This window comes from Zootoca vivipara, chromosome 3 (assembly GCF_965207765.1).
Source record: "Zootoca vivipara chromosome 3, rZooViv2.hap1.1, whole genome shotgun sequence".
Taxonomy (NCBI): Eukaryota; Metazoa; Chordata; class Lepidosauria; order Squamata; family Lacertidae; genus Zootoca; species Zootoca vivipara.
In genome coordinates this window covers 54,244,465-54,532,822 of record NC_142586.1, presented here as the reverse complement: position 1 = coordinate 54,532,822, position 288,358 = coordinate 54,244,465, and the positions used below count along the sequence as shown (strand labels likewise).

The 288,358-nt window shown below is 42.1% G+C and overlaps 5 protein-coding genes, 3 long non-coding RNA genes and 2 other non-coding genes across 22 annotated transcripts; 4 read left to right on the top strand and 6 right to left on the bottom strand.

Annotated features, from left to right (window-relative positions):
* Positions 1 to 62,365: 62,365 nt before the first annotated feature.
* CENPW (centromere protein W) lies at positions 62,366 to 67,458 on the bottom strand. Its single transcript, XM_035110692.3, has 3 exons — positions 67,322 to 67,458; positions 66,425 to 66,538; positions 62,366 to 62,955 (listed from the first exon to the last, which is right to left on the bottom strand). Exons 1-3 carry the CDS (start codon positions 67,430 to 67,432, stop codon positions 62,929 to 62,931), a joined length of 252 nt encoding a protein of 83 aa, XP_034966583.2. The 5' UTR covers positions 67,433 to 67,458; the 3' UTR covers positions 62,366 to 62,928.
* Positions 67,459 to 78,368: 10,910 nt separating this feature from the next.
* Positions 78,369 to 93,587, bottom strand: LOC148686257 (uncharacterized). Of its 3 annotated transcripts, none has more exons than XR_015948967.1 (3): positions 93,452 to 93,587; positions 79,848 to 79,944; positions 78,369 to 78,578 (listed from the first exon to the last, which is right to left on the bottom strand). It is a non-coding gene; the product is annotated as an uncharacterized LOC148686257 (long non-coding RNA). The 3 variants fall into 3 exon arrangements; XR_015948968.1 differs by lacking the exon at positions 93,452 to 93,587 and adding an exon at positions 82,134 to 82,268; XR_015948969.1 differs by lacking the exon at positions 93,452 to 93,587 and adding an exon at positions 80,988 to 81,118.
* A 39,232-nt stretch (positions 93,588 to 132,819) lies between these two features.
* On the bottom strand, positions 132,820 to 168,182 carry TRMT11 (tRNA methyltransferase 11). Of its 3 annotated transcripts, none has more exons than XM_088666119.1 (13): positions 168,029 to 168,182; positions 165,697 to 165,762; positions 164,092 to 164,165; positions 163,577 to 163,658; positions 163,366 to 163,458; positions 161,730 to 161,864; positions 160,540 to 160,696; positions 158,470 to 158,550; positions 157,614 to 157,778; positions 155,481 to 155,553; positions 153,846 to 153,977; positions 151,659 to 151,779; positions 132,820 to 132,964 (listed from the first exon to the last, which is right to left on the bottom strand). In XM_088666119.1, exons 1-13 carry the CDS (start codon positions 168,155 to 168,157, stop codon positions 132,950 to 132,952), a joined length of 1,323 nt encoding a protein of 440 aa, XP_088522245.1. In that variant the 5' UTR covers positions 168,158 to 168,182; the 3' UTR covers positions 132,820 to 132,949. The 3 variants fall into 3 exon arrangements, with proteins under 3 accessions (XP_088522245.1, XP_034965143.2, XP_034965145.2); XM_035109252.3 differs by lacking the exon at positions 132,820 to 132,964 and adding an exon at positions 145,610 to 146,204; XM_035109254.3 differs by lacking the exons at positions 132,820 to 132,964; positions 164,092 to 164,165 and adding an exon at positions 145,610 to 146,204 and having other exon boundaries at positions 168,029 to 168,164.
* On the top strand, positions 168,179 to 171,787 carry LOC148686256 (uncharacterized). The gene is made up of 2 exons (XR_015948966.1): positions 168,179 to 168,401; positions 170,350 to 171,787. It is a non-coding gene; the product is annotated as an uncharacterized LOC148686256 (long non-coding RNA).
* A 363-nt stretch (positions 171,788 to 172,150) lies between these two features.
* Positions 172,151 to 179,096, bottom strand: HINT3 (histidine triad nucleotide binding protein 3). Its single transcript, XM_035109251.3, has 5 exons — positions 177,748 to 179,096; positions 176,319 to 176,436; positions 174,861 to 174,930; positions 174,492 to 174,618; positions 172,151 to 173,860 (listed from the first exon to the last, which is right to left on the bottom strand). Exons 1-5 carry the CDS (start codon positions 177,940 to 177,942, stop codon positions 173,813 to 173,815), a joined length of 558 nt encoding a protein of 185 aa, XP_034965142.3. The 5' UTR covers positions 177,943 to 179,096; the 3' UTR covers positions 172,151 to 173,812.
* A 5,743-nt stretch (positions 179,097 to 184,839) lies between these two features.
* On the bottom strand, positions 184,840 to 250,489 carry NCOA7 (nuclear receptor coactivator 7). 9 transcript variants are annotated; one of them, XM_035109245.3, is made up of 16 exons: positions 249,586 to 250,489; positions 234,483 to 234,626; positions 226,568 to 226,812; positions 218,238 to 218,317; positions 213,108 to 213,215; positions 212,022 to 212,135; positions 211,357 to 211,482; positions 210,145 to 210,329; positions 207,373 to 208,385; positions 206,491 to 206,659; positions 199,430 to 199,577; positions 190,873 to 191,016; positions 190,112 to 190,264; positions 189,076 to 189,171; positions 187,846 to 187,919; positions 184,840 to 187,054 (listed from the first exon to the last, which is right to left on the bottom strand). In XM_035109245.3, the coding sequence occupies exons 2-16, from the start codon at positions 234,530 to 234,532 to the stop codon at positions 186,919 to 186,921; spliced, it is 2,841 nt and encodes a 946-aa protein (XP_034965136.3). In that variant the 5' UTR covers positions 234,533 to 234,626; positions 249,586 to 250,489; the 3' UTR covers positions 184,840 to 186,918. The 9 variants fall into 9 exon arrangements, with proteins under 9 accessions (XP_034965136.3, XP_034965138.3, XP_034965137.3 ...); XM_035109247.3 differs by having other exon boundaries at positions 207,373 to 208,352; XM_035109246.3 differs by having other exon boundaries at positions 249,142 to 250,190.
* A 3,325-nt stretch (positions 250,490 to 253,814) lies between these two features.
* TRNAE-CUC (transfer RNA glutamic acid (anticodon CUC)) lies at positions 253,815 to 253,886 on the top strand. Its single transcript has one exon. It is a non-coding gene; the product is annotated as a tRNA-Glu (tRNA).
* Positions 253,887 to 256,231: 2,345 nt separating this feature from the next.
* On the top strand, positions 256,232 to 261,899 carry LOC148686255 (uncharacterized). Its single transcript, XR_015948965.1, has 3 exons — positions 256,232 to 256,345; positions 258,065 to 258,154; positions 261,189 to 261,899. It is a non-coding gene; the product is annotated as an uncharacterized LOC148686255 (long non-coding RNA).
* TRNAE-CUC (transfer RNA glutamic acid (anticodon CUC)) lies at positions 256,399 to 256,470 on the top strand. Its single transcript has one exon. It is a non-coding gene; the product is annotated as a tRNA-Glu (tRNA).
* Positions 261,889 to 279,883, bottom strand: HEY2 (hes related family bHLH transcription factor with YRPW motif 2). Its single transcript, XM_035109242.3, has 5 exons — positions 279,574 to 279,883; positions 274,796 to 274,874; positions 274,602 to 274,685; positions 267,014 to 267,095; positions 261,889 to 263,961 (listed from the first exon to the last, which is right to left on the bottom strand). Exons 1-5 carry the CDS (start codon positions 279,654 to 279,656, stop codon positions 263,288 to 263,290), a joined length of 1,002 nt encoding a protein of 333 aa, XP_034965133.1. The 5' UTR covers positions 279,657 to 279,883; the 3' UTR covers positions 261,889 to 263,287.
* Positions 279,884 to 288,358: the final 8,475 nt, after the last annotated feature.

The window sequence follows — 288,358 nt, the reverse complement described above, 5'->3', positions numbered from 1 at the left end:
TGGAAACCAAAGCGCATGGAAACACCGTTTACCTTCCCGCTGCAGCGGTACCTATTTATCCACTTGTACTGGCATGCTTTCGAACTGCTAGGTTGGCAGTAGCTGGGACCGAGCAACAAGAGCTCACCCCATCGCAGGGATTCGAACCGCCAACCTTCTGATGGTTTAGACCACAGCACCACCTGCATCCTTCCCACAGTAATCTGTATAGAGAGGAGTGGGGATTGAGAAATCACGCCTGGACAGAGTAACAACAATATACAGCTACGTACAGAAAGCCAGCATATAGATTAAATAAATCCCTAGCATTTATGCAATGCTTTAGAGTGGCCACGGTGTTTTACTTTGTTCCCTCATATATCCTTGCAACAACTTGCAAGGTAGGTCACCATCATTATTAGTGATGCTTCCAAAAGTTGGTCTATCTCAAGTTTATCCCCTGGATTTTGGTTTTTAAAAAAACAAAAACTCTTTCCTGTCTTTCTTTCTTTCTTTCTTTCTTTCTGGATTTGGCATTATGTGTTCAAAATCTGCATTTCTTCTGGATTTGATTTCCAAATTTTGCATAGAACACATAGAGCAAAGTGTTGTGAGCAGCACTTGTGCCAAATCTGAAATTATATGAGGAATTCTGGAGAGTGTAAAAAAATGCAAAGGGCAACGCAGACTGGAACCACAGAGCAACAGCAGATCAGAGGAGATCTCATCTTCAGTTATGAGCTTAACCACTGTAACTTATGAACTACTACTCTCGGGAGGAAGAGACCCCCTGAGTCAGGCCAATGGCTCCTCTAGTCCAGCAACTCACAGCAGACAAACAGATGTCTGTGGGAACCCTGCAAGCTGGACATGAGCATAGCAGCATTCTGCCTGCCTGCAATTCCCAGCAACTGTCTCTGCCGACGGATGTAGAACACAACCACCGTGTCTAGTAGCCATTGATAGCCTTCTCCTCCAGGAATCTGTCTAATCATCTTCTAAAGCCGTCCAAATCTGTCTAATCATATTCTAAAGCAATCCTAATCGGTGACCATCACAGTCTCCTGTGGGAATGAGTTCCATAGCTTACCTATGTGCTGCATCAAGTATTTTCTTTTATCTGTCCTGAATCTTCCAGCATTCAATTTTATTGGATATCCTCAAGGCCTATCCAATATCTCTCTGCCATTAATAATTTTATAAATTTCTATCATGTCATTTCTTCCTTGCCATTTCTCCAAACTAAAAAAGTCCCAAATGCTGGAACTTTGCCTCATGTGTGAATTGCTCCATCCCCTTGATCATTCTGGTAGCATTTTTCTCTGCAGAATCAACTCTCAGCATGAATGTACCACAATAAGCCGTAAGTAGGCTGAGCTATGAAGTAAGAACTCCCCAGTTCTAAGACACAGGCCACTAAAACTTAAATACTTAGGCGAAATAGCTATGCAAGCACTACTTTACAAAACATGATGTTGCACTGCCTTTGTAACATAGGCACAATTGTTTATAATAAGGCTGACGGCAAGCCAGACAAAGATTTTGTTTAAAATAAATTGGCCAGGTTCCATACATCAGCTAAACTGAAGTACTTGGATGGAAGCCAGGCTAGCCCCATTGAAGAGCCATTAACAGGAATGTTACATTAAACATGTTCAATTGAGATTGAAAGAAAAAGCTGACAAAACAGACTACATCTTGGGAAAGGTAATTTCCTGAAATTGTACCAACCCCAGACATGATACAAATAACTATATTCTCATCTTTCGGATCAAGATCTACCAGTGCTTCTTTTTAAAAGCTGTACTTAGTCTCGGTTTCAGAGATATAGCACATATAAGGCACTTATTTCCAACCGGAAAAGAGAAATGCATAAGAACAAAGCCAGTAGCTTGTTTTTTCATATTTCTTTCTGCCTCCAAATTGCTTTAGAAACATCAAGCCATAACTATAATGGTGTGGTTGAAAATAATGTTTAATTTTTAAACTTATTCCAAGAATTTTGCATGAAAAAATAAATTTTAAACCACAAGTGTTGCAGAAATCACATTGTTTAGGAAGGGAGATTTATTTATTTAACTTTTTTTAAAAAATAAGGCTTTAAAATAAACAAAAGGTTTAAATAAGTAAAAAAAATGATGAGAAAACCGATAATTCAGTGATATTGCAACTGAAATGTCTCCCAGATGCTCTGCAGGAGCTGCCCTTGAAGAAAAACCAAAGACTGCAGCTAATGTAGAATGCGGCTTCTAGCTTGGCTAAGTGGGGAGTCATATGGGAACATGCACCACCAGTTCTGAAAATACTGCATTGGTTGGCAGAGAGCTACTGTGCCCAGTTCAAGGTCCTAGTATGAGTATACAAAGCCCAAAGTGGCTTGGGATCCAAATATTTCAAACCATTTTGGACCCTACAGTCAGAAGGAGAGGTGGCACTTCTGGCTGCTGCCCAATTGGTGCTGAACTTTGATTGGATCTTATCTTTACTTTTCTCAGGCAAATAGAAAGCACTAGGACAGACCGTGAAGCTGAGGCTCCAATACCTTGGCCACCTCATTAGAAGAGAAGACTCCCTGGAAAAGACCCTGATGTTGGGAAAGATGGAGGGCACAAGGAGAAGGGGACGACAGAGGATGAGATGGTTGGACAGTGTTCTCGAAGCTACGAACATGAGTTTGACCAAACTGCGGGAGGCAGTGGAAGACAGGAGTGCCTGGCGTGCTCTAGTCCATGGGGTCACGAAGAGTCGGACACGACTAAACGCCTAAACAACAACATCAGTCCGTCTTTAGGTGGCTGTTAGGTGTCCATTCCCCCCTGGTTAGAGTTTTCAACAATTTTTAAACTGGTTTAAGCATATTAAGGCAAGGCAAGGAACCTTGCTAAGCAGTCAGGTAGCCCCACCATCATTGCATCATTGATTTTGTTGACACTATAACACTGGTAGAGTTTTGTTACGTCTTTGTTATATGGCTGTGTATAAAAGACATTAACATTCTCGTATGAAATAAGAACAAAAGTCATAATATTGTGTTTATAGGCTGGATTGTATGGGAGAGTCCGACGCTGGCATGAATTATGGAATTTGCTGAAACTTCTGGGTAATCTGGGTCCAGGGGAAGGGGGGGGAGAATAATTTTTTTTTTCTTTTTTTAAGGGGAATTTCATTCCTGACAAAAATTTAAGTTGGGGAATTATTAATTAGAAATGTATGTATATTAAAATTGAGTTATTAGTTATTAAAATCTAAAGAGGATAATTAGAAAGGAAATTCTAATAGATTATAAATGAATTGATATGTTGCGAAAACTGTTTTGTAAAGAATTGAAACAAGAAACCAATGAGGGGAGAATCGGGGGAGTCCAAATGAATTGATGAGGATCTAAGACATAGATTATGAATATTATTTTTTTTTGTTTTGTTTTTTGTTGTTGCTTGTTTGCTTTCTGTTTTTTTTTGTGCCTGGCATTTTTCTTTTTGCTTTTTGTATTCTGTATTTTATCTATAAAATGAATAAAGATGATTTTTTTAAAAAATGAAATAAGAACAAATGGTTTGACACTCCAGAGTAAGAAAATGCTTAGATCACCCCGATGAATTAAATAGTAGATAAAGTCAAGAACATCTGTCTTCTTGGCTCCTGCTACAGCAAGACCGAGACTGCTGCTGCCTACAGAGTTCACCAATTTAACAGAAGTAATAGCTAAGGAAAGCCTAGAGAATCACCTAAAGGCAAATGATTCCATTCTACTGCTGCAGTTAAGTAAGCTTTGCCTATAAACTGCCAATATACAGGCCACCTGGGAACTATGTGTATTGTAGGATGCTCTGGTATTCTTAGAGGATGATCCAAAGTATACATGGAATGATGGCTCAAATGTTAAACGCCATCTCCCTACACCTTAACCAAAGGCTATAAATGATGAAATTATTAGTTGAAAAGCACTTTTCCCACAACAGGCAAGACATAACCACTTAGCTTTCCGGTTGAAATGCATGCTAAATTACATTTATAATCTTTCTTCCCAACATACAATCCAAGTATCCAAGTGCGCTAGGGAAACATAGCCATGCCCCACAAGTATCCCAGAAAAAAATGGGATTTTTTTTCCTGCGTGAGCACGGGAGCCATTTGGGGCACTGTGGTTTCAGCATGAAATCTCACCCCCCAAAAAATGCTTTTTGGGAGCTGCAATCTTGTGTGACTGCCCAAAATGCACATTTTTGGGTGCCGTGAGAGCACAGACCCCAAAAAGCATGTCTTTGGGGCTCCATGATTTTGTGCGAGTCACGCAACTCGCGCGGGAGCATGGATGGAAAGACGCAAGTCCTAGTTTGGTCACTGTTGGAGGGTATGAGAGCATAGGGCGTCTTTGGGAGGAAGGGTGGGATATAAATTATAATAATAATAATAATAATAATAATAATAATAATAATAATAATAATAAATTTCTATAAAATGAACTGATCACGTATATTTAGCAGTCCTTTAGAAACAATGAAACTGCACAGCAGCAACCACAAGGAGAAATATTTGAAATAATGATATCCTACCTTTTCAACCTGCTTCCACTGATAGTTAAGTGTGTTTTAATGTCTACTCCTATGACAATGCAGCACAATCAGTAGCTATGTAAGGGTGCTGTCAGATAGGTCCAATCACTGCTACAACCATCCATCATCTCTCTTCATGAAATGTTGCAGGGCTCAAATAGAAATCAGTGCACAGCTTAAGGAAAATCCCTTTTCCTTAAGTTACACTGCTGGGGTCATCCAGATGTGTTCCCCATACATCACAACTGCTGTATTATAGGCAGATAGATAGCCTCTTATGACTCATCAGACATTTTCTAAATTCTACTAAGAGCTGGATATGCTGAAGGGGAAAATGTTCTGGCTGTAAATTATCATCACCATTGTCCTTATTTATTAATTTATGAATCATCTTTTATATGCAGCTCAGGGTGATTTTAAAACATACCATAAAAACAGTTAAAAGCAGCTTTAAAAACAAAACCAAGAACTGAAGAAAGGCTAAAAACAAAAGAAAATTAATCCAAGGCTGGAATCCAGCAGGAAAAGCTTCTTGAAATAAAGAAGTCTTCAGCTGATTCTGTTGTGAACCACCCTGGGATCTTCGGATGAAGGGTGATATACAAATGTAAGAAATAATAATAATAATAATAATAATAATAATAATAATAACAACAACAACAACTGTTTCTGGAAAGTACAGGCGGTGGACACACGGAAAGCCCCGTGCCAAATGACTGTGGATTGCAGCTCTAACATGTTATCAAGACTTTTGTTTGTTTCGAAAACTAATGGCATTTTTATTGAAAGTGCAGCTATAGTTATTTCTGACCATAGCACTGGTGCGACCTTAGCAACAATTGCTTTAATTGGCCTGGCCTACATATGCATCAGAAATGATGGTGGAATCCTGAGGTGCTATAGTAAACTGCCATTTTGAACATATTGTATAATATAATGGCTGGCATTCTAAATCTTAGACACAATCCAGTCACGGTTCAGCCCAATTGATTTCAACATGAATTTTAAGCATAGGTTTAAACCTGGCTGCCTCATGTTCCTGCCATGAGAAAGCTAGGTCATTTCAAAAAGGAAGGTATGGATGGAGATTCAGGAAGAACTTGGTGGGTGTTAAGCAGGGACAAGTGGATCCATCAGTTTTGGGTTCCCTTAGTTCCTCATTTCCCCAGTCTTCAGCTCTTCCGCAATTCCACAACAGTTCGTGAATTTTCTGGGGGGGAAGTGCTTATGAACATTCATCTGATTTTTAGTGTGAATTTCTCCAACTATGCATATATTTGTAGGCAATTTTGCTCAATATGGACATTTTTGCAGAGCAATTTCCCCTGATATAATGCATTTAGTGTTATTTTCACTAGGATATGCATTTTAATGCACACTTTACCCTAGTTTTTTGCATTTTTCTACACATTTCTTTGTTAGAGAAGTGCACTGCAAAATTTAGAGAAGTGTGAATTTTGAAGGATGGCTCTTTCTTGGTCTGCATATTGTTTAAGAAAGTGCAATTTAGATAAGTTCACCTTTAAAACCTTACCACATGTAATTTCTAGTGTTAAGAGGTCAAATATGCATGGAATACTTTATTCGGTACCAAGAATAATTTTAGTAACCAAAAGTCTACAGTGAGCATTATATGCAAGTATCTTTTTGGATCTGGTTTCACAAAGTAGCTACAAAGCCACAGGTTAGGGAATTAAAGAGGAATTGGATGTAGTTTGTTTAGTACAGCAATTCAAGTTGCATTCTAAATTCTTTTTTTAAAAAAACACCCTTGAAAGTAATGCATGGGCAGCCAACAAATCAAAGTATTCCACTCTTGAATCTATAAGTTATGAGACTTTCTTAATTGGCCTACTTAAACATGAATATTTATACATTATACATGTATACATTATTTATACATTAAAAATAGAATATAACAACACCCTAATTATGCCTTGTGACAATTCATTAGTTAACAATGGCATGTCAACAATATGAAGCTGGGTTTAAGAAAGTGTGTAAAAAGTTAAATGGATGAACTTTATATATGCCATCAACATTAACTTCTCTCCTCCCTTTGCTTAATATTCAATCTAACTACATAAATTTGATCATCAGAGATCTACAACCTCTCCTACACAATGACAGTTTTCTTTCTCAACTCTGGGAGGAAGACCTTCCATTGCCTACAGACAGCCACCCAAGCTTAAACAACTCCTCACCCACAATAATACCACCACCAGACTTAACATGGACACTGGTACCAGAGCCTACAATAAACCCAGATGCCAACTTTGCTGCCACATACACTCGGACAACACCATTATTGGTCCCAACAACATCCAACATACCATCTCAGGACTATTTAATTGCTCATCTTCTAACATTGTGTATGCTATCAAATGCCAACAGTGCCCTTCAGCTCTCTATATTCGACAAACAGGCCAAACCCTACGCCAAAGGATAAATGGACATAAATCTGACATCAGGAACCAGAAGACAGAAAAACCAGTAGGAGAACACTTCAATCTCCCAGGACATTCTATACAAGATCTCAAAGTAGCTGTCTTACTACAAAAGAATTTCAGAAACAGACTGGAAAGAGAAGTTGCTGAATTGCAACTCATTACCAAGCTTAAAACCATGGCGAGACCTGGTCTGAATAAGGACGTGGGATTCTTATCTCATTATACATGATAAAGCTTTCTTAGCCATCTCACCCCTTGCTTTTTCCTGCAAGACCAATTGCAGTCATTATCGTTAACAGTTGTCAACAGGTTTACCACTCCTATCAGCCAATCACCCATTCCCACCACCCTTCTGAGTAATACCCCTCCCACCCTCTGACTATACATATAGATACACTGTTTCAGTGTATCTGAAGAAGTGTGCATGCACACAAAAGCTCATACCTATGACAAACTTAGTTGGTCTCTAAGGTGCTACTGGAAGGAATTTTTTTTATTTTTTGTTTCGACTACATCAGACCAACATGGCTACCTACCTGCATAAATTTGAGATCGTTTTGGCTTATCTTTCACATTAGCAATACCTTATTTGCAGTGCTATTTTTCTAGAAAAAGAGGTGTCGGAACTCACCTCCCTCGTTCTCTTAGAATGGTGCCCACTGGAGATGTGCTGGAACTGAGTTCCAGTGTGTTCTGGCTGAAAAAATGCCCTGTTTATTTGGAGTAATTTGGAGTATTATTTGGGGTAATAAAAGGTAAAGGTAAAGGGACCCCTGACCATTAGGTCCAGTCGTGACCGACTCTGGGGTTGCGCGCTCATCTCGCATTATTGGCCGAGGGAGCCGGAGTACAGCTTCCAGGTCATGTGGCCAGCATGACAAAGCCACTTCTGGTGAACCAGAGCAGCACACGGAAACACCGTTTACCTTCCCGTTGTAAAAGGTAAAGGTAAAGGTAAAGGGGCCCCTGACCATCAGGTCCAGTCGTGTCCGACTCTGGGGTTGCGGCGCTCATCTCGCTCTATAGGCCGAGGGAGCCGGCGTTTGTCCGCAGACAGCTTCCGGGTCATGTGGCCAGCATGACAAAGCTGCTTCTGGCGAACCAGAGCAGCGCACGGAAACACCGTTTACCTTCCCGCCGGAGCGGTCCCTATTTATCTACTTGCACTTTGATGTGCTTTCGAACTGCTAGGTTGGCAGGAGCTGGGACCGAGCAACGGGAGCTCACCTAGCGGTTCCTATTTATCTACTTGCATTTTGATGTGCTTTCGAACTGCTAGGTTGGCAGGAGCAGGGACCGAGCAACGGGAGCTCACCCCGTCACAGGGATTCGAACCGCTGACCTTCTGATCAGCAAGCTCTAGGCTCAGTGGTTTAACCCACAGCGCCACCTGGGTCCCATTTGGAGTAATAGTAAGGCACAAATGATTTAGAAGAGAACTCTAGGGATAATAGAGGTTCTTAAAAAATCAACAAAATGAAGAATGACTGAGAAATTCCATACACTCTGCCTAGAGTAAAAAAATGTTTTCATATATGTAAAATGATGTCAGAAGGAAAATGAAAAGTAATTATTCATTCCGTTCACTGAGGGCAAGCTGGGGTGGTTTAAAATCATAGGACTATAGACAGAAAAAAAATCTTCCAATTACAATTATACAAATGGGTGCCTATAAAAACCACGATCAGGTTTATTTATCTTAATTCTGACCCCTTCACCTCTCTGCATCCCTTCCAGCTAATAGCACACAGCTGCTTCTCATCTTAAGTCTTTTATGGACAGATTACTTATGAACAATTAAAATGTTCATGAACATTCCATGTATCAAAGAGGCTCATCCATGGGTATGAGTTTATTTCATAAAGCCAAGCCAGAACACTCATTTACACCTCCAGCCTTCTGTAGAAGCATAGCAGTTCAGCTATTATCTGGAGGAGAAAGTGTAATTTCTATGTATTGAGTTTTGACGTCCGTTTCATACGAAGGTCAATGGCATCAGAGGAATTTAGACAATGCTCCGAGTGCCAATTACAATAAACGTTCAACAAGCAAATTGTATGTGCTTAGTGTCTATGCAGATGAGATGGCAAATGCATGGAAGTTTGAGGTGGAGGATGTTGTGATTCTGCTGCTTCCCCTCTCCATTGGTTACATGAAACTGTACAACAGTATCTGAAGATGGGCATGCACACGAAAGCTCATACCAATGACAAACTTAGTTGGTTTCTAAGGTGCTACTGGAAGGATTTTTTTTTGTCCAACAGTTGTATGCTATTTTCCAAAGGCAGAACTAGATTGGTTAAATATATTGTACAGTGATTGTTTAACCCTAGATGGAGGGAAGCCCTAGAAAGAATTATGCTTGTTTTAAAAAGACTAGGACGAACAAACACTGCAAGGGATGGGAAGTCACAGGATAAGGATTCCAACAAACATGTAAAAATTATTCTGAGAAATACCCACTTCTAGTAGCCTGAGGCTGCCTCAAGATAAGGCAACTCAGTGTTGATCTCTTGGCAACATAGGATAATTTCAGCTATGTACATACCACAGAAATTGTCATCGTTGGGTAGCATGGATAAGATTCTTCTTTGTGACTGACTGAGTGAGTGACTAAGATAGATTGTTCTGAGGGATGTTTAAATTTGGTTTCCTAAGGTGTATCTGGCAAATACTGTGATCTGCTCACCTCTGAGGAAGATAGATATATGAGCTGTTATTTGATTTCATAAATCACTCAAAAACACACTCCTACTGTTCACCTATGACAGAGTAGTTTCATAGGATATCGTGGATAATATCACAATACGAAGGCAGGTTGCATCCAGTACAATTCAATACTTCTCAACTTCTATTTAACATCTGGCCTGTCATTTATCTTTCTGGTTATGTGGTTAAGCTCTCCAACTTTCATGAGCAACAAAAAGGCTTGAGGGTTTAGTTCTTTCAGATGAGAAAGCACTGGAGAGTTATGTTGTCTTTGAAACATTTGCTTTATTTTCAAACCTATGAAAGAGTACACAATAGAAATAAATACATTCCAAGAAGCAGATAGCATGTTCTCTAATCCTAAATCAAGGACCCCAGTGCCCTCACCCACACTCCAATTTCCTTCAACTCAACAAATTCTCATTTCTTTCTGTTAGGGCAAAATCTGGGTGCAAAGCAGCCGGACACCCAGCACGTCAGGCGAGGGCCTGCGGTGATTGCGGACAGCAAAGGAAGGAGGCCAGCCAGAGGTAGAAGCAAAAACACCAAGGTTTATTGCTGCGCAGCAGGTTCAATGCAGAGAATGAACCCCGAACAAAAGGTTACAACAACTTTTAAAAGTTCTCAACATTTCCCATAGAACACTGCAGAAAGTGTCATACATACATCATTGATACATCATGGACACGTCACGAAAGGGGAAGGTACAGAACACATTTCCATATGGGTAAACAAGTTTTATGGCCAAGGGGTTGACAGACGACCCCTTGATGGGTTACTCGATGGCCCAGGCATTGAAATCTCCAGGAAGATGAGTATTGGTGGATGTTCCAGATATGCACAGACAGGAGGTAACAAAGGAACCCTGGAGGGGAGGATATTCAGGGATTATACCTGATGGGTTTGTGTACAAGGTGGAGGGGACATTTTCCTGTGTACGTGACTCCGCGCTTTGGGGATTATGTCGGAGCCTGGGGTCTTGGAAAGGCCTTGGTGTCTGTATCAAAATATCGTTGGTTCCGAAGGAATCCATGTTTGCAGTGATTTTATATGATTTAATAAAGATTCTTGAGTTCCCCTATCTGGACTTGCTGTCTCGTTCATTGCCTGGGTAGCTTGGATACATTGTAGCAAGTTCTAATTGGATTACCAGCTTCCGAAGGTTCGAAGAACTGTCAGTGATTGTTCTCCTGTCATCGCCTTGTCAGAGGCTTACTCAAGCGTGCAGAGCTAGCTGAGCTAGGCTCTGCAGAGAGATTGCAATCATCTGATTGGCCAAGACGCAGCGGACAGGAGAAGGGGGTTTCATTCATAATTTTCGCTACACTCATAACTTGGTTTCATTCATGGGTTTGTGACAGTGTTACTATCATATAGAAAGGGTTATACAGGGGAGAGGGAGAAGCGGGAATGGAGAGAAGCCTTTATTTTGACAGGGCTCATTCCCATGGGTTGTGGGTTTACTTGTGGTGTGCCTGTGGGGATGTGGCCTAGCCTGGCGGGGTCATCTTGGGGTCCACTTTTGGGGACCAAACTAATCCTCGTTTGGTTGCCCCCCCCCCCGTAAAATTCCCTAACAGTCGCCCACTCGGAGATAGATTCGTGACGAGTTCTAAAAGAACCACGAATCTTTTCTCCGCACCCCCCTTGCATCCCCTCTTGCTATATTTCAGTGATTTGGTATTCACCTTCCCCAAGATGTCGCATTTGGACATATTCAGGGAAAAGACTGGTATTTGGTGAATAGGCTCTCAGTGGGAACAGTTGAGGGGGATTTTTCTCGGGAAGGCAGTGGAGTAGGGCACAACAAGGATTAGCACAATGTAAGGCACAGCAACACATAGACACACACAAAACACTAATAACTAATATTGAAATAATCACCTTAAGTATAGACCTTACCCATCCTAAGTTGGGGAGCCAGCCCCATAGGTCAAAGTCTGAGAGTCCCTCATGTTGAATCGCTTCAAGTTGTCCTGCCAGTTTGTGGATGTTGTTTAGGTGTCCGGTTATGTTTAGGGTTTGGTCTGTCACGAACGTGCAGCATTCAGAGCCAATCAGAGCACAGGTCCCACCCTCACTGGACAACAAGAAGTCCGTTGCAATTCTGTTCTGAATCGAGAGTTGGCGTACCTGTGACAGTTCTGTGGTGAGGGAGTCCGTGATTTGTTCTGCTTCCTGCATGAATTTCAGAAGTACATCAGTAAGTTTAAGGATGTCCACATGGTTGGAGCCCGCTCCATATGCAGGGAATAATGCCCTGCCCCATGTTTCACCGTTGGCTGCCACATCGGAGAGATCTGAGAGGGATTTCTGCCCTCTCCTGTTCCTTTGCCTTCCAGCTGGTAAGTTGTAAGTGACTCGGATTCCAGGCACGATGTATCCGATGAAACAGGAACCAGACATGTGGGGGCTCACCCAGCTGTATGCGCGATGCCCACATACCCAGAATAACCCTGAGAGGTAGGATTCCATCCTTCCGGAAGCGAAGGGCCGCAGGAGCAAGGGGTTCGGGTTGTATGTAGAGTTTTTTGAAGGGCGGCCAATCACCGCGACCCATGCCATTGAAAGATTGGGGTAAATGTGGGAACCTAGATGTGAGGAGATTGTCACCTGTCCAGAAGCATGGAGCTCGAGGTTGGTGGTGCAGGTGCTGGTACCTATGTGGGCCCCGCCACCGGCGAAAAGTCGGCAGAGGGGGCCCTTAGTTGGACCCGTGAGGTACAGGTACTGATGAGTCAGGTTCATAGCGGTAAGATTCCAGGATGTCATGTCCCCGGAGCGGAATTGTTCTAGGGTGACAGGCACTGGTACCAGGGGTAGCCCTTGCCGCATGTGGCTTGGAGCATGGGCGCAAATCCAACAGTCTTGTGGAGGGGCCTCCTTAGCTACCTGGCTAAGGAGTTGGAGGTAAGAGTTCTTGCCCCAGGAGGAGAGCAGATCAGGCTCCTCAAGAGTGGAGTATTCACCGAGCTGTCTAGGAGCCGTTCCGATAGGATGGAGGGGGTCAGAGGTGCTTAGGAGGGTCGTATTCTTGGCGATTCCCCCACATCGCTGCGGTCCATCGTGGTCCCACACTGGGGAATTGTTTGAAGATCCTACAGGGTGGTACCAGCCTTCAAGGTATTCCCCTCCTTTCCAACCCTTTGTGTAGCCCAAGTTCCATAGACAACAGAAACGCCTTAAACAAACTCCCTGTAGCTGTGGTTTCTCCGGCTTCGGGGTCAAGAGGAGGCATTGGAACCCAAATATCAACCTTTCTGATGGATGGTGGTTGTCTGTGTAAACGGGTTGGGCACCTCCCTTTTCCATCTCGGTCCAATTAGGGTAGCGGAGGATGTCCCTTTGCCCGTAGAGGAAGTATGATCCATTGGTACAGTGAAGTCGGTAGTACTGCTGTTCCATGGTGAGATTTGCAGATCCAATGCGCTGGTAGTTCCGGTCCCGTATGAAAAGTTCCCAGTATTGGGTCCCACTGAGCCTTGGGACCAAGGAGTGACGAAGGAGGGTTCGGGATTCCGGGAGGCAAAAGTTGAAGTCGCCCACTCGGTCCGGGTTCTGGTTGCCTCCAAGGTCTGCAGTATGGTAGTCAAGAAAGCGATAGTCCGTCTGCAGACCGGAGCACTGGTCTGATAAAGGCATGGTAGGTGGGGCAAAGAGGAGGAGGATGAATAAGTGAAGGGTAGGTTCCATGTCCAGTTCACGAGTGTTTGGCCTGCGTAGGGGTTGTTTAACAGAAGGAAAAATAAGTGGTTGTTGGGTGCCAGAGACGGGAGTTGTCAGACTAGTCAGAGGAGAACAAGCTGTCAAACCGTGGCGGAGAAGAACGAGCGGCTGAGAGCTGTCAAACAGGAGCTGTCAAAACGTGGCGGAGAAGAACGAGCGGTTGACAGCTGTCAAACAGGAGCTGTCAAAACGTGGCGGAGAAGAACGAGCGGTTGACAGCTGTCAAACAGGAGCTGTCAAAACGTGGCGGAGAAGAACGAGCGGTTGACAGCTGTCAAACAGGAGCTGTCAAAACGTGGCGGAGAAGAACGAGCGGTTGACAGCTGTCAAACAGGAGCTGTCAAAACGTGGCGGAGAAGAACGAGCGGTTGACAGCTGTCAAACAGGAGCTGTCAAAACGTGGCGGAGAAGAACGAGCGGTTGACAGCTGTCAAACAGGAGCTGTCAAAACGTGGCGGAGAAGAACGAGCGGTTGACAGCTGTCAAACAGGAGCTGTCAAAACGTGGCGGAGAAGAACGAGCGGTTGACAGCTGTCAAACAGGAGCTGTCAAAACGTGGCGGAGAAGAACGAGCGGTTGACAGCTGTCAAACCGGAGCTGTGCGTCGGCAGGAAGCAGGAACGAAGAGAAGCGAAGCGATGGCTGGAAGCAGGAACGAAGAGAAGCGAAGCGATGGCAGGAAGCAGGAACGAAGCGAAGCGAAGCGATGGCAGGAAGCAGGAACGAAGCGAAGCGAAGCGATGGCAGGAAGCAGGAGCGAAGCGAAGCGAAGCGATGGCAGGAAGCAGGAACGAAGCGAAGCGAAGCGATGGCAGGAAGCAGGAACGAAGCGAAGCGAAGCGATGGCAGGAAGCAGGAACGAAGCGAAGCGAAGCGATGGCAGGAAGCAGGAACGAAGCGAAGCGAAGCGATGGCAGGAAGCAGGAACGAAGCGAAGCGAAGCGATGGCAGGAAGCAGGAACGAAGCGAAGCGAAGCGATGGCAGGAAGCAGGAACGAAGCGAAGCGAAGCGATGGCAGGAAACAGGAACGATGGCGTCGTCGAGGGGGTATCACTGGCGTTTCAGGCGCAGCTTGATTGCGGTGGGGTCTGGGACAATTTCCGAAGTCCAATTGTCCCACAAAGGCGTAGCGGCAAGGTCTTCCTCAGGTCCGGTCTGTAGAGCCCGATCTTGGCCCCGATCGTCAGGTCCGGTCTGTAGAGCCCGATCTTGGCCCCGATCGTCAGGTCCGGTCTGTAGAGCCCGATCTTGGCCCCGATCCGGGTCCGGAGTTGGGAGCAAGGGAGGCGGGTCAGGCTCGTTGTCCTCTAGGTCAGCAGCTGGGAGGGTTGGAGGTTTGTCAAAGGTACAGTCCTCCCCCTCCCCGTCCCCAGAGTCTGACGGTGGCTCGGCTTTCTTGCACCTGGTGTGGTGCACCCAGGAGCTCTTCTCCCCTATTTTTAAAGCGGTAGGTGAGGTGAGGAGAATTTGAAAGGGTCCCTCCCAGGAGGGTTGAAGTGTCTGCTTGTGGTAAACTTTCACTAAGATCCAATCCCCTGGATGGAAGGAATGGGCCGGAACATCTATAGGCAGATTCTGACCCTCTACAGCAGCGTAGGCATGGAGTCGCCGTAATTGCTTCTGGAGTTGGACGACATATGCCGTGAGTTCCGCTTCCCCGGTATCCAACTCAGCAAGCGGGAATTGTGTGGTATAGACTGGTGGCGGTCTCCCGAATAGGAGCTCGTATGGGGATAGTTTTAGAGCTCTTGTGGGAGCACATCTAATGTTATGTAGAACTAGAGGTAGTGCGTTCACCCATTTCAGCCCCGTTTCACTGCAGAGTTTTCCAAGTTGCAACTTGACTTCTTGGTTTATACGCTCTACTTGGCCAGAAGACTGAGGGTGGTAAGGGGTGTGTAGTTCCCACTTAATTCCGAGTGCCTGGGCAACATGTTGGGCCACCTCTGCAGTGAAATGGGTTCCTTGATCGCTGTCCAATTTACGGGGGATCCCATATCTAGGTATAATTTCGTGGATGAGAGTTCTAGCGACTACAGAGGCCGTCGCCCGTCGGGTAGGAAATCCCTCTACCCAATGGGAGAACTTGTCTACAATGATTAATGCGTGCTTGAATCCCTGGCATGGTGGTAGATCGATGAAGTCTAATTGCAGGGTCTCAAAGGGGACGAAAGCCCACGGTCTAGCTCCTGGGGGCCGTTTAGGTTCCCGTTTCGGGTTAAAGTTTTGGCAAGTGATACAATTCTTGGTAGCTGCTGCGGCCGCGGCTGCAGTCCCCGGCGCATAGCAGTACCTTTGTATGAAGTCCGTTATCTTTCCCTTTCCCCAGTGGGTCTGTTGGTGAAGTGTCCTTGCGAACTTAGGCGTCCAAGCCTTGGGTAGAACTATTCTACCATCCAGCAAAGTCCAAATCCCTTCGATTTCGGACGCACCGATAGAGATCCACTTTGCCAGTTCTTCATCAGTTATGGCCTGATAGATATCTTTCAGGTTTAAATCAGCTGGGAGTTGGATGCACTGAAAGTCCATTCCCTCTGAGGGAGGTTGGAGTGCAGCCATTTGGGCCGCTCTATCCGCCCGGCTATTCCCTTTGGAGATGGGATCCCTCCCTCTCGTGTGCGCTTTGCAGTGAACAACAGCTATTGCCTCGGGTAGGTGGATAGCATTCAGGAGCCTCTCTACCAGGGCAGCGTGCGATATTTGGGAACCCGCCGCTGTCAAGAAGCCCCTTTGGAGCCAGATTTGCCCCGTGGTGTGCACCAATCCGAAGCAATACTTGCTGTCTGTGTAGATGGTGGCCCGTTTGCCTTCACTAATTTCACAGGCCCTGATGAGGGCTACAAGTTCAGCCGCTTGGGCACTATACTGCGGACTTATTGGGTTGGCTTCTATTATTTCAAAATCCGTGACCACTGCATACCCCGACTTCCTTTCCCCGTCTACAATTTTGGAGCTGCCATCGGTATACAGAATTAAGTCCGGATTTGGCAGGGGAAGATGATCTAAATCTTCTCGGGGTTTCTCTGCCTGACGGACTATCTGGGCGCAATCATGGTGTGGGGTGCCATCATCTGGTAGTGGTAAGAGGGTGGCAGGATTGAGGGAGGTAACTCGTTTGATAGTTACATTCGAAGGGGTCAGAAGTAAGGCCTCATAGCGGTTTAGTCGCGAGTTTGAGAAGTGGTGCGAACCCTTCATTGTTAGGAGAATGGACACCGCGTGCGGAACATGTATGGTGATTTCATGTCCTAATACAGTTTCCTGAGCTTTCTCAAGGAGTGCGGCTGTTGCAGCTATAGCACGGAGACAGTTGACAGTTCCCTTAGCTGTGTTATCCAGCTGAAGACTGTAGTAGGCTACTGGTCTTTCCCTATCACGAAAGGGTTGTGTGAGGACCCCTGATGCAACTCCCATTTGTTCGTGGACATAGAGATTGAAAGGGATACGGTAGTCTGGGAGTCCCAAAGCGGGAGCTGAGCGGAGTTCCCGTTTTATTCGTTCAAAGGAGGCATAGGCTTCCTCATTCCATTGGAGTTTATCGGGGTGGTCCTGTCGGGTCATGGCTGTCAGGGGCTTGGTGAGTTCAGCGTAACCCGCTATCCATGATCGGCAAAATCCAGCCATCCCTAGGAACCCCCTGAGCTGTCTTTTCGTTTGAGGTAATGGGATCTTTGTGACTGCCTCAATCCTGTCAGTAGCTAGGCTTCTAGTGCCAACCCCCAGGATGTGGCCTAGGTATTTCACCTCTTGTTTGCAGAATTGCAATTTCTTAGGTGACACCTTGTGTCCCTTATGTGCCAATTCCATGAGCAGGTACTTGGTGTCCAATCTGCATGCTTCCTCACTAGTAGAACACAATAAAATATCATCTACGTATAAGAGATAGGTGGATCCCCCAGGAAGGTTCACATCCTGCAGATCTTGGTGGAGGACCGCAGAGAAGATTGCGGGTGATTCAACATATCCCTGGGGTAGCCGAGTCCAGGTTAGTTGACCCGGTCCCCATGTAAACGCAAATAAGAACTGACTTTCTGGGGCCACCGGGATGCTAAAAAAAGCTGAGCACAAATCCGCTGCACTATACCAGGTCGTGTCGGGCGGGATGGCGTTTAGGAGCGAGTTCGGGTTGCCTACGACGGGGTGGCGAGGGATCACGAACTGGTTCACCAAGCGGAGGTCCTGAACAAAGCGATAACGGACAGGTGCGCCTTCCCCTCCCGGTTTTTTGATTGGGAGTACCGGGGTGTTACAAGGGGAGGCGGTGTGCACCAGTATTCCTTGGTCTAGAAAGTCCTGTATCATTGGCGTGAGGCCGTCTATAGCCTCTTTAGGGAGCGGGTATTGCTTTGTGCAGGGGAAGGGTACGTCAGTGCGGTAGGTAATTCTGACAGGTGTAGCTGACTTTAGGAGTCCGACCGAGGTAGATTCGGTGCCCCAGAGCCAAGGGGGCATTTCTAGCTCGAGTTCAAGGGGTAAGTCCGGGAATTGGTGGCCCATTTTCGCCTCCTCCACGATGCCTTGGAAGGCTAGGAGGGACTCTTCAGGGAGGTGTAGATAAATCCCTTCCTTATTACACTGAATGGTAGCTCTCAACTTGCAGAGAAGGTCCCTGCCTAACATGTTCACCGGGCTGTTAGTCAAAAGGAAGGTATGTTCTGCCAGCAGGGGTCCCAACCTTACTTTAGCTGGCTCAGAAAGGGGACAGGTTCGGGGTATCCCATCTAATCCAAACACTTTGCGAGTTTCCCTTCCCGGTTTGAGGTGACTGTCCGACAAGGTAGAAAAGGTGGCTCCCGTGTCCAGCAGGCAATCATAGGATTGTCCGTCTATGTTAAGGGTACAGACTGGGTCCTCAGGTGATAAGCCGAGGACCGGGCAAAGTGCGGAGGCTTGAGTGGGATACCCGGCTGATTGTCAATAATTCTGCCCTCCGGGTAGCAAGGATTGGGTTGAAGGAGCTGGATTAGGCTGGTACGAGCTTCCATACTGTGGAGCCTGTGTCTGATACCCTGAGAGGGGCCGGGGGTTGGTGGCCTGAACGTTTTGTCGGTTCCCAGAATTAGGGGGGTACCGCTGTCCTGAGGCCATAGGTCCGGGTGCCGGTTGGTGTGGGAAGGTGCTGGTAGGGGGGTTTCCGTAGGGAACTTGTGACGGGTAGTAACCCGAGCCAGAGAGGTACGGACAGAACTTTTTGATGTGGCTTTCTTCCCCGCAATTGTAGCACCCCCCTGTGTTGGGTCCCCACGGCCTGGGAATTACTGGTGGTGCGCCTCCTCTACCTCTTCCCCGGGCCATGCCTCTTCCCCGGAACCCCCTAGGTTCCATGTTGAGGGCCAATACCTTCTCCTCCTCAGCTGACCCTTCTCGCTTGGTTTTCTCATCTCGTGAGTTGAAAATGGTCTTTGCAATGGACAGAATTTCGCCAATGGGCTTTCCATCATATCCTATCTGGAGGTTCAGGGCCTTCCTTATGTCTGGGGTGGCCTGGTCCTTGAAGAATCCTTTAACTATAATTTCATGCTCGGGACTTTCTGGGTTTATTCCACCCCATGTTTTTATCGCAGTTGTTAGTCTACTGAAATAGTCGGAGGGGTGTTCGTTTTGTCCTTGCTGGACCGCTTGGACCTTGGTCCAATTGACTACCCGTTTCCCGGCCGCCCGGATCCCTTCTAGGATTGCCCTGGTGAAAACCTCTAGACACCAGGTATGATCTGGATTGTTATAATTCCATGAGGGGTCATTTCGCAGCACGGTGGCTGTGAGAGGTGCGACGCCTCCGGGTCGGTTAGGTTGAAAGTCAGGGAGATTCAAGGCTTCACCTGCCTTGGCTAAGATGTCTGCCTTCTCAGCCTCGTTAAAGAGGGAGTTCAGGAGTACCTGAACATCTGCCCAGGTAGGGTTATATGAAGAGAAGATGGCGCTGACTTGCCGGTGGCATTTATCGGGGTCATCTCTCAGGGAAGGCATCAAATTAGACCAGGTAACAAGATCAGTGGTGGCGAATGGTCGGTGAGCGTACACCATCCTAGGTGGACCGTCAGGGGCGGAAGGAGGGATGGGTAACCCTCGTAGGGGCATCTGTGCGTCCCCTTGGCTGCTAGGACCGGCCCCATCATTTACTGACGTTAGCTTGGACTTTGCCTTTAACTCTTTCTTAGTCTTTTCCCTTTGCGCCAAGGTCGAAGCCCTGGCTGTTCTTCCTTGCCCTTCGCTGCCACTCATTCCATCATCAATTTCACTCTCACTGCTAGTATCTTCTGAGGTGGCCGTTGGGTAGTAAAAGGGCAAAAGGGACTGATCGAAGGAGTCGCTGTCATCTGCTGGGTCCTCATAAGGAGGGGGTGGCGGCAGATTCCTTTGGGACCTAGGTCGGCGGGCTTTGGATTTCAAGACCGCTAGGTGTCTCGGATTTCCTCGTCCTGAGCAATCCGGGACCGTTCTCTCGGCGGCTTCAAAGAGACTTAAATATTGCAGCTGCCGAGGCTTTTCTTCCCTTAAGTGCTTCTTTAAAATCTTAATTCGATCCACGTTAAAGGATCCCTCCGGTGGCCAACGGAGTTCAGGTCTTGTAGTCGTAGTTAACTTTGGCCAGGAAGCCTGACAGAGGTCTTCCAATTTTCGCTTTGAAAGGGTTGCATGTCCTGGAAGTTGACTCCAGCGGGCTAGCACGAATTCAAGGGGAGAGTCGGGGTCCCGCTGGGATAGAGAAGGCGTCCTCGAAGCCTTCTTCCCAGAGGGAGTCCGCTCTGGCTTCGAAGCACAAGTGCCCATTTTAAAGGGTTTTCTGGTGAAAGAAAGGAGGACGGATAAAGGGTAAGGGCTGGGTCACTCTAACGTCTAGATTTTTAACAGGAAACAATCTATCCTATCAAGTTATACTTTTCCCAAAACTCCTGCGGGTTTTCCTTTCCACTCTGCCGTGTCCCCCTAGGCTTCCGCTAGGCTCTTCCCTCCTGGCAACCTCCTACCTATCTCTACAATCTGAAGAAAGAAGAGAGTCCTACTGAACGCCCGCGAGATGCGGTGCCAGATCGGGTGCTCTCCGGATAGAGTTTGCGATCCGGAATACCCCCCTTGCTTTCAGAAGCGAGTTCACGCACGACACGCGTGTTACGTGACTCGACTGGTGCGGCTGGGGTAGAGACAGTGCAGGAAGGCTCCAACCAGGTGGTTGGAGGGTGGAAAAAGAGCTCTGGCCCCTTGCTTTCGCTGGAGATCGTGCCCCAACGGTGCGGCTGGTCAGAGTCCCCCACTCTCACCTGGTCCCTTGCTTTCACTGGAGATCGCGCTCCAGCGGGGCGGCTGACCAGCTGAGGGGGGTTCGAGGAAACAGGGATAGAGCTCAGGACTCCCGTTCGAGTCGAGCGCGGCACTCGGTCCGAAGAGAAAGGCAGAAGGTAAGATAGGTAAGAGGGCAGAGAATTCAGTTGCCAGGAGATACCACCCGCTTCCCACCAGTGCACTGGATTTAACCTTATACTCACACACCTCCTCCTGAGAAGATCCCGGGATCGATGAGGTTGTCCGGCCGGTCCCTGGTTTTGCTCCCTGGCTGGGTCCTTCGGGGACCTGTAGATTACCGCCCGGTTGGTGGCTGGAGGTCCGGAAGATCCCCACAGGCAAAAGGTGCCTGATGCCGGCTTGAAGACCTCAGGGCCCCCGGTCAGCAACTCGGGAGAACCGCAGGTCCCTGTTCGGGCGCCAAATGTTAGGGCAAAATCTGGGTGCAAAGCAGCCGGACACCCAGCACGTCAGGCGAGGGCCTGCGGTGATTGCGGACAGCAAAGGAAGGAGGCCAGCCAGAGGTAGAAGCAAAAACACCAAGGTTTATTGCTGCGCAGCAGGTTCAATGCAGAGAATGAACCCCGAACAAAAGGTTACAACAACTTTTAAAAGTTCTCAACATTTCCCATAGAACACTGCAGAAAGTGTCATACATACATCATTGATACATCATGGACACGTCACGAAAGGGGAAGGTACAGAACACATTTCCATATGGGTAAACAAGTTTTATGGCCAAGGGGTTGACAGACGACCCCTTGATGGGTTACTCGATGGCCCAGGCATTGAAATCTCCAGGAAGATGAGTATTGGTGGATGTTCCAGATATGCACAGACAGGAGGTAACAAAGGAACCCTGGAGGGGAGGATATTCAGGGATTATACCTGATGGGTTTGTGTACAAGGTGGAGGGGACATTTTCCTGTGTACGTGACTCCGCGCTTTGGGGATTATGTCGGAGCCTGGGGTCTTGGAAAGGCCTTGGTGTCTGTATCAAAATATCGTTGGTTCCGAAGGAATCCATGTTTGCAGTGATTTTATATGATTTAATAAAGATTCTTGAGTTCCCCTATCTGGACTTGCTGTCTCGTTCATTGCCTGGGTAGCTTGGATACATTGTAGCAAGTTCTAATTGGATTACCAGCTTCCGAAGGTTCGAAGAACTGTCAGTGATTGTTCTCCTGTCATCGCCTTGTCAGAGGCTTACTCAAGCGTGCAGAGCTAGCTGAGCTAGGCTCTGCAGAGAGATTGCAATCATCTGATTGGCCAAGACGCAGCGGACAGGAGAAGGGGGTTTCATTCATAATTTTCGCTACACTCATAACTTGGTTTCATTCATGGGTTTGTGACAGTGTTACTATCATATAGAAAGGGTTATACAGGGGAGAGGGAGAAGCGGGAATGGAGAGAAGCCTTTATTTTGACAGGGCTCATTCCCATGGGTTGTGGGTTTACTTGTGGTGTGCCTGTGGGGATGTGGCCTAGCCTGGCGGGGTCATCTTGGGGTCCACTTTTGGGGACCAAACTAATCCTCGTTTGGTTGCCCCCCCCCCGTAAAATTCCCTAACACTTTCCAAACCAAAACAGCTAATACTACCATTCCAATGAATTTTTCAAAGTGCTCACAAAATACAAAAGAGTTCAAATTAGTAACAATAGTTGTTAAAAGACAGATAAATTAGCTTGAAACAAAACATCTTGCTCCACTGGCACATAGCTCCACTATGCTCTCTAAAAAGAGTTTCTTCACAAAGTGGTGGAACAGCATCAAAGAGAAAGTAAGGGAGATCAGCCTAGATAGGGAGCTCCAGAACCAAGGTGTCACCACAGAAAAGACCCTGTCTGATATTCCAACCCACTATACACCAAATATTGGTGGAATGCAAAGGAGGGGCTCTGTATTAGAAGATCTTAATAAGCATCCTAATCTCCGGTCATGTAGAGCTTTAAAAGTCACACTCGACACTTTGAGTTGGGTCTGGAAACAAATTGAAAGCCATTGTAGCTATAGTAACAACAGGCTCACATGTTCTTGATAGCCAGCTTCAGTCAACAATCTGAGTACTGCCTTGTGGACCAATTGAAATTTCCAGATCGTCCCTGTTTCTCCAAAAATAAGACGTAGCCATAAAATAAGCCGTAGCAGGATTTTTAAGCATTCAAGGAATATAAGCCATACCCTGAAAATAAGACATGGTGATAGGCACAGCAGCAATGCCGGCCGCGGCAGGAGGAGGAGGAGGGGGGAAAAATAAGACATCCCATAGACGGAGTCGTTGTTCAAAATTGTTTTTTGGGTTGGGAGGTTCTCACTGTCTACAAGTTCTGTTGGATATTACGTTTCAACATTAGATTCCAGTGTGAAACTTCAACCAATTATGTAAGGTGGACACTTACACACTTACACATCGCCAAAAAGGAAGACAAAGGTTTGTGTGCATTTGCATATAATTTGTATGGATGCAAATTTAGAAATAATGACTATACTTTAAATTGGTGAAATGTTGGTGTCAATGATTATCACTTAGCTCTTTATATATGTTTCATTCTTTCTCCTAAGGAAAGAATATGTCAGTCAGTCAGTCAGTTAAGAATACTGTATGTCAGTCAGACAATAGCTGGTCTACATCTGATACCTCCCCCACATTGTTCCTGATTCAATAATGTCCATTTATACAGTAACAGATTATTGCTGTAATCACAGGTATTCCTGTAAAGGTGGACTTGCTGTTTATTGTACATTTGCTTTAACCACTGACTTACTGGCTAGTAACTAACATTCATGTGAGTGTTCATTAGAGGAAAAACCTAATGTGTGTCAAGTTTAAATTAAATACCTACTAAAGTTCACATAGAGGATGGACTTTATGTAGAGTAATAAACTCCAGTTTTTGTCCTGTCCCAATAATGAACTATTTATTTATGCAAATGGAACCATAAGTTAGAAGGGCGGGAAGGAATCCAGTATCTGTTTATTCCATGAACATTTCCATATAAAATTTTAGAAGGGTTTCAGAAACCTGAAAAATGCTCACTGTCTTTTTGCCCATTAACCCAATAGCAGTCCTTTGCTTTTAAATCTATCATCAAGTACAATATATGAAATTTGAAGCAATTGCAACATATGAGCAATAGTGTAAGTAGTACAGAAGAACAGATTGAAGCAGTTAGGCTCTAATGGAAGACCTGATACAATCTTTATAAAAAACAGATCCAAGTTCTATAGTTACTTAGTTGCCACTCATGCTAACCTAAATTGCTGAGATTACCTGTAATCTAGATCAAACAGGGAGTCCTCAGCCAGGATTGTACACTTCCTTAAATTCTGAATTCTGAATTGGTAACACATATCATATTTCAGGCTGAAATATGCCTGAGACCTGTGTGAGCACTTAGATACATACTAGGATATCTTGGTCATGGCTGCTGCCCACATTCATTGCAATGGGAGTAATTCTGCATGTTATGAATGGGAAAGCTGTTGATGCCAGAAGTAGTTCTAGGAGCCTAGAAGAGATTGTTAGAATGAACCAAAACCAATTTTGTCACACAAACACACACACACCACCACCACCACCACCACCACCTGTACACCTTTTGTTATCAACCAGTGCTGTGCCAAAACTTGTCCTCTAATTTATTAAAAGTTTTCTTCCCCTGCAAAAGGGGTTTATGCTTTTTCTGCCTCGCAGGGTGCTTTAGAATTTCTTTAGAATTTCGGTGAATGCAATGTTGAGCTTATTTTATGGTTGTGAAGTAGCCGAGGGTTGTATGGGTGTTCTTTTAAAAAAGTGTTTAAACAAAGTCTCTAGCACTCTGTGGCTTCTCTGGCTGTTTGCACATTCTGATCTGAAAAAGGCCCTCAGGCAGAGTTACTTCATGATATCTTTCCCTGCCCTGAGATTTTATTTGATTAGGGAATTTGGATACCAAACCCCTGATATCAATGTGCTCATTGATTCTGTTAAGGGAAGTCCTTCCTTTTGCCTTAACACACACACACACACACACACACACACACACACACACACACCTTTTCCACACTGATTTCTTTGAAATAAATATTTCACCTACAAAAAGTAACAGTGACTACTTAACAGGAGCATGGTAGGCAGCCTCCCTGGTTTCCCATGCTTGCTGGAAAGCCCAGCCCAGTGTTTTGGGGTTTTCAGGAAGTGCAAGCACCCAGGAAGGCTGCAGAATGAAGAAGGTTACAATAGTAGTGGTGTGTTTCAGGGAAGTTTGTCTGCCAGTATTGATGTTCTCACCAAGGAGCCCCTTAGTAAAATTCTCTCAAACCTCTGGATTTCTCAAAAATTCAGAATATAATTATTTAAAGCTGCAAAAGCATAAATACATTCATCCCCAAAATTACAGAGGAAAAGCAAGGGTTCTCAACAGGCACACTACTAATAAAATAATCAGGTCATTCACAAGCTTGCAAAGCATGGTCCCAAGTCTGCAGATTGGCATTTAGGCAGGCCTGCCTAAGAAGGGGGAACCATAATGTGGAAGCCATGATGCATTAGGCTCCCATATTGATTTTAAATTTTGAATCCAGTGCTCTTGGGAGTTCCATCCCCAACTTCCGCTTTTAAAACATACAAGAGCTTACACAGCCAGAGACATTCCCGGAGGTATTCTCTACCTAGATAGGATGTGAAAGCTTGCCAGTAATAGGGACATGTCCATATCTACACGTAGTTCACAGGTCTTCCCCAAGGCATATTTGCATAAGGAATTTCCAGTCACAGCTGGCTACATAGACAGACTGGCGGACCTTGGTTTTTCCAGACAACAAAGGTTCATTAACTTAGATAGGAGTTTAAAACCTAGGATATCACTGAACTTCACAGTTGCTGGACCATATGCCTGGATTACTGTGAAATGCTGATTATGCAGCTGCTTGATTAGCCTGGATTTCTCCAATGCCAGGAGAAAAGCTGGCTAGAGGCAGCCTCCCAATTGCCGCACACACATTGTGTACTCAGCTTTATCTGTGCCTCTGAGCAACTGTAAACTGGAGCCTTGCAAGATAAGCATTGACTGATCACCTCCACAAATGTGTAGCATCTTTTGTTACCGCTTCAGCTCCTTCAGAAGGGCTTAACCAGCGCCTACCAGCGCCACCAAATTTACCGTTATGTGTTGATCACATCATAATCCCTTCCACAACATCTGCCGCTGTGTACAAAGACTTCCACATGATCTGTCATCTCTCAAGTAGCGATTTCAGTGAACAATTAAGAGGAAAGACAGGGAACTCTTATTTATTTATTTATTTATTTATTTATTTATTTAGCACTTACATGCCTAGGCAGTGAGAGATTTTACTTTCTTGGGCTCCTTGATCACTGCAGATGGTGACAGCAGTCATGAAATTAAAAGACGCCTGCTTCTTGGGAGAAAAGCAATGACAAACCTAGACAGCATCTTAAAAAGCAGAGACATCACCTTGCCTACAAAGGTCCGTATAGTTAAAGCTATTATTTTCCCAGTAGTGATGTATGGAAGTGAGAGCTGGACCATGAAGAAGGCTGATCGCCGAAGAATTGATGCTTTTAAATTATGGTGCTGGAGGAGACTCTTGAGAGTCCCATGAGACTGCAAGAAGATCAAACCTATCCATTCTTCAGGAAATCAGCCCTGGGTGCTCACTGGAAGGACAGATCGTGAAGCTGAGGCTCCAATACTTTAGCCACCTCATGAGAAGACTCCCTGGAAAAGACCCTGATGTTGGGAAAGATTGAGGGCACTAGGAGAAGGGAACGACAGAGGACGAGATGGTTGGACAGTGTTCTCGAAGCTACGAACATGAGTTTGACCAAACTGCGGGAGGCAGTGCAAGACAGGAGTGCCTGGCGTGCTATGGTCCATGGGGTCATGAAGAGTCGGACACGACTAAACAACTAAACAACAAAATGCCTAAAGATATAAATTCACCCAATATGATGATGATGATGATAATGTAGCCCCACATAGAGTGCAGAAGGATTTGATCCTACTTCTCTTGGTGTGCCAATGTGCTCCTAAAGTTATCTAAGGTACAGATTCATGTAAAAATTGTCACTGTTTGTTTGTTTGTTTATTTATTTATTTCCCACATTCCCCACAAATACATCTGTGCTCAATGTGGTTCACAAGCAAGACAAGCAGCCTAAATGCCGTAGGACAATAACAATATATAATAAAAAGTATTATATCACACACACACACACACACACACACACACACACACACACACAGAAAACACAAGTAGAAGGAACATTTTATCATATGTGGTGGTCATGCAGAATAGTTAAGGATTGTTGGGAGATGATTTATAAGGAAATGAAAAAAGTGTTTAAAAGAACATTCCCCCCAAATACCAGAGGCATTTCTTTTGGGAACGGTACAGACAGAGGTGGAAACAACCATTCCTTGATGGCAAACACAGAGTCTCCCCCCCACCCAATTACTAAACAATCCACTAATATGATCAACACCAACATTTCTGCTTTAGAGATGGAATGATGTTCCCTCTCTTCCCTCTGTGTGTTGTTCTTGTGAGGATTCTACCAACCCTCCAGAGTGGATTTGAGGAAACTGCATGGGAAGGAGAAGGGGGAAAGCCGATTTGCATTAGTGAGAGTCCTTACACTGGCTTCCAGTTTAGTTAAATACAGCCCACAGCCCCTGCCACCCCATGCTTTGCAACTGCTTCTACATTCCCAACATGTAAGAACAACAAACAAATGAAATAGAAAATGGGAAATACTAAGCCAATTTCCACCCTATAAAGTGGACAGTTAGGTCCTCTCTTGGACAAAACCACTGCACCTTCCACATCCTACCTCTAGGCTGGCAATTGGGGGACAACTGGTAATTCTCAAATGACAGGATTTTACTCTAGTTGATATTCTACTTTATGGCAATTAAAACATTTCCCAAGGTTTTCTTTCAAATATGAGTCACACATTTGGCAATCTGTTTCCACTTCACCAAAAAATCTATCCAAATTCATGAAGCAGGTAAAATGATCTATTCTATGGGGCCAGTTTACGCTGGTGTAGCTTTTGAGTCCATCTCAATCCTGATGTAAATCCATTGACCCCAGCAATCCTGCAGTTGCAGCAGATTTTCACATATATATATATATTAGAGCACAAAGCAATTCTAGGAACCACACAGGGAGTAAGCATTGTAAATATTGTGAGCTGAATCTCCAGTGGAGATCATATTTCATTAATTCTCAAAATGGTCATGCAAATCTGCATGCCAATTTTATTTGTTAGTCTGTAATATAAAAACAAAACATTCAGCAATATTTAATCACATACAAACTAAGAATGAACTTTTTAATGACTTGGGCTGTACTCCTAACCCCGTTTACCTGGCAGAAAGCCCCCACTGAATTCAATCAGGCTAACATAATAATAATAATAACAACAACAATAAACAGTCCAGCATCTCTGAGATCCACTTCTCCCTTTTCCATCTACATCATTGGATTCTTCCTGTTTTTTATGTGCTTCCTTTTAGAAATAGGATTGCACTGTTATTATCTCCAAATGAAAACTTGGACATGGCCATTCTGATTTAAATAAACATCCCTATGGTTCAAAATAAAATAAGGGGAAATTCTGTAAACTGAAAGCAAAATAAAGCATCTAATTCAAAACAGCTTTTTAATATATTGTAGTAGTGTCTCTAACCTTATCCCCTGAGCAAATTTTATTCCGTTTGGAAATATTTTAGTGCCCCTTTTGACCAGGCACTGGCTGCAATCCAGAGTCATTTATGGAAACAGCTGCATGTATAGTGAGGACTGGAAACTTACAAAATTACTTTCACTGAGAGCTGCTCCAGGGTTGCCACAGAACTTTGTCGAAAGAAAGAAAGAAAGAAAATTGGTCCGGATTGTCACTTTTTGAAATACTCTCGTTATTCCATTTCTTTTTGATGCCACATAAGCACCTGCTTTGGAAGTTACACATAGCTGGCCTTGTAAGATCAGGGTCATCGTGTATTTTTAAGTATATCTATACATAAGCATCTGTCCAGGGCCAGTACAACCAAATTCATGGGATTCTAAACCAAATGGAAATTCAGGTCAAACCTCTTTCCAGTTACAGGGTCTCATGCCATAGATTCGGTAGATCTCTGGCTGTACCTTGTTCCTGGCTACCTTGATTCTGGAGCAGCGCTACCTTCTACTAATTAGATTCTAATTAGAAGAAGGTAGTGCTGCTCTGGTTCACCAGAAGCGGCTTAGTCATGCTGGCCACATGACCTGGAAGCTCAATAGAGCGAGATGAGCGCCACAACCCCAGAGTCGCCCGTGACTGGACTGGTCAGGGGTCCCTTTACCTTTTAGGCATAGGTAACAAGTTTGAACTCCTGGCCAAATGTATAAGTTGATTACATGAATGGTACAATCTTATGCAGGACTACTAAAAAATAAGCTCCACCAACGTTTTCCTTTCTCCCACTGAAAATATTTCATGACGTTAAGGACTGAAAATCTGATACCACCCCTAGCTGGTAAAGTCTCTAAATAATGGTAGTTTTCCAAGAAGAGTTATCCTAAGAACATAGATTCTTGTTAATGCCTGCATGCCAATGATGAGGGCTTTTCCCATTGTAATCTGAGTATACAGCAAAAGCCAATTAGTATTTTATATATCTGTTTTGGTTTACTCAATTTACTTTCTACTGGAAAGATGTGAGAGCATAGGGGGTTTTTTTCTGCAGCTTAAGCGACAGAATAGTTGCCTGCTACACTTTCAGCACAGCCTTCTATATATACGTTTACTCAGAAGCAACTCCCATTATACTCGGTATGACTTACTCCAAGATAAGTGTGCATGAGATTAAGGCCAAGATTAAGGAGCTTACTTAATATTACATAATAAGCATACAAAAGAGTTTTGCCTCTGCAGTGGGTGTCTCAACTATTTGTCATGTTTCTCACGAAATTTGACTTAGCAGTGGTGGAACTTGCCACAGAAAACATTGAATATGTTTGAATGGCATCCTTAAAATACATGTTCCAAATGTATGTTGAAATATATAGCTGCACTTCCTCTAAGCAGAGGTAAAAGGAATGCAATAGACTGGGTATCAGTCTTTACTAGAATACCCAGACCAACCTGCATAAATGAATCAATGAATTTGGCAGTGGGGGGGGGGGAGATAACTAAGGCAAAAGATTGCTATAATGCCAGTAGGAATGATATAATGACACAGATGCAGAGCTATAGGTTTAATATAACACAGCTTTTGAGTTTTGTTTCCTTTTCACAGTTTCATCTCCTTAAAACAGCTTCTAAACATCTCCAAGCATGTTGTGCATATTTGTGTGTACGCTACTCATGCAAATCCAATAGGCATCCCCTGAGTTATGTTTCTGCAAATTAGCTTCCACCTTTGCAAGATACAGTTTGAAATACAAAAGTGGTTTGGCATTTGTTTTCCTTTTCGGGTGGGGGCAGCTGAGAGCAGTGTCAGGCTGATTCCTCCCCACAACCCTGGTCTGTGGCTGCACGCCTAAAGGGAAGGCTGGCTCTAGCAAACAGAAAACGGAATCTCACAGGAATGAAAGTTTCAGCCTCTCAATGGGCTTTTAAGTAAAATTTAAAAATATGGCCTGAATGAATGGGATGAATGGGAGTGGGCGGAAGAAAGCATAGCTCAGGAATCTGTGGCTTTCCAAATGCTGCTGAACAACTCCTATCACCCCTGCCCATTGAGCATATTGGTTGCGGCTGATGGCATCCAACAACATCCAGAAGGCATAAGGTTACCCATCCTTGCCATAGTTCAGTAGTAGAATGTATACTTACATACAGAAGGCCCCAGTTCTGACTCTTGGCATCAGGTAGCAAATGATGAGAAAGGTCTTTCTGCCTGAGACCCTGCTGCCCATTAGAATCGATGATACAGGTCTAGATGGACATGTTATAGAGCAGCTTCCAGTGTGGCCTGAGCATGAAAGTACTCAATCATCATTCACATCCATGATCTCAAATGGCCATAGGATGAGCCTCTCTACAGTGCTCCTATTAGACCATCCCATGTGCAACTTTTTGTGATAGATTTGCCCGCTGCTTCTCTGCAAACACCATCCTCCATTTGCTTATTTTATACTAACCCTTGCTTGATACTTGTTGTGTTTACATACTTTGGAGGGCTTTTATGCTGCAGGCCACAAAGCTGCTTATCCCCAAGAGTGGTTTTTCCTCAGTTTGTTTAAAAATTGTTGAGTGCCTTCTTGCATTTATGGGGAAACCTATCCACAGTTCAACCAGAACACTAAAGTTTATTGCATGTTCTGTTTATTGCTCGTACTCTGGAGAATTTTATGGAGCAGGTTGAGGACTCTTCCTATTCCCCTTTCTCTGCTCACCACCCCCTCACCCGGCACCCCACCACCAAGAGTTACAAGGCAGAAATGTCCTGCACAAAAGTTGAGCCTTCAAAGACAGAGGCGTATCTGTTTCTCTGGGGCTACCTCACAGACTGGAAGACACTCAGCTGCAAAACTTATCAGCCATGAGGTCATGACTAAAGCTGGTCAGTCTCAGTAGTCACTTTACATGATAGTGCTTTCTGATAAAGCCAACTAATAGGAGATAGTTTTGTTTCTTATGAGTGAAAGGCTTATGCTGTTTGAGCTGAAATGATTTGCCAGCGCTTTCCTTTGAAATCTCTACCCTCTTTACAACTCAAGGACCAGGTCATATATTCTGTTTTTCCATAAAGGAATGGAAAGGAATATGGTTCAAAAGCACTCTTAAAATAATTCACAAGTCTAGGCTGCCACTGCTGCCCAATTAATCCACATTTATGGCAGCTGATGGCTGGTCAGTGGTCAGCAAGGAAGGGTAGGCAAGGATTCAATAGGCTTGGCCAAAATGGCCAAGGATCGCATATGGCCTACGGGCCACAGGTTGCCTGCTTGTGATTTTGATAATTTTGAGCGGGGAAGACAATCAAGAGTTTGGAAAATGGTACATACCTTTACTTCACATCCAACTAAGTGTAGGGGGCTGATGTATGTGGATGTGGGTATAAAAACAGAATGTGCGGTTTGGGAAACGCAGGGTAAAATAAGGAGAGAAAGATGCAGAGACTTATCTGAAGGCTTGAAAGGAACTTGGAGGGTCTTCTCCCCAACTAGATCTCCAGTCTGAAATGGGGTGGTGGATCCGCTGGCTGATCAGAGTGCTCAGCTGTTTGTCTCCACCTGTGCTCTACTTGTACATTTGTAGATACACCAAATAATACGAAAACCTCATAGGCCTCCAGTATCCTCTGTCTGAAACAAAATGAAACCAAATCCAGAAAGCTCCGCCATCTACTATAAGATTTCAGCACTGTGTAATTGAGAAAGGTGAAACCGTGGTCTGAGACAGCTTGGGAATAAACGATAACTAATTATTCCACACACCCCACTTTTCCTTGTCCATTTCACATGAGTGAGCAGCCAAAGCGATTATAGGACCATGGCATCAGATTACAGCCCGAAGATCCTGCACATGTTCAGGCAGTTTCAGGCCTATTGATCTGAACGGCATATAAGCAGCCTAATTGTTTGCTGGACTGCAGCCAAAATAATTTGAATCCCATGTCCTCTTTTGCACCTCCAGTGTTTCAGTGTGTGCTACAACCCTTTAAACAGGTAATAAATTGTAAGCACTCCCCAAGCCACTGCACTCGTATTTGCTCTGCCTTCAAAAGTAAACCATGTGTGGAAGGGAAAGGTTGATTAAAAAAACCTTTCATGTCTTCGGAAAATCCATGGACAACTTGAAGGGTTTGTGTGACTTTTTGAATCTTTTTACATGCCTGTGATTCACGTGTTGGTTTTTTATTGATAAAGTTTCATAAAATTAAAAGATCACACTTATGGTCTCCATTTCGACCAAGGTCTTAAATTAAGACAGATAATCCGTTCAGGGAGGGAGAGAACAAGCACTGGACACTTGGTGATTCCTGAGAAAGAATGTCGATAAATCTGTGAAAAAGAGGGAAGGAGGGAGGCGGAGAAAGAGAGGAGGAGGAGGAGGAGGAGGAGAGGAGGGGGGGAAGTACGTATATCCTAAAAACTCAGAGGTCCACCAGGTGTCTAGCCAGCTTCCATACCCTTTGTATCCACATTGTCCCTCTATTAAAGGAGCTAAAAGACAGAAGAATGACAGTCTGGAGGAGAAAGAAAGAAAGACAGTAATTAGACATATGTGATTAGCACGGTAGCCAGAGAAATTAAGCCACTAGTCCCAGGAATCCTCCCCATTTGAAGGTACCTGCAGAGGAAGAGAAAAGCCATTCTCCACGGCGTTCTCTTGGAATCCACTCCCTGCTAGTTTAGCTTGATTGCTTTTTTGGAGACCTACTGTGGGAGGATCAGCTCCTTGACCTTCCTTTCTATAGAATTATATTGTCTTACCACGAAGAAAGGGAGATTAAGAATTTACAGGGGCTCCTTCCATCACTGGACTTTGACAGAATTACTCGGGGAGTTAATTTTTCATGGCTTAAATTGCCTCTGGCCAAGATTTCCAAATGGTTTGGTTTAATGTAAGTAACAAGCTTAAAAAAAAAGTTCCTATAAAGTCTCTGCAAATGTTCTCCTTGAGCAATAAATTCTTGAGCCCCTTCCCCTTTGGAGCAGTGTATACATCCAGGTTCTGGTTCATGCATCTGAGCAGATCACTTCAGTTAATAAGTATATAATTATTTAGTGGAGGAGGTAACATGTTGTATTACAGCTAAAGCAGTCTAAACAAACTCCCATTGGTAATTCATTGATTTGTACATTCACTGTTTAACGAGTATTCAGGTTTGACAATTCTAAGCTCCTCATGGTCCTGTAAGATCTTGACAAAAGAGTAAATAATAAAGGAAAATCATCTTTTGCAGGCTTCAACCTATGGTTGCGTTTTCATCATAATGTCACTTCCCCTTAGTTAAACTATCTGTTCATACTTAAATAACCTAGATACTATTCACTGGCTAAATCAGTAATTTATAAGCCCCATATTGTTGCCTAAGGTGGTGCAGCAAATGACACCTTCACCCTACAAGTCAAGAGGCATAGTGTCCAAGATCGGTACATGTGGAACAAAATCCCTCAAGTGCCTCTCTCCCTTCCAAAACACAACAATATTAATCGACAGGTTACATTTTCAACCATTTTGTTTGGTTGCTAAATACTTTTTTCCCCTTTGAACCTTGAAAGCTTCAAAATCTGACAGTGAAATCACATGAAAGGGCAGGACTTGGTAGGAAGCATTTTGTGTTGAGAACTGAAAATGCTATAGTTTCCAGTGTAGTGTAGTTCTGGCTGACCCATAGCCTGTCCCTTTAACATTAGACATTTTCTTTCATCCTCCCTCATCCATATGTAGAGAGGTTATGTCTTCCCATCAATACACAAGTTTGTCATCCGGCATGGAAGTTGGGCAACTCTAGCAGTAATTAACACTTTGACTGGGAATATTTCACAAATGTAATGTGCCCTACAATGTCCAGAGGGAAGACCCATTGGACTGTACCCAGTGGTACCCTTCCATGAAAGTTATGCCATTGCATGATCCCATGGTTGTCTCTGTTAACTGTAGTGGGGAAGCTATTTTTATTTTCCCCTGAGCAACCTGGGGCCTTCTTAAAATGTGTTTGGATGGTTTGGGGAACCCTCACACTAATCCAGAATAAGGCAGCTACACTTCGGTCCAGTTTACCTGAAGGATCGTCTCCACCCCCATTGTTCAACCTGAACACTGAGGTCCAGCTCTGAGGAGCTTCTGGCAGTTCTCTAACTGCGAGAAGCAAAGTTACAGGGAACCAGGCAGAGGGCCTATCTGGCAGTGGAACGCCCTCCCATCAGATGTCAAGAAGATAAAGAACTATCTGACTTTTAGAAGATATCTGAAGGCAACCCTGTATTGGGAGTTTTTAAATCTGTAATGTTTTACCATTTTTTTACGTGTTGTAAGCTGCCCAGAGTGGCTGGGGAAGCCTAGCCAGATGGGCAGGGTATAAATAATAAAATTAGTCGTATTAGTGGTAGTAGTAGTAGTAGTAGTAGTAAAAACAACATTGGAAGCTGGGTTGGGACCTCAGTCGGTAGTAAAAATTACTCACCCCCTTCCATTGGCAGAGGCCTCCAATGGATTAAGAGGTCTTTCATGAGAAGTCCATTGGATGCCACCCATTATTTACAGTTGTCGTCCCTGTGACATTTCTTCTTTTATAATTCAACTCATGCTTTGTTTTCTAGCAAACAAATTACATTTTTTGTGTTTGTGTTTCCTTTGCCAATAAGTTCCATAGATATAGGTAGTGTTGGAAACAATTAGGTCATTCACATTGCTACCACTTTCATGGCTGAAAACCTCCAGAAATCAGGATGTGTGATTTGCCAGCTCAGTGTTGTATATTAATAGTTAACATGCTAGTGCTCTCTCATTTGGGAATGAAAATCACTTGAGGCTTCAGGCTTGATGGATTTGCGTAGGGCTTTTGCTTGCATATGGAAATCATTTTGTTTCCACACTAAAAACAAGCTTGATAATTTGACATCAACCATGACTAGCAAAAGTAGCTAAAATGCTCCTTGTTTTGTAGCATAGAGACTAAACCAAACACAGTCCAAAAGCAGCTGTGCCATGTGCCAGATCAATTCGCAGCACACAAATGGCTAACAGGCTGATAGGGAAAAGAGCGCCAGAGAAAGTTACAGCTGTCCAATTAGGCTTGTATGCCAACAGCCATAGTGCTGGCTTAAGACATTTTAAAAGTCTTGCTGCACAGTTCTTCGTCCTACAAATTCCAGTCCCCTGGTGCTGTCTGAAGCTGAGCAGCCAGGAAACAAGATCAGGGTATATTGGAGGTACTTCTAGGTTCTTGGTAGACTTGGGGTGCAGGCCCATGAGACAAATTTGCATAAAATATACAAATACAGTGGTACCTCTGGTTACTAGCAATTCCTTCCGGAGGTCCTTTCTTAACCTGAAACCGTTCTTAACCTGAGGTACCGCTTTAGCTAATGGGGTCTTCTGCTGCCACCGTGCCGCCAGTGCGCTATTTCTGTTCTCATCCTGAGGTAAAGTTCTTAACTTGAGGTACTATTTCTGGGTTAGCGGAGTTTGTAACCTGAAGTGTTTGTAACCCGAGGTAGCACTGTACTAATTTAGATGTAAAGTTGCTAATTAAGGAGAACTTAGCTTTTTAGAAGGAAAAATAAATTCCAACTCTTTCTGCCAGGGCATAATTTGCCTCTGTCTGGGTGGCTGGGGTTTCACTGGTACTGTGCTTTGGTGCATGCCCAGTTGCTCTGTAAGCAAAAAAAATTTTAAGAAATTAATTAAAACAGCACTATAATTTTTAAAAGGGGTGGATCCAAGCCCTAGCACAAATAACCGTCAGCCAACCCCTAACAACTCCCTCTGTAGTATGCCCAGGCCCGGCTCTAGGTAAGGTCCCGGTTGTGCGGGGCACCAGGGCGCTGGGGCGGCGGGGGGGCACTCGCGGCAAAGCCGCGTGGCACGCTGCGAGGGCGCCAGAGCGATCTCCGTGCCTCAGCGCCAGGGCGCTGACCTGCTTGAGATGGCCCTGAGTATGCCATTAGCTCCTAGGCACTTCCACTAAAAAACAACAACCCTGGAAATAAGAATTCTGATAGGCAGTCTTCTCAGTATCCATGGCAACACCAATCATGGACCATCATGCCAAAGATGCCCAACTCCATCAGTCAGGCATAGTGGTAGAAAACATACCTATGATATCATCCTACCACACCCAACATACAAGGAAACCACAGTACCCTCAGGAGTGTCAGTGATGAGCAAGTGTTCCCAGGCATATCAGATCAGATCAGAAATAAGCTACTGGAGTGGGGATGAAATAGAATACTATATCCTGAAGCATGGCATGGCTGGCTGGCCGATGGACTGGCTGGAATGCTAAACAGCAGCACTCCACACTACAATATTTTCTTGCAGGGCTCGGTTGTGTGCTTATAATGCTGATCTTCTAAATGACTATATTATTTAAATGTATTGGCTTATCTTGACATAAGATAGGCCTAAATTGTCTTTAGCTAGGTGCTGCATTTAATTATGTTTAAGTCCTTATTTTAAAATCCCCTTAAAATCATCTTCCATAAAGATGTGAAATGCTGCGAAATGATTTCCGAGGTTTGTGAATAAATAATTAAATTAGACACATCTATAATTGGATTTTCTTTGATACATTGGAGGTGCATCTTTGGCTCTGATGTTTTTCCATCTAAGAGTCTGCTGTAATCAAAGCTGGCTTATCGTCAGAAACATTTCAAACTACCTTTTCAGAGAACATACCAACAACAAAAAATAAAACCTCAATGTTTCCCCTCATCCTTGTTAATGAAAAAGGGGATAAGGGTGGATTGGAAAGCAAATGATGGGGTCTGGGATGCCATCCAAATTCTGGGCCTCAGGTGTTACATGTTGGAGATTATATGTCATACGAGGAAATGTTTTGAAAGATTAACTGGATAAATAAAACTCCTTCCCTGTAAACATATGCCAGGAAATTAAGTTTAGAGGTAGTTTGAAAAATAATATTTTTTCAAACGTTTTCAGAAAGGGGGTGGGTGGGCAAGTGGAATTCATGTGATGTGCTTTTCCTTTGTGAGAAAGCAAATTCCACCTCTCTGCCTACTCCACAAGGACTCTGTGAACCTAAAGTGACAGCAATTCTACAGGTAGACGTTTTTCATATACAGTGGTACCTTGGTTTGCGACCGCAACCCGTTCTGCGGAGGCGGTCGGTCGCTCGCCGAATCTGCCGCTCGCCGAAGGCACACTTCTGCGCGTACGCCAATAGAGTCCTTCTGTGCATGCGCACGCTGCGCAGATCGCATCTGCACATCCAATGCCACAGAACCCGGATGTAAACACTTCCGGGTCCGCGGCAGTCTCTCGCCGAAGCGGTCGCACGCCGAGGTGGGCGTAAACCAAGGTTTCACTGTACCTTATAATGCAGGCAATAAATTTGACCCACCTATGCAGCTTACCTTGGAATTATCCCAAAACAGAATGGTTAGATAAGTTGCTCTATCCACCTGATCATTTTGGCTTGTCTTTTCTGAACCTTTTCCAGCTGTTTGATATCCTTTTAGAGGTGTGGTGATCAGAATTGTGCACCATGTTCCAAGTGTGGCTGCGCTATTTGAATTTTATTTTCCATAATGATGCTATGATATGAATTTTATTTTCCATTTGCTTTCTTAATGATCCCTAGAATGGCCTTCACCTTTTCCCAGTTACCACAGTCTCTCTGTTTTAGTGACTCTGAACAATCTGGAATCATCAGCGAAATTGGCTACCTCACTGCTCACCCCTAACTCTAAATCATTTATGAGCAAGTTAAAAAGCAGAAGTCACAATACTGATCCTGGGGTGAACTCCACTTGTACACCAGTGCTGTTTCTTAACCAGTTACTGATCCACAAAACGAACTCTTTTCTTATTCCATGACTTCTAACTTTACCCAGGAGTCATTTTTCATTTGTCAAAAGCTTTTTGAAAGTCCAAGTACAGTGGAACCTCGGGTTATGTACCATCCTCCTTACGAATGCTTTGGGTAACGAGCTCCGCTAACCCGGAAGTAGATGCTCCTGGTAGCGAACTTTGCCCCAGGATGCGAGCGGAAGTTGTGCAGCTTCGGCGTGGCGGCAGCGGGAGGCCCCATTAGCTAAAGTGGTACCTCAGGTTAAGAATGGTTTCAGGGTAAGAAAGGACCTCCGGAACGAATTAAGTTCGTAACTGGAGGTACCACTGTACACTATCTCCACCAGATCACCCATATCTACATGCTTGCAGACACTTGAGGAACTCTGATAGGATAGTGAGACAGGACTTATCCTTGCAGAAGCCATGCTGGTTCTGCTTCAGCAAGACTTCTTCTTCTATAGGATTGGTAGTTTTATCTTTGGATATGCTTTCCACCAGTTTTCCTGGAAGAGACAATAAGTTAACCAGCCTGTATTTTCCAGGATCTCCCCTGGATCCTCTTTTTTAAAAAAATAATGTTACATTGGCCACTTTCCAGTTGTCAGGTGTAGGGGCTGATTTTGCAGACAAGTGACTTATATTTGTTAGCAGGTCAGCAATTTCATATGTGAGTTCATTAAGAACTTTTGGGTGGGTGCCATTCAGACCAGTGATTTGTCATTTTTTTGTCTATAAGACCTAGAACAGGCATAGGCAACCTTGGCTCTCCAGATGTTTTGGAACTACAACTCCCATGATACCTAGCTAACAGGGCCAGTGGTCATGGATCATGGGAGTTGTAGTTCCAAAACATCTGGAGAGCCAAGGTTGCCTATGCCTGACCTAGAACCTCATCTTTTGTCACCACTATTTTTCTCAGTTCCTTAGACACCCTTCCTCTGAAAGTTCAAACACAGGGATATGCCCTATATCTTCCATTGTGAAGAGAGATGCAGAAATTTGTTCAGCTTCTCTGCAATTCCCTTATCCTCCTTAAATGTTGGGAGGGCAAGCAGCAGGTAGGATTCAATCCCCCCATTCGCTCCCACCCAAAGAACTGATAATTGTTATTCTAATTTTCTTTACTTAGAAGATTAAAAGATTAAAACGAATCATGCAGCACCAACTCTTGAGCACACACATTACTGTATTGGGAGCAAAGATCATTGCTCTTAAATAAGCACAATTTCAAGCAGCCTGGTAAAAAGGGGTTGGGTGGTTCAGAACTGCACTCCTTAGTAAAGGGACATTGTGTCGGGGATCTGCAGCCTTGCACCTACGCCTTCACAGTTAGGAACACCGACCCACTTGCTAGAAGCTCCACCCCACTTCTGCATATCAATAGAATGTAAGGCAGCACCATCCAAGTAATTCAAAGGAAATATGGTAATGTACATAGAAGACAATCTTAACACTGGACCTCATCTGTTTCAGGTCCAAGGGCTTCCTCATCCTTGTCTTTCAAATTGTTTCATTATTTATATTAATATAAAGTAAGCATTAAAGGCAATTAATCTTTATAGCATGCAAACAAACAAATATGAAAGAAGCCCATGGGCAACCGAAGTACCAAATAATAGTAGGTCAATTTATTACAATAATAAAAATGAAAATAAATAAAATGAATCACCTTGTAAATATTTATAGCGGAAATTTGTTGCATGTTTGCAAAAGGGGCGCCTTAAATCTTACCGGGTTCAGCTACTTGAATTGCACCTTTTTACATTACAGTTTGATTTGCATTATAAATATTTAATTTTAGTGTTTTGGATGCAAATGGCTTTTTTATATAACCAGTACAAATCCCCTGCAAATGTTTAAAAGGTCATTCTCTCACTTTCGCTTTCTCTCTCTCTCCAGTACACATTGTACTTAGTACAATAATCCACTTCTAATATCCTTTATAAAGACAATACCCCCAACTGATTTATAAGGAGGTTTGCATGTTAAAAACTGTTCAGGCCTGGGCCTGAAAGTGTATGGCAACTGGGTAATCTGTATCTTCACAATTATAGGTGCTGCTTAAGCATACCATAAAGTTAAAACAGCTACATGTGTTTCACTAAGAGTCACTGAGTGTATTAAAACAAAACAGCTGCCATTGTTTTCATTGTAGATCCAAAGTTCTATATTTTAGATTGCAGAAGGGCACATTTCTGTATCGAATTGAGCAGTAAATTTGACAATGAAATTATTTGGATTTTTTATTAGAAGGATATAGCTGGCATATTTTGGTTTTATTCATGAAGCTAAATCATTTCTTCTTCTTTTTCTTTAGAAAAATCACTGTGTGGAATCCATTGAGCATCAATCTGCTGACAGAAGACTTAAACGAAACAAGGAAAGAGGCAATCTTCAGCTATTCCTCCTATCCTCTACAGCCCCCTCAATTTGCTCCAGGAGGTGTGCTTACTTTCAAGAGCACATTTGTGGGAGAGGGTTGCATGGGGAGGAGAAATGGCCAGAAATGCAGTCTTTCTTAGTTTCACTGAGGATTGTCATCCATGAATTTCTAAGCGGACTTCTGTACCTAAGAAGGAGCCTTATCTGTCTATCCCTCAGTTGTAAGCCCTCAGAAAGACCTTCTTGCCAACACTGATCAGCGATTATTTATGTTCATTCGTCGGGCTAATGTCCTTATGCTTCAGAAGTAAAGAAGGAAATTAGCAGCCCATAGACGTACGGTGCACTGTAATACAGCCAAGGAACTTTGCCCCTAGTCTTAGTCTTGTATATTTATACCAACCATCAGTGAAATTATATCTCACATTGACCTGGACTGTGGAGCTACATGCTATATACAACATTGGGTTGCTGCCAAAGACGTTTTCACGTTGAGCTCGCCCACTCTTTTCTAGCACATGAAGGATCACATACCTTCTGTTGTGAACATGTCATCATGCTATGTCCTCCTTCACCCTCACCAGCTGGAGCCAGTTCGGCAGAGGTGATGATGTGGCAAGGTTGGGTAACTGATCCTATCTGAGAAGGCATTCCAATGCCAGTTTCAAGAACATTATGTGGAAAGTGTCCTTCTCCACTTAGCGATGAGCCAGGATTATACATGGAATATAGAAAGCCAAGTATGAGGACAGGTGTGTTTTGGGTTTGCTGTTCTTGGATTTTAATTTGCCACTTCCCGATACTCATAGTTGTTTTTATTAAGCCCAGACTTTGTGTTTGAAAACCTCTCTATTTAAAAGGAAATCCCATCAAAACTGTTTAGGGGGAAATATAATCATAAGTTATTTAAATAAAGGGGGGGAGTACTAGGAGAGCACTGAAACGAAGAAGACTATGATGCAATATCCTATAGCCTAGGCTCAATTAAGTTAAAAACGTTTCTGGTTTCTTTCAACTTGGAAGTGATTTAATATGAGGCCCACAGAGAAAATCTGTTTCAGTTATCAAATTATAACAAGCAAGGATTAAAAGTATTAAAACATTTAATCGGCCTTTTAATTGCCCCGTGTTCCTGAGGTCATTTGATGTTTCCAGTGGGGTTAGCTATAGTAAAATAACAAGGCAGGAAAAGTCCAAAGTGTTGCAGGAGAAAATTGAAGAATAATCTCTGATTAAGCTATTGTGTAAGCAAAATCCCAAGGAACGTGGAACATTTCCCAAAATTCTTAATGGGGCACTCCTATCCTCCCTTGAAGAACAGCTGAGGTGCCGTAGGTTGTTGTGGATCCCCCTCTCTGTAGTTGGAGGTCCGTGGGAGGAGGCCACCACTTTGTGATGGTGTAAATCTTCGCCACCGTGGCTGACCCATCCTTTATGTTCCAAGAGAAGCAGTAGCCGAAGGGGGGCATTCTGGGTAAATGCCAGGGACAGGCTGCCTGAGGCTTCCGACCCAGTGGGAAACTATCCAACCTCTGGACAATGGGAGGGAGAATTAGAAAGAAACAGAAGTAAAAGGGGAAAGCAACACACAGAGAGGTTCTGCTCTGGCCAGTATGAACTTGTCACATGGAAGATGAAGGAGAAGCTTGCAAGGAGAGTAAAAGGAAGATTGTTCTGTCAGGCAAGCAGAACTTGCTTGCACTGATGGAACAATCATGTTAGTGCAACTTTGAATTCCACCCATAGTTTTAAAGAATGTTGTGGGTCATCTTGCAAGCCAGTACTGCTGGAAAGATATATACAATGTGCATAGCCACCCAGAGTGGTTGGGGCAACCCAGTCAGATGGGTGGAGTAATAATAATAATAATATATTGCAATGTATATGCGTGTAAAACAGCTACACATTACAACCTACACATAGGAATCACACATACACGTTCATCCAATCCATCATACATGTGTGAAGTGGCCTTTCGCATAAATATCCATGCATATCTGTAGTTTCTTCTGCCTCATGTATTACTGTGATAGGATGACTGGGTGTGTGCAGGAGGGTTCTTGAAGCACAAATTAGTGGTGAAAAGAGTATCCTGTACTGACAGTGTCAGCCTTTTGGTAAAATCAAGGCAGGCAAGTCAGAATGTTTCTGTTAAACTTGTGATGATAAATATGCAACTTAAGGAAAACTGGAAAGTAATGAAAGCCTTCTCATGCCACAAGTATGTATCTCATATCTTGTTACTGAGCAACTGAAAACTGATGAAAGAAATGTCAGATGCTTTATTTGGCGCCACTGTTAAGAGCTAAACTACATGTTACATGGGATATCTGTGATTGGATCTCTTCTTTTTCTTATGAAACGTAGCCATGGGAAGCACATTGCCGATTTGATCAGAACAATAGTGCTGCAGGCAAGGGGGTTTAACCCCCTCACCATGTCAGTTTCCTAATCAAAGCAATCTCCTTGCCTGCTAGAGGAGGCACTTAAGATCTGCATAGGTCTCTTTTGCTCCCAGTATAGAACAGTTCAGAAGGGAACAGGATCCGGCAGCTGCCCCCTGATGCCACCGCTGGCCATCTCCTGTCAGCAGTCTTGTGTTCCCTTTCTGTGAGAGTCTCAAAAGAAATGCTTATTCTCATTCGAAGAAGGAATAAAACATTGAATCTGGGCATACACATCTAGGAATAACCAAAGGTAGTTGCCCTTTCTAACACCTCTTGAAGATTTTGTGGTAATAAAACTAATTTTGGTCATGGAAAGGTAAGGAAGGAGAATGGAGAAATGCCCAGGAAATCCTTTGGAACGTGGGGTGCAATAGTGCTACTTTTATTCTCTGTTGGGAGTCCCCAAGTGATGTACTAGCATTTGTCTGCAGTCTTTGAGTGACTAACTTTAGACTCAGCTTGGGAGCCCTAATCATGGTTACAAAAGGCCATTTAGTTTGCAGTGCGAGATATTTTAAAAGTGTTATACAATTACATAACACAAATCGTATTTGCCTTTTCGCCTCATCTTTATTTTTAGTTATTGCGATGTTATGTTCCCAGATGGGAAAAGAAGCTCACCACAGGCTCCTACTAATTATTATTAAGTAAATACGAACATGAATTCCAGATGTGAAAGTGTGATTACGTTCTCTGTTAGCAATACATATGTTTCCACGTTGCCTAGGTTTTGCCTATATACGACTATGTAAGGCTTCTTATGTGTCACTTGGTTTTCTCAGAATGAGACTGGTGTTCTTCCTGTTGTCAAGTAACCTGCTAGGATTCAGGGAAGTTAGCATCTCTGTCCCGAGAGACAATGGAGTAACAGACCCTCCAAGTGTCCCTATTTTCCAGGGACATCCCTGATTTAGAGAAACCGTCCTGGAATGTCCCACTTTTCCTTAGGATGTTCCTATTTTCATCGGAGAAATGTTGGAGAGTATGGAGTATGCCTCCAGGGGTGAAGTCAAACTGCTGCTGTATTAGAAGCACTGATGTGACCTACCTGGGGTGCAAACCTAGAGAGTGCATATGGAGGTCCTGGACTGCCCAGATGACAAAACCCCACTCTAGGCCTTTCTGATATGGTCCAAAGGAAAGCAGAGCAATACATTTGGCACCAGCTGGGCTGACACGAGTTGCTTGGGAGGTTTTGCTCCAGATTGCCCCCCCCCCTCCCTACAGCTGATATTTGCATTGAAAGGAAAGCTCTCATGGATTATTGTCACATCCAGTGTCACATCCCTTAATATGGATACAGAATTTCAGTTTTCGGTTTCTGTCTATCTATCTATCATCTATCTGGATTTTTAGATCTCAAATAGTACTCCAGACAAATTTGCTCTGGATCCTGGTAGACTGCAGTTAATTACAGTGACTTACAAAACTAAGATAACTGAATTCTTACAGCAAAAGGTCTGCCTTCTTCAGCTTCTCTGAGGTGAATCAAAGGATGCTGTGGCCCAAGGTTGTAGGTATGGAACACTGAGGATGGAATATCATAGCTGCCAAGTTATCCCTTTTTTTAAGGGATATTCCATTGTGCTGAATAGGCTTCCTCGCGAGAAAAGGGAAAACTTGGCAGCTATGGAATATTCAGAAGTGCTGCATTTGCTCAGCTACAGAAAATGCAACACTTCTGAATATTACAGCCTCAGTGCTTTATAACCGACACTTTGGCTGCAGCATCCTTTGATTCACATCAAAGCAACTAAAGAAGGCAGAAGCCCAAACATTTGCATGTAAACATTTAACATCTCTGTTTTGTAAGTCACTGTAATAGATAAACAATAGGCCTCATATTATCATCAATGCATTTATTGTATTCCATTTATTATTATTTTTAAAAAGCTTTACATTTAATTTTTTAAAACTATGTTACGTTGCAGTCCTAACCAGGTCTACCCAGAAGTAAGTCCTATTGTATCTTATTCCCAAATAAATAGGATTAGGATTGTAACCCTAGTCTATTACAACAAAACCAACAGAGTCATGCGGCCCCTTAAAAACTAATACCTTTACTGTGGCATTAAACTTTCATCGGCCAGAGTCTACTTCATTAGATGAAGTGTTATCCTACTCTGCCAACAGAGAATAAGCAGCTGACAATGGTCTGGATCACGAAAGCTTATGCTACAGTAAACACATTCACGGAAACTAACAGGTTTCTATTTACTAGGATGGCCTTATTCCAAAGGAACAAGACTGGTGTCTTTCTAAGAACTTGGAGGAAGAAAGACACTGAAAAAGTGGTTTGTTCTATTGATGGGGAAAATGGATCTGCTGAATGTTGCCATGTGTCAGAAGCTGCTGGTTCAAACTGGGACCATTCAGATCTGTGTGACAACTATCCTGCACAGTTAGCTATAGAGTGGCAAGTTGAAACATTGACCTAGACAATAACATACCCTCAGGTCCTGGGCCCACCCTGCTCATCCAACCTGGCCATTTGACCCTCCTGTCAAATGATGTATCTACTTATGGTTTCGTTAAGTTGTTTAATGTTACAGCTTGACCTGACCCCCAAAGCCACACTCCTCCATTGTCTCCCGAGACAGACCGATGTCAACCAACTTGTTGTTTTAATATGTTTCTTATGGTCAGATGCCTGGGAAAAATAGGGAATAAGTAAAATTGTAATAAGTGATGGGGGCAGTCTTGGCATCTGCTAATGGGAGCCTCTTCTCAGGTTCTTGAAGCGGTTGCAATAATCTATTCTGCAAATATACCATCTGCAAAGGCACTATGGAGGCTCCAAAAGCAAGCATGCAATCAGACAGTTCACCCCCAAACCTTAAACCAGATTCACAAACAGATATGAATTGCTGCTTATTCTTTGTGTCACCACAAAACAATTTTACCTAACTATCCCACAAGTGGATATGAACCAAAGAGCAGCCCATTGGCCAGAATTGTCCATCATACCTGAGCAATGACTAGGCCATATGAAAGCCTAAAGGAAGTTACACTTTTTTGCTTAGCAGACCGGTATTGTTCACCCTCACATGATGCCAGATATTCTTTATGTCAGAAAGAATGGGAACTTGCTCCCTTCTCTTGAGAGATTTTTAGCAGCCCATAAAACGGCCAACTTTTAGTTCCCATTTCAAGAAGAACAAAGGGGCCAGAACAGGGGAGAGCATCTGACCCAATTAACTTTTGGCATATTGCTCACTTTTTAACTCATTAGTTGAGGAAAGGCTTGAATAGATCCTATGCTACTGTTCTGTGATAATCCCTCCAAGTTATGTTCTGCTATGTGCTGCGTGATATAACCGAATGTCACTGACACATCCCAAAGAGAAAGGTCACATCAAGAAAAGCATCGGCCAAGAAATCTGACAAGAAACAGCTTTCTCGGTGGTAATGGAGCCAAGTTTGACAGAAAAGGGCTGCGTTGGAAGATAAAGGCTACAAATGACCAACAAACATTGCACAATGGCATGGTCACAGAAAACCCTGCATAGAAAGAACTACTGTATATGGCAACATAATGTGTTTGAAGGACCCCTCCTCCCCAGTTCCGTTCCAGATTCAAGAACTTTCAACAAGCTTTAGGGAAATTTGTATTTGTCTTCTGAATGAATTGTCCTGTTGAAATTGGTTTCATGGGAGGTGAAAACAGGAAGGAAGTACTGCCAAAGCCACCACGAGCATCCTTACTCCAGGGCTGCGGCTGTCATTTTCATCTTTAACTCTTTCCAGGGGTGTTTTCGATTCTGTTATTGAAGGCACGTTATTGGTATGTGAATGGGCTTAGAATAACCTGAGAGATTTCCCCATTTCCTTTAGAAGAATTAGCTCAGCAGGCCAGCTTATTACGAATCAAATGGGATGGTGGTGGGTTTGCCAGGCACCCGATTAAAAATGTGCTGTAAGCAGCCAAAAACATGACTGTGTGCCAGCCAGAAGTGAGTTCGTTTGCTTTGCAGGCAGGTCACGATCCGTGAGATGCACGTCTTCTGCATTTCATGGACCAAAGCAGGCTTTGGTCTTCACATGTTGAAATCCTACACCCACTTAACTTAAGGTCATCATCATTGTATTAAATGGGGCTTGCCTCTGAGTAGACATAGATAGGATTACACTTTCAAGCAGCAGCAGCAGCAGCAGCACACCTAAATCAATTACTGTTATGCCTGGTGCTGATTTTGGAGTGGAAGAAAATCCCGGGGATTACTTCTGTCCAGAAGCACTGTGATCTGGATGCTCTTTCCTGTTACCCCAGATATGCTGGCATCCTCTGTTCTTACTGAGCGCTCTGCATTTCATCAGCCTCACTTTCTTCTATCCATATTTCATGGTTAAGCCATTGAAACTAGATGGAGTGATGGGCTGAGCTCTAACATAAATTAGGCCCTGTGTGTTTCTTAGGTTTACTGCTCCCCCCCAAAAAAATCACAACTAACTAAGTATATCACAGTACTCTGGAGTCTTTTTCTCTGTTCAGAATGAATTATTTCCCACAACCTCTTGCATAGTTAAATGGGAAAGTGCCCAAATCAAATTATTTGACAGACTCTACTAAAGTTTGCATGAGCAAGTGCGAGAATTATGTAACCTCTCAGCACAGATATTTAGACAGCTTTGTGATTACACTGTACACATATGTTGGGACTGTACCCAACATTTATCCTGCTGGTTTTCCTATAATTTTGTAATGGGGGGGGGCTGCAGTGATGACTAGAGATGCATAAGATTTGGGTGGAAAACTTGAGCAAGAAGAAATAGCCACCATCTGGAAGAACTCCCAAAATGGGTTGTTTTCCCCCAGTAACATCACTTCTCTTAAAATACAGTGTAGCAAAGTTAATGATTGTATTAAATATTTGGCTCCATCTTGACTAAGTATCTCTCCAAGATTATAAAACTGCAGGGTGAATTCATTTATCAGAATGGACACTGGGGTTTGGAGTTTCATTGGAAAATTAAAGAGTCACTCAATGAGAAAATTAGATAAGCAAATATGTTTGTACCCATACGATGATATCCCAATTGTGACAGTCTGCTTGTGCAACTGCCATTGCACTAGCAGGAGACTTGTTCTTAAGGTAGTGCAACAGCCAGATCCAAGTGGGGGGTCTTATGCTTGCTAAAGATGTTGCTAAAGCCCTCACACTACTTCTGCTATTGTTGTTATATCAGTGACATTTAAGCTTGCACAACAGCAACCCTCAAATGTTGAATTCAACTCATTGGATTCAGATGATAATATTTACTGTCATCTTGATGAGTGAAGAGTTCGGTGCAATCCAAAGGCCTGTGACTTGCGTAATAATGAAAAATGGAATACTATTTGTAATTTGTATGAAAACTTTAGCATTACATTCTAGCTATAGGGTTGGAAAGAACCCAGACAACTGGCCCTGGCCCTATAGCTGCCAAATTCACACATATCCCCCATGTGGGGTAGCATCAAGGGGGGGGACAACACTTCAAAGTAGATCATATTCACAAGTAAATGTGAACAAGCTTAGGACACCCATCTCAGTTCTGAAGAAGAAAAGGGCTTCCTATGAAAGCTCAAATATTTTTTCCCCTTCCAAAACAGCATTTGTAGTGGAAATAAGTTTGTTTTATATTGGCTTAGGGTGTTTTAATTTCCTTATTTCTTAGAAACTGAAAATGTCTAATTTTTATTTTTGTTCGCTTAATAAAAGATTTTTTTAAAGCTTAAACCAAGTCTTTTAACCTTTCTGCAGGGGAAAAAGATGAAGTGTAAAATAAACATGACCATGGCCAAAACCAAAACTTGAATAATATTTTTGTTGTTCTTGGAAATGTGTTGCATAGATTCTAACAGTGTCCTCTTTTCCAGGTTCTGGATTTAACAATGCTATAAAACCAGGCCAGTTTGAAAAATTAACCAAATGTTACTGAATATTCAAAGCATAACCAGCAGGATCAAATTTGAATAGAAGTGTAAAGGTGCCCCACTCTGTGTCACCAGCCAGGTGACCCTGCTTCTGTATCTGGAAGCATCTCCAAATGGCCCACCTGGTCCTGCTTTCTGGGTATTTGGTATTATTATGACTGGGGTGAACTTATTTTTTTCCTCCAAATTGATCATGAAGCTGTGTTCAGATAGTCAGTCATTCACATATGCTCTCTTGAGAGGGACAACCAATCAAGATATTATCTAGGGACAAGTATACTTCTATTGTGCTGAGCTGGTTAATACTGTATTCTGGGAACTAATATCAGTCCCAAAGGAAAACGTCAGTACCCCTGGCTCAAGTCTTCCATCCCAGTTTCCAGAGAATGACCTAGAGGAGATAACTGAGAAACTAGAGCAGCGCTGTGCATTAGTTGAGAGCGAGCATAGAACCTGCAATTGTTCTTGGAGAGACGACAAGAGCAGCCCTGTTTGCAAGTCCTGCCAACCTGCCAATTCACAGGTTGACTCTGTCTTCTGACCAGATGTTGTTCCGTATGTTAAGGCTGCCCTTTGTACTACTCCTGGGAAAGGAAAGAAAGTTTTACTGTCGTCAGAAAATGGACTACACGTCTTAATGTCACAGCTCTTCAATTTTGTATGTATCTACATGGCATATGCACTTAATTCATTTCAAAGTTCTTGCTGCTAGGTGGTAGGTACCTTGTTATTCAGCCCAACTTCCTGCAAGGTGGTCAGTTTGTGGGACACAATATATTTCCACTCTCTGGTTCAGCATTTATTTATTCAATTTTATGTATTCAATTTCTATACAGCCTTTCGTCCAAGGATCAGAAGGTGGGTTACAATATAAAATCACAAAAATACATACCATAGTAACAAACAAAAACAATACCCCCAAACCCACCCCCACCATTTTAAATGTTGTAGTCTGTTTAATTAGCCAAAGGCCTGGGAGAAGAGGAATGTTTTTGCCTGGAAGTTGCAGGGAACTAGGCAGAGGGCCTTCTCGGTGGTGGCGCCTACCCTGTGGAACGCCCTCCCAACAGATGTCAAAAAGGGAAACAACTACCAGACTTTTAGGAGACATCTGAAGGCAGCCCTGTTCAGGGAGGCTTTTAATGTTTAATAGATTATTGTGTTTTATTCTTCTGTTGTGTGTTTTATTCTTCTGTTGGAAGCCGCCCAGAGTGGCTGGGGAGACCCGGCCAGATGGGCGGGGTATAAATAATAAATTATTATTATTATTAGGCTTCTAAAGTTATTTAACGAAGGTGTCAGGGGAGGCTCCCTGAGGAAAGCAATCCACAAGCAAGGAGCCACCACAGAAGAGGCCTGTTCTCTTCTAGTTCTCTCATGGAGGAGGTGCACTTAGAGATCTGAGTGATCACCAAGCATATGAAAGTTCTGTCACCTCAGCTTTTCCACAATACAATCTATAAAAATTATGTTTACTTAGACATTGTATGCATTTTTATTTTTGCTAAGAACTTAGTGATCAGAAAGTTGCCCAGATCAATCCAGCTGTTACACAAATTTGTACATTCTAGTATTTCACTTGTTCTTGGGTATAAGCAAAATGGAGCCTCTGTCTCTGTACTTCCCCTATCACACACACACACACACACACACACACACACACACACACACACACACTGTCATTCTAATGTATGTATCCATCTTAGCAGGGCAGTCAGTGGAAAACAGCTGCAAACCTTCCAGACATAAGTAATATTTATTTTCAAAATGAAGTTTCTCCTTTGAGATCACAAAACCCTTGACAGGCAGGATTTCTCAGCCCACTTTGGTCCAAATAGAATCAGCCTATTCAAATTTTATTGCACAGTAAACTGAATCTCAAGTTTGTTTGCTCAGTGGGGAGAAGCTATTATTTTACCTTCCTGGACTAGAAGGTGGGTGGGTGGAGAAAATGCAGTTAAATACCAACATGTCGTTGAAAATGATATCATAGGGATTAAGTTATTATACGGTCTTTCACTGAATAGGTGTGCGCCCAGCCACTAGGATTCCTGCCATTTCCTTAAATTGACCCAACAGACTCTTGCTATTACGTCTGTGCTAATCGGCATCATCCTCTTATTTGCTGACTATGCACTGAGGGCCATATTCCTGCAATCAGCTGAAATGTGTCTTTTGAAAATGTGGTTATTCAATACAGGGTTTTTAATGAAGTATTACATTTTAGGTCTGGGCTATGTGTACTTTCCCTAAAGACGAGGAATAGAGGGATAAATGTACTCCAGATGAAAAGGATCATCTAGTTCAAGATGGCTGAAATGGAATTTTATTCCTTACTCAGCCTGAACTAAGTCTAACATGATATGTTGTAGTTTTGCTACATGCCATAGTGTCACATCACACAGCTTATACTCAGCTTCTGATTAAATAGCTTAAACGCCGGACAAAGGAGTTTTGCACACCAATTTAAGATTTAAATCAGAAACTGGCGAAAATGAATAATAGATAGGGCTGGTGGATCTTTCCACATGAGCTCATCACATATTGTGCAATGGAACAGTTAGAGCCACAAAAGTATCACAAGTAAAGAAATTAGTTCATTACTGGCACAGTATTTCTAGATATACCTTGCTTTCCACAAAAGAAAGCAGCATGCCTTAATAAAGCCATAAGGCAACATGGATCATTTTCTGAGCACCAACCTGATCCAGGGAGCACCTGACCGACAGTCAAATGAATTTTATGGAAAGCTCATGTTTAATTAGGGTTAATTTGGTCCATCATCTTGATCCAAAATGGCCCCTGGTGTCCAAATGTAGATGAAGATTGCCACCTTCACATCCATAATTCAGCAACAATATCTCGAGATTCGAACCATTGTGGAAAATTGGGCAAAGTCCTGCTCCATGGGGGTGATATCTTCAGAGGTAACCATATTTAGGGTTAGCCCTGTTTAGGGAAGTTTTTAATGTGTGACATTTTAATGTATTTTAATCTTTGTTGGAAGCTGCTCAGAGTGGCTGGGGAAACAAATAATAAGTTGTTGTTGTTGTTGTTGTTGTTGTTGTTGTTGTTGTTAGGCAGGTGAGGTCCAGCCAAAGTCGTGTTTCAGTCTGCCATCTGGATTCAAAGTGACACCCAGGCTCCAAACATTAACAAAGACTGCCTTCCTACCTCATCTATCTATCGCAGGAGGCCTAAAACCGGGCAGTAATTCAAAATGGCCTGTGGCCAAATGGCAATAAAGACTCCTGCCCCCACCTTGGGAAACTTTGTTCTGAGTTTGAGGACGATAGCTCAACGGGTGGCCAAGTCTATATAGAATAGACAGACAAACCAATCTCCAAAATACAAAGTAGATTATATTCTAATGCTGTTTCTCTAATATCATAAAGCACTTGCTCTTTGGTAACCAGGGACCACTTCATTGAACCTTAGCAGACATTTCATATTTTTTTTGCATCCAAGATTCCATGTTTAGTTTTACATTTAACAACTAACATGCTTTAGAGTATCACAAACCAGCCTAATAAAATTGTGTTTACTTTCGAGGGGAAATGGCCTATTTTACACAAATATGCATCCATTTATCCTTGGATGTTACTTTCCAGTTTTCTGCTTATTCTCATTGCTCACTACCTTTGCATTGCTGACTACTTTTTTAAGAGAGACCATCATTTTCTCTTTTAGATGTTTGTCTGCTTTTGTCCAATTTTTCCATATCTGTGACCATGCCACAGAATTTGCCTTAAGTTTAACTTTCATTTTTATAAACGGTTCTCCACTGTTGGCAACCATCGGTTCTTTTCCTTTCACATTCTCTGTGTCCTGTTCCACTGACCAATATAGACATCAGAGGTTGAAAGGATCAGCACAGGACAATTTAGACCCCTTCCTACCTATTGCTGCTGCCGCTGCTGCAGAACCCCAAGATCAGCCACTTCTTCAGAGCCCCAAGATCAGCCACTTCTTCAGAGTGTTTTCTTCATCCTTGTCCCTTTCTTGGCACTGCTGCTGCTGTGCAACCAAAGGCTGCTCACTGCTTCAAAGTGTCTTTCTCCTTTGCTTAGAATCAACATTTCCAGGATTGCTACTAATAGATTTAGCACACTGGGTGCTGCATCATGATTGTTGAATGCTTTTTGTATTTAACATTAAAGATGCAGTGTTTTGGAAATATGCAGGCCTGATTTGTATTCTTAGTAATGATATGTTTCATTCCTATGCTGTTTTTTTGTTGTTGTTGTTTAAAGAGCCACGCTCTGTGACCAACCAGCACTATTGCATCACAATTTAGAACAATTCCAAAAATCATGGCAACATAGAATTTAAACATGGAATATAAAACTGCAAATGTAGCAAACTAATCCCAACACATTTTACAGCCTGTGGCATTTAGATGCGCTCCAGACAGTTAAGAGACACAATTTGGTTAAGCAAGGACCCTGCAGCTATTGAATTTGCTTCCAGCAACTATATGAATGCAGCTGCGCTGGCTACATCTAATATGTTTTGCTACAGTAGCTATGAAAATCTCAGGAAGGGTGTGATGTTGCACAGCTTCAGCAGATTATAGCTTTAGCAGTTGTAAGGAATGATGAGAGATAGCTAAACCCAACCACTTAATGTTTATACTGTTGTATAAAGCTGTTAGCACCAAACAGTGGAAAATTCATATGCTGCAACAGATCCTTATAGTTTAATGGAATTTTTCAATCTAGAAAAAGTGAGCAGGAGAAGCAGTTGTAGCATGTTGTCTCTATGCTTTAGGCTTGAAAGCAAGTTGTGTTATCTGCACATTTAAGTACAGCTTCTATGAGAAAGGTTTGGTATGTTTGTCATCATACTGATCACTACTACAAAGCAGAAGGATACCATCCTATTATACTAATTGTCAGCGTAGGGTGGAGAGACAGGTTACTCTTACGGCCATGGTGAATTAGCCTCAAATTCCTGTTCATCTAATTCATTCACTCTCTCTCAGCTTAACCTATCTCACAGTTTTTATAAGAATGCAATGTGATTAAATCTTTATATGCAACTGAGATCCATTGGACAAAGCCCATGATACAAATGTGAAATTTACTTAAGGCCATTTTACTTTAAGGCGTGGTGATTTTAAAGTGTTACAACAAGATGAAATGGCGACAACCAATTAGTTTTGATGATGAAAGAAAGAGTATGGACCTTGAATCCTGTAAAGGTCGGTTTTCAATTTACTCTACTGTGATCTCAAAGGTATAAGGCTACAATTGTCTGTGTTAGTTAGTGTGCTTGACTTTGGAAAAACTACAGTAGGTCTAGCCCACTCAGCACTTCTTATAGAACACAAATTTGCATGACATCATGAGAGCATTGTTAGGATGTTTGTCAGAACTGAAGTATCCTCCAGGAGAAGACACTACTGTGGTCACGCTGGCTCTGGAATATTTTGCCTCCATTAGGAATGGATTTTTGGAATGCATGTTCCATTTCCTCCTCTTACAATATTGATTTTACTTTGTTCATATTTTAAATACTGCAATTTTTATTGTTTTACGAGTCAGCTTGAGGGCCCTTTGGGACAAGGTGAGACAGAAATGGGAAACAATTTACAATAAATACCAAGCAGTAAATGAGGGATTCTAGTCAATGATGGCTTTGCACTAACGAAAAGCACTTCCACGCAATGTAAGTCAGGGCACCCAGTCAAATCAGACCCTATTAGGCCTCCAACAACATAAAACTGGTGGTTTTCAACTAAAACAAAGCCACAATTTGATATAATCCAAGCTTAGAATTAAACTGCAAGAGCATGATCCTTCACTACATCAGAGTGGGGCACCCATACATGATTCTCATGGATAAACCGTTATTTCTGCCTCCCTGCCTCAAGAGAGACATAAAATAGCATCACCATAACTCATTTTGGAGAATGGGAACACTGCACGAGCCTCCCACATTACCATGCAATCCTTGAATAGTATGGAGAGGATCTGATCTCCCTTAAGTGCAAAAGTGCCGGAGGGTTAATAGTATACGCAATTCACCATAATGAATTGTAGCCACTGGTGATGTGTTTAGCTATGATATGGGCACCAGGCTTGGAGTGGAGAACAAACAAGCATCTACCAAGTCCTATAGAGATTCATTTGCTTGTGGGTGCTGTGGCCTTGCAGAGTGCAACACTGTGAGTTACATTTAACAAGCTTTCTAAAAAGTTAAATGCAAAGCAGGATTCTTTAAGGATAAGACAACAAATAAAAAATTCAAATATTATTCATACTGACAAGCAGCAAGGTAATATTTTCCCTCTTGATTAAATGTCCTTCAAATAAAGCTAAGGAGAAAAGCCAGAGTTCACAGGATTTTAAAAAGGAGCTGATTTTCATTTCACTCCTCATCAGTAAAGAGGTAACTTACAGGGCCTCAATCTAAATAGGAAGCTGGCAGGCACTAATGTACTGTACATAATATGGAATTTAAATAACTGAGAAAGTGTTTTGGCTATCATTATCTTTTAGTTATTTTTGGTAGTTACTACCCTTTGGGGGAGACTCTTGAAATATTTATTTTGTCATAGTTTGTAAATTATGTAGAATAATTTTGACATAAGGTGAACTCTTAACTACGCTGTGGTTAATGTAGGGCCTGCAGCTCTATTCCACAGTATTTTTACTCTGAAGACGCTCCAAAGTTCTGATTGCCTTGAATTTGGAATAAAGATTTGCCATTATCTGCTTTGAGACGAGGAAGACTGGTAAATGTCTGAACCTTGGAACTGCCTTTGTGATGTTTGGATAGCACTTACACATTGTGTGATGAATTATCATGTGGTGCTCTTAAGCAAACAATAGAAAAACCCCAAAATACATTGAAAGTGCCTTTAAGAAAAGAGTATTGGCATATGAATAAACTAATCCTATCATAGCAATCAGTTTGTGGTCTGGGTATGCAAATGCCAAGTATATCTGCCAAGGTATAGAAAACCTGCAGTTAAAAGACTCATTTATATTCTAGTGCAGACTCTCCCCACCACCACCACCACCACAAGTTCACCACCTATTATTTGAACACGGTGAAAATATTACAAGTATTGTAGATCAAATATACGTACAGTCAAACCTCGGTTTACACCTACCTCTGTTTGCGACCGCTTCGGCGAGCGACCGCCGCGGACCCAGAAGTGTTTACATCCAGATTCCGCGGCGTCAGATGCCCAGACGCGATCTGCGCAGCTCGCACATGCGCAGAAGCAATTTGCACAGCGCGCGTGCAAAGCGCTCTATCAGTGCTTTGCGCACGCGCAGAAGCGTGCCTTCGGCGAGCAACCACTTCGGCGAGCGACCACCTCCGCGGAATGGATTGCGGTCGCAAACCGAGGTACCACTGTAACCTATACTTATACTGCAACATTTTTAATCCAAAGACAACATTAGTACTTTATTTGTGAAAGAGACACTTCTGTTTGCCACCTTGTCTGGCAAAGTGAGATTACCGATTTTTTCTGTCTATAAGACGCCCCCATGTTTAAGATGCCCCCTAATTTTTGACATTAATTTTTAGGGGGGGGGACCTAGTCTTATACACAGTAAAATACGGTAGTCTTATACACAGAAAATACGGTATTTCCATTGCCAAAACAAATTCCCAAAGGGAGTTAAATGAAGATCTGAAGTCTGCTAAAGATATTGAATAAAACCAGGCACAAGCACCTGAAGCAAGGAGAACCTCAACAGACCCAGTCACCACAAGAACTGTAGTGGGGAACTGGAACTAACTACTCAGACAAACAAGTTACATTTTCAAGCACCCTCCCAAATTTAGTCCAAATCAAGAGCAGTTCCTTCAACCACCTGTTATGACTGATTTCTGCAGAGACGGGAAAACATTTTCAGCCCAAGAGTTGCATTCCTTTCTGGGTAACTTTCTAAGGGCTGCATACCAGTGGTGAGCAGCACCAGAGTAAAAGTGGGCAGTGATGAATATTTTACCTTTGTGGAGTTAACTAGTTATGTCATGGACTGGATGAGCACTGGTTGGAGGCACCAGCTGGGGAACCCGCAAGCGAATAAAGTTCAGAGCCCAGGGATTGGTGGTGGGATGGAGATGATGTCAGAAGCTGAAGATGTAAACAGGGTTTGAGCTGGGAGGGGTGGTGGCAGAGGGCCTTCCAGACTCAAGAGGCAGAAGTGGAGGCTGGGGAGGAGGCCAAGAGGCAGATATCAATCAGGCAGGTGAAGTAGCAATTGTGTCCCCCCCCCTCCTGCTGTGACAAGCTCCCCTACAGCCTGGTTTCCCAGAACCAGGAGAGGTATGAAGCGGGAGGAGCAAAGGCAGGCACCCCATTGTAGTCTCAGATTGCTTGGGAAAGACCTGAGAGATGAGGCGGCATAGGCAGCTGTGGGAAGGTGGGGGTCTTCAGTCTCCACAACTGCCTCATAGGGACAAGACCTACTGAAGCAGAGTTGCTGTACTCATTAGGCCTGGCATTCCTGAGCAAATCCTGTTTCTTCTAATAAAGTTAAATTCACTTACTCAGTGTGATTTATTGTTGGCTCACTCCTGACAAGTTACTACACATACCCCTCTGTATCCTCAATTCATGGAAGCAAGCAGCACTACCAAAGTTCAATGACATATTCCATCCAGCCAAAATATTCGAGGAGGGTACAAAGCCTATGGGAGATGTGGTCTCTGGAGAAGGCTGCAGCTGATGAGTGGGTGAGGCTGAGGAAAGTCCCATGGGCAAGATGGGACTGTAAGAACGGCTGCATTTGACCTCTAGGCCTATCTCTGGGGGACTGAAGCTGCAAGATTCTCAGAGTAAGCCTAATTTGTGACATAAACATAGAACTAAGATGGAAAATCAGAAGTACAGCTCAGCAAAAGACTCTGGCCTCTTGATTTATATGGCTGTTTCCTAATATGAGAAAATTTATTGCTTGAGTTGTAGATGTTAAGAATAAAAGACTAAAAAGGCCTCTTAATTTCAGTGTTGAGAGTGATTATTATTCTGGTGTCTCATAACAGAAATCACTATTAAGTAGACTTTTCGTTCTCTTCCAACATTATTAATAGCTAATTAAAATAGGTATGCGGGTGGCGCTGTGGTCTAAATGGTCTAAACCACTGAGCATAGGGCTTGCTGATCAGAAGGTTGGCGGTTTGAATCCCTGCAACGGGGTGAGCTCCTGTTGCTCGGTCCCAGCTCCTGTCAACCTAGCAGTTCGAAAGCACGTCAAAGTGCAAGTAGATAAATAGGTACCGCTCTGGCGGGAAGGTAAACGGTGTTTCCGTGTGCTGCTCTGGTTTTGCCAGAAGCTGCTTAGTCATGCTGGCCACATGACCCAGAAAAACTGTCTGCGGACAAACGCCGGCTCCCTCAGCCAGTAAAGCGAGATGAGCGCCGCAACCCCAGAGTCGTCCGCGACTGGACTTAACTGTCATGGGGTCCTTTACCTTTACCTAATTAAAATAGAGAAGGAAACAAAAGGGGCCCTACCCAAAGGCATACTGTCTTCAAAATAAAAAAGAAGGGAGGGGAATGGGAGGGATACATTCGGGGTAATTTTATCATCTTAAAAACTAGGTTTGATTTTCAAACTTTTAATTTCTTTTGGAACTAATAAATGAACTGCAATTTAAGGAAAATAACTTATCAAAAGCACTCAGAGAAGGGTTTGCTAATAAAATGGGCACTTTAAAAAAATCCAAAAGCTATGATGCATTGCTTTATGTCCTGTGTAGACTGCAGGGTTCCAATAGCTCACTCTTCTCTGGTGTTCATTAGCTATTGACCTTTCAAGCTGGTGAGGTAATTCCCTTAACACTATAAACCATAGGATATCCTCCCCTCTGTTTCATGTTTTGACATTGCAAAAGGTCATAAAAGTGTTCTGAGCAGTTCTAGTCACCGCTTAAAACATAGATAAGAAAAAATAACCTCTTGCCTTGGCTTTCCAGGTCCAGTATTTGAAGTCCATACAACACCCTTATCTGTCTTGCCAAAAGCAAAATAACAAATGTATCCCAAGATTAGAATTTTGTTCAAAGCAATTGACACTAACTACTAACATGTCAAGAAAGGTCAAATATCCAACACAACAGCAGTAATATACTTCCTGACTTACATGATCATGCAAAATAGTCTCCTATAAAATTGTGCCTCAAATACAATATTCAAGAGGATTTTAGTAAAGTGTTAGTCTACATATGCTGATCACAATCTCAATTGCTGCAATATTCTTGAGCTCCCAGGAAATTAAAGATTGCTTGTTATTAGATATACTTTTGCTTTCATTAAAAGCTAACAGAAATGGTAGTTTTAGAGGGGAAATATATGTCACATTAGTCCCATGACACAATCCTTAAGAGCTGGGGCTCTAACAAAAAGCCAGCATAGCGTGTGGGGCTTTAACTCTGGTGGCTGCTGTGGGCCCAGCGCTGATCAGGTTCTGGGCAACCTGTGTTTTTTCAAAAAGAGGTCTAATTGAGGGGGGAAAGGACCTATTTATTTCCAATGCAGATCAGGTCCACAGTGGGTGGGGTAAAGGATTGAAGCCTGGTAACAGCATGCTAGACTTCCAACCAGGTCTGTGGGCCAAGCACTGGCTATTTGTAATCACACACAAACATACACACTGCAGTTAAAGGCAGAGCTATGACCAACATCACATGCAATTTGGCAGCACATGTGCCACTTGATCTCCCATTTCTACAAGAAAATAGTGGGAGGAATTTGGAAATTCCTTTTGTAACTGTTAACAGCTCTTCCAAAAGAACAGATACTTAGGAATTTGGGTAACTATAGACAGACCATAGTTGTGGCATTCTAGTTTATACTTTTATATTCCGTCCTGACTAACTGGCAGAAAAGTTACATACCAGCTTCCTGCTAATTTATTCAACCACTTTATCTGGAACACCCATGTTTGTAAATGTGACCCTTTCTATGAAGAGCTGAAGTTCTAGAGATTGTAACACTAGTAAAATCCTCATGCAGGGCCATTTTAAAGAGCGGTTCCTTTTAGAACTAGTGTCAATGAGTCTTACCACCTAGTGACCGTCCTTAACATTGCATGCTTAACATGGAAAAGTGTCTGTGTTTTGACAACATCCACAGCATCATTGTGCAGTCAAGTATCACATATAGTTCTCATTATATAGACCCTTCCTACTGTTCTGCTGTGAATCCTTCATATACTGATTTTGCAATACTGTACTAAAACTGAAAAGACCCACAGGTTGGACTCCTCCAACATGGTCAGGGTTTTCTCACATTAACCTCAAGATACAACAAAGAGCCAAGCATCTCTCACACTTAAAGGGGCCTAATTTGCCTGAGGAATGGCCCACAAAATGTGAGGGTTATTTTGGCACAGGAAGCACTCAGCAGAGGATCCTTTTTCTGACATGAAAATGGAAGAAAACACCCTTTGGAAACAATATACAAAAGTCATTTGTACGTAAACCAAAGTGTTACATACATACCACCAAGATACCAAGGCACATGGAATGTGCGCATGGTGCAAATCTAGCAAATGAAGACACAGGATATCTTCAGAAACTGAGGTATAAATGAAGGAGTAAGACAGGCACAATTCACATGACAGCTCCATACAAGCAACTAAGTTTCTTCTAAAAAGGTATAAGGCAGTACTTCTTGACGCAGCATGGTGAAACTATGGAATTCGCTATAAGATATGTTGAGGGCTATGCACTTGGCTTTAAAACAGGTTTTGACAAGTTCATGGAGGACAACTACTACTTGTGATGGCTGCATACTACTTCCAAAAACAGAGGCAGCATAACTCTGAATAACAGTTTCTGGGAAACAAAACTGAGAGAGGGCTATTGCCTTTATGTCCTGATCATGAGCTTCCCAAAGGTATTTAGTTGGCCACTGAGAAATAAGATGCTGGACTAGATAGGCCTTTGGTTGGATTAAGTAGGGCTCTTTTTAATGTTAAGAATTTTCCAGCAGTTCTCCAATAATGTAATTGCCTGGATTTGGCTTTCCCAAGGGATATTTATTACATCCCAATGGCTGAGTAGCTATTTAAAACATTTGCCTTCTACCTTCATTGCAAAACTACTACACATAAAAGTGTGTAGTAATAGCACATTTCCTCTAGAACACCAAGAATTTACAGGGCCAGGCAACGTAACAATTTAGTAACAGTTTCTCCCCTCCAATATTGAGGCGGGGAGGTTAATTTTCATTCAACGTCACATGCAATGTTTTAGATGCAATACTAAAATTATTCTCAAACAGATACAGAAACCAGTGCCTTATTAAACACATCAGCATTAATTAAAATATACATTCAGTTTTTAAGTCAACCATAACCTCTGAAGTGTTAATCACCCATTGTTGATTAATTAATCTGGATGATTGGATGACACTTGTTAGTGTAGAAAATGAAATGTCTTCAGGATGCTGTCAAAACATAGAACGTTTAGCTTCTCTCTACTCAGACTTCATTAACAAGATACATGAAAGCTCGAAAGTAGTTTCCTTCCTTTACGTGAACAACTTTAAAATGAAACCCTTAATTGCCCCACATCTGTCAGCAATAAAAACTTGGGACGCATCATGACTGCCAGTAGCATAATGCAAAATGCTAATTCTAGAAAAAGAACAGATTTAATACAATAGAAGCCTGCACATGAAGAAAAATAAATGGGACACTTAACTCTATCCCCATCTTATGGTTACAAAAGGAACATTCACTGAGGCAAGCAATTTCCAAAAGATGCAATGTCTATGTCACAGTTTATTTCACTCAAACAGAAGCACTAAGCACTAATACACAAAAAGAATAATATTAAAACTCTGCTTTCACCAAGGCAATGAAAAAAAAAACTTTTGTGTACTCCCGATTCAATTAAAAGGGACTTAACCATGTACTTAATCATATTTCTAAGCAGCATACATGAAACAACCCACAAGTTTTGCAAGTGAATGGCTTTCATTTTGCAAAACACTGGTAATGTGGGAGTTTAAAATGTTTCCCTTTTTTCTATCCCTTTGAAGGATTTATACTTAGTAGTTTAGACCCGCATTCCAAATATGAATGACAAGACCAAATGTAGACGTCTGTGGTTGGTATTCTTGGGTACAGTTAGCTGTGGAAAGGAAAGATACAGGCATAGGGTCCAAGGCTTCCAGTTACACTTTTTCTATCTTTCCTGTATAAAAAAGAGAGATGACAGACTCGGTACTTCTTCCAAAACTGAATAAAGGAGGGTGAGGGGAACCCTTCAGGGTTTTCCATTCCTTTAGCCATCTCCAACACCAATAGCCATTTCAGTAAAGGAAGAGAAAGAATGTATTAGTGTCTGTCCTTTCCTAGGAACTGCTGCTGCAACCGGCCCCAACAGGATTTACCATGTCTAAAACACCTCTCCTTTTACTGTTATACGGTGAAAAGCATGAGAAATGAACAAGTGACAGAAGTTGTACAGAACTTTATTGCTATAAACCATTCTGAAACATTTGTTTTCATATTCTATTTACAAACTGTTTTGTAAATGTTCTGCTTCCCGATTTAACTGTAATATTTTATTTGCGATGTTACTTAAAATAATCTCAAAAACCAACAAGGTTTATAAACAAGTGAAAAGATGCATATTTACAGCAACCCTGTTGATAAATATTCATTGAGAGAAAGAAAGAGAAATATTTTGTTTTTCTAGAAGTAACTTTATATAGAGAATTAAAAATGGCTTCTAACATTTGCCATGGTTCCCATAGAAGGCATCTTGCTTAATCATAAAAAGTGAACACTTTACAAGGTTAAAACTTACATTTGTCTATTGTATTAATTATACACATCAGTTCTATTACATTGCCCTTATTAAAAAGTAAATAGTGAGGTCCTGCAAATAACAAATAAAAATATGAAAAAATATGAATAAGAAAAATAGAAATACAAAATTCAGATATTTAAACTTCTGCACATGTACGTCAGTAATTACGCAGAATCAACCAGGGGATGAAGGACTACTTCTTGACTTTAGCCTCGGCTCTTCTTTAAAACAATCTGAGGGGAAAACAAAATACCTTCAGATATATAAAGCTGTTATTTCAAATAAAGATAGACCAATACTTAACATGAGATGCATTAGATCAAAGGGCCTTTTAAAAAAATAGGAATATCACATTTTTCTAAGCTGCTACAATGTCAACTTAACTGATTTGCATCAATAAACTAAATGGTTGATAGGGCTTCCCTGTGATGACACCCTGCCTAAAACTCCCTTTCGGGGAAGAGCACTTAATGAGCCTCCTTGTGAGTTTTCGTCTGCCATCAGCAAAGTTGATCCCCTCTCCACTGCCTGCAAATCTTCCCTACCCCGAAACAAAAAAGAAGGGGTGGGTACACAACTAGAAAAATTAAATGATTTTACTACAGCTGCTGCAAGCCAGAGTTTTGCCTGTCAGAGGCAGCCAATGTTCTCTGCTTTGTTCCTTTTCTTAATACAGTGGTACCTCTACTTACAAATAACTCTACTAGTGAATTTTTCTATTTACAAATGGAGCTCCGTCCGCCATCTTGGATGCGGTTTAGATAGGATTTTTTCTACTTACGAATTTTTAGATAGGGTTGCTTCGACTTATGAATTTTTTCTCCCAATGCATTCCTATGGGATTTGACGTACAAATTTTTTCGACTTACAAATGTGTGTTCGGAACGCATTAAATTCGTAAGTAGAGGTACCACTGTATGGTGCATATTTCAGATAGGACGGCTATAACTTTGCGTATGGATACATAGATACGGGTTTTCCAAGACTTTTTCCACAGTATTATTCAATGACTTGGAAGCAATTCAATCAAAATTATATGTTGCTGCACAACTGCCCAACAGATTCTGAAAACTTCAGCTTTATAAAACAAGCTCTCTGAACAAGACACAAACAGCAATAATATATATAAGTCTCCCAAGACATGGTCAGAGCTTTTGCTCTCCTGCTCAGGTGGTCACTGGAAATCTTTCAGCAGGTAAAATAGCATTGTGTCACACCCTTTCAGGATGTTTTTCTCGAAATACAAATAGCAGCTTCAGAGATCATGCAAGTAGCATCTTTTTGTCAGGAACCCCTCCCACAGTCCTGAGGCTGTAGACATTTTTACCTTTCCAGAGATGTGCAGCTGGTAGTCCTCACTAGAAGCTATCTGGTAATGCTAACAATTTAAAAATTAACCTGGAGAGTGAAACTTAGAAGTCTGAAGCAGAGAAAGCCTTCAGTCTGTACTGCTAGCTGCCTCGTGCCTATGTCTTTGCAGAGTAATTCAATTTACAAGAACCTGTACCCTTCTAATGCTCCAGGCGCTGCCACTGCAAAGGACAGAGCCCGGCTGCTGCCTACTCTTGCTTCTTTAGCATCTCCTTCCTTTCCAGCCTAGCCATATCCCATTAGCCGTATTCTTATCTCCAATTTATCAGAGATAGGGTTGTCACATAACCTTCACTCAGCACCAACTTGTGCTGTGCAATAGAGAAAGCTACATCATGACAACATCCAAGGTAGCTTGACACTGGAGCACCACTATAGCTGGATATCAGGTTGGTCTGCGTACATTCCAACTTATGCACACAGAGTCCTTTCCTCCAACTCGTGAATAATTACAACCAGCCAACCACAGATCTTAAAAGACTGCGGGCAAGCGCTTCCAAACCAGAAGGTATTTCAAGGCTGTCTGGGTAGAAATTAAGCAAAAAGTCTTGGGAAGGAAGAGAAAAACCGTTGAAAAATAGAGTATACCAATAAAGATCCCCTCTTTTACTAGTATGCTTATTCCCTCTTAGCAGACTCCTAGAAAATCTGTCTGGCTCTTAAGTTCCGTTAAAAAAAATTGCCACCCCCTCCCTTCACTGTATAATAAGGCACTTTGTACTCTTATGTACAACTTTGAGGGGGGGAAATTATATGTGTTAATTTAAGAAAGTAAGTACAGTCCAATCTGTAATGACAGCCATAGCTCCTCTAGTGAAACTCATAACTATATCCCCTCTCTAATAATAAGTTTATGGTGTGAATATTTGAAGTTATGAGTAATAATAATAATAATAATAATGTGTATGCTCCTTCTGGGGCATTTTGCCACCTTTGGTCCCCACCCTGCACTCAGCTCTCACCTGTGACTCCTAGAAGCTGTCAGCATGCGACAGCAGCCACACCCCAGAAACAGCTTCAAATGGCCGGCTGAACCAGATGAGGGTAGCCGATGGGTCTCAAACCCTCAGTAAGTGAGGGAATTCCCCTGCATGCAAAGACAGACTCTGGCAGATTGAGCAGACAAAACTACCCATGGGTCCAATGGTCAAGAAGGCAGTTTCTGCACGTGCTGTAGAGGGAAGCGAGGGACAGATGGGGCTTGTCAACCTGGGAAGGTAGCCCATCTATGAGAAGGAAAACTCTGAACCTAAACCTCCCCTGCCTTGTGGAATATCTTAAGGAGAAGAAAAGGCTAAGGAGTAAACCCTACACAAATCCAGAGTGGAGTCACTAAGACAGTTGGATGGCACCTTGTAAGCCCATAGCTGCCAAGTTTCCCCTTTTCTCGCGAGGAAGCCTATTCAGCATAAGGGAAAATCCCTTTAAAAAGGGATAACTTGGCAGCTATGTGTAAGCCTCATTCTGGCAGCTCATGCAGCCAAGCTGGTACCAAACGTATTGCTCTGCTTTCCATTTGATTACATCAGCAAGGCTGAGAGTGGGGTATTCTGGGCCCTACATACATACATACCCAGGCTTGTGCCCCAGGGAAGTCACTTTGGTGCTACTAACATAGCAGTTTGACTTCACTCCTGGATAATATGGTATTTTTTTCTGAGTTTGTACTTGAAGGGAATTGTGGAACCAAATGTGGTTGGTTGTAATATCCAAGTTGTCACAATGTCTCTTGTTTAAGTACCCCGATAATGAGCACTGATTTAATTCTATCAATTTTATTATGATTTGTCATGCAGTATTATACAACAGCCTGTTCAGAAAGTGCAAGCTTAACCATGAGGTTCAGAAGTACCGGTAAGTCGTATTGAATTCAACGGGGCTTACTACCAGAAAAGTAGGGTTAGGATTGCAGCCATAAAGAATTTTTTTTTAAATCCAAGTTGCTGTTTTATGGTTATTGTCCTATTGCTGCCTTTAATGCTCTTTTTGTGTGGGGTTTTTTGTGGTGTTCTATGGTTGTTCTATTTTTTATTAAAGTTTGGGATTCTATATTTATATGATGGTGTCTGCCCGATGTAGAAGGCAGCCTAAAAATATTTTAGATAGATATCCAAATATGATTTGGTACCACATATTTTAAACACATTGGAAACATCAATATATATATATAAACACGGTACAACAAATGCTATACTGTATTGCTAACATAAAGAGTAATCTAATGAACAGACCTTAACATTCCCCTTGATATTTAGTATTAATGTGTGAGGTGTTTACAGTGTTTAAATAGTTAGATTCAATAAAGAATTTCAGCTGTTAAAGTTCAATTACCTTTGCTGCAGAGCTAACATGTCGAGATGTAATTGTTTTGCTCTTTTCCGCAATAGCATTGGTCCTGGTTTCTTCAGCTAGTCTTTGGAGAAATAGGAAGACATTCAAAAGTACCTTTAAAAGAAGAGTACAGAGTTATTTCCAAAGAAATGCTTAAAAGCCACTACCTGTTGATTAATGAAGCACTCAACACAAACTAATGTTCCTTAAATCTTACACTAAGGATGCAAATATATTATTTGACTTCTGTACTGTCAACATCCACATATCTCCTCATAGCACACTCACACTGAAAACGTGACGGCTATTTCACACAACTTTTGAGAAACTGGTGTCGGATGGTTGCTGCAAACAGGGGAGTGGAGGAAACAACGAATAAAGGTAGATAATACTACTACACTTTATGGCCTTGAGTTCTAAAACCCTGGCCAAACAGCTTGGGTGGCACCCTAAACACCCCTTCCTGCACCACGGGGGGTTGGACTAGATGACCCCTGGCGTCCCTTCCAACTCTTACAATTTTATGACTCTATCTCCCATGGCACGACACAGCACTAGCGAAAGCGCCATCACATACGGCTACGGGTGGGGGCATCTGACACGAAATCCGCAACACTAGCTGCGGGTAACCGGAGTCCCCTTTCACGGGGCGCCAGAATCTCCCAAGGCCTGTCCCTGATCCTGGAGAGCGACCGGCGAGGCACTAAGGACCCTTCAGGTATAAGCAAGCTAGTGGGCGGCGTGGGGGTGGGGAAGGAGGGCGAGCGGTTCGGGCAAGCACCTGGAGAGGCTTTCCCGGGAGTATCCGACCGACCTCCGTTGGAGACAGGCCACTAGGCTTCTTCCGGCCTCCCCTTCCCCACACACCGCCTTCGCTCCCTGCCCCCCCCCCCTCACCAGCAGGTCGGTGTTGCCGCGCATGCGCAAGTGCGGCTTATGCTTGCTCAGCAACTTCTTCACGGTGCTCCGCCGAACGTACTCCATCCCGCCGCCGGCGGATCCAGCCATTTTCCCTCAAGCAGAGCGGTCTTCCTGCTCCAGCCGCGCCTGCGCCCGAGGAGTTTCGAATCTGCCGCCGCGCGCAGGGTGACGTCACCGCCGCCATTGGCCAATCCGCCTGCTCGGCCCCGCCTCCCTTCTTCTCGCTCCCCTAATGAGAGGAAGCGCCTCCCTCGCGCACAGCGGATGCAGCCTGAGCAGAGTCCCCTCTCGCTTAGAGGGTCGGCGTCCCGAAGCCACGCCCCCTGCCCTTCGAGCGTGGCGCTGTTAGAAGTGCTGCCGCCTCGCAGTTGTAAGGGCTTGGTGGGCGTGTCCCGCCCTTTGGAGACGGCATACCGGTATATTTGTCTATGGACAGATAGATGCCGTAATAGGCTTCAGGGAGCCCCTCGCACATGAGGCACTTTTTCTCCGCTTGCTTGTGGACTTGACTCGCCTACCTCACAGGGCGGTTGTTGTGGGGATTATATGAGCACCATAGCTGCCAAGTTCTCCCCTTTTTTAAGGGAATTTCCCTTATGCTGAATAGGCTTCCTCGCGAGAAAAGGGAAAACTTGGCAGCTATGATGAGCACGGGGTGCGCGGGAGGGAAGAACTGCGCGCACCACCTTTGTGCTGCTTGGAGAAAAAGCTGAGCTATGAATGCAAACAAAGTGCTCTTGATTCAGCTGTCCTGTCATCAGGTTTATAATTGCTGCTTTCCAGTTCTTAATGTAGGTGCTTCCGCTAGGCGAGAATCCTGGCAGTGCCGGATTTACGTATAAGCTAAACAAGATATAGCTTGGGGCCCCACTCCCTTGGGCCCTCCCAAAAAATTTCACTAGTAATATACTTCTTCTTAATTGTATTTCAGTTCAACAAATACTTTGATAAAATACATATTTTGTTATGTGCAAATGGCTTTAGATACCAATTAGGTCCATAAATTACCATATAGCATATTTTCACCACAAAAAACAGCAACAATTTGTTGTTGACAAAGGATAGCTGGACATGTAAACAGCCCAATTACCTTCAGTAGCTTAGGGCCTCATAAAACCTAAATCCGGCCCTGATCCTGTGCCTCAGGGATGGTAAGCCTGCAAACCTTCCAGATGTTGGGTAGACACGGCCAGTGGTTGAGGCTGATCAGAGTTGGGAGTCCAGTAACAGAGAGAGCTGTTTCATTATACAGAATCTGATTATTAGTCCACCTAGCACAATACTATCTTCACTGACTGACAGCAGCTGTCTCAGGTTTTTTAGGCAGGGTCCTCTCCCAAACCTAAGGTACATAGAAGAACAGAACCTGAGACCTTTTGCATGTGAATTGTGCTCTTCCACACCCACAGCATGTCTTTCCCTGTCTTAAGGTGGTGCAATGGGGTCAGTGCATCTGGCTGTTAACCAGAAGGCTGGTGGTTTGAGCCTACCCAGGGATGGCTGTGGGCAGGATTCCTGCATTGCAGTGGGTTGGACTAGATGACTCAAGGACCCTTTCCAACTCTACAATCCTGTTATTCTACCGTATCTGTAAGGCCACAGGTTCCCCATCCCTCCTATAAATACTTACCTAAAAGTAACTTTTACTTTTGATAGGCGTGCATAGGGTTTTATTGACCAATATGCAGCAAACACAAGATTAATTTTTTTAAAGTATTTTTAAGCCACTTTTTAGAGCTGCATCCTCACAAGCTGACAAACAATATTATAATGTGCTTTTTTAAAGGTGGCAAAACCATGTATTGATAGGTTTGCGTCAGTACAATCCTATACACATCTGCTCAGAAGTCACACTGTAAGATTGCAGCCTAAAATCAAAGGATATGGCTTCTGGAATAAATACTGAAACAGGTAAATATGTCTTGCATGTAATTAAACAAAAAGTGCCACCAGAACCACATAACAAACTGGCTTAAGGGAGTGGTTTTCAACCAGTGTGCCATGGCACCCTGGGGTGCCTTGAATGATGGTCAGGTGTTTCGCAGGCAACACTGGCCTCTGTCACTCTTTCCTTCCCTCCCTCCTCGCCTCCACCTCCCAAAGACATGCCCAGCTGTTTGTTGCAGCAGCCCTGGGTACAAGCTCCCCAGGCGAATGGTGCCTCTGGGGCTGGCCAGGGGTGCTGGTTGCCAGGAACTGAGGAGTAAGCAAGCAAGCAAGCAGGAGAGGGAGCCCAGCCCTTGCTTTTGGGAATGGACAGACAAGTCCCAGACCCCTGTGGACAGTGTGAAGAGGCACCTCTCTCTGGGGCAGGAGGAACAGCGGCTGCCTGCAGGACTCCCAACAAGAGGAGAGGAGGCTGAGGGAACACTCCACAAGGGTGAGAGGCTGCCAGCTCTGCAGGCAAGGGGTGACATAACTGGGCTCCTGAGCCCCACAGGGGTGCCGCAGAAAGAATGTAGTTGGTCAAGGGAGCCGTGGAGATAAAAACCTCTGGCTTAAGCTGATCTTATGATACAAGTATACAAGCTACTGGTGAACTGAAGGTTGCTGGGTTTATCTCTTTTGCGAGGGCTGTTCTGTGCAAATTAGCTAGCAGTTTTCTTGGGTTTTTTTGTTGCTAGCAGCTCTGCTGGCAGCTTCCCCAGTGCCTGGGAGCTTGGCCAGGGGCTCTTGCTTGCTGGCTTACAGCAGGCCTGTGGAAGAACCACAGACAAATCCCAGCAGCAGATTTTTGTCTGGGAGTTTCAGAGCAGTAGGGCCTGATTGTTATTGCACTGATTTTGCTGGGATCTTTTTCAAAATTCTAGGGGGAACAGTACTGCCTCTCTCTGCATATTTCTTCATCCATTGAGGGAAGCAATTTTACTAATGGATGCCCATCACCACACCAGGGTTTGGTGCTGTTGTGGAAAAGTATATTATTACATAGTCCTGTGGGCTGTTGTCGGTGGAGGTTCTTGTGGTCTTGTACCTTCCCCATATATTGTTTGTGTTGTTGCTTTATCAATGCAGGAATGTTCTTTGAAACCATGGAAGTCATTAGACCAAATCTTGGCCACATTGTTTTAAAATCTACACTATGTGGGTTCTTAAGTGGGTGTCAGGTTTGGTAGCCAATCCATGAGAGTGTTTTTTTAAAAAAACAAAAAACTGAAAGATGTCTCACCTGTCTATTAAAATATACTTTCTTCTATGCAGAATCACTCAGACTGTATAAAGCATCTGCTGGCTTTAAATTTCCTCCTGAAGCAACGTAGTAAAACACACACATTTATGTTGCTAGATTCTTGCAAAGCTGAAGTTGTTCGTGTTAATTAACATGCAAACAAGCTCTTGCTTTGATCTAACAGCTTGGTACTTGAAATGTTTATATTCCTCTTCTTAAAGATTATCTTCTTGTTGTCTTAAAAAACCACAAAGAAATAAACATTTGATAGCACTTAAGATTACATGAACCTGCGGAAAGCAAATAAACAGAAGATCAAGTAATTTTCTAAGGGGAGAGCAGGGAGGCGCCCTCTATAACTTTTCACTCTGTCTTGAGAAAATAGAAGTTCCAAGATCATACTTTCTAAACTTAGTACAAAAATCAAACAGAATGATTAGAACCTATCTAAAACAAACCCTCCAGAGTTGCAGTGTTCATGCCCAAAGAGCCATATTGGAGAAGCGGCATTAGTGGGTTCAACCACTCTGAAGGGGGAGCCATAAACTGCTGGATTGGGCTGAAGATGTTAAGTTGTCTCAGGTGAGCTTCATGAGGAGGCTAGGGAGCTTCCGCATGCAGCTCTTGCTATCCATCGTAGTTTGCCCTTGGGTCTGCCATGGAGCTGCATGAGCAGCCTTGGGGAAGAGCTGGCAAGAGCAGCCTGTGCAGTCCTAGCCTCCTCCCTCACGTGAGTATCAGAACAGAGAGATTGTGTCGCGCACTTATCCAACAAGTTGCCTGCATGAAAAGCGTGAGTAGGCTTGCCATATGCTCTGCTTACTTTTTCTAAATTGCTTGCCATAAAAGGCATTTAATGTATCTCTCTTTTTGGGGGGGGGGTGGAGGGTTTATGGCCTATGGACACCACATTGCCTATATTTTAGTTCTTACGTGTGTGAAGCCCAGCCCATTTGGATCTTTACAGGGAACATTACTGCTGACAATCTGGAATACATTGTTACATGTTTGGTAATCTGAAATGCATACTGTATCCACATTTCATGCTCAGTGAATACATGTTTGGTGCTTCTATTGGCCATAAAGTAAGTGTAAAATGAGTTGTTGGTGCTGATCCAGTTTTAATAGTTGATGAAAGTTCTTGGAAGTCTGTCCTGAACAATAACTCCAAAGCCTTAAGGCCCTTTGATGTTTTTCAGTGATGAAAAGATGTCTCCCAAACAGTACAGAACAGAACAATCCAGCAAAATTCAGTTCTAGAAAGATACAGATGATAGGTTTGATTATACCAGTTTCATAATTAAGTGGTGCATAGCCCAGTTTTCCTTTTCCTCTTTTTTTTTTTTTGCATGAAGAATAATTTATGTGTAGCTGTGGACCTTGTGTAGAACAAGATGAAAAAAATACTCTGAAGGCTGATATGTGACACGCTCCTGATTATATGGCTAGATTTGTAGGGGAGGCACTTTGTAGGGGAGGCACTTTGGTTTTTGCTAAAAAGCAACATATAATTGCTGATAAAATAAATCATATTAAAGAAACACTGTTCTCTTAAATAGGTATTGTTACGAATTATTTGTCCCTAATGATGCTGTTGTAGCAGCTATCACGTAAGGGTCCCTCACAGTGTGCCTCTGGCTGTGCTAACTTAGTACAGAACAATCATCTGAAAAGTTGTGTTAGCACTAAGCTGAAGCAGACCAGCTCAGATCTTTGAAAATCCACATTCCAGACAGCTGATGCAATTTATTAATCTAAGCACAGTGATTATTTTTGTAGAACCCGCAAGAAGCGAAAACCATTTAACAACTGTTGGATGAAGGCCACTCACTGAGAGATCGGCTATATACATTGCAGCTTTTTCAGAACGTGTCCCTGTGATGATGAGGGAGTGTGCCATATTCAAGTGCTGCAATGCTCATCTAAATTATAACTAACTTGGAGAGTGTAGCAATAGCAACCTTTTGTGACTACGGGGGGAAAAGCTGTAGAGCAGAAATGGAGAAGATGCTACCTTCCAAATATTGCTGGACTACAACTCCCATCATCCCTGAGCAATGTTGGGAGTCCCAACAAAATTGGAGGAACACAGGTTCCCCATTACTGCTGTAAGTATCAGCAGAAGATTACAGTAGGACTGTAGCAAAATGGTAGAGCACATGCTTTGCATTCAGAATGTCCCAGGTTCAAAATGAGCAGCTTACATAACACAATATAAAATAGTCATTATAAATACTAATAAAATCAAAGTTTAAAGGCAAATTTTACACGACAATTATCAAAATATAAATAAAGTCAACAGTTGTTGGGTTTTTTTAAAAAAAAAACAGCTATACAAATACATGTTAAAGTTACATGTCTGGGTAGACTTTTTGTTGTTGCAGGCATTGAAAACAATACGCTAAGGTGCCTGCCTAATATCAATGAGCAGGGAGTTCCAAGAAGTAGGTGAATAGTAGCTATCTCGCAAATGCAGAACGGACATTATAGCCTCAGATCAAAGTGGGTGAATGAGGACATCTGGGGTAAGTTCCTTAAAGTATGAGAAACAAATACAAATAAGCCTAACCCTAAGCCACAATTCATACCAAAGTACAGTCTGTTACCATTGTTAAACCAGTAACTTCCACAGTTCCTCAGTCTGTTTTTGCTGGCCACTGTTGAGTTTCTTTTTCCTCGCTGTCTGAAGGCAGCTTTGTCTGCCTCACCTTTCCCCACTGCTTCGCATTTGACTTCTCCACTCTGCTGATATTCCTTGTCTTTCTCTTCAGCTGTTCTTTTATGTTGTTGTGATGGCCCCAGAACCACAAACCAGTCTTCCCAACAAACTTATCCCAAGAGTTGCTTTGTAACTTCACATAACCTTTTTGTCAACTCTTACAGTGACTTTTTGCACTCAACAGTGGATGTAAAACATGACCATTTTGTGAATAGTTCAACACATGTTCAGACTGCGGGCCAGCACGAGTTTGGCAGACGTGATTTTCAGTTTTCCAGACTTACAAGACATTTTCTACATGTGTTGAATCACAAAATTAGGAAACACATGAATGAAAACTGAAATGCTTATCTAGCACCTATAACCAGTAGGCATTGATTTGCCACTTCCTGCTTTCTTGCTATTCTGTTGTGGTGGTTCCTTTTTACCAAAGCAGGTTAACCTACATTCTAGAATCCAGATGATGGATTATTCCATCTGGAGCTCAGATGCTCCCTTCTGCTGAGGATTCTGCCACTCAATTGCTGATACACTACTCTGGGCAGCTTCAAATAAATTATAAAGCCACAGTAAAACACCAAACATTAAAAACTTCCCTAAACAGGGCTGCCTTCAGATGTCTTCTAAAAGTCAGGTACCTGTAGTTGTTTATTTCCTTGATATCTGATGGGAGGGAGTTCCACAGGGCAGGTGCCACTACAGAGAAGGCCCTCTGCCTGGTTCCCTGTAACCTCACTTCTCCCAGTGAGGGAACTGCCTCAGAGCTGGACCTCAGTGTCCAGGCTTAATGATGAGGGTGGCGTTGCTTAGTGAAATGAGAAGATTATCCAGACGAATGCGATACATCCCCTCAGAAGCTGGGCCTAGCCAGCATTGCTCTATGGCTGGATCTACACTGACCTTTTTAAACGTTATTAGAACTATAATAGATATCACAGGGCATACTGATCAATTAAAAAATGTTCCTTACCTTGTTTTGTCCATAACAACACAGTTTCCCTATTGCCGGTTCCTGGTTGCTCTGCAGTGCCCTCTGGTGTCACATTTTAATACCGCATTATTAATGTTATAAGCAAATTCCATATACAGTATGTCATGGAAATCATTCCTTAACCCTTTGGTAACATTAAACCTGTGTCGTAAGTTGCTCAGAGAGTCGTGCTGATCAGACCAGCTACTTCTAAATGAGAGACTGCAAAAACATGGGGAAAGGCCCCCTTTAGTCACAGCAGGGTTCTGAAATACAATTCAGCTATGCTTCCTGTTCTTCATGTTATTGCCATTTAGAAAAGAATGCTTCAAAAGATAACATGTAAGAACTCTAATATTTACTCATGCTGTCTTGAGCTACTTGCTAAACAAGCACTAGCCAACATGGTTCCCTCTAGATGTTCTTGGACTACAACTACCATCAACCCCAGTTAGCATAGTCAACAATGATGGAAGTTGTATTCCCTCAAAAATCTAGAACGGGGTAGGCAACCTAAGGTCCGGGGGCCGTATGCGGCCCAGTCGCCTTCTCAATCCAGCCTGCGGACGGTCCAGGAATCAGCGTGTTTTTACATGAGTAGAATGTGTGCTTTTATTTAAAATGCATCTCTGGGTTATTTGTGGGGCATAGGAATTCGTTCATTTTTTCCCTTCAAAATATAGTCTGGCCCCCCACAAGGTCTGAGGGACAGTGGACCGGCCCACGGCTGAAAAAGGTTGCTGGTCCCTGATTAAGAAGGCACTTCTAGTACCTTCTGCTAGACTAAATCCAGATGTCTCAAGGAAAAAATGTTTTATGTGTTATAGAGGAAAGGTTAAAAAGAATTGGATCATCACTCAGTCTAATCTTAGAATTGTGTGAGGATGTGTTATTTTAAATAAGGTTCATTTTGGATTTAACACATTTCAAATACAAATAAATTCATGGCTACAGTATAATACTTTTCAGTTAATAAATTCAAGGCACACATCTCTCTGTATGGGAAGATTGCCTGCAAAGTGACTAGCTCTTATCCTTTCATATGCTTCTCATGATAGCTTATGACTCCCTCAATGCAAAGTCCAACAAAATGACATACTTGGTTAGGCTTCAGATAAAATTTTGGAAGAAAAGAAATTGTTGATTACTTAAATCCCACACTTCATGAAAGACACTGAACCACAATGTTTTATTTATATATGAACACGATGAAAGGAAGCAAGAAGCCAGCAATGGTGTAGCAAAATTTTAAATAATTGATATTACGGTAGTCAAGTGTAGACTACACTAACACTAAGGAATAAGCAAACCATAAATTGTGGTTCTCTCAGTAAGGGAGAAAGGAGCTTATGGATGTAATCTCAGAGTCTCTGTCTATAATCTTTGAGAATTATTGGAGAACAGGTGGGGTCCCTACAGAATGGAGACAGGCAAATGTCCCTGTCTTCAAAAAGTGAGAGGGAAAGAAGACCCAGGTAACTACCTACCAGTGAGTGTGATATCAATACCAGGAAAGGTCCTAGAACAGATTAAACAGTTGGTCTGTGAGCACTGTGAGAAGGATGTTGTGATTACTAAGACCCAGCATAGTAGGTTTCTCAAAAACAAGTCATACCAGATAAATCTCATTTCTTTTTCAGTAGAGCTTGGTGGATTAGGGGAATGTTGCGGACATAGTGTATCTTGATGTAAGGCTTTTGACGAAGTCTCCCATGATATTCTTGTGGAGAAGCTGGTAAAATGTGGGCTGGACAATGTAACTGTTAGGTGGATTTGTAATGTAGCAGGTTGACTGACTGAACCCAAAGGTTCCTCATCATCCTAGAAAAAAAATAACAACAGTGGAATAGACTCCCTCAGAAGGAAGTGGACTCTCCATCACTGGAGATTTTTAAGCAGAGGTTGTATGGTCATCTGTCATGGATGCTTTAGTTGAGATTCATGCATTGCTGGGGTTTGGACTAGATGACCCTCAAGGTTCATTCCAACTCTCCAGTTCTGTGATCAGAGCAGATGTTATCACTGGCTACATTGTATCTCATAGGATCTTTATTTACTTCTTACAATTTATGAGAAACTGATAATGATCAGAAAATTGACCAAAAGCTTGGGCTGGTGATAAGAGTAGCCTGTCTGTATTAATGTTCTCCCACCAGATGTCAAAGCCAGCATCAACTACCAGACTTTTAGAAGACATCTGAAGGCAGCCCTGTTTAGGGAAGCTTTTAATGTTTGATGGATTACTGTATTTTAATATTTTGTTGGAAGCCGACCAGAGTGGCTGGGGAAACCCAGCCAGATGGGTGGGGTATAAATAATAAATTGTTGTTGTTGTTGTTGTTGTTGTTGTTGTTGTTGTTGTTGTTGTTAATACATACATTATTACATAAATTACATATTACATACATAAATTATTATTATTATATTTATTATTATTATTAATGTGCAAGCATTGCAGAACTTCACTTATATTGCATATATTGAATTTATATGCTAGACAAGGTTGATCTACAAAGTAGCTAAAGGTCCTGAATTATTACAATCAATTTTTAGTTTTTATGAAGCCCAAATTGTCCAGATGGAGGATTTTTGCTATGTGTAGTACTATGAAGGTTGTCATACATGGACCTGTTTGCATGATCATTTGCCAAGGGATAACACTTAGTTTGCTTACTTCCGCCTTTGAATTTGTGTATGCATTCAAGGAGCTAATAAGAAGCTGAGTAGTTATTACAACAAGAACTAAATCTGGCTCGCATTCATCACAAACCTGTTGGTTAATCAACAGCAGAACTAAATTGTTGTGGGGGGTGTTGAAAGCCCAACTAATTATATGCAAAACTATGCACAAATTATATGCAAACATTTCATATTAAAGAGTCCTGCTCCCCACTGTACTATAATTCTGACACACATCATTGTGAGTATATTAATGTATGTTTTACACCATTATATGCATTGGTTTATGTATCTATTTATGCATCCGGTTACTTTATGAAAGTTGGAGCATATGACTATAATGTATGTGTTATAATGCGCATAATAGTATAATTTTATATGCATTGAATAATACATGAAAATGGTATCCATATCGCTTGCCATCAGCATTATGATGCAGGACAGGAATTGAAAATAGTCTTTGTAGATAAGTTTGGCATCACAATTTTCAGACAATTCTATCCCCCATGCCTCCCTCACTCCATTTTAAGTTCAGAAGGTTCTGGACAATTGACCTGATGCCTATTATGTTGGCCATAATGTTTGTTATCATTGTACTGGTACCATCTCCACTAAAATTCCATGGTGCTTCAAACACTCACTCTGCCATAAATTGTATGAATTGAAACACTGAATAATATTCTGACTTATTTCGTTTCTTTAAAAAGGTGATTCCAAGGTCATCAGCCTACCCAAAACATTTTATCAGTAAGAAATTACTTTTCCCAGTGGTTAGACTAAGAGAATGAAAAATGCACTCTGAAAAGCAGGATAATAAAAAATGGCCACTTTAATTCTGCATTGAGATAACGTCTGCATTTTACTGGTATTCTGTTTCTCACTTCAGCTAAAATGCTTTTCATTTGCTTGTGGTGGGCCTAGTGGTAGAATAAAACATATACATTTGTGTAGCTATCTACTGAAGGCTCATATTATTCCCTGTCACCATAATATAAGTCTTTCGGAGACCAAACAAGATATGCTTACTGCTAATAAATCAGAACATTCTGCTTTAGGGTCTACTAAATGCAGATGCATAAATCAAGACCAGACATAGAAAACCTATGTCTGATTGATTAATTGCCTTTTTCTATACCAGGCCAAGAAAAAGTGATAAAGTCGTGAATTGTGCATTGAGAAGCTAATGCACTCAGTATGATTGTGGTTTCCATCTTGAAGCACATAGATAGAGGCCTTTTACAGCAACTAAAATGACAATTCCAAACGTTTGCCTACCTAGGTGAAAAATCTAAATCCCTTTGAATGCCCAAATGCTTGTTTTTGTTTCGGAAGGCAAAAAAATTAAATTATTGCTACTAACAATAACTTGTGTGCAACTGATCTGTTGTAACATTACCCGTATTTCTTTACCATAAGCAGGAATTTTGGAGATCAGCATGACCCTCAACATGTAGAATATAGTAGCTGCCATGGAGTTCCAAACATCTGAGTTCACATTTTATTTTGCAAAATAACAAATTTCTTAATTGTCCCAGTTGCTAAATTCTAGAGGAGAGCCTTGCGAAAAGGTTGCAATACTTCACTCAGTATATCTCCATTCCCTGTTCATAGCTTAGGGTTGCCAGAGGAGATCGCATTGCCTCCACTGAGTTCCCATACGATCGCCATTTTGTCTGGAAAGGTTGACTGGCAAGATCTAGCAAGGAAATACAAAATGCATTTAGAGGATTGTTGATGCCCTAACTTTGATCCAGCGGTTACCATCTTCAGAGCTGCCTCTCAATGCACACGCAACCTTAACTTTGCTTCCTTTCAGGATAATTATCACAGTAACCACAGAATTTGGGGGGCTTGATATAAAGCAGTGTTATGAAACCTGTGGCCATCCAGATGCTGCTGGACTCAAACTCCCATCAGCCCCAGCCAGAATGGCCAGTGATTGGAGATTATGCAAGAGTTGTGCTCCAGCAACATCTAGAGGACCATACTCCTGATACAGAGTTATCTACAGAGAGATGTACACAAGGTATTTGTAACCCCAAATGGGAAAACAAGGCTATTAAATCCTTGGGAATAAAATGCTTCAAATTGTGTAGAAGGCAACCTAGCTCAGTTTTTACATCATGTTTTTACGCGATGTTTTTACATTACGTCATGACTCCAGCCTCAGGAAGCACTCAAAATCTGAAGTGGGAAGTGATGTTCAGCTCCAGCTCTCTGGAATCATCTGCAGAGGTGTGGGACCCAGTAGAGAACTTGAAGCTGGCAACCAGGAAGAAGCTTAAGACCTGTAAGCTGGGGTCCTCAGAAATCATTTCTCCTGACTGAGCTTCTTCCAATAGGCTTCAAGCCATTGCACCAGGCACATCTCATCCCCAGTGCCTACTCATTGGTGCAGGGAATTTACAAAGCAGGCAGTAACGGAGACGTAACAGATTGTATGGTTGCAGGCCTGAGGATTCCCTTGAAGGGCCTTTGCTTTCAGCAAGGGGCTGGAACCTGAGAGAGGTAATGTGGGCTGATATATTTAAGAGGGTACTGGCACTCCACTGGAGTAAGTTGCTTTCTCTCAGTGAACTGTCCATGGTCCTGCAAGACTTGTGCCCTACCACCCTTTTCCTCTAGAGATTTGTCAATATCCTGTCTTCCTTCCATGTCTGTGTCTGAAACCTCCACATAGGAATATAGGAAGCCACCTCATACTGAGTCAGACCATTAGTCCATCTAGCTCAGTACTGTCCCCACTGAGTGATAATGGCTCTCCAGGGTTTCAAACAAGAGTCTTTCCTAGCCCTACCTGGAGATGCCAGGGATGGAACCTGGGACTATTTGCATTGTTTTTTGGAAGGGCATGCTAACCCTGATCCACTCTGATGGAGGGACAATTATAAAACCCTTTAGGGAGGATGTATCCATAGAAGTTGCTGGTTGACAAGGAAGCATGCTCAAGGGTGGAGGAACTTACTTTTTACCATGCTTCCTTGTTGGCCGCAAGGTTGGACTAGGAAAACTCTCCTAAACATTAGGTTAGGATTAGATTTGTTGAACTTGTGTATTGCTTCCTACAACAAAGAGAAGAAAATACAGTAATAAAATAATGAACATATTTAAAAACATAACCAAGAGTAAAAGCAGCTAATCATTGGTGCTGCCCAAGTGCCCGGGAAAACAGAAATATTCTTGCCTGGCACGAAAAGGATGACAAAGTTGTTGCCAGGTGGGCCTCCCTAAGGAGAGTATTCCATAGATGGGGAATTGCAACAGAAAAGGCTTGTTTTTCATTGGCACCCTCTATACCTTCCTTGGATATCACTGCGGAGAAAGGCCTCTGATGTAAACTTCAAGGTCCAGGCGGCTTCTTCTGATATTTTCCTTTCATAAAATGTTTTGAGAATTTCTGAAAAATGTAGAGTTTCCAATTTCCCCAATTTTTAAAACTAATGATATTCCCCCAAAAAATTCTGTATACCGACATTTTTAAAATCAGGTGATAATTTTCAGAGGGACTAATCTAGCAGCCAGCAGTAAGTGCTGAATGAGCTTAGGTACAAAATTCATACCATCTGTTTCAAGAAGTTCAAAGCCAAAAATGCTGAAGCTACTTTCTCTCCCTCCACGACAAAATGTATTCCAAGAAATAAACAGAGGAACTTGCTTTTTTGTCTCCTCATTTTGTTATTCTGCTAGGCTGCCTAGCTGGACAAAGTTCAAATGACTTGTATAATACTCATGTGTTGTTGTTCTAGCCTTCTCTAATTTTCTCCCACACTTGTTGTTTTAGTACAGCTGAAAGTTCATCTTTCTGGCTAAACTTCAGTGCCTCTTAATGAAGGGCCTGTAACAAAAACTTGTCTCGCCATACAGCAATCAGAGTTTCACTGTTCTGAACAGCTTGATTTATGTCAGCATGGTTAAAAATCACCTAAGCATTCAACCTCCCCTCTCTACTCCTATGTTGAACAGTGATGTGACCTTGCTCTGGTTTTTCTTCCTTGAAATTATATGTGTGTGATAAAATGACTTAAGCACATCAGTTGGAAGATTTCAGGGACCTGAACATTATTGTATTGTATTGTATTGTGGCATTTTTTCAGCCAGAACTCACCAGAACTTAGTTCTGCAACCTCTCAGGTAGTTGCCATTGCCATTAAAAGAGAACAAGGGAGGCATTCATGGTGAGTTCCGGCACCTCTTTTCCTAGAAAAATAACACTGTAATACAGGCATAGGCAAACTTGGCCCTCCAGATGTTTTGGGACTACAACTCCCATCATCCCTAGCTAACAGGACCAGTGGTCAGGGATGATGGGAATTGTAGTCCCAAAACAGTTGGAGACCTGAGTTTGCCTATACCTGCTGTAATACATACACATGAGCACACACCCCATAAGTTTGTAAAGAAGCATACATTTAGGAATCTGAGTTGGAAAAAGGAATATAGTCTACACATGAAAAACATGATTTGATGGTATAAGGACAGAGAAAATTGCATCAAAATTAGATACTATCAATGGCAAATAAGCTTTGCAATAGCAGCATACAAGAGGAAGAAAGAAAATAGAAGTAAAGAAGACAGCAGATTGGTCTGTGGGTTGGGTATAATCTAACACCAATCTCAATGCAATCTCAGGCTGCTGGCAAGAGAAGACATGTTACGATATTTGAATGTGAATTGAGAGCGTGTTCAGTTTCCACTATGTACGTAAGCATTTCATACGTCTCACTGTTGCCTGTGGTCAAACAGGTCTGGGAGGTTTTTGAAATAAGATAAAACGCTAAAAAGTCCCATTTACCAGAGGCAAAAATAAGATGTGTACCAGCAGCAGCTTTTCTTCCCTGTCAAAAATGGTAGTAGCTACTTCCAGAAAAAATGATGAGTAGGAAACTTCTATACACGCACAAAGCATGCTCAATGCTCGTGACATTAGAATCTTAAACACCAGCTTGTTTTTGTCTGTGTCGTCCCTATCAATAGACATGAAGGATTCGCCCACTTCAATACACAGGAACATAGGGCAGCTGCCTTATATCGAGTCAGACCATTGGTCCATGACAGCTTAGTATTGCCTACACTGATTGGTAGTGACTTTTCAAGGTTTCAGGCAAGAGATCCTCCTAACCCTCCCTGGCAATGACAGGGGTTGAACCTGGGACCTTCCATTGAGATGCAGCCCTTACCCAATGCAGACCCATTTTACAGCCCTTTAACTGTAAGGTGAAGGGCAGTATATAAATAAAAAATCTTGACTCACCTGAGCACCAGAGAGGAGGCCAATGCAGCCAGCCAAGTGGAAATGGGGCAGAACAGAATATTCTGCCATGCCTATGAGATCACCCAATGAAGACTCAGTTTTGCTGTGTAATAGTTGAAATAAGGGGAAGCTGTCCTGCCCAGATGCTCACAATCTCTGCATTAGACAAGATCCATTCAAAACATGCTCAAACATCCGAGTCCTAAAATTGCAGCCAGCAGCAATAAAAGATCTGGCTCTAAGTTGTTTTTAAAGGTCAAAATCCTAATTCTTCTGTCCCTTGTCTGAGATGAGGATCTTCAGTCCAGTGCATTATCAGAACTATTGCCAAAGGGTGAAGAGAACTCTGAGAGGGTACAATGATCTTCCAAAAGCAAGAGAACTTTATGGATGGGACTACATCACTGCTCCGTGAAAACACTGTAATTTACAGGTACAGTATTCCATCAACAAACACAAGGACTTTGTGGCTTGTTCAGATTTATGACCTGTAGTCAGGCCATATTCTTGAGACAGTATATAATGATCATTGCAAGTTAGGTTTCTTCATACCATTTGCTCTTCACGGTTAAGGATGAAGAAGACTATGTTTTATTTGCCTTATTCTTTACATAAAATCAAAGTGATTCTAATAAAACTTTGGGGGTTCAATAAGCACTCCTAGCTGTTAGACCTTGCAGTCTTACTCACTGTGCCACTTAGAGTTGTACTTTGGATTGTTAGATGGGCTACAGTTCCCATCATCTCTGACCATTGACCATGCTAGCTGGGGCTGATGGCAGCTGGAAGGCCACAAGTCTACTTGCTACTCTGATTGACATACAGTACTGTACTCCTTTGTTTATTACATCTGCACTTGAAACAACTGCTTACTTTTTTTTTTAACCTAGTAGGGAATCTACACCAATCATAGACTAATGAATCATGAAGACCCAGCATGAATAGCTTCCAGTCAGTCCATCACTACTGTAAAGCTTTTCAGAAGTATTCAGGAACTGAGGATCATTTTGGTCCAGCCTTATGGAAATCTGTTTCCGGTTTTGCAATTTGCATAACTGGAATAGCTGCAAATCTAGCTCATTATGGCTAGTTTTATGAGCATGATCACTTGGAAGGAAGCCTGACTGAAACCAGTGACGTTGAGGCTGCAATGCTATGGGAGTATCGCCTCACTCAATACAGTGATTTCTGTGTATAAACATATATAGGATTTTGCTGTATATATAGGCATACTTCTGTATGAAAGGCGGCTTGGGTTTTTCTTCCTACAGGACAAGCTCTACAATCCTCCCCCACACCTCTTTTGGAATATCTGCCTGGATCCAAATTGATCGTTGGGAAGGCTTTGGGCATTAAAAGAAAGAAACCAAGCACTCATCCCTGTCTATCTTGTTAAATATTTATTTGGCAGCTGCTTCTTTGTTTAAGCCAATGCCATAGCTGCCAAGTTATCCCTTTTTTTAAAGGGATTTTCCCTTATGCTGAATAGGCTTCCTCGCAAGAAAAGGGAAAACTTGGCAGCTATGGCCAATGCATTAAAGAAAACCTTGAATCACTCCAGGTGGAGGCAAGGGAATTGACTTCATGATTGGCCAACGACACAAGAACCAACCAATTAGCACTCTGCACAGTCAGCTAGGGGAGGAGATGGTTTTGTGACTGTTTCTTGGGCCAACTAATTCGCACTCTACACAGAGTGCATCCAAGCTTGATTCTCTTGGGAAGGTTGTATATCTGTCCCAAACAAGGATGAGATCCACAGTGGGCTCAGTGTCAAAGATATGTTTCTTCACAGCCTTACTTATAAATAAGGAGAGACAATGGAGTGCACCTCCTGGGGTGAAGTCAAACCGCTGGAGAATCACAGCACCTGCTGTGGTTGCAGAGCCCAGTAACTTTAGCTTAATCACAAAGAGCCCTTGACAAAGGAGTTTGTCAACCAGAGTAGCAAGTAGATCTGTGGCCTTCCAGCTTCCTTCAGCCCCAGCTAGCATGGCCAGTGGTCAGAGATGATGGGAACTGTAGTTGGTCCAACATAGAATGGACATAGGATGATTAGGACTGGACCATAAGTGTGTGTATATAACAAAATAATAATAATCTTCAAGCCATAACATGCAAACTTGTGAAGTCTAAGTACTTGTAGTTAATTCACATATGTGTCTGTGTGTACACACGCACACACCTTTTTCTCACTCCACAAAGGATTTGCTCATAGCAACCTACAAATATAAAAACTGTTAAAAATGGATCCATCCATTAAAACAAATTATAAAACTAACAATTTCAGCAAAACAACAGAACACACAGAGCAGCATTCATAATCAATACAATAAACAGCAGATTAGTCACATTGACCTCAATGGATAATGGTTTTGCCAGAGATTAATTTGGTTGTAGATTTTTTTTTTAATGCATGTTAAAGTGTTTGCCTTCACTCCATTTGTTTGTCTTCCTTAGGGCATCGGCAGCCTATGTATCTTACATAACATGTTTCAAAGTGAAGAAATGGGAAGAGCATAGCTTTTGGCACTGCAACTTTTTGATTTTTGAAAGAGAGGTCTTACTTGAACAACAAGGATGTCTTAAATTGGACTTGTGCTTAAGAAATGTTGTTACTCCTGTCACTGAGCCAGGTTGCCGTGATAAGATCTTTGATGAGAAGAAGCAGTTAGAGTTCTCCACTGCTCCCTCTGCCCCCCCTCCAAAAAAAAAAAACCTCAGCCAATTTGTTCACATAAATTGTTTACTTATGTACGTTTAAACAACTACTGACACAGCTTTCTTTGGGAAAATCTTCTCTCAGCCTGTCTCCTCCAAATGAAAATGGGCCTGAGTCTAACAGGGCTCTTTATGCTCTCTTACTCCCAATGCTGCCCTGCAGGGACCTGATTGATAGTGGCACCACGGAGACATGCATGAACGTCACGTAAAAAATGCAACAGTTAAGGCTTAAGTTTCTCTTTTGTTTATCTGTAGGATTACACACTCTGAATAAAAATAATGGCTCTGCTCCTTAAACCAAATATTTTCAGGCCACCCAATCTGGCCACTTAAGGACGTCTTCGGTTTATTCTCACTTGGAGGGGTGGGTCAATCCTCAGCTGCCGTAAAACTGCAATGAGAGCTGGTGTAACACAGTGGCTTAAAGACGGAAGGCCTGCTTCGCACAAACCGCAGACCATCTGCTAAAGCTGTTCATTAACTGTACAATTGGACTGCAGGTGGAAGATAACTGAGCATGCAAATTTAGCAAGTCAGGGAAAAGCTAGACATTTTCCCATTGACGTTCATCTTCTCTCCCGCCCCCGCCTCCCTCCGCCTCCTTAGGGGAAGGATCATAGCTTCTGGGTAGAGTATTGGTTTTGCATGCAGAAGACCACAGGTTAAATCTTGGCATCTCTAAGGAGGACTGGGAGGGAAAGGCTGCCTAAACCCCTGGACAGCTGCTGCTAGTCAATGTAGACAATACTGAGCTAGATGGACCAATGGCCTGACTCTGTAAAAGGCAGGGTCCAGGTCAGTTCATTTGAAGAGAGGCAGTCCTTGAGGCATTGTGGTCCTGAGCCTACATTTCAAGCTTTATATGTCAAAACCAGCACTTTAAATTGGGCCCAGAAACTAATTGGCAGCCAGCGCAGTTGGGCCAGGATTGGTGTTATATGTTCAAACCGTGGGAGCAACCTGGCAGCTGAATTTTGCACTAGTTGAAATTTCTTAACTGTATTCAGAGGCAGCCCTCCATATAAGGCATTGTAGTAATCTAACCTAGAGGTTACCAGAGCACAGACAACAGAAGAAGAGTTTGGATTTGATATCCCGCTTTATTACTACCCTAAGGAGTCTCAAAGCAGCTAACATTCTCTTTTCCCTTCCTCCCCCACAACAAGAACTCTGTGAGGTGAGTGGGGCTGAGAGACTTCAGAGAAGTGTGACTAGCCCAAGGTCACCCAGCAGCTGCATGTGGAGGAGCGGAGACGCGAACCCGGTCCACCAGATTACAAGACTACCGCTCTTAACCACTACACCACATAGGCACCACAGAAGTTAGGCTAACTCTGTCCAGATAGTGGTGCAGCTGGGCCACCATCCTAAGCTGATGGAAAGCACTCCAGGAGGCCACCACAGCCACCTGAACCTCAAGTGACAGCAAAGAATCCAGAAGTACCCACAAGCAATGTACCAGCTCCTTCAGAGGGAGTGTTATCCCATCAAAAGCTAGCTACCTCCCATCCATTCACTCAAGGAAACCACCCACTAACATTGCACCAGTCTTATCTGGATTGAGCCATACCATATCAATAGCCACAATAAAAACCAGCACCAGCCCTTTCATTAAAAGCAGTCAGTTCCCCAAGCCTGCTGGAAGAAGAATGTCTTCACCTGCCAGCAGAAGGACAGAGAGGGAGCCAGTTTAACTTCTCTAGGGAAGAAGTTCCAAAGTCTGGGAGCGGTAGATCCTAAAAACTTGAAATCTGCTATGCCCTTTCTCTAAAACACTATATAAATTTTTTTACTTCTAACATTTTTGCACCTGTGCTAATTGAGACTGCAATCCTATACTGTACATGCTTACCTCTGAGTAGACAGGCAAAAGATTGCACTGTGAAAGTAGCTAAGAATACAGGACTCTTCAGGGCAGCCAACAACAACTTCGAGACATGGCACTGTTCTAGAAATTGTTTTGCTTAATTTCTTTTTTTCCAAACAAACTCTGATATAATCCTTGTTTTCAATAAGCAGTTTAGATGTGTGAGGCAAGGCAGTAAAAGGAGGCAGGCATTGCAGCCAGCATAAATCTAGTGTTATCATAGGGATATAAAGATACAAATAATGAAAATCTCACTGCTGCAGGGTAAATGTATATACCACTGTAACAAAGGATGACAGATCTTATTGGTCAGCCCATAAAAATCCTAAAAATAGAGACTTCACAGCTTGATTTTCTCCAGCGGAAACTATTTGGGTGGACACCATTCTTGGGCTTTAATTCTGCAGTCTCATTTTTGTGCCATTGAGGCTCTTATGACTGTACTGGGCTGCACTGGCTGCAGTAACCAGGATTTGTGCAATTTCCACTGCCTGGATGACAGCTGAGGTCAGTCATACTTAGTCTGAGAGCAGCCTCACAGAAATCAGTGCACTTACGTAGCAAGTCAGTTTATTTTAATGGGTCTACTCAGATTGCTAGATAGAAATAAATGATTTAAAAAGCCAAGATCAAAAACAGGCCTATTTTGTTCAAGATACTATAATTCAATTTTTGAATAATTTGGAGAAGAGACTGAGAGATTGAAAGGAAAGTGCAGAGTATTTCTCCTAGAGTACTTGCAGCTGGCAAGTGGCATAGATGGCTGCATAAGTCTGAGGTTATGAATGCAGGGCTTAGGCTTGCTGCCATTGCAAAGATCCATTTTTTCTGCTGCAGTTTTCTGTGTGATCTGGTTTTTGCATCAGAACTAATGCCCATTAAAAAAAATTAGTTTTAAAAAAGAGGCTATGCAATACCTCAGAAAGTCCAGAAGGGCAATAACACAGACTATGGCCAAATATTGCTCCCTTGTCTCTCACAGTGATCTATTACCTCAAGCTGTGGTCATTAAAGCAGCATTATTAGGCTATGTACAGGTGATCCTTTCTGAAGAGCAAGAGAAACTACCTTTTTTTTTAAAAAAAGTATCTGAGAAGGGCAGCTGACTTTAATAAGAGCGCACAACCCACAAGTTCGATGGCTCACTTGCGTAAGTCACTGTGAGTGCAACTGCCAATTATTGGCAAAGAGATTTGCAAGCCTGATCCCCTGCCTATGAAGGAGAAGATTTGCACTTGAGAAACAGATTGCCTTATACCACTGTAATCTTTCCCACATGCAGACCTGAAGAGTATCACAAGTGACAGCTGTTTAAATTTCTGGGGGAATTAATGATGCCTAAAGAGGCAAGGCTTAGCTGGGTGGGGAAGGAGAGCTTTGTCCAGTACTGATAGCGTATCACCACCCAGGGGAGAGCTGTTTATAATAGCTTGTGAGTGTTTCATTATATGGGTTCACCCCAAAGAATTTTATTATCCCTGCTCTACTTTTTTATCTAGCAAATGTTTGAATTGGAAAGTCCTCTTCCATTAGCTTGCCAGGGTTACCAAGGTGGGTCACTAATAAAGTCCTTTAGGTTCACACTGCCGAGGTTGCAGCCAGATGGCTCCCTCTTTGAGCAACTCATGTTTTATTTATTTATTTGTCCTGTGTAAAGTTTCTAAGACTTGTTGGCACTTAAGAGTTAGCTTAGGGAGGATATTCCAGCCTTATCCTGGAAGGAGAGTTGGGGGAAGGGGCGGGCAGTAATCAAGAGCAGATTTGCCATACAACTCTGCTCTTAATAGAGTGCATATGGCAAAAACTGCCATACTCCCATTTCCCTCCACCCTGCGAAGTTCTCCTTTTATTGAATGACTGTACCTTTACGACAGGACAAAGAAACTTGGTGTCAGCTGTACAGGCATTCCACATCCCCCGTGAACCACTGGGCAGGAAATGTTCTCATTTCCAAAGGGGCTTTTCAGAGTCTGGTTCTATTTCAAAAACAGCACTGTGAGGAGAATTCCTGCTGGCTTGGTGAATGCGATGAAGTGGGGAGATCACAAAGCCAGGCCGTGGGTAAGGGAATCATGGCTCATGATTGCTGGCTCTTTGGCTGAAGACATGTTTGCCGTCTTGACCGGTGTCAGGGTTGGGGTTCCAATTCTGAACCACTAAACCCACCCGGAAAATTGTTTAGCCAAGGACTGGGTTCAAAGAAATATGAGCAGAATGAGTTTGCTTGTGGGCAACCTACCACAGAATTGTGGTGAGAGTTCTAGCATAGGGGTAGCCAACCAAAAGTTTGTGGACTACAGCTTCTATAACCTCTGACCACTGGGCATGATGATAAAGGTAAAGGGACCTCTGACCATTAGGTCCAGTCGTGACCAACTCTGGGGTTGCGGCGCTCATCTCACATTATTGGCCGAGGGAGCTGGCGTACAGCTTCCAGGTCATGTGGCCAGCATGACAAAGCCGCTTCTGGTGAACCAGAGCAGCACACGGAAACGCCATTTACCTTCCCGCTGTAGCGGTACCTATTTATCTACTTGCACTTTGATGTGCTTTCAAACTGCTAGGTTGGCAGGAGCTGGGACCGAGCAACGGGAGCTCACCCCGTCGCAGGGATTCGAACCGCCAACCTTCTGATCAGCAAGCCCTAGGTTCTGTGGTTTAACCCACAGCGCCACCTGCGTCCCCGGGCATGATGGTAGGGGGTGACAAAACTGAAATCCATGACATCTGGAGCCTTCTATGCTGGCTGCTGCAGTGTAGCAAAGATCTGTGCTCCCATGTGCCAAACACGATCCAGGCTGTAGGTGTGATACGTTTCGACATGTGCTGAGTTATACGGAGATGGAGCCCATGTCGGCTTAGAAACGTTTTGCATCGCAATGCTAACCCCTCATGGCTGAGACATAATCAGCTTCACACAGCAAAGAAACAGAAAATTATTTGTGTCCAAGTTCTTAGGACTTGCTTTGTCAATATTCAGGGGTGTGAGCTTGGTTCACTTTCCACATGCAATGTTCTTTGCTGTCAGAAGCAGCCCTCCTGGAAATATTGCTTCAATATACATATTTATTATGTTATTGTTATTATTATTATTTTTAAAATGGATTGCTGCTTTTCAGCGGAGAAGCTCCTAGAACAGCACACAATATTGCAGTAAAATACAGTATTAAAATTAGGCACAAAGCTACCAAACAACAGAAACATTTTTTTAAAAAAATAAATAAAAATAAAACTTGGTAAATGAATGGAAAGGCAAAAAAGGCAACAGTTAAAACCAGCTAATTGACATGCCTAAAGGTCTGAGCAAATAAAATATCAGATCAATAGTCTGTGCTATTGTTTTGAAACAAGTTACAGTAATCTTCCCTAATAGATATAATAGATTAAAGAATCAAAGAAAGGGGGTCCATCTATAGAGAAAAGAAATGAAAGGTGATGGTTAGGTTATCCTATGGTCAGGTGGCCAGTTCTGCCAAATCTACACGCATCCCCTGTGCTAATATTTCCTAGTCCATTTCTTGTAAGTTCCTTATTGTTGGTTAGCTTTATAGCCTGCTGTGGGATAAAAGGAGCCCTTCTCCCTCTCCATAGCATTTAAAAGAGGATGGGGAATCTCTGGGAAATTCAAGGCGGGGCACATGATGGCTGGTTGCTTGGCAACGCTCTCTTCTTCCAAGCCTGCCATGGTTCCACGTGATTTCAGCTGATTTCAGATTGGTTCCATGGATGGACTTTGCTGTGTAACATCTTCTGCTAGTGTCAATGATTATAGCCACAACAGACCACCTACGCTCTGTTATTCTTGATAATCAAAAGCTATTTCTGGGTTTTCCTCCCTTCCACATCCACCTTTTAAAAAAATGGAACTGTCAGAACTTGGAAGTATATCTGCATAGCTTTTGTTTTTGTTTTGAGTGGCTACGAAGAATGAATAAATCTCTCTTCTTGTGAATACTCATAGCAGATGCTTCAGAATGCAACATTTGTACAGAATGATATATGCCGATAGGGCAAACACATGCATGCACTTCTTCAGCTTCTGCTTCAGTCTTTTATTTTATTTTTTGCCTCAAATACTGGAAGTTGGGTAAATGTTCTGCCAATATGACTCAAGCTACGGCACTATATAAGGCAATGAACTCTATTTGCCCAATATTTGGGGGTTTTCACTATTTGTAATCCATCTTGCTTTATTCGTTACATGGGCAAAATTCTGAAGAAAGTTTCGTCTAAACAAAGGAGATATGTTTGGCATTCAAGATGACTACTGTTGCAGTAAGCATTAACTTAATTCTGCAGTGATGAATACAACATTCTATGGGAAAACGTAGATGAAAGACAGCATTCCTACTGGGTAACATAACTTGTCATGTTGTTTGCGCCAACCTACTAATCTAGATTCAATTACATGCTCTCAAATAATGAACACGCTCACTTAAGACTGTATGAGAAGTTCTGCCAGCAGAGAGGGAGACCTGAAGAATCTAGGAACCCTCAACCATCCTCCAATGTAAAATAAGGATTCCCTCTAGCTTGTACATCCCCCCCCCCATGCCAAAAAGCCAATCTTTAGTCACTTATCTGGATCTTTCACCTCCATGACCATTCCTCTACAAAGGAACAATAAATCAACATTGGAATTCTTAGTATCTGGAAAGATGTCTTCATCTGGCATCTTTACTACAAAACTGTCTATTCTGTCTGCTGTTTAGCATATAGTTTTAAATGGGTACTCTTTAGCAATAATGAAATGATTTAATAAATAAGGTGGCGCTGTGGGTTAAACCACTGAGCCTAGGGCTTGCTGATCAGAAGGTCGGCGGTTTGAATCCCTGTGACGGGGTGAGCTCCCGTTGCTTGGTCCCAGCTCCTGCCAACCTAGCAGTTCGAAAGCACGTCAAAATGCAAGTAGATAAATAGGAACCGCTGCAGCGGGAAGGTAAATGGCGTTTCCGTGTGCTGCTCTGGTTTGCCAGAAGTGGCTTTGTCATGCTGGCCACATGACCTGGAAGCCATACGCCGGCTCCCTCGGCCAATAATGCGATATGAGCGCACAACCCCAGAGTCGGTCACGACTGGACCTAATGGTCAGGGGTCCCTTTACCTTTACCTTTAATGACGGATACTTTATCATGATTTTTCTTTTGTGGCTAGCTGGAGATGTTAGATGTCAACGGCTCAATTTCCATGGTTATTTCTATTCTGAGGAGTCACTGTCAGAAAACACAAAGTCAAAATTTATAACCTGATCTTGCAGCTGCAGAAATAATGGACTCGGAAGAACTTATGCCATAATAAATGTATTAGTATTTAAGGTCCTACAATAATTTTTGGCTGCAACCGTTTGGAAACCAGTATTGGCATTTAATCTTGCTCCCCCCACCACCACCATCTTGAAATTTGCTCATGTCACTGCTATCTGCATCAATTTCAAAGAGAATCCCTTTTGTTCTATTGAGTGTCAGCTGTACAGGCATTCCACATTGAGTTTGCCATACATTTTGGGATGGAGGTAGATCAGATACATAAACGTGTGTGTGTGTGTGTGTGTGTGTGTGTGTGTGTGTGTGTGTGTGTGTGTTGCAGTTATATGCACATGTACACCTGTGGAAAAATAACAGCAGAACTTTTACCCCCCCCCCCCATACTTATCCCTCATCTGTTTTTGCCTTCTTGGGCAGATCTAGAATTATTTTCCCCATCAGAAGGTATGAAAACCTTTCCCCTTTTTGCAGCGGATGATTAGGTGTCCTCCACGCAATCAATGCCACTGTGCCTCATTTCCTAATGAGACTTATTGGGAGCAAGCTGAGGCCATGTTAGTCATGATTAAGTACATAGCATGTCCTAATCCCTTTTGGTTTGTGTTTATTCACGCTTTGCTCTTGGATTAACAGTGCTAGTCCATGCAAAGAGAGACAAAGATTCCCAATGGATAAAAGAACTTTCCGTCCCAGGGATCAAGTTTGGGGATGCTGTTGGGTAACCTTGAGAAAGACTGATCTAGCTTATGAATGAAACGTGTGTGTACAAAAGGCAAAGGAACTGGATTAAAGCAAAGTGCTATTCGTATCTAAAAGACAGAGGGTGGTAGCCTGAAACTGGAACTCTGAACCCCATTTGGGCAAAAGTGTCTTGAAAGTGCTGGACAACTACAGCAATATCAGATTCTCTGTAGACCTGACTTAACCCCAATGGCAGGACTTATACCACTTGTGAGTGGTCAAGGTAAATGAAGCCCCGTGCCCCTCCCACCTTATGCTTTAAAATCACCCTGGTTTTGCATTCTCAAGATAGGCAACCGATACATGTGATCCATCAAGGCTTGGATCTCCTGCACGGGACAAGATTAGGCTACATATCAAAAGGTTATCTGAGCACTTCCCAGCCTGCTCCTGTTTCTCCACGCTGCTCCACTGCCACTTTCAGCCTCCGTCCACTTTGCCTTCGACAGGGTTATGAAACCTGGCAATGCTACTCACTATCCCATCAAGCCTCATGTTGAAAAGCTAGCAGCAAATGACAGGAGGGCAAGGACTGAGAAGCAAAGGTTAGGGAAGAGAATGCAAGCTATGCCTAAAATTTCCCACCAGGTTCCCCCTGTCCTTATTAAGTTGCTTCAAAGGCTGCTTTTATTCTCCAGATCAATCTGACTGATAAAGGAGCTTTTATAAATAATAAATAAAAAAAGGAATTCTCACCTGATGAAGAAAGAGGATCTACTTACTTTGAGAGGCTCTTTTGTTCGAGGAGGACAGACCTTTTCTCTCTTCCCTCCCCATGTTTCCTCGTTTCTTTAACAGAGTGTAACCTTGAAAGAACTGAAGGGTATAGCTTTAGCTCTGTCATGGATCCTCAAGACTGGGGATTGAAGGGGGATGACGGGAGGAAAGCAGAGGAGGCCATAAACAAGAGTGAATGTGTTGACATCCTTCCTCTGCTTCTCCCGGGGAAGTGATCTTGCCAGTGATGGATTCAGTCTGACTTACTGCCACAGAAGGAGAAAGAGAAGTGTGAATGGAAGGAAAACATTAAGGGGGGGTGTATAATGAAGCTCACATAGCAGTAGAAGTGTCATTAAATGTTACACAGAGATGAATACAGTCGTGATCTCTGTGTTAGTGTGCCTTCGGAGAGGGCTGAAAATGGGTCATTCAGATAATGCAAACATGCTGTTGGAAACAGGTGCTGGATTTGGATTTTTTAAAAACCAAAAAAAGGGTAGAAATTTCCAGGGGTAGGGTAAATCCTGATTAAATGGGGAGGGGGAATGAGAGAGTCTGAATTAATTTTAAGATGTGTTTTAATTAATAGATGTCTGTTTTTATGCATATTGTGTTGTTTTTCTAATGTTAGCCGCTCTGAGCCCGGCCCCGGCCAGGGAGGACGAGATACAAATAAAAATTGTTGTTGTTGTTGTTGTTGTTGTTGTTGTTGTTGTTGTTGTTATTGTTGTTATGTCAAGTATGTAGCATGGATTATTTTGGGGGGGACCATATATGAGCAGCATCACCCCCACAGTAAACAGCATTCTGGAGACAGGCTTAGAGAAATAAACTGGGTGTCTGTACTTTAATCAAAGCCAAGGAGAAGGAATCCTGGGGTTACTCTTTCCAAGGGACTTTTTTTTCAAATTAGGAAGCACAGGCAGTCAGGCAGGCTGCAAAATGCTAGAAGAACATTTTCTGGAAAGAAACAGAGGCACATCACCCTTGGCCACTTCACAAGGATATGGTAAGCTCCACACCAACTGACATTCTCGGGAAAAATTTCAAGAGCCCTCACAGAGGGAGGAAGTGTTCAAGAAACAGAAATACAAATTTCTGCACAGCATTAATACTTGTGAATACAATTTATTGCAACCAGTTCCAAGCAAATGAATGGCCCTGCTCAAGTTTAGCATCAGTTTCCATAGGAAATTAAGGGTGTGTTTAACTGTCGCCAGCTGAAATAAATAGGGCTTTAAAGTCCTTAACTCTGACTCCATCACACCCCGTGTGTGTGTGTGTGTGTGTGTGTGTGTGTGTGTGTGTGTGTGTGTGTAGGGAGGGATAGTTGCCTTCTAAATGTTGTGTTTTGACTTTCCACAAGGAACAAGTGTACGGCACTGCAAAGTCATCAATGCTGAATCACGAAAACGTCCTTTGGCTCAGCTGCTGCCTGTTTACAGGAGGAGAGTTTACTTTCAGCACTTCCAACTTGGAGTGCTATTTGGAAACATTTAGCTCATAAAAAGGCTTACAGTTCATGCGTTGACCTTGTCGTGACCTGAACATTTTGTTAACAAAGTGCTCTGCTAATGTTTTGACCAAAAGAATGAATGTGCTTCAGGTTGGTTGCTCTGCCAAAGTGGTGCTTGCTCCTTAAAAAGGGAAAGTTTTAAATGCCATTTTCGGAAAGAGAGTCTCACTCCTAACTATATATGGAAATGTCACCCATCCGTGTTGGGGAAATTGTGTGTGTTTGCGCATGCACATGCATGTGGAGGTTGCAGCAGAGAAGTATGTCTTTATTTCCTTCCTTGTTTCCTGTGTTTCCTAACAATAGCTCACAATGGAAATCTTTGGCGGCATCTAATTCCTCGTCATCAATCCTCAATAGATCTGAATGTAAAATGACATTTATTACCGGCAGTGTAAGATCCTTTTCTTTCACTGAGAAGATAATAAAAATGTGCAGCACCATGCCTCCCAGATGTGGAAAAAGTTATACGTGCCTGACCCCCGCAATAAAAAACCCTGCTAGTCCAAAAGTGAAAGTTAATTTGCAACACATACCTAAAATATGTTTCATATGGTAATAAAAAAAATGTTCTAAAACCCAGATAGGGCATACACACCCACCACCCCAAAGGGAAAATGGCAACGAAGCTGTATTTCTTATTCTTCTTTCAATTTTTAACATAGCCTTTTTCAGTTCTTTGCTGAAACCACACGATATACTTCAGTGCAAATACTCCACAAATACTTACAGTGTGCTAGAAGTTAATTCATGCTTAGTTCTCTGTGTGCCATCTGCCTTCACACAACTCCTAGTATACATGGCAAGGTGCAACTCAGTGCACATAGTAGCTCAGACGGTTAAAACAGAGACCAAAAGCAGCCAAATGCACGCAAACACCTTTCCACTATTATAGAGGGTTAGACAAATGACATAAATGAAGTGAAATGATCTCTTCCAAGAATCTCTTTATCCGCAGCAAATTTTAAACTATTATTTTCCATCTGGAAAAGGAATACCGGTACTTAGCAAGAACTATGGTAGCTTTTATCATCTAGACAAAACACACTATCTCCCTCAAGTGGTCAGTGACGTTAGTTTTCTATTTCTAGACTGCACTGCTATTATTAGAATAAGGGCAATATTGCACATAGTAAAACATTTTATACATAAAAAACAGGCTTCACATTAGAACAGCTCGCTAACAAAATGAATCGTGAACTAGATGAAAAGAAATAACACTAAAGAAAATATACAAATGTGGTTGAAGGTCTGTGTTAGTGGAAGAAATGATAGCTTAGATTGTAAGTCGCTTCAGAAATGGTTCCATAGAAAATAATAGACCAGTGAATACTCTGAAACTCTTGAAGATCAATCAGTTCAGGGGTAGGGAAGCCTATGACCCTCTGGATGGTGTTAGACTACAACTCCCATCATTGCTGACCATTGAATATGCTGGCTGGGACTGAAGGGAGCTGGAGTCCAACAACAGAGACTAGCCACCTCTGCACTAAACTTTGCATTTTAACACAGCAGCTGTCCTTACATGTCTTGGGTTTCCTCTGTAGATGACTTGGATTTTTAATCTACAGAAATCACTGTTTCTATCTATGATTAAGATGAAGTACTTTGAAATATATATTTTAGCCCTCTGGGCAAATCACTTCAGTGGTCTGTACAGAAATACACAGTGTATTAGTAGGATTAGATAAATTATTAGTGGGCCAGACCAGCTGGACAGAAGTAAGAGTGGAACAGTGCTTTTGTGTTCTTCCATCCTCTTCTAGGTTTGATTTTTTAAAAAAATAATCTTAAACTATCTTCCTCCCTGGGATACCCTCCCATGGACCATCGTATTGCAGAATTAATACAACTGCCACCATGACATGTGATTTGACAGATACCAAGAGATCCCAAACTTGGCTAGTATTCTCTAACCTATAGATTTTCAATGGGGAGGACGGTTACCAATTTTTCGATGGAACCCACCATGAACGCCTCCCTTGTTCTCTTATCATGGCAATGGCGCCCGCCCACCTGAGAGGTGCCAGAACTGAGTTCCTGTTAGTTCCTGCTGAAAAAAGCCCTGCCCTAATTAGAGAAGTGAAGTTACAGGGAACCAGGCAGAGGGCCTTCTCAGCAGTGCTGCCCACCCTGTGGAGTGCCCTCCCATCAAACGTTAAATAACTATATGACTTTCAGAAGACATCTGAAGGCAGCCCTGTATAGGGAATTTTTAAATGTTTGAGGTTTTAGTGTGCTTTTAATACTTTGTTGGGAGCTGCCCCAGAGTGGCTGGGACAACCTAGACAGTTGGGTGGCAAATAAATAATAAAATTATGGTTGTTGTTGATGATGATGATGATGATTCCACTTTCCCTTTTTAGCATCTGCAATGACCTCACTGGACCAGGTCCCAATGCTAATACAATATCGTTGCCACCATCATATCCTACAGAAGGTTTCCCTGCCAGAGGCAGTAGCAGTAGTGGTGGTTGGTCCTTGTTAAATGAAAGCCGATCCTTTTTCATCCTAAAGGCAATTTTCTTTCAGACAGTAACTTTAAAAGTAACCTTTTTATTTCTACTCAGACTAGGAAATGTGCTGATGGCTACAAGTCAATGTAACATTTTCTTTTTCTTGTGACCTGGAATACAAATGAAAATCTAGATTCCTCTGTAAGAATCGCTATGCCAAGTTAAACCTGACATTTTAAAATGAAATTGCTGTGCATAAAGTGTTGGAACCTGAGGTTCCTCTTTTATACCATCATTTCGTCTTTTTCAAATCTTGCTACTGTCCTGGCAACTGAGAACAGTGTGAGCTCACGTGTATTATTATTTTTCCCGGCACACTGAAAACCAGCATGCAGTCCAGGAGAAGACTAGGCTAAAATTCTTCTGCCTGAAATTCTGTTCCCAAGAGGATGGCACAATGTGCTTTTTCCAACCTTGTAGTTTGGTGATAATGTGAAGCAGTGCCATCTTCTGTGCGTGTTCATTCCAAGTGTGTTCAGTGAGGCCTCTTACTTTTAAAGTGAAGCAGGCAGACTTGACACTTCTCAGAAACACCATAACAGAAGCATCAATGGTTAACTTCATATCCACTACATACCTACTCTCTAAGGACAGTTTGCCAAAACACTTTGTACTATGTCATTTGGAATATGTGCCTCTTCTCCTGGTGGATTATCATAATGAAAGGTTATTTATTAAACACCGGACTGAGATCACCAAATTCTTTTCACATGATATGCCAAGGAATAGGCATCAGGTACTAATAACATTTGCTCACCACTAACCAGGATTAGAGTATGACAAGGGATTTCAAAAATCCCTAAACTTTTTTTCAACCACATATTTCCAGTTAGACACATCCTTCAGCCATTCCCTTGTAAATTTTTCCTAGTATCATTTGATCTTTTAATAACAGAAGAATTTTTTACCAACATATCATTTAAATAGGACTGGCTACAATGATGATATGTGCCTTGCAAATCTGATAGGAAATGCATGTTTTCTGTTTTCCATCTCTCTGACCTAGTGCTCCTGGGAGTTTTCAGAAATATATTTTGAGAATGTGTTGTCTGCATGTCAGTTTGCTTTACAGTACATCACACTGGTACCAGTGTGCCCAAAGAGTCTGATCCTATTCACATTAAAATAATCAATGGTGGTTCTGCGAGACTTTATTGGGGCATTAGCGAAGACTTCTTCAGGAAGCTGGAGATTAGTGAGAACTTTTTCAGCTCATCGTGGCAAGGAGGAATAAAATACTGAAAGAGAGACAGTTGGCACCCAAATAAATCTTCCCTACCAAGTTCATCAACACTACCACAAACCATTATGTGTGTGCAGGGAATATCCTGTTCTTATTCCACCAAATGCCTGATCTTCAACTCTTCCATAAGATGGCCACATAGAAACTGTTCCTTATTGCTAGTAGGGATGAAGGAAAAATTCAATGCACATTTAAAAGTTGAATCTACCAAATTCATACTTTTCAATACAAGACAGCCATCCTTCAAAATTCACACTTCCCTGAATTTTGCAATGCAGTTCCCCAAACAAGAAAAGTGTACGAAAATACATACATTGGGGTAACATGTGAATACATTTGTGAAAATAAGATGCAATAATGCATTGTGTTAGTCAGAATTGCTTTGCAAAAATGTGTATATTGGGGGGGGGAGGGGTGCACTAAAATGCCAGTGAAATTTCATGAGGCCTTTAAAAAAGAGGAAGCAAACTCCACAAAATGTGAAGAACTGAACTTAGGTCAGGAAAATGAGAAGCTGAGAGATAACAAAAATGACAGAATTCCCCATCCCTAATTGCCAGTGAAACTATAGTTTTAATATCAGGTGCCTGGATAGATAGAAGCTGCTTTCAGAAAAGCATGAGGACAGCTCTTTCTGGAAATGCCAACATGTAGTCGATTATATCAATCTTCACCAATGAAGATTTCTTTTTTGTTCCATGCTCTTTAAATTTCTTCCTACATTGTTTACTCTTTTTCTCAGTCTGATGGTCCCTATTCACGCATTAGTCACATGTAGGGAAATTGTATGTAGAAAGAGGAATGCAGCTGTTTTCTTCCAATTAATTTCTGCTTCTGGTCTAATCCCTACATCTGGCTTACCCATCTGTATTCTTCTACTGCTGAGCATCTTAAAAGAAATCTTGATATTTGTAAAATAATATACATTCTACGTAATATATATTCTACGTCTGTTCCTCCAAAATCCAACTTCTGACAAATATATAGGGTCATAGGTCATTTGTGTAAGTTTCCCCCCCTGTAATTTGGAGCACCTTTTAATATAGTTGTCCATTCAATAATTTCAGTTTTTGCAACAATTCCTTCCTAGAAAGAATCTGATTGCTTTCCCTTGTTTTCCCATATAAACATCTTGCAAGAGTGAGAATCGATAGAACTGATATTTGCTTTTCAGCTGGAATGTCTCCTTTAATATGATTTAATAAGCACATCACTGGGTTTGAATATAGCTTTATTTCACGTTTCCCCAATTAACCACAACACCATCCTCCAATATTTAACTGCCTTTTTGCACACACACACCACAGAGGGGGAAAAATAGAATTTTGTTCCTGGCTTATCCAGCACTTTTTCCGCGTGCCTTATGTATTTTCCTTATTTTTCCTTATATTTTTCCCCATAAGGTTAGATACATCTGTTTGCTCATTTTTATAATATTCCTTTTGTACTATGTGGCTGGCTATGAAAAATGCTAGATACTTTTGTGTACAAAAAAACCCCACAATTCTTCTGAAACTACTTTTTAATAAGAACTTTACTGCATTTCTTCTATGTTCTTTCCCATCTGCCTTACGACTGTCCATCTTTTAGACGTCTTCTTCTCATTTACTTCTATCAGTTATTTGTTTTCTCTCTATTTAATACATATATCTGTTTCTCCTTCCTCAAGATCAGGCATCCCCAAACTTTGGCTCTCCAGATGTTTTGGACTACAATTCCCATCTTCCCCAACCACTGGTCCTGTTAGCTAGGGATCATGGGAGTTGTAGGCCAAAACATCTGGAGGGCCGCAGTTTGGGGATGCCTGCTCAAGATAGATGTCTCCAAGGTCATGGTTTTCTTCCCATTAGCATGCATGTAAGAGATTATAGAAGCATAGAACTGTGAAGTTGGAAGGGACCTTGAGGATCATCTAGTCCAACCCCTGCAATGCAGGAATATGCAGCTGCCCCATATGGGGGTTGAACCTGCAACCTTGGCATTATCAGCACCACGATCCAACCAACTGAGCTATAATGTGCTGATGATTACCAGTACTGCATTGTATTATATTATTATTTATTACATTATATTAATATTATATATACACAGAAGCATTTATAATATATTTCCAACAGATAAATTTAATTTTTGTTAACTCACCTGGAAATACCAATTAAACACCCAAGGGTGTGGTACAAATTTAAGAAAACAAACAATGCATTGAATCAGTCATGTCAAAAGTGGAGATGGGTGTAATTCAGGCATGGCCAAACATGGCCCTCCAAACATGGCCCTCCAGTTGTTTCGGGACTACAATTCCCATCATCCCTAACCACTGCTCCTGTTAGCTAGGGATGATGGGAGTTGTAGTCCCAAAACAGTTAGAGGGCCAAGTTTGGCCATGCCTGGTGCAATTAGACAAAAAATAAAAATAAAATAGGATTTCCCCCTAGAAATATGTTGCTATAGCAGCCGCTTTCGATAAATCCTCCTGAGGTACATCATTAAATATTATATTGCATTGTGCTTTGCCTCACTTTAACCAACAAGCTATGTAGTGAGGCAGAGGAGGTGATAATGATAAATTCCATTTACAATTTACTTTTACAGTGATAAACACAATTTTTATAACTTGAGGTAGAGATTTGTGCAAAGGCTGCATCATGCTCAGTGCAAATGAGGTCCTTCCCTTTGCCCTGCCACCGTTGAGGAGGTTAGCATCATAAGATGGGACAGTAAGTAAAGAACTGATTTCTACACTGCATGGTATACAACCTTCACCTAAGCTCTCCAAGCTTCCAGCCATGCACAGAGCCAATGGGCAGCATTGTAGGTGCTGCAGTTCCCATTGAACAGGACGATCTGAAGAACTGAGAAGAAAGCTTCGTTGAGGACACTGAGACTTAATTCCTGGATAAATATTCTTAGGGGTGCACTGAAATTAGCATATATGAATCTGTAGACTCCATCATTGTTGATTTCAGTTGGCCTTCCCCTCCAAGCAAAACGGTTTAGGATCAGAAGGTAATAGGATGCAGAGGAGATCTAGTTGCTACTGTTAGCATTTTTCTGTGGAATTTTACAACAGGACACAGGTTCTTGCTTTTGATTCCATGACTCTTATGATACCCATGCAAAGATCCAGGAGACCACCCTTCCTTTATGTCTAGACAGGAAAAGGCCATGGAGTCTCTAAACTATAGAAGTGAATGCCAGATTCTTGTTACTGCTATAACATGTGGTCATGGCGCAGCAAAGGTTGAGAGCCTCTGCAGCAGAGACGGTGTCTGCAGTACTAATCAATCCAACATGAGTGATAAAATCATTTTTAAAGGTGATAAGCTAATAATACTGTCCATGGATCACTGATAATGCTGACAAGCTCATAGCTCAGCTAGGCTCCTGAAAAATATCCAGAAGAAATCAAAATAATTGACTCCAGCTGTAGACTATGAATCTCTACCCAAGCTGAAGCACAAATCTTTTGAATTGACTTTCAATCAACATTGTAAAGCTCTGCTATGCAGGCATGGTCTAAGACTCTAAGTAGTGGCTTCTTTCTCCAAGAAGTCTCCAAAGCTCTGGGAAACCCAGCTAGGAGAGGAGTGTGTGTCTCATTCATCATCAGGCCTTTAGTTCTTCTGTTCCCCATTATCAAGACCTATCAAGATACTGACAAGAGGGGAGGGAGGGAGGGAGGGAGGGAGGGAAGGAAGGAAGGAAGGAAGGAAGGAAGGAAGGAAGGAAGGCAGGCAGGCAGGCAGGCAGGCAGGCAGGCAGGCAGGCAGGCAGGCAGGCAGGCAGGCAAGACTAAAGCACTTCCTGAGTTTATAGTTCTCTGTGATGTAGGCCTCTCAAGCATACTCAGATACTCCAACTCTGGAAGCTGTAAGTGGCAGGGAGGAGAGCTATATTGTTGTTCAGTTTCTGAGGAACAATCAACCTGTTGCTGCCACACAGATATTAATGAGCAGTGGCTGCATACCTGGTGAACTAGCCTAGTTCAAAAGATAGCATAGCTCGGGGCTACCCAATGTGATATCCCTCAGATATTGTTGGACTCCAACTCCCATCAACCCCTGCCAGCCTAGCCAATAGTCAGAGATAATGCAAGTCTGTCCAACAGCATCTAACTGTTTTAATTATGAGCATAGAATGAAAAGAGAACGGAATTGGCAGAGATGCAACAAATAGTCTGCAGACACATAGAATGGGTCTAGAGTGGAAGCTAAGTAGAATCAGACCTGTTGGCTGCAAAGATAAGAGACTACTCTGCATTCTCTGTTCTGGGTTCTTCGAAGGAACACTGGTATATAATACAAGTGTAATAAATTTTAAGTGAGGTACAGTTTGAAGTCTAACCCATTTCACAAATAAATGACATCATTAAAATATAGAATAATCCACCCAGCAGGCCTGGCTGGGAGAAAGCCATCTTAGCTAACGAAACATGCCAAACTCAAGTAAAGCTGAAGGCATGCAGTCAACAGATCAGTTCATTCAGCTAAGAAATCAGGTATATTAATGGCGAAAGGGATATGACCACATCTTGTTAGTTTGGACATCCCTTTGGTGACGCCATTGTGCTGTATTTGGAGTAGGAGGCTGTAAAACTGAGGTGCTAGAACTGGGACCTGAGACATTCAGAAAGTTCCTTGCAGTGGCAACAGAGCTGGCCTTCCTTCCTTATTGTAAACTGAAATTTGAAACAAAAAAAAGGTCTTCTGGAAAAGGAAGGCATGCAAGCATAATCTGAGTTTAAGATAAGATTTAAAGGCAACTCAGCCTCTCAGAGTGGCTGGGGCAACCCAGTCAGATGGGTGGGGTACACATAAATTATTATTATTATTATTATTATTATTATTATTATTATTATTATTATTATTTTATTTGCTTCAAGGGACACAGTTTCTGCTTTGAAGGTCTAACTACCAGGGGCATGATGACTTAGGCCCCAGATCCCTGAGCAGAATACAGTGCAGCACTTAGGGAGTTGTTTGATCAGTTGAGACAAAGGGTTAAATTTTGGGTGCGATTGAATATGCAAAACTAAGTTGATAGAAAGAATGCTGAAATTATCTATAATATGGCAACAGTTCTATGTACCATGGGAGAAAGGTTGTTGGAAAGGTTTGTTGGCAAATCAGGCTAGAGGAAAGCAAAACAATTCTGGGATATGGAGATGAGTTCCAGATCATTGACAATATTACATTTGCCACCGTCTTGACAAAATAAAGCACAAGGAAGTTGTTTGTGTCTGTCTCTGAGCCAAGCTTAACTCCCTATTGAAGTCAATGGCAGAATTCCCATCCACTTTTGACAGAAGCTACGGTTATGTGTTCTGACTGTGTGCAACAGACATTTCAATTAAAGAGCGTATGAATCACATCGTTCTGTCCTTGGCAACTGAAAGCTCAAGACAGCAGGGTAGGAAAAGCATAACACAACTGCAAATGGAAATAATTTTCCTATTAACTTTTTTTTTAAAAGAGACGTTCAAAGGAACATACAAACTAAGCTACCAGTGGCTTATTTCTCTCCAGTCCCATTTTTAGTCCTTGATGTCTAGAAACTGGATGTATATTGTGGAGGGTTGGGTTCAAATTCTATTTCAGCTGTGTGCCCCAATTTCCCATGAGTAAATAGGAATAATAGTGTCCACTTGTTTTTTTATGAAGGCAGATACATATTTTAAAGCACACAGGATTGGTGCATAAAATATATTACTACTACGAATAATAGTAGTGACTCATTAAGATGGAAAAATATTTGTGTTTAATATAGAAGTGAAATTCAGTTCACATGTGATTTCTCTTTGCTTTATTACCATGCACTAAAGCCCTATTCTGAATGAAGATCAGTTTACTCGCTCATAAACTAACATGCAGGAGACACGGGCCACCTCCTCTAGCATGTTACCTTCACACCATTTACAGCATTTCCATCTGTACACATGGAGGCTCCCTGTATGATTCAGAAGCTTGGCCATGCAGAGCCCTAGGCATTTCCCTGCCACTTCTTGCTACCTCCCACACCCATTGTTGACCTTACCAGTGTTGGAGCTCTGACCTTGGTCCTGGCCACTGGAGGATTCAGTAGCAATGAGGAGGCAATGCAAAGGAGGAATCAGACATCAGATCTCCAACTCTAATACTGGAGCTCTGTCTTCAGCATTGGCAAGGGATATCTGGTATATCCTTTGGCCCTGGAATGCCCTCTTGGGGTCCAAACAATTACAGCCCATGCTTTCAATTAAATTGCATAGCCCTAGAAGAGATATATAGTGAGGGAGAGGGATATCTGAGTAAAAAAAATGAGACGTATAAATTATCATATAATGATTGACATGTTGTGGGTGCCACCACAAAAATGGCTGCCACACACAGGGAGGTGCTAGTTCCAGTGATTACTGGTGGGGGGGGGGGAAGCCTATATATTGACTGTACTGTAAATACATTTCAGTGTACAGGCTCCACAGAATGAAATACAAAATAGAAAAGAGAAAAACTTGAACTGGGGCTTGTTTTAGGTAAGATTATACATGCTTTCAGGTTAGAGAAAAGAGAGTACAGTGGTACCTTGGTTTACGAACTTAATCTGTTCCGGAAGTCTGTTCTTAAACCAAAGCGTTCTTAAACCAAGGCGTGCTTTCCCATAGCAGTGGGGGACTCAATTTACAAATGGAACACACTCAACAGGAAGCGAAACATGTTCTTATTCCAAGGCAAAGTTCACAAACCTACTTCCGGGTTTGCAGCGTTCTTAATCCAAATTGTGCATAAACTTAGCTGTTCTTAAACCAAGGTACCACTGTAATTAAAATGTGAGTCGGCCTCAATATATTTATCAAAATATTTATATTCTGTCGTCTCATAAAAAATATCAGGGCAGCGTACAACAATAAGTATGCAATAAAACATAAAAACCATTAAAAACAGAAAAAAATAATCATTAACGATGAACAGCAAGTCAAAAGGCTTTAAACAGTTGCGTAGTCCTGTCGGCATAGGTTAGGTTGTTTTCAGTCAAACAGTACTGGGAGATTGCTGTTGGTTTCTTTCCCCTCCCTGCTTCCTCAAAGATAAGACCCTCAAATAAACATTCAGCTTTCCTCACAGTGTCTGTGTCATGGTACACCAGTAACCTTGTCAAACCACAGCAAATTGATGAGGATATTGAGTGTAGCTCTCCCTCCTTGTCAGAATGAAAGCCACCTTCTATCCTCCGTCCCAAGAAAAACTCACTGATCCAAAGCTGAACTAATAGAAGATGAATGAAGGTGTTGCTACCTGAAGCTGTACAAATACCTAGTTTTGTCAGGAACAACTTGTTTTTCGTTCCTTTGTGAAAACAGCCAGCCATGAAGAAAATAAAATAAAATCGTACTTACTTATGTTAAAGCTTTTAATCTTTAAGGTCCTCCTAATGTCTGCAGCATGTGTCTCTAAGTAATCTTTACATTTAAACCCAATAATCCCTAATCTTTCCCTATGATGCACATAATCCTTTGATGCTACATGGAGCAGAGTTCAGGAACCAGCCCAAGAAGACTGTTCCTTTTAAATAAAAAAAACACATAAAGTTGAACATATTTTCCTTTGCCCACCCACAAAAGTTTAATCTTTTCTGTGACTGAAGTTGGCTTTCAAAGTTTCCATTCCTGCAGGTTTCCTTATTAAAAGGAAGAAGACAATTGCCTAGTGTTCTGACTAAAGGAAAGGACCTCTCAGTAAAAAATCTTGAAGCGGCTCCTGAAAATGTTGGAAGACATTTGAAAAGGAATTCGTTCACATTTTGAACAGTCCTCTTTATTGTTTCTGTTATCATTAACTTTCCATGATAATATTCAAACAGGGACATAGGAAGCTGTCTTATATTGAGTAAGACCATTCAGGGCCGACCCACCCATTTGGAAAGGTGAGGCAACTACCTCAAGTGGCAGAATTCACTGGATCCTCAGGGGCAGCAGTTCCACTTTCCATGGAAATTGCCACCCAGTGCCATGGTGGCAGCGGAAGCTGTGGTGCGCTCCTTGAAGGCCAGATCTGCCACCACTTTGGGAGCCCACCCCCCAGCGTCCTCTCACCAAATAGGAGGCACTGCTGGTCTCCTTGAACCCCCAGAGAGTAAATGACGAGGATTATCCCCCGAGGTCTCCTGGGCTCTGCACCCACCCAGCATGATTTAGAACAGCTCCCTCCCTGGTGGCAGCCTTTGATTTCCACTTCAACTGTCAGGTAAGGTTGATTTGACACACACCCATTGTTTCCAGTGTAGAGCTTCACTCATCCCCTGTTCCCTGGTGCAGAGCTAACTTTCTGCGGCTTGCCTCAGGTACCAAAATGTATTGGGCTGGTCCTGAGACCACTGGTCCATCTAACTCAGTATTGACTTGCAGCAGCTCCCCAGAGTTTCAGACAATGGTCTCTTCCAGCTACACCTGGAGATGCCAGAAATTGAATCTGAAACTTTCTGCATGCAAAACAGATGCTTTATCACTGACCTACAACTCTCTCCCTTAAATAATGTTATGCTATCATACATTTGCACTCCTCCATTATTCTAGGGATAATCACAGGGTTTATCTGCACATAGTTGATACCCTTGAAAACCCATGCTCACCCCTAAAATCCATGCTCACTATTCCTAACATACTACATACAGCTATTTTTGTTATTACTTAATGTTGAATGCAGGCCTTACCAGTGGACATTCACAGCTATCATTACATAATATCTATAGATGATATTTATGTTGATTATGTTGATAGTCTTCTATAGGAACCAGTGAATCTCCACATCTTATTAATTAAGACTTCTAATAGTTATACATGGAAAGATATTAATACATAACATCTCTGTCTGGAAAATAATCTACCAAGAAATAAACTGAACATTTGTATAATAAGTTGAAGGTATAACTGTTCTTTTTATCTAAATTGTTAGCACTAGACCTCAAAATGAGGAAATTGAGTTCAAATTCTCAGTTATAAAGCTTACGCGGGACTTAAGGCTTTCCTCACAGGGTAGCTGTGATAAAAAAAAGGTTGAGGGGGATATATTGTGTTACTTTGTGTTCCTTGGAGAAAGGCTGGTTTTAAAATAGCACAAGTAAAATAGAATGGAGCAAGATGCTGTAAAGATTAATGCTTGGGATCTGTGTAAGCAAATATAGTTTTAATGAATTTGAATGCATGGAAATCCAAAGAAGACAAACTTTACCATTTTGTATTTGGTTTTTACATTTGTAAGAGCAGGGTTGTGTGTTGTGTGATACTGATCCTGCTTTGAAGGTAAGAGTGCAAAGAGGTTAGAGAAACAGATGGGGAATTCCAAATTTTAAAATTTGGTTGCCTGGTATCCAGAGTCTCTGCCACAAGAGATGCCACAAGCATTTCTAAAATTCCTTCAGTAGCACCTTAAAGACCAACTAAGTTTTTATTTTGGTATGAGCTTTCGTGTGCATGCACACTTCGTCAGATACACAGTGTATCTGACGAAGTGTGCATGCACACGAAAGCTCATACCAAAATAAAAACTTAGTTGGTCTTTAAGGCGCTACTGAAGGAATTTTTTTATTTTGTTTCGACTCAGACCAACATGGCTACCTACCTGTAACTAGAACAATCATTTCTGTTTTATTTTCTGATGGCTTCCCGCTATTATGGGTGTCTTCATTTTAAGAGATTTTGCTTGTCTGTTTTGCCTGCTGGAAGGGGGCCCATGGAGGAAATAGGGCACATCAGTTCTTTTACTAGCTAGTAAACACACAGAAATCAGAAATTCTTTGAAACTAATATCTGCAAAGATTCATGACCCATGTCAATTATGCAGTGCAGATTTGTCGCAGATCATTAGTGGGATTTAACTGACTAGACACTCCAGCAAAAGCCCATGCAAGGTCTTTCGCTGGTGTAACAGGGCTTCGCCACCCTCCTTGTGCATGTTGGGTGAAGACATCTCCACTCCTTCTCTGATGTGAACAATGTTGTGCAAATGTGGCTTGAAACACAGCAGGGGGAAATGACTTTGCTGCATTTTAAGCCACTAATGTGAACATGCCAAAAGAGAAACTGAAATTGACATGCTTGTCCACACCTATATGAGAATATTGCCAATGAGCTTATAGAACCAAGTCTTGCATATGACAAGCATGTGACAGACGATACAATTTTATTAGAAAGAGGAAAGCATCACTCAAGTGTTTGTTTTTAAAGCTTCCTAAAATTACAGTATCTACCATGTTTGCATGCAAAGCCTGCAGATATAAAGATATTTTTGAAAAAATGAGCTGCTGCTTCTTCTTTGGAAGAAAAAACCTGTGTTGTTTTTAAGGGCTTTATGGAAAATTAGAATTGATTAGTACAATCCTGTTGTCTTAAACTCAATGGGAGCTTTGCCATTGATCTTAATAGGATGTGGTTTGCATCCCGTGCCTTTCCTTTTATAATAATTAATGAGCAGAACTAGTTGTAACTGCAACCAGGCAGGAAAAATTATTACAGGGTAAATAAATGCTAGTTCAGATGAATATTGTGGCCTTCATCCACCTTGGAATGTTGCTGGGTTACTAAATGGAAGCAGTAAAAGATCAGAGAACTGCTAAGCACTATGAGACCAGGAGGTGGAGGAAGGGGTGGGTGGGAGTCAGCCAAGAACAGCAAGATGTGGATATAGTTTTAATGGTGAATAATAACTTTTCATCTTCTGGCCAAACTGGGTATCTGTTATGAATAGTCACCACACCATACACAGACACTCTGTTTCCACAAGACCATGTACCATGGATTGCATATCCCTGTAAGACTCCTAGCCTGGGGGGTTGTGTGTGGTTGTATGATTTCCAAGTTCTTAGCCACTTTGGATATGGAGTAAACATTTGAAAGCTTCTGCTTCAAGTTCCAACGGGTCATGATCAAACAGAACTTCTGAAGGTCAGAGCTAGAACAGCAGAGAAGTTGCAAGGAGTCCAACTATGTCCATTTGTGGTCTTTCGTTATATTGACAAGTAGACGAAGATCTGATTCAAGAACTGTTGGGGACTAATAGAAATAAAGATAGCACAGTGGTACCTCAGTTTAAGAACAGTCCGGTTTAAGAACGATTTGGTTTACAAACTCCACAAAATCGGAAATAGTGTCTTGGTTTGAGAACTTTACTTCGGTCTAAGAACGGAATCCAAACGGTGGAAGGGCATCGCGGCGGGAGGCCTCATTAGGGAAAGTGCGCCTCGGTTTAAGAACGGTTTTGGTTTAAGAACGGACTTCCAGAACGGATTAAGTTCGTAAACCGAGGTAACACTGTAGAGAGGGATCAGAGTACTGCTTTTTCTGAGGCAGGAAACCACAGTACCACACACTGGGAGTTATGCTTATGGGTCTCTCTTAGTATTATAGTCTTAAAAATGTGAAAAGCCAGTAGTTTAAGAGCCATGAACACCGTCATCAGAATGCTACCCACCATATAAGAGTTGCGTAGCTCAGTGGCACTTAAGATACATTTAAGAATATATGCCATTTCCCAAACACTTAATAAACAATAATTTCTCCCCATTTGTAGGTTATACCGATAGCTATCCTTTCTGCTCTTAACAAGCAGGCTCCTGTTTTCATATTTCAGTTACTGCTATCTCATGAGCAGCCTGTATACATCCAAATAATGAATACGTTGGAATGGATTAATCTCCACCACAGCATCAAGTTTTGCCTGCGAGAAAGGAGGTTCACACACTAAATTCATTTCCCTTTCTAAAAATACCTTCAACATTTTTAATGTTCTGCTTTTGAGATCAACTTTACTAAGGTTATCTAGATTTACAACAGGTGATGCCGTTTTAGATGTTTAAGACAATACAATGAAAGAGATTTCAGAGGAAAGCCCATTTTTATTTTTTTATTTAGAAATGACTGGCAATAAATTCAGCTTGGATAAAGGAACAGGTTATACGATGATAGGGGAAATATGGGTTATTACTGGCTAAGTACAAAATGACTTCATAAAAGTGCAAGTGGTCTTATACAGGACAAGCTACTATATCATCCAGTTAAGCTTTTTGAGGGGAGGAGGGCAATGGGAGGGATCACCTTTTATCTCTCCAAGATGCTGAACATCTGGTAACCAGCTTTCATGTTGCTCATTTTGTTGGCCCCCTAAAAGTTTAGTTGTAAAGGAAAAGCCATTACACAACTTCAGCCTGGCCTCTTACAATAAATATCTTGAGAGAGCCATTGATATGTTTGATGATAATCTGCTTATTTATGGACATGCTAGTAACTTTATAGGTCATACGGGTTCCGCCTGAACCTTCTGCTTTAGACAAGATACTTGTTCTTCCAAGTTATGGAGCAGAAGCGCAGCTATATGTTCTCAAACGGAATGCATTGTAGAAATAAATGGTATAATGCAATCCAACTGTACGATTCAGGCAGCACTGAGATTGGCCTGAATTGGTACACCAGGCTAAGTAACTTACCAGTTGTCGTTTGAACACCCGTCACCCTGATATACTGCCAGCTTTGGAGGGGGACTTCAAGGCTCAATAACAATATAAAACAACCTATTTGATATTCAGCCCATCATAGTTGCAGCTCGCATGGTGAATTATAGACTAGAGACCCAAAATAATGTCAAGCATCCATCATTTTCAAAGAATGTTCCAATCTTGCCCTGTCAAAAGTTACAATACACATAAGGAAAGTTATGGATATATGGAGAGAAATATTCAAAAACAATTTTTGGGCCCACAGAATACAGACCTATTCCAACTCTACTAGACTGGGCAAGAAAATGGGACAGTGATTGATACGTATTACAAACTTTCCATAGAATGGGAAATGTAAGGCTTCTCTTGTCTGGGGATGAATGGCAATTGCTAATGTATGCACTAGAACATCTAATGATTCCCATGCGAGGAATTGTACTCTTGTCCTGTGCAATCCTTATCTTGTTTATTTTATTTAGTCAAAATCTCTTTAGGTCACCTTTAAGGACAAGAGCTCTCTCAATGCGCTTTATATGGTAAAATAATATACAAAATAAAACTTTATATATCTGCCTTTCACCTTTCCAGAAAACATTCAAGGTCCACAACCCATGCAGAAATAGTACGCCTAACTCTGTTGGATTGTGACCACAGAAACTTCCTAATTAGAATTTTAGACAACACCGTAGTAATGTTAAAAATCACACTAAAAACAACAAAGCAATAAAAGCAACAATGAAATAATAATAAATTTCAATCTATTGTTTAAAAAGTTCTGACTGCAACAGATGCTTCCTTGTTAGCTGAAAAGTATGTTCAATTCTTGCCAACCATTGCTAAATTCAGAACTATAACAGGCAAGCACAACAATATTCTTTGTCATAGCCACAAACTAACAATAACATCACATGGTTCTGCATAAGTAGTATCTCTCTTTCTTGAAACTGTGTATGTGGGTTTGTGGGATTTGTGGGAACCTACTATAAAAATAGATTTTTGATGAGAAAATACATGAGATAAAGGGTTTGGGACAAAAGGAAAAGCAGGAATGGAGAAAATTTATATTTAATGTCTGGGAAATTTCAAATATATACAAAACCACATTTTAGTTTTAACTTGAAGGCAACTCTGTGTTTCTCTTTTAGTAAGATTAACAGGATCTCAGTAGAAGATGCATCTGTTCAAAAGTAAATATGCCCAGAGGCGTTAAACTTTATCATAATCTGATGGCAGATTTTGGATTGTTAGCCTGCAACTCAGTGCACACTGACCTGAGAAGAATCTTCTCAGAACAGAATGGGACTTATTTCTGAGTAAACATGCATAGGATGGCACAGTAAGTGCTTCATCCCCAACATCCTGAACTCACTGAGACAGAACCAGAAGAAAACATATTATAGTTTTGGTTTGGAGACCTACAGCAGTCAGGTTGCGATTTGGGGGGGGGGAACATTATCAGGCATGGTTTCCCTCCAGTTTCCAACCACAAATGTCCAGCAGAGGCTGGAGGTCTGAGATAAAAGACTTGGGGCTCAGTTACATCATTTTAATAGACACAGTTAATGGAGCTGTTTGGGGTTTCAGATCTGCCAAACCTCATCATTCAGGTTTGGCTCTGGAAAAGCAAAAACATGTTCAGAACGGTTTGGATCTTGTTCCATTTTATCCAGATCAATGAACTGAGGAGGTGGGATTTGGGAAGGAAGAGAATGGTTGGATAAGACATCTAGTCAGTTCCCCGCCTTTAAATTAGATAGGAGATTAATAGCATAACATTTCTTTACAATGAAAGAAACCAGATTTTAAAAGTACCAGAACTCATGGTTTAATTTAGGGCTCTATCCAGCATGGCAGTGAAACCTTTATATGACCACAGCAACCAAGAACAACTGTGGTGGCAGGATTGGTCATTTAGGCAATTCTGGACAGGAAGAGATTAATCTCAGTCCAAGAGTCAATCTGCATATGAGCCTTCCATGTAGTACAGCATTGTGTAGAACAGCAGTGTAGGAATGTATTTGACATTACTGTATATAGTTTCCACATAGCAAGGTTCTACTCAATTAAAATTTCTGCAGATTCCATTTGAATAGACTTCCATTAATAGAAGCTAGGCAATGTATTTTGTATTTCTCAAGTGCTTGCACCAATATGCCAACGTGTTATTCTGCTAAAGCATCCATGAACACATGCAGAAATGATTGTATAAACTGGGTGATATATGGACAGCAAGACGGTGGCTGCTGGTAGACAATATATCCAAAATCTCTTCTTTTAGTGGTTTTCAGTAAGACAGAGAAAGCATGCTACCAAATTACAGTAATATTGATGATTCTGAATGGTTTCATAAGTTTATACAAGTCATGTCTACAATAGTAATAAATTGTGCCACATTGCATTTTTGGCTCACTCAAAGCTGGAGTTCTGAGCAAACTATCTTCAAAATCAATTATAACATTCTGAAGTTTTCTCTTGCTAGACTTTTAACAAATTATTGAATTACAGAGTAAAGTATTTCCTCCTAAATACACAGAAATTAACTTAATTTCTTTTTGTGCTCTATATATTCCTTGATCTACACTGTTATTCCTCAGAGATTCCACCCTATACTGTATCCCTACTCTGGTTTCCTTTCGCATTTCCATTCTGCAATATGGTTCCATTTAGACACAGCTTGATAATTTCATAACCCAATTTATATTTTCTTCCACTATAAAGAATGGCTTTAGTTTCCTTTTATGCACCCAGCATGTAACAAATGGGAAAATGAACAAACACAATATACAGTGCCATTATGATTTTATGACTCTATATGAAATTAATTGTAAAAATCATTTTGCTTCAGTAACAAAAAGGCCTATATTTCCAACTTAATGCTTGGATTTGTTTTCTAGACTCAACTGGTTCAAATAGGAAGAAATCTGATTCAAAATGTAATACTGGCTATATATTTTAATTGCACTGGAATAGTACTTCATGGCTCATGAATAATTCTTCTTGGCTCATCTCCTTGACACTGGCTAAGCATTCTAGTATATTTCTGAGCAACAAGTCCCCTGTTATTCTCAGGTACTTCTTTGTTATCTTCTCTGTGAAATGAGAGGGGAGGATTAACTTGGAAGATCCACTCTAGTTTCAGGCAACGGCATTTCACTTATCAATGAAATAATGAATGGATTCCCTGGTGAGGTATGATTACATGCTCGCCCCCAGCACAGTATCCTATTATTACTCAGCTAAAAGGAGATTAAGTAATCTAATTCTGCATAGCAGCTTCTTCTTTTTAAGAATACCGGCAACAAGAGTGTAACAATACCCTTCACAACTACTTTACCCCCATCCCTAACCCCTGCCGTGACAGAAAATTAAAAACAAAGTAGTGGCCCAGCGATAACATTTTTTTTAAAAAAAACAACTAATCAAAATTAAGGGGAGTAAGAATTAGAAAAACTCTCAGGAGATACCATGACATATACAGGAGCAGAGAGACCAAGAAATGGAGAAACCTTTTGGAATTATGTAGATGGAGCAACCTCATGATGAAAACAGTAATTTGTGCAAATAAGGTAGAGGCTGCATACACACTAATCCATTTGTGACACAAAAGTGTAGTTTTTGTCAATCCAGAATCTTCATGCTCAGCCTTCAATCAAAATTGATTTGAGAATTAGCTTTTATGTTTTGAATGAACCCAGTTTCTCAAGAAGCACTTCTCAGGGGCAAAACATGTGCAATGGAACTGGATTGTGCATGAACTACATAGAAAAAGGCAAGTCCCCAGTCCCCATGGATTCTGGGATAAAATGCCATGTTACGCACCCTGTGCTTCTGAGGACCAGGGATCACACATTTGAGGGAAGGGGAAGCTGTAGTTTTTAGAGTTTCTTTCCCTGCATGTTACACTCCCAACATCCACATTTTTGTGGGAAATTTTGTCACAAGGCAGCCCACAAATATATAACAACAATATATGAAACATGTCATTTAAAACTAAAGGGAAAACACTAAAAGTAACAGGATTAATATATAGCCAGCACCTACAATAAAACAACAATCAACCTCAGCAGAACTTTAAAATTATGATACTACCACAATGAAACAGCACCACAGATGTCAGGTCCAATTAAAATCAATACAGAAAAGCCCCATATTGTAATCAGTGGGACACTATGTGAATACACATAGCTTAGAGTGTTCTACTTTATATTGCAATGAGATAATCCTTCAGATAAGGAAGGGATAAGAAACCTACGGCCCTCTGGATATTTTTGGACCACAGTTCCCATCATCCCTGGTCATTGTCCATACTGGCTGGAGCTGATAGGAACTGGAGTTCAACGACATCTGGAAGGTCACATAGCTTCAAGCTTATCACATCTGCAGCCATAGGAAAAGCCATAATTCTACTCCCTGATGATTCCATAAACTTTAGAAGGGAGTGAAGAGAGGACAGTCTGCAATAATAGGAACATAGGGAGCGTCTTATAACGAGTCAGAACATTGGTCCATCTAGTTCAGTATTGTCTACACTGACTGGCAGCAGGGATTGAACCTGGGACCGTCTGCTAGCAAGGCCTCAAACAGGGAAAAGTATTCAGGAAAGTCTGAGCCAGTTTCAAGTTCAAAGAGCAAGCAATTGCCCTTAGGAGAAAATGCAAACTATTTATATTTGGCTAGAATTATGACCAGCCATAATCAAATGTCTTTATACTACATAGCAAGTGGCAGAGCCAAAGTACAACAAGATGTAGCCTATTCTACGGAATCTCTAGAAATGTCCACTATTGTCATGCTGAACTAAATAAATACCAGTGGGATTACAGAAATTACATTCAACCAGCAAATGAAATATAGTAAATATGAGACAAATTCCAAAGGGACTTAACACGCTTTTCCCCTTCCCATCTTTGTCTAAGCCGTAGTTCACTGAGGAACTGTTTACATTCTGGAGAACTGTGAATATTACCACCCTTGATATATGAAAATACACAACACTGTGAAAAACTTCATAGTTACAATTCTCAGTGAATTTCTTCTCAGGAACTCATGATAAAGACTGCAAACCAGCCTCTTGGTGAACAGCTGGTAGATCACCGTTGCTGGGAGTTCCTACCTGGTGGATCTCTTAAGAAGTTCATTTTCAAAATGTCTGTATTTCAAAATAGGTAGTTGGTTTAGTCTGTTGAAGGAAAAAACAGCAAAGAGTCTTGAGATACCTTAAAGACTAACACATTTCTTTGGGAACTTTCACCTGCTAGAGACCACTTCATCAGATGCAACAAATCCTTTACACCAGGATTGGGCAGATTTCAGGCTTATAGGACCTAATCTTTATTTTACCTTGGGCAAAACAGTAGCTGATCCAGGTGGGCATAAACTAAGGGTTAAGAACTTCTCTGAGCACACGTAGAGTCGAGGAATATTTAATCAACACTAGGATCAAGTTCACAAGTCCTTTCACATAAAAAGATGCACTCATAGTTTCCCCCAAGCATTGTTTTTTTAGCAGAAACACCTAATTTATGGTGTGTTAGGAAAAGCTTTTGTTAGACAGTTAGGAGTCAGAACTCCTTGCCAACCCACTGCAAGTAAGGTAAATCTCGATCTACCTTAAGAGCATAAGAAGAGGTCTCATGGATCAGTCCAAAGTCCCATGTAATCCAACATTCTGTTCTCACAGTGGCCAATCAGGGGAGAAGCCTGCAAGAACCTTAGCACAACAGCACTCTCCCCACTTGCAATTCCCAGCATTTAGTAGGCAACATAGGATGTAGAATATAGCCATTGTGGCTATCAGTAGCCTTCAATACCTTCTGCTAATCCCTGTCTTATTGTGATCTCTCAAGACCAGACCCACAGAGGGAGTCTCTTTTTAGATGCTATAAAGCAGGGGTCACCAAACTAAGGCCCGGGGCCCGGATGCGGCCCAATCCCCTTCTAAATCTGGCCCGCAGACAGTCCAGGAATCAACATGTTTTTACATGAGTAGAATGTGTCCTTTTATTTATAATGCATCTCTGGGTTATTTGTGGGGCATAGGAATTCGTTCATATTTTTTTTCAAAATATAGTCCGGCCCCCCACAAGGTCTGAGGGACAGTGGACCAGCCCCCTGCTGAAAAAGTTTGCTGACCCCTGCTATAAAGCCTGCCTCTTCCGTCTTTTCTCTCCACTTCTTTTCAGTCCCAAACCTATTCAAGAGAAGATGTCTGCACACTCCTAGAGTCCATCTTATTACGATAATTTGGATAGCACAGATAATAAAGGGGCAAGGAAATGGAACTCTTGAAATAAGGGAGACGAAGTGGTCAGTTGAACTTGCATTGAGGAAAGGCTACAGAGAAAAAGAAGCAAAATAGAAAAAAATTCCTTCAGTAGCACCTTAAAGACCAACTAAGTTTTTATTTTGGTATGAGCTTTCATGTGCATGCACACTTCTTCAGATACCTGAAGAAAGAGAAAAAGAAGAAAAGCAGACTTTTAATTATATGCTGTTCAGCTGTCCCTCTTTAATTGTGTTGTAATGGTAGGTGATGCCCTTCTGCTATGGACCTTTATTTTTCACAGTTCAGATGTTATTGCCATGAACGTTTTCCTCAGAGCTAAAATTTGGCACAAGATCTCAGAAAAGGGGTGTTGTTAAATTTGAATGTCAGCATATTTCATGCTTATGAAATGTTCTTTTATATTACTGTTTCTTCTACCCACTCTCAAAAATGATGGTGTCTGTTTACAAAATGGGTGCATTATTAGTCCTTAATGGAGCATAGTAGCTTTAGATCAAAATTGTTATGTGGTTTTCAAGGAGACATTATTGTTCCCATGTGTGATGACTTTTTTATATGGCCAGTGGTTTTTGTTGTGATGTTTTCAGCATATGGCATGAGTATCACACTTGACAGTTGACTTTAATTTTAGTCCAAACCAGTCAATCGACATGACTTAAACAAAAGGACTTTAATCCAGGAATAAGAAACTCCTAAATTTAATGTGACTTGCTACAAAGCTTTAAGCAAGTCTTATGACAGCTAACATGGCTCCACCAATTTGAATTGCTGGAATAATTGAATTGCCCAATTTATGATGCCTTAAGTTTTGTAAGATCTAATCAAACACAAGGCCAACTGATTCAGTAAAAATACTTCTCATTTCCACAGGATTATGGAGATGTAGCATATGAAGGACCATGCGAGTTAGAAAGTCCAACCCCTCTCTAGAAGCAGGGGATCTATCTATATATTCCATTTTCAAAAATCTGTAAACCCTTATTTCTATTATGACCGCTCACATGTAAGACTGGAATTAGAGTTTAAGGCAGGTGTGGGGAATCACTTTCAAAAACCTAAGCTCTGATGAACACACAGAAATGCTCCCCTCCCTGGACAGCTTTCCCTGTAATTTCAATGGTAAGGTACAAGTCACAAATTCATTTATTTGAGGATGTCTAAATGCACAAGAGATATGCCTGCTTACAGTTGCATACACACATTTTAAAGCACTGTATGTTGTTTGAAAAGTCTATTATGTCTCTTATAAGCGGCCAACAATGGCAATACCCTCAAATAATGTTAAATAATACTTCAAACTAACTGTTTAGCACCCAATTCTGTGGCTACGGTGCTAGAAATATTATCTGTTAGTACTGAAAATGATAATTTGTCATTCATACTTTTAGAACTATAATTTAAAACATTTCTATACTGCCCTTTGTCAATATTACCAGGGTGGTTCACAGCAACACAATGAAAAGACAATAAAATACATTGCAATCCACATTAGACCAACCAGATGCCACCCAAGCTCAGTATTAACAACACACAAATGCCTGGGTGAACAGATGGGTCTTTTAGCAAGCATTGAAAGCACATCAAAGTCGGTGCTTGCTTTATTTCAGAGAGGAGGCGGTTCCATATGAGTTGAGATGTCCACATATTCCCACTTGCAGAAACTATCAAAAGAACAAAGCAACAGTACAAAAACAACCCTGCCATTTGTGGGCCTGCTGGCAATGATTTAGTCCAAAAAGCTTTCACAATGGAACTAAGTATGCACAATTTAGAGACTCGTGTAATTAAACAAAATATTGTCTAGAGTATTGTCTGCTCTGCAAGCCAAACTAGAGGCAGTATTTTTAATGTAGTTTGGCTTCGTATAGCTGATTTTTGTTTAGTAAATTATGCCAGGAGAGGGTGCAAGCCAGATCAGGCCCATGGCTTGGAGGAGGTGGGCTATAATAACCCTTTGGCCTCTGCCAAGGTCCCACTTGGAATTCCTACTCCATGCCTTTTTCTTTGAAAAGGGATGAACATTTCCATTGGTGCCAGTGGCAGCTTTCCTGCACATTGTCAATAGTGAGTATGGTGTGCCTGACTCTGACTGGTTCCTCTAAGGGTGTAGGGAAAATAGTTAAAATACAATGGTCTTGCTCATTGGGGCTGATGGGACAGAAGGCCTGAGGCCAACAGTAGGTGGTGCCTCGGCCAATGATAGCCAGCACCAACTGACTGTAGTTAGACATCTCTCACTGTTTGTCCCTAGTGTTTCAGTATTGTGTGTCCAACTGTCAATAGCTTGAGAGGTCCATCTTACACTCATGCTGTTACTGTTTTTCAACATATAGAGTATTTCACAATGTTGTGCTTGTTCATCACCATTTCATCAATTCAGTGAAAACAAAGCCACCAAGACTGCCAATAAGACCTATTTTGGGAATGAATGGTGGCTCAAGCATCCAGGCCAACACACTTTCCTTGTTCTCTGATTCATTAGAAAAGAGGCTATCACTGAGGATGGATGAATCAGTCTATTTTGGTGCCATGACAGTTTCACATGTATTCATTCATCAATCTGTTCCAGCCTCCTTCCGTATTTAAAAATGCACCTAAAGGATAATATTCCAATCCATGAATTAATCCAGGGAGTGCAAATCAAGTTGTTTCACTTAAAAATATGGACCAAACATTATCCTGAGCTTCCCAAAATACCATCTTGCATACTGTACTCTGGGCATCGGTCTTCAGGAGGCTGGTTACTATCCTAGCCAAGATAAACTGCAGTTTTAGGTGATCTAATGGTGTGACTCAGAATAACCTGTGTTTTCTGCTTTATATATGCCTGGCTTCAGTATGCTGATGACACCCAGTTCTATTTCTCCGTAACATAAGAAGCAGGAGATGCTGTGCAATTTGTGAACCAGTGCCTGAACTCAGTAATAATCTGGATGAAAGTCAATAAACTGAAGATGAATCTCAGCATGAGATTAACCTGTGGCTTAATATTGTCTGTTCTTGACGATCTTGCACTCCCTCCGACAAAACAGGTGCAGAGTTTGGGCCATACTTTTTATCAAGCATTTTCACTGGAGACCCAAGTGTCTTCAGTGTCCAGGAGTACCTTTTGTCAGCTTCAGCTGATATGCCAAATACAACCAACCCTAGACAAGGAAAGCTTGGCAAAAATGGTCCATCCATTGGCAATCTCTAAACTTGATGCCTGTAATGCACTTTAATCGGGGCTGCCCTTGGCTTTGACCTGGAAGCTGTAGCCAGGGCAAAGCACTATTGTATGGTTGCTCCTTGTTCAGAGCCAGCCTGAACTGTGACCCGAGCACATGCTTTTAGCTTTGTGGCACCAATTCTCTGAAATTCTCTTCCCCGTAAAAGTGAAGCAAGCACCAACGCTCGTATGTTTTCTATGTTTGCTGGAAACTTCTCTTTTTCACCAAGCCTTCATGAATTAGGGCACAATTCAAATTCCCTTTGCATGGCTGATGGTGGATTGGATGGAGATGTTCCTCCACCCAGCTCTGCTGGTCTCTTCCATCCTCCACTCCATGTGATGCTAGCACATATTTAAACACATCATTGCCAACTTAAATGGATGCCCCAAGAGCCCGCCTAAACTATAGTTACTGGCCCTTGGAAAAGAGGATAATCATAACCAAGCCTGCAGTTATTTTCCAATATGGCACATATTCTTAATACTTTATACTAATATCATTTCTCCATTGGTGTTCTTGCTGAATGCAGATGGAATGTGTTTCCTCCTAGGAAATTAGACTCCAAATTTAGAATAAGCTCTTGTTTCCTCTACTTAACAAAAGAAAATTGAAACGTAAAGCCTCATCAACTTTACTACTCATAATTGCACTGAAAATGAAATGTATTTGGCTCATATAAATTTGCTAGCAAATTGTACTTGCTAAAACCCTGGTGAGCAGTTTAGAGTCATATATCCTCCCCATGCCGAAAATGTTCATAAATTATGCCATTTCATTGAAGAGCCAAGCTCTGTCCATGGAATGTTTCAATTGTATTGAATTTACAGCTTTCAAGGAGCCTTTTTATTATCCTTAATTACCATTTTAAATTCATTCATCTTCCACTTAGAAAGTATGTTTTGCAGCTATCCTTACATATGTCTTTGAATCTTAATAAATGTATCGACGAGAAAGCTGAATTCATACCAAAGCACAAAATCAAAGGACCACTCCATTTTTTCAGAAGACAGGCAGAAATAGCTTTTTGTGAACGGCAAGCACCTCTGCTTTGGCAGAAGAGAAAATGCTACCGTGTTTCCCCCTTTTTAATACATAGTCATAAAGTAAGCCAGGGCAGGATTTTTAAGCAGTTGTGAAATCTAAGACACCCCCTGAAAATAAGCCATACCTTGTTGCGTTTCTTTAGAGCCTCAGAGAGGCTTGAGACCAGGTCGGAGGGGGTGCACGAATTGAGCGTGTCACCAGGCGAGCTGCGCTGGGAGCAACTTGTGCCGCTTTGCAACTGCACAGGCCGGCACGGCGGGAAAAGGAGAGCGCTATTGTGTGTGAGCCGAGCAGCACTTGGCCCGGGTGAAGCGGCGGTTGCATTGTGCAAGCGCTCGCCGGGCAGGGTAGAGTTACACGGAGGGATGCGGAGGAGGGAAGGCGCTCCCCCCTTCCCCATCCCTGCCAGTTTCCATGGCCTGAGGCTGAGCGGCGGCGGGAGGCCCGCGGGTCCTTCCGCGCCGCCGGAGTGACGGACGCCGGAGAGAGCGCTGCTGGCTCCTTCCGCGCCGACGGAGTGTCGTGGGCTGCATGGCCCAAAGCTGAGCGGCAGGAGGAGGCCCGCAGGTCCTTCCGCGCCGCCGGGGCGATGGACGCCAGCGAGAGCGCTGCTGGCTCCTTCCGCGCCGACGGAGTGTCGTGGGCTGCATGGCCCAAAGCTGAGCGGTGGTGGGAGGTCCGCAGGTCCTTTCGCGCCACCGGGGTGACGGGCGGCGGGAGCAGTGCTGGCCCCTTCTGCCGGATCAAGGAAGCGGCCTGCCGGGTCGGTGCCCAGCAGCGCCGTGTGGAGCACCAGATCGAGTAAGCGGCCTGCAGAGTCAGCGCCCAGCAGCGCCACACGGAGCACCGCCTCCTCAATCCAGCGCGGGGCTGCTGGGTGCTGACTCGATCTGGTGCTCCGCGCAGCACTGCTGGGCACAGACCCGGCAGGCCGCTTCCTTCATCCAGCTGAAGGGGCCAGCAGTGCTCCCGCTGCCATCCGTCATCCCGGCGGCGCGGAAGGACCCACGGACCTCCAGCCGCCACTCAGCTTCGGGCCATGCAGCCCACGACGCTCCGGCGGCGTGGAAGGGACCAGCAGCGCTTCCGCCGTTGCCCTGGTGGCAGGGAAGGACCCGCGGACCTCCTGCCGCTGCTCATCTTCGGGCCATGCAGGCCAACCAGACCCAGTAGGCCGCCTCCGGGATCTGGCAGCAGCAGGAGGCGGCTTGCTGCGCGTCCCGAGCCCTGAGCCAGCAGGACCCAGTAAGGAGGTACCGTACTTACAGTAACAATAAAAAAGACACACACCCCCGAAAATAAGCCATAGGCTTAGTTTCTTGAGTGAAATAAATATAAGACGGTGTCTTATAATGTGGGAAACACGGTATGTTAGCACATATGATGTAGCATTTTTGCATTCTTACAGTGCTGTCTTACACATACATTTTGCACCTTCTTCCAGTTTTATGATAGCCTTCTTGAGATGATGATGATGATGATGATGATGATGATTAAATTTATATACTGCCTTGTACCCAGAGGTCTCAGGGTGGTTCACATAAAAAGATCACAGTATATGGAACCAGTACTGTACACCATATTCCAGGTGTGATTGTAATAAAAGTGGTGGATAAGTTTGATTCAGTTCACATTTAAAGGTGAACCTACTTAAGCTGCGCTTTCTGAAGCAATTTGCAGTCATCTATTTTACACATAGCTCTTTGAAGCATGTGTACTCTCTGTTTCTAACTGAAGGATCCCTCGTTTGTTGTCAGGTTGTTGGGTTTTTTAACAAATCAAACCAAATGATTCCCAACACAGCAAGTCTAACAACTCTGTAGGAGTTCTACTACCATCCAAAAACCAGCAAAAAATTAGACATGCTTAAGAACATTAATTTTATTGGGCATGACCACAGATGTGTTGCCTTTGAAAGAAGACTTGTAGAACTATCCTTCACACATATTACACCATTGTTGATACAAGTTGATACTACTGATACAAGTTCAGGTTTTTGTTGTACAGACTGAGTTGATCTCTAAGACCATCTAAGAAGACCCTTGGCTATTACATGGTCAGCAAATTTTCACCTGGTGACAATACAGAAGCAGACCTTCCCAGTGAAAGCACTCGCTCTCATAAATTCCTTTCCTCGGGTAATTTGCAAGGCAGAAACAATAATGACTTTTAAACGTCATTTAATTTAATTTAATTTAATTACAATAAATGTAAAAAACAATAAAGAATACAAGAATGACATTCATTAATGTTAGAGGACTTTTAAACATCTCTTTAAAATGTATATGGTTACCCAAGTTTGCCTAGATTCCGGTTCCTAATTTTTACATAAACCACTTAGGGACTTTTATTATATTAAGTAGAAATACTAAAATGCAATAGAAGGATATGTTGACTGATCATCTGTTCAAGCACCAATTGAACCTAGGACAAAGAGCAAGCATTATTAGAAGAATACTCTCAAACTCTTTAATTAATGAGCTTATTACAGGCAGACAAGATGTACAAGACGAAATGAGAACTGTGTGTGCTTTTTGGAATGTTTGTGGTTATTAAAGATAAATTCTGTACTTTATGAGTTCTGAGCCTTCAAACATTCTTAAGCCTTATCACTACCACAGAAATTATAGCCTATAAAAGAGGAGTAGGATCATACATTAATTCTCTGTCTTGGACCACTCCTATTTTTCCTACAAAGAAAATAGTCAGCCCCTCCAACTTACACTGACTGCTATTCTCAGAGGCAGAGCCCTTTGCCACGAGATCTTGATGTGATGACAGCAGCAACTGAAAAGGAGTTAAGAGTTCAACCCAACTCCTTCAGAATTTGTTTTTCGTGGTCTCTCCTGGCTCTGGTGTACCAGGAAGCCAGGCAAATTCAGGCATATTTCTGTAGTATATATAGCCAAAGTGCTGACATCTATATTCTCATTCATTGCTTACACCCCAATGGAGACCTATGCTTAATCATCCCCTGATATATTCAGTATTCAGTGCATGTTGTAATCCAGGCATAGGCAAACTCCGGACCTCCAGATGTTTTGGAACTACAATTCCCATGATCCCTCACTAACAGGGCCAGTAGCCAGTGATTATGGGAATTGTAGTCTCAAAACACCTGGAGGGCTGGTGTTTGCCTATGCCTGTTGTAATTGGTAGGGTAATCTCCACTTTTACTCAATAGGCCCACTTTGCTCAATGGTTTTCTCCCTCATATAAGGGTGTGTGGGTTCATAAGCATGAAGCCCAATCCTATTGTTATGTACTAAGCTTGGATGCTAGAACAATAGACAGGTAGGATCCTAGAATGCACAACCTGTTTGGCCTACAGGAGCAGCCCAATCAGACCCCAGGAGGAAGTTAATCAGCCTATTATGCCAGCAGGAGCAGCCCAATCAGGCTCCAGGAGGGAAGCAGAACCAGCCAATCATTTACACTCATTGTGTAAATAATGTATATAAAGCCTGAGGTTGGGGGGGGGGAATTCATTCACTGTTTTACGAGCTGCAATAAAGAGCATGAAATCACTACGCGACTCTGAGTATATTTCACCTATGAATGTTTACTTGAAAATCTTGGCACTAGGCAGAAATCACATCATATCAACATCCACTGCTGACCTTAGCGGTGCTTTGTTTCAATGCATCAGTCAGATTCCCCTGATCTGCATCAGGTCTAAGTCAGCTGCCAGGTGTCGGCCGAGGCAGAATGTTGCCTCACCCATTCCCATCTGTAGCCTGTCAGTACTTAACTAGAAGTAATTCCCATTGAATTCAGGATTGCGCCTACATTATGCTGCTGAATGAAGAAAACTAACCTGAAATGGAAGCTAACCAAAATTGAACTTTTAGCAAAAGGACTGTAAACTTCTAATTCTTCAGTTCCCAGTACCTCCTGGTAAGGCTGGAAAAGACTCCTGCCTGAAACTCTAGGGAGAAACTGCATGTCTGGGGATCACTAACTTCATCTGCAGCTCTCCCATACTCATATACCATGGAATAGACTTCCACATAAGACAGCTATTCATATTCCAGATATTCCTATCTTCCATTCCCTTCGGATGTAGCAAGCAATGGAAAAGATACTGAACCTAATCTCAGTGCTCTTGCTGATGCTTACGAGTGCAGGACCTTACAATCCAATCCAAACTGTGATCATAATGTCTTTCCAGAACACTAGAAGGCATAATTTGGAGATAAAATGCTGGGCGAGCTGTCCTCCAGCTAAACGAGTCATAAGGGGAAATAAATTTCCAAATTATAAGTTTTAAAATGACAAAGCCACCAGAAAAAAGACATTTGCTTAATTGTAACCAGATAAAAATAGATTTCAGTGTCCCGGGTTTAATCTGAAGCAAGGATTTGGATCTGTCCTTTGTTCTTGATGTCAGCTATGCTCAAGGCAGGCCAGTTCAATCCTGGAGTGGGGGAAAAGACATTTTAACATACAGCTGTCACAGCTTTTCAAACATAGGGCCCACCAATTTAAATAAGTTTTTGGAACCTCTGCTTCTGTATAATTTTATGTGGTTTCCTGGTATTCTATAAACAAATCTTTTTATTCTCCCATGCAGTAACAGGAGCCCATGAAGCTGACTTCCTTTGTTGTGTTGTTGGCTTCTGTCTGTCTCGAAATACAAAGGAGTGATCCTGAGTTAGCAGCACTGAAGTGACCTCCTCGGGGTGCAAGCCTGGGCAGTGTGTATGGAGGTTCTGGGCTACCCAGACAACAAGACCCTGTTCTCAGCCTCACTGATGCAATACATTTGGCATCAGCTTGGCTGCAGGAGTTGCCATTTTCAAGGATCATTTCATTCAGGAGTTGCTAAAAACCAGTTACCATGGATCATAGGAGCTGTCGTTTAACAACATATGTTGGGCTGTAGGTTAATCAACCTCGATTTAAAATAAAAAAATTCCTTCAGTAGCACCTTAAAGACCAACTAAGTTTTTATTTTGGTATGAGCTTTCGTGTGGTCTTTAAGGTGCTACTGAAGGAAAGTTGGTCTTTAAGGTGCTACTGAAGGAAATTTTTTATTTTACTTCGACCCAGACCAACACGGCTACCTACCTGTAACCAGAACCTTGATTTAGTTCAACGCATGCTTTAACTTAATGGTTTTTGTTGTGTTTTTTTACTTGCCAAAAATGATTTTCCCCTGTCTTAGTAAAAGGACTTAGGACTATATAGTTGTCAAAGGCAGGCTGATGCTCTTCATTACTTTAAAGAATACAGTACCTCACAAGCCTAGTCTAGGGAGCTGCCCACAATTAACTGCTTCTGGCAATCCATCAGTTTAATTGAGAACAGTTTATCTGTAACATTTACCTCAACTTGTGGGCTCCATTTATGTTTTTGCTGGCCTCTGCTCTCAAAACACATTACTGAGGTTGTAATTACATCTCTTTGGATGGCATACATATGAGACAGAAGATTGTGGTCACACTCTGCTAAAATGCTACTAATAGGATAGTCCTACTCTTGTGTAGGACCATGGCAGAGACACATGCCTGACTAGCATGTTCTCTTCCTCCTGGTCAATCGTTCGGGAGCTTCAAAAGCTTTCTTCTGCCTGAACATCACAGCGACTGATGCCAACAGACACCAGCACACTCAGGGATTCGCAGAGTGTTCGTAGTTCGCATAACAGACCTCAACAACTCAGCATTTGGCTAATCTACTTTATTTACATATAAACACACATGGAACACTGCAACATGGCTCCCCCCCCTCTAGCATCAGACAGCAAAGAGAAAGAACAAAGGACAATAATCCTAGTTTACGGAACACAGTAACACAAACATCCTGTCTGTCACTTCCCACTTTATGGAATGAAAACATACACCGTCATGTGATAGACAACAATCCCGTGACTGCAGACCCGGGGAAAGAATCTCCAACACTCAGAGCCAGTTGACATGGTGGTCTTGTGCACTCTTCCCCTGGAATTTTAAGTGAGCTTCCTGTACCCTTGGACCACTATAATTCAGTAAGTCAATGTGAGACCTTCTCATATCCCAACTATAATAGCTAAGATGGGATATTTGTGTACACATTTGCCTCTTTCACATATACAGTGGGGACATATAGAGTTTCACATATAGAGTTCTATTTTGTTATTTGGGTTATATGGTTAAAATTTAATAAAAACATTTTTTAAAAAAATCATGCAGAGTGGAGATGTGGTAGAGTGTCTTTTGTTTCTATGACAGGGAGCATGTAGGGGAAGGGTGTGTGTGTGTCCCACACACCTCAAAGTGGCCTACTAATTTAAATAGTGTTTTTTCTGGCCTAGGTTGGATACCAAGTGTTAGCTGACAAGTGACAAATCCGCTTTAAAACAGGACTGGGGAATAATCAATGAAAATGAATTTTCAAGTAACAAAGCAGTGAATACTTAGGGGGCTGCTGCCAGACCAAACTAGACTAGACCAAACTCCTATAATACTCAATAGATTGTATAAGGATATCTCTAGCCCACTCTTTATCATAATGTATCTCAAGGCAGGGTACAACACATCATTATACAACACAAATTAAAAAAAAATCAGTTAAGAGATGCATGGACATACCTTGTACACTCCATTCATTCATAGGTAAAACTTGAAAATTGTGCTTAAGCATGGATTCTATCAGTTAGCAACGATGGCTTCCAGGTATTTTGAGAAGGTTGAGCATGCTTTCAATGTTGGCCCCAAGCACTTACCGTACTTTTCCGTGTATAAGACTGGTTTTTTTACTCTAAAATAATGTTCAAAATCTGGACTCGTCTTATACACGGATAATATCTTCCCCCATTTTCTTAAATTGGAGTCCCCAAAAATAGGGGCTGTCATGTATTGGGGGCATCTTATAGACATAAAAATACAGTATCTATTTCATATCTCATCATAAAGATTTAGTAGGGGTGGAGATTTTAGATACAAGCACAGGCAGGGCCAGCCCAAAACATTTTGCTGCCTGAAAGGTGGTACTTCTACACACGCCAGCCAGACTGGCAATTGAGTCTTGCTTCAACAGGATCTCCCACTGCACCTGAGGCAACCTGACTAGTTTAAGGGACCCTTTAGCCACAGACAGCTCTGTCCTCTAAGGGAGAGAGGAATAACTGTGGGGCTCAGAAATAATTGTGGGATTTGGGGCTACAGCTACTGCCTCACTGGCTAGCAGTAGGATCTGCCCTGTATACTGGAAATTTCTGTTCCAATGCCGCCCTTTTGTAACATGGTCTTAGCTAAGCACCCTTAACCAGGAATCATGGTGAAGTTTTGCACAAGGCTCCCCACCTTCCCATTAAGATTTTCTGTCTCGTCAAAAAACCAAAGGAAACACAAAAGGAAACAGGAAACCAGCTTTCTCTTTGCAATGCTTGGCTTCCTAAACCCAAGCAAAGCAGTCTGTAGGATTTTGACTGGGTGTGCCTACATGCTAATAATGATCTGACAGCAGAACACTTGCTTGATTTATTATGCTTTGTGTGAAAGAAAGCAATGCTCACCCTTTTCTACCATGGGAATAAACCAGCTCAGTAGAAAATGAAAACAAGAACAAATGAAACACCAGCTAGAAATGATTCAAACATGCAAACTTTCTAATAAAAAATTGGAACCAGATGTTGCAAAAAAAATGGAGTGATAATTAAAGAAGATAAATTAAAGACATGTTTTCCAGTGGATGACTCTGTTGTACTTTTGCATGAGAAAGAAATTAACAAATTACTACTGCTGTCTGTTTTGAAGAGTTTCCATTAATAAGAGGCAGAGCAGGTTCTCTCTCAAATCTACACCCCACTGGGCTTCAGCTAGTTTAATCCCGGTGCGGTTTAGCAGAATGAATAAGGCCATTGGGAGCCAGACTTTCTTGGGTTCCAACATTGACTCACTGTGTGGGCTGGAGAGCAAGGGAAGTGTATTTTTGCACCTTAGAAAATGAGTTCATACCAAATAGAACTGTAGCACTCCATAAATTACCCTTGTCCCACTTGTTTCTTTATCAGGTATTTCTGGTTTAAGACTAACTGCATTGGCTTTGATACCAACTGTAGCTCCAGGCAGGTAATCGCAGGTAATAAACTGGTAGGTTCAGATGTACAGCAAAATAAGTCTCCAATCGCTTCGATGGGGTTCAGATGAACATTATGATGTGGGTGAGAACTAATTATTTTAAAATATTTATGCGTCATTCCTCTGTTTTGAAAAGAAACTTACAGAAACTTGATGCCTAATAATAATAATAATAATAATAATAATAATAATAAACCTACATGGGCAGCAGGGGTGGGGGGTGGGGATTAAAACCAATAGGTCAAACAGAAAGATCGTTAAAGGCAGGAAAGACAGATCACTTAGCAACAAATCGCACATTACTTTAAATGTTAGATTGCATTTAATGTATTTTTAAACACATTTGCATCTGGAAGAATTAGAACCAGGGCCCTTGTGCATGGGGACAGGTTTAAACCTGGTCCCAGTCATGGTCCCAGTGAGAATCCCTCTCCTCACACTTTGGCCATAATTTAAAAGCATGCAAAAATGAAATGTGCTCACCTAATGGTTAAAAGTAGGGGTTTACATCAGACTCAGATGACTCCTAACCAAACTTGGCATTTTGGGGCAGATTTGTGGCTTGTTCAAACTGAAGTGGGGCATCTCCAAAGCATCCTGAAACAAATTTGAGGACTTCTGAAACTTTTCAGTTGCTCTGGAGATTCATACAATAAAACCCCCTGCAAGCGGTGTTTCTGCAAAAACTTGCTATTCTTCCTCGGGCTGGTGGGGTATTCCAACAGGCCTTTAGAAACTGACTGCTTTTAAGGAAAGGTCTGGTGCTGTGATATTTTGATTGTTGTTGCCATTTGTATTTTTAATAGAGTTGTATTTTCATATTGTTTTGATTTTATAAGTGCTTAGTTACTTAGCCTTTTCTATGTTTTTTTCTGTTTTATCTGTAAGCTGCCTTGAGAAACATTTCTTGGGGGTAAGTGGGATATATATAACAACAGTGGCAAACTGCTCTTCCTTCTCACTGATTTCTTCTCTTTTAGTAACTACTTGCTGCTGGTAAAGCAGATCACTTATTTCCTTGCTGCTGCTTCTCCAAGTGAGTTAGTTCAAGTCAGTCGTAGCATGAGCTAGTGTTAACTGCTTGGCTTCACCTTGGCCATACATAAAACCTATCCTTGGAATGGCTTTGCTTGCCATAAGCTGTAAACCTTATGTTTTCTTTATCCCTTCAACCAGCATTTCCACCATACTTTTTTCTTTCTGTACACTGCTGCAATATATTCCCTGAACTCCAACAGAAGTGGGGGGCAGGGGGCGGGTGTGTGTGTGTTGTTGATAGCAACAAAAGAATATATAGTGATACAGAACATGCTGTGCATGTTGATGTCCTTAAAAATGATCCAGAAGCTCCATCACGGGCCAGCAAACTGTCAGCTCCACAAGACCAAGTTGTTCAAAAGGCTTATTTTATTACTATGTCAGCATTCAAGAAACATGAACCTTGTGTGTTGTAAACAGCTTGATCCAAAGGAACATCAGGTCTTTTTATGCAGTGAATTCATCACAATTAGTTCCAAATCACATACATTACAGGGACTGAAATGGCTTTACTTTTTGTTGGCCAACTGTAATGCTGTTAGTCAAGCTAACTATGCTACAGTGCAGAGTCTGGGGTCAAAGATTAGTATGAATTTTCTTTAAACTAGGATAGAATCTTTCTGCTTTATAGAAGGTAAGGATTACAGTTTGGGGCTAGATTGAACGACAGTCCATTAACTTTGCATTTGTTCTTTAGTAATGACTGGGAAGAAGTTCAGAAGCAGGTTATGCCCTTTCCTATTATTATTATTATTATTATTATTATTATTATTATTATTTTATTATTATTATTATTATTAGTGTTAGACTGTTCAAAGCACTTTGCATGCAGTATCTTGGCATAATAAGCTTGTATGGTAGATTTGTTAGACATGGATCTGAGGTTGAGAGTGCCTTGCCCAATACCATCTAATCAGTCAATATTCTTGAATCATAACTCAGTCTCTTGTACTTGACTGTTTTCCCCTGCTTTTCAGTGAGGCAAGTTGGATCAGCCCTGGGCAAGGAAAAGGTATCGTCTACTCCACACAATTTATCTGCTTGCAATTTCCCTCCTTCCCTTGAGATGAAGATCTCCTCGCTCTGGGGAGACAGCTACAATACTGATACTGTTGGAAGGTGAACTTCAAGTGTGGCAACAGGCAATCTGAAAGAGTGAACTGTGCTTCTTCCAGCTGTGTGTTCCAAGCAAATTGGAGGGTCATGAATACTTTTCAGCTCTGAAAACAACGATTAGGAGATCGAGTCACAATCTTCTGTGCCTCATTTAGTTTAGTTTGGCTTTAAGTGGTGTTGGACACGTCACTCTGACCCTCTGTCATGGCCGGCCCAAGACCTTTTAGTGCCTGAGGCAAAGTGCCACTGAGGCTCCCCCACCTCCACAGATCTGGGCCCATGTGCCCGTGGGGAAAGAAGAATGCTGCCCGAGGCAGGTCACCTCAGGTAATATCCTTGGTGAGCCAGCCATGCTAGGGCAGTAAGTTAGCTTAAGGGCTGCAAGGCAGACTACGTGGCACACATTTCTATTTTTTAAAAATATATTTTTATTAAATTTTATATCACAAATTTAAATTCAAGCTTTAAACATCCACATCATCATTGAGGATTCCCTGAATCCTTCAATTCCCCTCCACCCTTCCATCGTTACCATTATCAATCTTTTCTTCCAACTGCTTCTCTTATTTTCTTTACTTTTTTTAGTATTTTTTATTAAAGAGTTCTTGAATTACAAAGGTGAGTGCAGTGTCTCTCATATTTTTACATGTATCATTTTTGCAAATCAGTTTCATTTGTTAAGACACTATATTTTCTCTATTTTTAAAAGAAAAATAATCTCTTTTTACTATAGTTTTTTGTACATTACAAGCATTACTCAAATCCTGCCAAAGTTTTTAGTTGTTTACAGTGTTCTCTTAAATGCATTATATTTTTCCCCCATTCTTTCTTAAAATTCTTCTCTTCCTGGTTTCTAATTTTCCCAGTCAATTTCGCCATTTCGGCCTAGTCCATCATCTTCATCAACCATTTGTCTCTGGTCAGGACTTTATCTTCTTTCCATCTCTGGGCCAGTAGTATTCGCGCTGCTGTCGTCGCATACATAAATATTCGTTTCTGTTCCTTCAGAATTTCTGCACCTACGGTATTAAAAAGCCTCTGGGTTTTTTTCCACAAACATTATTTTAAACATTTTTTTCAACTCATTGTAAATCATTTCCCAGAATGCTTTTGTTATCTTGCACGTACACAACGTATGGTAAAACATTTCTAGCAAACATTGGAAGCAGTTCCATACATCTTTGCTCATTTTACAGGTGCTAAATACCACCGGTACATCATTTTTATAGTTCTCCTTCAAAGCTGTAAATTTTAAATCTTCCCTCCATAAGTTTCCCCAAGATGAAAATTGGATATTGTGACATGGCAGACCTTTCTAGCCACTTTCTTTGTTGTCATGCGTCTGTCTCAGGGGACAATGGAGGAATTCGCCTTTGGGGTGAAGTCAAACCATTGGGGAGTTACAGCGCCTGCTGTGCCTATAGAGACCGATACAACTGGTTGCGGTGATGCAGGGGCACCATAATGTTTCTATTTTCTGTGGTCCTCCCAGCAGTCATTCTACTTTTCATCCCTCATAATTTGTCATCTGAGGCAGCCGCCCCACAGTAGGGCCAGCCCTGCCCCCTGTTCCCTCATTATTATTTTAAACATTTTTAGGATAGGAATTTCGAACACGAAAAGAGAAACATAAAGCATTTTGTGTCAGAAACTTTCATAGTATGACAACAATAGAAGAGGAAGTAGTAAGCCTTTGCTGAAGCGTTTTGGTTGCTTTAGTTCCAACGTTCTTTGAAAAATATGCTTTTCCAGTGGAACTTTTACTACCACGATTAACAGCCTGATGAGGCTTTTAAAGACGAGGTTGCTGATCTTTCTATGAGAGCTCACAACCACTTGTTTCAGTCCAGTCTCAGGAGAATAGCCGTGTTAAGCTGTTGCAGAAACAACCAACATTTATGTTGGCATTTATATTAGCTGCACAGGTCAGTTTCTTTGGGGGGGGGGTGAATTAAAAAAGGACAAAGAACATTAAAAATAGTACATAGGCATAAATTACACTACACTGCAGTAATGAAGTCCCATTACCGTTTTCTTTACTTTTTCCAAAACCTAAAGCTGTGGGGCAGATTACATCTGAATAAAAGGTCAATCGAAAGTAGTCCCTCTGGTCTTTCTTAACTCGGCATGGCCTTCTGACTTCTCCATGTTGCTTTTTCTTTGTGGGGGGAGCAATAACAAAAAGGGGGCACTGGTTGGCTTTTCCTGGCTAAACGTATACCATTGGAGGGCACAAAATCAATCCACAAGATCCTTAAATGCCATTAATAGTCCCAGTTCATAAATTTAGGAAACAGGAAGGCATATAATCAGAAAACAGTTGGTCAATCAAATGATTAATTAGTTCAGGAAAGCACAAACCATGCCAAACTTGCAAAATTCTTAGGCATGACAAATAAAACTTTAAAAGAAACCCAGAACCCCTTTTTATGCTTTATTAATCCAGGCTACTATTATTCTAAATACAGTATTGTCCCTGAAATATACTCGGAGTCGAGAGTGAATTTCATGCTCTTTATTCAGCTCATATTCATCAAGGAGAAGAAGAGAAGACGAATGGCTCTCTTCCCAAAACCATCTGCTTATATACATTATTTACACAATGGGCCTTGCGTGATTGGCTACTTCAGGGCTACACCTGTGGGCCAATTATATTGTGGATTGACTTCTGCCTGCAGCCTGATTGGCTGCTCCTACAGGCCAATCAGGTAGCAGATTCACTTCTGCCAGCCGCCTGATTGGCTGCTCCAGCAGGCCAATCAGGTTGCGGATTCACTTCCACCTGGAGTTGGATTGGGTAGCTCCCGCTGATTCTGAATCCTATTGTTCTAGGATTCAGCTCAGTACATAACAGTCCCGTTACACACTTGTCTGTGTAGAGGCAGTGAAAAAGCAGGTGTTTGTCCATCTTCTACTGTATCCCTCCGAAATGTGACTTCTGCGATTAGAATTGGGACAAGGGGCGGGGTGCATCTTAAAGATATTTAGAAAAGTTAAGATGTTAAACCACGAAAGAGCTAAACCAAGATGGAGATTTGGCATTTCAAAATCTCTTCATATTCCTATAAAGTCACAAGGCATAAAAGTGTCTCTTCCTGCAGCTTTCAGAAATATGCTATGAATATAAATGATGTTTTTTCTTATCAACATGGTACTTGCATTTCTGAAAGTAGTGATGGACACATGATGGAAAATAAAGTTTCTGGATCTGAAACATACAGAAATTACCTGGCTAAGCAGCCAGCTAAAACTAAGTACCGTGTTTCTCATATTTTAAGGCATCCCCAAAAAATAAGCCATGACAGGATTTCTAAGGGTTAGTGAAAAATAAGACATACCCCGAAAATAAGCCATGTCGTGTAGCCCCGACCGAGCGAGAGGCGAAGGCGCGGGACCCAGCAGGAGCTCCCTGCCTGCTTCCCCGAGCCGTCGCGCATCGGGGGACAGAGCCGAAGATCGGCGGGCGCTCCTTGCTGGGCTTGACAAGCCCGGGAAACAGCGCCCGCCGATCTTCGGACCTGTCCTGTGTGACAGGCGGGGGTGGGGGGGGAAGCGGAGATCATGCTCCGCTCTCCCCCCACCCCCGCCTGTCACCGAAGATCGGCGGGCGCTGTTTGCTGGGCTTGACAAGCCCGGCAAACAGCGCCCGCCGATCTTCGGACCTGTCCTGTGTGACAGGCGGGGGTGGGGGGAAGCGGAGATCGTTCTCCGCTCTCCCCCCACCCCCGCCTGTCACCAAAGATCGGCGGGCGCTGTTTGCTGGGCTTGACAAGCCCGGCAAACAGCGCCCGCCGATCTTCGGACCTGTCCTGTGTGACAGGCGGGGGGGGAAGCGGAGATCGTTCTCCGCTCTCCCCCCACCCCCGCCTGTCACCAAAGATCGGCGGGCGCTCCTTGCTGGGCTTGACAAGCCCGGCAAACAGCGCCCGCCGATCTTCGGACCTGTCCTGTGTGACAGGCGGGGGTGGGTGGGGAAGCGGAGATCGTGCTCCGCTCTCCCCCCACCCCCGCCTGTCACCAAAGATCGGCGGGCGCTCCTTGCTGGGCTTGACAAGCCCGGCAAACAGCGCCCGCCGATCTTCGGCCCTGTGCTGTATGACGGGCGGGGGTGGGGGGAAGCGGAGATCGTGCTCCGCTCTCCCCCCACCCCCGCCTGTCACCAAAGATCGGCGGGCGCTCCTTGCTGGGCTTGACAAGCCCGGCAAACAGCGCCCGCCGATCTTCGGCCCTGTGCTGTATGACGGGCGGGGGTGGGGGGAAGCGGAGATCGTGCTCCGCTCTCCCCCCACCCCCGCCTGTCACCGAAGATCGGCGGGCGCTCCTTGCTGGGCTTGACAAGCCCGGCAAACAGCGCCCGCCGATCTTCGGACCTGTCCTGTGTGACAGGCGGGGGTGGGGGGGGAAGCGGAGATCGTGCTCCGCTCTCCCCCCACCCCCGCCTGTCACCAAAGATCGGCGGGCGCTCCTTGCTGGGCTTGACAAGCCCGGCAAACAGCGCCCGCCGATCTTCGGCCCTGTGCTGTATGACGGGCGGGGGTGGGGGGAAGCGGAGATCGTGCTCCGCTCTCCCCCCACCCCCGCCTGTCACCGAAGATCGGCGGGCGCTCCTTGCTGGGCTTGACAAGCCCGGCAAACAGCGCCCGCCGATCTTCGGACCTGTCCTGTGTGACAGGCGGGGGTGGGGGGGAAGCGGAGATCGTTCTCCGCTCTCCCCCCACCCCCGCCTGTCACCAAAGATCGGCGGGCGCTGTTTGCTGGGCTTGACAAGCCCGGCAAACAGCGCCCGCCGATCTTCGGCCCTGTGCTGTGTGACAGGCGGGGGTGGGGGAGAAGCGGAGATCGTGCTCCGCTCTCCCCCCACCCCCGCCTGTCACCGAAGATCGGCGGGCGCTCCTAGCTGGGCTTGACAAGCCCGGCAAACAGCGCCCGCCGACCTGTGCTGTGTGACAGGCGGGGGTGGGGGGGAAGCGGAGATCGTTCTCCGCTCTCCCCCCACCCCCGCCTGTCACCGAAGATCGGCGGGCGCTCCTTGCTGGGCTTGACAAGCCCGGCAAACAGCGCCCGCCGATCTTCCGACCTGTCCTGTGTGACAGGCGGGGGTGGGGGGGGGAAGCGGAGATCGTGCTCCGCTCTCCCCCCACCCCCGCCTGTCACCAAAGATCGGCGGGCGCTCCTTGCTGGGCTTGACAAGCCCGGCAAACAGCGCCCGCCGATCTTCGGCCCTGTGCTGTGTGACAGGCGGGGGTGGGGGAGAAGCGGAGATCGTTCTCCGCTCTCCCCCCATCCCCGCCTGTCACCGAAGATCGGCGGGCGCTCCTAGCTGGGCTTGACAAGCCCGGCAAACAGCGCCCGCCGACCTGTGCTGTGTGACAGGCGGGGGTGGGGGGGAAGCGGAGATCGTTCTCCGCTCTCCGCCCACCCCCGCCTGTCACCGAAGATCGGCGGGCGCTGTTTGCTGGGCTTGACAAGCCCGGCAAACAGCGCCCGCCGATCTTCGGCCCTGTGCTGTATGATGGGCGGGGTGGGGGGAAGTGGAGATCGTGCTCCGCTCTCCCCCCACCCCCGCCTGTCACCAAAGATCGGCGGGCGCTGTTTGCTGGGCTTGACAAGCCCGGCAAACAGCGCCCGCCGATCTTCGGCCCTGTGCTGTGTGACAGGCGGGGGTGGGGGAGAAGCGGAGATCGTTCTCCGCTCTCCCCCCACCCCCGCCTGTCACCAAAGATCGGCGGGCGCTCCTTGCTGGGCTTGACAAGCCCGGCAAACAGCGCCCGCCGATCTTCGGCCCTGTGCTGTGTGACAGGCGGGGGTGGGGGAGAAGCGGAGATCGTTCTCCGCTCTCCCCCCATCCCCGCCTGTCACCGAAGATCGGCGGGCGCTCCTAGCTGGGCTTGACAAGCCCGGCAAACAGCGCCCGCCGACCTTTGCTGTGTGACAGGCGGGGGTGGGGGGAAGCGGAGATCGTTCTCCGCTCTCCCCCCATCCCCGCCTGTCACCGAAGATCGGCGGGCGCTCCTAGCTGGGCTTGACAAGCCCGGCAAACAGCGCCCGCCGACCTGTGCTGTGTGACAGGCGGGGGTGGGGGGGAAGCGGAGATCGTTCTCCGCTCTCCGCCCACCCCCGCCTGTCACCGAAGATCGGCGGGCGCTGTTTGCTGGGCTTGACAAGCCCGGCAAACAGCGCCCGCGTGCACTTTATTAAAAAATAAGACATCCCTCAAAAATAAGCCATGTCGTGTTTTTTTGAAGAAAAAATTAATATAAGACATGACTTATAATATGAGAAACACGGTAGTTTTATGCCACAAGGGAGATCCAGCAACTGTGAAAACACATTAAAGTATAAATCAAGTCAGATCAACTCTCCCCACATCTCCCCACACAGTCTTCATGCTGTTATAATCATGCATCTAGTTTTTTCTTAAGAGGGGAAACACACATCCATGCAGATTCAGAGCAACTGTGTTGTTAAACACTTACCCAAATCCTGAAAAGTCCAGTGATAGTGCTATAGGGCTTGGGCTGCAATCCTATACTGACTTATATGAGAGCAAGACCCATTAAACTTCCCAATGTTGTTTCCTTTGGACAAGAGAATAGGATGGTGCTGTTGCAATATCTGTTTTATTGACAACTTTCAGGGCTGTCTTAAGCATGTGCAGCGCCGGGGTGCAACCCCCCCTCCAGTTGCCCAGTCCCAGGCGCGCAGGAGGGCGTAGCTGTCCGGCTGCCTCAGCGTCTTGCTGGCTCAGTCACCCCCGAACTCGCGGCGCAGAGCCGCCCACAGCAGAAGAGCCCGTCACAGCGCTCCAACCGACAGGCGGGCTCTTCCCCAGACTCAACTCTTGGGCCCCAGACTCCCGGGCTGGCACCCCTGAGAGCCAAGCACCCATGTGCCCCGCACCCTTAGCACCTATGAATAAGACGGCTCTGACAACTTTCCATAGTGGGAGGAGATGGGCTCCAAAATCAGGCAGAACTACTGCTAATCCTACTTCAGATACCTCAGACTGGGAATCTGCACCTCCCATCTAAATTCACAAGTTCTCTCTGTCTCAATCAGTGTCTAAATCAAAGTTGCCAAATGTTTTCTTTTTTTAAATAAAAATATTTGAAATAAAATACACAAAGGTTAATATCAAATGTGCATTTTTAAATCAATTATTTAAAAACTAATCTAAATAATCTAAATACAAACACAAACCAAAAGAAGGAAAATAAAAAAGAAAAGGAAAAAAAGTAAAGAGAAAACATCCCATTCTTCGTCTGTCAGCTATGTATAGAAGAATATTCAAAACATCTACTCCAAGATAACACTTAACATTTCCACTTTCTATAAACCCAGTGGAATTCAGTCTCAAACCCAGATATCATGAATTCATTTTCTCTTTCACACAAATGCTATAAGGAGTTTCCATTCTTTAGTAAATATTGACAATATTGATTTTTCTTAAACATGTCAACTTTGCCATCTCATCTATGTCCAATAATTTTAACAACTATTCCTCCATCATAGCTAATGAGGAATCTTCCTGTCTGTGCATATAAATTTCTCACAAGTGTTTTCATTTCTCACACACAATCCAGCAGGAGATTTTCAAGCAGAGGTTGGATGGCCATCAGTCATGGATGCTTTAGCTAAGATTCATGCATTGCAGGGGGTTGGATTAGATGGCCCTTGGGTACCTTCCAACTCTATGATTCCTTCCATTCTACATATCAGCCTTGCTCCGTGTCTCTCCCCCCCCCCAAAAAAATCAATCTGGTAAAAAGTGAAGCAACAAACTAGGAAGCCAAAATATCAATTGTCCTGTTCCCTATGCATCCTTTGTGGGGGGGTGGGAACAGGTTGTAATAGTTTTGTAATAAATTACGTATTTAAGTTTTACTTGGGTTATTTCAGTATAAATTTGCCAGTGCAATAGAAAGACATTTTCCATATCAATCTTTATTTCAAGTATTTGTTGTGGGTATAGGGGCACAGTAGTCTAGAAATTCTACTCCATCCTGAAAACAAAAATGCCGGCTGTCATGACAGCTAACAGGATAGGTCAGAGACGTGGTGTTGTCTTACCTCTCACCTTTAGCAAACAGAGTGTCACTCATCATAGAGGGAATTATTTTCTAGGAGAATAAAGAGAGAAACTTTGAAAAATAATCTGCTCTGTGTATGTTGCAGTGACTCTATCCACACACACACCTGCCACCGCCGCCCATCTCATGCTGGTGTGCTGCACCCTCTGAAGACGACCAACTCAGACCCACTGAGATGTTGTGGCACTTTTTTTCCACACCTTGTCACCGTTTTGCTGAGTGACAGAACTGGTTCTGAAGGGCCCTCTCTTCCATAAAGGAAGTGTCATCACTGCTCTAGATTTCAGATTTGGTCAAGTATAGCTGAAAGCGATTCAGAAGAGAATTAAGGTTCAATTCTTGGGTCACTCACCAAGTAAAGCGTATCAAAAAAAGCAAACAAGCAATGTAAAATCTCTCAGAATATCATTATGCTTAATCATCTGAACTGCTGCAAAGGCAAGTGAAAAGAGCCTACGTTAAAAAGTTCACTGCAAGGGCCATAAGGTAGATCAGTAGATTTATCGTGGCGTAAATTATTTTATTTTTATTTATTGTGACACTTACATCCCACCTTTCCTCCAAGGAGCTCAGTGAGGCATTTATGGTTTATCTTCAAAACAACCCTGTCAGGTAGGCTAGACTGAGAGACAGCGACTGGCTTAAGATCTAAAAAGCTTGTTTCTTTCAACATATACATTTTTAAAGAGCTGAAACACTGAGGAAATGTGGCATCTGGTGAAATGTCCAGATCAGGTTAGTTTGATTGATCAGAATTCACAAAGACTGAGTGTCGCAACGTTAACAAGTGTCATAGGATGGTGCTATACTTAAGCAAAGGTCACACTGAAACTACAGCTGCATATCCATTTACCTGAGAGCAAGCCCCAATGGACTCAATGGGACTTCATTCTGAGCAGATTTCAGTCACCATAAAGTAAAATAAATTATATATTGTTATGTATGTAACATTTACATAAGTAACATTTACCTACCTACCTATATCCTCTACAATGATTATGTTAGTGTGCATGTTTTAATTTTTTTTAAAAAAAACAGAGCCTCCTGAAAATGGGGTTGAATATTTGAATATTAAAAATGGAGTATTCTTTCATGCAGTTAGAATTCCAGAGCCCAAGGAAGAGATATAGCTAACAACTGAGATTACCAAATTATCCTGTATTTATTTATATTGCCTCAGCAGGTAAGAGCTGTAAGAATACTAGATGCTGTGGGGCCTCAGCATTTCTTTTGCCAGGGTATTCAGTTTGAGGCTTCCAAACATATACTTTAATCCAAATTAGTAGGAGCTTCAGAAAAGCACTTTGGCAAGGTCACAACTGGAAGGATTTTTGTCATTGAATTTGCCAAATGTAAGAAAAACAGGCGTTAAAAAGGAGGCAGAAAGGAAACTCTTGGCACTAGCATTCATTTTATTTTTTAATATAATTTAAAAACCAGGTTTAATTATGAAACATTGCATAATTTTGTTCACTCCATAATTTTCATGCATTGGTGAAGAGGCTGTTAAGAATGCTTCTCTCTTTTTAGAATTAGGAATAGTTATCTTTGTATTGTGTAATAGCAATTAATAAATCCAACCTCCTTCACCCACCTTTTCATTTTTGAAAGGTCGTTCCCTGGACAAAACTTCTGTAGTTAACTTAATTTTCCACCCTCACTGTGTCAAACCTGGAATTCAATTTGATGGGCAGACATGTACTTTCATGTGAAACCACTGGTAAAACTGTAGAGCAATCCAAATGCATTACATAGCATTACCTGAAAGCAATATCAATTAACAGCAGGCACTGGTGAAAATTTCTGAGATCCAGCACAATTAACACAGCAGACCTTTGCTTCCTATACCGTGTTAAGATGCCCTTCCTCCACCAGAGGTTAATGCCAGATCCTCTTGAGGTGGCGTTGGGTCTGTCGAAAACCACGTAATGCTGTTCCCTGACGTTACCTCAGTGGAATGAGCTTCTTCCCATTCTATTCCAGTCACATTAGACGTGCAAAATCACATGAGGGAACAAGCGAAGTTGCCACTACACTTACGACCAGACTCCACAGTTATGACCCAAACTCCTTCTGTCATTATAGACCTGTCATAACCTGGATCATTTCCCCAACTCTTCATTTTCTTGGGTACCCCACTAAGTCATGCAATTGTCTCCCCCCAGAAGTGTGTCTCACATCTTCCTTATGTACTTTCTATGGTGTGCTGAAGAAGAACCTCTTTACCCTCACTTTTGGTATGTGTGTGTAGGTAAAAAAAGGTAAAAGGTAAAGGACCCCTGGACAGTTAGGTCCAGTCAAAGGTGACTATGGGGTTGTGGCGCTCATCTCGCTTTCAGGCCAAGGGAGCCAGCGTTTGTCTACAGACAGCTTTCTGGGTCATGTGGTCAGCATGACTAAACCACTTCTGGCGCAACAGAACACTGTCACAGAAACCAGAGTGCACGGAAACGGCGTCTACCTTCCCGCCACAGCGGTACCTATTTATCTTCTTGCACTGGCGTGCTTTCGAACTGCTAGGTTGGCAGTAAACCCAGGTGTGTCGAAGAAGAAGAAGAGTAGTTTGGATTTGATATCCCACTTTATCACTACCCTAAGGAGTCTCAAAGCGGCTAACATTCTCCTTTCCCTTCCTCCCCCACAACAAACACTCTGTGTTTGTTGAAGAGATGGCGAAAAAGGCATTTGGACTTGCAGCATACCATGGCTCTCTGTGGCCATGTGAATAGCAGCACACGGCAGCTTTGATTAATTTGAAATATGAAGAGGTGTTGGCATCCAGTGTCTCAAATCCATTGCCGCTTTAGCAGTTAGGAAGGACACTCCCTGCATTGTCTTACACTCCCTTGTCCATGTCAAAACAGGATTTTCAGTGGGAAACTTAAAGCTCCATTTGCCCTGGTTAGCTATGGCAAAATAGAACTTATTGAGCCAAGGCACCATTAACAGGACACACAAAAATGATGATGGGACTGCAGCACCATGCTTTGTGGACTTTTCAGAACCACCCCCCCCCCTACCTAAAGCTCCATCTTGGAAAAGTAAGAGTCCAGTGAACACAAAGAGGCCTCTTGGAAGAGTGGCCTCGTCAACCTAAAAATGTTAGTTCTTCATCCCTAGTGGCTAGAGATGAGGAAGGGATTGAAGTTTCAAAGCAACTACAAACTAAGGGTTTTACCAGATAAGATTTTTTTTAAAAGCTTGGCAGAAATTGGACATACCTTGCTCTCTTGATAAGAGGGCAAAAAACCTTACTGATATTTGTCATTCTCTGCAACAAGAGGGCCAAATCTCTTCTCTTTCCTTGCATACCGCAGCAAATAAAAGAGCAGTTAAGAAAAGAGAGAGAAAAAAGTGGTCCAAAAACAATATTTTTAAAACACTGGAAAAATCTTAAAAGCACCCCAAAGAACTGTCAAAGACAATGATTTCAGAGCAGGCTTCTGAACAGAGCGTCTCCGCCAGGGGTAAGAGGCTGGAATTTAACACAGGCTGGAGTCAGTTTGGCTAGGAGGCTGCTGCAAATGACCAGTTTCTGGCAAGTGAAAGCATCTATCCATCTCTCGTGGAGGCAATAGGTCACAGAGAACTTGCAAGGATGTGAATAAGAGAGGCCCTGATTCAGGCATTTTATTTGGGGGCAAAGTAAATAAATAAATGTACGGATGCCCAGGGAAACGCTTTCTCTGCTGTGGCACTGCTCTTTTGGAAAAGCCTCTCAAGGGAGCCAACCTTATTGCTTTAAGAGTGCCACTAAAACCCTATTTATTTTAGCAAGCAGGTTAAGGTCCTTTTATCTGTAGTGCTAATGTCTTCTCTCTCTCCATCCCTGCCAATGGCTGCCTTCAGATATGCTTACTGTATGGGGGATCTTATTTTGGTTACACCAACACCATGCATTTAAAGCACATGGCTTTCCCTGCCACAAAGACTCCTGGGAAATGCAGTTGTTAAGAGTGATGGGATTGTGGCTGTCATGGGGGAAGCTATGATTTTAGAAGTGGTATAAATGTGACTTATATCTATCATGTCCTGTTTAAGAGATGCAAACAATCAACTAAAAGGAGGCAGAGCTAGCAACTCTGCCTTCCATTCCTCTCATGCCAACCTATTCTTCCTTCCCTGAAAAGTCCGCCACATATTAGCACTAGGAGACAAACACATTGTTCATTCCATTGTTCACTTACCTCAAAAAACCCCAAGTTAAAATATTAATTGTATTGCCAAAATACCTACTGGTACTTATTATTTGATATCAGTGTTTTGCTTTGGGGGTTACTCTGTAACAGTGGAAATGGATCTTCTGCCTAGGACCCTTAGTACTGATTATATTACGTTAATTTATCCTTTTCTCAAGTCAGAAATTAAGGTTGTAACTGCCCGTGGCCATGAAAACCGCATTACAACTGCCCCTAAACGAACATAGCCCAGGGGATGGTAGCTTTCCCAGTTGCCAGACAGCATTTTCTACAAAAGGCGATGATTATTAAATTCTGCATAAGCACGTTACTCCTGGAAAAGGATTTTCAAACTGTGATAATATAAAAGGTACAGCTAGCACCTAGTGAGACATGGAAAATGGTTAGAAACAAGAGTAAATATTTATAATGCAGGCTGGAGACAATTCAGCTAGAAGACAAACTCTTATACAAGTAACTAGTTTCTGGCAGGCAGAGGAGAATCTGTCCATCTGTAATGAATGATACAGAGACCAAATATCTATGTACTGTGCATGATTTCTTGTCTTACAGCCAAAACTGTAAAACAAAGAAGGTCCAGAGTCATAGGTACCCAGCATTGATATAATACTGTAAAAGCTTGGATGAAGAGTGGTATATAAATTTAAAGTAAAATAATAATGTGTGGCTTAAATTCTCACCAGTGCCAGAACTTATTCTTATCTGATCGCATCACCGCTGCCTGAGAATCTTATTCCCTGTTTGGCAACTAAGGTTAGATTGAGTGTGTTGAATGCATAAAAAGTCACAAACACAGTGTTTTATGCTTTCCAGACACCATAAATTGTGAGTATCAGATAATTTTCACTGAAAAGCAAAATCTTCTTGCCGTTGTGTTGACCATCATGACGCTGAATTAAGCCAGTGAACTCACATGAATGTGCACTGACCTATATAGCAATAAACTTGCACGGGGGCCCTGCAATACATAGAACAATACAGAATTGTTATGAGCCACTAAGTTTAAATGACAGTGATGTAAAGGAAACTGGAAATATTGTATTTTTCCAATATTCCATGGGGAGATAGGCACAAAAAGCAGAACACAGGTTTCATGGTTTTCAAAAGTACAGTAAGATGTTGTTATGGATTCCTTATTGCAGATTTGAGGAACTGTTGGCTGCATCCATTGGCCGCATTTGTACTTACTACCATAATTTATCAGCTTCTGATTCCAAATGCAAAAGTAGACAGATGAGCTTCAGGTGGATTGAAAAGGTTTAATAGCCTCTTGATCCTAGAACTGGTTGCGGGAGGGAGCAGGTTTATGGTCCCAGAAATGTTGAAAAGAAATGATGAATGGCTGCTGTATGCAACACAATTTTAAAAACGCACAACAATTCTTACTGACTTTATTGCATATCAAATACAAAAAAAGAAAACAAATGAAATCAATCTTCCTAATAATAATAAAAAAATCTTAAATCATTGAATTATGTCTATTTAAGACTTCCAGATGTTCACAGTTTAAGAAGCCAAACAATACTACTAGTTTTTTCTACAGGTAATGGGTTAAAAAAATGTGATAAAAAATGTAGTCAATTATCATTTGAACTTTAAGTACAAAAATAAATTAAATAAGGGTCAAAAAAACCTTGTGCAATAATCTGGTATAAACAAAGTTAATGAAAAAGAACTGTTCTTAACTTGTGGTTTTTGCTTTTGAGTTTTTAAAAAATTCAAAACAGTATTTGTTCTCTGAAGTATCCATATAATGTTGAGGTCCAGATGTGCGTTCTTTGCTTTTAGTCTCATTCATATATATATATATATATATATATATATATATATATATATAATCATTTTTGGCTGTCTTTTTCTTCCTTGGCAATCCTCTTTGTCACTCCACTGAAATATTTCTCACGAAAGCTATTGTGACTTTTGTATGGCAGGTACTGGCTGTCCAAGATGTGAGAATCACGGTCTTCATCCTGGTGTTAAAATACATTGTTTAGACATACAGTATATATTGCACCAGTGTGACTCAACAATTTTCTTCAAAATGGAATTTATCTACAAGATCTTAAAGGAACTATTACAAACAAGCTTGTACCTTGGTCCTAGGAACTGCTGTAATGGCAAATAATAATTTTGGGTGGAATGTATGCCATTATATTATCAGGACTGTCACAAATTTTGCAAGTTTCCAGCCCATGCTGTAGTCAAATGCACCTGAAGTTGGATCAGGCACAAAATCTGTTGTTCTAAAGGCACAATGACAGCTTTGCCATGCATTTTCTGTGAATCAGTAGGCTACTTTTGTCATCAGATATGGGAATCATCATCATCATCATCATTTTGCTCTTTTGGGTGTTCAGGTGTTTCACATATATTATCTCAGCAATCCTTGCAAAAATCATGCAGGTAGCTCGGCATTATATACCATATATTGCAGGTGATGTAGCCTGCTAATAATGCTCGCCTAAAGCCACCTAATGAGCTCACAGCAGAGACTAGATTCAAACCCAGCCCAGTCGCTCAGACACTATGCTATCATCAGGTTATTTTAGACTGAGATTTTGAAGGTTTGAATCTTATTCCACTCCCATTCCCCTTGATTAGTCTAGCTATGTGACTTCTTCCTGCAACATGTCTGAGTCTCCAACTGAAGTCTGTTCATCATGGCAAATTAAGCCTCAGGTCCTTTTAAGCCCACCAGTTTACTTCCCTGACCAAAAGAGTAGTAAGGTTATTTGTTTATGTGCAGTTTGGAAAGACTCCAGTAATTCACCACTCATCTTGTTCAGTGGCATTACCTTACCTTTAGAAAGCTTAAGTGCCAAGTTATGTTCCAGTCTTTCGACTTTATCAGTAGGCAAGGGCTTCCAACATACATACTCTTGAATAAATCAATTGAGAGCTCTTGAACATGGCAGATTTACAATCCTTTCGACAACATCTGGAGAACACCACACAGACTACCCTGGTTTCCTAAAACAAGCCAACTTCAAACCTTGGCTTATTAACCTGGTGTAGTCCAATGAACTATAAAGATTGACGACAATTCGTTGCTGTGTCCGAATGTAGCCATTAATTTTAGGTATGGTCGAAAAATGTTGCTGGATTTTGATGAAACACACCCCATAACCAGTTATACACTGCATAAACAGAACTGCTTTGTTTACTTATTGCCTTTATATTCCAACTCTTCTCTAAGGAGCTCATGATAGGAGTGTACATGGTTCTTCCCCAACCTCATTTAATCCCCACGACAACCCTGTGAGGTAGGTTAGGCTGAGAGGCAGTAGCAGGCTCAGGGTCTGCCACTCAGTAGACTGGGGATTTGAACCCTGGTCTCTGAGGTCCTAGTACAACAGTCTAACCCAGGAATCCCCAAACTTCGGCCCTCCAGATGTTTTGGTCTACAATTCCCATCTTCCCTGACCATTGGTCCTGCTAGCTAGGGATCATGGGAGTTGTAGGCCAAAAGATCTGGAGGGCCGCAGTTTGGGGATGCCTGGTCTAACCAATACTGTAGCTTTATGTCTAAGCACTGAAACTTAACATACAATGGATTTTATACTCAAGGGCTACAGTGGCCTGGGGAGTTAATGGGGAAAGCCCAGTAGTGTTTGCCTCTTTATCCTGTGTTTTTTTGCTTTTCAGCAAACTCTAAAATTAAAACAAAATGCCTTGAAAAGAGCAGTTTTAGAACCTAGCTTTGTTATTTATTTATTTTTTTTAAAGCCCTGTTGCTTTAAAAAAAATGAAGAATTTGACAATGAATTCTATTTATTTAATTTCACCAGAATTTCGGATACATACATGTACCTCTAAGAGATGTACTGTTGCAGTTACACAGGTTTATTTGCTCAAAGCAGTGCAAAGTGGTTTATTTGTTTTTTTAAAGAGAGACTAAATAGTGAAACACAAATCTATTAAAACAAAACAGAAGGGAAAAAAAATACAAAAAGCCAGTTTTTCACCATCTACCTCAGTTTTCATGTTTTCCCCAGTATGTATATTCAAATAAAAGTGCTTAGAATAGGTTATTGATGTGAAAAATAAAGGTTCTTATTTAAATAAATATTTGCAGTGTGCTAGTCAGGTGTGTATGCACATTGCATTCATTCATGAGTTAAGGTAGTAATAAATCAGTTTTATTCCTTTAAATTTTTAAATGTTTCCTTCTTTAATTATTCCTGAGCTTAAACTGCAGACAAACACAAATTTCACTTAAAGGAATCAAATCTGCAAATGCTCACATCTCTGCAGGCACTACGTCCCACACGCTTCTGAGTCTGATTTCTGAAACGACTCATATGTTGAGAGAGGTTAGAGTCAGCAGAAAAAAGATTATGTGGGTAAATCCTTGGGAGAATGCAGAGTATAAAGGAAACTCAACCTGCCAGTCAAACATTCTCAAGGGAAGATTATGATGTGTTTGCTGCCCTAATAGCAGGCTCTCTTGTGCTGAGCTATGCTGAGATCTCAGAATTTGATCAATCAACACAGATACAATTTTCAAGTGAAATAAAGAACCCATCTGCATTTTAAATCTCTTTCAAAACTGTATTTACAGCCCAAGATGAAACTAGCTGGTGTAGTGGTGTAATACTTCCTCGGCAACCTTAGCATAGCGTTCACCAAGTACTGCACTAGGACAAAGTCACAGGGAGGCAGCTCAGTTCAGAAGTGTATAATCGGGATAGGTATGTGTGCATAAATATATGGAAACTGTTTCCGTGGTATCATAGTTGTCATATAAACAGTAAGTTAAGACAGCAATACTCATTTCTTATGCTCAGTGTGCTAAGAGTTTGTCTGCTGAGTTCTGTGCAATTTCTGACCATGGGAAGGCGAGGAATATTAATCTCTGCATTATGTTCAGCAAGGACTTGGAATGTTCCATAAAACGGAGCAAAGGCAGAAGTCATTCCAAAAATAGTATAGGTAAATAGTTTACTGCTAAATAGGCCATGCTTTGGCCATCATCAAACGGACCCCTGTGCATTTGTTGCAATATTTCCCCTTCCAAATACAGCTTCTCGTGAAAATGTCCTTTGGACTTGGCGTAGTGGGGTTTTTATTTACGAGCTACTGTGCTGGAATGAGAAAGTTTTGGAGTGTGACTTTTGGGATTCTGTTCTTGTTGTCCCTACCATGGTATAGTGGCATTTCCATGTATAAAAACCAGATATTTCCAGGTATAAAAGTTGGATAAAGAAGGCAAAAAAGGTAATTCATGGTTTTATCTTTCCATTTTAAAGAAAATATCGTCACTACATCTGCAAAGGAGCATGCATAGGAGCATGCATCTGCAAAGGAGCATGCATACATCTGAGAGTGCACAAATCTCTTTAAAAAATCTCTTAACAAACTGCATTATGAATTGGTGTGCTGGCATGCATGCCCTTGTAGGTGAAGGTAGGAAGTGATGGTCTATTAGATAAAATCCCAGTCACAAACAGAATACAGCAAGGATGGATTTTTACTTGATATCTGAGCAGTTTAGAGGGAGGCCACTTATTTCCAGAAAAAGTTGGAAACAGCTGATGCTCTGTCATATAATTCACATTCTGTTAAATGTGCTTCTTTAAGGCAGACAGCACTGGACGTAAAGGGGGCTTTTCTTGAAGTATTACTATGGGTTTGTGTAATTTAATAGTGGTGTAGAAGTTGGCATATCTCTTCACAGGGTGTGAATCAGATATGAGACTACAAGGCAATTCTATTCCGATCATTATTGTTAAAGTTTAGAAGGAATGCTAGCCGTGAGAAATTAATGCATTTACTGACTAAATGGGTAAGACACGTTCAGAACTGAAAAATCAATTGCAACAGCTCTGGAAAAAGCATTCAAATTTTAACAGATCTAGAAAAGGATGTGCAAGTGAAATTTCTGATTAGGGTTTTCCATCTGCACTTTATGAACACAGCCACAGAAAGTGTCTATTTGTTCATTATGTTCGTTTGCATTTTATTTCTCTTTCAGTGTGCATGATTTTATTCTTTGGGTTAATGATCAATATGAAACTAAATGGTTGTAAGATCTCCCCCCCCCCCGCCGCCGCCAGGGAAATTGAATAATGGCTTGTTGCTAAAAATATAATAAAATATTGATCTAAACCTAAATAATCTTTTCGTCAATGGGCCCAATGTATTTGGGGTGTGGACCAATCATTGAGTGTCTAGCAGCAGAGGTAGGAGATGTGGCGTCTGGGGTATGCAAATACATCTGGCATGGACCGGGTAGTGGATGCGTCATCTTTTGGGGGCTGCTGTCAGAGGAAGAATCTACCTCCAAGGATTCCTACTGATAAAACTTATATTCTTCTCCATTTGTGTTTACTGAGATCTTAATTATTTTTTATCTTGATAAATTTTTGTGGCTTTTTAAGTGGTTATTTATTTTAAAAGGGAACTTCAAAGCTGATAATCAGACTCTTTCCCATGTACAAAGCCCTATCTTAATGCTGCATTTAGACGACCCCAAAGGTAATAAAAGTTGTTGAGAGAATAGAGGCTCCAAGGAATGTAGGGCTAAAATCCAGACAAAATGCAGGAGTACCCTCCTAAGTAAACTTTAAAATCCAGCTAGGAATGTACTGGAAGCTGTTGTTCAATTTGACTAAAAAATGCTTGAAAATTGTGCCCCTTTTAGAAGAAGACAACATTTGTTTCCTTATGCTGCATTGCAAAGTAATGCTCAGATATATATATTTTTCCTTTTAAACTAGGCTTGCAGTCTTCAAGGTGATGGGCACCACAGAAAAATACATAGCCTGAGCAGTTATGCATGTTGACTAAACAGCAGGTGCTATTTGGGAACTTACGAGCCAAGTAACACCCATGCAAATGGTTTTCTGCATATGATAATGACGGTGATTGATTACCTGCCCTTACCCTAAGGTTCCAGGGCGGGTTACAACAATGAAAACACAGTGTTAAAAACAACGTACACAGAATAAGGTGTTTCACTCTCTTCTACACCCCTAGCAGGTATTTATAAAAACATTTCGATACCCAAGTTTTACCGATTTCAGTGGGGCTTGCAACTGCATCTTGCAATATGATATAATAGAAACAGCAAAATTAATCATTCTCGTTACTTCAGTCCTAACTGGGCAGCACCTCAAAACCAAAATAATAAAAACGGAGAAAGAAATACCCCTGCCTCTGTATTAACAAGTTTACTTAACGCACACATACAAGTAAGAAAAGTGCCCTTCAATCACTGCCGCCCATGTACATCAGTGCAACAAGTACTTTGGCTTCCTGTTTTGACATTTATGACTCTTTCACAAACCTTCTAAAACCACCTTATAAAAGTGCTTTACGGCACACTACGTCTGGTATGGTGAATTCCCTCCGTTTCTACAGCAGAAAAACCCTGTTCCGAATCTGACACTGCTATTTTGCGAGAAAGCCATCAAAACAATTACCTCAAAATCTTTCACTTTTTCCATGGTTATCAGGTGTCTTGACGTGTGGCTGGAAAGCGTCTGTTCACAGTTGCTAATAAGTTTCAGGCATGGGTGTCGGGGTATAATCTCTTCTGTATATCTGGAAGAAATAAACAGTCAAAGGGCTACAAGAGCTTAGGAGCTGTAATAAGTGAATCTGAAACAGAACAGCCAGAGGGCTGATTCAAACTGAGTTAGACTGTACACTTCCACATGGTTCACGGCCTTATTAAATTTCCCAGAAACAATGTACGCTAATTGCTTTCAGAATCCACAGCCACATGTGTAGCACACAGAGAGAACAAAACAAAAGACAGGATGCAGGTGAAAGTTTGGCTGCAAACAGGAAAAGGACGTTTCATGTGGGTTTCTCTTGCGCTTCAGCACCCAAACCGTTTAAAGAGATTATGAAAAGATGTCTGCCAGCATGCATTCTTATAAGAACTGTCCTTTATACAATGCTTAGCTGCTTTTCAGCTCTACATCCAGCAAATATACTACTGCCATCCTGAGCTCTTTGGAGGAAAGGCAGGATACAAATGAGATAAAGGCAGACTGCTTGGTCGGTAAATTCCTTACCAAAAAACCCCCACCCCCAAAAAATGACTACCAGAAATTAAATCTAGCCACACCTAAATTCCTTAGCAGTCACCAATATATCCTCAAATTCAAGAGCAATCAGTACAGTAATATGCAGTAGAAATGTTTGTCACTCGTTCTGATACTAGCTAGTATACGGTCCAGCAGTAAAACTGCTAGCACCTTTGCAAAGCTAAGCAGGGTCCAGAATGGTTTAAAATTGGATGGGAAACCATGTGTTGAGATTCCTGCATTTGCAGGGGGTTAGACTAGTCGGCCCTTGGGGTACCTTCCAATGCTACAATTCTATAAATCCATGTCTTCAACAGCGTTAATTGAGAATGACCCCATTCTTACTGCTTCCCAACCACTGTCTAGGTCTAGGACACCCTTTCCTAACCTGGAGCCCTCCAGATGTTGGATCGTAACTCCATGATAACTGGTCATGCTGGCTAGAGCTAATGGGAGATAAATGCTACATGCTAAACTAGATGATAGGACACGGGTGGCGCTGTGGTCTAAACCACTGAGCCTTGGGCGTGCCAATCGGAAGGTTGGCAGTTTGAATCCCCGCGACGGGGTGAGCTCCCATTGCCCGGTCCCTGCTCCTGCAAACCTAGCAGTTCGAAAGCACGTCAAGTGCAAGTAGATAAATAGGTACCGCTCTGACGGGAAGGTAAACGGAGTTTCCGTGTGCTGCTCTGGTTCACCAGAAGCGGCTTAGTCATGCTGGCCACATGACCTAGAGGCTGTCTGCGGACAAACACCGGCTCCCTCGGCCTATAGAGCGAGATGAGCGCGCAACCCCAGAGTCATCCGCGACTGGACCTAATGGCCAGGAGTACCTTTACCTTTAAACTAGCTTATGCATCTACCATGTATTATTTTTAGATATGTTATGGTACCCTGCAGACTCTATCTATCTATCTATTTGATGTCTTTAAATCCCACCTTTTCCCCACATTTGGACTCAAGGAGGCACACAACATGTTTAAAGCATTATTATAAAATTCAACGTAATGAAAACAAACTAGTTAAAAACAATACAGTAGTCAAAATAAAAACAAAATGTATCTAAAGCCAGCATTAAGATAGTAATTGCCCTGATAGCAGTTTAGTGGCCAATATCATCTGCACCTGGTGTTCAAAGGGCTGTCAGAATAGGAAGGTCTTAGCCTGCTGGTGGAAAGATAACAAGGAGCGAGCCAAGCTCACCTCTCTTGGGAGGGAATTCCACAGTATGGGAGCAGCCACTGAAAAGGCCCTCGGCTCTCCCTCATGTAACCAACAGCCATGCCTCTGATGCTGATGGGACCGAGAGAAGGGGCTCACTTAAGGATAAGTCTGCCCCAGGGTTCCCCTAGACCAAACATCCCCAAACTGCGGCCCTCCAGATGTTTTGGACTACAACTCCCATGATCCCTAGCTAACAGGACCAGTGGTCAGGGATGATGGGAATTGTAGTCCAAAACATCTGGAGGGCCGAAGTTTGGGGATGCCTGCCCTAGACCATGCCCATCCTTAAAGTCTGCAGAAGTTACCATGTAACATATTAAAGACATTCAGTGTGTCTGAATATATACATACTCTGGTTTATACACAGGAAGCCAGTAGACCAATCTTCCTCCAAGTACCAAGTATTCAGCTGCAAATTTTAACAGGTCGAAAAGGATGTCACTCAGATGATAATTGGAAGAAATCGAGACGTGATTTTCTGTGCTGGGTAAAATTTTGAAAAAAATAACTAATTGGTAGCAGCTTCATTGTTATTTTGTATTATTTAAACACAGCATGCTGATTTCACAATGAGAACAGAACCTAGCATATAGCATCCGTCACAGGTTTGTCAGGTCTCTCTCCCACTTTTGCTAAGGTTAAAAAAAATACATTGAAATATGACCTAGATTTATGCTGGCCAGAGAAAGAAACCAGGATTGCACCAGAACTTCATATAAAATTATTACTGTGGGTAAAAACAGAGAGCAGTTCTGGCGGGGGGGAAACAAAATATAGTGAAAGCAGGGATGGGGAATCAGAATCAGGGATTATCAGAGTTGAAGCCTGACAAATTCCCACAGGTTCCAAATCTGAGTCTAAAGGCAACATAATTGTATGTGTGGGTGGTTGCATGGTGGAAAGGGAAAAGGCAGTGCATATTAAAATAAGGCTGAGAAATGACAGTACAATACCACTTCGTTTCAATGACAGGAAAACTGCCTTTCTGCCCAAGTTTTAATGCAATGCACCATCACAGTAGGATGCAGATTATAATGTAAAATATAGAACTGGGCCATAGCAAACCCTGATCTGGCATCAGGCAGCAGGCATTGTCCTCATAACTTACTGAACGTTGTATTAGTTTAGTTAATTAATTAATTACATTTATCGTTTCACACAGCCTGAAAGTCATAAATCAACATACAAAAATAATGAAATAGAGTCATACCTTGGAAGTCGAACGGAATCCGTTCCAGAAGTCCGTTAGACTTCCAAAACGTTCGCAAACCGAATCACAGCTTCTGATTGGCTGTAGGAAGCTCCAGCAGCCAATCAGAAGCTGCAGAAGTTCGGCTTCTGCAGGAAGCTCCGTTTGACGTTCGGCTTCCAAAAATAGTTCACAAACCGCAACAGTCACTTCTGGGTTTGTGACGTTGGGGAGCCAAAATGTTCGGGAACTAAGCTGTTTGAAAACCAAGGTACGACTGTACAAGAATATAATGATCTATCCATCACAACAATAGAGACAGGCTAAAATACTTGGGATTTCAGGCACTAAGAGGGTTGCTACCAGCTATCCCAAGTCCTAAAAGCCACCACGTCATAGTGGCGAGGCCTGGGGTTAAGATTCAGAAGGAAACCTCCACTGACATTACTGAACAACTTTTCCCCACCAGTTTTCTACCTGCTACTGTGTAACTGCATCAATATGCACACTAGGTGCCAGACTCCTATGTCGAAATCAGAATGCAAGAGGCTCCCCATTTTCCATATGGGAAACATGTAGTAGTCAGATTCCTAATCCCAGTGTTTTAAAAACACGAGCGAGACGCTAAAAGAGTGGTTGCTGCGTACATAAAAGCAACGTTAATTAAAAACAGCCCTGTCGGATTTGTCGCTGGTTTGGCAGAAGGCTGGAATGTTTAGCAAAATGCAAAAACGCTTCTGAAGCCACAGCTGTTTTTCTATTCGGACATCTGCATTCTCAACCCACCGTTTACCTACCCTCTTTCTGCCATCTTGGCCATTTCCTTCTGCGAACCGGTTCTTCTGGTGGCTTCTCGTATGCCGTATGGAGCTGCACAGATCAAGAATGTACGACACGTATCCATCAATACTACCTGTTCAGAAACTCTAGCTGGGGCTGAAGGCAACAGTGAGCCTTCAAGACAAAGCCTGATCCCTGGAGCCTGAAACTATGCTAAATACAGAGGTTTCGGATTCATTTGAGCCCAATTCAAGACACTTTTAAAGCCCTCCATGCCTCCTCCCACATATGAATAGGCGCATCCACTCAGGAATAGGCGAATCTCCACATCTTGCAGCCATCAGTCACAGCTAATGGTGATGGGAGAGAGGCAGCTTTCTCTATAGTAGCATGAAAGTCTGTCCCAGAAAATCTGCTTGGCTTCTAGATAGGCAGTGCACCAACAGCACCCAGTAGCCTTTTTATTTCTTTTCCATTTTTTCAGCCCACTATGTTTTTATCTCACTGTTGGTACTTGGTTTCTTCCTTTGTTTTTCATACTGTTGTATGTGGTATGTTGCTTGCCATTCATATTTCATCATTGTGTTTGAGCTTCGGGCAGCTCAAATGATCTGGCAAACTAAGATACAAATAAAATAATTATCATAATTTATTCACCCTTAAAGCACAGGGTCTCGTTAGATGTATAGCATAAATTGGATGCTTTTTCTTTCTTTTAGTAAATCTTAATAAGCTGTGCTTATTACGAAATTATAAAATTGATTATTAGATTGATTTTACATCAAATTAATTATAATGCTACAGCAGTTGTAGACAGTGCCTCTTGAACTTACACTTGATGCAATGATTAAAATGTGTATTTTTAACAGATCACACTGTTGGAAAACCATCCATGCATTTTCTAAGCTATTAGTATGTTTTTCTCCATCCATAGCTAGTGCATTGTTTTATTAAGAAAATAAATGCCTTTTGTACTTGTATGTGGCAACTGAAAAATTTAGAAACTTGGTACATATTTTCTTAGTAATAAGCTTCAGATATTATATATTCCATGCTCAGTTATAACTGCATGGTGTCAAAGTGTTAGTTGAACATTATTCATAGTTTTAAAAGCTGCTTGAGGCTTTCCAAAGACACTTGGGGGGATATTTTTGTAGTCACTAATTAGAGAGGGGTGTTTAATTCACACTGACTTGCAATTAACATTATGGAGTTAATTTCCAGTTCTGCATCTGAAGAACATTTCTCTGCTTCCCAAATATTGCCAACAACTACAAGCATTGCCTTGTAAAGGCTGTGTATTTAAAAGAAGGAGATCAAAGAGTGAATTCTCCTGTTTTATAAGAAATGGCACATCTTTTTCATGAACAGCTTCAACAATTAATACATAGTGAGAGATGGTTATGTTTTGTTTTCCTGAGCTTCCTGTTTACGACTAGACATGAAAAAAACATTTAAATTCTTTAACAAATTACTGGCAAGCTAATGCATAACCAAACTGGAAACCAAGAATTTTCTGTATGGAAACACTCCAGTAAGCAACTGTCCATTAAGATCACTGCCACATTCAAAATGGCTTCAAAGTGCTAATCTCGGAAACAAAAAAGAAAAATTTTGAGTGTTTCCTAAAAAAGATACAACTCCTAATAATATACACATTCAATGTAAAGAAATTTACATTTACATAAAAATTTATTCAGTGGATACTTGCAGGTGGTCAAACTACAGACCACAATCTTTTTTTACAATGCGAACTTAAAAGCTGCCAGCTTCAATATACAGGGTCTAGATGTCAGCATGAGATTTGCATTTAAGGCTACACAGAAGCATGTTTATATCCATTATGAGGTTGAGATGCAATCAGGGAAAACTGCAATATGCTTACTCTCAGGATAAAAAGCTATTTTAGCACTACTAGTCCCAAGTTACCGGGAACTGCTCCTGCAAGACTTCGTTTTTCATAAAATAAAAGATGCATGAACTGAGGGGGCAATTGGCTCACTGGTCAGCAAATTTTATTCAGTCTGAATGTTATTGCTCTAGCGTTCACTTTGGAAGAGCAAACTGTATGACAAGCTTGCAGATGTTTCCATTATCACTACAGACTGAATTTATGAATCATACATATTTTAGGCTGTGCATTAACTTACGGTCTGTAATTACTGCATCAAACTTCACCCCCTTCCTCCATATGGCTTTTGATGCATCAGAAACTAATATATCAAGGTAGTGCTTCTCCAAACCATACTGACGGAGGTTCGCTCTGATATTTTCATCAGGTCCTCTCCACTTCTGGTTCTTCCTGCTAGCTTTGCCTGGGAGCAGTGGGGAGTAAACAACGCCAACTCAATTTCATGCCATATTGGATTCAAATGATTATCCTGTGGCCTTCGATTCCTGCCGCAATTTATTTCAGTTCCCCTCACATAAGGTATCTCTGGCAAACACTTCCAGTTTTAAATCTATAACAAGCACAGCTACTGAACACATCCCGCATCATCCATAATAAGTACAAGAAACTTAAAAGTTATTCTAATAGTGTAAGAAAAGGAAGTAAATGTCATGGGCATAGTTTGGGCTCCATTTAACCCTTAGAGCTGCAGCTGTATTAATCAAGTGGCTTTGGAACTTCAAACAAACATTGGCAAAGGTAGAAGTGACTTCTTCATTGAATGCGGTAACATGAAAAACTGGAACTCACTCATCCCTTTCTCTGCAGTTACCTTACATAAACATGAATCAAAAGCAAACCCTAAGAAAACTTGCCCTCTCACTTGCACCATCCATTGCAGTTCCATTTTAAAAAAAATCCTTTCTGCAGTCAACTTGCCTGTTGCCCATGATCCACTATGCTCAGGAGCGCATAGGCGGAGGTGTAGAGGGTAGGTTAAGTGAATGCGCCCATCTCTGACCAAGCTTGAACAGGAAGATCTCTGATTCTTTGCTAAACTTGTGTAATTAACCACATCATTACATTTTCACTGCTAAGAACTGAAAGCAACATACCCAGTCCATGTACGGTGTTATAATCTATATCTGTCCCACATACGTATGCTCCAAAGTGTGCTGAAGCGATAAGAAGTCCACCTGCAAAACAAAGAAAGTACCACTTGGTGCTGACGATGCAACTATTTGGGAATACAACAGCAAAAGGTATTTGATACATGTATATTATAGTGCAGAAATACAGCAGAAAAGCAAATAGACAAACAAATAATGCCCCTCGATGCCATATGTTGCCAGGCATACGCAACTGTTTCACACACATATTATTTAAGAAGGGTGTGAAGCATTGCCGGCAATAACGGCAAAGGCAAGAGCCTATTTCTGAATCTAAATCAAATCTCATACTTGACATCAGCCCCAAACTTGATACAGCATCATTCACCTTTAATCCCTTGAACTTCTTATGTCTTCTGCCAGAAAGCCTTCTCTTCTCATATTATTGCAACAGTTTTTAAATTCCCTTTATGTGAATTTGCTTTATTGCTACTTGTGGTTTATCTTGTCTTTATATAAATACGGTATGTGTGTGTGTGTGTGTGTGTGTGTGTGTGTGCGCGCGCTCGCGCTCACACACACACACAAAATATTTAATTTCACATTAAGGTATTTCACAGAGCTGCTTCTAAACGAACAATATAAATGGGATAAACTCGCCCCCTACTGGTATATCAGGAAAAGGTCATCAAAGGAAGAAAATATGTTTTCTATCAAGCCTACAGAATGTGAAGGAGTATTTCCTACCTACAAACCTGGGAACATGATTGCAGTGTTTATTCCTATATGTGCTACTGAGTATTAGCCTGGACACTCCCCGTCTCCAGAGAAAGCTCTGTTGAACATTCACTCTCTGCTCCTTGATTTCCAATGCACCACTTCTTAGAACTGAAGTAGATGTATTAAGAGTACCACTCCCTAAGCAGGCAAGTGAGGATAACAAAGGGCTTTATTGTTCCTTCAACATCAGAGATTGCTTATATGGACTGTCAGAGGATAAGGACAGATCACAAATGGCCAAACAGTAATATGGAACCAGTGTTGTAATCGATGAGGTATACTTAAGAAAAACAACATGTTAAAATTCTTTTAACATGTTAAGAGAAAAGATACCGTGTTTCTCATATTTTAAGGCATCCCTAAAAAATAAGGCATGGCAGGATTTTCAAGACCTTGCGAAATATAAGGCATACCCCAAAAATAAGACATGAGCAGGACCCGGCAAAGGCAGCAGTGCGCGCTTTGCCGAGCTCCAAGCCGGCGGCGGGCTGCTGCTGTCCCGCTCAATTTCCCTGCCCCCTCTCGCGAGACTCGCCGCCGGGTCCGCTCTCGCGCACATGGCCCGGTGAGAGGGAGCCTCCCCTGCGCGCGCGTCTGCGCTCACCCTCCCCCCTCCCTCCCCCTTTTCGGCCCAGCGCGCCGCCTTGCCTGTTCGTGTGCCGCGCGTGTGAGGCGAGCGGGAAGGCAGGAGACCCAGGAGAGCCTGGCGGCCGCCGAGAACCCCACCACCGCTCTTCCCGCCCAGGACGAGGGGCCCGGAGGAGGAGAGCCCGGCGGCGGCGGAGAAGGAGAAAGAGGCGGCAGCAGCAGCGGCGACTCAGAGGCCGAGCTGCTGGACGGGCCTTCCGCGGAGGAGCCTGTGGGGAAGAAGGAGCTGGAGCCCGAAAAAGGCGGCAGTGAGGAGAAGGAGGAGGAGGAGAAGCCGCGAAGCAGCAGCCCGCCGCCGGCTTGGAGCTCGAGCCGGCAAAGGTACCGTAGCAGCGGCGCTTTGCCGAGCTCCAACAGAGCGGGAGCTGGCAAAGGCAGCAGCGCGCACGTTGCCGAGCTCCAAGCCGGCGGCGGGCTGCTGCCTTTGCTGGTTCCCGCTCAGTCATGGCTCGGCAAAAAATTAGACACCCCCGAAAATAAGCCATAGGCTTATTTTCTTCGGAAAAAAAAAAAATAAGACATGTCTTAAAATATGAGAAACACGGTAGAACCCAGGGAGATAACAGATACAAATTTGACAGGCAACTTTACAAATGGTGCGGGCCGTATACAAATTAATTTTTTTCCCATTGGAGGAGGGAAAAATACCTGTTCCCACAAATGGATCAAAAACAACATCATTTGGTTTCACCCTCCCGTGGTTTGCCATAAGAAAAGCCAAGCAGGCATCCATGCTTGTGTTCCCAATAAAATGTCTCCTTTTTACACTGTATGATTCAATAAGGTCCCTTTGTCCATCGGCAATCTGTGGCAAGGGGGAGAGAGGAAAGAACCATTAACTCTGGTTACCAATAACTACCCAAAATACACAGAACTGCACTGTTACTTTGCTTTCTAAAAGGAAACACATATGCTACGCCAGCTCATAAAACACTGACTGACTAGCACTCTAATACGCTTTCTTGTCCAAACCTAAACTTAAAAAACAAAACAAAAAGCCCTAGAATCCTAGAGTTCCGCCAATAGGTCTAAATTTTACAAAGCATGCTAGGCATCTCTTAACCTGGGGCAGTTGGGCTGTGACTCTCCAGATGTTGCTGGATTCCACCTCCCATCAGCCCCAGCCAGTATGGCCACACTATGTCTTAACTGATGAGATGTAAGTAATCTGAGCTGGAGCAACTGTTTAAGGACGTAAGACCTGACTATCTGAATTAGGCCAAAGTCACATAGTTCAACTTTGTTTGCAAGACAGCTGATTAAGGCTGGACATCTGCCCACCACTGCTATTTAGTGCCGTAAATGAAAAATATGCATCATAGATATCAATATGTGATCAAATATGTGATCAAAGATGCTGATAACTGGGGTGGCAAGATTTCAGGCGGGATCTCTTTGGATTCTTTGGATTCTGTCCCCCCAGAACCCTATGATCCACTGACAGGAACTGGGTACAAAATAATTATGAAAGCCTGGAATTTGTTCTGAACTGAGCTTGCAGTCCTTCCACACAAAAATACACTCCTAGTTAAGCCCCCCCCCTCCAATCAGCTTTATTTTGGTAGTATAGTTTGGAGTGGAGGGGAAAGGAAAGACTCATTTTGTTGCTGCCATAGTTAAAACAACTGGGAGTTAGAAATCCTTGCTGAGCTACTTCAAATCATTCAGATCTTTGAGTACGTCCCAGTCTGACTTTGCCTACCACCTGCTTATGGTATTAAAAAGATCCACGATCAAAATATGAAGAAATCATGCCCCACTATCAACTCATTCTCAGTTATCATGTCTCTTTCATGCTGTAACAATTCTTTAATTATTAATAAAATGACTCTACTCACCCATCTCCCAAAATATAAATCAAGGGGCTGTTCTGGGATATTGTTTGGATCCGTTCCATAATCTTCCAGAAGCCAAAATATATGATTTGGTTTCTTTAAATTTACTTTTCCTTCAAATGGCAAAAATTCTAAAGACTGTATTAAGGAGGGGAAGAGGGAGGGAGAGAAACACATAAATATAAGTAACTATTACTGAAACATAATACTAGCTTACTAAACTATTACTGAAACATAATACTAGCTTACTAAACCCGAATAATTACTAAAAGTATTCAGACTATCGTTTTCAATATGTATATGGTGCCTTTCCAACAAGCTACCAAAGAAGGTGTGAAAATCAAAAACATGAAATTTACAATCCATTAAAATCACATCATATATAACAGAAAAAACTGCAGCCCAAGAGGAAAGCCATAGGTACAACAAAAACAGAGATAATGGGCTAATGCTGCCAATTTCTTCAAAAGTCCAATACAAAACAAGCAGCACGCAAGGGCACCAGATTCAATCAAGTTTCAATCAAATATTATTAATCCAAAGAGAAAACAATAAGAGAACCATATACAAGTGCTGACACAGGAGCCAAAATCAAACGTTAAACAGATAGCATGTACAAATAAAAGGCAAACTAGTCTTTATAGTCTTTGAAGCTATATAGCCCATATGGCGGGCTTCTTCAGTAGTTTCTCCTTGTGCTTTTATGTTTAGTGCATTCACTGGTGGTATAAACCAGGTCTTATTAGAAACTACTGAAGAAGCCCGCCATATGGGCGAAACAGGCAAAAAAACGCCGGCAGCCTGTCTACCATTGACACCTCGTTCGACCTGCTGCCACTTTGCTGACCGCTATATAGCTTCAAAGACTATAAAGACTGGTTTGCCTTTTATTTGTACATGCTATCTGTTTAACGTTTGATTTTGGCTCCTGTGTCAGCACTTGTATATGGTTCTCTTATTGTTTTCTCTTTGGATTAATAATATTTGATTGAAACTTGATTGAATCAAGAGGAAGGCCAGACACTTAACAAAAGCCAACGGTGACTTTGCATTAGTGGAAAGCACTAGAGGAATTGCACCTGATTTTCACCAATTCCAATGCATGTGTGCCTCCTGCCCAAAATTTCTGAGGGCTGGGGTAGCTGCTGGAACAGCATGGGATATGGCTTCAATTAGTAGGGTGGGACTGACAAAAATGAGGCACCGTGCTTTGAGCTAACGGAAGCACTTCTGCTGGCACATATTTATCACCATTTGATAAAGCACCATTTGTTTAAGAACAGCAAGAACTGAAGAATGCTGGTGGTTGACTTTTCTGCAGAGGCTACTCCATAGACATCTCTACTGACCAAGCTCTATTCTCTGGCCTAAGATAAACTTATTTCTGGAAAAGATGAGAGATGGGGCCAACCAGGCCTCCCTTAATGACTTGAAGAGCGGAAAAGGCTGTTCCTCGGGTATGCTAAGCCTTTAAGGTAAGGCTTTTAAAGCAAATCACCAGTTCCTTGAAATGGAATCCCATAGTAGTCAGCATTCCAGAATGGAATTAACATGACCTCTCTGTATTGCTCACTATCACTCATTATTAAGGAAGAGCACAAATATAAGAAATGATTTCAAGAAATTACAGTCTACTTACATCTATCTTCTGAATCTTCTCTTCTTGTGTTAGTGTTTTGTTAAAAGTGTGAACCTGTATTTTGTAAGTTAGACTGGACTGTAAAAATGGGGCCTAAAACAAAGCAAAACAAGATTTGATTAGAACAAGAAGCAATACACTATTGAGTACAACTGTGTAACAGGCTCCAAAAAGACAGAGCAAAATCCAAACCAGCTTCTCTTATACAAACCATTTTCTCTGCTGGGTAGTTCTTCAGTGAAGAGTACAGCTCTTCTGCAGATTTCCCATGTCCCCACAGTTCAAATACGCATCTGAAAGTATTGTAACAGGTTACATTCAGCAAAGGGAAAAAAAGATTCATAAATGCTTTTCCTAGTTCACTTATAAATCTTCTGATTCAACATGCTCATGAACTCCACAATTTTACTTTCATGATTTACTTTCAAGTTCTACTGAAAACATTTCAATGGGAAATATGCATAAGTAACTTTGAAATATTTTCAGGTAATAAAACTGAACAAAATGTTGCCACACACCAAAAAAAAACAAACCCATGTAGTCCTTATATTTGGTCTATTAACTTGTATAGCAAATGGGCTTTTCAAGAGTTAAAGATCCAGAAACAATTTCTGCTTCAGCACAGAAGCAGAGCTACATCCCAAATAATGGAAGAATGAGATGGCAAAACTTAGAAGGAAACTTAGCAGGCAGGCTGTTTCTTTTTTCTAAAAGTATAGCCCTTACTTTGCACACACAGTTCGCTTCATCAGTCCTCTTGCCATCTCTTCTGAAGGCATGCTAAGAATCCAAAATGGAGACTGCAAAGAAAGAAAGAAAGAAAGAAAGAAAGAAAGAAAGAAAGAAAGAAAGAAAGAAAGAAAGAAAGAAAGGGAAAATATCAATAGGGAGAAGACAAATGGACTACAAGAGGAAAGCTAAAAATGTGTGTACTTCAGCTGTCACGGAATTGACAGACAAGCATGCCAACTAATCCAATGTTCCTTTGAACCTCTCTCCAGCTTCTGCCTTCCTTACTCTTGTCTTCACTTCTACCACTTTCTCTTGCAGAAAGGTAACAAAGTGCAATAATATTTCCATCTCAGATATCTGAGTCCAGCCCAAGCAGGAAGTGGCGTTCGGGGGGGGGGGGGAGCTACGATTGACAGCTTTGAATACTCTGCTTTCATTTCAGTTTGTGAAGAGGGGTTCCATATTGCGTGAACACACTACAAGTCTCTATATTTATGCCCGGCTTCTTACACAGAAGGTTCTATCACCACCTAGACCTTGTTTGTGGTTGTGCGCCTTCTGGTTGTTAACTTACTCTGTCACTTCAGGCCTGAATCAATGTTACAAAAAGACAGCAGCACCCTGGGATAGAATTCAAGTCATCCCTTATATAGAAGGTCCTTCGATGTATGTATCAATTAGGTAATTTGTGATCCTTCACAAGATGATTCTGTTCTGACACCATTGCAAGGTATGCTGGCAGCACTCAGCAAAAGCTGAGTTCAGGAAATTTGGTTTCCCCTAACAAACCTTGACTACAGATCGTGGTTAAGGAAGGGAGAGCGATCCCACGTCTAAATAACACACTAAGTCAAACTTTAGTTTGGCTCCTATGCAACACAGAGCTAAAAAGACCAGGGAGGAGCAAAGTGCAAGTTCAGGATATGGAGCCTGCAAGTTCACACTAAACCATGGTTTGTCTAAGTGTTATGTGGAAATGCAGCCACATAGAATCATCTATACAGCACAACAATAGCAAGGCAACAAAATATTGTGCAAGGTACTAGATCCTTCAGCAGACTCACGGTGTGTGAACAAGCCCTTTGATGCACATCTGAAAATTATTATTCATATTTGTGAGTTGTCTTTCCCATGCAAGTGACCCATAACAACTTGCAAACACAATATAAACAGTAAAACTTACAACAACAAAAATTACAACAAACGCAACCAATAAAAACCTAAAAACATATCTTTACAAATACTAAAAGAGGCTACATGCTACAAGTACTTTGAAACAAAAATCGGTGTAAATGATGAGCAATTGTAGATTCACTGTTTGGCTTTGCAACCCATTCTTGCTTGGCTGCAAAATAAATAGTAAATCTATAGTGGCCTATTATTTACACAGATTGCCAAGTGCTGAAAGAGATAAAATAGCACATTCAGTTCTAGAACAATATTTCTTCCAGGTCTGTTTCTATCTAAAGAACTTAAATATTAATGCAACGAAGATTCAAGCTTAGCTCTAAAATACATATTTCACTAAAGTTTTTTGGGGAAATAATAAACCACACAGGAGCTGAAGATTCACAGACTTGTTCACAATCTAATACTTACATTTAATCTCAATTCCTCTTGATCGCTGAATCGTCCACCACAGAGGGAAACCAGAGACTTTATTTCCTTAGGAGAAAAGATTACAAAACAAATATTTTTAAAGAACATAGAAAGGTCATCAGGCAACCCTTTCTGAGGAGAGCATTCCACATAGGCTGTGACCACTGAGAGCGCTCTCTCCCTAGTAGCCCACCTATGTAAACTCAGTGGGACTTAGTGGCACTTACTCCAAGGTTTGCAGATACAAGAGTACAGCTCTGAGAATCACAGAGAACTGCATACAACAGAAAGCATCCAAAAATCAGTGTCCATATACACTTAGTATATATAAACACTCATCATACAATCTAGATAAAGTGAGAGCATGCAATTTCAATGAGGTGAGTAATCCTATGTGATTGTTAGTTGGAAGTAAGCTCATAATATTCAATAGGTTTTCTCCTAAGTGGATGTGAATAGGATCGCAGTAAGAAAGATGCTCAGCTTTGGCTGGAATAAAAGGAGCACATTTTCAGTATGTACATTAAAGGTACCGCTTAAAAATCAAACCTATGAAAAATCCAAAGACACCCTACTGATGAGGCTAGGTAAAGGTAAAGGGACCCCTGACCATTAGGTCCAGTCATGACCGACTCTGGGGTTGCACGCTCATCTCGCATTATTGGCCGAGGGAGCCGGCGTACAGCTTCCAGGTCATGTGGCCAGCATGACAAAGCCGCTTCTGGCAAGCTAGGGGAGTTTATCTTTTTTAGTCCAGTGAAGACCACTTGAAAACATTCCTCTGCGCTCTTTCTAACAGGCATCTAGGGAACTTTCTTTGTTGAATTTATTCACTGCAGCACAGCTTGTCAAGAGGATACAGTTCCATACCCTGTCACATCATGCTTCAATGTGCAGAAGTCAGAGTGGGAGATACCTTCTCCCTTTCTAAGCTATCAGGCATGAGTTCTTCTTTTTTTTCCCACGCTCAAATGGGCTATCAGATCTGCGGATTGCGAACCAACAGGCACACATACCTCTTAACGTCTTAACTGACCCAGATCCTGCAGTCCTCATCCGAGGCCCTTCTTCATGTGCCTCCTCCATGAAAGATCCAGAGGGTGGCAACATGAGAACGGGCCTTTTCTGTGGTGGCTCCCCATTTGTGAAATGCTCGCCCCAAGGATAAAAAATTTCTCTTCTCCCAGACCTTTGGCTAATTAAACAATTTACGTCCCCCCCCCCAACAACCTACCATATTGGCCCGAATATGCCGCACCCGAATATAAGCCGCACCTTTAACATTGGAAGGGGGTAGGGAAGAAAAAATGAAAAAATGCCCAAATATAAGCTGCTCCCTTCCTGGCCTTGGGGGAGAGGAAGTAGGACTATGCATGGGGAGGGCACTGTTTGCCCTGCACTCCTGGTTGCATACCGTAAGGTCGCGAATATAAACCGCACTTAAAATTTTCACGGTTGGAATTTTTTTGGGGGGGAGGGCGAGTGAGGCTTATATTCAGGCCAATACAGTATGTGTGGTGGGGGTATTGCTTTCGGTTGTTACTGTGGCACAGGGCCAGATTTAGGTTTGATGAGGCCCTAAGCTACTGAAGGTAATGGGGCCCTTTATATGTCCAGCTGTCCTTTGTCAACAACAAATGGTTGCTGTTTTTTGTGTTGAATATATGCTATATTGTAATTTATGGACCTAATAGGTATCTAAAACCATTTGCACATAACAAAATATGTATTTTATCAAAGTACATCCAGTTTTTTTTCTTTATTGTTTAACTGATACGTAAATCCGGCACTGCCTGTTACTTACATCATAGGAGTCTACACAACAGAAAACACTGTTGCTGTATGTAGGTTTTATTTTATTTTATATTTTGGAAATGTACATCCAGGTTTTTTCCCCTTTAAATATTTTGGGGGCCCCAAAGAGAGTGGGGCCCTAAGCTACAGCGTGTTCAGCTTATACAGTACGTGCATCCGGCACTGCTGTAACACACGTATCTGTGTTTCTATACTGTACATAGAAATCCAATGTATGAATCAACATTTCATTGGCACACCGCTACCACAGTGAAACGAACGGGCTCTTCTGCCATGTCAAGGAAACGGGGGTTTGCAGCAGCCCTCGGGTGCGATTTGTACACGGAAGGAGGGCCTTTGAAAAGCCCGGGGTTCGTTCGTAAACAATGCATTTTGTCAGCAGCCCGGAAAGCAAAGGCTCCTTCCTTCCTTCCTTCCTTCGCTTGTCCTGTGCTCGGGGTAGGGGAGAAACAGGAGCGGCTCCGCGCGCGCACTCGGCTTTCCGGGCGCCGCTGGGGCTCTCGCGCTCAGGACTCACCGGCAGCCGGAATTCCAGGTTCTCTTGCGCCAGCAGCAGCAGGTAGCGCGGAAGACCCGCGCTGGGCAGCGCCATCGCACCACCGCCGCCGCCGCCTCCCAAAGCCCGCATGCGCGTGGAGGGCAGCATCACGGCGGGAAGGCGGTGCTTGAGGGCGAGGGGAGGAGACAAGGAGGAGAAGGGAACCCAGGGAAGGAATGGCGGGCGGGAGGAGGGAGCCCGGGACTGGGGGCAGTAGCGCTTAGACCCCCAGGAAGTGTCTCCTTCCTTTCTTCTCCTTAAGGAGATCCCGTCAATTATATATACAGTGTGTGTGTGTGTGTGTGTGTGAACGTGCTAGAAAAGCTACCGCAGCCTGCGCCATGGGATTAAGGTGAGGATGTTTGCAATAAAAAAATCCTTTCTGTAACACTCGTTTTTTCCACCGCGGAGTGGAAGAGAATGTGTAGCATTCCGCTACTACTCGGCATGCATACTTGTCATCAGCTGCATGCATGCAACGCTTTGAAATGCGATTCCAAGCAACGTGCATTTAGTTCGCATGTAGGAATCGGCACCATAGAAATCAGTGCGACTTGTTATGATAAATATGCTGCTGAGATAGATGGTTACTTTTGAAGCACAAATAGGCAAGCGGCTGCAAAGCCTGAAAACTTAATACAGTACTGTACAGCGGCTGCTGTGGCGCGCACTCAATACGTATGGATAAAGGCGAAAGCTAAGAACCCAGCTTCCAAAATGGGCACCTGCTGTTTTACACAGGCTTATCATAAACTAGTTACCTGGTGGATATGCATTTAGCTACATGCTAATTTTCTAGAAATCTGAGGACTTGCACCCAATAGAAAATGTTTGCTGCTGTTCATGTATAATGAATTTGCACTGCAGGAGTGCTGGAACCTTTTTACTAGGGTTATTGAAACCCCCTTTGGGCTGTTTCCATTTTCTACCTATTAAAGTAGGGGTATTGAAAGACTGCACTCACATGCCATTATGGAAATTGTTTTTATATATACCTAGTGCTATCTTATATTAAGTGGAATATTTTCTGTAGTTAAAAACCTACAGAAACCTCAAATAGAATCTTGTATGTTCTCTCCACCTTAAAAAATGCACAACTGTAGAAGGAATCACCACCCCTTTGTGACAATTAATAAGGTGACTGTACTCTGGTTAACTGACTTCTATCAAGGAAGGTGCTACAAAGAAGTTGACAAGGCCATGCATCGTAATTATTGGCATGCTGCAGAGAAAAGAGGAACTCTACAAGATAAGCATATATTTAAATATAATGTTAGCTTTTCCAAGGGCACATTTATCCAGACCAAGCAATCAATACCTTTGGTGTTACCTTGAGCAAATGCACATAATTCTTTCCCTTGAATATATCTAGCATGTAAGAAAGAAAGAATCCTGTGCACATTGGTAACACCATTGACTATAAAGGGACCTGCTTCCAAATGACATGTATTGAGCCTATAATCTCTGTGTATATAAACTTGGGAGTAAGTGAGGAGAAAAGCAGAAGTGGGGTGGTTATGCCAAACTGGGTTATGCCCAGCTGAAATGTGAGGTGGTTATAGGTCTGTCTGAAAAGTGGAATGGCATCCACCACATCCTACCCCACTGGACCCATGTTCTATTGAACTTGGTGAGATTTCAGTATAAACATGCATAGAATTGTGTCTAAGTAACCAAACTTGTCTAAAGGATAGTATAGGGTTGGCCTACAGTTTTATCTTTCAGGTCATGCAACTATAAAATGAAAACAGGTGCAACAGGCTGGGTATGATCTGAATTGCTATTAGGAATAGAAGGCAAGTAGATCACTATTTATGACAAGCAGATGTCTTGTGGTACCTTAGACTTAATGTGTAAAAACTACTCTTTAAGATGCCCTAAGGCTTGTTTTTTGTTCTATCAGACTAAGATGCCTACTCCTTTTGAATATATATGTGCCATTTTACTACCAATATTGATGGCTTTATATACCACAAAAATATTATTACCTTGATACAGTGGTACCTTGGTTTACGAACGTAATCCGTTCCGAAAGTCCGTTCTTAAACCAAAGCATTCTTAAACCAAGGCGTGCTTTCCCATAGCAGCGGGGGACTCAATTTACAAATGGAGTCAACAGGAAGTGGAACGTGTTCTGCTCCCAAAGCTAAGTTCACAAACCAAAACACCTTCTTCTGGGTTTGCAGCATTCTTAATCCAAGTTGTTCATAAACTAAGCTGTTTTTAAACCAAGGTAGTACTGTATACGAATTTTGGCTAAAATAAATGTGTGCGTTTTTTTTGTTTTTTTGCAATTTCAGAGCTCTGCTTTTTGTTATGTCACAGCCTCAGTACATGGAAGCAAAATGCAGAGTACCAAAGCAGTAAGAAGTGATCTTAGCTCTGTGGGAGAACTGACACGAGGCTGGCAGAGCTGGTTGGAGGTTCATGCTGATTATCAGAGACAGAACCCCTTCAGCAGCAACAAGCCAGTAACTCGGCATACTGAGAGAGGAGATCCCACCTATGGGAGGCCCCCCGAAGGCTCCAAAACAGAACGAAGAGGAAAGGAAGCTCACACACACATAGGCAACGAAGTGGAAGAATTATGCTTGGTCATACGTAGTGTTGGAGAGAGAGGGCACGATGGACAAGTAAGAATAACATTTAAACAGCTCTTTGACAGATATGTAACTATATCCAACAAAGTAGTAGGTGTCCTACTGAGGGCAAGGAAGCGTGGCCTCGTTGATTTTGAAGGCGAAATGCTTTGGCAAGGAAAAGATGATGATGTAGTTATCACCTTACTTGAATGAGATGGTTGGATTTCCATGATTGCATTTGGCAACTCCTTTAAAAGCCTTAATCAACCATGTCGGCTGGCCAGGATGTGATGAAGAAAATGCTATCTGGTGGAAACAGGTTAAAAACAAAAATGAAGTAGAAGTTATGCATATTTAACTTGTGTCCATTCACTTTCACATGTGTGAAAATTTTTAAAAAAGAAAATGGATAGGAGGTGGGGTTATGGGAGAAATTTCTTCAGCAATTCCACCCACCATTGAATCCAGTGTTTTGAATACAGAATACATGATTTTGGCTTTAGATGTGATCCCTGTGCAAGTTGCGGGCTTACGGTACCTGTCACGTTTTTCCCCCTTCATGGTCATTGCCTATACAGTGGTACCTCGGTTTATGAACACAATTGGTTCCGGAAGTCTGTTCATAAACTGAAGCGTTCATAAACTGAAGCGAACTTTCCCATTGAAAGTAATGGAAAGTGGATTAATCCGTTCCAGACGGTCCGCGGAGTAACCGTTCATAAACTGAAGCGAACTTTTCCATTGAAAGTAATGGAAAGTGGATTAATCCGTTCCAGACGGGTCCGTGAAGTACTTAAACTGAAGCGTTCATAAACTGAAACATGGGTGTAATTGGTTCCGGAAGTCTGTTCATAAACTGAAGCGTTCATAAACTGAAGCGAACTTTCCCATTAAAAGTAATGGAAAGTGAATTAATCCGTTCCAGATGGGTCCGCGGCGTTCATAAACCGAGGTGTTCATAAACCGAGGTTCCACTGTACATTGTAAGGGATAAGGGCTTATTATAAGACAACAGAATGATAACTCTTCTGAGTGTACATGAACTGGAAATCTGTTTGGCTGCAAAATGGATGTATTTCACATGAGTCATGGCAATTGAAATGTAGATGCTAAAAAATGGAAGTGATGTGAACACATTAAAAATATTTAGCATTTTCTTGGGGGTAAGTGTTGTTGTACCACCACTGATATTCTAAAAGTATTTCTTACTTTGCAGTTAGCAACATTTTCCACTCCAAAATGGATGTTTTTAACATTACAAACTTTGGAAAAGTAGATGAGTAACTATTTTTAGAGTAGCTAGTTTCAAATTCATGCCGAAAAGCTAATTCTTAAAAGTTTGATTTTAGAAATAGACTATAAACATTCAAATGAGTTTGGCAAAATGTTTTCAGATTATAACTAATGTTACGTTGTTTGACTAGATGGCAGGTTTATCATACATAGAGTTCCTGAGGTGTTGAAATGTACCAGTTCACAAACAATATTCTCAAATTCTGATACAATAACATTCAAGAGGTTCATCTCTACACCTTGATTTTTATTAGCTTCTTTTTCAAACAGTATTAATGTTGCTATAATGTTTCCAATGGTACATAAACTCACAATCACAACTGCTTTTCATACATAACACATTTCAACATGGTATAAATATAACTATTACTCCACTAAAGGAAGACGTTTGTTGATTATTTTAACAACAGTAGTTAGAATCCAGACTCGAAGTATCAAAATGAATACATGCCATCGCCAATAAATACGAGGATTAAAATGCTAAAGCCATAAAGGAACACAAAGGGTTATTGTATTTTGGCATACTTTGAACACTACTATGATGCAAAACTGTGCTAAATAATTGGATGTTGCTTTAGTAATGCAGTAGGTACTGCACAATTTCAGCAAGTGCTTGTTCAAGTTAATTTTTCAGTAAGAAATCCAATTAGATTTGAAATGTTCTCTAGAAGCCATTCTATGCCAAGTCTTAAAAGCATCTGCAGTCTTGACATTAAGGCTGTGGAGGTAGACTAAGAACAAGATATTTTTTGTTGGAAGAGAGGACTTAGTTAATGTTGTGGTCATGTAAGGTGGACAAGCAGTATGCTATATAAGCAACTCTGATGAGTGCTTGGATGAAGGCTTTAGGTAGTCAACATGGGACATTTGTGAATAATGTATATCCCTCTAAAATTTGATAAACAGATTTGGATAATCTACCCTTAAGAATGGGTTTAGTGTTTTATGTTTGATTTCAAAGAAAACAACCAGGTGACATTCATGAATTCACATATTGACAAACTCTTTGTTGTAAGATGTTCTGGGTACTTGAACTATTGTATAAATACTAAGAAATAACCATTCCAAGGTCTGTCTGCATAGTGGTAGTTTCCCACAGTAGGCAATGCCTCCCAACATGCTTAAGATTTCCCAAATATCCAAAGCTATAGTTATGGTTACAAGTTTAGTTCCAGCATAAGCCTCTTATACTTCGTACATCGGATACCTTTCACTAGTAACAAAGTAAAAAGAAACCATTCCTTTATGTAAACTTGCACTGCAATTCACCTTCTAGCTAATCTTAATTACATGCATTTAACTGGTTACAATTGTTTACAGTGGTACACATTCAAACAATCTTATCCTAGACCAATATACTAATGGTGTGATGTCTCACATGATAAGTACAGATGGAAGACATACTCTGGTCCCAATGGCTTGTTAAGATATCTTGCTGTGCATACAGTCATGTACATGTGTGTGATAAGTGATTTAGCACCAAGACATCATTGCTATCACTAGCATTGCAATGCCAAAAATGTCACTAATGTGTTGTATAGGCACAAACTTCTTGCATTGTTTAGACAAAGAACAGTCAAACCCAAAGGCATATATTAAACTTTAATTATACTGTATCTTTTTTTTTACAAGATCAGTATTTTCTTTCGGAGAAGGATAGGTATTTTTACTTTCCGATTGGTCGATATGGATGTTCTCGAAAGTGCTGTTTTTTCAGGTATTTGCCTGAGACATGTATTGTAAAATGTTCTTTAACTATGAGTTCAACCATTGTATAGCAGCAGATTCAAGTGCTATTTTTCAAACACCTGGCATATTAAGAATTACATCCAACCCTATAATCAGTGGTCACAGTTCAGAGAGATGTATGATCTGGAACAAGTGCTTTTCAGATAGTAGCACTTTCTGCCTTCAGCCGTTCCAAGAGTTGCTCAGCCTGTTAAAGAGATGTTTATGTTGCACGTTAATATTTCCCAGAGATTACTTGCTGCCCCCTTGAAACTGGAGAGATAAGTAACAGAAACCACTGAGCAATAGTACCATTCCCTCACTGCCAGCCTAGATGCAAAAGCATCTGTGGCGACAACTTTCAGGAAGGCCATTTTAGAAAGCGGGGCGGGGGCAAAGCGTCATCTACAAAGGGTCCATGCAGGATCATTTTCCTGTGGTGTCTTCTATTACAATGAAGAAAATATGAAAGATGGCTTCTAACACTTTAAATGCAGTTAGTTAAAATCTAGACATCGTTAACAGTTATTATTAAGTTGATAGGACTATTTCAACCTGACTTAATTCAATATCAGACAGTAAACAGTAAGACTGAGAGTTACAAAAAGAGGATAAACAGTGCAAGTTTTTCAAAAGGAGTAGTCGGGGTCAGGCAGAGTGCCTTGGAAATGGAATAATGGCAGCATCTCAATGCCTTTTGATTGCAAAATGGTAACATCTTAGAATTCACTGGCACAAGAAGTAGAAAAGGGAGCCTCAAAGTTTTGCACTGGTGGTGTCCAGTACTTTCTTTGCAGCAGAAGGGAAATGGGGATCACCAAACTAACTGAAATACTTACTGTTATAAACCAGTATGAATTGATTCTGTAAACCATTCGGGACAAGAATCCCAACTGACTAGCTGGAGCTAGGACATGAAGATGTAAATGGGCTATAGAGCAGAACGGAGGCCAGTGAAAACCCAACCTTGAGAAACGGAGGAGAAAAAGAATCTGTTATCAACTACTTAGCATTCTTTTGAGCGAAGTGTGTGAAAGCTCTTAAGGACTTAAAACAGCAAGCAGGTCTGTGCATTGCACTAATGCAAAATTCTAAGACCTTCAGCTATTATTTCATATAACACAACCAAATTATATGCACTTTCCTTATGTATTACGCAACTCTATTATAATGAACATTACCATATACTTCCCTTTTTGGAAACATACCTTATATCATTCAAGTCATTAAATTTATTTCGCTGAAGGACAGTCTTTCCAGCTGCCATCATTCTTTCCACTGTCAGATCGGGGAGAAAAGAATAAAATCAGATTTAAAGCTCGTTAGATTTCTGATGCATTATAGTCTTACCAGCTTTATCCTAAACTGAAACTAATGCAAACTCTGTTGATTTCAGTAGAATTTATTCCAAAGTAAGCCTGGCTAACTTAATAGCTATAAAGCTATAGCTTTTTAGCTCTAAAGAAGCATACATATTATTATGTACAAATTTTAACATTTATTTTTAGTGATAATGTAACCTACAAAAACATAAGCCAAAGCAGGCTGGACCACAAGGGATCTGTAAAGGGCAGATAACCACATGGTGAAAATATCCACAACAGGTTATGCAAGTTGAAGCAGCTCCTTTTTCCCTTCTCAACCTCCACCTTTGCTTGCTTTTCTACCCAGGTCTAACCTGACTGGCAATGAAGACTGCTCCCCACAAATTTGCCCAATGCAGGTTTAAGGACTGGGTAATTTTCTGTGTTTTGTGCACCACTTGGTTCACTACTGGTGCTATACAACACACAGCAAGTGTGATGGACAGCCAGTTTTCAGGCATGCTTTCTGACTAGTTCCAATATACTATGTCTAGGATTTGATTATACCAAGAAAACTGTTTTGAAGAACATATTCATGGGGGAAAACGGGAGTCTTCAGCTCCACATAGCCATATGCTGCTGGCATGTAAGGAAGCTCCCAGATTAAGTTCAATCCAAGCGGAGCTGCAAATATTCTGGACCCCTAGTGCCAAACCATGCAAGCTGAGTGACCATTCAGACAGAACTTAGCATCCAAAAAAGATCTCAGCTTCCATTAAAAACCAACACACAGTCATTCTATACCCTGCAAGGCTTAAATGTGGGTGGTCCGTGTCCTGTGAAATCTCCACAGCAATGGGTGTAGGTGGATGGTACAGGGTATCAGTCAGGAGTCATCAGGGAGTGGGACATCAAATATAGAGAGTTGAAATGGCACATGGGTGGGTCAAGGCTGCCCAGAGGATCTATGACAGAAACACTGGTTAAGACCCATATCTGACAGGATCCAGTCCACTGCTTTGTCAATGGCCATCCTGCAACAAGTTTCATGGAAGAGACACTTTGAAATGGGATAAAAGATGGTGGACATGTCTCCTCATTAATCCCCCAAAGGGATTGCTAGCAAGTTGCCACAGCTACCGCCTTCTACCTCTTGGTAAGCAATGGGGGGCAGGGGGGTGCTGGTAGTACTTGCGGTACAGATGGGATCCAAGGGCTCCAGTTGTTGAGATCCATAATAACTGCTAATTATATAGACTCTTGTTTTGCAGCTAATTGCATTCAACAATAACGCACTGTTGTTGTTATGTTTTATTCATTTACTTTCAGTTCCAGTATTCTGAGTGCTCGGTCCAGACTTACCTAATGGTATATGCTCACTCTTTAGAGTCTTGCAATTTCCTATATGGTTTTTTGGCACCACTAAATAATGATGTGGAGCTCCAGGCCTGATATCTCTAAAGCACACCAAGTCTTCATCCTAAAAAATAAAGAGAAGAAAAGCTTGATAATAGCAGGTCATGAAGAAACAGTTTTGCAGGTACCCATCTGAGATAGCCATGCATGTCAGTAAGTAATGCTAACAAGCTAGTACCAACCAACAATATTAATTGTGCAAGTGGCATGTAAACCATGCAGCAACACCTAACAACATTTTGAAGGCTATATTTTTAGTCCCATCAGAGCCATGTTCCAGCAGTATCAGCCAATCCCACTCATTTATTTTTCTTTCCATAAAATGCCACTATCCATTAACCCTGGTTAAGTAGGCAGGGAGAAAAGTGGGGGGGGGAACCTGACTACCATATAGCTGCAACAAGAGGGAAACACAATTAGGATGATGTGTGAAAAGCAAAGGGTGAAAGGATGAGGTAATGGGAGAGAAGCAGAAGTGTGTTAGCACTTAAAGGACTGAGATAAATGAATCATGTTTTCATCCCCAAATTTCTAGCACATTGGGGGTTAGAACGCTCTTTTTGCTTAAGAAGCACATATATTCTATTGATGTCATTATATAAACAATAATTCATGTTATCTTAAGGTTACTGATCCTGGTATTTATGATGAGAAGTGGTGTGCAAACATTAAGAATAAATTCACGATTGAATGCGGGCTGGGGCTGAAAACCAGAGGCCAAGCTTCTTTTCACTATCACAGTTTATTTATTTGTGTATTTAATAAGCTTTTGTAGAAAAAAGCTTCCTGGGCAGTTTCCCAAAAGAAATCATGCAGCCATAAAACCTAGCACAATATAAAACGAGGAACAGCCTAAAACCCATAGAACAAACAGCACCAGAAATGGCGCAACCTTAAAAGCTTCAAATCCATAACTCTTTTATTTTATTTTTAATCCAAGAGTAAGCACGCAAGACCTGGTGATGGGCACTGGCTTTAAAGGTTTCTCACCTAAGTCTATCAATGACTATTAGCCATAAAACCTCAATGGAACCTCCAGCTCCAGTGGCAGTTGCCAAGAAAGAGGAGGGCAAGGAGCCGAGTGAGGAATACGGGGTTGGTTGCCCACCGTGGGAAACGGGTTGAGCGGGGCTAGAATTTGAAGGGATGGCGGGCGAGCAAGCGGCCTTGCAGCTGTTGCCGGACTACAAATCCCATCGTCCCTGGCTACTGGCCACGCTGGAAGGGGCTGATGGGAGTTGGAGTCCATTCTCCCATCCCTAGCACTGGATGAGCCTCCAGCCCGAGTTGAGCTCTACTTCGTGGCTCGGCTGCAGCCTTTGGACGTGAGGATGTGGAGGACCCGCCCGACTCCCTTTCGCTCGCTGCGCCTCACCTCGCAAGGCAGCAGCTCCGTGCCCGCCTCCTCTCCGTGCGTGATCCGGCAGAAAGCGCACTTGGCGTCGTAGGCAGCGCCACCACCGCCGCTGCCTCCAGCGCCCTCTCCGCCAGCCGCGCCAGCTTCTCCGCCGCCGGGACTGGGCTGCGCCGCCGGAGACGAGCCCGAGCTGCCTCCTTCCTCGCCGGCCATCGGGATCCTTCTCTCGGGCGGCCTTTGGCCGGGGAAACGGGGCGGAGCGGTCCTCGGGAGACAGGCGCACCGGCGACTCCGCCCTTTGGCGACCCCGGGTGCGCGCAGGCGGAGCGCAGGCTGCGGCCCGGCGGGCGGTCCGCTCGCCTTGGCCCCGCCCCGACGACGCGACGCAGAGATGATCACTGGGGAGGGCTTGGAAGGCGAGGGTAAGGAGTTTGCGCCCGATCGAGGAGCGCGCAAGAAAGCAGATACAGCAGTGGAAGGAGTGGTGTCGCAGGATCAGAGCAACAAGAGAGGTGGATGATTTGGGCGTCAGCAGATTGGCTAGACGTGAAACAACGGAAGACCAGAGAACGGAATATTTCAGTAGTCTAAGCAAGAGATAGTCAGGGTGTGGTGGACCAGAATTGTTGCCTAGTGCACAGAGAGGAAGGGCCATAATCATGCAGTACTGTAAAGGAGAAAGTACCTTAACATGTCTAGGGGTTGAGCGCGAGAGGCAAAAGAGAAAAGGGCGAAACCCTGTCCCACTCCCTGCCCAACAGAATGAGCAGGCAACATTGCCATGGATTGGGCAAATGAGCAAAAAGAGAAGGAACAAAAGACAAGTTCTCTTTGCTTACTGTTGTATTTCTATCCTGCCCTGCCGCCAAGGGTTCTCTTTCTTCACCAAAATTAAACCAAAATTGCTATGAGTGGAAAAGGTGATTAAGACCCCAGTACACCTGCCTACTTGGAAATAAATCCCATTAAACTCAGTTGAATTCGTTTCTGAATATATGGGTCATAGGACTGCACAGGTGGCGCTGTGGGTTAAACCACAGAGCCTAGGGCTTGCTGATCAGAAGGTCGGCAGTTCGAATCCCTGCGATGTATTGAGTCAAAGGATTTTATATCTGTATTATTATTGTCTGTATTTGCATTAGGATAAAGTAACTGCCTTTTGGTTCCAGAGGGTACAGCTACTATTGGTTCATTTAAGCTGCTGTATTTGGATCCTCTGTCTTATTGGTTTCCTCCAAAAGGCAGCACTGTGATTGCTTGATATTGTTCCCTCCAAAATGTATCCCTTCCTAGCTAGTCCCCTGTCCCTATAAATGTAGCTTTCCTCTCCTCAGTCTTCAGTCTTGTTCACTTTAATAAAGAGCTGTTACTAGAGAACTGTCTCCAGCATGTTTTGTCAAGAGAGCTGAAATCACAAACCCCACGTCACAACAACTGGCGACGAGGATGGGATCCGGAATGCTGAGGAGCGGTTAAACACAACCCTGCCTCAGAGTCCGGATTGCAGCTGAGAACAAGACTCACTGGCCAGCTGAGAAGACGACCCTGCCCGCTAGGACAATGGAGAGTCCAAGGGTATTGGAGCCCTTCCAGCCATCAGAGCCCCACACCTGGGAAGACTACGTCGAACGCTTCGAGTTCTTTGCAGTGGCTCAAGGGATCACCGATGCCAGCAAAAGAAGGGCCACATTCCTGAGCTACTGTGGGCCCGAGACCTTCAAGCTGGCCAAGGCATTACTTGCTCCAGCGAAGCTGAGTGAGACATCTCTCAAAGATATTCTTGCCTGCCTAACAAGCCACTTGGCGCCTACTGAGACCAAGATGGCCCGGCGGATGGAGTTCCATAAGAGGCAGCAGCATGCTGGGGAGTCTGTATCCACATTTCTGGCTGAACTCCGGAAGCTCGCTCAGCACTGCGGCTTCCAAAATCTGGAAGAGACTCTCCTGGATCGGTTTATTGGTGGTCTGAGCAGCAAGAAAGCCAGAAGACGCATCGTGGCTAAAGAAGAGGTTACCCTTGCTTCAGCCTTGAAAGAGGCCACCGCCACGGAGAATTATGAAAGAGAGGAGCTTGATGCCAGTCGCAAGGCCACTAAGCCACAGATAGAAGTTGCGCATGCCATGGACGAGCTAGAGGCTACTCCGAGCCAGAGCCCAGTCCGTGGGGTCGAGTCGGTGCATCAGGCCTGCACAGTGCACAGAGATCGCCGAGGCAGTTGCCCAGGTTGTGGCGGAAACCATGAAAGGAAGAGTTGTCGTTTCAGGGATGCTATCTGCCGGACGTGCGGAAAGACGGGTCACATCGCCAGGGTCTGTAGATCGGCGGCGTCGGGAGCGACAGGAGCACCTAGACTGGAGCATCGCAGACCGCCCACAGCAACTCGTTTTCTAAAGGACTGCCACTACGTAACGGAGATCAACGGGAGGGCCGTGCAGTTTCCAGCGCAAGGCAAGGCACACGTCAAGGTGAAGATTGAGGGTCAGCAGTGCGACATGGAGGTGGACTCCGGATCCGCATTCACCATCGTGTCGGACCAGACCGCGAAGACATTCTTCCCCAGGGGTAAGTTGCCCCCTCTGGAGCCCTTTCCGGCAACCTTGCAGTCGTACTCAGCAGGCCGCATCCATGTTATGGGAATGTGTGCCGTGAGAGTACAGTTCCGGGACAAACAGGCTGTACTCAAACTGGTGATTGCGAAGGGCAGTCGCCCCAGTCTCCTGGGCACTGACTGGTTCCCTGCCCTGGGACTGAGTATCTCAGGGCTTAATTCAATCCAAACCTGCCCTGAGATGAGTGAGGTATTATGCAAGGAATTTGCTGGTCTCTTTAATGGAAAACTGGGTTGTTATAAAGGGCCCCCAGTTGACTTCGAGTTGGACCCCGGGGTGGCTCCAATCCGACTCAAACCAAGGCGAGTGCCATTTGCACTGCAACCCAAGATCGAGGCAGAGCTGGATAAATTGGTCAAGCAGGGAGTTCTCTCACCCGTGGACTCTGCTAAGTGGGAGACTCCAATCGTCACACCCCTTAAAGCAAATGGGGAAGTCAGGATATGTGCAGATTACAAATGTACTATCAATAAGGCACTCAGGGGAAACTCATACCCCATTCCAGTCGTATCACATCTGTTGGCTAAACTGGCTGGGGGCAAGGTGTTCGCCAAAATTGACCTGGCACAAGCTTACCAACAGCTGCCAGTAACCCCACAATCAGCGGAAGCACAGACTATTGTCACACATAAAGGGGCGTTCAGAGTTAACAGATTACAGTTCGGAGTTTGTGTGGCCCCAGGGATTTTTCAAGGGCTCATGGAACGCCTGTTAAGAGGTCTGCCGGGGGTCTTGCCATTTTTTGATGATGTTTTGATTGCTGGAAAAGACCCACAGGAACTGGTTGCGCGTGTCCGTGCAGTGTTGCTCAAGTTCAAGGAGGTGGGGTTGCAACTGAAAAAAGAAAAATGCAGTTTTGGGGTGCCAACTGTGGATTTCTTGGGGTTTAAAATTGATGCATCAGGCATCCACCCCACAGATGCTAAGATTAAGGCCATCATCGAGGCACCACGACCACAGAACAAGACGGAGTTGCAGTCATTCCTGGGACTTATTAACTTTTATCATTCGTTCTTACCCCAGAAAGCTTCGGTAGCTGAACCATTACATAGACTATTGCAGAAAAAGAATGTGTGGCGATGGGGGCGGGAGCAGCAGAAGGCTTTTGACTCCTTGCGAGGAATGCTGAGTAGCAGGAGCGTCCTTGCTCATTATGATGAGTCAAAGCCGCTGGTCCTGGCCTGTGATGCCTCTCAATACGGTCTGGGGGCTGTGCTGAGTCATAGGGAACCAGATGGGTCGGAAAAGCCCATCTCTTTCTATTCCCGTACGTTGTCGCCCACAGAGCGCAACTATGCTCAAATTGATAAAGAGGCACTGGCTATTGTGTCCGGAATCAAAAGGTTCTATGATTATTTGTACGGTCGCCATTTCTCCATTGAAACGGACCACAAACCACTGTTAGGGTTGTTCAACCCAAACAAACAAACGCCACAAATTCTCTCCCCCAGAATGTTGCGTTGGTCAATATTCCTGAATGGGTTCCAGTACACCTTGACCCATGTGCCGGGGAAACAGTTGTGCCATGCTGATGCGCTGAGTCGATTGCCCCTTCCTGGCGGGAGCAATGAGGATCCTGCTCCGGCGGAGCACATTATGATGCTAGAAACACTTCCGGGGGCTCCTGTAACAGCTACGGATATAGCTGAGAAAACTAGGAAAGATGCTGTTCTCTCCCGTGTGCTCACTTGGGTGGGGAGGGGGTGGCCAGGTGGTCCGCATGAAGAAAAATTCAGGCCTTATGCGACAAGGCAGCACGAATTGTCCATGCATAAGGGTTGTCTCCTATGGGGAGATAGGGTGATCATCCCAGCACCACTGAGAAACAGGGTTCTTGAGACGCTTCACATGGGACACCCGGGAATGGTCAGGATGAAGTCGCTAGCCCGATGTTATGTGTGGTGGCCTGGAATGGACCAGAACATAGAACAATGGGTACGAACATGCAAGGCATGCCAAGAGGTGCGGCCAGAAGTGGCCAGAGCACCAGTCCACTGGTGGGAGCAGTCCAGGACTCCCTGGAGCCGGCTGCACATAGATTTTGCTGGGCCATTCCAAGGGAAGGTCTTTTTGGTTATCGTTGATGCATATTCCAAATGGTTAGAAGTGGCGATGGTCCCTAGCATGGCATCAGCTGCCGTAATCAAGGTGTTGAGGCAGCTGTTTGCTACCCACGGGTTACCTGAGACCATTGTATCAGATAATGGGGCAGCTTTTGTATCCCAAGAATTCAGGGCATTCTTGGCTGATAACTTTATAAGAGGGGTCACATCCGCGCCCTTTCACCCATCCTCCAATGGGCAGGCTGAGCGCATGGTAAGAACAGCCAAAGAATCCATTGCGCGCTTAATAGAGGGTAACTGGTCGGCTCGCATTGCGCGAATGTTATTTTTGCAGCATGCAACGCCGTGTACTGCGACGGGCAAGTCGCCAGCCGAGCTGCTCTTAGGTAGAAGACTGGTAACGGTGCTGGATTATGTCCACCCAGATAAAATGCCAAACCGTAATTCAAGAGCAACCCCCCAGGCTGAGACTGACACAACAAGGTATCTCGCCCCTGAAGATCTGGTCTGGGTGAGGAACTATTCACGAGGTCCGCGGTGGGTGGCCGGTGTGATCACCCGGGCTAGTGGACCTGTGTCCTATTATGTGACCTTGGAAAATGGGCAAGTTTGGAAGAGACATATAGATCAGCTGAGGCGCCGGGCGCTCAGCAGGGAGGAGTCAGATAATTCATCCCTGGCTAATGACGCACAGCTGCAAGACCAGAGTGAAAATGGTCCAGAGGTACAGTCACCAGGGGCTTCAGCAAATGAACCAGGGTCTGCTAGTCCTCATGATGACGAGGTACAGGTCGGGGACCCTGAGATGTCTGGGACTCCATCTGTTCCTGATGAAACCCCTATAGCAGCCCCTCCACCACAGGTAACACCCAATCCAGAACCTGCAACACCTGTTGTCAGGAGATCAGGTAGAAGTTGTAGGACCCCACAGTACCTGAGGGATTACGTCTGCTGTGCTCACTAGGGGGGGAGGGGTGTTGTGTATTGAGTCAAAGGATTTTATATCTGTATTATTATTGTCTGTATTTGCATTAGGATAAAGTAACTGCCTTTTGGTTCCAGAGGGTACAGCTACTATTGGTTCATTTAAGCTGCTGTATTTGGATCCTCTGTCTTATTGGTTTCCTCCAAAAGGCAGCACTGTGATTGCTTGATATTGTTCCCTCCAAAATGTATCCCTTCCTAGCTAGTCCCCTGTCCCTATAAATGTAGCTTTCCTCTCCTCAGTCTTCAGTCTTGTTCACTTTAATAAAGAGCTGTTACTAGAGAACTGTCTCCAGCATGTTTTGTCAAGAGAGCTGAAATCACAAACCCCACGTCACAACATCTTTGCTTACTGTTGTATTTCTATCCTGCCCTGCCGCCAAGGGTTCTCTTTCTTCACCAAAATTAAACCAAAATTGCTATGAGTGGAAAAGGTGATTAAGACCCCAGTACACCTGCCTACTTGGAAATAAATCCCATTAAACTCAGTTGAATTCGTTTCTGAATATATGGGTCATAGGACTGCACAGGTGGCGCTGTGGGTTAAACCACAGAGCCTAGGGCTTGCTGATCAGAAGGTCGGCAGTTCGAATCCCTGCGATGGGGTGAGCTCCCGTTGCTCAATCCCAGCTCCTGCCAACCTAGCAATTCGAAAGCACGTCAAAGTGCAAGTAGATAAATAGGGACCGCTGCAGCGGGAAGGTAAATGGCGTTTCCGTGTGCTGCTCTGGTTCGCCAGAAGCGGCTTTGTCATGCTGGCCACATGACCTGGAAGCTATATGCCGGCTCCCTCGGCCAATAATGCGAGATGAGCGCCGCAACCCCAGAGTCGGTCATGACTGGACCTAATGGTCAGGGGTCCCTTTACCTTTACCTTTAGGACTGCACTGCACAATGTGCAAGGGCTGCTTACCTTGCAAGATGTTGACTACGAATCCTATGTGTACACAGGATTCCTTCATTTCCAATGGCTTTTGATTCATTAAGCATCCCCACTAGTGAGTAGGGCAGACACACAGGGGCAAGGTGAAAATGATCATATATGCAGATGGGTTGGATGTGATATGGAGCACTGCCACTTGGACACACAGCATCCAAGCTACAATATTTTTTCCGAACAGAGTTTCGAAGTGGTTCAGAGTTCAGTGTGAGGAATGTGTAATCCCTTTGTCATTTGTACCAGCTACACTCTCGCCTATTTATTACACATTACCAAATTCCAGAACTAGTGCCTTCTTGTTCCAGATGTAGCAAATGCCCACTGTGTCACTAGCAGTTTGATAAAGGAAATTTCTAGGAAAACCCAACATTTAGAAGTTTGAGTGGAAACGTCAAGAATTATCCCTCTGAAGTATTATAGATCAAATATGCCAAGCTAGCCTTTAGTGCTCCCAGCTCTGTCACCTTTGACTATTAAGTCAGGGGTGGGGAGAGAAATTTCATGTCAAACATATGAATGCATAAATTCCTTTATTGAAAATGTTGCAATAGCACTGCATTACATATATTAAATATCCATAGTTTTCTGAAGGGTCACAGAATCTTGAGAGGACAACACTGTTTCGAATATAGAACACAAACTTTAGATATGCTCTGACAAGTACAATATAATATAATGAAATGAACTGTGTATAACAGTAGTGAAATACGTCCATTATTTTTTTTTAAAAAAAACAAACCTTTTGCTTACAACCTACAAGTGTCTCATCCTTGTTAAAACTGTCTTTTAAGGTTCCCTGGAATGTCTCCAAAGTATTATGCTAATATGTAATGGTGAAAATCTGTCAGAGTAGAACTGATGGTAAGAAGAAGTGTAGGCTGCAGGTGTTAACAAAATGCCCTAAAGCGGTTTTGTACACGAAGGCTATTACTGCAGCAAGCCCAAGTTGTTAGTGTGCAGCACTACTCACTCCAAAGCAGACGTGTGTGTCTGCCCCATGTCACTGTGTACGGAGTTTCCTACACAGAAGCAATATATATGTGAATGAAATTATTGGTACTCTTTGTGATCTGGATCTGGTTGACCAGGCCATATAGCACAAGACTGGATGGTCCCAGTTATTTCCAAGTCATTTGGAAGCAATGTCATCATGAACAGGGGAAGACCTGGATAATATGTAAGGTTTCAGCCTAGGTTGACACAGGTGGCCTTGTGAAGGCATCTTAAAGAAGGCTGAGAAGCATAGTGTACTGACCGATACTTTTTCAGGAGCATAGGAAGTTCTACTGAACTTCTCTCATGTTGACTTTATTTGCTTATCAAGGGCTCCCAAAAGTTAGGAGAACATCAGCATTTCAGAAAGGGATAGCACTGTCTTTTCATATCTTCCTCTTCCTAACAAAATATTTTTTAGAAGTGGCAAATAACCGAAAATGGTTTCTGGTTTCAATTAACCTGCAGCACTTACGTCTTTCTTACTGAATTTGGACGCAGTGCTCTCAAGTACTGCTTCATTACGTCATAAAAAAATAAAATAAGCAGAAAGAGAAGTGACTGCTTAAAAAGCAGAATGCAACCACAGGGTTCAACTCTTATTCAAGAAAGAGAACATTTTCCAAGAAAAAAGAAGAAGGGCAAAGTTACTCTGGCATGGCACTAATAGTTTTCTCTAACAAAGAGTTTCAAATAATTTATAGGGCACAGTTTAAGAATCTGTTTTTTGCCCCATAAAAATGCCACTGTTTCAAAAGCTATTCATTGTTAAGCCTGTTAAAAAGAGGATCTGTCTCCAGCACGCAACCAGACAGCTGTGTTTGATAATGGAAACTGACAATGCACCGCTTTCCAACAATCCAAAGTAATGTGTTCTGCCCAAAAACAAGATTCCTAAAATAATAAGAACAAAGCAACAACGAAGTCTTTTACAAAAATTATTTAAAAAAACCCAGCAAAGTATAAAAATACCTAAGAAATGAAATGATTCATCACCACCGCTTAAGACATTTACTTCAGTCAATAAATCTTCCGAGCAAATTTTGAAATTAAAATGTTAAAAGAAAAAAACATGCCTATTACATTTCATAAAAATGTACTATACAAACAATAAATACGTTCCTTTAAAAATGCCCCCTTTAAGTGCTGTATACTGATTTGAAAGACTAACCCCCTTTCTCATGGAAACCATCACTATACGCTGTAGAATTTGCTAACCCAACTTTTACTTCTTTTTGGTTTTCATGTAAGCAGAATAAAAATACACATGGAATGTACTATACAGGTCTATGTTTTTCCACCAGTATTCTTTCACAGTTACAAAAAATATTGAGACTGCTTTAAACAAACTTGTAGATCGCAAATGCCTTCCATAAACATCTTGCATCCATGCTGTAAGATCACTGGCAGGGCAGAAATACGAGATCATTTTTTAAAATGCAATTAGGTTTTTCCACTTTTTGACCTAAAATCTTCTTGTGCAGCCAGGCTGTGACCAGATTTCACGGGCAGGAGAAGCATGTTCTATTGTGAGGCAGTCTACATTCCAATATTCAACATCCATTGAGTGCTCAGTAAACTTTTAAGGCAGCATGTACATCACTCAAATGTCCATACTTCCACATCTTGTATGACAAAGTCTTCTTTTTTGGATAAGATATCATTATTGAATGTGCTGCAGCAATTGCTCCGACCATGATATAAATCAGCATCTAGCCATAAACCAAACCTGCCACTGGAAAGAGAAGAAACGTGGCTGAAAACATTTATTTATTCAGCTTTTATTTATTCAAAATGACAACACAACAAGTTGCCCATTTTAACTTTCTGTTTCTTTTAGCTGGAGGGTTAAAACATTTGCTCAGCCTTCTTCCCATGAAGTCAACAGGACTTAAAAACCTTTGGTTGAATCCTGTCTGTTGTTTTTTGTCCCGAAGCAGACAGGAGAGGATTGTTGTTGTTGCTTTTTTTTTTTTTAAAAAAAGGAACATGTCAACATGGCCTTTCCCCAGATATATGGAACCTGAATATAGGCTTCTGCACTTGTTGTGTGCATGGTTCTTCTGACCTCAATGGATTGGGGCAAAAATTCATGTGGTTCTTTTATTTACTGTCCTGGATTATTTACCGATAACTGAAATAAATAATTAAAGGCTGCCATTCAGTGCTTTGCATGCAGAAAGTTCTGGGTTCAACCCCCAGCATCTCTAGGTGAAGCTGGGAGAAACCCATCTGAAACCCTGGAGAGCTGCTGCCAATCTGTGCAGACAATACTGAACCAGATGAACCAAGTGCCTTAACTATGCATAAGGCAGCTTCCTATATTCCTTTGCCCACAAGCCAGTGTAGCTATATGCGCAAGAGCCATGCACACATTCAGAGATTTTGTTCACGTCAAGTTCTGATGGTTGAAGAGATTAACCCACTCTCAAACCAAATTGCAGTTTTTGCCCTTTCAGCAAAGGAAGAGGTTGCCCACAGAGGGTTTTCCACAATATGATTAATAAAGAAACTTATTCAACTTACTCTCCACCACCAAGTTCTAAGGAAGTTACATCTCCATTGATAAAGTAGGTGTTTTCTCCACTCCACTTAAAGACCTAAGGGAGAAGAGTATAATATCATAGTTATTCAACACAGTTGCTTGCAGCTGTGGCAGAATGACAGTAAGTACTTGTTAGAGGGAAGAAGTGCAAGAGAGAGTTGCATGGTTTGTGTCAAAAATCCACTATCTTTGCCTTTGATGAAATAAGGGCCTGCTCCTGATCAAATAAGAGAACAAGGGAGGCACTCATGGTGAGTTCTGGCACCTCTTTTTCTAGAAAAAAAAAGCCCTGCTCAATACTTTTTAGGTAGAAACATTTTCATTCCTTGAGAAGCATTCAACTTTCCCTTACAATGCCCCCCCCCTCCCTGAGAGGTGCCAGAACTAAGTTCCGGTGAGCTCCGGCTGGAAGAAAAGCCCTGGTCTTAAGTAAAAAAAAAAAGTCCCAAGCATGTTTTAACAAGAAGCATTAAACCAGGCATCCCCAAACTTGGCCCTCCAGATGTTTTAGGACTACAACTCCCATCATCCCTACCTAACAAGACCAGTGGTCAAGGATGATGGGAACTGTAGTCCCAAAACATCTGGAGGGCCGAGTTTGGGGGTGCCTGCATTAATCATTCCCTATGGTGATTCTGATATTGTCTTCTTTTTTCTTGGGTTGTTTTTGATCCTCTCTATTTGTGTGTCAATTTATGCTCCTAGGTGTGAATCTTATTAAAAGCAGAATATTTTGCAATGTTACAATGTGGCTGCTTTTGCCTTCCTCATTTTTCTGTTTTCCTATTACAAAAATTTAAGTCAGCTATTCTCAGTATTGACAAGTCACTGTAGCTCCTACAGTCTTGTATGTCCTCTTTTACATTCCATACAACCCACAGAAGATTTGTACAATTTCCGCCTAAACAGCCATGTTAAAAAAATGTGGTCTCTGTCAGACAATGCAACCTTTCCTATTTATTTTATGCGGTTCTTCCTTCAAGATGCCCATAACTTACATAGGATCTGCTCACATCCAGACACCAACAAAGCTGAAGCTTGTTCAGCTGTGCCAATACAAGAGCATCATTATATTTAAGCCCTTTCATTGGCATGCTTAATAATGTATTCAGAAATACACCTTCAAGCTTTAATACAAGTCTCAGCATCATTTCACATAAACAAGCATATGGTGTAAGTAAAGTGTTAGGACTATCCTCAGTGCACCTTACCTTGAAAAGAGGATCAAATGTGTATAGGAAAGTTTCTCCAGTGCCATAATAGTGATCACTGAAGTGGAAAGGATGTGTTGCATAAGCCCCAAAAACCTGCCGAAACAAAATTACAATTCTATTGGAAGATACTTCCACATTTAAAGGCATAAACATTCAAAAACATTTCAAACAAGGTTACTGTTGTTTTCACTTACTTAACCAACCTATGAAAAACATACATTGATGAAATTTTTCATATCCCTTAAGCATTGGTCATTTCTTCTGTATTTTATGATTTTAAAATTTTTATAATATGTTTTAATGATTTCATTGCGTGCACAATGGTTTGTAATGAGTTGGTAGTTTATAAATATTCGTAAAGAAATATGACTGCGGTTCAGAAATGGATAAGAAGACATAAGATGCCTTAATTCTGCTGAATTATCAGGAGTTGAAAGCCCAAACATCTCCAGCACGCAAAAGGCACAGAGAGGTTCTATCAGTCCTCTCGCACCTATCTTATAGTCAGTTTTCAATACACAGATTGCATTTCTCTTCTTGGGCAAAAGTTACCAGTATTCTAAGTTGCTCCTCCACCTAAACCCCTGGCAAAATCCAATGTAGCATGAGCAGATGTCCACTAGGGCAACAGAGTTTCCATTCCAGCCCCTGCATGCCCCAAATTTGCTCTTGAGAGCTGGAGAACTTTCCAGAGCAATTTTTGGGGTGCAGGCTGGAGGATAAGAAACCAGAAGTCCCATTGAAAAGTGGGGCACAAGTAGGCAGACATAATTAGATCTCAAACATTTTAAGACAGAAGAACAATGGCATCAATAAACTTTTGCTTTTTTATGCCAAGGCAATCTAAAAATGAACATGCAGCAGAAGTACTTTTCGCACCATGAAACACTCAAATAACTTCAAACCACAAGACAGAGATCAATTGCGCTTTTTGTTAACAGAAGATTTATTTTAAGCTACACTCCTACTGAAATACTTGGAAACAAGAGGGAAAACAAAACACAATTAAACAGGATATGTTGTGGTGCCTAACCTGATTGTCCATGTCTTTGATGACAAGCAGTACAGGGCTATCCAGAGATGCCGATTTACGATACAGTGTTTTCAAGCTGGTTCCATGTTCTTGTGTGCTGTAGACTAGCCTCCAGGGATATCCCTGAACCCTTGCTGGCAGGCACTGGGCGAGCTAGAAGATAAAAGAAAGCATTGTAGTTAGTGTAAAATGCAACTGATGTGGCACTAGAAATTTCATTCCGTCCTGTATGCAACCCATAATCAGAGCTGTACCTCTGTACAATGAGGTCCATGAACAAGCTCCATAGGACGGGGCTCACTGATTGCCATTTATAAAGCGCCAAAAATTACTATGCATTGATTATATATATATCTCGAAGCTACGAACATGAGTTTGACCAAACTGCGGGAGGCAGTGCAAGACAGGAGTGCCTGGCGTGCTATGGTCCATGGGGTCACGAAGAGTCGGACACAACTAAACGACTAAACAACAACAACAACAATATAATCTCCTGCCAACCTAGCAGTTTGAAAGCACCTCAAAGTGCAAGTAGATAAATAGGTACCGCTACAGCGGGAAGGTAAATGGCGGTTCGCCAGAAGCGGCTTTGTCATGCTGGCCACATGACCTGGAAGCTGTACACCGGCTCCCTCGGCCAATAACGCGAGATGAGCGCCGCAACCCCAGAGTCGGTCACGACTGGACCTAATGGTCAGGGGTCCCTTTACATATATACATACATACATACACACACACATTCTCCCCTTTATAAACTTTACCTGTTCTATATGCATATTTTCTAAGAGCACACTCTGGTTTTTTAAGACAGGCAAAGCATCTTCATCTTCTTCACTGCATCGATCATCTTCTTCACAATAGCTGCAAATGCTCTTTCGCCGTTTTGCCTCTTCTACAGTAATAATCTAAAAAGGGTTAAAAAAGAGAAAGACTTAAAAAAATAATCTGACAATACCGTAGTTTTTATTCTATAATGCTAGATCAGTGGTACTCAATGTTTTTATAAGAGAGAAAGTGACCCAGCACAAGGAAGGCTAGGGAAGCAGAAGAACCATCTAGTCATACCTTTGTGGGGGTACTATGTGCATTTTGAAATTTACTTATTTGACTGATGCAGTACACAGTGTGTGGAAAAAAAAGGTTCTATAAAAGAGCAAACTAATGCCCAGGTAACAATGGCATAGCTCTATCTCATTCAGAACAGGTTTACCTAGTCACGGGTGAAAATCAGTCAAACTAAATTGTGAAGGAAACACAGTAAAGGGCTGCTTTTAGCATCAGCTATCCCCCCCCCTTTCTTTGGAGCAACTGAGTTTGTAAACAGTACCACAAACTAAATCTCTCTCACTAAAATTTGTAAGAATTAAAATACTTACCTTTGGCTGGGATTGTGCCCTTAGTTTTTAAAATAGGAGGACAAAATGGGAGGCCTAAAATAAGAATGTGTGGCTGGTATTCCACTAATAGTGCTAGGGGAATGTGATTTCTCAAAAAGGTTCCACAGCATTCAGGGAACCTTGCAGAGGGGGAGGAGAGGGGGAGAACATTCTGTTGCGCAAGGAGAAATCCTTGTGCTGATGGAACAAGTGATTTATCCCTATATTGAATACAACCCTATGCCCCCCAATCCAGGAACCCTGAAGGGCTCACAAACCAAGGAACAATTCTCTTGCGTTTGCTGTGATCTGTACAAGGGGACTCCTTTCTTCCAGGTTATCTAGCCAACAATGGTCAGATATTGTGAATTGGATGGCAACTGACTGGCCTTATAACTAAGCCTAGAGGACTCTTTTGATCCTAACCTGTAAGATTCATTCAGCGATGGAAGAAGTGGCCTTATTTAACATGTATGCTAAGGAACTGTTCTGTAACGGGCAGAGAGTTCTTAGAGAGGATGATATTATAATGTGGTGGAGTTTGCTCTCTGGTTTTTATCTATACCACCACATTATTCCAACCACATGACCTCTCATAGAATCACATCAGATATGAGTAATCTAATAGCTAAAGGGGTTGTTTTATGGTAATGGACATCCATATATATTGATCCTAATTTGTTTGCTACATTATATTTGACTGTCAAAGGAAGAAGACAGTGTAAAATAAACATGGACATTTATTGGCTTATGGTCAAATTAGGTCATCTTATTTGAAATGTTTTCCATTACAGCTATCCTATGCTGTGATCCTCCAACTTCTACTACCATGGTAAAAATGAGGGAAATGTTTTTAAAGGATTTACTATTTAGATTGCTTTTTGTCTGATGGAAACCTGTACAGTAATATACTTTTCTTTATTTTATTTCATTAATTTTTTTGCCATGTTTCAGAATAAAAGCCTGCTTAAGGTAGTTTTGTCATAAAAAAATTAAACATTAACTTAAAACAACTGCAGAACACATACCCCAATCCGAATAAAACCTATGGTAATAAACAACTTAATGTGATTTAACACTTCATATATGCTACTTGTCCTTCAGAGGAGTGTGTCTGCCTTTTTCAAGTCCAGGAAGGAAGTGCTCAGGGGCAGCTTACGGAAATACTCGAACTGATTAATTAAAATCTCAAGGTACAATAATGAAAACAAGATAAAAACAATGAATAGAAAAACAGAAGATAGAAGAGCTAGTGTGTTTCCCAAGTTGGGAACAAAATGTTGACCATGTGCACCTGCAATTGAGATGCAAAATATGTATTTTATTTGCATGTGAAGAGGCAGTTGCAGACACATTGAAGGACAGGATTAAAAACAAACAGCAACAGCAGGAACTCCTTTTACAACCCTTTTAATGCCATAATCCTATACACAGAGAATAAGTGCAACTCAACAGTACGTACTTCAGAGTAGGCGTATGTACCAAGATTATCAAGAGCCAAGGTGGAAAATCACAATTTCAACAGAAATCCATTCTATAACAAGGGCAACAACATGATCTCACACCATGTGAAGCACTGCATTTGTCATGCATATCAAAAATGATATGCAACGTATCTTAATTACAACTACATTTCAATATGATCTATGATGAACAATTTTATTAACCAGGAGACAGCACTCCCATTCTGAATGTGCTATGTTCTATGTTGACAATTGGCAAGCAAAAGAACTAAAAGACGACAACTTTCATTTTAACCTACCTTCACGAAGGGCTCCTGGTCAGGCTTGGCACAGAATATTATTTGAAAATTCACAGCCGTTTCCTTTCGTCTGTCTCTTATGATTTTCATTTTTCCTTGCCTTGCTGTCAATTCTGATTTCTCACCACAAGTGAAGCTCCTGTCTCTACAGCTAACTCTGAAACAGGCTGCTTTCTAAACTGCCTTATATACCAAACTTACTTTCGTTTTCTCTAGAACGAGCCCAACGGCAGCCTGGCAACAGATTCAACACAGACAAGAGTTTCTTGTAAATAGGGTAGGAGTCAGTTGGCAGCAGCAGTCCATTTTCAGATTAGGTTTTACAGCAAGCAAAAAAGCCTTTTACTTTTATTGCCATCCACTACCTAAACATAAATTTACAGTGCTTCCAAGATTTCACAAGAGCAGGCTCTCTTGCCTATTCCCCAAAAATTGCAGGAATCTCGGGATTCTCTCGTACACTATCACCTCTCAATGGACTTTTTCTCTAAACCCAATTGATCAAACATCCACTGATCAGCATTGATCAGCACTGATCACTGATAAGGGACATCACTTCCTAATAGCTGCAGTGTCCTTTCTTGATTTCACTTATCTCCAGCCATCTCAAGGAACTCTGCTCTCTTGAGTAAGGCTGTCATAAAAACATTTTAAAAAGGTAAAGGACCCCTGACAGTTAAGACCAGTCGCAGCCAACTCTGGGGTTGCGGCGCTCATCTCTCTTTACAGGCCGAGGGAGCCGGCGTTTGTCTGCAGACAGTTTTCCCGGGTCATATGGCCAGCATAACTAAGCCACTTCTGGCACAACGGAACACCGAAACCAGAGCAGTGCACAGAAATGTGGTCTACCTTCCCACCGGAGCGGTACCTATTTATCTACTTGCACTTTTTTGGCATGCTTTCGAACTGCTAAGGTTCGCAGGAGCTGGGACTGAGCAACAGGAGCCCACCCCGTCATGGGGATTCAAACTGACGACCTTCTATCAGCAGGCCCAAGAGGCTCAGTGGTTTAGACCACAGTGCTCAATACCAGCTCCTATTGGTCAACTGGGTTCAGGAAACTATATGTCTATCAAGGGACCAATGCTAATAATGGCCAGAATACGTAGAAAAGAATAAGGGACTCTTCCCAAAATAACCTTCAGACCACTCCAGATTGTACACCCACATATCTAGGATCCTGTCTTCTGTGTGATGGCAAATAATTGTTTCAACTGAGTTCTCTGTTTGGTCTTAATATGCAGTCAAGCCTTCCTCTACCATGCCACCCCAGGTTATATGCACCCACAACCTGAGAAAAGTGGGTGGCATTCAACTAAATAGTTCCGCTAGTGCACTGATTACTGCTAGCATGATGGAATTTCTTCCCTCTCTTCCTCCCACATGTTTTCTGCACTATCCCCAAATCTGTTCTGAAGGGGTAGGGGGAATCCTCAGAATAGATTTCATGGGGGAGGAGAGGGGGCAAATGTTCTATTGTGCAAGGAAGAATCCTTCCCCTGACAGACTGTTCCACTTAGTGCTATGCTGAACACATCCCTATGTCACTTGCAATTTTTTTTTAAAAAAAATGGTTTTAAAGTTCTAAACTGATTTAAGATGAATCAAATCAAATCCAATTGAAACAAATTAAAACAGGTTAAACCTGTCTTTCTTTAAACTTACCACTGTGCAATTGATATTAAATCAGTATATATAATGTGATTATTTAGGCTCCCTGTCTTGGGTCACAATTTGAAGTAGCCCAAATTTTCCATTACCTCATTTATGAGTATTGCAGTGATTTAGAACATTCCTGTGCATCTCAAAAGAGGTAGTCTCCTAGTCATAGAGGTGTGATACTTACAAGAATATAAACCGCCAACTCATAACAATATCAAGGTCATATACATTAAAATAATTGAAACATATTGTATGTGGTAGGCCAAGCTTATTTTGGAGTTCAGGGATATATAAACCTTTGTTCCTTTTTATGCTTTCTGACTGAGTTGTGAATTTTCAACTCAAGGAAGAACTTGAAATTGGTAACCAACTTCAGCACGGAGCTCAGAAAGTAGTCACATGGTAAACATCTGTGTGCTCTCACTGCTAGTCTCTATATCCTTTGCATGCGGCAATTTGAATGGTCCAACCAATACGTCATGCATTGCTGCCTTTCACAGTTTCCACTGCTTGATTAATTCCCTGTAACAATTAACACTTTTCCGGGTATGCCCAAAGTTAGCCACTCCCATTTTTTGGAAACATCAGAGGAGCACACACCCTAGATAAACGGATAGCCTACTATAGATTTTACTTATTTTAAACTAATGTTTATGGCTCTTATCTTATAGTTTTATATCATCCAAATCAGTTTAATTTTCTGCTCTAAGTCAGAGGAAAGGAAGGACACCAACACGTCTTAGTGCCCCGCTGTCAGGAAATTAGCAGCGAGATGGATACCTGCCTACCTGTGGCAACTTGAATGGCTTTTATCCTGCCTTTTGCTTTCAAGCGCTTGATTCATATCCTGTAACAATTAACACTTTCCCAGGTATACCTAGACAAAGCTTGTCCCTCCCATTATTTGGGAACAGCTAAGCCGCTTCTGGCAGTTTAGGCTAAAACAGCAAGTCTGAACCTATTGACTGTTAGTTTTTTAATGTAAAAGTTTATGATTATCACACACCTTTATATCATTAGCCACCCTCAGTTTCCAGTCAGAGGAATATAAAAAAACATTTATATAAATGAAATTAAATATTAAGGTTCTTTGAATTTTTTTAAGCAGCCCTATAAAGTGTGTGTGTGTGTGTGTGTGTGTGTGTGTGTGTGTGTCTTACAAAGAAAATAACTGAATGATTGAGATAGCAATAGGGTCAACTTTAGGCTTTTGTGGGGAAAACAGAAACGACTCCTAATGGTACCTTCTTACTCATCTCATATGTATACTCATATTCTCTCTCTCTCTCTCTTTCTCTCTCTCTCTCTCTCTCTCTCTCTCTCTCTCTCTCACACACACACACACACACACACGTCATCTAGGGACGGGACACATTCTCACTGCCACCACATGCAAACAACGTAGTAGAACCAGTAGTTCTCTTGCCTCAAAGAACATCTCCCATTCCTTCCTTCCATAGTGTAGTGTGTAGCTGCAGGATCAGTGAAGCTCAGACTACAAACAGGGCAAATTTGTCTCCCCAAAGATGATTTAAAAAAACAAAACAAATTATTTACAAAATGCCCCAGTCTGGATCAGGATCTCCCTTCATATTGTTTTCCTGCCAAAATTTTCCCCCAACTTCACCACTACCACCACAAAAATCAGGGCACATAGCAGTTTTAGGGAGTGATGTTTTACCTAGGCAGGGTTGCTGTCTAACCGGTATAATCCACTAGCTTTCTAACTCTATGCTTTTTGGTACATTTAGTATAGGAGCCACACATTTATTGGGAACATAGGAGCCACTGTCCAGAAGAGTTATTTCGGTTAGTAGGGATTATGTTCTTCAAGCTACATGTGATTTCTTTCTGCATGTTTTGATTTGCTTTAATGTAACAATGCTTTAATTGTTTTTATAAATCAAATACATAAATACTACCGGGAAGAAATAAACGGGAAAAGGGTCGTTAGTTTTTATCAACTGTCTGAACCAGTTGTTCCAAAACTACACAGAAAGAAGGACAGGGGGACACTTAAAAAGTCAAGAAAAACAAGGAAATGAACGAGGAGGAAAGGAGCTCTGATAGGGCTCAGTGGCTGCACAAAATGAGGTTGCAGGTTCCCCAAGTGTGCATTAAGATACATGTCATTCTTTTATTGTTGTCCACTGCTTCTTGTCCTTCATGAGCTAATGCGTTCTGAAAATTGTTGTTCTGTGTCATAATAAAACAGGTGTTGTGATTTTATGTTGTAATATACACTCATCAGATCTCTGCATATTTACCATACTGGTACATGTTTCATGGCTGCCTGGAAGATGGTCATAAAGTCATTTTGAAATTACAGTACAGGGATTTGTATGTGTGTTTTTTTCAATAAATTCCCACTGCAAAAGAAACTCATTCGATGGCAAGTAAATTAAACAATAATTCTAAAATAAAATAAAACTCTATTTCCTTTTAAGGATCCTCTGCTTTAGATCTAAAGGAATATCATATCACATTATTTCCTGAATTTTATCCAACATATCCCTCCAAAATTGCTTTGGTAGAGCTACATCTCCCCCACACATTTTTTTTTTAAAAATCCTGAATGTGTGTATGCCTCTGAATCAAAGATTCTCACGATTCATCTTACAGGCAGATGTTGCAAGTTAATATCTGAGCCTGAACTACATAATTTGTATTATTTTTTTTATCCTGTTGATGACACAAATCTTTAACTCACCCTACAAATCCTTTGATTTATGTGAATTTAAAGTAACTGTCTACAAAAATTAATGGCAGTAATAAAGTATGTATCTGATCTAGACAAATTTGTTTAACACAAGAAACTTTGCTTCAAGATTAAATAAGAAATATTTAACCATATAATTATGTAAATGTTGCTCTGGGCTCCTTTGGGAGAAAGGACAAGGTATAAATTTAATAAACAAACAAAATGAAGAGTTTTGCACGGATGCCAATACGGTATGAACAAGCAATGCAGACAAACAGAAAACTTGTGCCTTTTTAACAACTCAAAGATTGTGCTGTAGTGCAGTGTTTCCCAACCTTGGGACCCCAGCTGTTTTTGGACTACAACTTCCATCATCCCTAGCTAGCAAGACCAGTAGTCAGGGATGATGAGAATTGTAGTCTGAAAACAGCTGGAGACACCAGGTTGGGAAACACTGCTGTAGTGGACAAATTATTTGACCAAGGTTGTTGTGAAGATGAAACTGCATGGCCTGAGCTTCTAGGAATAGGGATAAACATGGAACTGATTAAATGTTTGGGATTTCTTTTCCACAACTGAACCTGAATATATGTGACTGAAATATATTTTGCTAGAATTCATAGTCTTTGTGTTGTATCCAGTTGTATCTCTTTCCCTTGTAGCATATCTTATATAAGTATATACAGTGGTCCCTTGACTTACGAAGTACTCGACTTACGAAATTTCGAGTTATGAATGGGGGGGAAATGGCCGCACACTTACATTTTTTTTTTACATCCGAAAGGAAAAGCGTTGCAGTTTAGATGGGGTTTTCTCGACTTATGAATTTTTCCGTTTCCAATGCATTCCTATGGGAAACCGCTTTTTTTGACTTACAAATTTTTCGACCTACGAATGTGCATTCGGAACGGATTAAATTCGTAAGTCGAGGGACCACTGTAGTTTTAAATCTATCAATGTTTAATTGTATTTTTCCAGTTTTTAGCCATTCTTGTTTTTGTCTAAACTGCCTTCAGTCCCATTAGGGGAAAGGCGGGGTATAAATTATTAATAGTAGTAATAACAGGGAATTTATGTCTGGTTTCAGGAGCACTCACTTACCAGGAAATATGAAACAGGCCTCGAAATGGCTACTGAAAAATCAGAGTGGAGTATATATGCATGTAACGAATTTATTAGTACTACAAAATAAAAATATTCTATAGAAAAATGGAGTATTTTCATATTATACAGGAAACCAAACGTACAAAATACAATAATTCATTTTATTATGTTTGGAGTAATTAAAAATGTAGTAATTAATATGTTTACATATTTGTTGATGTATTTATTTGTTGATTTTGGAATTATTACATTGAATAAATAATAAATGCATTTTTCTTGATGCATTTCTTGATATGCATTCTCACAAATGCATATAGTTCTTTATTTGAACTCTACAGTTAACCTGCGATATTTAGTATAAAACTAACATAGGACTGTATTATCCATTTATTCATTGCAGCCGAGTCCATGAAAAGCAGAATGCTTTAAGGAACTGATTTAAAAGCCAGTGCTCAACAAGCAATGGAGTGGTGTGAAGGGTGAGGATGCAAAGTGATTTTGGACTTTTTTAAAAAAAATATATGGTACTTTATATTATAACACATGGTCCAACCATGCATGCAACCATGAGGACTATGAACTTACTTTAGAAGAGGCCAACGACAGGTTACAATCAGTAGGAATAAATCTCCTTGGCAGCCAGATGTGTTGTTATATATGAATTCTGCCATGGAGTTTCAAATACTTCTGATTTGAAAACAGATACCACTCACCTCCCAGCTTTTTGTTGAAGGTTCACTGAAGAAGTTGTCTATCATGTCAAGCTCCTCCTTTTCCACCACAACGAAGCCCTGTTCTTTAGCATCTTTGCCATAGACATCTGGTGACCACTGTACAAAGAAGGTATACAGGTGATCTACCCTGTGGAGTGAAAGCAAAAATATAGGGGCTGAGCATTCCAAAACCCTTCATGGGAGGCAGATACACTAACAGTAAAACTTTGTGCACATCTTCTCAAAGGTAAGTCCAAATCAGTTAGGTAGAACTGACTCCTAGGCAAGTGTAAAATACTAACACCACTTGCCAACTACCTAAATGAAGCTTTTTTGAACATGTTCAGTGAATGTGGCAGCAGCTTTTGTTTTTGTCCAAATATTTGGTGAGAGCTGGACCGAACATCAGGCTTACACTTTCTCCCTACTCCTACCTCACAGAACACCCAAACTGCAAAACCCTGTAGTTATTCAATGTTGACTCTCTTATCCCTTGATTTTGAAGCAGCTTTGCATTACAGATTCAGGGGTATTCCTGCAGTCAGACAGCACAGGAAACAAACCATCCTTTGATGCTGCAATTATCAAGTGATAAACATATATGAAAAAGAAAAACTCGTAAAGAGATAATGGGTCACTCTGGCTGAGACCAAAGGCCCAGCTCATTCAAGATTTTGTTCTTCCAACAGCAAACCAGATGCATAACAGCTTGTGATCCTGAGTTTTGGTTTTCCATGAGAAACAGAGGGAAGGCAGTTGCAATTTTATCTAATCTTTCTGCAACCACTTCCTACCAATCCACAGTGCACTACCCATGATTGAGTTATTCCACTGGGGTGGGGGGAAATCCCTCTAGACATGCAAGTGACTCACTTAATGTCTTTCCACCTGATGTTTCACTGTTTCATTTTGTGTCACTGCAGCCTTTCCCAGCCTGGTGAGCGCCAAACATTTTGGACTACAGTTTCCATCAGTCCCAGCCAACATTGCCAATGGCCAGTGATTCTTGGAACCGTAGCCCCAAACAACTGGAGGGCAGCAGATTGGGGACGACTGTTCGCAAAATGTATATATCACTTGATTTTGGGGGGGGGAGACCCCCCCAAAAAATCTCAAAGCGGTTTACAAATAGGATAAAACAAGAAAATCAAGCAAAAGCTACAAAAGTACTTTAAAACATACAAAAGTTAAAATACTAAAACAGATTAAAATTACCCCAACTTCCTAAGTACCTGTTTCCAGAACAGATCAACTTGCCTATTCTGAAAGTGATATATCAAGTGGTAACAAATTTCTAGAGAACCAGACAGAAACATAAACCTGCTGAGAAAAAGGCAATCACTTTGTTAAAGACTATCAAATTGTAAACATTTTACTGTGTGTGAATTCTGGTAGCCAACTATTAATCTTGTCACAGTTCTTAGATAAAAAGATAAACCATACAAATCACTCTCATATACACATTTAAAGCAAGAGTCTCAAGCCTTCCGGCATATTTTCAAGCAATTGTTTTGGGTATCAAGCATAAGACAATTTCAAGAAACACATATACAGCACTGATGTATTTCTGGAAGATACCAATTTGGAGCAAACAGTATATTACCATTATTCTATCCCACGCTTCTTCCCGAAGGAACCCAGGACAGCAAACAACAAAAACAAGAAAAATGATATAGTTATTGTTGTTTCCTCAAATAGCCTCACAACTAAATAATTTCAAGGTTCCAGGAACCAACATACTTCTGCCACCAAGTGCCTGAGTAAACATGAAGATTTTTAAATTCCTCCTGAATGATAAGAATAAAGGAGGGAGACACATACACTGTGTACCAGGGAAGGCATCCCATAAACAGGAAATTACTGCACAGAAGGCCTTATCATGGGTCTGAGGCAGCCAGGTAGCACTCAGTTGCAGCACCACCAACAGGACCTCCCCTGCTGGTAACCCACTGAAAACATCACTGCTGTCTTAATTTCAGGGATTCTCAGCTCACTAGTCAAGCTTGTCAGCTGATTAAAGCAACCATAAATAAGTTCTAGCTTAATAAAGGTAAAGGGACCCCTGACCATTAGGTCCAGTCGTGACCGACTCTGGGGTTGTGGCGCTCATCTCGCATTATTGGCTGAGGGAGCCGGTGCACAGCTTCCAGGTCATGTGGCCAGCATGACAAAGCTGCTTCTGGCGAACCAGAGCAGCACACGGAAACGCTGTTTACCTTCCCGCTGTAGCGATACCTATTGCTATACCGATACCGATACTTGGACTTTGACATGCTTTCGAACTGCTAGGTTGGCAGGAGCTGGGACCGATCAACGGGAGCTCACCCCGTCGCGGGGATTCGAACCGCCGACCTTCTGATCGGCAAGCCCTAGGCTCAGTGGTTTGACCCACAGTGCCACCTAATAAGTGGGTCTAATTAGTCATTTGGTGCCAGGTGATTGACAGGTGGGTGGACCCAGCCACCTGTCAATGTAGCCTGCAGAAGATTGGCTGATTTTGGATCTGACCCTGCCCCCGCAAGTAGTTCCCCACCCCCAGCTTAAAGCATTTTGACTTGTAGACAAATTTGCAGACAGAAGAAGAAGAAGAAGAAGAGTTTGGATTTGATATCCCGCTTTATCACTACCCGAAGGAGTCTCAAAGCGGCTAACAATCTCCTTTCCCTTCCTCCCCCACAACAGACACTCTGTGAGGTGAGTGGGGCTGAGAGACTTCAGAGAAGCATGACTAGCCCAAGGTCACCCAGCAGCTGCATGTGGAGGAGCGGAGATGCGAACCCGGCTTCCCAGATTATGACTCTTAACCACTACACCACACTGGCTCACAAAGAAACTAGTGGAGAACCTGGCAATGCTGAGTCTCTAGAAGAGGGCAGGAAGAAGGTAGGGACTGGTCAAGAATATATTTTGTACAAATTTTGCACTGGATGCAGAAAATTCTCTACCTGTGGTGATTCCACCTACAGCTGTGCTAAGTGCAAACTTAAATGCCCAGTTCTCCTCATTCCAAAGCATCTTCCTGAATGGGATTGTTCTACAAGCCACACCAGCATGCATGGGATGTAGCTCTCACTCTTTATTACCAAAGCTGAACTTAATCATGTTATCTTGATCAAAGGCTTTAAGGTTTGAAATGCTGAACAGGTAAAGCCAACGCCAGTCAAAACAAGTGAGTGACCTTGTTTGCCAGCCTTTCAGTGTCACTCCAACTCTTCTAAAACAAAGCTTTATTTGTACACAAATAAGTTTGACCAGGTGTTCTTATGGGTAACTTACAAAGGACACAGTCCCTGCTCAGAGAAACAAAAACTCTGTTTTGGCCACCACTGCACCTAGAAGGTGGTTGTTGGAAATGCAGCCTAACAGTTGCAGGGAGAAATGTCAAGACTGGGGGACTGACCCATAATTAACTAGCAATAATTAGCATGATTTATACAGTTACTGGCTGCAGAAGGGTAGGTGCAGGGCCAGAGTTACGGTAGGTTTGATGAGGCCCTAAGCTACTGAAGGTAATGGGGCCCTTTATATGTCCAGCTGTCCTTTGTCAACAGCAAATTGTCGCTGTTTTTTGTGTTGAAGAAATGCTATATGGTAATTTATGGGCCTAATAGGTATATAAAGCCATTTCCACATAACAAATAGGAGCCTGCACTACACAAAAGACTGTTGCTGTATGTAGGTTTTATATTGTTTTTTATCTTATATTTTGGAAATGTACATGCAGGTTTTTTCCCCTTTAAATTATTTGGGGGGGCCCAAGAGAGTGGGGCCCTATGCTATAGCTTGTTTAGCTTATACGTAAATCTGGCACTGGATAGGTGGGAGAAGAGCTAACATACTGCTTTATCTTTCAAGGAAAAGGTTAATTTGTTCTCCTCTGCATTATACTACCATTCCTGCACTGCCAAAATATCAGAAATAACTTTAAGGTCCTTCCTTTCTTCAAAACCAAGGCTGGTACTATTCAAATGTCGTTGGAGTTGAACATTGCCAATGATCAGGATGATGAAAGTTTCTGCTCAGCTACTTCTGAAAGGCTACAAGTTCCCCATCTTTGGGGGGGAAGCCCTCTGTTTTGTGTGTGCACACACATGCACGCACACTTCCTTTTAAAAAAGAAACACCATGCCAGGCTATTACCAGCAGTCCTTGATTCCAACGCGTTCCCAACTATCAATTCTTACAGAGCAGCGTTTAAAATAGAAGGTGGGATTCACCTAATGAACTTCCACTTGCACAATGGACTTCCCTGTGTCTCTCGAAATTGGCTCAGAGCTTCCAGAACAGCATGAAGTGGGACAAAATGACCATTCCATCTGGCAAACTGAAATGCCTGAAAGATGGCACGTTTGTCATCGGCACCATGTACTCTTCCCGACATTGTTTCATTCCAATATAGTGCCTTGGGGGAGGGGGTCTCTCTGGTGGGAGTGGGCAACTTTAATCGGGAAGTGGCTGGAGAGAGAAGAATTCAATCTCTCCTTCCTTCATGCTGCAGTCCTGATCCAGATCAGTGCCCATCCTTACTCCTGAGTAAATGAAACACATATGCAGACTTGCATGATTACTGCAATGTATTCTTCGACTCAAACCACTCACCACATTATTGGCTCAGTGTTTTGGTGTACAAGCAGAAGCAAGCAAAGGACTCTAGTGAAAGGTTGCTTTGTTTTCAGAGCATCTTTTCACAGATGCATAGCACGGGATACAGACAGAGGGGATTAGATGTGCTTCACCACGGATATTTTAAAGGATGTAAAAGTGAGTAATTTAAATTGTAAAACAGAAAATTGTGTCTCTGTGTGTGTGTGCATAAAGATGCGTTTCACCAAGTCAACTGATCTCTGAAGCAAGTGCTATGCCATTAAGACTATGTACCATTACTCATTACCCCCTCTCTAATATTACCTGAACCATAAAATTCTGCAGCAGGGGCTGCTTTTGCAATTTGCCAGTGCTTTATAAGCGCTGATAACTCTCTCTAGTCATCACTGCTTATAACGTACTGGCAAATGGAAAGCAGGCACTACTGCAGAGGTATATAAATACAAACTACTAGCCTATTATTCTTCAAGCATAACAAGCACATACAAAAGCAATACAGCTTATTTATTCATTCTATGCCCTTTTAAAATGTGGGGTTTGGGGGGGGATTGGGTTGTTTTTAATCTGATTATGTATTTTGTGGTTTTATATTTTGATTTTATTCTGTGAACCGCCCTGAGACCTGAGGGAGGTATATAAATTCAATAAATAAATAAATAAATAAATAAAATACTTACCCTCTAGAACTGTTGAAATTCCCCATTGCAAGATACACAATGAAGGACTTTCAGTAAGCTGGCTAGATGCAGTGGTACAACTGGGTCAACATAAAGATTCAAGCAGAGCAAAGAAGGACCCTTATAAAGCATACCTCCCTAATGATTATTGCTTCTAGAGTTTCGTGCCAAAGATAAGGGCTCCTCCTATTTCACAACCACAAGGCAACAGTGGCCAAAGTCACTGATTAACCAGTTTCATTGTCACTACGTTGACAAAGTAAGATATGCTTTGGGAGAGAGTGCTTGCTGCATGTCCAAAGTCACACAGAAGACAGACGTGTCCAGCAGAAGACGCCAAGAGCTGCAGCTGCGGCACGTTGTACCTTATTGCAAAGTCAGTCATGCAGATGGGCTGCATGATCCACCAGCAAGCTTATCAGCTACATGACCTCATTTCCAGGATGGCTGGGCCTTGCTAGGCTGTTGCAGTGAAAACAGCCAAGAGTCTTGTAGTACTTTAAACACATCTATATATAAACTTGTAAGGAACTGAATCCATCATTTCATCAAATGGGTTTCATTTTGTTCTTGGAACTTTTAAGAATGTTGTTATGGGTCATGCTTCGATATCAAGAGATGTGTTGCCACATAAATAAAATGCAACACAGCTCTTAATAATAAAACATCACCTTGGGAACAAATCTAAGAACTCAAATGAAATATCACACACACATCACACACACATCACACACATCACACACACACACACACACACACACACACACACACACACACACACACACAGAGCAGCTGTGTTTCATTTTAAATACTCATGCTACTGCCTTGTTCAGTCACTCCATTAGTTCACTCTTCAGCTTTGGAAAGAGTCTCGAGTGCTTCCTTCCTCAGACTCAATCTGCTTTCCGCCAAGTCTTTTCCGGACTATTATTCCCTTTACACTATTTTTGCTACCCATTTATTTTAGGCTTTCCCCCATTCACTCTTGTTTGAAGGTCAAACTAGATGTGAGACGAAACATGCAAAGGCAGGGGAGAAAAGGGGAGTTTTTTATATATATATAGTGGTTGTCAGGGTCAGGGAGGGGATTTTTTTTTTATCAGGACCACTGTGCAAAGAGCCAGGAAATACAATCATTTCCTCTACCATGATTGTTGTGATAAAAACCACCTTCCTCCCCCACTAGCCTACAAAGCTGTCCTGGAGAGAAACTTCCATTAGCACCTTGGGGCTTTCTTATATATGTATTTAAAAAAGTTCAGCTGACATCATAGTAAGTGACACATGTAGCTTCTAATCTAGTTTGGCCTCTGTTACTTGAAATTCTGTGAACATCAGTTGTTCTTTTTAACTCAGTTTTTAAGCGAGAAATCCAAACCCCAGATCTGCCAGGATGGGCAGAATTTAAAGGTTTGTTTTCCCTCTGTCAGGCTTATACCGGGTCAGCCAGCAAGAGCTACGCTCCTGAACAGAATTTGTAATGGGGGTTGTGATACTTAGCACTAATCACACCACACAGTCACCAGCCAGGCTGTGTTATCACATTCCACAAAGCAAATAACAAGAAGCTGAATGTGCCTTGGACAGAAGGAAACACCACGTATCTGCAGGGACAAATCACCCTCTTCGGTTCCATTTACATGATGTTGGCAACAAAACAATAACAAGAATATCTGGGAAATGAAAGGCTTCTCTAACAGGAGCACATATCACACAGCTGGTGGACAAGAAATGTAGTTCTTATAAACTCCGGAAAGGTCCTGAAAAGTGACAGCTTACCTTTCTCGTGGAACAGCAAACCAGTACTCTGGTTGCTTTCTTCTTTTACTATATTGCTGAGCCATTGTGGAGCTTTGAGAAGTAAAGGACTTCCTCATAGGCTTGCCCACTTTGATGCACAAAAACATCGGAGGGGACTTGCTTTTCTCTTCCTTTGAAGGAAGCATATCTGAATCCAAAAGACCAGAGTTATAACACAGCAAATGGAGCACATTGGCCAGGCCTGCGGCACAATTTAGCCTTTATCAAGGAGTGACTTAAGAAATGCAGAATATGGTTTTGAATTTATTATATTTAAATGTATATTCTGTGAACATTCTATACTAATTGCCCTTCAGTGTATTTTAACTGCTTTTAATACTGTATTTTAAAATTATTGCAACCCAACCTGCAACATCATGATGAAGGTCTGGTAGGAAATTATTATGCTTATTCTCAGCTTACATAAATATATATATAAATTGCAGCCGGTTTTTCTCCAAGACTAATTTAAGGGAATCAACAAAAATACTTTGCAGAAAGAAATGAAAAAAACAACTTATGAAATAACTTTGATACTTGACTTGCAGAAAAAGAAGCTCAAGTGGGTTTTAATGTAGCCCCTACAATTAGGAAAATTCAATTTTTTGACACATTCCCACATCTTAACCATATTCAAGTCATAAGAAAGAAAGAAACCCAAGAGTATTCCACATCTCTAGAAACAACTGCAGAAAGAGATTAGAATCAAGGGCAGACTCGTTAATTTTTTGTAGGACATAACTGTGCTGTTGAGCAATCTGTAAAAAAACAAGGTTGAAAAGAACTATTGGAAACTGGAGGAGAATTTCTGTCCTTCATTAACATAGGGTGCTACAATAACACTATGGCAAGCAGGCCTACCTTCAATGGGCACTTGGATTCTCTGCAGGAGCCAGAGTCTGATTTCAGACTTATTATCTAATTGAGATGGCAATGAAGAGGCTATTGATCCTTCATGGTCCTTTTTCTCTGCTGTTGCGCCAACTTCTGACGACGCCTCTTTCCTTCCATTAGAACACAAATCGGGACCTGCTCTTTTGCCTTTCACAAATTTATTGGCTTGGGAATGTGAAGAGCTAAGGGTGAGGTCTATGCCTCCTGGTATACTGTTCCCCTCTTCCTTGACGTTAGCCTTACATAAGTCATCAGTAGTCTGTGGCTCATCCTTATCTTTACTGAGGTAAAATTCAATAAGTTTGTCTTTATTCAGCTCCTTGTTTGCATCCAGAGTTGTTTCCACCTTATTTGTTGGTGAACTACTCCCTTTGTTTATTTCAGGCACCACATCTAGCTTCTCACAGGACTCTAAATCAAGGACATCTTTAAGAACTTCATGCTTTGTCCCTGATGAATCCAACACCGATTGGTCACAATTTTCTTTATTTGTTTCTTGCAACCAAACTTCCTTTCTCATTTTAGAGTCATTGGGAACGCCAACTGTTCCAACATCTCTGCTCTTTACTTTGCTATCAGTCTGTGATGAAGTCTCTTCCAGTTCAATAAAACTATCTTTTTCCAGAAGGGAATTATCTTTGGATAGGTCCAGACTAACACTCTCTACAGAATGTTCCGTGGTACATTTCAAAGCCACCCTTTTTGAAGGCTCAGGAGTGTTGGAGTCCCTTTGTGTTTCCTCTGACTTGAAGGTCACCAAGGAAGAACTTTCAGGAGGTTTAAGTTCAAGATCTGTAGACTTCTCCTTCTCTGTGGGCTTTATCGGTGTGGAATTCAGGGTGACAAAGTTGTCTGCTTTGGGCTTCTTCTTCTCCTTGTTTATAGATTTAAATTTGCTGAAAGGGTTGATATCCTTCTCAGAAGCAAGGTCTTCCCACTCACCAGGCCTGTACAAAGGACAAAGATCCTTTGGAATGTCGCTGTCAGGAAAGATGGTGGATGCATATGGAATGTTAAAAATGGAGAACAAAATGAAAACAAAATGAAAACTCAATAAATACTAAAGCAAATAAACAAAACAAATGGCAAAAAGGAACTTTCAACTAAAATACACCAAAGCAACATTGAAATAATTTGAAATAAACCAATTTTGCTTCTTGCAAAATAAAATGCCAGCAAACTGAAATAAGCAATTATGGAGCTGAAAGAATTGGTATAACAGAATATTTGTATTTTGAAGTTCATGTTGTGAAAGTGGAGAAATGGATGTATTATTAGGTACTCTGCAGATATTTTTAAGGCCGAGGGGAAAAGACAAGACCCAGCCTGAGTCATCAAGTTACTATAAAAGGAGCAATAGAATGACCATAAACTGTATAATTTCTTTTCTGCGATGGTTTTCAAGCCACGGATAGCAAACAAATCCCATCTCATCAGCTGAGACCGATACAAAAGACTAGAAGCAGATTTAAGAGACCCAAGCTCAAAAACATGAGGAGGCCTCAGAAATCAGAAGATCTACAAGTCTATTATTTTCAAGGCTCTTGAAATTTTCCTTCTCTCAGCTGACAGCATAAGCCTTTGAATGAGCCAAGATTCATGCTCTCAAGCTTTTCTCAGCAATCACGAAAACATTTTTTTTAAAGAGAAAATTTTAAACAGTTCAGCAAGCTGCCCAACCTTGCTTCAAATAAATAAACTGAAGCCTGTGCATACGTATAAGCTCACATTTTCTCATCCAGTATACAGAGATTAATAACGAATAACTTCAAGCCACTGGAAGAACCCCTGTATTTGCAAAGTGATTTCACAACTCCAGCGCTTCTCACCACTGGAGCAAATGTTCAGTAAAGACATGAAGATCCCTCTCATTACCTATGTGGTCATTATATGTGATGATACGAATTATGCAATTGCAGCTGTACCTGTAAAGTAGCTGTATAGCATTAGTACCATTCATACAATCATAGGAAGAGATTCAAGGACGTTAGTACTAACTGTCTTCAGAGGAAGATCCTACATACATATGCCAATAATTTGGAGCTCACAGCAGTGAAATATTTAAGCATTATCCTTTAATTAATGTTGTGGGACATTCTGCTGAAAAACCTGTTCAAATCAAGAAACTAGCCTTACTAGATCCTTGACACTTTATTTCATTTCCCAGTTCCTTTCCCTGCCCCCTTTTCACTGACTCTGTGCTTCTTAATAAAAAAAAAAGATTTAAGCCCAGTTTACGTGTCATTTTCGTGAGGTGATAAAAGTGGTCACACAAGAATTTTTGCCTACTCATAGTCATGTGGTGAGATGAATTAAGCAGGAGTTTTGTGCAGCTGGTGCCAAATGCATTGCTTTCCTTTCCTTTGGACTACATCAGTGAGGAGAAGAAGGAGGTCCTGTCATCTGGACAGCCCAGGACCTCAATGCACACTACCTATGCTTGCTTGCATGTAGTATTTTATGGGCAGCAATGTATAAACAAGTTGTGGAGGGCTTTCCATACAAAGAGGGTCACCGTATACAACCTCACCACTTGGGGAGGGGGGAATGTGTGACCTGGGCCTAGCCTGTACCACCATTCCTAATGAATACAGAACTATTCTGCATCTCCCTTCCCTCCCACCCTCATTAGCTGTTTTGCTCCTCAAGTTCTTCAGAGTTTTCCTTTCACTTCCCACTGGTTGTCCTCCACATCCCACTGGTTACATTCAAACAGGGTCAACAAAGAATACTTCTTACGATGGCAGGGCATCTTTAATCTTCATGTGAGAGATATCGTTGTAGAGTGCAATCGATACAACCTCATCCATGGGGCAAATGAGCCCGTACTCTTCACAGCCATTCTCAATCACCAGAGGGTCTGATTTGTGCGGATCAAACATGATGGTGTTGGGAGTGACTATCATGACCCCTCCTACCACACCCTTAAAATAAAAACAAATGAATTAGCACATCACATTTTTGAGACATGTTCGCAGTACTGTCTGTCGTCCCTCATGTTCCCTCTCCCAAATTCTTTATACACCCCTCATTGTCATTCCCCCACCCCGCCCTTGCAATCATGTTTTCTACCAAAGTGCTTACTCTGAACAGACAACAGGTCAATACCCTACTAATACCAAGTAGTGATAAGGATCCCAAGTGCTCAAAACACATCTATCTTCAGCAGACAAGGCCAGAGTTATAAAAGGGGATCAAGGTATTTAAATTTTATCCTTAGCTGCAATGAAATGGGAGCGACAGCTTGTTAATTAACTAGAGTCAAAATATTAGAATTCAGGAGTCAAGCAGAAACCATTTTCCTCTGATCTTGGCTGCTTCCATGACACCTATCAAAGCTAGCAGGCCTCCTTTCTCATGTTAGCATGACTTCATTTCTTATGCTGATAATTCCAAACAGGAGATTTGGATGGCTATAGCACACTGAAGGCAAAAGGGCAAATGGCTCTCTGCCTTAGAGCTTAGGTACATGTAATATGCATACTCATGAAATAAAAGATTTGAAACACTGCAGGAAGAAGGGGGTGAATTTGCAGCAGGTGCACAACTGGTAGGGAGCCAGTGTAGTACTCCTTCCCTTCCTATGAGGCTTCTCTGTTCCAAATTACCTCCTCTTGCAGCTGCTGTCACCTAGTAAAAGATGCTGCTGGACCCTAGCTATGTTTCTATGTGCATAATGTGTGGTTCGCTATTGAATTTTATGTGCCCAGAATCCCAAGTACACACACAAGAACCATCTTCAAAACAGTCCATTTTAGACTGTGGTCAGCCTACTTAGTAAAGCTAATTTTCAAAGGCAAATAGATTTGTAGACAATAAAGATTAACAGTTCCAACATCTGCACACCTTATGATACTCTAATTGTTATTTGCCTATATATCACTCACACACACAAACACACACACACACACACACACCCCTGTTGCAAAATAAATCATCAAAGCCTTCTACCTTGCCATCTGTGAAGTATCGACAGTTCATTTTCAAAAACTTGACAACAACTGGCTCATCTTCCTCTGAGGTGGAAGACAGGACTCTTTGGATTGGTCTGCAAACCCTTCTTGCTAGGTCAGCATCCTTGAATGATAAAGGTTTTTTTAAAAAAATAAAAAACCAGCAGACATTTGTGTGCCACAGTTCCTGTGGCGAGGCCGCCACAGATTTCCCATTTTTGCTGATTTGTAGTGTTATGAAGAAAATCAGCCGTTCAAGCAGAGAGCCACCGCAAGCAAACAATGGAATATGTGGCAAATAGCCGTGGAATTACTGTCACGTGACCCTTATGACATGCAAAGCGTTCCCATGTCTATTGCAAATATGATAAGCAATTTTACACTTTTCAAGGAAATCAAGAGCCGTAATATCAAAAGATAGTTTATACCCTTAACTGAATAGGCAGTACTTTCTAAACAAGAGTGTCTGTATAACGTCTTACTGGAAAAGTAACACAAAAAACCCTGGGGCAACCTTAAACTCTTAACTAATTTATTATGGCATATGCTTTTGTGGACCAGAGCCCACTCTCTAAAGGCTATGCCAGGAAAAAAGTCTGTTAGTCTTAAGATGCTTCTTTGCCTTTTGGCTAAAACTGAGTCTGACTAACATGAAAGTCTTACCGGAAGTTTATCATACTCTGCATCTGATGAGGAAGGTGAAACAGTAGCGCCAGGGCTTGAAGAAGCTAGTTTCGCAGCAGCAGAAAGAGGCTCATTATCTGGCACATACAGAACCTAGGCCAACCCCAAAAGAAACAAGATTATTACAACGGCATACACTGTGAAGACAACCAATTTTACAGAGCATTATTTTAAAGCACCAAGCTACACACACACACACAAAACTATTAGCTTCTTGCATTTTGTCCCTCTCTCATTGCAGGATAGTGACAATCCTGACTTTCATCCTGACTTAACACAATCAACTAGCGAAGTGACTATGTACCTATCAATGTGTTTAAAATCACCTTAAAAGCAACAATAATTACAATGCAATCCGATACATATCCACTCAGAAGTAAACACTATTAATTCAATGCAGTTTACTCCTAGGTAAAGGGGTATAGGATTGCAGCATTAAGCACATATAACTGGTGCAGGATTTCAGCCCAGTGCATAAGTTATCACAGGTCTGCCTGCACCGATATATGCAAAGGGTTCCAGGTTTGGTTCCAGGCATTCCCAGATGTGTCTGGGAAACACTCTTACCTGAAACCACAGACAGCTGCTGCCAAGCAGTATAGGAAATACTCTGCTAGTTGGATGCATGATCTGAGCATATAAAGTCGTGTTCTTATAAAACCAGTGTTATTTTGTATGCAGACAGCGGTGAGGGGCTGTGCCACTCACCTGACTTCTCACTGGCTGCATACCAGGAGGCAGCAGCAAGGTTGGTGTGGTGCAAACTCGCCAGCAGGTGCAACAGATTGGCTCCACCAGCGTGTCTGCACTGTGTCAACTTTATTGCTGCATCACCCCTTCCTTTATTGCTGCATCACTTTATGCAGCAGCAGCACAGCTCCACCATATTATCCACCACTGTGCCCGATACATGTGGCACTGAAGCCACTGCATCCTACAATCATTTATTAGGGCATGGTGTCATTTCCATTGTTCTGGTTATTTCAAAATGATATTAGAAGAGCCTTCTTTAACTAGTACAGATCACATCTTTTCAAAAATTGGATTTAATCACAACCCAGTTACCTGGCCCGGAACAATTGTGTGTGTGAAGAGCCTGTTGAGTTCCACAAGTTTATTTGGAGTGATGTTAAACTTCAGAGCTATGCTGTTTAGAGTATCTTGGCTTCCAGCCTGAGGGAGGGAAGATGGAAAGATTAAAATGTTATTGCACTGTCCTCGATTATGCCTGTTTAAAAACAACAAATGTAAAACCTCAATTTAAGAAGACCATTTCCTCGATGCAGGGGAAAATAACCAAGGCATGTAGCACCACAAAAACCACCACACATTTCTAAGTAGGCTCTAGTCACAAAGCAAAGTAGATTCTGGTGCACAAACGCTTCTGCCATAATAAATTATTAGCCTTTAAAATGCAATGGGACATAGTTATTTTTTGCTGCAAGAATTACCAACGGTAGAGGAATGGCGGATGAAGATGGTGGACTATGCAGAATTAGCAAAGCTGACGGGAAAAATCCGAAAGCAGAGTGAACAAGCGTTCCAGAGAGTGTGGAGTAATTTTTTTCAATATATAAACAACCATTGTAAACACATAGACACTAGCCGGACTGTGTTAAATCTTGCAACGTTTATTAAGAGGAACTTTTCTACAAATATGCTTAAAGACTAATATAATATTAAGAAAAATGTAGAATTGTGATGGTATAAATGTGTGGAAATAAGAGGCAGTTATATAAAAACCAGATGACTGGATGGAGGGAAGTTGATTAGCTCAGTGGAGCTTAAAATTTGCAAAAGGAAATAAGATGTTATATCAATGTTAAAAATGGGAAAGCAATAAAAATATTATTTAAAAAACAGATTTTTTTGCTAAATAAAAAAATTCCTTCAGTAGCACCTTAAAGACGAACTAAGTTTATATTTTGGTATGAGCTTTCGTGTGCATGCACACTTCTTCAGATACCAGGTATCTGAAGAAGTGTGCATGCACACGAAAGCTCATACCAAAATATAAACTTAGTTGGTCTTTAAGGTGCTACTGAAGGAATTTTTTTATTTTGCTTCGACTCAGACCAACACGGCTACCTACCTGTAACTAGATTTTTTTGCTGCAACTGATTAACATAGCAACACCTCTGGAAATGTATTTTGGGAAAATGTGTGCAACACTACAGAATAAAGTGAATTTATTAGCTACAAATTACCCAGTCTCTCTTACATGAGAACATTCATGGCTTAAAGTCAATTCAAAGTTGTTTTTAATCTAACTCCCATTCAAACCCAGAGCCCTAACTTTTCTTGTATGCATTCTCTGGTGCTAGCATTTGACCTCTGGGAGCAGCCAAGATCAATCAAGCCTGCCGACACATAAAAGTATCTTATCTTTGCAATACAGGTGAGGGCTTGTGGAAAATACTTTTGAATCTGGACTGGAGGGACTATTTAATTGATGGAACCTAAGTGAAAACAAACACTCATACATAACAGATCAATAGGATTGGCCCACTTGGATCTCTGTTTATAGCTAGTTAAGTCAATCCTTTATCGGCTTTACAAGATAAGAGGAAGTTGTATCCAGAGCAAACTTGTTTTCTAGCCATTGTACATAATCCACTGAACCACTGCATGTGTACTAGAGCTTGAACATGCAACAGCGTCTTGTACTCCCCCCCCCCATTCCTTCTTCTTGCTAATCTATTAATTTAGAAACTTCTTGCCTTTAATGAACAGACCCTGAAGCTTTGTGGACAATGGAAACATCAATTGTAGGTGCAGTGGTGATTTTTATAAAAAGACAAATCTGACTGCTAGAGATCAGAAAGGCTCCGACAGCCACCACCTACTCATACAGTCAAGGCTAGACCTACCCCACTAGGAGGCCAGTAGGCACAATTCCCACCTTCCCTACACTCCGTGAGTCTGTAGCCAAGATTGTATGTGTAGAAATCCTTGACATGAGGGAAGATCCTCAAAGGCCAAGTACTCATGCGGAAGGATGGTACACACACAGAACCGCTTTGAGCATGTGATGAATGTGCAGGCAGATGGGTGCGCGACCATCAAGCACATGGGATGTCGGATTAGCCTGAATTAGCCACAATGCCTTCACAGGTTCCTTTAACATGTTTGGGGGTGAGGACTGTCAGAACTCTTCTATCATTAGGAAAGAGACTGAAGATAAAAACCAGCCAAGATCCTAACAAATGTATATGGAAGTCATATTTGAAATACTGTGTTCAGTTCTGGCCATCACAGCTCAAAAAAGAAAAGAAAAAAGCAAACATGGAAAATAGCAACCAAAAAAGATGAAGAGTAAAATGAAGCATATGGAACCAGTTTGGCATGGTGCACAAACCAGGCCACTATCTCCTCCACTAGCCCACTTGGTAGAAGGAATCTCCCTCCCCCCCCTTTTTTTTTTTACTGGACTACAAAGGATTCCATACTGGGCACAGATAAGGGACTTCCCCCTCTTCCACAGGCAACATGGAAACTACTTGAAGCAGGGTAGGAAAAAAATGCTTGCAGGCTCGGAACTTTTTGCAAAGTTGGGGGGCGGGTCATACAGTTAAACTCACTGGCAGTAAATTCAAGGCAGGGAAAAAAATACTCCTGCATAATTAAGTTATTAAGGCTGCAATTCCAGACACAATTATCTGGGAGTAACCCATATTGTACTTTATGCAGCTTCCTTCTGAGTAGACACACATAGTGTTGCACTGTGAATCTGCTGTCGTAGGATTTGTTGATCGCTATGGTCCAGGATAGTTAAAATAGTATACCAATTACCAGGGAGGGGAGGGGAGGCTGCTGAGTTCAAGATATGCATTATTACTACTACTACTACTATTTTATTATTATTCATGACTATGTATGTGAATCAGACAAAGGATAGATTAAAAGCTGTTTATACTGTGCAGCATCTGTGCAGCAATGTATGGGCGGAAATCGGTAAAATGTCCAAACTCTGCCAAAAAAAGCTCAACAACTTTTCTGTCCGGATTTTCAGTGTTTGAAATATGGCAACCCTACTATAATTTTCCCTTTCTCTTGAAGATGAGAAATAATTTCACGCTGCTTAAGATGCAGCACACAACAGCAGCTTTCAAAGCTACAGACAAGGCCAAAGTATGGGAGGGAACACTTTGCTGAGGCTCTGGCTGCATTATCATGAGCGGGGAAACTGAGGATAGGCTACAGATTCTGCTTCGAGGATATTTATGACACTTATTTCGCTGTATTTATATACCTATTGTACAGATCTAGTGAGATTTCCATGAGCCAATCAGGAACGTTGGAGCAGAACAAGCAACTTTACAAAAATTGGGTTTCTGGTTCACATCTAGGAAAAGACACGTGCCATGTTGTAAGTGACACTCCGTCCTCTTTTTCAGGGGTCACCAAAGTTTTTGGACCAGTGAGCACATCAGGAATTCTGAGAATGTGCAGGGGGTGCCCCAGCTTTGCTCGTTTTATTGCAAAACTCCTATTGCATATCACGTTGAAATGAAATAGTGCCCGCCATTGCTTGCATGCTCAGTGAGGTGGGTAGCTGCAGCAGCGAGGACAACCCTGTGTTGGGCAGGTGGCTTCAGGGATTGTCACTGGGCCCCCTACTAGGGCATGGGCCTTGGAAGATGCCCAGTGATTTTAACCCCTGCCCTATTCCTTGATTTAGGAACCAGAGACCAAATAGCAAACATGCGCTGGATTATGGAGAAAGCTAGAGAGTTCCAGAAAAACGTCTACTTCTGCTTCATTGACTATGCAAAAGCCTTTGACTGTGTCGACCACAGCAAACTATGGCAAGTTCTTAAAGAAATGGGAGTGCCTGATCACCTCATCTGTCTCCTGAGAAATCTCTATGTGGGACAAGAAGCTAGTTAGAACTGGATATGGAACAACTGATTGGTTCAAAATTGGGAAAGGAGTACGACAAGGTTGTATATTGTCTCCCTGCTTATTTAACTTATATGCAGAATTCATCATGCGAAAGGCTGGACTAGATGAATCCCAAGCCGGAATTAAGATTGCCGGAAGAAATATCAACAACCTCAGATATGCAGATGACACAACCTTGATGGCAGAAAGTGAGGAGGAATTAAAGAACCTTTTAATGAGGGTGAAAGAGGAGAGCGCAAAATATGGTCTGAAGCTCAACATCAAAAAAACCACTGGTCCCATCACCTCCTGGCAAATAGAAGGGGAAGAAATGGAGGCAGTGAGAGATTTTACTTTCTTGGGCCCCTTGATCACTGCAGATGGTGACAGCAGTCACGAAATTAAAAGACGCCTGCTTCTTGGGAGAAAAGCAATGACAAACCTAGACAGCATCTTAAAAAGCAGAGACATCACCTTGCCGACAAAGGTCCGTATAGTTAAAGCTATGGTTTTCCCAGTAGTGATGTATGGAAGTGAGAGCTGGACCATAAAGAAGGCTGATCGCCGAAGAATTGATGCTTTTGAATTATGGTGCTGGAGGAGACTCTTGAGAGTCCCATGGACTGCAAGAAGTTCAAACCTATCCATTCTTAAGGAAATCAGCCCTGAGTGCTCACTGGAAGGACAGATCGTGAAGCTGAGGCTCCAATACTTTGGCCACCTCATGAGAAGAGAAGAATCCTTGGAAAAGACCTTGATGTTGGGAAAGATGGAGGGCACTAGGAGAAGGGGACGACAGAGGACGAGATGGTTGGACAGTGTTCTCGAAGCTACGAACATGAGTTTGACGAAACTGCGGGAGGCAGTGGAAGACAGGAGTGCCTGGCGTGCTATGGTCCATGGGGTCACGAAGAGTCGGACACGACTAAACGACTAAACAACAACAACAATTCCTTGATTTGAGAGGCACTCCTGTCACATTTTGTTCTTGAGAACAGTTACTTCAAATGTGGTTATGTTTAAGAGGGGAACTTAGTATAGGTAAGACCGACTAGTGCATGCAGGAAGATGAAACCTCTTGTATATTGTGGATATTTACTAAGACCTTTAGTGAATAGATACCATTGGTGGTACTAGTGGAGACACAGGTGGCTCCTGCCTGGTTATACTCAGGAAAAGGATCACTTTCCCTTGTGAATAGGATAAAAACAACAAACTAGGATGTAGAGGAATTGCATAGCATGGGGGCAAAGAATGGGCATACCACTTCCAAAAATATTCATGCAATAGATTCTGTGCAGCTACTCTTACCGTGTATTCTATTGTACCATGTGGCTTCTGAGAGACCATTTTCTTTTCTTTCTTCTCATTGGTTTTGGTTTGATTGTCCTCTGAAAGAGAAACCCAGAGACCAATGACCTAAAGTGTGAACAACTTTCAAATCACTAATCGGTAAACATAAGCAAAATTTACTGTGGTAAAATAATATTAAACCAGGTTTGTCTCGGCCAAACATGAAAACTGGAGATTAACAAATCACAAATAATAATTCTATTATTTATACCACACCCATCTGGCTGGGCTTTCCCAGCCACTCTGGCCACCTTACAACATATATAAAAACATTATAAAACCTCAAATATTAAAAACTTTTCAATACAGGGCTGCCTCTCACAGAAAAGCTATTCTTGCATATAATTGTTTATTGACAACATTTTTAACAGTAATGCTTGAATGTTGCATTAAGTAAGGGAAGTATCACTGATCTTTTATTGGTATGCTGGTAGCCACAAGTGAGTTATGCCCTAAGCTAAGGTGAGTAACCAATATTTTCTTATCTGTTTGTGTTTTTAGCAAGGAGAAAGAGGAAGAAAAACAGGGATGCTGTATATGGTAAAGAATTTAAAGTGGGTCAACGGTTGCAAGTTGAAGCTAAATGTGGGTGTTACATCAGAAAAAGTTGAAATACACTGTGACAAATGTTAACGACAAAAACCCCGCCACTATCTACCTGAGGTGTACACAGCGTGCCTAAGGGCCTGGACAAAGCTGAGATCATGATGGGACAAATCACTCAGGAATTTGCAATATCAACAAGAATTGTGCGTTCTGCTGTCCGCTGATGTCACAACTGCCTATGTGTGCTCTTTCCAGTCATCCAAGATTTTTATGGTCTTGGTTGAGGCTACTGGGTTCAGCAGGACTCCGCAGAAGACCTTGTATGGGCATTAGTCTTTTGCAAGATCAGAAACCAAAACTTATTTCGAAAGGATATCCTTTGTGTTCTGCTAGATGCTTTTGTTGAGGACACACATGACCGGTTCATTCTACAATACTGCAGCTTGAAACTGTCAGGCCATATTCACACATAAGCAGTAAAGGTACCTCTGCTGCTAACATAACTAAAACCATTCTAACAACATTGCCAGCATTAAGCAAAGTTGTACATCGGAATAGCCTTATTCTTATTTTTATTTCTAGAACCACCCTTCAGCTGATGATTGTGGGGCAGCACGGCAATACATACAATCTTCCATTAGAAGAAACACAGATGAAAAATCTTCCATTAAAAGAAACACAGATGAAACCAAATGCAGCCTTGAAACATCATAAAATATATTCATATCATCTCCAAAGTTCTAAGTGTCAGATAAACCCTTGTTATTGCTGCTTCTTCCGAATGACTGCATCAGTGCATCTTTAGATGGGAGGCAAAAAGAAAATACTGATGGGGGTCAGGAAAACAAAATGGGGAATGATAGCAAATCAGACCACTGGGCCATCTAGCCTACAACTCCTCTGAATGGCAGCAGTTTTCAAGGGTCTTCTTGGGCCTTTCCCAGACATCCAGCATCTCTTTAACTGGAGATGCCAAGGATTGAACACACAAAGCTATGGCTGCTTCTCCCACTTTGAATATCCCACACAGGATCTACTACCGTGTTTCCCCTTTTTTAAGACACCGTCTTATAACTTTTTTCCCTCAAAAAAACACACAGTGGCTTATTTTCAGGGGGTGTCTTTTTTTTAAAAAAAAGTGCTGGTACAACTGGGACCCACTGGCTCAGGATGCTCGGTGCTCTCTTCTGCACATTGCTGGGCGCGTTGTTGGCGCTGCCAGTTCCGAGCGCCTGCAGGGTGGGGTGGGGGTGGCAGTGCTTTAAACCCCCAACCCTGTAGAAAGCAATGGAAGTTATGGACCGTAACAATCCTTAAGAGGCGCAGGTCTTAAAAAACCCCTGGTATCACCCTTGAAGCACAGCCTTCCAAAGTCAGGGGGGAAGAGGTCTGTTTAGACAAAGGAAAGGATCGGGGGTGATTCTTTATAAAATCCCAACCTGGGGGGGGGGTCAAATAGTGAAGCCCCATAGCCCTGTAGCAACAGAAGGCACATTCTGAAGCACCCGAGCTGTTCGGTTCCATAAAAAATCCAGGAATTGTAAAATTAACAACAATAATGGGGGGGGGGCACTCTATCCAAAGAGTTAAGAAGGAATGGGAAAGTGTTGAGTTATATATGGAAAAATATGGAAAGGAAAGTTAGTTAAAGATAAAAAATAAATAATTATCGCAAGGGGAAAAATAACATCATAAAGGGTAATAATATTAAATATAAAATAGACAACACAACAGAAAAAGCAAGTATATGACTAAATGAGATCGCACAGGAGTGAGGGAAGGGGGAGAGAGGGAGGGGGGTAAGGAATGGAAGGAGGCAATGGTTGGAGGAGGGTATAGGGGGATGAATTAAAGGAAAATTAAGACTGAGAAGCGCATGGTTTTTGTTTTTTAAAGATGCAAAGGCTTGCAATCAGCCAAAGTATAGAGCCCAACTTCCAGGAGACTGCGATCTACTTGCGGATTTATAAACTGGAGGTGATCTACCCCCGTTTTATTGGTGTTCAGGTCAGAGTTGTTTTTAGAGAGAGGAAATATCCCATTTTTGAGGTTAAAGTAAAAGTTCCTGACCTTTTTTTTATAATGAGGAAATGCTGCTAAAACTCCGTTCTTCATTCCATGAAGGGGAGAGGGGGCGGGGCCGGGTGCTCAGACAAAAGAAATGGAAAAGGAGATAGCGATCAACTCCAGCCTCGCATTCATGCAGCCGTCGGGAGAGGCAGGGGCTGCAGCCGAGTGCTGCTTCACAAACAAACGGGGGAAAGTGCTTAGAACCCAGAGAATCCAGCTGAAAAACACGAAGCAGCAACAGCAATTGCACACACACCATCCCAAGCCAGCACAGTAACCAAGTCCCAAAAGCAAGAAAGGACTCAGCAAACACTGCTGCGGCCGGCGTTGCTGCTGCTGACTCGGGGAGCTCAGTGATCTCTTCCGCACAGCGCCTATTACTATGGCTTATTTTCGGGGTACGGTTTATATTTCTCAAATGCTTAGAAATGCTGCTATGGCTTATTTTATGACTACGCCTTAAAAAGGGGGAAACACGGTATATCTGCTACGAGAACCTACCTAAGGGCGAAACAAATTATTTTAAAAAATGTCTATCCCGGGATAAACATTATGAAGGGTGGTATATAAATGTCTTAAGCAAAAAAGAAAGCATTTCTTTGAAATTTCTTTCTTTCTTTCTAACCAACACCAGCCTCTGAGGTTAGAAATTTCAGTTGAAAGGGAGCAGATAAAGGAGGCCAGGCAGGAAGAAAGCAGCTGTTTAACTCTTTCCCTTCCAACTATTTTGAAGCTCAGATTCTTCCTGCTTGCTTTTTGCTTTGTAGAGGAGAAATACAGGGCTGTGTATTTTCTTCCTTGGAGGAAACAAACAAACAAACAAACAAACCAGCATGAGATAGGAGATTTAAAGTGAAAAACCTCCTAGTAGGCAAAGGTATGAGGCCAATTTATCTGTCTTTCTCCACGGACACACACCTCCAACTAAAATAAACTTCAGAGACAATTTTTTGATTTTTTTAAAATAAAACATCAGAGAAAAGATACATGTGCCTGTTTTTAATGTGCAATCCATCAGAATTACCATATGAATTTTTAACAATAAAGCATTGAGGTCCCATTTTCTTCAGTAAGATTTGCTTCAGCATTATATTTTACCATGGGAGTTCAGACTCAAGCTAGCTGCCCAATGATGGTTGCTTAATATCTTAAAACACTTTAAAAATAAATAAACATTAAATGTACATTTCTAGGTGATTGTCATTATCACACGTGCACACACAGTAGCGGATGTGTTATGTTTTCAGTGGGAGAGTTAGATGTAAAAAGCTGTAATGAAAAATATGGTTAGGCATCCTCAGATCGCTCTGAAAGCCCATTCACCTTGTCTAGTTTCCCAAGATCTATTCTCCCTGAGCCCCACTCCTCCTCCATGTGTGATAACCATGAGCAGACAGGAATCAGTGGTTTGCATACCTAACAACAGGTAAGGCTGCCTGTAATCCACACACCAGGAAAAATGCTTTGGGGCTGAAAAGCTGTGCATAACTTTTAGGAATTTCTTCTTTGCCATCTCGCTGTGATCAATGGCCACAGCTTCTGGCAGAGACTCACAGCTGTCCCCGGTTGCAGAACTGTAGCCTGAAGACGGCAAACCCTCCTCCCATTCCACGTTGATTATTCTTCCTGGGAGTTTACAGGCGGCAGCAGCAACAGCAGCAGCTTGGCAGGCCTTTCTGGGCACATCCGGCAAACAGCTCTTGCAGAATCCTCCTGGATGGTGGGCACAGCAACACTCGACCGCAAACATCTTCAAGCACAGGAATGCCAGCAAGTGACCTAAATCATGTGTCCAAAAGTCCTGAGTTTCCCCTTTTACAACTTTCTTTAAAAAAAAAAAAAGGAACGGAAAGGCTCTTTGCCACGCCTCTGCTAAATCAGCCTCGCTGGACTTGAAAGCATGCAAGACTGACAGAGAACAGAAAATAAGCCACAGCAAAATCACTCAGAATACAAATTGGCCAATTTCCCCCCACTCGGAGAAAATTAGAATAGAATAGTGCTACTACTTGTGTGTGTTTGCGTGTGTGCACACACAAAATCCCCATCTTTTTCAAAGCCTCTGCTAAGGAAGTGACTGAGGAAGGGGCTTGCTGAAGTCTGTGAAATCCAGCTCTGAGGAAAGTGCAGCAGATTGGTGTAATTCTGCATACTCCACCCCTCAGCTGAAATATGAGCACAGTCCCCTTGTAGCAAAGGGAACAGGAGGATCCCAAGGCAACAGAGATGGCACGTAGTGTGCTGAGTTTTCACAAGCAAGGCTTACGCTAATTTTGGTATCTCTCACAACTTGAACTTAATGAGATTTATATAGAAATTGCCACAGCTGTAAACTTTACAAGCGCTTTTGCATTCCCACTGTATGTAATGCGAATGTAAAACATGTACAGAGGACTAGCTTACACATTGTTTAACACAGGGGTGGCAAATCTCCAGTTTGGAGGCCTGATCCAGTGCCCCCCCCCCCCAGCAAATTTTCCAGGCCTCTAGATAAGATCCCATCAATTTTGACAGTGGTTGTGAAAATGAAATGAAGTGAAGCAGGCACAGCACTGGGTGTTGCTGGGTGTGTCCAATGCTCTGTTGAGGATGCAAATCACCCCCTCCCCTGAAATCATATCAATCATCTGATGAGTGTAGAGGTAGAAATATCCTCTCCAACATGATCTGCAAGGGTCAGCTGAGTAAAGTGTATGTGTGGGGTGTACAGGTAGTGTTATGAAGATAAGCCACAGTGAGTCTCAGACGCACACACTTTTCCTTTCTCCTCCTCCAGGATGATCATGAGATCATCTTTATATTCACACACAATATGTAACAAGTTAGACCAATAGTCCATCAAATCCAGAACTCTCTTCATTGCCCTGGTGAGCACTAGCTTCTCAGGCAAAAATAGACAAGTGTTATTGATTCTGATAGTCAGGAAGAGTGTTTACAACTTGGAAATATGTTGAAAATTTTGATCTCATGCCAAAAAACAACACAGCCCCAATCACCACAGGGATGACTAGAGGGGGGGAGATTTGAATGCCACTACAATGCTAGCTTTGAATTTATTTGTTTTTACTTGTTAAGAGCAGCAGGTTTGTGGTTACTGATTTACAAGGTTACACTTTTAAACTTTGTCCCTTCAGTGGAAAGAACAGTGTGAGGAAACAAGGCAAAACCTTGTAAAGATGACCATTGAAGGAAGCTACAACATAAATGTTAACTAGAAAAGCTGAATCCAGCTTAGGGTTTTGGTTTGCCAGCCCAGCCATTTAAGGTTCTAAAATGGACCATCATAAAAAATAATAGCAAAGGAATAAGCCTCGGGAGATGGCCACAAATCAGACATTTCAACCAAGTTCAAATCGTGGGGCACTTATTCTGTACCCAGTGTTTCAAGCTATTGGTTCCTAAGGAGAAGCAATATAACCTAAGGAGATGCAATATAACCAAACCTTCTGTATCCAGCTACGTCACTGGCAATTGGAACAACTTCCGTAAACACAACAGAACTGTCCCCCTGTCTCCTCCCACTGCACTTGACCGAAATCTGCTTCAGGGAGCAAATTTCAGGTTGCAGGGCACAATAGGAATATTGCATTTTAAAACCTGGCATCATACTACCATTTGATGGAAGCCTTAACTCTTACCAGGTATGTCTGTACATACACATAGATGGGTAGGTAAAAGTAAACACACTATGTTTTTCACATACCTTCTCCCATCCTCAATACAGCCTTCAGTCCTGTATTACCTATTGCCCCAGAGCGCTCCCCAACTCTGAGAAGCATCTTTGGGGCTACCATGGAGTGCCGCAGTGCATAATGGAGAACTGAGAAAAATGTGGTGTTGGCACCACCTTGTGAAAACAGAAATGCTTGCATAAAGCCACGACAGGATGTAGCTCTGAGACTGGTTAAATCCCGTATCAACCAGCACCAAATCTGGAGCAGGGGCAAACTACATTACGGCCATCAAGTGTTATGGACTATAGCTCCATCTGCCGCAGCCACAGGTTGGGGAAACTGCAAGTTGCAATTCAAAATTTCTGGAGGGCACCACATTAGCTACCCCTGCTCTGGGGTTTACCATCAAATAATATTTGGGGGGGTTTCTGTTTCAATAGGTATTTTGTGTTTCTTTAGTTGCAAAACGAAACAGGTGATTTTCTAAAAATGGACACACAGAGATTTATTATTTCTCTGATGCTCCATTTCAAATTTAAAGTGTCATCAGAACCTTCATTATCAGACTGCTGGAGAAAGGCACAACCATGGGATTTCTAGCAAGGGAAGAAGCTAATGTTCCCTTTTCAAGGTTGCTAAGAAGGCTGAAATTGCACTGTTGCCATATAAATGCTAAACAGATTCATTATGCTAGCAAAATGTTTTATGGCTGTCCTGGATAGCTGTCTTACAAGCTCCACTCTAGTTATTTGGAATCTTTCCCAACTTCACAGGCAGCCATCATCCTTGTAGTGCCCTGCCAAATGATGGAGTCATTTTTGCAGATTCTGTTTACTCTTTAGACGGTTATTGGGATATCATAAAAGTTACTTGGGTTGGGCAACACATGCCGTTCTTCATATTCTTCCCAACAAGGAAAAGCTGGAGCAGTGGGGCATTTTTACCTTAGGGAGGGAAAGAGGAATAATAAACTGTATAATGAAGAGTCATCCACTAAAACTGATTAGCAGTAGATTGGGGATAGACAAAAGTACCGTAAGTGCTTTTTCACAAATGCACAGTTAAATCATTGAATTCACAGCCGCAGGATTTGGCAATTACTATCAACTTTAAATGCTTCAGAGAGGAATTAGAGAAGATTATGGTCTGTCAATGGTTAATTAGTCATGGTGGCTATAGGATCTTATGTGTTCAGAGACAGTATAGAACTGAATACAACTGGTTAAAGAGGCAACAGCAGAAGAATGACATTTCTCCATAACCTGCTTAGTGATAAGGATAAGATGGACCCATGATATGATCTTAGTGGGATTATTATTATGTTCTTAAGTCTTAAAAGACATTTGTGTGTGTGTGTGTGTGTGTGTGTGTGTGTGTGTGTGTACACAAAAACCTCCACACTGCTAACTAACTCTTTCAACAGTGTTATGTTTCACTTGGTTAAAAGGTATTTTATACTAAAAATAGAATGTTTTCAACAAAATGAAAAATTGCTAAACAGAGAGATTAGGTGAATATAAGAAATCTGGTCCCAGAGCCTTGTGGCTAGGAATCCTTTCAAACAGTTACACTCATTCCACTACGTTTTACCTTCCCCAGTCTAGCTAGATCCAACCTCCACTTACAAGGTGCCAGATTGGAGACAGGTGCCCATTCTGAAGGTAAAAGCCAACCCATTCACCCACTACATTCAAATACGTAAAAAGATATTTTATTTTGATGCTAAGAAACTTTTGTCATTTCTAATACATAGAATCTGTGCTTGCAGACGGACTTCGCACACTTAACCAGTCCTGCCAAGATTCAGCAATGTTACAGAATCCAAATGGGAGCTTATAAAACTAAAACGTGTTTATATATTCCATATTGACTTACAGAAGGTTACTGAAAGTATAGGAGCAATATAATGAGAAGAAAAAACACAACACCACAATTGTTACACTTTAAAAGTACTCAAAAGATTTCAAAGAGGTAATACAGTATTTGACTTAAACTCACCAATACTATAGTATCGCTTAAGATCTGTGCGCCTAATATCCTTTGGCTGACTGCTTTTTTTCTTTTTTTTCTCCAAGTCCTCCTTTTCCCCAGACTTTTTGCCATTTTCTTGAGAGCCATTGGTCTGCACCAGAACAGCTTTACTTCCATCATCTCTTCCAGTCTGAGTTCTACCTGTGGGGATCCCACAAGCATTTGAGGAGGCTGCCTCTGAATTTTGCTTAGCTAGCCTCTTCTTCTTCAAACTAGAAAAAAAGAAACGCAATAAAGCAATACAGACAATAAGCTAATTTGCAGAAATCTCATTGGCTAACTGTTGATCATTAAAATTTTATGTACCTTGATCCTGCTAAATTGCAATGATCAGAATAACAATTCTTTGTTTATCTAACTTAACATACCCTCCAACATTTCTCTGATGAAATTCCATAATGATAATTTTAATATTTATACCCCACACATCTTACTGGGTTGCCCCAGCCACTCTAGGCTGCTTCCACATATTTAAAAATATAATAAAACATTAAACAGTCAGGTGATGACTTCAAAAGGGATCCCTCTTAGGGCCTATCAGGTAACTGGAGCTGAGAGCAGTCCCATTGGCTGCAGCAGCGCAGCCAATACAAACCAAACCTTCATCTTCTCCGCACCTGATATCACACATGACAACTTATTTTTTATTAAGACCTATAAGCATCCAAAATGACACAAAAAATGAGACAGATAGAATCTTAAGATGGCACAAATTTTATTTGTAAAAAAGCCCAACACATTTTCACCTGTGATTATCTTAGGCCAGGAGCTGTAAAAGGAACAATACATATGGCATTTTCAATTTTGTCTACTGCTTCTCCCCCTTGGTGCTGATGTTATGTGTGTTATTATTGTTATTTCTGTTGTCTGATCTTTGACCGTAATAGAGACTGATTGATCGATTGAATACATCACATAAATATTCAGTGAAAGTGACAGTGTGACTTTATTAACCTAGATTTCTGCAAACTGCTTCTACATTTTACATCGAACAAATATATATTAGCATATAAATAACACAGATATACTTTAACTGGTTTTTAATTGATAAAAATGCACGTGGTGCCTTGTTCCTAAAATAACAAAGGCCTAAAATAATCACAGACCAAAACACATTGGGCTTTTATCTTTTTACAAATAAAATCCCAAATGTGGCTAAACTTGAGGTTTTATCTCTCTCATTATTTGGAACTTACTTTTCATAGCCTTTATTTCAGCAGGTTATGTGCTGCTGCTGCAACACATCATCTTATCATGTTACTCGGGTAACATCAGGAGTTTGCATGCAAGTGTGAGGATATGGCATGTCCTTCCCATGCCAACATCACTGCACCAAGAAACTGAGAAACTGCTGGGAGAGGAGGAGCGGTGGCAGGTGACTCCTCCCACGTGAGCTTGGATGTCTGGTGTTATGGAGCAACATGGGACCAGTTTCTGATGGAAGCAAAGCCGGCTCCAGCCGATATGAGCCTAAATAAGGTTCCATGTTAATCCCCATCTCAAACACTACTACACTGATTAATATATTTGGCCAGCATCTATTCATTATTTCATCGTCTAAACTTATAATTTCACAGTCAGCTGCCCAGGCTTTATGATTAGCTTTGTTTTCACATAAACATGTCATTCATTCAAGGTTATCTAAATCAGTGCCCTCTAATACATGTTTGTTCTGAGGCTCTTATGAACATCTACAAAAAAAGAGAGAGATCTGAACGACTCCATTGATGTATGAAGAATAACCTTTTCTTTCAAAAGTGAAATTTAATATTTCCCCCTATTTCTGTACTACATCTTCATTAATTATTGTTTTTAATTATAGTGGTAAGTCACCTTGAGCCAAAGAGAAAGTGGGAAACAGAAGGGCTGTAGTGGAATGGCACAGAAGAAGAGAAGAGTTTGGATTTGATATCCTGCTTTATCACTACCCGAAGGAGTCTCAAAGCGGCTAACAATCTCCTTTCCCCTCCTCCCCCACAACAGACACCCTGTGAGGTGGGTGGGGCTGAGAAACTTCAAAGAAGTGTGACTAGCCCAAGGTCACACAGCAGTTGCATGTGGAGAAGCGGAGACTTGAACCCAGTTCCCCAGAATATGAGTCTACCGCTGTTAACCACTACACCACACTGGTACACACACACAGTACGTGCTCTGAATGCCCAAAGGACCCAGGTTCAACCCCAAGATCTCTAGAAAGGGCTCAAAAAGGGTCCTGTTTTGAGTTTCTGGATTGCTACTCTGCTGGTCAGTGTAGTAGACTATATTGGGTAGAGGAAGGGGAGAAGAAATTTGTAGACTAAAGTCAGGCCAGTAATGAGTAGAGTCAGCTAATTCTAGTTTTGTAGAATTGTAGAGCTGGAAGGGACCCAAAGATATATCCTTCTGTAATGGCCTATCAGCAGGATGCAGAGTGAAATTGTTTTCTGGGGTAGCTGCAGATGACACTACTAACTAGTATCAGCACAAGAGGCGCCTGGTGTGCTGGAACCTCTACAATCCAAGAATGCTGCCTTGCCCCTCCATCCATGCACAGGACAGAAGTTTCAGTAGGCTTGGTGGAACCCCGAGTTCAGAAGCACACAAAAAACTTTGAGAAAAGGTTGGGGCCCTCAGACTAATTGAATAAGAGCTGTCCGTGGTCCTGCAACCACAGACCAGACCATCCTTGCTGCTTTCTGTGTGGGATCCGGCATCAGACCCGGACACAATATGTGGTACAACTTTGGGAATACAGACACACCTTCAGGGACCCTGCCATTACTAGGCACTGTCAGGAGCTAGCAAACACAGGATAAAGAATCGAGGCAACCTACTCCAACTGCAGCTCAGCAGTACAGCATCTGCTATCCATGCTCCAAATATGTATAACTCCTTCCTGGAGACAACAAAACGTTGTAAAGTGGTTTTTACTTTGCAAAAAGTGCAGGGGGGGGGAAAGAAAGCAGTTTTATAGTATACAACTAAGAGGAACTACCTTGCTATTCTCAGCCATAATTGCCCACTGAAGTCCCTTGTCCCAAAATAGGGCACCTTGCAGAATGAGAACAGATAAGTCAAACCCGTTTCATGCACACGAAAAAGGAACAAATGTTTTTAAACCATATGCTTAGCATCCTACTTTTGAAGGTCAGAGCCAGTGGATCCTTGCTATGCAACATGTTTTTTCCAAATGTTTTTTTTCTTTTCCTTTCATTTTAACACAACATTTCTACCAAGAAACTGGCTTTCCCCTACAAGAGAAAATCAACACTATCAGAGGCTAGAGCTACACAGAAAGAGATCACAGTCAAAACAGACAGGGTTTCCCTCCCATTTATGAAACTGCTTATTTGAAATACCTAGTAGAGATTATCCTATTATTTGTTTACTCAAAGGGAGCAACTGGAATAATCATTGTTGTGGTTTGGGTTTTGGGATCTGACCCACTTTTCCTTACAAAACTCAGAGCAGATTTGGTGGCGCTGGGAAGGAGGAAGTTCCTCTGCACAAGTGGAAGTGCTTGCACTAATGGGACAACTTCATTGGATAGTCCATAGTTTCCAAGTCAGGAGAAGTAATAGTTCTTTATTTCCCTTTATTCACTCGTAGCACAAAGTCCAGTTCTAAATGCCACACTTTAAGAAGGAAATACAAACTGGAACAAGTTCAAAGGAGGGCAATTAAGGCGGTCAGGAGTATGAAAATGAAGAAGGAAAGGTTGCAGGAACTGGGCATGCTTAGCCTGGGTAAGAGAAGACTGATGGGGGACTTGATACCACACTTCAAATATCTGAGGGACACAGAAGAGGGCAAATAATACTTGTTATCTACTGCCTCCGAACACAGCTAGATCTAAGATACAGAAGAGCAGAGATTTTGACTGAGCATTAGAAGAAACTTCTTGGTGCTAAGAGTAAATTGACAACGGAACCAATTCAATAAGGGTGGGAGGCTCTCACTTGCTGGAGATCTTCAAGCAGAAGCTGGACTGCTACCGTATCTCTTGGTTGTGATCTCTATCTCTGAATATCCTGCAATGAGCTAGGGCCTGGGTTAATGGCCTACCTACAACAAACCCCCCCCCCCCAAAATGACAACAGTTCTGAGTATACGCATTGTCCGTGCTTGCTCACTAGACTAGGCCACAGCCTCAAAATCCTTGCCACAGGCTCTTTCGAAACAGATCAATTATCCCACAGTTTTAACCAACCGTGATCTGAAATTTCAACAGGAGGGGGAAAACAAGAGTGTCTGGCAGATAAAACTATTTACAGTATGCAGACATTGTGCTTACAAAACCAATTATTATTTCGGTCTACAGCAAAGGCAAAAAAGAAAACAGGGAAAAGGGAGGGGACACCCAATTATGAGCAAAACTAAAGCACACAAATACCTTGCGGGGGCAACAAGAAAAGCATTCCAGAGAGAGAAGGGTTCTGTTCGTCTAGAAAAGATACTCTATTTTTAAACAAAAAGTGACTCCATATTTTTAAATTAAAAATGAGGTACATATAATGTCAAAAGATATACTCTCAAACACAAGAAACACATAATGATGCATTTTAGACCCAGAGCAGCTTTGTGTGTACATTTTTTACATCAAAATATGTGGTGCGCTTGTACCGACTGGTGACTTTTTCTGAGCCATGCCTAAGGTTGTTAAAGAAAATGGTAGGAATCAAAGATTTGGGGTGTGCTTTTGTGTAGGGAAGTGTGCTGTGTTACTGGGCAGCTTCCCATGCACACTTCATATTTTTTTTAAAGCTAGCTGGTTTGAAACCAAGGTTTCCAAAATAGGAAATAGCTTCCACGAGCAGGGAGCAGGAAATCTGTCATCGGGGCATAAAAATAAGTCTGAAACTAGCTTAGAAAGTAAACCCTAAAACAACTCACCTACACCTAAACAAAGCACAGCAGGGCAGGGAGGGGGGGGAGTGCAGTGAGCCACAGAGAGAAATGTACTGCACAGCAATTCTCGACTATAAGGGTTTATTTGGTGACAGTTCCCAGTTTGTGGAATTTGAAATTATTAGCTGTAATTAACAAAATTCCTTCAGCAGCACCTTAAAGACCAACTAAGTTTTTATTTTGGTATGAGCTTTCATGTGCATGCACACTTCATCAGGTATTATTTTGTTTCGACTCAGACCAACACAGCTACCTACCTGTAAACTAGCTGTAATTAGTTTTAGTTGCTTTTATTTTACTTTAATTATATTATTTCAACACTACTGTGTTTGCCACCCAGGACTCCCGTGGGAGAAAGGGTAAGGTGTAAATTTAATAAATAAATAAATAAAATCATTGCCACTTGTTCTGCCTTCCCAGGATTGCAGGATCGTTACAAGATTAGGCTCACCATGCTGATTGAGCCAATTATAACCAAACCTGCTCAGTTGCCCCAGAGCAGTATTAAGCACTCAACACACCAAAACTGGCTGCCTGTTTTCTAAATAAATAAATAAATTTTATTTATACCCCACCCATCTGGCTGGGTTTTCCCAGCCACTCTGGGCAGTTCCCAACAGAATATTAATAATAACAAAAAAGCGATAAAACATCAAACATTAAAAACTTCCCTAAACAGGGCTGCCTTAAGGTGTCTTCTAAAAGTCAGATAAGTTGTTTATTTCCTTGAAATCAAACAGCCAGGTGCCACCACCGAGAAGGCCCTCTGCCTGGCTCCCTGTAACTTCACTTCTCACAGTGTGGGAACTGCCAGAAGGCCCTCGGAGCTTTGACCTCAGTGTCCAGGCTGAATGATGGGAGTGGAGACGCTAGTTTCACCCTAGTGCCTTGCCTTACTGCACCACAGGAATCAGTAGTATTATGGAGCAGGGTGTTGAGAGGGATGGCCTGGGAGAGGATTGGCCAGAGAGGCCTGTAGGAGTGCTTGGGCCCCTGAGTTTGCTCACCTTTTATAGAGTGTCTATCACTGGCCGCTTGCTAGATATTAAATATTTCTCTAGGAATATGGTTTCTTCAGAATGAGTTTTCCCAGTTCACAGCATTTGATAACATCTGTGGGTATTTTTTTAAAAATTGGGGGGGAAACAACCCTAGAAATCTCATCGATTTTGCTGCCTTTCAATTCACAAATTATTTCATGATCTTGAGATACACTTCTTTTTCTTCCAAAAAGGTGTCATAACAGCATAAATAATCCTAAAAAGATCTACCGCACTTTAACTACAGTTTACATTCCACCGTGGCGATCTGGTTTTGTTACATCAAGGAGTGTGTTTATAATTCACCTGCAGTAAACACAGAATGAAGAGCAGAGGTGGCACAGAACCACCAAGGCAGCTCCTTTTTGCTGATGTTACAGCAGATTTCAAACAAAAACAACACAGTATGTTTAAAGGAATAAAAACAGATTTCCCCCCTTTCATTTTTCAACCAAGAAAGCTATATAATTTTATCATAGCAAGTTAAATATACCTACTATTTAAAATGAGAGTCAACTTGAGCCATGGCTCAAGTATAACAAACCTGTGTCAAAGTTAATAAAAATGTTTAATTTTATATACCATGGTAAAAAATATATAAATGAAATGTTGCCATCCACGCATGCAGCACAATCCTAAACATATTTACAGTGGTACCTCGGTTTATGAACACAATTGGTTCCGGAAGTCTGTTCATAGACTGAAGCGTTCATAAACTGAAGCAAACTTTTCCATTGAAAGTAATGGAAAGTGGATTAATCCGTTCCAGACGGGTCCGCGAAGTACTTAAACTGAAGCGTTCATAAACTGAAACATGGGTGTAATTGGTTCCGGTAGTCTGTTCATAAACTGAAGCGTTCATAAACTGAAGCGAACTTTCCCATTAAAAGTAATGGAAAGTGAATTAATCCGTTCCAGATGGGTCCGCGGCGTTCATAAACCGAAAATTCATAAACCGAGGTGTTCATAAACCGAGGTTCCACTGTACTAAGAAAACTACATTGACTACAATGTAACTTATTCCCAAGTACTGATGCACTGGATAGTAGTCAGTAAGCTGTAGGTAACTAAGTCTAATTACTAATTTTAATTCCTAGATATTTTATTTTAGTAATCTGCAGAGGTGCATGAAATACCAGAGTTGTTAGTCATTTCTGTTTCTTTTATGAATACTGACGTGTGCTGTACTCAGAAACCTTCCTTACAGCATTAGGGGTCAAGGACCTCCAGGCTTTCAGATGTTGTGGTACTACAAGTCCCATCAGCTCCAGCCAGGGATGATGGGAGTAGTAATCCAGCAACCTCTGGAGAGCCAGAGATTCCCCACCCTTGCACTACATTCTTGGAGGAAAAGACTTGCAACTTGCAGCTTGGTTGCATCAGGGTTAAACGGGTTAGACAGGAAGCAGGTCCCTAATGTCCAGATTCATAGAATCATAGAGTTGGAAGAGACCACAAGGGCCATCCAGTCCAACCCCCTGCCAAGCAGGAAACACCATTAAAGCATTCTTGACATATGCCTGTCAAGCCTCTGCTTAAAGACCTCCGAAGAAGGAGACTCCACCACACTCCTTGGTAGCAAATTCCACTGCCGAACAGCTCTTACTGTCAGGAAGTTCTTTCTAATGTTTAGGTGGAATCTTCTTTCTTGTAGTTTTGAATCCATTGCTCCGTGTCCACTTCTCTGGAGCAGCAGAAATTCAACATACAGTAGCAATAAAATAAAAAGATTCCAAGCAGTTCAAAATTAGTTGCACTCTGGGGGCTCTATCTGTACGTGTCACAGAAGTGTGGACACTCAGAGACAACGAAGAAAAAGAAAGCAAAGCATAATTTACATGGCAAGCAGAAAACAGCAGTCAGAGTATTTGCCCTAGATTAAAACATTACGACCAACAGAGGGGAAAGTCCACAGTTGCATTTTGAAACAACGGAAAGAGCAGCAAGTAGCTTACCGGGCAAAATAGCCTTGTCTTCGTTCTTTTTTCTCTTCCTTGATCTCCATTGTAAACAAATAGTAAAAAGTGTAAGGTGAAGTGGCTGAGCTTCTGAACTTCCAGTTATCGTCTCATGTTCACACACAGCCCATGCAGTTATCACTGAGGAAGGGAAAAGAGGAAGCTCAGAAATTAACAGGCCGACAACACCTGATTTGCTGCTGCTGCTTCTTTATTTATTTTTTTATTTATTTTTTGAAGAGTTACAGTGCATAGTCCCACAGCATGGTAAATTAAACCAATGAAAGCACTGTCACATGACAAAGCTTATTGTACCAAAAACAAAAGAAAAGAAAAACAATAGCCATGGCTCAATTCACTGCATGGGGAACACAAGGTTCCTTAAAATAGAAACACAAATAGGGAAACACAAGTTGCACATGGGATTTTATGTGTGTGTATATGTGTCAAATAAAAACAGAAGTCTCGACATCAACGTTAATGAACTGCCTTTAAAACCACTTTACAAAGAATTCATTCACCATCTAACTGCAATTATTTTAATGCACTGTGCAGAAGTTCTATCCACAGGTTAAACATCTCTGTACATATATCCACCAAAGACAAGAAACCTGGAAAGAATGAACAACCTGAGTGCTGTTTGTTTGCTTCTGTTTTTTGTTTTAGTGCTCAGAAAGAACACACACAAAGACAGAACATTCAAGGCATCTGAACTAAAACAAAACATAAATTTGAGGGGGGTTCACTTGTGGTAGAAAATAGATCTGGCATTTTGCATCTTCATTTCACAGAGCGCCGTTTTCCCACCAGGTCACATACAAGGAAAATACAGATAGCACTGTTAGTGCAAATAATCTGCAGTCTGTCTAAATCACAGGGGTCCAACACACAACTTTGGCTGCATTTGGCCCTTGATGCCATTTGCGTGGCCCCTGGATCCAGCCAAACCAAGGTTGTCCAATCCAATCACTACATTGCTTTTTTTTTTAATTCCAGAAAGCATTTTACAATTGAGCCTCTATTTTTATTGTGGGCCACATAATATATATTTCTTAAATTTCAGTTAGAATAGTAGCAAGTATGATTATAACTGTGGATATTCCCATACTCTCCTCAATATTCTTACGCTGTGTATAAAAAGGTAGAAGGTAAAGGACCCCTGGATGGTTAACTCCAGTCAAAGGCAACTATGGGGTTGCAGCGCTCATCTCACTTTTCAGGCTGACGGAGCTGGCGTTTGTTCACATACAGCTTTCCAGGTCATGTGGCCAGCATGACTCAACTGCTTCTGGAGCGATGGAAGCCAGAGCACACGGAAACACCATTTACCTTCATGCCACAGTGGTACCAAAGGTGGGAGGAGACCTTTTGGAGAAGGCATTAGTAATCTCCCTGCAACCATAAATTAAGTTCACAAGTTTACAATATCTAGTGTTCCTCTTTTCTTTCCCCACTCCTTTTTTTATTTCCTAGTCTGCTCTCTGAAAAGAAGAACAAGCAGGAGTCAAAGGGATGACTACTTTTAAGATTAAGATCAATATAATAAAGTAAACATCACTTTCCACAATTGCTGTATTACTACCACTGAAACTAACTGGTCAACATTTACTTCAGAATCAAGATAACCAAGGACTGCTTTTGTGCCAAAACAGGCCAGGATTCTCAACCGCTTTGCCGAATTCAGCCTAGAGACAGCTTTTCCTCAATGGCATACCACTGCTGTATGCATGACAAGGTTTCCTCCATACTCTTTAGAACTAATGTGGTTCAGGGTGATGACTATATCACTGACAGGAGAGAGACAGACGTTTTTACTATTATATTTTCTGTAGAGTTTTGAGCACGAGTCGGCAACGTGCGGCCCATGAAGACCGTTTAACCGGCCCACGAGCTGCCCCCAAACCAAAGCACCCGCTCGGCAAGTCCCCCGCGTGTTGCGCTAAACCAGAGCAACACAACACAGGGACTCACGAAGTGGCACCAGAAATCGTGGCTGCGCACGCGGATACTGGAAATCGCATCTGAGCATGTCCAGACGCTGAAAATCACTTCTGCACAGGCACAATTTTCGGCATCTGGGCATGCACAGAAGCAATTTTCGGCGCCGTGGACATGAACAGATGCAATTTCTGGCGCCGTGCTACGCCAGTCCAGCCCACGGACGATCTCCATGGGAGTGATCCGGCTCATGGCCGGTAAACCTTGCCAACCCCTGGTTTTGAGTATATGTAGATGTTGTAAACAAAAATCTGTTAGTTAACAAATTGTTAGGAACATTTGCCAGCAGCTATATTCAAAATATTTGTCCTCAGGGAATCTATTCCACATTGATTTGTTGGGTGAAGAACTCCAACACATTGGCATAAAACATCTGCTCACCAATGAGGATTCTGGTACATGGTCCAGCTTTTGGGAAATGTTATCTTCAGCAAAGGTGGCTATCCTGAGGCCCTCTGTGTTCCTACATTGGAGCTCCCATCAGTCCTGGTAAACGACACTTGATGCCACAAAAGACCACATGGGCTTCTACTGCCAAAGCTGGATGTGGAATAACCCTGAAGCTGGTTTTTCAGGGAAAGTGCAACTTCATTAAGAACTTGTTGAATACTAACACATTTGAAACGGAACGGAAGAAGCATCCAACCATATCATCTTCTTTTCAAGATAATGGAAGCACATACATTTTACCTCCAGTCGAACACGTGAAAATATGTAGGTTATGCACAGCCAAAAACCCTGGCTTCTAAGGCAAGGTACACATGAACCAGTACACAGCCCCTTCACAGCCACATCTCTCCACCCTTTGCACAAGCAGCTGAACAGAATATAAAATGTTAAGCCACAATACCCAAGTCTGGATGCAGCCAGGAACTCTGGCTTACCGTAATTGAAGCCAACATTTTCCACCAAAATACGACAGCAGTCTGAAGGAGGATAGGGTTGGGATAATACTTGTTCCTAGACTCATAGTGTTATCCCGTCTCTCTCCTAGTCTTGCCATGTTTTGGTGGGAAGATTCTGGCTTCAGTGGTTTGTGAACCAAGGAATGGTGATCTGAACTGGGCGAATATGACCACAGCTAAATGTCACAGCCAACTTGTGGCTACCTCTGTCCCCAGTAATGTTCAGAAAAGGTTCGTTCCGGCAAGGAATGCCATCACTGCATTGTTTCCATACCTGCAACAGCCAATGACTTTTTTTTTCATTTCCCACATTTCAGAAATAAGAGGAATAGGATGGGGAAACTTGAAACATGTCGAATTATGCATTCTGGCTCACTTATTTTTTAAGTCCACCTGGGGCACCTTTTGCTTAAGGGCAGGTCATAAATATATGAAATAAATAAATAAGGATAGAAAAGAGAAGGAAATATTAAATCCAAGCTTTTGGAAGCAGCCACACACTAAATGCAGATGCACAGTTCTGGCTCAATGAATTGAAATAGTAAGTAGGGAAGAAAGAGAGCTTTAAAAAGTGGAACCAAGTATTAAAGGCTTGGGGAACACTGCTTAAGTCTGCACATAAATGAGTAAAGAAAAAAAAATCCTGCTATTATCTTCGCTGATTGACCTCAGACCTACTGTGTTGTTGTTTTAAAAACACATTTGCAAATTTATGTTTATTATACACACAAAAGCCGGAAAAGAAGAGGTGCGCTGTTCAAATAGAAACTCACAAGATACTAATATGAAACTAATAAGATACAGGCAGCAAGTATTTCCAAGACTGGTTTTGTAGCCTTCTAGTCAATTTAAGAGACTGAGCAGCACCCTCTTGTGGATCCACTGCAAGTCCACATGATGGTTTTAAGATGAAAAAAAGTAAAACATAAAGGATATAAATGTTTCTAAAAAGTCCACCCTGATTTTGGTGAAGTTACTGGATCCAGTGGGTGTAGGAGTCCCTTTCAAGTCACTCTGTCATGTTTCTCACACACACAAAGGATGACTAAGAATGTGGACATCCCAGATTACTGTCAAAAATAAGTACAGGATTCTGCTGCAAAGAAAACCCAAATATATCTAATACCCCATTTTCTTAAAACAAGATTTGATACCCTGTACTCAGTGGAATTTTTGCACATGATGCTAGAATTTAAATGGTACAGTATTTGCTTGTAACAATAAGGGCTCAATAGGGGTTCTATTGAACTCAGCAAAACTTACTTCTGAGTAAGCACATATATGATGGGTGGAGAAGAAATATATATGATGGGTGGAGAAGAAAACATTTTAAGAGGAGATGCATCACTGCATGACTTGCAAATGCCATTAATGTGGACAGAAAACAGAAGAGAGGTATTTTTCAGATCAAGCATACGTTTTAGCCATTGTAGTCTTCAAAATTACGGATGCTTGAAAACTAATTTAAAAACATTTGAGAGAAAGCCTTGGGGGGGGGAGTCAAAAAAGGAATCTACCATATGTTGCAATGTATTATTATGTGTGGCAAAAAGAGGGGAAAGAGAACCTGGAAACAACTACTATGGTAACTTAGCAATGCAGAGAATGCTATTTTTTGTACAGAGGCAGGCAGCTAAACCCTCCACAGATTATCCACATTATAAAGCCAAAGTTAAGGTTTCTATAGCAACTTAAATTCCAACACACTGCGCACAGTGTACTAATGTACAGCATGAAGGGTGAAATACTGAGAAAATTTAAGATCTCTACATCAACATTCAGTTTTCATTTTCTAATGCGTTCATGCAGAATCACTGTACTAATTGGAGGCTTCTGACAATTATTTTCCTTCTGTTCCTTGAGTGCACACTCAAAATTATTTAATATGCCTTGATTACTTCTGGTAATCACTTAACCATCATGGTATATTCACAATCAAAGTGATTCCACAATGATAAAAGGGTAGAATTTTTCACTCTTCTAATAAATATTATATGTAAATTTGAGATTCTAATCCCCATTAGAGGTTTGTGAGTACAGAAGTAGCAGTTATTCTATCTAAAACAATTACCGGTACAGTGGTGCCTCGCTAGACGAATTTAATTCGTTCCACGGGTCTTTTCTTATAACGAAAAATTCGTCTAGCGAATCCCATAGGAATGCATTGATTTTTTTTTTTGAATTTTATTTTGCCCATAGGAACGCATTAATTGAATTTCAATGCATTCCTATGGGAAACCGCGATTCGCTAGACAAATTTTTCATAAAACAAATTCATCTAGCGAGGCAACCTCCGCTCGAAAAATCCTTTCATTAAGCGGAAATTTCGTTAGGCAGGGCTTTCGTTAAGCGAGGCACCACTGTAATCATTTATTAGAGAAAGTATTATTTTTATGTATGTTGCATATGCTCCCACATCTAGGAGTTTGTTCCTTATATTAGTTGCAAACACAGGAATTAACTTTTTAAGACCACAAGCAATTTGACTGGGCATACATACCGTGTTTCTCCGAATATAAGCCATACCCCGAAAATAAGCCATAGTGATAGGCAGTTTAACCTTGTAGGTTTAACCTTGTAGGTTAAACTGTACCATACTTAATTAAAAAAAAGACATCCCCTGAAAATAAGCCACTGTGTTTTGTTTTGTTTTTAGGAAAATTAAATATAAGACGGTGTCTTGTTTTTGGAGAAACACGGTATTTCCCCTTCCCTCTTTCTCTTTCATGCACAAGGAAGGTTACAAGTTTCTGTCTTCACCCGAAATTGGGGTGGTGAGCCTGTTGCTGGATTACAACTCCCATCAGCCCCATCTAGCATGGCCAATGATTGGAGATGATGGGAATTGTAGTCCAGCAATATCTGGAAGGCCATAGGTTCCCTATCCCTGCCAATCTCACCAGGCTATCAAACCATGGTTTGTTCCAGATTTTAACTAAGCAATTATAACACACCATGGTTCACCAAGTTTGCCCATAACAGGGAACTTTACTTTGTTATAAAGTGAAAGGTGACATGTTCATTCTCCTCTTCATGTGCATGATGGAAGAGAGAAGGGAGAAGCAGAAGAAGAGCCCCTATGCAACTCGTTTCCAAACATTCTAAGCCATGGTTAAGTTTACTGTCCAAATTAGGTCCCTGGGCACTCCTTTCAGTCCACTGATCCTATGGATCCCATAAATTATTCTGTTAGCAGTCCAAAAGACACATTTTTCATGAGCAGAAGGAATACATACCGGTAGTCCTAGGTAAACTTTCAAAGCAAAACAAAGGGGGGGGGCATTTCAACTTGCGGAGGATTTGTATGCAGTTCTATGATTCAAGTAAATATTATTAATCAAACTGGCAAAGGATCAGTTAATTAAGAAGATTCAACATAAACCAGAAGAGCAGCACTCATTTCTTATTACATAATCATAAGTGAGGAACATAAGTTTATAACGCATGTAGGAAGAGACTCCCCACGTACTGCCACATTTATTAAAATCTATTAGCTGTCTGGGAGTCACAAACGCCCTCGGACTGCAACACCTACTATCTTTCTAGCACATGGGAATTCCATAAATCTGGAATTTTTCATATAGAATAAAGAGAAGGCCTTGAAAAAACTTGCCCCTTTGCCACCTGTTATAACAAATGGATATCACAAAATTCTTTGCGTTCCTTGCAGCACCTTGCAGACCACGAGTCTCTATCTTCAGCATGTAAACAAGGCCTTGGTTACCTTCCAGATTAATCAAAGTACAATTGAATTCCACAACAGATGGCAATGTAAACTAACCTTGTTTCCTACAGCGGGAACAACTTTATTGACCAGTTAAATGAACTCCATTTGACTCATCACTAGCCTTTCTTTTTAATTAGGTTTTGTAATTTTGGATTATGCGGAATGCTTTATCTGAGTGGATGTAGCAACCGAGTAATTTCGTTGTTCCCACAAGGGGACAATGACAATAAAGATATCTTATCTTCTTCACTGAACTCACCAGCAAGCATGTAGTCACTGGGCACCAAGCCTTGTCAGAGTGATGTATTCATTGCCTAGAAACATCCCCAAAATTTCCAAAAAAAACCCCTTACATATCACATACACCAAGCTATTTAATAGTTGGAAAGGAAGGAGTTTTTCTTGTTATGCTTTTAAAACCTCAGCTTTTGAAAATAGTAAGAAAAAAATATTTCCAGTGTGCTTTTTGCCCCTAGCCCAAGGGGTTTCAAAGAGAAGCTTGCAAGATGTGACTCTAGTAAGTTAATGTTTTAGTTCTCAAGAAGCTGTAATGATCACACTCACTTTAATCATCTGCACTTCTGAAATAAGCAGCCAAGGAGAGTAATGGAAAAGGGGGCCCGATTGGCATTTGTACAGTAGCTATTACTTTAGCTTCCAAGCACTCAAGCCATTAGTATGATTCATTTCAACGACAGAAAGCACTTTAAAAACTGCCCACAGTAATGAAGCATCAAGCAAGCAGTTGCCAACAATAGATGCCAGCATTTCCAACTTAAATCACATTGGCTTTAAGCCAGAGATAGCCGTACCCAATGAAGTGTTATGCGCAACTAGTAATGTGTAACAGCAACATGCAAGTGGTCTCAGCCTGCAGGCTATATGCAATCCTATCTGCACTACATCCTATCAGAAGCCTTGCCATCTATCCACAGAACTGGTTCTCGTGTTATAACAGACGGTGGTTTTTATGTCTTACTGTGGGAAGACCCACACCATACATTTAAAGCACATGACCCCCCTCACCCCCACAAATCATGGTAACTGTAGCTTCCCCCTCACATTACAATTCTCTATACTCAGTATACCTTTCCCAAAAAAACGGAGGCATTTTTATTAGGACTTATTGGACAAGAGATTGCAAAGGAGGACTATATAATATTTTTGTATGCGACAACCGCGGCCAGGACTTTGTTAGCCCAAAAATGGAAAACTCAGGATTTACCGATGATTGAAGAGTGGCAGACAAAAATGATAGACTATGCGGAATCAGCAAGACTGACTAGCAGGATCTGGAACCAGGGGGAAACAAGGTTCCAAAAAGATTGGAGTAAATTTGTGGACTATATGGAAAAGAACTGTAGAAGTTTAAAGACACTTGCAGGACTGAAATAAATCCTATGAATTGACTTTAAATGGATGGAATAAAGGAACTGCGAGATAAGAGTTGAAAAGAAAACCAAATGAGGGGAGGGAGGGAAGTCAAGCTCGGCAGAGCATTGGGAATGAGAGATTTGGGAAGAATTGTTAAAAAGATAATTGTGTGTGTTGTATTTGTTTTTGAATGTTTGTTTTGTTTATTGTCTTTAATGTGTTTATTTGGAAAACTTAATAAACTTAATAAAAAAAACAATTCTCTATACTCTTAACAAACTACAGTTCCCTGCATTCTTTATGAGAAGGCATGCACTTTATATGTGCAAAATGCTAATAATACACACTCCTGTCTGAAACCAGGAGCAACAAACCACAAGCCCAGGCTTAGTGCTGTTGCACCCCTTCCTGGATGAGTTGGCCACATTCAATTACTAGATCGCAGTCTTCTTAAAGCTGCCTTTAAAAAAAAAAGCATCATTATTGTCAGCTGGCGGCTAGATTGACCTCTGGAGCTCCTAAGTTCTAGCAGCACTTGTTTCCAGGTCATTGTCAGTTGCAATGCACATTCTGGCCTCTAAAGAACTAAGTGGTATACGGCCAGGATATCCAAAATATGGTTTTCTCCCATATGATTCTCCAGCTGCATTCGGCATCTGCAGCCCACCACCTTCAGAGATAAGGTTGGTTGGTACACAGTAGCATCCAATCACTTTTGTGTTTGTTAGGGCAACTTTACCAGCACATGCAGGGAATACACAGGGCCTATTTTGGCATTAATTGGGTCCCAAGAGGGAGAATGCTGTTTTGTTCAGCTTATTCCGTCCATGAAGGCAATTATTGTAAAGGACAGACACGGCTTGATCTTGCTGTTCCTTGCACCACACATTGCTTTTGCAATGCAGCTTGTTTGGCAGAAATCCATCTTGGCCCCGTTTTCCATCAGGATAAGCCAGAAACAAGGAAGTACGAACCAAGGACTTGGTGAACAAGTGTATACCTCACATTCACCACGTAAGGATCTTTTTAAAGCACCACCATACCACCATAGCTCTACACTTCAGCAGAAGGGTCTAGAGCAGCTTATTCTCATGAATGCCGGCATTGCTTAGCATCGCCACACTACTTCCACATGTCATCAAAGGACATTGGACAAGTATGGAGGCAGACACTCGTATGATGACAGCATGGAGGCTCATGCAATGACCCTCTTACGATGGCCATGTGGGAAGCCAGTCCTTCATTACAATCTCAACATGCCCTGGGAATGGCAGTTTACTCCTCACAGAGCTGCAATTCCCAGCACCCTTAACAAACTACACTTCCCAGGGTGAGGTGGGAGGGAATGCGCTTCAAATGTATGAGGTGAATTCATTTCAAGAAAAACAAACCAGGATATTAGTTTGCCCACCATACCACCATTTTTGAAGATTGCAACACAAACATAAAATACAACAGATGATGTGTAGGACAGAAGCAGAATGTCAGTGACTACAAAGATTAAATGGCACTGCTTTAAAAACATCAAAACATTGTTGTCTAATGAGTCAAGGGTGGGCAGGTCTGAAGTGGTTTTTGGTACAGATAAACCTATCGCTGCTTGCTTCAATTGTCACCACAAAAGCTGAAACTGTATTGGGGGTAAAACAATACACATATTGGAGTTAATATATAATTACAGTGGTACCTCGGTTTACAACGACGATCCGTTCCGGGGAGCCGGTCGCTCCCCAAGTTCGTCGCTCGCCGAAGGCACACTTCTGTGTGCGTGCGAAGCGCCAATAGAGCACTTCTGCGCATCCGCGCACGCGGAACCCGGATGTAAATACTTCCAGGTCTGCGGCGGTTGCTCTCCGAGTTCGTTGTAAACGGAGGCGGTCGCAAACCAAGGTTCCACTATATGTAGCCACCAATACGTAGCTTTATCATCCATACATACGTCTAGTCTCCTTTTAAAGCTGTCCAAGTTGGTAACCATCACATCTTGTGGTAGAAAATCCAAATGTTAACAGATTTCAAGAGGCATTAAGCTAAGTGCATAGTAGGATTGGAGCCTCTCAAACCCAGCAAGAACAACCAGTGGAAGTTGTAAGCAAACCATGTCTGGAAGGCCAGAGATCAGCCACCCCAGCAAATTAACCTTATGCTTAACATATGTCTTAGCTCTAAGTCAGGTGTAACTTGCTATGGGTTTGAACAGGATATTCTCTTTATTTTTATATACAAGCTATTATTCTTTTTGCTCAACATATCTAGAAAGTTCCTTGAGCACACATAAGCCATTACTTTGTATCTAGACAACCCTATTTTGCTGCCAAAGAGATAAGGATGGGACAAAATTCAACATAAGAAGAAAAAATGGTATCACTAATGGCAATGCATTCAATCACTGCCTTATGCCACACAACATTGTCCCTTTTTAAAAAAAGGGGGGGTTTAATTAGCTTTTAATTTTTTGTTAAGTACCTTCTAGGACGAGCAGTTCTACTACATAAAGTATTCAAGCAGCTTTTAGAATAAGAATATATGGCATGATCAAAGCTGCCGCCTAAGAATGTGACAGCAGCCCTATTGGGTCAATTCACTGAGTCTAGCATTCTGTTCCCAGCAGTGGTGTTGGCCAGCCAGATGCCTATGAGACGCTCACAAGGTATTAAGGGTTATTGCTCCCCAGCAACTGGTACTGAACCTGGAAATCCCCTATTGCCACCATGACTAAGAGCCACTGGCAGACCCACCTTCTACAAATGTGTCCAAGGTCTTTTAAAGCCATCCAAGAACTGCTTCCTTTTGTCTGCCCTGAATTTCCTGCCAATCAGTTTCATCGACTGAATCCAAGTTCTGCTATTGCGTGAGAGAGAAACTTCTATATGCCCCTTCCCCACACACAACAGAAGTTTAAAATAACTATTAGGTTCTTCCCCCAGTCACTTTTTTCTTAACTAAAAAAAACCCAGCCATTGCATCCTTACCTCATAGTCAAAGTGCCCCTGATTCCTGCTGGGTACCTTTTTCTGTTCCTGTTTTTGAGATGGGCAAAACCAAAACTAAACATAGCATTACAAGTGACCAGAGATTTAAGGGGAGTGTCATACTGACTGGCAGTTTTCTATTTGATCCCTTTCCTAAATACCCTCACACATGCCACACACTAGGTCAATGATATCAAAAAGCTATCCTCCACAATCTCTTTCCTGACAAGTCACCATAAGTTTCAGACCTTTCAATGTACAGTATATGTGAAATAAGATTTATGCAGCACAAACATGCATTACATTATTCTTATTTACACTGCACTCTATACGCCCATTGAGCTAGTATGCCAATATCCTTCTGAAACTGCACAATCTGCTTGGTTTTCACTACCTACACTAATTTGGTGTCATGTACAAACCTGACCACCACACTGCTCACCCTAACCATAAATGAACAAGTTTAAAATCACAGGTATTTTGAGATTAGATCTTTTTCCACCCTCCTTCTTACTCTTCTTCTTCCTACTCTGTCTTTCCTAGTCCTTTTATTATTGTTATTTATTAAATTTGTTGGTCAATTTATCTTGCCCTAGGCAACTCAATAAGACTTAAAAGCAAGCAAACAAACCCCATTACATTACCTTGGTTTACGAACTTAATCTGTTCCAGAAGTCCGTTCTTAAACCAAAGCGTTCTTAAACCAAGGCGTGCTTTCCCATAGCAGCAGGGGACTCAATTTACAAATGGAACACACTCAACAGGAAGCGAAACATGTTCTGCTTCCAAGGCAAAGTTCACAAACAAAAACACCTACTTCCGGGTTTGCAGCGTTCTTAATCCAAGTTGTTCATAAACTAAGCTGTTCTTAAACCAAGGTACCACTGTATGGAGACATTAAAATCAGTGGGGGAAATACATTTAAAACATAATATACTGTAATCCCTAAATCGTGGTTAAGTATTGACCAGACTACAGACCAGGGTGTGAAATCAAAGTTTCAACTGAGTTTGCAAAACATGTTTAAGCAACCCATCACCAAGCAAACCACAGTGAGGGTTATTCTCTGGCCTCTTCAGCCTGTCTGCTGGAAGGTGCCAAATTTGTCTCTCTCCTGCCACTTTATAAAGCACCCCCCTCGTGTTTATATGCCACCCAGCAAATTATAATTTTGTTTCACTGTATTTTGGACCTTAACTGGGATTATCAAGACAAACTATGGTTAAAACCAACTGGGATTGCTTTTACTTACTTATTTATAAAAGTTTTTCCATACTGCCATTATCATAAAATAGCAGGGTGGTGTACAACATCAAAATATAAAGCACCCTGAAAAACAATACATAGAAGCATTAAAATGACATGCTAATAATAATAAAAAATTAATCTGCTATTGGCATAAAAAGGTCTTCAAGAGATGCTTCAAAGTCAAAAGTGAGGATGCAATCCTGTACAAGTCTGTTTAGAAATAAGTGATGGCATTCAATGGGTCTTACTCCCAGGTGAATGGGTATAGAATTTACCATGGCAAACACATACCGGTACTTAATTCTTTGCTGCGTCTTTACGGAACTCTTCCACATTCAAAGCTTTGGGTAAAGTTTCCGTTTTGGCTTCTATGCTCACATCTGTGTGCTTCCTTAAATGACTTTTGACAGTTCAGTTTGTAACCTGACCTGATATATTCCTTTCTACAAACATTGATTTAGAAAGCTGCAAATATTTGCTCATGCATTACACCAGGAAGACCCTCTTCAAAAACGGCTGTTAAAGTTTGTTCAAGCATATACACATACTATTTCAAGCACTATTTCACTATCAATTAGCTGTCAGATATTTACCATTTTAAATTAAAATTCCAGTTATTCATTACAAAAGCTAGTGTAACAAAGACACAGTAAATGCAGTACAAAAATAACACCCACAACATACAGTACATACATAATTGTGTATGTTTACTCAAAATGTAACGGTTGTCAAAATCAAATGAAGTCCAGTTTAGATAACAAAATGCTATGCCAAAAGGTACCAGAGAATCTATTTCCTTTTTCAATTCTAGTAGACCATCATGACAAACCCTGTAATTCTGGTGCTGGATATCAAACTTTACTGTCATAACATATTTTTGCAACTAATGAAAGCAAATGTATGTTTTATTTTACTTTTTTAAACAAACAAACAAACAAACTTGAGCACTAGCTCAGAACAACTACGGTAAACTGTATGTCAATTAACTTCCATTGTGTTCTTTTCCCCTTGCTTATCTATTAACATATATCATGATAAAGGTTATGTAACAACTCATGCCATCCTGTTTTCAAATTCAGGTAACAAGAAGGTATTATCCTAGCCTAAACATTACATGTGTTATCAACAAAGCAGTTCTTATGCACCATTACCACAGAGTAAGTCCTGACTATCAAGCAAACAAACATACACACATAACTGCATAGATCAACCTGCAAACAGGGTTTACCAGTTCTGAAATAGCTGAGATAAAGAAGGAATCAACATTTTTAACTAGTATTGGGCATTGCTTATTCTCCATTCCTCTATTTTCTTCTTCCATTTAAATAAATGCAAAATAAATGCTACCGGAGCGGCGGGGGTGGGGCAAGCCGCCCACAGAGGGCACCGCAGTGATCCGTCTAGGGGGCAGCGCAGTGAGCTGCCCACGGATTCCGCCTGGCGGGCGCAAACCCCACGCTGCCATTTCAGGCAGCGTGGGGCCCTGAGCCACCACGTCACTCCCAGCAGAGACGTGTAGCTCAAGTGCACTGCAGGCCAGGCCCTGCAGTGAACCCTCTCATGGTGTGCCATTTTGTCACCCTCTCCTGATGACACCCAGGGTGAACCGCACCCCCCTTCCTACACCCCTTGCTACCAGTAGTTAGAAGAATATTTTTTTTAATTCCTTCCTTTCTTGTTCTGAAGTGTGTCTACTCATAGATTTTAAGTGTCTACTCCTGAGGTAGCAACCTGTCAAATCTGTTTTGTGTAAAGTGCCATGGGCACATTTGGTGCTATTTAAATGAACAAAGCGAAACACAAACTTTTTTCTAGCTATATGCTTAATCTCTCTTAACACAACACTTAGCAAATCTCAAAGCTGCACCTTGTTTTTCTACAGTCTATGTCCAAGGCCTATGATGCACTGTATGCTAATATCCCCTCCAATTTTTTAATATAATAAATCTTTGGAAATCGTAAACAACCCAATTATAAGAACTCCAAAAATAGTCCATTTCCTTCTTTCAAAGTATGTTTTATCTGTAAGTGGCTAGCTAAGAGAATAATTTGTTTCCCCTTGTAAATTATAGATGATTTGAAGCTCTGCTGAACAAGCTTAAATATTAGCTATATACCTCTCTCTGTACCTTCAGGCATGAACGCATCACTGCAGTAGATTCTTATCCACATTGCTGAGCATTTTTTAAAAGGCATTTTCATAAACAATTCCTCCAAGTGTATGTGAACCAGAGCCACAAACATCACTCCTAGACCTCCCTTTCCCTCAGTTCACCAAGAAAGACATTCTGGCTGGCTATGCAGCTAAAGAAACATACTCTTCCATGTGAGAAACCATAATAAAGTCGGGAGGGAAGGCGACTGCATGATATATTTAAGATCACCACTTGTAACGACAACAACAGCAACGTGGGTGGGCGCCTGCAACAAACCTTTTTCGGCTGCGCGTTAACTTCGCACGTTGCTGTTTGAGGCAGGCACTATTGGAAAGCAAGGGGATCCATCATCCTAACCCTTTCAACGCCCCCGTGGAGACAAGATTCGTCGCTCGACCGGCAATTTCGGGAGGAAAAAAGCGAGGAAGTGAGCGCAGGGGCCACACCCACCTCCTGGACCTGCATCTCGGAGCCGGGCAGCCCCGAAGCTCCCTCTTGCGCCTGCCGGGCAAGGCGGAGAAAAACAAGCTTTTGTAGCGGGAGGCAGCCAAGCGCAGGCGTTTACTTCCCCCCTCGCCTCATCCGCCCGCCTCCTCAAATGCTGATCAAAAAGCTGGTGGGAGGTCCAAACACACACACACACACATTTTTTTTCTTGCAAAGAGGGAGTCTGTTTCTCTCCCCACTCCCCATCAACATCCCCATCCCCTTGATGCGCACCAGCATTTGATGTTTTCCAAAAGGCGCACAGCTGGGCGCTCCTGCGGCGGCGGCTGTCGCTCCTCCGACGTCCACCTCCGGAAGGTGCGCGGCAGTCTCCTCGGGCCCCCTAGGCAGGTTCTCCCTCGAGGATGCCCAGCTGAGATCCCCTCATTCTTCTCCTTAGGAAGGGGCGGGTAGACGAAAGCATCAGGGGGCTGGCTGGCTGGCGGAGGGAAGGAGCTGCAGCAACTGCTGCTGCCTGCAGCGACAGCCGCCGAAAGAGAAAAGCCGCGCTTGCCAAGATCCACCCTCGCGCGCCGCTGCGGCTCAGCCGGCCGTCCGGGGCGCGCAGCTGCCTGAGGCCGCCCGCCGGCCTTGCAAGGGCTGCAGCAGCAGTCTCCGCAACGGCGGTAGCGGCAACAGCAGCATGGTTCCCCCGGCAGAAACAGGCACAAGCCGCCGCCCCTCTGCGCCCTGCGCGCACCCGCACGGCGACGCACTCCCTCCCTCCTTTCCCCACCACGAGCTGAGCCCGCCCGGCAAATCTCCTCAGAGCCCGCCTCGCCAGAGCGGCTCCCTCGGCCTCTCCCTTCCTCCCTCGCAGCCGGGCCCCGGCTCCGCCCACGTCGGAGCGGGGCGACCCCGCGGGGAAATGCGTAGAATCCCACAAGAAGCGGGGAAAGGGAAGGCAGGGGGTGCAGTCATTTCCTCGCCATAGCTGGCAAGTTTTCGCTTTTCTCGCGAGGAAGCCTATTCAGCATAAGGGAAAATCCCTGTAAAAAGGGATAACTTGGCAGCTATGTTCCTCGCCTCGCCCCGTGACGTGATCGTCTCTCCCCTCTCGCCCAGAATCAGTTCCCCCTCCCCAATACTGTATCTGGCAAAAACACGTCCATTCCTAATGATATTTATTAATCTATCTGTCATTCTCTGGACGGTGCCGTGTACACACAGTCGAAGTCTGTGAGCATGCGTGGCGCGTCCACATCCTATTAAACCGGGTTTGAGGTCGCCTCCAGCGCTGCTCCAATGAAGAAGTTTTACTAGAATCACGACCTGTCCCACAGGGGAGCTCTTGCCCAGTGGCTCCTCAACATGGCCTTGTTTGAAATGTGTCTGCTTTTTCAAGCCCAAGGCTTTTTGCTGCCTGAGGGCAGGCTGGGGTGGGAGGAATGCCTTCTCCCAGAGGCAATGTGTATAATACCCACATTATGTTGGCATTTGAGAGAGAATATGCTGCAAATGGCTCTCCTTGCGACTAAAAATACCGCAATAATCAAGTAGTTTAACACCAAAAGCAGCCACTTTTAGACAGCTTCCTCAGTCTGTCAAATGGTAGAGCTAGCTCATATGCTGCCATTTACCTGCCTTCAACAACTTGTGTTTCTGAGCACCAGGAGCAAGGAAGCAGTACCCCCACCCACCCAGAAAATGCTCATGACTATTGTCCATGCTGGTTGGGCTTGATGGCTGTTGGACTTGGGCAACATTTGGAGGGTCTTGGTTTCCCCATCCCTAGTTTAAACAAATAAGAGAGGAAGAGGGCTATCCTTCGGACTCTTTGCTTCAAGGGCTAGGCCCGAGCACACCAAAATGTCATATCCCAAAACTAAGAAGCCCTTTGCCCCTCCTTGCGAATATTCCGTAATATGGTTGTGCTTGCTCAGTTGTGAATAAGAAGAGTGTTATCTGGGTTTTTCCTGACAAAGACTCCATGTGCTTCGTTCCAGTACAAGAGTTCAGTGTGTAGCTTTTTGCATAACTGCATCATTAGCTTGCACTTCTACCTGTTCCGCTATTGAAAGCACAAGAGCTTCAGGCAGAAAAAAAATGTAAGGGAAATCATTTCTAAGCATCATGGGTTGTGACTTAGCATTTTCTTCTTGACAATGCAGTTTCGGTTCTGTTGCAACTACAGCACACAACTCCCCCTGCTTCACAACTCAGCCCAGATGATGGTTAGTGTTTCAGTAGTCAGAGGGGGCATGGTGGTAGCCTGTTTATGGGAGTTTTTGAGAAGGTAGGCAGGGAAAACAGGAAGATTTCCCAGAACTTGCCTCCTATCTCCCCTCAGAATCTCAGCCATTTATTACCCTCCTCATGTTAGATCATATCTCAAAAAAAAGGACAAACTACAAAGCAGGCACTGGTGGTAGAAGAACAAGGTGATCAGATGCAAACAGTGTTCCTGTACCTTTAACAGTAGAGAACATTTTAAATTTGAGCAGGTTCAGTTTGTCATTCAAGGGTGAAAAGGCTGTGCCTGCTGATATTGTGCTTTCTGCATACCTGTGATAAGTCCAGAAGTCTTGTGCACCTCAACCCTGGGCCTCCTTATGGAATCATTCTTAGTACCTTACAAGCCTTAAGTGTGTTGCATGTCAGAGATCCACATTTCTCAGTTGGATGTAAGCTTTTCCTATTCCTCCTGTGGTCACAATGCCTTACCACTTATCTCCAGCAGCCAGAATAAACTTTATTAGCTCAATTTCTATTTTCCAGGCTGCCCTTAAAGGCACAAGAACAAGAGACATTAATGATATGGCAAACCAAACCCAGAGGGGTAAGGTCTCAAGTTGTTTTTAACAAAACCCAAGGAGACACACTTATCTGCATTTGCTTTAGAATTGTTGTTGTTGTTTGGTCGTGTCCGACTCTTCGTGACCCCATGGACCATAGCACGCCAGGCACTCCTGTCTTCCACTGCCTCCCACAGTTTGGTCAAACTCATGTTCGTAGCTTTGAGAACACTGTCCAACCATCTCATCCTCTGTCGTCCCCTTCTCCTTGTGCCCTCAATCTTTCCCAACATCAGGGTCTTTTCCAGGGAGTCTTCTCTTCTCATGAGATGGCCAAAGTATTGGAGCCTCAGCTTCAGGGTCTGTCCATCCAGTGAGCACTCAGGGCTGATTTCCTTCAGGATGGATAGGTTTGATCTTCTTGCAGTCCATGGGACTCTCAAGAGTCTCCTCCAGCACCATAATTCAAAGCCATAAGTGGCTTTAGAATAAGCCCCTTTGAATTCAATGGGAGTAAACATGCATATGGGATTAGGCCATGATACTATTTTGCTACGTTTTTCTTCCAGTTTGGGGTACCTAAAAGAAGCCTAGCTTAACATAGTGGGTTGTCAAAGTGTTTGCAGCTGTTCAGTAGCAGTAACTCAAAGAGTGACGTCAATAACCCAAAGAGCTACAATTTGGCTTTGGATCATTTTTGCTTCTTTATGAACCCATTTATACCTTGCTGACTTGTTACAGAGCTACTGCAAGTCTAATCATGTCTACACTGATATATATTCAAGGGGACTTGCTCCCAGGTAAGTGGATAATACTTTGGACTAACAACCCGTTCCTAACCATGTAAGTTCTGCTGAGTCCAGTTGGGCTTTTAGTTAAGTGAGGTTAGGATTGCATTTTATATAGTTTTGAAAATTTGCACTGTAACTTTAATGGAGGAATTCTGTGGTTAGGGGTAAAGCAGTGAGCTGGGCATGCTACCTAGTACAAAGGATGTTCTTTCAGAACTAGAAATGCTAGTAGAGGTGATGCTTGCATGTTTGCATTTAATTGATTCATAGTTTAGTTTTTGTTTGCTAAATGCCATAAATAAATTCTAATCTAAAATGTACTTTGCTATGTTATTGCTTTGATATTGTAAACCAACAACTGATATAAGTAAAAGCAATCATGTATTTACATTTAATTTCACTTCCTGAAGTATTTATGTCACAGATTTTATAGTGGTCCTTCTATTATTAGGTATAATCATTTGTCTGATTCACAAATAGGTCAGCATGGCTGTTACTAACAGTGTCATTACCTCTCCATTATATAGGATACTTACATAATCAGAATAATTCAGTACTGTAAATAAACTGGAAAACTTAATTTGTACAACTTCATAAATGAGATAGGAGTGGACATGTTACAGTAGCTGCAGATAGATAAACGTGAAATAAGTTCCAATAAGAGATTTCACTGGTATGAAAGAGCCACTCTTGTTTGGTAAATTGCAATTACCATGCTCATTATTTCTATGGAATGTATAATTTAGCTATTGACTTTGGTCCAAGGTCTAGGGGTTAGGATTTGGTGCTCTCACTGCTGCAGCCTGGGTTTGATTCCCAATCAGGGAACAATTGGCTTGGTCTAAATTCCTTTAAAAAATAAAATTAAAAAACGTCGTGCAGCAACAAAAATAACAAAGTGCCTTACATAAATCACACGAAGAAACTGTTTTTCAGTTCCCTGGTGGTCTAGTGGTTAGGATTCGGCGCTCTCACCGCCGCGGCCCGGGTTCGATTCCCGGTCAGGGAAGTTGTGTTTTTTCAAAAGTTGTCATTTCGCTACCCATATTACTTGGAGGTTTGCCTCTTATTAGTTTCCCGAGTGGTTTCACCCACTTTCAGCAGAACTCACACCTGGGTACTGTGGTTTCAGTATTTTAGGGTTTTATGATTTGGTGCTTTACTGCTTTAATTTCAGGTTGCTATGCTATCCATGCTTTTTCATAAATTCTATTGTCAGTCGAGCATATTCCCAGGTAAACGGGGTTAAGATTGCAGTCTCAATTGCAAACTGTTTTGAGAACACGGTTCTGCTAAAACTCAACGTGCAATTTTAACGACCACAAAAAACCTCAAATTTGTATTATATTGCTTTAGAGTTGTCTGTCAACAGTCTCACGGTTTAGAAAATTTTTATACAATGTGCGAATGAATCCTCCTCCTTGGGACCTGTTACCTTTAAGAACAGTTAATTCTCGTCCCACCCCGAAATCTAGTTGTGTACTAACAAGAAAGTAGAAGTGTGTAAAAGTGAACGTTCGTGCACAGGGCTTGATAATCGCCTGTTTTACGGTATCAAATGAGTGATACATAGAGGTGTCGGTGAGAAGAAACTGGGCTGTGACAAAATGTTGACCTGTCAGGTAGTACAGTTTGATCTGTTGAGGATTTTCTGGGTTCAGATGCCATTGATCGGGTGCAGGAGAAACTATCTTTAGTCATAACTACCTTCTTCCGCGCATTAAACCTCTATAATCCTAAAGTTGTGATCCTACGTTCTCATATAGCTGCATGATAGGCAGAAATCGAGCAGGTTAACTGCACTCCTGGCACGTGCCCACTCACCATAAACAACAACAACATCCCATTGAGGACGTTGTGTAATTAATTATTCTCTCCAACCCCAAATCAGTTGCATCGAAATCCAGCAGATCGGCATGAAAAGAGGCATCGAACTGGTAGAGAAAGATGTCCTGATGATCTACACTACTGTGCATAGCTGCCAAGTTTTCCCTTTTCTCGCGAGGAAGCCTATTCAGCATAAGGGAAAATCCCTGTAAAAAGGGGATAACTTGGCAGCTATGCTACTGTGATGCAAAGAAACAAGCAAAGAAAACGCGCAGGAAAAAATCCGCAAAGTATATTTCGCATATATGTTTTGCTGATCTTGGTTATACTGGTAACGATAAAGATAGAGGAGGTCTTTGTTTATTGCAGCCGTCTCTTCAATTCTATCATTTGATTTCTTTATTTCAGAGAAAGATGGAGATCCAGGAGCCGGTTGCTAAAGAACTTAACGCAACTGCAGCAACCAGCCCGATTCCTAAAATTGGACGTGCAAGTTTTTCAACAGATGCAAGGAAGAAACAGCGGTGGAGACTGTCCCCTGGGGACTGGAGAAGCCCGTTTCTCGTGCTCCATCCACCGGGCACGAGGAGGCGCTCAAACAGAAAGAAGTCTAGGCTCTGAGAAGGAAGGGTATCGTCCTCGTCCTCCTGCGCTGATAAATCGCAGAGGCGAAGAAGGAAAGAGCCGCAAAAGCAGTAGAGGGGTTTAGGGTGGTTTCGACGGCATCCCTGCGCAACCTGCCCTGTGTGCAAGTTCGTGGCGCCGGCGCACAAGTGCCTGCGTACAACTGAGAACTGGGTTTGGGCCAGGAGGGTTTGGGGATTGCCTGCTACCGAGTGATGTTCTGTATGTGGACATTTTATTGGGAATCCAGTCCAGTCTGCAGCGATGTCACTATTTCAGAGCTGCCCTCTCTCTTTCGGCCATGCACATAACCTTACAGTATTTGCAAATTTAGATTGTGTTTGTGGGTTGGGAGCCCTATGGCATATTTTATTATGGCCAAATAATTTTACTGATGCCGTACTAAATATTTTTTGTTTTTGCGTTGCCACATCAGCGGCTGCTTTTTATCGTTTTTTCTTTTGCAGTTACAAACTCATGCTGGAGTTATGTAGGTTTGACACTTGTTGAGAATTTTTAAAGAGTAAGCAAAAAATTGTTTCTGGGGGGGGCAGGGGTGAACAGGCGCTGCTCTTTGAATATTTGAATTTCTCCTTTTTCTATGAGCCGTCGCTCTGCCCCGTAGGATATTTTGAAAAATATATTCCATGGTGAATCCGGAAGTATACCGCGCGGACAACGAATACGTTACTCTACACTTTTATATCTGTGTTGGGAAGTCAACAAAACACGGGCTGGACAAAGAGAACGCATTTACGCCCATTCTCGCGATAGCCGAGAACTTGGCCGACTGGCTAGAAGAGCGACCTATTCTTTGTTAGATGCTGACAAAAGCAGCCTAGCCTGCTGCGCTGAGGAGGCGGAGCCGGCGTTAAGTTCGGTTGCAAAGCAGGGTACTACCGTATTGTAAATAGGAACGGTTTTAAGGTGCGGGAGCAGAAAGTCACGCTGATAGGTCATTTAACGTCAAGAGGCGGAACGACATTTATGGGCGGAATTTATGCAGATTAAGGGAAGGTAAACCAATGGAATAGTTTCTCCTAAAGAAGCAGACAATCATATTGTATAGCTCCCTGGTGGTCTAGTGGTTAGGATTCGGCGCTCTCACCGCCGCGGCCCGGGTTCGATTCCCGGTCAGGGAAGTTGCTTTTATTGTAGTTACGGTAGTTTAGATATCAGGTTGTTCAAGGAGGATTCGAGATGGAAGCATATGTCCCTTTTCACTCCGTAATTTGCAAATTTTTTGCATTCAATCTGTGGATGAACTTTCCACTTAATCAAAGTACTATTCAGCTTCGTAGCTTACATCCCTATGTCTGTGTGATAACAGAAATGCAGTACGTACTCAAAAGCGTCAACAACTTCTATGTTTTTACCAGTAGTTGTAATTATTATGGTTTTTTTATTAAAGATTTTCATAGTTTTACAAAAGTACAAGCATTATCTCTTTTTTCAGGTTGTGATTTCTACAGATCAGTTGCATTTGTTGTAAGACATTGGTGTTATATGCAGTAAAAAGTTGGGAAGAAGAAAGGGGAGGAGGGTGGTAAAGCTTATACAGTATTCTTTTATGTACTTAGCGTCAGTGTGGGGTTTAGTATCAGCGTCACTTGGGTAGGTTCTCTTTCTATTCGTTTGTTATATTTCTTGACCTGAGCTCTTTAAAGGAAGGGTAGGATGCAAATCTAAGTCGTCCTCGTCGTCTTTGTTGTTTAGCCGTCTTGGTCGTGTTCGGCTCTCCGTGACCCCAACCAGAGCATGCCTAGGAAACTCTTACTTCCTTCTCAAAGCTTCTCCATGGAGTTTTCAAGGCAAAATACTGGAGTGGGTTGCCAGTTCCTTCTCCAGTAATAAATAATAATAATAATAATAATAATAATAATAATAATAATAATAATAATAATAATAATAATAATAATAATAATACTGTCTATTCTGACTGTTAGTGGTTCTTTAAGCCTTGAGAAGAGAAGCTTCTTTTCCATTCTTCAAAATATTTTGCAGCATTCCGAAAGTGATTTGCTCTACCGTTGCTTAGAATAAATACAGAAGTATCCCACAAGGGGGCATGCTAGTCCCATGACCAAACTTTCATCTGGGCCTAAAAGAAATTTTCTGTTTGTTTTAAATGTAGTGATGCGACTTACTGTAGTACTTAAGACCTGTGTGCACAAATGAGAAAGCAGCTTTCCAAGCAATTTCTTTGTAGGAAATTGTGAGACTCCTACACGTCATGTGTGTGCACGCTTTTGGTTAATAATTCTTCCGTAGCAGGAATGCTTTTCGTTGAATGAAGTGGTCCTGAGGTGCCTTCCTCCTAGCTGACAACAAGCCTCTATTTTTAAACGAAACCATCCTTTTTATAAATAATAGACGGGAGGACTCGCAGCTCCATTGTTTGGTCTGTGCATTACATGAAGATCCACAATTAAAATGATCAGAAGTCTTAGAAAGTGGCTCGGACTCATGCTTTCTTGAGCACAGGACAAGCGGAAATTTCACACTTGTTCCAATGTTGAGATGCTGGTCTCTAACCAAAGAAATACATATATTAGCCAAAAGAATTCATGTTAATGAAAAGAATGTGCACAAATTGCAAAAATATTCAACAACTTTGTACAAAAATGCAGGTATTGACGAGAAATTGCTTGAAAAGTTGTACACGTGGGAAAATTGAACTTAAGACTGTAAAAAATGAGAAACTGAAGGTTCATCAGAAACTCACTTTGTTAACAGAATTCCGAATCAAAGAATGTTTTCCTCCAGCTCCCACTGAAACAGTTTGGAGTTCTAATAGCTTGTTGCCACCTGCAGGAAAAATATCAGGTAATTCTTACACATCTCATATATTGTAAATCGCTTTGGGGTGCCTCAGGGAAAGCAATTCATCAATGCACGAAGAAAACAAAATGTTCTGTACAGCTAATATATTCACTTAGATCTGTAGGCTGTTTGCATGAATACTCTCATGTGTTAATTCAGTGTCTTAGAGGCATAGCTGCCAAGTTATCCCCTTTTTTAAGGGAAATTCCCTTATGCTGAATAGGCTTCCTCATGAGAAAAGGGAAAACTTGGCAGCTATGCTTAGAGGGCCCTCGCCACAAGCAAGCACTACTCTGGAAAGGAGCTTCTGTGTGTATGTCTTTGCCCCATATAACCTGTCAGGAACGATGGGTACATGTATCAGCCTCTTTTTGCACTAGTACTGAATGCACATCTGCTGGGGGCAACTCCAATAGGTGCACTGGCATGACTTGCACATGTAACCTTGCTATTTCCCCTTTGTGTGAGGGCATTGCAGCATATAAAACACGTGTCATACAGGAGAGTGCCTATGCGAAAGGCTAGCTGGCAAGAATTTGCCTCCTGAGCTTCTACGAAGGCACTATCTCCCTTGTTTCCAGAACACCTGGCAAGAAATGTTCTCAGCGTGATAGCTATGCTACAATCCCTGAATAAGGGTTGCTTCGTATGCTAGGCTTTTTCCTCTGGCTGTGTGTACACATGAAAGGTGGAGCTGAAAATAAATAATACTGTAGTCTGTCTATATTATGGGCAAACATTGAGCAAGATCCAGCTGGCATTAAGTTTCACAAGTCCCATTGTGTGTTTTTCAGTTTTCCCCCACTTAGGCTTAAATCTCTCCTCCTAGAATCAATGAGACATAACAGCACTTAACTCCTGGTTGGATCATACTCAATATTAGTAAATATTATGTGCACAAATATGGCAACATTTTCATTCTCTTTACATCTGTGAAGTCTTTGGCACAGAACAGAATGGTCCACGCAGTGAGAAAGACTGCCTGGGAAGCAGGCTTTACATATTTCTGCTAAATTATTTCTATTTGTGTGTGTGCGCGTGTGGCTTTTGCTTTTAATTCTGCTACTGCTTTTGGGCATCCTTGGCTTTTGACGGTCACATCAAAAGAGTTGTTGTGGCGTGAGAACTGGTCAGTATTGAGCCAGATAATGCCTGGATTTATTACTGAGGTCGGTTCCCATGATTGTCAGTGGGCAGCAGGCACTGACTGTCGTAATCCTCATTCTCTTAGAAAAGCACATTGTGGTTGAATAGTGATTTACTATCGTGACTCATTCTTGCAGGTTTACCAGGTCCTGAAGGAAAACAAAGTGGCACTTAAAGGAGTAGCCAAATATGCTTTTCCTTCATTATTACTGGCCACAGTATTTAATCTGTGAAGATCAGTGTTTGTGGCTTAACCCAATAAATATATTTGCATCTGATTTGCTCGAGAGCCTTGTAATTTCTTTGCCCCTCCTTAAAAGCAGCTAGGTAAAGGGCGTATTGTGCATCTATTTTTAAAAGCATCATGATGCTGAATTGTTTCTCAGTGTCTTAATACAGCTGTTCTTAAGCTTAGCATTTGAAGTAAATTATTTGGAAAACATTACTGTACATGGTTTAAACGGGATCTAAAAGGTTTAGAACATTTCTAGATTTTATCCCTTTCTCTTTTGTTTTGATAGTGCTGTACAGAAAAATATATATAGCTTTGACCATTTTTTCCTACACAGCATATCACTACAGCCAAACCAGTTCTGTAATGACAGAGTACTTATGGAGTAGCACTTATGTCCCTTTGAGCTACTAGATTGTCATTCCCATGTGAACCCCATCACTTTGCTCCCCGACAGCAACATGGGCACAAGGTCTACGAAAAGCAGGTTTTATTTGAAAGGGCTCAACTCATTCCTGCTTTGTTAATTCAGCATCTTTCTTATTACAGTACAAGTCCTATCCAGCCCCAGCATGCAAGCAAAGCTTTTCACTAGCATTTTCTGGCCGACATGCACACACTTCATTCTCTGCTGACATACGCTCACTTTCAGTTCAGGCAATATCCTCTAGATATTGGACCACAACTCCCATAATTCTTGCCCATTGGCCATGCTGGCTGGGGCTGATGGGAACTGAAATCCAATGACATCAGCAGGGCCACAGGTTCCCCAACTCTGGTCTACAGTACCTGAGTACCTTTGAATGGGGCAGAACCTGAGCCATAGTTCAGAAGTGTATATGTGAAGTTATAGCTTAAACTTTGTTGCTGTATTCAAAGTAAAATGTAAGAGATGAAATCAATGAAATGCTGTGTGAGATAAACACAAAATACAGTATAGTGCCTAGTTTTACTTAAAAAACAAAACCCTGTTGTTATGTGAAGGCCATCTAGGAGAAGTGCAGAGGTGATGTTCTTGGCCCCTCCCAGATAATTTATTAACTGAGCTAAGAAGCAGAGTGCCAATCCAAGACAGGAACTGTGTGCTCACTTTGTTGTGGATTGTTCATGTTGGGGCCAATGGGGTAACCATTTTTGTTTTCTGTGTCTTTGCAAACTGCCAAGGAGACAGCAGGGACCCTCTAAGGAGGGTTCTTAGAATTGCAACACAGACAATACCTTTTAATCTGTTTGTTCCCGTGCTAATATAAAATGTGAATATTTCAAGTAGGGATTGTGAGGTGGGAGGCAGAGAGAAATTGGATTTAAAGTTTGCATTTAAAGACAAGCCTCGCTTTCTGAAGTAGCTGAACCCAAGACACAGCCGTCGATCAAAATTCACACTTTGCAATGCAGTTCTCCAACCAAATATTGTGCACAAAAATGCATGTATTAATGAAAATAACATACGAAAATGCATCATACTAGGGGAAACCGCTTTTCAGAAATCCATACAAAAATGCGTATAGTAGGAGAAATTTGCACTGAGGCACTGATGAATTTTCATGAGGACTTTTTTTTAAAATGCAAAGTGATGTGGAAATGTATGTAAAAAAAACCTAAGACAGGGGAAATGAGAAAGGCCAACCCTAAATAGCCATCTTTTTTGTTTTATCCTAGGTATCCCTTTTGGAAACTAAAACCATGGTTTGGATGAGGACTGGGGAGAATGACTGCAGTTGTCTATCTTATTTATCACTTATCACCAAACACTTTGAATCAATATAAGGCCAGCCTAAATGTTATGTGTATGGTTGTACCTCATGTGCTTGGTTTATGTTAATTAAATAGCAGGCATGGGGGCAGAGCTTGAAGGGGAGGAGATTTGTCCCTAGAGGAAAACTAACATTAGTACCATTGGTAGCTTTCGTCCTGGGGGCAAGTAGAAGTAATTGGGGAAGCAAGGGTCACAGTCAGCACGGTAGCAGGATTATCCAGCTCGATGATCCCCCCCATCCTGCAGCCCCCAATCTAGATCAGCTCCCCTGCAACTGCTACTTAACCAACAAAAGCTAAGCAGTCATGTGCAGAACATTGTGTCTAGCTTAGCCTTCCAAAGTCAGTCACTCTTAGGTTTGGACATTCAACTGTAGACCTTTTCAGTAGCATGATTTCCCCAAACATGGGGTACACTCAAGTTATGCAGAAACTGAGAGAACACATTGCACACTCAGAGTTGTAGAATAGATTAGTACTGTGCTTGTGCACAAGCACACACAGACCAGCAAGTGCAGGAAGTTTCTCCTTCTGGGCTGATCTGAACTTCTACCTCACATTCAGACCTTTCACTTCCAGCGGGCACACCAAAACAAACCAGAAGTCAGTCAAAAAAAGACTTCATTTAATTAGTGATACTTAAAGACTTTTGCATAGAAAAAAAAAGGTTAACAAAATAATGCACAATTTTCCCACCCCACCCCTGACTAGGAACAGTATTTTTAAAACAAATATTTTAAAAGTATATTTTGCATAATGTTTAACATTCTCACTGCTTATTGCTTTCTCCACACAGCAGAGAAATGAAGTGCATAATAATACATGCTGTGCTTTTATTTAACTTGCTTCCCCGACCCACCCCCAACAACAAACTTTCTAGCTCTTGAGTCAATGAATTAAAATACTTGTTATTTCATGTTGCTGTAATAAAAATTTTAAAAAAGCAAAGCATTTTCGTAGCACTGCTTGTCCGGGTAGTAAGAACATAACTTACACTCCCAACACTTTTGTTTGGGCTGAGAACTGAACAGATACAAAAACACGGGCAATGGAGAAAGACAACCCAAAGGATCCTGTTGCTTGCATTACAGCTAATCATTCATGCCAATTCCCAACAGCTGACTATGAAGAGGACTTGCATCCCACCTGGAGGATGCGGTATTTTCGCTTGCAAAGGGAATCAAATAAGTCAGATTTATCCTGGTGTTCACACATGTACATGTAACACACTTGGCTGTAATTTTATGCCACCTAGTGCCAGGATGGTTGAAGTCTTGCAAGACCAAGCACTGGAAAGATCAGTGCATCTGTCAATATCATGCATGTCACCATCTGACAAGTCTGCACAAAGAAAGTGAATTAGATTAGATTAAATTTGGCGTATACATCCTCAATTACCTGCTTGGCTATTCCATAGTTTGCAATCCTGCAGAGTTAGGTTGCTTAGATCCTGCTCATGTCAAGGGAATACAGCCTTAGGGTATACATTTTGTTCAAGAATGGTATCCCTAAACTGGATCGCTGTACTCTTCTCTCCAGTATTATTGTAATACTTGGACTTTTATTATTTGCCTTGTAAAGGAAAACACATACACATGCACACACACACACCCCACACACATTTGGAAGAGATCAGGCACTTGCGCATTTTAAACTTAGCGTTCATCTTTCAGGTAGGCTTCTTTAGGTATAAATCCAGCGCCCCTTTAACAAATAAAAATGCATGGCAAGAGGATTAATTCTACACTCTATACATTTCTCAGGAAATGCCTACGGGGGTCATCGTTCTTGAAGATCATTGTGGTCCAGTCTGGTGAACAAGGAACACCTCCTGTTCATTTTGACCAATATTAAGGCAGAATACGTCTTACTATTTCCCACCCGTCTTTTGGGAATCCAAAGGGCTACTAGACCTGTTAGCAGTCTTTGTGTGAAAGACTTTCTATTGCAACTGCAAAATGGCCCAGAAAGGCTTGCGTAGATTTATTTATTTATTTATTTATTTAGAAAGCTCCAACTTCAGTCCCCCAAGGTCGGTAGGGTTTATTGCTTCCGTTCCCACTGGCTTGCTGTGGGCTGGCAGATGCTGATACGGACAACGGTGGGCTGATTGCTGTTGCAGCAGCCACTGCTGCCGCTGCACTAGGTGGCAGCATTGGGAATGCCCCAGCAAAAGAGAGCGGGAAGCTCTGAGCTGCCGCTGCCGCTGCGGCATGTACGGTGGCCGAGAGTGAGAGAAGAGAGGTAGAAAGTGGCGGGACGCAGGGAGCAACGCTGCCGGCAGAGGGCACTCTAAGCGTAGAATCGGCATGCGCAAAAGTGGCCGTGAGAAGAGCAGATCCATGGGGAGGCACTTCTGATGCTGTCGAGAGTCTGCAAGGGGAGATGTCAGAAGTGTGGAGTCCATTCTGTTGCAGTAAAGCCGCAGGGAGATGGTGGAAAGCTGCCGCCCAGTGGTGCGGATGCAAAGGGTGGTGGTGATGTGCCATGGTCGAGGTCATTGCTGCAGCTTCCCTCTGAGAAGCACATGAACTGAGATGAGAGACTAGTCTAACTCTTAGAGGGTCAGATGTGTCCAGGCCTTCCACTGAACTCAGGTATCTTGCAACTTCAGTTAAGCATTCTCGAAACCCAATGCTAATGAAATCCATGGCGAGAGCATGAGCGTCAAAGTAACCTGGAACACAGAAAGCAAGAAATGAATTTAGCGATCCAATGGGATTTCTCTGTGTGTTTTTCCCCCTTTTCTTTTGGTCTTTCTTGAAATGGTGGTTCTATAATATTCTAGCTCTTTCTCTTTAAGGCTCCCAGAACATTTTTTTCAAACGGCTTTTGTATTATGCATGTGCTCCCTGATGGAACTGAAATGTGCTAAAGTCAACTTGCAACCAGAAATGACAGTGAGAAAGAATCAAGACCATCAGTGTCTGAGACTCTTCAAACACAAACACATTTTCAACAATAGGAAAAGGATTAAAAAGACTTAACTTCCAGTGCATGTTTATCCACCATATTGCTGAACAATGCCTGCATATGTCACATACATAGGCACATAATACCGGTAATTAGCTGAATATTAAGAGGTCTGCCTTAGAAATCCTGTTCCTTTTACAGTGACATTTAAATACAATATCTGCAATATTTCAATATTGTGGATTTGCTCCTCCATACAACTGGTGCTTGCCATTATTATTATTATTTTAACAACAACAACAAGGTCTTCTCTGGCTGGGTGAAAAAAAGAGGATCTCATTTTATTAAAGCTGTCGAGGACCCAGAATGCAGCAGCTGTGTAAAGGGGTGGATCCTGCATTAGGAATCATTAGGAAAGGGACAGATAATAAAACTGCCCATATTATAATGCCTTTATACCAAATTATTTTGCATGACAAAATTTGAAATAAAATTTGAAATAAAAACTCTGGTCAGAGAGTCTCAAAAAGGATGTTGTAAAGCTTTTGAGGCCCATGACACAACTGCTTTGTATTTTAGAGGAGTGCAGCTTGGAAATGTCAATCATGGTGAAGGACTACTAGTAATGTGAATATTTAAGACCATGTGTGTATTAGTAGGAACAGGAAGACACATTACCAGTAGTTAATCAAAGATAACCATTTATCTTTCCAAAGGAAAAAGTGGCTGTTGTCCACACTGACCAAATATACAAATATTCCCCCCTTCAAACAAACATTCCCAGCGTCATTTTTGAAAACACCAGTTCTTAAGGTTCAGTAACCTCCCAAATTCTTTTTAAAATCAAGTACAGCACAGAAGGAGTTTGTTTTGCACACATACCGGTATTAAGGTGTGCAAATTGTTACAGGGATACTAAGAATGCATCTTTTATTTGATGTGGAGTACTTTGGTCTCCAGAGACAATCTGAAATAGGGTAGCAGGGGGAACAGGCAAGAAAGGAGGGGGAAAGTTGTTAATGTTCCAACAACCTCCCTGTAAAATACAGTTGTACCTTGGTTCTCAAATTTAATCCATTCCAGGAGTCCATTCGACTCCCGAAACGGTTCGAGAACCAAGGCATGGCTTCCTGCAGCCAATTGGAAGCCGCGCTGGACATTTGGCTTCCGAAAAATGTTCAAAAACCGTAACAATCACTTCCGGTTTGCAATCATTCGGGAGCCGAAACATTCAAGTTTAAAGGTGTTCGACTTCCGAGGTACAACTGTAGGTTGGTGGGTGGGGGGCATGAAAATGGTGCTTCAATTGGGAGAGCGTAACTTCTGCTTGGCCCATTCCCCTAATAAAGAATTCTCATCTTAATACTAACACTAATGCTAATTCTAATGTGTTTATACCAGGGATGGGGAACTGGTAGCTCTCCAGATGTTGGATTCCCAGCCAGCATGGCCAATTGTCAGGGATAATGGGGTTCCCTAACCTTGATTTATTACAGGAATGGGGAACAAATAAAACAACAACAACTGCTACTATGAAGAAGAAGAAGAAGAAGAAGAAGAAGAAGAAGAAGAAGAAGAAGAAGAAGAAGAAGAAGAAGAAGAAGAAGAAGAAGAAGAAGAAGACGACTGTGGCCTTCCAAGTTGTGGATGTACTGCAACTCCTATCACCCCGGCCATGAACCACACTGAACAGAGCTGATATCCAACGATATCTAGAAGGCCGCAGGTTATTCACCTCTAATTTATACAGAGCTTGAGGATGCTCAAAACCCTTCACATACATTTGCAGAGGAATTCAGATGGTCATACTGTAAGGTATACTTCCGATTGATTGGCGAATGGGACTGAATACGAGATATAGTGGCTTGGGTAAGGCCACCAGTGAATGGGAAATACTGTGGAAAGATCTGAGCTACACAATTTCTAGCACTAAAGTCCTAGCGATTACATATTTACCAGTGTTCACAACTTCCTGTTCACTTTATCAATTTCCATTTACAAAACAACAAAAATAAAGTAACCCACTAAAATATTTTAAATTAACTTTCTAGACTTCCAGATGTTTGGCTTCTGAATTTCTAGTGTGCAGTGCAACTAGATTTTCAAAAATTCTCTAAACCAAAGCAGCTTGCTTTTCTTTTCTTTTTCAAAAAACGAGATAAGAAAAGAGACATTATTCTCTTCGAAAGCCACATTCCCAATTCCACATTGCAAACATGCAGGCACACAAAATAAGCAGTGATTGTGGATAGCTTTTTTTCTAGTGGTATTGGGTTTCCTCTTAACAATCCAACAGAAGATCCAAGCTTAGATGCTGTCCTGGTGAATGAATGGCACAGCCTAATTTTGCATGGAAAACATTCTTTCTAGAACAAAGGGCAATACATAAACAATAAGGAAAGTTTCCCCTGGATCCACTTCCCGTGGTATAGCAGCTGCATAATGAATTTTAACTTAGGTTTTTCATGCAGCGCAATTGTTGCCGCAGCCCTCCTTGTTTATGTTTGGATGTTTGGGGTATTTGTTTTGTCTCCCTTGTGCCGATTTCAGTGCTCTTTGGAAACCCCAAACAAATCTCTGACTGGGCTGCCTGTGAATGAAGCCTTTACTCTCCCACAGTGTTATGAAAGCAAACACAAGCCCAGGGTCAAGTGGTTCTTTTGTCCCCGTAGTTCTTTCCCACGAGTTCAACCCTGCCTTTAGCATTGATTTCCAGTCCTTTAATCTAGAACTGCCTATCCCAGCTTGTCAAAGGGAGCGTTTGCTGAGATTTCCCCCTGCTAATATTAGAAACAGTACAAAAATCAATTCCTTACCTTTCCCGCCTGTCGCCTGGAGCATCTTCAAATGATCCACTGTCATTTGCAGGATTTCTGCTTTTTCTAATTTGGCAGATCCCTTTGAGATAAGAGGCACAAACAATAAAGGCTTAAAAGTATTGCGTGCTTTGATTTGGTATACCCTCTTTTGAGCTCCATCTTATGGTTTCAATTTTCCCAACCATTAGAGCATTCTCAGTTTAATTCTTCTACCCAGCATCTGTATCCCACACTTTTATTTATGCACACAAGTACAATATCACAGTTTCTAGCATGGCATAAACTGAGCACACATTTTCTATGAAGCATAGAATAGTGCAAACAAGGAAAACATGTATAGTAGATATACACATTCACAACTTTCAAAGCAGCAATTTTTTTTTTTAAAAAAAATCAATATTATTTATTTATTTTACACATTGCCTTTCCCCACCAGAACCGGGACTCAAGTCACATTACACATATTAAAAGAAGCCTGAATAAAACACAGAAAGATAAAAGCTAAAAAAAAGTTAAAAAGTAATTGAACTTTAATAATCAAATTAAAACAATGTAAAAAACCCTATTAAAATACAGATACTAAAAACAGCGCAGCACTATTAAAAACCCTTTCCTTAAAAGCAGTCAGTTTCCAAAGGCCTACTGGAATAAAATAGTCTTCACCTGGTGACAAAAGCAAAACAAGGAGGGAGCCAGTCTAGCCCCACTAGAGATGGAGTGCCAAAGTCTGGGAGCCACCACCAAGAAGGCCCTGTCCTATGAGTGGTATAACTAAGAGAAGATCTTAGAGCTGGGGCAGGTTCGTATGGGAAAATACAGTCCTGCAGATAGCCTGTGAAAAAGACACATAGGGCTTATAACCAGCACTTTGAATTGTGTCTGAAACAGACCAGTGGAGCTATTGGAACAAGGAGGTTTTATGCTTCCTATAAGCAGCTCTAGCCAGCAGTCTGGCTGCAATCGGCTGAATCCAGGAACACACCCAAACTGTGAAACGGCATCTTCAGGGGGAGTGTTACTCATCCAGCACAGGCTGAAACCCAGTTCTCTGTTCTGTCTTCCAACTTGCCAAGAGCACCTTATCTGGATTACATTTCAATTTGTTCACCCTCATCCATCCAGTCCATTAGTGATGGCAGACACTGGTTTAGAACCGATACAGCTTCCCTGGATTTACGTGGAAAGGAGGGACAGAACTACGTTTCATCAGCACACTGGTGACACAAAAAAACCCAAAAAAACTCTGGATGACCTCTCCCAGAGGTTTCATTGTAAATGTTGATTAGCATTGGTGTCACAGTTATATTGCATATACAACGCATATAAAACACTTTTTCTTTACCAAACTAGTTGAGTTCTGGGTTTGCCCCTCCAGGAAGGAATGGAGCCCCTGTAAAACAGTGCCTCCAAGTCCCATCCCAGCAAGGTGGCACAGACGGATATGGTTAAGCTGCTGAAAGGACCATCAAAACCAACAGGGACACACTCCCCCTGTCCAATTTCCAGCATAAGCCATCCACCAAGATGAAAAAGACGGTATCTGTCCTACAGCCAGACCTGAAACCAGATTGAAATGGACCTAGATAATCCCTATGTGAAGGGTATTCCGTTAAAGGAATCCAGGGACTCAATGGTTTGGCCAACCCTGTGAGGGGTTTTTGCCCATGCCTGAGTCCAGAGGGACATTTGGTGGTGGACATAGGTTGTGCCCAGCTTTCCGCCTATCCAGGTGTTCACCCTAGGCTGACCTATGCTGGTGCCCTGGGTCTGCGCAACCTCCCACGGTGCAGGGAGCTAGTCAAACCAGAGCCTATACAACCACTCACCTGATGTAATCAATAAAGTTGTGGCCTAAATTCTGCCACAAACCAAACCAAAATTTGAGTCTTGTCTGAATTTATTTATAGGGAGAGGTTTAAAGGTCTAAACACGCAAACACCCTTTCTCCATTTCAACAGGAACCATACCAAAAACCTTCAGAACTGCCCTTATCTGCCCTTTCCCTTTCGGAAGCTTTTGGTGGGATTTAAGTAAGTTGTTGCATGTGTGAAACAAGATCCACTCCCATGGTGGAACTTCCTCCTCTTTCCTGTGCCCCCTAAATCTTGGGAAAATCCGAAAATCAGTTTAGGGGCACATATGGGGGGGGAGGGGGAAGTCCCATTGCATGAGCTTGTTCTTATGCTCATTCCCCACTTAGAGCAACATTGAATTCCAGTGCCACCAAAATGAAACACTTGAGTTACATAACAAAGCACCAAGCTACATCCAATGCTGGCAGAGGCCAGCTTGTTTAGACTCCAGTCTGCCTCAATCACATAGAAAGCAAAGGAGTGGGTCAGCCAAATTTATTCTGAAGGAATTCTGAAGCCATTCTGAAGGAAATCAGCCCTGAGTGCTCACTGGAAGAACAGATCCTGAAGCTGAGGCTCCAATACTTTGGCCACCTCATGAGAAGAGAAGACTCCCTGGAAAAGACCCTGATGTTGGTAAAGATGGAGGGCACAAGGAGAAGGGAACAACAGAGGATGAGATGGCTGGACAGTGTTCTTGAAGCTACAAACATGAGTTTCACCAAACTGCAGGAGGCAGTGGAAGACAGGAGTGCCTGGCATGCTCTGGTCCATGGGGTCACGAAGAGTCGGACACGACTAAACGACTAAACAACAACAAAAAGGGGTGAGTGAATCAGTGGAAGGGACTTGAAGTATTCCAGGGCCTGCTGCTTATCTCCCCACAGCCTGACCCCCCTTCAAGTCACTTTATCTATCTTGCGCTCATTTCTAACATATGAAGCCAGCTGGCAGGAAAGTAACCTTGGAAAGGGGGGGGGGATAATTGTGGGAAGAATGGGGTTCAGCACCCTCTACACATATGTCCCATTTGCTCTCCCATGTGATTAGGTGTAAAATCATGGGTCTACCCCTACAGTGCGCAGTTATGTTCAGAGCTCCATCCAAGACTTGCTATGGCCATCCCAGTTCTACCAAGGCAAAGACAACCTACATTTCATCTTGCATTACCTCAAAGCACATTGCTTTTCAATAGCACCTATTCACACATTCAGCTGTGAGTCAAGCCACCGAGTGCTGTGCTTGAACACGAGAAGTCCAAGTCTGTGCATCTTACTGAGCAACCAACTTCCAAAAGTCACTTTCTCTCTCAGCCTAACTAACTCCCAGGATAGTCCTCAGAATAAATGAGCAAACAACTGTGAAGCAATTTGTGCACTCAAAATTGCTCTAGACATATTCAGGCTCTGTAACACTCTTATCCATTATCTTTATTGCTGGAACTTCATACACAATTTAAATATTCTTCAATAAATTTCTAAGACTGCTATATGCCTTCAAATGAAAAGCTTGTGGTTTCTGCTTAGCGACTAAGTTATTTATTTATTTTTGTTGGAAGCACCCTCTGGTTTCTGCCATCAGCCAAGGGACCAAGTGGCACTCTTGGCCTCCCAGGAAGAGCATCATGGCAAAGGGAAGAACAGTCTAGCCCAACCCATTCTCAATTGAAGAAGAAATTGCAAAGAGCTTGCTTCCCTATGAGGAAGAACCCTCTGATCCAGGGGTCAGCAACTTTTTTCAGCCGTGGGTCGGTCCACCGTCCCTCAGACCATGTTGTAGGAAGGGCTATTTTTTTTGGGGGGGGGAACTAATTCCTATGGCCCACAAATAACCCAGAGATGCATTTTAAATAAAAGCACAGATTCTACTCATGTAAAAACACACTGATTCCCGGCCCGTCTGTGGGCCGGATTGAGAAGGGGATTGGGCCGCATCCGGCCTGCGGGCCTTAGGTTGCCTACCCCTGCTCTGATCCAACAGGGGAACCAAAGAGAAACATGTGCTGGCCCAGGGTACAAGCTTGTGAGTGCAAGTGTTGTATTGTAAGACACTTTGAGAATCAATCAATTGAAAGACTGGGGTATGTCTTTTTAAAAAAAGTTTAAGCAGAAATGATCACCTTTCCCTTTGAAGAGCCAACTGAATGTATATACAGTATGTAGCAATCATAGAAGTCTGCTGAAGAATATTCAAGTAAAGAGAATGGATGTGTAGCTTTTCTCAGAATGACTTGGGCTACAAAAAACCTGAATACTAATGCTATTTTCTTTTTCTTTTAAAGCCATTTGATCAAGACTAGACAGCAATAACAACACGTGGCCTGGCAGACTGTATGAAAGTTTATTCCAATGGCCCTTTCCCCATATTATCTATTATTTTTAAAAACGTAATATACACAGTAAGCCTTGGCATTTTTAGATTTTATATGACCCGGGTTATCTTAGATTGCTTTGCTTTCCTTTGTTTTCCTTCCCCCGTCCTTATCTTTCCCCTGTATTACAACTAGTACTTTCCTCAGTGCTAATCTTTTCCATAGACCCAATACAAACATTTTTAGCAAGAGCTGAGTAATAGCTGCCCGATGTTGGGTAATTTCCAGGAGCTTTAGAAGCCTTTATAATGTTTGTGGTTTTCAAGAAGTAAACAATGCAATGGGACAAGCAACTGTTGTCCCTTGTCCCACTTTCTCTGACTAGCTCATGACACCTCCATGCTCCCATGCTGCCAAAGTCTGCTGAAAAGGTCATTTTGCAAGTTGCTGAAGGTATAGTGTGGATAGCAGGAATGGTGTTTTGCCTGCTAAGTCTTTTTTTTTCATCTGCTTGTATCTGCATTAAAGGCATAGTCTGTGCATAGTATATACCATCTACTACACCATATATGAAACACATCAACTTTCCCTACCCTGAGATATGAGGAGTTGCAAGAATAAGGAGATCTACATATGGCCTAAAATAAAAGTCCTTGTTTTCTTCCAATGTGGGATGGCTCCCTTAATAGAACATTTCATTACTGGAGATGTAAAATTTCCAGAAAATTTGAAGCCACGGGGGAAATGTTTCCCCCCCACTTTGGGTAAATATATATACATGTGTGGAATATTTTAGGAATATATATAGATGTGTGTGTGTGTGTACTTTCAACCATTTACAGTTTGAAAGTCACTTTGTTACTTTAGGAACATAAAATGTATTATGGTTTGCCATAAAATTATCATGTCTGGTTTATTATAAAGTACAGTTTATTCAGACAAGAATCCCAAATTGAATTTATTTTTTAAAAAAATGTTTACAAACTGAGCTACAAGCTGCTGAACTGTAAGGAATCTGACCTGTAAGAAACTTCTTTGCTTATGCCAGTTTATGAGGAGCAGGCAAAAAACAATAAAAAGAAAAGAAAACAACAAAACAAAGAAAAATATTACATCTCCTCCAGTCCTCCTGTGTCAAGCAGACATAAAGCACTAATTTCCATAAAAAGAATGAGGAAAAAAGCAGGGGGGAAACCAACTCAATGTACATGAAATTTAATCAGCTCTGTTTTCTCAGCTATTGCTGTCAGTTTCCACTTCTTCGTATTTGTCATCACTATAGTTATCATGGCCCTAAGGGTTGCCCAGTTTGAAATGACCTCTACCCTTCCACAAAGAAGGCCCTGAAACCTTCTTCCTTCCCTAGTGCCAATGGCAGCGCCCCCTAGAGGCAGAAATACACCTTCCTCTTTCATTTGAGAGCTGCACTAAGGACCCTCTTGTCCTCTTGCGTACAGGAATTGTAATGATCTGACACTGTTACATAGCCTCACATGAAAGTCTTCCTGTTAACAATAGTACAGTATTTAGAAATCATTTTTGTTTAGTCTATTTTTTTGTTTATGTTTATCCCCCCCCCCAAAAAAAACACAGTCAGATGGGTGGGGTGCAAATAATACAATTATTATAATATTATAGTCATATTATTCCGGACTAAGTGGTATGAATGGGAACCATGTAGTTTCAGTTTTTAATATTATGTATTTCCAGCCATCCTAGAAACTTGATGAAGGACAGAGAATAATTACTCAAATACATAAACAAATATTCTCTCAGAGTTTCAAAGTTAACTCATGTAAGTTGATTTCGTATAGGTTTCATTGTGTTTTATAACATGATACTCATCTCATGCTTTCTTCCGCGCAAGCATTCTATTCCAGAGCCTATGTTCAAAATACTTACCCCATAGAAAATGCACTGTATTCCCTTAGATTTCAATGACTCTGCTCCACACTAAGGTTGTAATTCTATGAGCACTCATCAGGGAATAAATCCCGTTTAACTCAGTGGGGCCGACTTCCAAGTAGATATTTATGTACAGGACTCCACTGTAAATCATAATGATTGCAATTTCGAGGTTGCAATTACATTTCTCAATTTTGGACCTATTGCATCTTCAGCACCAAGAGAAGCACCTTTCTGCAGACTTCTCTCCCAAAATCAAGGCATCACAACTGGTTACAAGTCAGTAATGAGATACCGGTACTAAAAACCCTCCAAACTTTTGTTATTGTTGAAGGGGCTTAATTGAGAGGTTCTGTTTTCAAATTTAGAAATGATCCAATTACAACACTTGTGTTCCTCCAACTCTTACAAGCTCGTGACTGAAGTGATTTAATTATTCTCCTGCGCATGCAACACAGCTTCACATCACCTTGAATAATTCCACAGAAGACTAAGGTTCCTTTCATCCCATATAGTTCTATGATTCTAAAAAGTCAGTGGAAATCTTTTGAAGTATGTTACGCTTAGCAATATTGACAAAACCTATCTGTGCTGTTCTCAGGAACCACAAATTTACAATTAATAATGCGGTTCTGCACATGTTTCACTTTCTTTTTTGCGAAAGTAAGATAAAAATACCCAAAATAAATAAAACACTATATAGAAAGACCAGTAATTATAATGAGTGTGCCGACACATTACATCAGAACATGTCCAACACAAAGTTTTGGCTGGGACAATTCTGCAAGAAGAATGCTAATTTTATTTTTAATAGATTTATTGTATAAACCAACCTGGGATCTCCATAGATGTTGGGCAGCTTAAGAATGGAATAAATAACTTTTTATATATAGGAAATAAAAATTGTTCACCTCTCCTCATGTGATCCAACCTGCAAAAACTTACATTTAAAATACTGTATTCCAACTTGGACCGCTTCAAAGAACTGTAACACTAGGAATAACTGTTATATCTGAACAGCTTCTTTTTAGGAATTTAAATATATATTTGAGAGACTTTATTAAATAGCCAGCTAATTAAGGATCTGAAACAATCAGGTTATTTTACGAATTAAATTTAGAATTAAATAAAAAAGAATAAAAAAGGAGAGGGATGCAAATACAATGCGGTTAAAAGATTTATGCAGGAGGTTATTTGACATGTGTGGGTTTTTTTAAAAAAACCTGTAAGGAATAAAGCACTTTTAAAAACAGCAAAACAAAACCACTACTGGAATGCATAGAAAGAACAGAGACAACACGAACACTATTGCCCTTAAGGGAACAGCAAACCAGAGAATGGAAATGTTTTTCAGCCTTGTGGAGAATTTTGCTTTTAATAGTTTTGCCACAACAAAGCATTTTATTGAAGTGCCTGCTCTGTGCCAGATCAGAACACATCCAGCCTTATTTTTAATGAGCTTTATGAAAGACCCAACATGACCAGATGAGTTGAGATACAGAATATTTATGCTTACTTGTTTTTCAAATGCTGTTGGCACAAGCCGCCTCAGTTCGGATAGACTGTTATTTATGCGATCACGGCGCCTTTTTTCTATGATCTATTGCCAAAACAAAGCAATAAATTGATATAAAAGTTAAGGTGCATAGAAAGCAAAAACAGCAGAAACAAATGCAATTGTTACATTAAAAAAATAAGGGAAACCCTTACCCCTCTTCGCTTTTTCCTGGCCATGATCTGAGATGTTGTCGTAGGCGAATTTGATCGGATCACTGAACTGGCACTGTGCCTGAGGAACAGTTGAAAAGGCATGTCAGGTACAGCATCCTATTGTGTTGTTTGTTGCAGAGGTCTAAACAGAGCCAGCTCAAGACATTTTTCCGCCCGAGGCGAAGGAAAAGGTGGTGTCCTCCGCCAACATACACACAGGAGCTAATTCGACTGGAAGTTGAATCTTACTCCAATTACAAAATCTTACTTTACAAATGCTGAAAATGAAGGGCAATTATTCCTAAGCAAGTATTATTTTACTCTGTCCTATTTTGTACAACTTCTTTGTTTTCAGCTGTACTGGCAAAAGGACTGTCTCTTCCACTACACTTGAGGGCAGCAGGCTAGCGTAGGGGTGTCAGGGCAAGCCACATGGAACTCACTGCTGTCTCCTCCCCGTACCTCAGCATAGCCACCCGAGGCAGCTGCCTCACTTTGCCTCATCATAGGGCCAGCCCTGGGTCTAATCCCTCCCTCCTCCCACCAACACGAGGGAAACCGCCCTGTGATCCTCGGATGATGGACAGTATAGAAATTTTAAAAATAGTCATTTAATAACTTGAGGTTCTCTCTATATTGTTGGACACCCAACTCCCATTGGCCCCAATCAGGATGGCCAATGGTTAAGAGATGATAGGTCCAACAACATTTTAAAAGGCATGGGTTCCCTATTCCTGTTTCAAGTGCTCAGTAAAATATGGAAGTAGCCAGAAGAAAACTTTCACTACCACTCTTCAGCCCCATCACACCATCCCCTTTAGTTTTGCCCACCAAGAAGTTCCTTTAAAAAATAAAACAGTCCTCCCAAAATATTCCACCGTCTTGAGTTCAACCTGACTGGGTGACCTGGAGTTAAAATGTATTAACCATGTACTCAAAAAAACTACTGATTAAGTGTCTGATATTGAACGCACTCAAGCCTACTGCTTCCAATACATCAGAAATAGATACTTAAATACAAAAAGGACGTGCCTCTGACTTGCCTATGCTTGGCAGAAATTACTTTATCAAGCAAAGGATATAGAAGCAGCAGTCTGAAAAGGATTAGGCTCACTTCCATGTATTTTGCCGAGCACACACACAAGAAATATTCACAGCTGATGCAAGGCACATGTATTTTGACTAAACTCACATCTGTGTACAAAAAACAACATTAACCAAAAAATGGTCATCACTCGGAAATACAAAAATTCCACCAAGATCAATGAGATTTCCCACATGTTGGATTGTAACCCTAACCCTACACATGTTGGATTGTAAAATGCTTCATATTCTAACAAACTTGATTAGGATTTGAAAAGCAGAGTGCCCAGGCTTCAACAAAACTTTCAAGCACCTCTGTTGTGCAATCTCCATTCATCTCAGAAGGATAACCTCAATTACAGCCTCTTTTAGTTGGCAGTCGCTTGAACCACTAGACCAGGCATAGGCAAACTCGGCCCTCCAGATGTTTTGGGACTACAACTCCCATCATCCCTGACCACTGGTCCTGTTAGCTAGGGATGATGGGAGTTGTAGTCCCAAAACATCTGGAGGGCCGAGTTTGCCTATGCCTGAACTAGACTGCTTTGAATCTAAGGCAGTCCATCAATGATCCTCATCTGTCAATCACATTGCTTTAGATAACTCCAGATTAAATATTTTAAAATTCTTGAGAGAATCCAGTCAGTGTTAAATAGCTGCATGTCCCACTGATTACTATGTAAGCCATTTTTTACTTCATCCTGAATAGATTATTTCCTTTTCTTTTATAACAACCAATTGCAATTGTATATGACAAACATATCATCTGGACCTCAACAAAGAGGAAACCTTTTTTTTTACTGACACCCCATATATTTAGATGCTCATTTCGGACATACTACAGGCCCTAGAACCTAAAGTTAACCTATTAGTATTTCCTCCTCTGCATTTATCCAGCTACATTTTTTGCTTCACTCAGATAATGACATTAATTGGAATTAAATTTTCTCCGTTGATACTACCCTAGAGTAAGTGACTTGTGGCATAACACTAATTGGGTTTAAGGTTTAAAATTTACACAATATTTCCATGAAATTCAGATTTAATTGTACAGCTAATCTACACTAACCATCTTGATTGGGATTGGGACTGAACTACTACAGCCAGGGCGGTTTTTCCAGCTGAAGCTCATGGGAGCTCAGTTCTAGCATCTCTCAAGTGAACATGGTGGAAGTTCATGGTGAGCTGCAGCATCTCTTTTTCTAGAAAAAATAGCACTGTGCACAGCCTATATAAACCCAACTGGCTAACATTAAATACTACTGTGTAGATACCCTGAAACAGGTTAATTTAAAACGGATTATAAAAGGCAATTGGATTTATTGCATCATGTGGATAATGCCTCTTTAAACTCCCAAATCATGGCATGTCTCAGCAAACCCAAGAGAACAGCATTTTAAAAGACAAAGGGAATCACTGACTGAAACAGTAATTTTACTGCTATCTTTTTACAGCATCTCTGTTACCAAAATGCTATCAAAAACTACTGCAGTGTGCAGGTAATCAATTCTTTTCCCTTTTTTTGTAGTCTCACTGGGCAATATCCAAGGAAGTGATATTCAGAAGGAACCCATTAAAATCAATGAACATGTTACTGAGTAAGACTAGAAGTGGATACTACCCAGTTTTAAATCAGAGATTTAAGCATGCCACTGAAATAATTGGGAGTTAAACATGCCTAACTTTGTTTTAGCTTTGGCTCTGCATTGTTTCATGAAATTAAATATTAAGGGCAGCCTACAAATTAGGCAGAATTTTTGTTTATTAACAGTGCAAGCCAAGCCATGTCTACTTAGAAGCAAGTCCCCTACTGAGTAGGTGCCACTTACTCCGAGGTAAGTAGAGCTAGTATTGCAGTGTTACTTATTCAGTTGTTTTCTACTTTCTTCAGAATTACAAACAAACCCCAACGACTCTATATTGATACTTGGTAAAATTCAAATTTCTTTAGCTGATTAATCAACTAATATAATTCAGTTGGTTGACAGCCCTCTTGTGAATATTGTATCTTGTTTTGCTTTGATAGCAAGCACCCTTTCTTCAAACACTCTCACCACAAACATCTCAAGGCCTTGAGGATGGTTACACAAGCAGATGAAATGAAGCATACCTTGCTCTACTTATCTTAACAATGCTCCAGCTCCACCTATTATTCTGAAGCAACTGTGCCTCCCCCATTTGATTTCTATAGCATTCTAATCAATCTCTCTTCTTATCTAGGGTTCATCCATACTGCTGTTTAATGTGAATAGCCCTGTACCTCATAGCTGTCAAGTTCTCCCTTTTTTAAAGGGAAATTCCCTTATGCTGAATAGGCTTCCTCGTGAGAAAAGGAGGGCAAGCTTGACAGCTATGCTGTACCGCCATTAATTATTCATTGTCCAGAAGAAATTCCCTTCTAAATCAATGTCTTCCACACTTTCTCCTCTCTTAATCCAGATGTTTGGAGTATCCCTTGTTATGAGAAAATCCAGATTGATGGGAAAGGAAGTGTGGGAAGGCAGTGATCTGCAGAACTGAAGAATTTATGAAGGTATAGGAAACTTAGTGTCCATGTTAAACAACCCCATCCTTCCTAGCAGGCAAACCCAGGTCATTTGCTGGGAGGTGAGTTACACTGGATTTGCCTTTTCTGACAATGACCTACAACAGTACACACCTAGAAAGATTCTACCAACACAGGATTAGTATTACAGTATAAGACTGGTTCAAGTATTTCAAGGGATGCCTCCCACCCCAATGCCTAGTCTTGCAAGCGGCTGCAGCTCCACTTTACACAGAATCTATGGTACTAGTTCAGTACTGCTACTACTCAACACATGTTAATTGTCAACAGCCTACAGGACACAAAATATGATACTCCATCCCCCCACACTCCCCTTTTTGCTTAACATCTAGCACTAAAGAACAGTTCCAAAAGATGTATATTGACTAGACTATATGGCTGACTGTGGTAAAAGTACAGTAGTCTACTACTGTTGCTATGTCTTTTCCCTGCCCAAACTTACGCTCTTATACACATCCCCAAGAGAAATTTTTACAACAGAGGATGCCAGTTAGTGAAGGGGAAAGTAGATAGCTGGGGGAAAGAAGTGTGACGTCCGAGTAGGGTAGAAAATAAGACCCCCTACTTTCTATTAGAACCTAACAAAATGGGGTGCCATTCATCAGGGCAGGACTTCAGAAGCCCAAGATCCTCGTCAGCAAAATGAGTAAGTAGCAGGGCCACAAAGCTTAATAGGGCTGCATTGCCACGTTTTTGAAGCAAATTGTCTAATACAGACATCCCCAAACTTCGGCCCTCCAGATGTTTTGGACTACAATTCCCATCTCCCTGACCACTGGTCCTGTTAGCTAGGGATCATGGGAGTTATAGGCCAAAAAATCTGCCTGGTCTAATACATATTAACAGTGAAATAGCACCCTTACCCCACTCCCTTCCACAAAACCATCAAGTCCAGATCTAAAATTGCTTAACTGCCCCTCTGATGCCAGAATATCCAACACTGCACAGAAGTAAAAAAGGGGCGCCAAGAAACAATTGTCCAACATGGGTGGGAGTGCCTTTGATCTGGCTCCCCATCCTTCTCTTCCACCCCAACCCACAGAAAAAGAGGAGGCACGGTCCAGATTTTTTGTTCTTGTTGCAAATAATAATAATAAAAAAACCTGGAACAAACAAACTTCGTCCTTACCCAGAGTAATTATTTTCACTCCCTACGTCTATAGTCTCGTCCATATCGCTGTCTGAGGTAGTTTCCTCACAAGGCCGCTTCATTGTGGCCCAAGGAAAGAGTCCAGCTTCCAAATCAGGAGATAAACAAGAACAACTCAGGTCTGCGGTTTCCCTTTTTGGACAGTGACTCCGGATTAAAGCCCGCCTATCCCTCCCCAGCCGGCGCCAGCGAACTGAATGGATTTCTGAAGCTCTTTCCCACGCTGCAGCTCAGCCTCGAGCACAAGAGCCCGCCCACAGGAGGGGCGAAGCCATGCCCCTCCTCCTCTGGCTGAGCCCTCTGGATTGGGGCAGCGGAGGAGTGAGTGACAGGCCTCCTTCCCCGGCGCTTCTGCCCGCTTCTTCATTGGCTGAAGCGCGGCAGCAGTCCCGGCGCCAAACACTCCTGGGCGTCTTGGAAGCGTGGGAAAGCCCGGAGCACCTCGAGCGCGCAAGGGAGACGGGGAGGAGAGAGGGCGGGAGGGTGGCTGGAGCTGGCCGGGAGACACCTTCAGCTCCGCGGAGCTGGGCTGCACGGGGATAGCTCGGGCAGAAACTGATCAAAGTGTGTTTCTGCTAGGTGGCTTCGCAGCCAGCGAAGCAAGCCACAGACTGCAAAAGGGATTCATAAAACCCACATAAACAAGCGCAGATGCATGCGTGAATAATGTCAGTCCGGGCCATAGCTGCCAAGTTATCCCTTATTTTAAGGGATTTTCTCTTATGCTGAATAGGCTTCCTCGCGAGAAAAGGGAAAACTTGGCAGCTATGGTCCGGGCACGCAGCCTTTACACTTCTCAAATCTGACCCAACACTGGAAAAAGTTCCAGAGGGAAAAAAAGTTTGACGGATAGAAATAATTTGCACCGCCGTATATACTGCAGGGGAACACAAGAGAGCTTTAGGAAAAGATCCGGGTGGAGGGAGCGAGCATTGTCCTATTTATAAAACAAAGGGAGAAACTATGAGGAAGGACTGCTTGTAGGGGAAACTACTCTTTGGTCGTCTGGGTACCGTCTACGGATGAGGAAGAAAGATTTTTGTCAACAGGTGTAGGATTTCCCCCTTAGGTATCACTCTCTTTCCACACTTCTTCCCATGTGCAATGAGAACCAAGAACACGGCGCCTCTTTCTCCTTTGCAGACTGAAAGCGGAGAGTGGGAAGAGAGGTCACTTTAGGAATAATTAGCAGCGACACTTACAGGGTTCTTTAAAATATGCCTCAAATATGCTTTAGGATGTCTTTATCGCTTTATCACTTGTTTGCCATCCTGGGCTCTTTTGGAATGGTTCTAGAAGGTAGGAATCAAAAGTGGTTGAGCGGATTGAACGCCTGGAAATTTTCTTGCAGCTCGAGATATAGCATGTAACACCATAAAGACACACTTTAGAAGAAAAATCCTTGCACAACAGGAGAGGCCGCGTTCTGCTTACAAACATGCTTGTGGCCTATTAAAATGAGGTCGCCACAACAAACTCTGCAGGCAGCGTTTGCTTTAGTTTGACAGAGTATTTAAACCAGGACTCCCGCTCCCATTTGTTGACGTATGTCACTTTGAGTGTGTCCTCTGGCCATGAACATCTGCAGAAATTTTTCAGGGGAAAGGAAAGGTTGGTTGGTTTCTTACCTCCCTGCTCCCTCCACAAAAATAAATAAATTAGTGACTGTACTCTTGGCTTCCTACCTCAAGTTCTATGAATGCCCAAACCTTCCTTTAAAAAAGAAAAGAAAGCTGGGATCCTTGGGATTAGGGTTCATGGGAGTGGGGGTTTCCTTGCTTCTCACTGTATCTCTGTTGGCCTATGGGCGCCTGTTCTGCCTTCCAGTTCACAAGGCAACCGCGTGAAATGTGGTTGGAGCAGGGCCAGCTCAAGACGTTTTGGCACCTGAGGCAACCACGAAATGGCACCTCCCTTCCCCGCCACGGAAGAATTGGAGGAGTTAAGATCGATACCAGGAACAATGGCACTGGCAGAATAAAGATCTACATTGGGATACATCGGCCTTGGAGGGTGGACGGGACTTTACAATGAATGTCAGACGCAGAGACTGGAGGAGAAAGGAGGAGGCAGGCGGGCACAAGACGCGAAAGAGGAGCGGGTGGAGGGCGAGGGCTGCCTTTGGTCACCCGCCCGTGCTGCTGGCGGCGGCGGCGGGGCGGCCTCCCGCTCGGATGCCTTTTGAAATGCAACCTGCCTCGCGCTGTCCCCCGGCCTGTCTGTCATCCGCCAGGCCTCTCCCCGCAAGGGCGGTGCCCTTTCCCCCACGGTCTCCTGCGCGCCCGACAAGGCCCCGTCCACCCCCAGCAGAGGCCGCTTCGTTGCTGGATGCTCTTGGAGGCGCTGCGCGGCCACGCGGGGGGACATAATAAGAAGCCCGCAGACCTGAGCAACAACAGGGTGTTCTAGTTGGGAGCGTGAAGGCCGAGGAGGAACAGTAGCAACTGGATTTTGGCCACCATCCTAAATGGAAATGCGTCCCGCGACGACAAACGAGCGCTTGCAGATGAGCATTTGCATTTAGGAGCGGACAGAAAACCGAGCCGCTGTTAGTGCCCTTCATTCTCTGAACACCTCGGGGCATTTTTTTTAATGCTCCTTTTCTATTTTTCTCTCTTCCCTGCCCCCTTCAGTGCCAAGATAATTCTTTGCCCCCCTTCATAATTCCCCAGAATTAAATACAGATGAAACGTTTCTTACCGTTCCGTTTAGAAGGAAGTTAGGAAACATCCCCGTTTTTTCGCAGGAATATGAAATAGCCTACCTAGGTTTGTGCTTCTTCCCGACAAAAGTATACCAATGAGAACTTCTTGCGAAGGCACTTTCAGGCTCAAGGCCGAGCGTTCATGCTCGTGTTTTCTAAGTAAGCAACTAGGGGCAGCTTGTTTATTTTCCTCCATTTATCGTCTCCCCTCCCTTCCAATACGGGGCCCAAGGCAGCGTATTGGGGGCTCCCGGGCAGTGACCCGTCCGCGAACTGACCGATCTCAGACCTGCTGATCTCCATCAGGGCAGCCCCCTGAGCCTAGCATGCCTTTAGGCCGCACCACGAGACGTCGTTCAAATCAGTCTCGCGAAGCTTACTGGGCTCTGCTTTGGCCTTTCAGGGATGTGAAAGAATGCGGGTTAACCGCACACGCGCCTTCCCGGGCCCCTTGGAGGATGCGAAATATTCCGCCTCTCCTACATATTTGCGTGCTCTTAAAATGTTGGGACTTTAAAGACTCGTAATGGCGGGTTATGGGCGTAGCGTAGCCGAAGTTGCAATACCTCCAAGCGATCAAAGAACGTAAGAAGAGCCTGCTGGATCAGGCCACTGACCCATCTAGTCACAGTGGCCAACCTGATGCCAGTGGGAAGCAGGATGTGAGGCGCGCAACAGCACTCTGGCCTCCTGCGGCGGGTCTACTTAGAAGTAAGCCCTACGTCCACTGGCCCTCTCGAGCAAGCGTGCAGAGAAGTGCTGCAGGCTTGAGACGCTTCACCTTGGGCGCCCCGGGGCGTGTGTGTCCGGTATGTTAGGTGCAGTGCAGACCTCTAAAAGCCCGGGGGCGACTTTTCGAAGGGCTTTTCCGATAGGTTAGCGGTAGCCATTTCCTGCCAATCAACAGAGAGCGCCGGGTAGGCAGAGCGCGCGCGCGCCGGGCGCCTGCTCTTTTGGCGCCCGTGCGCTGAGGCAAAACAAGCCTCGGTTGGTTCCACGTTCGGCTCCTTTGCACGGCGGCGCGCGCCTTTGCAGAGCTTTCCTGTCGGGTTCTGGTTTCTCTTACCAGAGGTGCTGGCGTGGAGGCGCGAGAAATTAACATGCGCCATAGGTTTAACATGAAACAAATCCCACCCAGGCTTTCTGTGTGTTTCTGTGTGTGTACGCGCGCGCGCCAAAAGGTACCGAGCAAGGAACCCCGCCGGGGAGAAAGAATAGGGGGTGGAGTGGGGCTTGCAAACTTTTAGCTGTGTGAAAATGAGTTGGCGTGTCCTGGCAAAGGGTATATTCACACCGTGCTCTATCGTGTACACATATGTGAAAAATTGTAAAGGGAGAAACGCCCCACGGCAAATGTGTGTGTGTTAAATGCCAGGCACTATGGTGTACGGTTAGGGAAAGTGGAGGAGGATTGGACGTGCAAATTAGAAAGTGGTTTGTGCATGCGCGGTTGGTTGCGCGTGCAAGTTGTTACTGGAAAAATACAGTGTGTGAAATGAATTAAAAGTTCTTAAAAATTGAGTGCAATAAATTAAAAGCGAGAGATGGTGGGTATGTGCATCAAATAAGTTACAAACACAGCCTTTTTTTCACCAACGCCCGGGGGCTGTGTAATTATATATAGTGACATGTTGCATGTTGCTCTTTCATGTGGCTGTTGTTACTGCGTAAAGGAACTGGGATTTCATGCCTCATTGCCTCTACAGGGACATCCTTCTCATGCTCATGTTTGCAGAGTTACTAAAAACTGCACGGCTACTCAGACACAACAAAAGCAACAGCTCTCCTTCCCCCCTCAGCAAAAACAAGCAGGAGTTCTCAGGGATTTGTTTTTTTTAAAAAAAACACATTCCCCACAATGGACTGATTTAAGAACTAGACACCCCTGCACAAACAAAAAAACCTCCCTCCCTCTCTCTCTCTCTCTCTCCTGAAGGGAGTATTTTGGTGGGAGTTGTACTTTAGTTAGAAAGCAATCCAGAATTCTGGAATTTTTTAAAAAATCGAAATATAAATGGTCACAATTTCACTTTTGTTTTTCAGTATATATATTAAAATGGCCAGAAAGTAACATTAGGCATGATTCTAATGGTTATTTAAATGAGTATTAAATCTTAACTATATTAGATTTTATTATTTCCATATTGCTTCTTCAGTTGCTTTTAGATTAATTAATAAATATGATACAATCGCAAGTATCCTAACTCCAACACATGAAGTCTACTGTTAGTTGCCTCTTTTAGATCTAAAGACACCCATGGTATATCGGGGGAGGGGGAGATTGGAATTCACATTACACTTTTTATGTAGTGTTAAGAAGATGTGTATAGGATTGTGGTATGTAACAGTAATGTCCCTGAATATTTGATTACATTTGTTGAGAAGCAAACTGTCTTAAATTTACAAACTCCACCAAACATTTCAGCACTAGATTTTATCAATTTGTTTATGATTCAAGGGTTCTTCACTTTTTTTTCTAGCATAGTCTGATGAGTTCAGGAGTTATGCACAGTTAATCTAAGGCTGAAATCCTAAGCATTCTTACTTGGAACAAAATACTTCTTACTTAGAATTGAAATAAATGGGGATTGCTTCTGAACAAATATTGCTAGGACTGAGTTATGACCCATATAAGATTGTTGTAGCCTAAACATATCTGCTTGGAAGCTGGGATAAGCAGCAACTGCTTCCAAATAGCTATATTTGGCTTTAGATTCCAAGAAAATTAATGGAAACTACGTGTGCTTAGGATTAGAGTGGCCGCCAAATTTCATAACTTGTCCAGAAACCAAAATACTTGGATTTAAGCCATATTACATACATATTTTAAACACTTACATCGGTAGAATTCAAGGTGGGAGGTTATGTGCGGTGGGGAGGGGTAATGGCAAGCTTTTGAAGGGGTAAGCCAGTTTGACATGTGTGAACTTTCTTTAAACAGGGAGTCATACCATTACATTTTCTTGTTTGGCCACAGTTCATATTCAGTTATAAATGTGACCGAACTATTGTACTAAATTCCAGATAAAGTCATGGCAGGCCTAATTTCCTAAACTTATGCAATTAATGGGAGATAGTACTGTTACCTTCATTCATTTTCTAAATCATTTCTCATACAATATTTTATTAAATAATTGAAAGAGCTAACTTCTTTAAAATGTATATTTTTGGGTATGTGTTATACCACTGAGTTATGCCATCTAAAGTTATACTTCAGCTGTTGTTGAAGTAGTAAACTTTGAGGGCAAGTCCAGAATCCTTCTTAGGGATTAGGTAAAGGTAAAGGGACCCCTGACCATTAGGTCCAGTCGTGACCGACTCTGGGGTTGCGCGCTCATCTCGCATTATTGGCCGAGGGAGCCGGCGTATAGCTTCCAGGTCATGTGGCCAGCATGACAAAGCCGCTTCTGGCAAACCAGAGCAGCACATGGAAACGCCGTTTACCTTCCCGCTGTAGCGGTTCCTATTTATCTACTTGCATTTTGACGTGCTTTCGAACTGCTAGGTTGGCAGGAGCTGGGACCAAGCAACGGGAGCTCACCCCGTCACAGGGATTCGAACCGCCAACCTTCTGATCAGCAAGCCCTAGGCTCAGTGGTTTAACCACAGCGCCATTATCTATTATTAATTTATTCATTTCATCCATTTATATACTGCTTAATCACCAGAGTTTCTGAGCAATGTGTAGTTAGTTGTGTAGAGAAATTATTATTATTACTGTATTTTTATGGAAAAGTCAGTCTGGAGAGATACATAGAGCCCAAATGCAAGTTTAGTACCTCAGTTGGAACGAAACCTGAGTCTTGTTTAATTGCTTGACTAAGAAGCTACGCACAAAATTAGTAAATAAGAAAAAGGCAGTTCATAACCGTGTATTGCACAAATATGCATATCCTGAGGTGATAAAGGATCTAGCCTAGGGGTTCCAACAAGGGGTAGTGGAGTCTCCCCTTGGGACAGGTGTCATCTGAATAAGAAGTGTCGAGCTACGCCTCACGAGATAGGGAGACTCCAAGGATTTCCATTTGTAATCGGGGCTGATATAGATCCTACTTGGGCTCTGCTTCTCCTCCTTGAGGATTTAATTGGGTCCGATTGAGATATGAGTACTGGTAGAGCCGGTAAACATTGGCATGGTATCTACAGTTGATCTGCGGCTTAAAGGAGATAGGAACCAGTACAATACGGGGAATAACCAACATTCCATTTTGCAAACAGAATTTTAGAAACCGTCATTGTCTGCTTCCACAACCAAGTCAGTGGCCAGCATGATATCAAAAGGCCCATGGTTGTATCCAGTGGTAAAGGTAAAGGTACCCCTGACCATTAGATCCAGTCACGGACATCTCGGGGGTTGTCCGCAGACAGCTTCCAGGTCATGTGGCCAGCATGACTAAGACGTTTCTGGCGCAAGGGAACACCGAAACCAGAGCAGCGCACGGAAATGCCGTTTACTCAATGAGTATACTGTAACTTAGTTTGATACAGCCCTCAGAAAGTAAAGCAAACCTCCATTCATATATGGGCGATAGTATTATTATTATTATTACTTTAATTGAATTTGTATACCGCCCTATACCCGGAGGTCTCAAATTTCAGCAACAAATTTCACCATTCCAGTCATAGCTGCCAAGTTTTCCCTTTTCTCGCGAGGAAGCCTATTCAGCATAAGGGAAAATCCCTTTAAAAAAAGGGATAACTTGGCAGCTATGATTCCAGTATGAACAATTTCCCTTTCAAATCTTTATATTATGTTGCAGTAAAGCATTAAAAAGTATGAACGGATGAATGTAATGAAATGATAGCTGGAAGAAAAGTGTTCTGGGAGTGGGTGCATGGATAGAAAGAAGCAGTGAATTCTTGGAAGCAGCAACAAAAAAATGAAACATAGGGCAACGGGCATTTTGAAATGAGCTGTAATGAAGAACCACATAGAATTTAAGTTTGTTTGTTTTTTTAATCATTCCACACTCAGGTCTCTCTAGCATCATTTCTTCAGTTTTCGGGGTGGGGGTGGGGATTTACTATAGGCCACATAGTGTGTGGCATCAGGTGAAATAACCTCAGGTCCAAATTACTGAGAAAGAATTATTGACCCTGGAAGCATGCAATGGATATGTATAGATGGAGGAGAAGTTGCTGAAAAGCAATTGTGCCAAGGAGGTAAACTGAAGATGATAGTCATGTGAAGAACCCATAAAGTAGCAGTTGGCATGAAGCTTAATTGACCAATATCAAACACTATCAGATGAAGATATGACTACAATGGTGCTTAAAGAATTGACCTGTTGTCTACTTAACACAACTGCCTTTTAAAATTGACTTTAAAAAAGCTTTTTTTTCTTGTACTGTGACAAATAGCAGCTTAGAGATTCTCATGGGGGCGGGGCGGGGGGAGTTTGGGTATGCAAAGTGTTGCAAAATCTCTTCCTGCACAGCATATTCCTATTTCTTATCACACATCTGTGTCTGCTATTTAGTAAAGGAAAAATAAAGCATTCGATCACACATAATCGCAGTTACCAAGCCTAGTTTGTCCATGAGTTGGCAGCTTTTTTAAAGTATGTCCCTTTCCATTTATGGCTCTGAAATCAACCACTGAAGGGAATGAGAAAATATTTAATACAGACACTGTATTGGAGGATTGTGTGCACAGGATAGGGGGAAATATGGTGAGGATTCAGGTACCGGTTGGCTTTTAAAAAAATTCAGTATGATTATGTCTTAGCTCAGTTTTGAATTAGGCTTTAAATATGTAACTGGGGGTAGTGTTTTGAATTGCAGCTGTTGCAATAGTTAATTGTATTTATTTAGTATACAAAGTCCCCCTGGTTAGACAAAAATGGAAATCCCTTTCTTCTTTGATTACTTTGTATAGTCACATTGGATACTTCACTTAAATATGTTGAATGAGGATGGAAAGCTAGTGGGGAGATGACAGCGTTGATTTAGAATGTGTCCTTCATACTTAATTATTTCAAATACCAACACAGCAGTGGTTATATTAGTATCTGTACCACGGACTATTCCCAAACAAGCAAATAAACAAAACTCCAGTGA

Excerpts from the sequence above, each read along its gene's own strand:
- CENPW (XM_035110692.3), bottom strand. The coding sequence starts at position 67,432 with ATGGCTGGATCCGCCGGCGGCGGGATGGAGTACGTTCGGCGGAGCACC. Across the intron at positions 66,539-67,321 it reads GCGGCAACACCGACCTGCTG|GTACTTTTGAATGTCTTCCT; the intron begins GTGAGGGGGGGG and ends CTTCTTTTAAAG. Across the intron at positions 62,956-66,424 it reads ATGTTAGCTCTGCAGCAAAG|ATTGTTTTAAAGAAGAGCCG; the intron begins GTAATTGAACTT and ends TTTTCCCCTCAG.
- TRMT11 (XM_035109252.3), bottom strand. The coding sequence starts at position 168,157 with ATGCTGCCCTCCACGCGCATGCGGGCTTTGGGAGGCGGCGGCGGCGGT. Across the intron at positions 153,978-155,480 it reads GCCAAGATGGCAGAAAGAGG|CACAGAAAATCACGTCTCGA; the intron begins GTAGGTAAACGG and ends AATTTTACCCAG. Across the intron at positions 146,205-151,658 it reads AAAAAGTGAAAGATTTTGAG|GATGAAGACCGTGATTCTCA; the intron begins GTAATTGTTTTG and ends TTTTAACACCAG.
- HINT3 (XM_035109251.3), bottom strand. The coding sequence starts at position 177,942 with ATGGCCGGCGAGGAAGGAGGCAGCTCGGGCTCGTCTCCGGCGGCGCAG. Across the intron at positions 174,931-176,318 it reads GAGTGAGCATATACCATTAG|TGGAAAGAATGATGGCAGCT; the intron begins GTAAGTCTGGAC and ends CCGATCTGACAG. Across the intron at positions 173,861-174,491 it reads ATTCATACTGGTTTATAACA|GCTGAGCAACTCTTGGAACG; the intron begins GTAAGTATTTCA and ends TCTCTTTAACAG.
- NCOA7 (XM_035109243.3), bottom strand. The coding sequence starts at position 222,645 with ATGTTTGCGGTCGAGTGTTGCTGTGCCCACCATCCAGGAGGATTCTGC. Across the intron at positions 211,483-212,021 it reads CAGAGTATGATAAACTTCCG|GATGCTGACCTAGCAAGAAG; the intron begins GTAAGACTTTCA and ends TTATCATTCAAG. Across the intron at positions 190,265-190,872 it reads AAAATATGCATATAGAACAG|CTCGCCCAGTGCCTGCCAGC; the intron begins GTAAAGTTTATA and ends TTTATCTTCTAG.
- HEY2 (XM_035109242.3), bottom strand. The coding sequence starts at position 279,656 with ATGAAGCGGCCTTGTGAGGAAACTACCTCAGACAGCGATATGGACGAG. Across the intron at positions 274,686-274,795 it reads CCAGGAAAAAGCGAAGAGGG|ATCATAGAAAAAAGGCGCCG; the intron begins GTAAGGGTTTCC and ends TTTTGGCAATAG. Across the intron at positions 267,096-274,601 it reads CAACAGCATTTGAAAAACAA|GGATCTGCCAAATTAGAAAA; the intron begins GTAAGCATAAAT and ends CTTATCTCAAAG.